This window comes from Gobius niger (assembly GCF_951799975.1).
Source record: "Gobius niger genome assembly, chromosome: 17".
NCBI lineage: Eukaryota > Metazoa > Chordata > Actinopteri > Gobiiformes > Gobiidae > Gobius > Gobius niger.
Window position 1 is genome coordinate 31,360 of NC_136868.1, and position 288,358 is coordinate 319,717.

Sequence of the window (288,358 nt, forward strand, 5' to 3'; positions counted from 1 at the left end):
TCTTTTCTTTGTGGATCTGATGACTCCTCCACCAGATTCATTCAAACTTTCTATGTATGTTATCGTTATTTTTCCCAGTTGTGAGTAACAATAATGTTGATATTCCTGATATTTGATATCTGTCTCGTTAGAAAAGTACTTGATATTTCCGAATCAAGTGCTGACAAAACAGCACTGCTTCAAAACCGCAGGAGATAATGTTCCCGTCTGGTACTTATTCTCTTTGTTTAGATTTGATTTATTTTCGGGTTTATTGGTGTGAAGCACAAGATGACATGATATTTATAATGTTTGATATGTATTAGAGCTGCAACAACTGATCAATTTCTCATGTGGATTAATAAAATGATTTAACTCTGATACATTCAATTGATGCTTGCCCAAACTGCAGCTGATTGTAACACGGAAAACATTTGAAAAGTGATTACTGTATGCCCCTATGGACGCAAAACATCTGCACTATACTCAAGATTTGTTATCATTTATCTTATATTATTGCATTTTTAGCCCCTTGAGAAGAAAAAAAACTTAAGATGAACCTAATGAGCCTGTTGAACAGATGAGGCAACCTGTAAACTCTGCTTTTGTAGACTGAGGGTTCTGGTGTTTAGGAACACACCAACAATCCGAGGCCATGGACTTTGTGGGGTCCAAAATTCTGCATGGGCCACACACAAAAAACCCACTAAAATGCAGAAATATCCAAAAGGCCAAAATACAAAACCATTGGAGAATGTGCAGCCAAGGAGGAGCCCACAGTTGGGTGATGCTTCAGTTGTCTTCAGTCTCTCATGATGTAGACCTGCTGTGGTTCTTGCAGATGACCCCTTTAAGATGCAAAAACGGAAAATGTCGGTGTGTAAACAAAGATGGTCTTCACAAGTATTAGAAAGTAGTATTAGAAATTAGAAACGGACCCGGCAAGTGCTTAAAAAAACAGCGTGCAGTGAACATTTTGCAATTCAGGTAAAGTTAAGTGATACTTGTGATAAGCATTTTTTTTACCCATCGCCAGATTTTTTTTCATGACTATAGAACCACTGGAAAGCATTGACCCCGCAAAAGAAGAACCGTGTGTGGAGCTAGGTAGTAGAAAGAATGGTAAGGTCATTGGTTTAACCTCAGCATTTGTTTTAAGGATGTTGGGAATGTTACACAACGACGCCACCAAGTGGTCAATCTCAGATTTGGACCAAAAATATAACTACAATATTAAGTTCAGACAGAATTGTAAATTGATGACAGACATTTGTTCCATTGTAAATATATAAAAGTTTATATATTTTTAACATTTGTTTAGTTAAAACAGTCTTAGCGGTGACTCGACTCGCGTCATGTTTCCGCAGGTTTCTCCCTTCAGTCCAGTTAACAAAGTGAACACGGAGTTGAATAAGATTAAACTGAGCCAAACAAAATTAAACTGAGCATAATTCAGAGTCAACTAAATTAAACAAAACTGAAAAGGGCAACATCATAAAACAATGCAGATGCTTTTTTTTTCTTCTTCACAAATTACTAATTTTACAACAAACTCTTATGGGGCAATGATAATGTTACCCTACATAAGGAAGGAAAGAGGAAATAAGCACATTCTTTACTGTGCTTGTTTGCTAGGCCGTCTAAATACTGTCTAATCAGACTGTTACGAGTGCCTGGTGCTGGGGAGGGATTTTTTGTTTTATTTTCTCACCTTCATGAGTTCTGATCTTTTATTTTTCTTCCGAACTGCAGGTCAGGACGACCAAGCCTGAAAGAATGAGGACCAGATACAACAGTAGCAATACCATACGTTTTACTGTTTATGTTGAAAACATTATTATCAAATATTTGTATCTTTGCATAATCTAATCCAGATTATGTATGAAAACTGCTCAGACATCCTTGAACCTTTATAACAGCATTTACACAGGCAGCAGCAAGTCAGATTTAGTAAGTGCTTTATTTGTACAATTGCACAACAATAACAAAACACAAATACTTTCTAATGCCATTTATATGCCTCTTTGAATAAGCAGAGGAATTATGGGGGGAAAGAAAATGTGTTATATTTACATTCCAGAATGTAAAATACTGTCAACTATTTAGTTGCTGCTGATGAGACACAATATTTCAGAATAAAATGTTAAACCACAGTCGTATTTTCTGAGGCAGGACAGACATCGGGCCTTCAGAGCTTAAAACTGGAAACATTTTTAATTTGCTGAGTTTAGAGAAGGAGTGTATGCAGACGTTAGTGTCAGCGTCATAAAAAGTCACCTTACGTTTGTTACATTCCAGATGAATCTTTATCCTCCGGGGACTCGACTTTGATTTCACTACAGTCTCCTTTTTGCGCATGTGAATAACTTCGTATTATCCATTGTCAAAAAATATTGGCCAAAATCCGACATCAGGATCAACATCATCATAATCTTTGATTTGGAACAGGGCCTCTGTGACCACACCCAGTCCCCAGCTGTTACTGTTTTCAACATCAATTTCCCAAATATGAGAGCCTGAATTAAAGCCCTCATAACCGCGAACTAGTGGTACATCATTCCTAATTCTTTCTGGGTTCTGAGGAAGCTGACGTTCCAAGTGCACTTATGTCCACTTATGGAAGTACTACTTACTTTATAGATCTGAAATGCTGTTCTGCTTCAGCGTACACCTAAAAACCCTCTAAAAATCTGAACCAGTAGTATTGTAGAATGAGTATTAGCATCTCTTGACTTGGGGCGTAGAAGGCTGTGCACAGAGGACAAGTTGAATCTAAGGGCTCTCCACAAAGACGACCTCTTTCTCCCCTCGCTCAAAGCCATCTCTTCCTCAAGGCGGTTTGAGAGACACTAAACCTTTGTCTAATTGAGGCAAGGAAAAAAAAAAACACGCTCTCATGTTTCCCCCCTCACATTGACAGGCATATATATAGTTGACGAACCCCAACTTCCTCCTCTCAATACTGCAATTCTTGAAGTGTGAAGTCTCCACCAGAGCCTGAATCCTTCTGACAGAGCCGGGTTCAGGGGTCACGCTTGTTGTTGTTGTCGGTCAGAGGAACGGCCTGTGAAATCGGACCCTCACGCCCCGCTGAGCCCCGCAGCAGAAGGAGAATCAGCACTGGGCTGACCACTCACGACGCAATCAGACCCCAGAGCGGCATGGGAGGGGTATGGATTAGCGGCCGGTCTAGACCTGGATTTAGTTCTGAGTTTATTGACCATAGTGCAGTCTAAGTTTGGGTCCTTAGTTTCCTCATATAACTTTCTATTCTGTGAAATGCCTTAGCTTGCATTTCTGTGTTATAGAAGTGTTCACTTTCATTAAATTTGCATAAAGAGCATAGATTAGCATATTTTAAAACACAGTGGTTCAGTCATTAGTTTAGACTAGCCTTTCTCGAAGTCCTGTGTGTCGCGGCCCAGTTATGGATCTTAAAAGGCCCCCAACAATACGAATTAACTCTGTCAAAAGATACGTAATGTTTTTTCTCATAAATTTCTAATTAAAGGATCTATATCATGCTATTTTAGCCATTCCAAAGCTAAGTATAGGCATTTATATGATATATTGTACCTCTACCATTATGGAGCACTCATTTTTGTGATAAATATAAGTGTTTTCTGGAGGTATTTTTCGAACCCGGAAGACACAATGCTTCGATTCAGTTAACTCCGCCCCCTCTCTCCACACATACTTTACCGTAATATAAATAAACAGAGGTCACGTGCGGAAACTGTGCATGTAGCCTATAAGTGAAGTTACTTCACAATGCAGATATACAGAGTTGACATCTGCAACACAGCTTCATAAATGGCTAACACACACACAAACACACAAGCTAATATGCTAACACACACAAGCTAACACGCGCTTGGATTGACTCTCCCTCTGGTCCATCGCCGTTTACATTGTGGGACTCGCGTTGGTTTTAAAAGTTAATCCACTTTGATTCTGGCGAAGGTTCCCCAAACATCCATCAGTGACAGTCACAGAAAAACAATATTTTGGTGAAAGTCGCTGAATCCCGGAGAAGAAAACAGCTTCAGAGAGCGGTCTCTTCTTGAAAAAGGTTGAATAAACTCCTCGTCCTCGTAGCCAAACGCGCTTCTTTTTCTCTGTGACATGATCATTAGGTAAGAATAAAAAACATGTGTGTCCAGAGTAGCTCAAGCTCCATCTTCAGCTGCAGCGCAAACATGACTGATCTGTTCAGACGCTCAGGGAGGTGTTTGTTTTGGCCTGGAAGCACCTCGGGCACAGCCTTTTTATTTTTTTAATTATTATTTTTTCCTTTGTTTCTCTCTTACGACAGAAATAATGAAAAAGCTGTATTACACATTAAAATCAGGCTGTAAGACATTACATTACAGACGTCGAGCACTTCCGTTCCGCTGTGACGACACAACTGAACAGGTCAGTCGTTCACCAGGAGAGGGCGGAGCCTCAGAGAGCAGGAGGGCGGAGCCTTAGAGAGCAGGAGGGCGGAGCCTCAGAGAGCAGGAGGGCGGAGCCTCAGAGAGCAGGAGGGCGGAGCCTCAGAGAGCAGGATTCAGGAGGATTACTGAGAGCTGCGTGAATGAAGCCACAAACCACTCTGGGGGTGTTTTTGATAAGGAAATAGCATAACAACATGGCTAAAAGCTCCAAAAAGTCGATTTTGCACGATATAGGACCTTTAAAACTCAAAAAATACTTTCAATCAAATCAACATTGCCCTCATGGTAAATGTTTTCAAAAGTGTCAAGATTAGTTCTGGGCATAGTTACACTTTCTTCACGATGCTTGGTTTATGATACTGATACCCGAATCAGTAAAGATTAAAAGGGTTAGATGCAAGTTGGTCATTTCATACTCACTACTGACACCTCAGGTCTTACGCGTAGCAGCAGTCTTTATATTAATAAACTCTTGCATGACGGCACTTCGGACCCAGATTAACACCTTTTCTGAGTGACAGTGCAGGATTTCAGAGGCAGTTGTGGTGAACAGGTCTGATTCTACACAATAGGACATGGCTGACACATGTAGGGGGAGGAAAATACAAAATGTGTTTAATTTTTGAACTCCGTATAATCCCTTTAAGTCAAATAAAGGAGATAAGGTGGCAGAGGTGGGAGCAAGTCACTAAATGCAAGTCTCGAGTCAAGTCCAAGTCGTGAAGGTCCAAGTCCCTATAAAGTCCTGGCATGTCACCCTCAAGTCACAAACGCCAGTGTCTGCTTTTCAACAGTACACGGTTTGGCCACCAGCGTCAAATTGGGGGCGCTGTTTCACTCCTTTCGCAAAGTTAAGGAAACACTTGGTCTTGGTGTTTATCAATCACAGCGTTGTAGCGTCAACTCCCAGTTGTCCCACTGTTATAGAAAAGGTCGCTGACATCAACAAAGGTACGTGTTAAAAATGTAGCTGTAAAAGAATTGATGCTGAACTGACACTTTCAAAACGATGGCATTGTCTTTGAGTTAACAAATGAATGAGGTAAAGTCACTGTAGATACAGGCGGTGTTGTTAACATTTTACACTGTATTGCTGTTGATTTTGTTCTACCAAAATATTTGCTATTGTTAACACTTGTTTTAATGTAGCATGTTATTTGCATAGATGTAATCAAATGCAAATGTATAGGCTACTGAAAAATAACATAAAGTAACAATTATTATTTGCAGTTATATGTGTTTCACACCTGTTTGGCCCGCGACCCACAGGCACTTTTTCATTTTGGCCCTCGGAGACAAAAAGTTTGGGCCCCCTGCTTCAAACTATGTGAACACATGCTGTGTTTGGTGAGTTGCATAAAGCCTTAACTTTTATCATTTTCAAAATGTATACACTTTTGTTAATTATTGTCACCGCTTAACACCTTCCCAGACAACAGTTGAAAATGAACTTTAAAGCTAATACTGACACATTAAAGCAGTACTAAGTAAGTCTTCCCCTAGAGGCTGGAGCGCAACTGCAGGTGTCGTAGCAAGTTACGATTTTTTAACTTATTAATTGTCTTGTAGAGTAAATACTACGCTGACAGGAGAGGCGAAGGGACAGAGGGTTACTGTGCATCCAATTACAAAATGGAAAAAAAAAAATCACTCAAACTTGGCTGTAAATACTGTTTAAAGCGACGTTAGCCTGCAGCTAGCTTTGCCCGTTAGCATGTTAGCTTCTTCTTCGTGATTCTATTAGTGTGTATTGGTGACTCCGACCCGGTGGCAGTCAAGTTGCAAACATGGTTTTCTGTCCAGAGACACCAGGGGGAGATGAAAGACCCTCCAATCATCCCATAAACACTTGTATCACCCCCACAGGGACTACGGGAAGGATTCATTAAGGTAAACAAGTTGCTTAGTGCTGCTTTAAAAAATCTAATAAACAGTGATTATAGGCTATACACTGACTATGAGTAAATGCACATAAAAGAGGCTCCATATACCCCACTTAGTCTTGGTTTAGCCTGAGTTTAAACCTGCTTTTATGTTTTTTCTCTCAGGACATTCAGTGGTCGTCCCGAGAAGCGACGGAGCACTATTGATCAGTCATGGCCGTCATGGTGCAGACAGACCAATATGGCCCCTGCGTTAAGCTCCATCAGCCGCTGAGACCAGGGCCGCTGTGAAAGTCCAGCTCTTGTTTATTGAAGCAAAAACAAAGCGGCCGTTCCGTGCTCAACTTTTAAATTGGTTTGTGGGAGTTTACGAGAGCACTTTACCGCTCTACAAACGCTGAAGTGTTTTTGTGTGATAATCTCAATTATTTCCCCCACAAGTGTCACAGTGAAATCATTGTTCTCTTCGACTTTACTTTGTTTACCAATAATGTAGTTCCCCACATAACAATGAACTTTAAAATGATCAATAAACTGTGCTGGTATTGTCCTTGGGGTTCCTCAGGGGTCAGTTCTCGGACCTGTTGACATTTGTTTACGAGAAACTCGAATAAGCTAGAGGAAAACTGGAACCCAACTCATAGAGAGCCTTTCCCCGGCTCACTTTCAGAATATTGCAATGTTTCCAAGAGGTCGTTAATTAATATTAGTCACTTATTGAGCATGAAATACTGTGGACATAATTCAGCTTTTGCCGTTTGTTTCAGTCAATTGTATTATTTTGAAAGGGCCAAAGGGGTGTTGCTGATATCTGGCATGCTCTGCTTAAGTAGTCAGTCTGTACTCAAGGTGCTTTATCTTTTTGGATACAATAATGAAGTTAAGATTAAGGTGTGCATTACTATCCTCATGTGGGAAATTGTTCTCTGTATTTGTCTCATCCTTCACAAAGGGGTGTAAATCGTGTCAGGAGCAGTGTTTTATATCTCCTCACACAAAAGGAGGATGCTCAGAATTACACCCTGCAAGAGGTCATTTATTGGCTGCTATATCCGGAAAAAAATAAAATACCAAATGCTATGTCTGAAAGGATTTTGAATGATTTTTCTACCATTTACACATGCTTGTATTTCTAAGTCATGGCACTTTTGCATTTTTACATTAGGTTAACTGGACTTGTTTTAAATGAAACAGTATTTGAAAATGATCTATTCTATAAGTTTTTAAAGCTATATACAAAACATTACTATCTTGATTGAAATCGCTGTGGAATTTGAGTAGGTTTGGACTCGTCTTTAAAGACACACCGTGTAGGATTTCCACTTATAGATAAAATTGAAATACTAGTATTTATTTATGATGGATCATTTCATCATTGGAAAAATAGTCTGCGATTTGAGACACAAGATCGGGCCCAATGTGCTCAAAGAATGAGATCAGCTGACTCTGAACATCAAATGTCCAGATTATTCATTCACTGCATATTCCAAGACGACAATGCCAGGATTACTGGGGCTCACATTGTGAAAGAGCGGTTCAGGGAGCACGAGGCATCATTTTCAAACATGGATCGGCCGCCACAGAGTCTAGATCTTTACCCCTTTGAGAATCTTTGGGATGTGCTGGAGAAGGCTTAGCACAGTGGTCACACTCGCCCATCATCAATACAAGATCTTAGTGAAAAATAAAGGCAAGTCTGGATAGAAATAAATCTTTGACCTTGCAGAAGCTTCTTGAAACAAAGCCACAGCTGCAAACAAAGCTAAAGGCGACCTAAAGACCGGCAGTTTATATAGAACGCTTTGTTGACAATCCTGTTCATGTAAGAGTTCAATGCAGAAAATCAACACAATCATTCTACATTACTGTACTGTACATTACTGCGGACCAGTGGTCATGAGGCTCCTCCCCGAAACTTTGTGAAAACATTTGGGCAAAGTCAGACTGTCCTTCTCACCTTTTCCCTGTGCGCTGCGCTCACACAATGCAGCCGGTTGTTTGAGTCCTGCAGATGAGAACAGCAGCTGCAGAGAGAGGAAGTTTGCAAACTCCCCGAACAGATGAGAAACTTTCACCGCGGACGACAATGAAGCCAGCATTTCTGATTTTGGTTTCTGCAGCGTTGACACTCACCACGGCTCAAAACTACTACCAGGGGCTCATGGATTACCTGGACAACAGGCTGTTAGCAATCGAGGTAAGAAACTGCAGGATCTCAATAGTGATTAATGGTCGTGCGCAAAGTCGAAGCATTGGCTGTGGGGATGTTCAAATCTCACAGGCATCGGCATGGATTTAAAGAGCTGTGAAAGCAGTCTGTGATGAACAATCTTGATGCCATTATCTGACTTTTCCCACAACTTTATGTGATTTACTTTTCCTTATATGCAGAACAACTTGAAAGGGATGAGGTGGAGAACAGAAAAAGGCAGTTTTACATAATATGGCTGTTTATTTTGATATTGTGTGGAGGCTTTTGATGTTGTAGAAATGCTTACAGCAACAAAACATATTCTGATCTGCCAACACTTGAGCGCAGTAACCGCTGTCATGAAAATAAATAAATAAATGGCGTTATGTGAATAAAAACAATAAAGCAGAATGCTGAAAGATTTATAGGGGAAATAGATGAAAGTTTTCAAACACATAATGCAACGCTTAATACAACAATTGAGGCTATTTGTTTAATCCAGTGGAAAGTGAGACTTATAATATATATAAAATCACTGTTGATGTTTTTAGTGCAAACATGCAAACTCCACACAGAAAAGCCCGTCTGGGGATCGAACCTGGGACCTTCTTACTGTGAAGCTCGATCGGTGACCACTGCGCCACCATGTCACTCTCTACAACCAGTTAATAGAACAATAATGTTAATTTATTCCATAAAAGTCTACTTCTTTTAAATTTGTATCATTCATTTGAGGTCAAACAACCAAGTCACTTCCTTTACTGCTGGACCAACATCAAACGTCGGTCCTTAAAGATATATATTTGATACTTTTATATTTATATTTTTTTTACTGGTACTGTTTTATGGTACCCAGTCCTAAGAGCCTTACAAAGCTTCTATCAGGGCAATTCTAAGAAGGTCTAACCTAAATGTAAGTAAATAGTGTCTAAACTGGATGTCAATCATGTCTTAAAACAGAAAACGTAAATGCATTTCTCAAGCATGAAAGAAGTAATCTCTAAATAAAACGAATAAAGTCTGAAATTGTAGACTCATCTGAAGAGGCCCAAGCACCACAGTTTGAGAAGCACAGCTGTATTTTATAGTCAGGATACGAAAACATTGCTAAACTGCATATTGCTATCGCCACGTTTGTTCTATTGTTTTTTCTTTATTAAAATGTTTGTTGAAATCATATTGTGGCCATACCGCCTTTGCTTCGCCCAATCCAGTCAGACCTTGGAAGCTCAGCAGGAAGGGTCTGGTCAGTACTTGGATGGGAGACCTTTGGGAACACCAGGAAGCCTAGTGAGTGAGTGAGTGAGCGAGTGAGCGGTTGGTGGTGGTCGGAGGGGCCGATGGCGCAGACTGGTTGCCTCGCTTCAGTCAGTCTACCCCAGGGCAGCTGGAGTTACAATAGTAGCTTACCACCACCGAGTATGGAGTGAATGAATAATGCGTCTTTGAGTGTCCAGAAAAGCACTATACAAAACTGATGCATTATTATTCATTACTATAGTAAATTTAAGGTATTTTTTGACTATTTTAACACAGGTTTTGCTGTATGCAATAATATTTCAACCTGGATAGACTCAAACAGACAAAAGCAGTGATTAGGAAGATTTATTGAAATGTTTATTAGTTTTGGCGATCAGACCCGGCGGTAACATCGATGTATGAAAGTCCGTTTGGATGAACAGCTTGTAGTTTGGGATGTTTTCCCCCGGAGCCTGGACACTGGTGGTGGTATGGACCTAACCCTAACCCGTGAAGCTGCAGCAGGTTGAAGCCGTGGATGGAAGAGGCGGAGACGGGGTGGAGGCGGGTCGCAGCGCAGCTGAGGCTGAGGTGGAGGTGTGGCCCTCTCGAGCGATCATTGGCTGGAGGTATGTGATGCTGAAAATCGTCTCCCAGGTTGAATTAACGCCTAGGCTTCATTTCTTTAACCATCTGAGGGGGTCAAAGGCTCGCTGAAGGACCCTGTCTACCCCTGATATAAAGTAAAGGGCTCACAGGCTTTATTTATCAAAGGAGGAGCTAACAAGTGCTAGCTCAAAAATAAAATACACAATTGTCGGGCCACGTTGTACTTGAAATGATGTGTATTACAGTTTCTTTGCCACAACTTTGATGTGCAAAAGAGCGAACGCTACATGAGTAAACACTGCACAAATCCCCGTCTTGCTTCTCCACGTGTGTTACTCATGCTACTGTTTAAGCAAAGGCTCGGTAAATGACCCCCTTGACGTACTGTTCTGTTCTCTCCGGAAACCAGTAAGTGTACGTTGCAGCTTTCGACGTCAGATTTAGTTTCATCCTTTGCAGCTGCTTTTACAAAACGCCGCTGCGACACAACAGTGGGTTTACAGAATCACAGTAATCACAGTAATCAAAACACCGACTGTGGAGAAGGACTTTCCCACTTTCGCATTATTATAACACGCGCCGGGTATAACATTCCCCCATTAATGCGATCTCTGGCCGCCTCATCAACTTCGCAGGGCCCTTTGGGAGAATCTCAGCGATGCACGGCGAGAGAGAGAGCGTGCTATCTCCTTCTCATGCGTTGCTCAGCTTCTGTCTGACAACATTAGCATTACTCCAGCGTTTAAGACGATGACACGCCGGTAATGGGTACAAGCGAGACCTTTGCTTGTGTGGCAAAAAAAAAAAAGCATCCAACACCCCAGCAGCCGCCTAATAGGTAAAGTTAAATTACTTTATAGCAAAGAGCTCAAGGCGCAGAATGAAACCGACTGTTTAAGGGGATTTTAAAAGGCGTAAAGAGAGAGGAATTTGTTAGTGACTTCAAGGGGGAAATGATATCAAGTACAAGATGATGACATGCGCAGTTTCTCGTGGGAGTAATTACCTCGCAAACTAATTTAAAGAAGTCCTTTTAAGAGACTGGATTTCCTTAAAAACAGGAGCGCTCAGAATAGTTGTGCTCGAAAACTATTATCCCCGTGAAATTAATCCATGCGATATTTACAGCTGAATTGCCGCCGCGGTCCCCCCTCCAAGACGGACTTTATTTCCAATACCCAACCCTCCACTTGGGTTTTGCCAATTTAGCGGGTGATTCTCATTGAACCTGCGTTTTCATTTGACCGTGGCCCCCATGGCGTGAGAGGAGAGCAAGGGAGGGCGGCGGGAGATGAAATGGAGGAGGAGGGTGCAGAGGAAGCAGCAGTTATTACCTGTAGCTGTGCATACTCGACCCGTCAGTCAAAGGGAGATGTAGGCGCTGCTTTCAAGTTGATAGGTTTATATAACTTGTCTCTGCGTATATCGAGATTCAAGGGGTTCCGGCAGAGTCATTCCTCAGTCTGATTTGATTTGAAGAACCTCAGAGGCATCGGGAAGTGACCCCAAAGGTTGTCTAAGTTTAATGAAAAAGATTAGTACATGCATTTGTACAGTAGCCTGTTTCAGGGGTGGGCACATTGGGCCGAACCTTCACTTTCTCCAAATCCCAGTGTTGTTCATCATATCTGTCCTAATATGGGGGTTGGGGGCGTCCTGTCAGGAGTTTGGATGACAGTATTTTCAGTCTTTTTAGGACCTCTGATCTGTGTTATAATATTCCTCTGTCATCATGGGGCCAGTGGTTTGAGGCTGCAGGGCCGGATTTTGCCCCTGTGCCTGATCCACCCCTGCTGCATTTATTACCTTGTGCCAATATTTACCCTGCAGTCATTGGGTAAAACATGACAGTTTTGCCCTTGTGTGTTGAGAAACTGTAGCGATGGACAGAGTGAGGGTGGCTTCCCCCCATAGCGTTCAGCGCGGGCTAGCTGAAGCTCGGTCATGCTAGCAGTTTGGCTGGTTATTTTATTGTTTGCAGGGTAGTTTATAACAGTGGTTCTGTGGTTGGTGAGTCGGGGAAGAGCTTCTCTTTGGTCCTCATGGAGGGGAGCTGACCTTTCTGCAATACCACCCCCTGGTGGCCAGGGGCGACTCCAAAAGACACTTCCAATGGAGTCTTTACACCTCCATAGCACAGCTGAAAAGCCTGGCTCCAAAGAGTTTCTTTTTAATACAAAATACTGTGACCCCAAGGCTGGGCCACACTGTTTTTGTTTAAGCCTATGTCTTTGAATGACAGACCCTCCAGCTCTGCAGAAGCTTGAGCCGGTCCACTCGCCTTCCTGTCATTTTGTCCTTTTAAGGAACATCCGCTGTAGGAGAAGCAAGTCTCATGTTATTTTCACAGACCACATGGGTTCATTACTACGAATGGGGTGGAGTGGCTGTCCGTCTATCTCTGGTATATTATATCCATGGTCGGGACCAAAAAGTTGGTCATGGAACCATTTGGGTCGTGTGCTTTTGCCAGAAAACATTTATTTTAGTAATTATCCACTGAAATGGTGTGGGGGCGCAGGGTTTGTGCTTCACAGTTAGAGGGTCCCAGGTTCGATTCCCAGCCAGCCAGAGAAGAGACCGTGGAGTCTACAGGCCAGGTCCAGCCGACTGTAGAACAGTTTCATCCATCAGGCTGTCATGAAACCCTCCCTCCAGTGCTTCCCTCTCCATTTCCCCAGCCCTGCAAGGACACAAAACTACATTTCCATTATCTTATCCTAGTTATTTTTTTTATTAAACCATATGTCTACAATTCAGGTTAAAGTTATGTTTCCCAACAACTTTGAGATGTTAAATTGCTGTATATGAACCTTCATATAATGTACTTATGTTTCTGTTTAGGACCGAATGCAGCTGTGGCACGAGCAGTCTCGCCGATACCACTCTGAACAACAGGACTTTAAAAAGCTCAGTGTGGAGGTGATGCACGGTCTGCAGAAGGATCACCACTCTCTGTTTGAGGATGTTGCCGGGGCAGCGGGTCGAGTGGAGCGAGCAGAGAGGGAGATGGAGTACGTGGAGACTTGGACGTCGCCGCGGGCCTGTGTGCGTCCAGAGGAGAGGGTGCTGGAGCGGGGAGAGTGGAGCCTGAGAGAGGGCAGTCTACCCCCGGCAGAGCAGGGAGGCTGGGAGGAGGTGCAGACGCAGGTCTCTGGTGAGTCTCCAATAACTAAACCAAAACTAGGTATAAGCCAAAGAAAACCCCAACTTTAATTTAGGCAGTTCCGCTGCGGGTGAAGAGTTATGTAAGTTGATCTCACAACCCGGAGGTCAGCACAGTGTGAAGTACAGCTTCATCTCTTAATCTCTCACATGCACCAGGGTTTGAGAGCAGCTTATTCTGTATGTTTAAGAGCTTTTAGCATTTATTTTGTAAAGTATTGCGTTACTTATAATACTTTCATAATGACAATGACTTACATTATGGTTTTGTATAACCTGTAAGAGTTAGAATTACTTTCTCCAATTATGCATATCCAAACCTCAAAGCATATTGACAGGAGAGCTTACATATACCAGCGTGAAGCCTCATCTGAAAGTCAAGACCAAAGCCCCTAGTTGGACCGATGGCCGCTGGCTGCATGTGCTTTGTGACGACGACATCATTGCTGTAGTACCTCCATACAGCTGCTGGTCCCCCATTGGAATGCATTGCACTTTAGACACAGTAAAAATGGTAAATGGTCTCAACTTATATAGTGTTTTTCCACCTACATTAGGCACTCAAAGCGCTTTACAGCAAGGATCCACTCACCCATTCATACTCTCATTCATACACCAATGCACGCAGACACTGGGGGCAATGTGGGTGAAGTGTCTTGCCCAAGGACACAATGACAGTGTGCACTTTCAGGAGGGGGAAATCGAACCCCTGACCTTCGCGCAACTTTAAAGCAAAGCAAGACAACTTTATTTATACCGCGCATTTCGTACACAAGGCAACTCAAAGCCTGGTTTCTTATTTTCCTAAACTTTCTACAGTGAGATCTTCCTCCTGTGATAACACTGGGTCAGTTACAATAAAACAAAAACAGGCTCTCGTACTAATGAGGGCCGGACTGTTAGCTTTGGAGCAGCGCGAGCTACACGTCACGCAAGGGCGGAGTCAACAGTGAAGATCCCGCCCTTATGTCCTTTTTAGGAACATGCTTCGTCAGAGCTGGGGAGGGCCTGCCATGATTCCCCTCTTGAACGTGGTCATTGTGGTAAACGGGGAGGAGTGAGGATGAGTTTATGAATTGGACGCTAGGGGCTTTGGACACATGGATGTGTGTCTTTGTAAAAGTGCCAGAGCTGCTGTAGCTCCGGTCACATGACTCTGACTGTTTCCATCTGCAGCATGGGATTCGCACCAGTGGCTCCGCTCCAAAGTCACTGTTGGGGAAAGCTCCTGATTGGTTTGATTTCTCCAAAAAGTCAAACAACTCCGACTCTAGCGTTGACCGCTTTGGAGGCACTGGAAGCTTGTTGTTTTGTTTGTTTGTGTGCAGTGTTGTTTTTGTCAACAAAGACGATAACGATATCTTTTCGTTGACGCCCCTTTTTTTAATGACGATAATGTAACGATGACGAGTTAAAATGAGCTCTTTGGGGACGAGAACATGACGAGACGTTTACGAGTTTACGTCAATGAGACAAGACAAAGGGAGATAAAGTTTTTCGTCAGATCGCGGAGTGAGAGAACACACAGTAAACGTGACACGGGCAGCGGCGCCGTGCTGCTCATGATGCGCCCGGGCAGCGGCGCCACTGCTCATGATGCGCCCGGGCAGCGGCGCCACTGCTCATGATGCGCCCGGGCAGCGGCGCCGTGCTGCTCATGATGCGCCCGGGCAGCGGCGCCGTGCTGCTCATGATGACCCGGGCAGCGGCGCCGTGCTGCTCATGATGCGCCCGGGCAGCGGCGCCACTGCTCATGATGACCCGGGCAGCGGCGCCGTGCTGCTCATGATGACCCGGGCAGCGGCGCCGTGCTGCTCATGATGACCCGGGCAGCGGCGCCACTGCTCATGATGCGCCCGGGCAGCGGCGCCACTGCTCATGATGCGCCCGGGCAGCGGCGCCGTGCGGCTCATGATGCGCCCGGGCAGCGGCGCCGTGCTGCTCATGATGACCCGGGCAGCGGCGCCGTGCTGCTCATGATGACCCGGGCAGCGGCGCCGTGCTGCTCATGATGCGCCCGGGCAGCGGCGCCGTGCTGCTCATGATGACCCGGGCAGCGGCGCCGTGCTGCTCATGATGACCCGGGCAGCGGCGCCGTGCTGCTCATGATGACCCGGGCAGCGGCGCCGTGCTGCTCATGATGCGCCCGGGCAGCGGCGCCGTGCTGCTCATGATGACCCGGGCAGCGGCGCCGTGCTGCTCATGATGCCCCCGGGCAGCGGCGCCGTGCGGCTCATGATGCGCCCGGGCAGCGGCGCCGTGCTGCTCATGATGCGCCCGGGCAGCGGCGCCGTGCGGCTCATGATGCGCCCGGGCAGCGGCGCCGTGCTGCTCATGATGACCCGGGCAGCGGCGCCGTGCTGCTCATGATGACCCGGGCAGCGGCGCCGTGCTGCTCATGATGCCCCCGGGCAGCGGCGCCGTGCTGCTCATGATGCCCCCGGGCAGCGGCGCCGTGCTGCTCATGATGCGCCCGGGCAGCGGCGCCACTGCTCATGATGCGCCCGGGCAGCGGCGCCACTGCTCATGATGCGCCCGGGCAGCGGCGCCACTGCTCATGATGCGCCCGGGCAGCGGCGCCACTGCTCATGATGCGCCCGGGCAGCGGCGCCGTGCTGCTCATGATGACCCGGGCAGCGGCGCCGTGCTGCTCATGATGACACGGGCAGCGGCGCCGTGCGGCTCATGATGCGCCCGGGCAGCGGCGCCGTGCTGCTCATGATGCGCCCGGGCAGCGGCGCCACTGCTCATGATGCGCCCGGGCAGCGGCGCCGTGCTGCTCATGATGACCCGGGCAGCGGCGCCGTGCTGCTCATGATGACCCGGGCAGCGGCGCCGTGCTGCTCATGATGACCCGGGCAGCGGCGCCACTGCTCATGATGCGCCCGGGCAGCGGCGCCGTGCGGCTCATGATGCGCCCGGGCAGCGGCGCCGTGCTGCTCATGATGACCCGGGCAGCGGCGCCACTGCTCATGATGCGCCCGGGCAGCGGCGCCGTGCTGCTCATGATGACCCGGGCAGCGGCGCCGTGCTGCTCATGATGACCCGGGCAGCGGCGCCGTGCTGCTCATGATGCGCCCGGGCAGCGGCGCCGTGCTGCTCATGATGCGCCCGGGCAGCGGCGCCACTGCTCATGATGCGCCCGGGCAGCGGCGCCGTGCGGCTCATGATGCGCCCGGGCAGCGGCGCCGTGCTGCTCATGATGACCCGGGCAGCGGCGCCGTGCTGCTCATGATGACCCGGGCAGCGGCGCCGTGCTGCTCATGATGCGCCCGGGCAGCGGCGCCACTGCTCATGATGCGCCCGGGCAGCGGCGCCGTGCTGCTCATGATGACCCGGGCAGCGGCGCCGTGCTGCTCATGATGACCCGGGCAGCGGCGCCGTGCTGCTCATGATGACCCGGGCAGCGGCGCCGTGCTGCTCATGATGCGCCCGGGCAGCGGCGCCTCTCTCTCTCTCTCTCTCTCTCTCCCCGTGGCGTGCGGTCACTGCTCGCGTACATCCTCCTCAGAGCGTCTGACGTCCAGGTCACAGGGACTTTATTGTTTCTCAGGACAGTTTTCAACACCGTGGCGTCTGAACGCAGAGAGCACGTTGAAGTAGGCTACGTATGTGCAGACAGCGCTGTGGGTAAAAATAACAAAAAAAAACAATCTGGAACGAGGACGAGGAGAGCGGGCGCTTTTGGGAAAAGTCCTGTTCACAGTCGGCCACTTCTGCCAGTGCCTATCGTGGTGTCATCTGTTTGTCAAAAGCCAATAGAAGCTATTATTTATCACAATGTCCAAGACTTATCTAAATGAATTATAACTTCTTATAATGAAACAGACGAAAACTTGACAAAAACCTTTTAATTTTCACCCGACTAAAACGTGACTAAAACGATCACATTTTGAAATGACTAAAATGTGACTTAACCTAAATGCATTTTCATCCAAAAGACTAAGACTAAAACTAAAAGGGCCAAAAGCAACACTGCTTGTGTGTTTGTTTTTTAGCTGGACCTCATGTCTGCAATAAAGGTTTGATGATGAGTATTCCAAATATATGTTTTCTGTTACTACCCCCCTTTCTACGCTAGAGTCTAGTGTATAAGTTCTCCTGTTTTTGAGCGTGTGTTTTTCTACTTGACTTTTCCAAGGCACCTGTTACATCAACCTAGGTCCTCTGGGTTTTCTGATCTGGCAACCTCATCGTCTGTGTCTGGCGCTGAAAGCCTCCAGTACATCACGTATAGGAGCAATGTGGCGCAGTGTTGAAGCATTGCAGGCTCGCTCCCCTCCGCTCTCGCCTCACGGAAAATGTGAAACAAACACGAGGCTGTTACGAGCGGTCTAATCTGCCCATCGAGCCACTGAGCAGCTTTGCTTTTCGATTGTTTTTGCACAGAGTTATTCCCTTGTTTGGTCGAGTGGAGTGCGGCATTTGTCTTTATAATCTCCGGATCCCTGGGCACATGCTGCAAAGAGCTACACTCCATCACGTACAGGGGAAATAAGGCCGTCTTGTCAGCGCTGTGCAATGCCAGCGTAACTCTGTTCCAGCACAAAGTGAAACAGACGGTGTCAATAAAGCCACTTCCGCAGTGCAATCCAACACGATCTGCTCTAATATGGTTTTAAAGATGATGTATATCCTCTTAAAGACACACTTCAGTGCAGTAATACAGAGGCATGAAAGATTGATTCCTCTTTATACAAGCTGATAATCAATTAATGCAGAAAACAAAGGACTGTGTGATATTATCCATGACATATTCAATACATGTGCGATACATCCACACGGGCCAAACTGTAGCTCAACTCGGAACTAAACATCCACCTTGCAAGATATTATCACACATGTTTAGGTCGGATGTTTCACTCAAAACAAGCAGACAAGCTTCATTCAGGGGTTCTCAACCGCGAGACAAATTTGGGGGGTCGCCAAAGCATATAGATAAAAATGTTTTAATATTATTATGATGGTGTTGCTGTTATACTAGGGTGCCATTATTTGTTCTAAATTTGATTCATTTTATTTCAGCCATTGTTTTGTCTTTGTTTTTTTAGAATTATAGAGGTAGAACAAAAATGAGTTGAATACCCAACAAAAAATGGTGGAAAAAAATCTGATGACGTGAGGTAAAAGTTCCTCTGGGTTCAGGCGGGAGTTAAGAGGTTCATGTCCCTGTTTTTACCATGGTCTGACCCAGGTGGGGGTCACGATCCTAATGAACTGTTATAATGGGGGTCACGGCTCCAAAAGGTTGAGAACCACTGGCTTAATTCAAGTGGGACAGAGAGGCTGTAAAGAATCCCCATAATTCCCTTTCATTTTTATTTATCTTAGTCATGTCATTGTTTTGTGTTGTTTCGTGAATAGCTGCATTTTCTGTTTATATGATTGAGCAGGAGCACAAAGAAGACTAATCTTATAATAGTGCCCTTTCTCCAAACACAATTCATCCAGGATAGACTCAAACAGGCAAAAGCAGTGATCAGAAAGATTATCGACATATGTATCGATATATGGATTAAAGCTTGTATGGATAGGTAGGTTAGCCTTCACACTGGTGGTGGTATGGGAGACCGGTGAAGGATGTAGCAGGGTGAAGCCATGGGTAGAAGAGGCGGTGAAGAGGTGGAGGTGGGTCGTAGCACATCTGGGAAGCGGATTAGCCATGAACGCTCTAGGCTTAAAGGAACAGGCCACCGTTTTACATACTGAGATATGTTCTTACCTGAGCTTAGACGAGCTGATGCGTACCTGTCTGGTCTTTGTACGTGCGCTCAGTCATGCACAACGACCAAAGATGTTGTTAGCATTTGGCCTCTCCCAGCATGTTCCTATAGCTCCAAACGGGGGTGAAGTTGGAAGTTACCAGGCTCTCTCATGGGCACAGAGACCAGACAGGTACGCATCAACTCGTCTAAGCTCAGGTAAGAACATATCTCAGTGTGGGAAAATGGTGGTCTGTTCCTTTAAAGCACATTAGTTACACTGGATGGCGTTGTCATGGTTTATTTAATTTAGAAAATACCACCACCACTCGTAATGCTACACTAACGCGAGCTACAACTGCTGGTTTTTCCTTCTACTGAATAATCTGCTGAAAAAAAAAACATCTATATGGACCCAATTTAGACTTGGACTTGATTTGTGTGATATAAATCAGATCACATTCTCCCAGAAAACAGATAAAAAGAGTGAAAAATTGAGTTTCCCAAACATTTAAGACCAGTTGAAAAATGGCAAAAATTCCCAGTTTGTATGTCTGTATCTTAAAAGGGACTAGATGCAAGTTAGCCATTTTATACTCACTACTGCCCCCTCAGGTCATACGTGTAACTGCACCTTATATTAATCTCGTGCATGACGGCACTTCAGACCCGAAGTAACACCTTTTTGAGCGACAGTGCAGGATTTTAGAGACAGTTGTGGTGAACAGCTCTGGGCTCATTCTACACATGAGGACATGGAGGAACATGTAGGGGGAGGAAAATACTTGATTTTAACATTTTTAAACTCTGTATAGTCCCTTTAAAAAGGCTTTCAAGACGTTCAAAATGACTGTGTTACTGCGTCAAACCGACTTACCCAAAATGCTGCAGAACCACCAGCCGTTATAAATTAAACTTGATTAAGATGAGTCTTAATGTGAGGTAAACAGCAGTGAAACATGTTCCACCAGACGGGTACGCATCAACTGGTCTAAGCTCAGGTAAGAACATATCTCAGTGGAAAAACGTTGGCCTGTTCCTTTAAACGTGGGGCTGAGGGCGATGATTGGCTGTGACGGAGGCGTGGCTCTGCACTGATAGGCTGAGGTGGAGGTGTGACCCTCACAGAGGTAGAAGACGCTGAAATGAGTCTTCCAGGCTGAAGTTTACGCCGAGGCTTCATAACAAAAAATATACTATTGACACGAAACCTTGGACAAAGATTTACACATGTTTTAATTTACTTTGCGTCTTTGTCTGAGGCGATGTTGCGACTTTGCGATGTGTTGGGGCTTCTTCTGATATGGACATTGCTTTTAACAATAATTTGGTGATAAGTAAACTGTGCAGCCTTGAGTTCAATCTTGAGTAAATTATGAATGAAATCATACAGCGACTTTGAGCAGCTGGAAAACTGAGCATTAACATTATTAGTATTTTGAGTCAATCAATACAATTCTACATAATTATTTGTCCAAAACCCGATGCTCATGGTTTGTAGTTATGCTGAGTAAGGAGTGTTTTCTGCATGAGGCGTTATATAAATGAATGAGGGTGAATCACATGCCCCTCCACTGTGCGCTCTTTTATCCTCAGTCTGTCTGTGCCGAGCAGGACACGGCACAGGAAGCTGCCCTGGGGTCAGCCGTGCTTCGTCCTCCTCATGTTTGCTCCGGTCTCCTCTCCACACACTCATCTATTGTGAACGTGTGTGAACTGACCTCAAACGAACCCCGCGGGAACACAAAGAACACATTCCAGATCGCTGCAGCGCATAATGCTCATTTTACTCCTGGACTTTCTGTTTTTCTTCTGAAAGCATATTTCCGGCTTCCAAATGTCTTGTAGTATTAGGAGTTTTTGTTTTATTTCCCTAGCAGCAAGAGTTTTCCAAAAGTACTAGGCATTTGGGCTGGGTTGAAGACGCTCTCCCTCTTCAGCTCATGGGGATCCACGGCTCAGCACGCTGGGTTTAAGCTCGGAGCCAAGTCTAGCCCACCGGCAAAGTAGCACCAGACCTGGATCAAAACTTAACATACTGTACTGTAAATGTACTTTGTGATTCTCTGTCTGTGAAAGGTGCTACTGTATATAAATAAGCGCTACTTCCTTACTTACATATCTAAATTGGATGTAAATTGTGTAGGTAAGTCCAGAGGCGGTGAGTGCTGTACTTCTTGGAGTAGTTTTACCAAGAGAGAAAAAAGGAGTGTGTGTGATCTTACCCACGACATTTCCAATTGTGCGATACATCAACACGGGCCAAACTGTAATTCAACTCAGAACTAAACATCCACCTTATCACACATTCACTGTGGTCTTCCATCTGACTTACGTCGGATGTTTCACTCAAAAACAAGCAGACAACAGTTTTAATGCTCTTTCCATAACTTGTAAAGTGTCACTATAATTTAATTTCATTTCATTTTTATGTATTTCAGTCACGTCATTTTTGTTGCGTTGTTTCATGAATAGCTTTCCATTTTCTGTTTGCATGATTGAAAAGGAGCACAAAGAAGACGAATCTTACAAAAGTTTCTCCAAACACAATTAAAGCAGTACTAAGTAACTCTCGCCCCTAGAGGCCATAAGCGCAACCGCAGGTGTCGCAGCAAGTTACGTTTTTTTTACTTATAATAATAATAATAATAATGCATCAGTTTTATATAGCGCTTTTCTGGACACTCAAAGACGCTTTACATTGCACTATTCATTCACTCCATACCCGGTGGTGGTAAGCTACTATTGTAGCCACAGCTGCCCTGGGGTAGACTGACAGAAGCGAGGCAACCAGTCTGCGCCATCGGCCCCTCCGACCACCACCAACCACTCACTACATTCACTAGGCTTCCTGGTGTTACCAAACGGTCTCCCATCCAAGTACCGACCAGGCCCTTCCCTGCTGAGCTTCCAAGGTCTGACGGGATTGGGCATCGCAAAGGCGGTATGGCCACTATTAATTGTCTTGGAGAGTAAATACCACGCTGACAGGAAAGGCGAAGGGAGAGAGGGATACTGTACATCCAATTATACAATGGAAATATTTTTCTTCACTCAAACTTGGCTGTAAATACTGTTTAGCCCGCAGTTAGCTTTGCCCGTTAGCCTGTTAGCTTCTTCTTTGTGATTCCATTAGTGTGTATTGGTGGCTCTGGTCCAGTGTCAGTCAAGTTGCAAACATGGTTTTCTGGCCAGAGACACCAGGGGGCGATGAAAGACCCTCCACTCATCCCATAAACACTTGTATAACCCCCACAGGGACTATGGAAATTTTTTCAGTCAAACATCTCAAATTTGAAATATTATGCTTAATTTGAGACGTTTAAACTAAATATTAATTTTTGCAGTGTTCACTATATAGCAGGGTCTCCAATTATGCAACTTTGGAAGAGTTCATTCGTAGCCAAGATATTTCAACAGAATGAAAGACATTGACCTGAATTTTGTCCATAACTTTACCAGATTTGTGGTTTGTAGATTCTGTTAAAAACGCTCAAAACAAAAAGAATATGAAACTGAGAAAACTACATTTCTTTCACCATGTGTCGAAACAAAGCAATAGAAACGGAACATAATGAAAAATCTACCCATGTGTTTGTAGATCTTTTTATATTTCATCGTATTTACTGGGGGAAATGTCGCTTAAGTGGCTTTATTATATGTTTTTTTTTTCCCTCTTGAAAGTCCTTTCTCTGCAGTGCGCCAGTTTTACATTGTTGTTCCCTTCCAACTAAAAGCATCCCCTTGCAGTCCAGATGCCTTGTTCTATTACGTTTATCTATCCGATTATCCTTTTACTTTGAGAATTTGCCATTATGTTCAGCCAGGATGCGGGATTGCGGCTCTTTTGCTCCGGGCTGCCTTCTGACATTTCAGTAAACATGAATCACAAATGAAAAGCCGCGGAGTCCGTGCGTTTTCTTGGGAAGCAGCCCCTCTTTTATATTCCGCATTACTCAACATAATACGCGGTTGCTGCATGAATAGTTAATGCGTTCGCGGAGATTGTGTCTCACATTTTCTCTCTCCCCTCGCTGCAGACTGCGCGGAAATCATCTCCGGGATCAGGTCCGTGAAGATCCTGAAGAGGGCGGGCGGCGCAAAGGGCATGTGGACGCGTGACCCCAAGTCCTCCAAGGTAAAGAAAGCACGAAGACGAGACAATCTGAATTGAAATGCCCCCGATGCAAAACCAGCTGTTGTTCAAACAAAGACGACCCAGGGGCTTTGTTTCGTTCATGCGTGTTTGCGTAAGCTCACGTTGTCAGTCGGCCTCCTTTTCCTGAGCTTGTGTAGCAAGCGCTGCCCACCTGCTGATGTCACGGCGTGGTGCTCCTCTAAACAAACGTCCGCACAGCTTTCCTAGTCTCCTTATGATCATTTCCGATATTAAAGGGACCATGCAGAGTTTAAAAATGGTAAAATTATATAATTTCCTCCCCCTAAATGTTCCTAAGGTGTAGAAAGAGCCTGACCTGTTCACCTCAACAGCCTCTAAAATCCTGCGCTGTCACTCAAACATGTGTCACTTCGGGTCTGAAGCGCCGTCATGCACGAGCTTAAAGGGATATTTCATGACATAGGGCCTCATTTCCTAGTTATCCAGAGTGTTGCTGATTTCTGGAGATATTTTTTTTGCAATGTATACAGTTCTTCTGTTTGAAGGGTTTCGTGGCGCTAGGCTAATGCAAGGCTAGTGCATTTCTATGGTATCAGCTAGCCTGCATTAAAAACAGTGTGACCCGCTCCACAGAGCACCTGAGGCAAATCACTGATAACACCAGACTAACCATATACATGTCTGTGTCCATAGAGTCATTTTAACCATTTTGCATTTAAAATAACTTATATTTGAGCAGCATCAGCTTCATGGTTGTATAAGCTACGCGGCGGCGGAGTGATCTGCGAGAAAATAGTCCCTCAAAATGCGGTAATTCATGTGATGCAGGTCAGTTATATTCCAAACATGACTCTATGGACACAGACATGTATATGGTTAGTCTGGTGTTATCAGTGATTTGCCTCAGGTGCTCTGTGGAGCGGGTCACACTGTTTTTAATGCAGGCTAGCTGATACCATAGACATGCACTAGCCCCTTTAAATTAGCTTCTCAAAAAGTTGGAACTACACTGCCTCACACTCTAATACAAGGGTTGGCAACGTCAGGCCCAGGGGTCAAATCTGGCCCTCCAGCACAGAACCTCCGGCCCCCAAGAGGATTTTGAGAAATATTATTGTGCAAATCAGAGATCAAATACCTGTTAACCCTTTAATGTTACTCCCTGCACCCTTTTGTGTATTTTCCAAGTATTTTTTTTATTTTTTTTACAGACCTCTGAGCAACCTGCCTTAAACCAGCACAAACCAGTCCAGCCAGATCTAACCCAGCACAAACCTGATCTAAACCAGCACAAACCAGTCCAGCCAGATCTAAACCAGCACAAACCAGTCCAGCCAGACCTAAACCAGCACAAACCAGTCCAGCCAGATCTAACCCAGCACAAACCTGATCTAAACCAGCACAAACCAGTCCAGCCAGACCTAAACCAGCACAAACCAGTCCAGCCAGATCTAAACCAGCACAAACCTGTCCAGCCAAACCTGATCTAAACCTGGTCGAAACCAATCGAAACCTCCTCTAAACCAGTAAAAACAGCTCTAAACCAATATCAAAACCAGCATAAACCAGTCCAGCCAGATCTAAACCAGCATAAACCAGTCCAATCTATTCCAACCCCAACCTATACTAGTCCAAACTGGAGATTTTGAGTATTACAAACTTGAACCGAATGGTAGCGATAGGCAGAATTAGAAACAGCACATGATTTGATAAAGTGGGCTCTACCAAACGGTTGAGCAAACTATTAAAGGGTTAAAGTGTCAGTGTTTTAATGTCCTGTCAGAACATCCCTCTTGGTCATAAATAATGTTAAACAGTGATTCTGCTGGTGGGTAGAATCACTGTTTAATGGTGCTTTTCAGTGGGTCGTGAGTCTGTAGGAAACTTTAACCCTCCTGGAGCCGCTACCTTAACGTGGTGTAGGGTTTGAACACCCGAATGATCCTGGGAGCTCTGTTGTCGGGGCTTCGTGCCCCTGGTAGGGTCTAACTAGCACACGGACGTACACTTCGAGTGTGAGTGCTGAGGAAAAGGAAGGACGAAGCAGTTTCAGAAAGGGCCAGTGTGAGTCTGATGAATCCTGGCATTGTCATCTTGGAATATGCCTGTGCCATCAGGGAAGAAATAAATCCATAGTCATTGATGTTCAGGTCGTTAGCTGATGTCATTCTTTGGGCACATATTGTTTCTGAACCTAGACCTGATCATCACAGTTTGCCAAAGATATTCTCAGATATTTAAACACATGTTGAAGGTAATCACAGAACTGTTGTCACTATAATCATCACATTCTTTGTCTTCTCCACTTTTCACGTACTTTTCCCAGGTCTACATTTTCAATGGGACTTCAGGAGACAGTCTTTTTCAGTTCAAATCTGTCCGTGACTTCTCCAACTCCTCTGGGCTCGACAGCAGCTCTGCCGTCAGACTGAACATCGAATGGACTGGACCTGGAAGCGCCGTTTACAACAACCATCTGTTCTACGTCACACACGATGAAGACGTGCAGGTGAACTCTCCACTAAACGATCATCATGGTGGCCATAGCAGGTGGAGCTGGTGTGGTGGAGCCTGTGTGCACTAACAAAGCTACAGTCACTGCATTGGACATGTTTTCCAGAGATCTGAAGGGCGTGATTGACTGCACCTCCTCAGAGAAATGTATTACTTTATGTATTGATAAAATAGCCGCCCGATCTACTAGAGGAGAATGCAGCATCTCAAAATGTAGAACTGCTTTCAGTAAATCAGCCTTCTCTGTAGTCGCTATGAGTCACTGCCAAGCGAGATTACTGCATGTACTACAAACTACGGCCTGTACAACTACTGATTTTTAGAAGTCGACTTTATAGTCAAGAAAGTCGACGTAGAGTCGACTAGTCGTGTGATGACGTCATCATATTAACAACAAAGGAATAACACCTAATTAACAACAAGTACAATGTGTTCACGTCCAAATCCGTCATGTAATAATGTAGGCTCACGTGTAAGCAGGTTTTACAGCGTATTTTCTGAGTTAATATACAATATAGTGGCCCGGCTCCTCCCCAGAAACTACCTTTGCTCTCACCTGTGAGTAAACACCTTTGAAGTAGAGCGTCTCTAACGACCTGCTCACTCCAGAGTATCGGTGTGTCCTGACCTCTTCAAAGCTGATCACGGCTAACTACCTGCCTATTGTTCTGTTGTTGCTGATGTGCCGTCTCATTGGACTGGCAGAAACTGGCTGTCGGCGAAGGAGGTTAGAGTAAAGTGGAGAAAGATTCAATCTGAGTCCACCATTCCGGTTCATGGAGGGATTTTCCTTCTTGACAAAAAGCCGGAGCCGGGCCTACCCCAACTCCTCCCCTTTTGGTCTTTATCTAGGCTGCGGGCTGAATAGAACCATAGTTCGCTGACGAAGCCTTTTGGATGAGAGGCGAAACGTTCGAGACTCCGACCACTGAGTACAGAAGACGACTTGAATACCTTCATTGAAGACTTTTTGGTCTATGTTGGATTCTGTCCCTGTTTAAATATGTCCGGAAACATGACAGCTAATTTACATGCATGTAGTAATCCCAGGGCAGATTGATGTTGAACAAAGAAACACAGTGGTCGTAATTGGAAAATGAACCAATCAATAAGTCAAACATAAGTGGATGACAGAGCCGACGTGCAATAGTTGTGGAATTGTCAGATTTTGTTTTCCGTCTTTCTTACCTAGTTTAGTTTATTGTTTACTGAAACAGGGACAATGTACAGAACATTTAGTCTTTACAAGAGGAAATGATTTGTACCAGATTTAGCCATGCAGTTATTTTCCATCTGCAGTCCGTGTATCCTTCTGTGATGTTTATAAGCAGAATTAAAGTAGTAGTAGTAGTAGTAGTAGCAGTAGTAGTAGTAGTAGTAGTAGTAGTAGTAGTAGTAGTAGTAGTAGTAGTAGTAGTAGTAGTAGTAGTAGTAGTAGTAGTAGTAGTAGTAGTAGTAGTAGTAGTAGTAGTAGTTGTTTATTCGGTCAGTTCATTCCTTTAAACGTAAAAACATTTCCAATTCTTTGTGAACAACTCGACCGAAAGGGTTTAGGCTGAAGTGAAAACTTATAACGCCCTAACCCAGTTTACAGACTTCACCAGAGAAAAAACAAAACATTAATAATGAACAATATCAAGTGTTAAACAGAAGAGAAATAATCCTGTATCTGGAGTTAGTGACATACATTTCAATATTCCAACAAATATGTTGCATACATTTGTTTTAAGTTAATTTAGTTGAAACTAAATCATGTCATCATTATTATTTTCTATTTATTTTTCTTACTTTATTCATCCTAAGCTCATATAATCATGAATTTTAGCAGCTTTAAACAACTTTTTAAAGCTTTGACTGTTTGGGACAGTTTTAACTGATCTTCCACAGATTAACACCTCTTACAGAAATACATCCACTCTTTTTATTCTTTTTAGCTTTTGCTTTTTTGAAAATAGCAGTTCCTCGGAGGTTAGACTGACTTTTCCTGTGTTCAAAAAGCTCCTGGAGGAGGGAGAATATTATTATATGCTTTGTGCACTATTACTAATGTGTTTAGATCAACAAGATCATGGATTTTCAGTCGGCTCAGCTCTACAAAGACAGGGTTCGTCGGTGCATAGGAATCTGCTTTAGTGATAATTCTTATTGCCTTTTTTGGAGTAGGAAAATAGGATGAGTATTGGATTTATAATTGTTTCCTCATATTTCCAGGTAAAGGTAAACTGATAATCATGACCGCTCTTTTCGCAGGTGGTGAAATTGGACCTGACTGGCGGACTGGTCACCGACGTCGCCATGTTTCCCTTGGCCAGCGTCTCTCCCGTTTACAGCCTCAGCCCGGAGACCGTCGCTGACCTGGCCGTGGACGACGAGGGCTTGTGGCTCCTGTTCGCGTCCAGTGAGAGCGAGCCCAACATCAACCTGGCCAAGCTGGACCGCGCCTCGCTGGACATCGAGCAGGTCTGGGACACGCGGTGCCCGAGGGAGAACGCGGAGGCGGCGTTCGTCATCTGCGGCGTGGTGTACGTGGTCTACAACACGCGCCCGCCCAGTCGATCCCGGGTCCAGTGTGTGTTCGACGTCAACGGGATGGTGCTGAGTGAAGAGGCTCCTTTGATATACTTCCCGCGGAGGTACGGGGCCCACGCCAGCCTGAAGTACAACCCGGAGGAGAAGCAGCTCTACGGCTGGGACGACGGGTATCAGATCATCTACAGACTGACGATGAAGAGGAAACTGATGATGGGGAGGCGGGCTTAAAGGGAATATTTGAAGCGTGGACTGTGTGTAATTATATTTGGCTTGCAGATCTGTGTGTCTGGTTCAGAGAAGCGAGACACGGGGAAGATTAGTTAGACGATCATTAGTCAGTGATAACAAATAACCAGTGCCATAGTTCATTTAAGTTAATTAGATTCTGTCAAAGCTACTTTTGTGTTGTACAAAGCCTGTGCCTTGTTTTACTGCCAGCTCTAAAGATCTCTGCCCCTTACCACCTGCTTCTGTTTGCCCCTTTGAGTCCTTCTTCTCCTTCTTCTGCTCCACCTTCTTCTTCTTCTTCTGCTCCACCTTCTTCTTCTTCTTCTGCTCCTTTTTCTTCTTCTCCTTCTTCCGCTTCTCCTGCTTCTTCTGCTTCTTCTTCTGCTGCTTCTCCTTCTTCTTCTGCTCCTCCTTCTTCTGCTTCTCCTCCTTCTGCTTCTGCTCCTCCTTCTTCTATGGGCGGCACGGTAGCACAGTGGTTAGTGCTCTCGCTTCACAGCTAGAAGGTCCGGGTTCGATTTCCACCAGGGACGGGGCCTTTCTGTGTGGAGTTTGCATGTTCTCCCCGTGTCTGTGTAGGTTTCCTCCGGGCACTCCGGTTTCCCCTACCACTAAAAACATGTACAATAGGCCAGGATGAATGATATGAGTGAGTGAATGTATGGAGGTGTCAGAGGGTCTGTTGGCGCAGACGTGTGTAGTCGCGAAAGCGCTTCTGACAGTCTCCCCCAGGGGGCGCTGAAGCTACAAACGTAGCTTTCCACCACCGAGTGTGGAGTGAATGTACAACTGTCTCATGTAAAGCGCTTTGTGACTATATGTCTGTGAAAGGCGCTATATAAATAAAGATCTTCTTCTTCTTCTTCTTCTTCTTCTCCTTTTTCTCTTCCTCAGTTTCTTGTTTGTTTGGGACAGTGCAAGATAATGAACATACAGAAGCAGAGGTGGTCAGTAAAGTAAATGTAAAAAAAAAAAAACTTTGGACATTTTAATTTAAAGGGAAGGTAGATGATTTTCATTGGATATGGGATCTGTTTGTGAAGTACTTTAATAAGTTCAGGCAGGAAAGTGTGTGAATGGCCTGACCTCCCGCAAAGTTATTTTTCATGCCTCTCTTACTTTGAACTTTAAATTAAACATATTTGTACTTTCTACTTTGAGTCATTTTTGAGCTGTTGTATCTGTACTTTTACTCAAGCAACTCAAATAACTTCAAATCATAAGAATGGCCGTTAAACCCGCTCCTCATGTTTGATGGATCGTTCCCTCCAAAACCTTAAAGGAACAGGCCACCATGTTTCCATACTCCACACTTCCATACGAGTTGATGCGTACCTGTCTGGTCTTTGAGCCTCCGGGGGTGAAGTTAGAAGTCCGTGCAGTACGTCGAAGTGCTATAGTACCGCTTTTTAGCGTAGAAAATCGACATGTTTAAAGGGATGTTTCAGGATGTTTGACATAGGGCCCCATTTCCTCGTTATCCAGAGTGTTGCTGGTACCTGGAGATTTTTTTTTTGTAATTCATGCAGTTCTTATATTTGAAGAGTTTCGTGGCGCTAGGCTAGTGCAAGGCTAGTGCATTTCTATGGTATCAGCTAGCCTGCATTAAAAACAGTGTGACCCGCTCCACAGAGCACCTGAGGCAAATCACTTATAACACCAGACTAACCATATACATGTCTGTGTCCATAGAATCATTTGAACCATTTTGCATTTAAAAGACCTTATATTTGAGCAGCATCAGCTTCATGGTTGTATAAGCTTTATTTCTTTATTTCTTTATTTAAGGATCCCCATTAGTCTTTACCAACGCAAAGACTGCTCTTCCTGGGGTCCATTCTCATTCAAAAGACATTATACAGTCAAAGGGTAATTTATACAACACACAGCGACAATACAGAGTTCCTCATTCGAATAACTGAGGTAAGAAAAAAACAAAACAAGGTGTATTACAATACTCAAAGCAACATTAAGTCAGGTTATTTATTTGTATTTGACTGGTTACATGTTTCTTTAGATTTATTTTAAAGCTACGCAGCGGCGGAGTGATCTGCTAGAAAATAGTCCCTCAAAATGCGATCATTCATGTGATGCAGGTCAGTTATATTCCAAAAATGACTCTATGGACACAGACATGTATATGGTCAGTCTGGTGTTATCAGTGATTTGCCTCAGGTGCTCTGTGGAGCGGGTCACACTGTTTTTAATGCAGGCTAGCTGATACCATAGACATGCACTAGCCTTGCATTAGCCTAGCACCACGAAACTCTTCAAACATAAGAACTGCATGAATTACAAAAAAAAAAATATCTCCAGAAATCAGCAACACTCTGGATAAGGAGGAAATGATAACCTGGCTAACACCAGGCTGCTGTGAGCGCTCGAATTATTTCGAACTGCACAACAGCCTGGGGACCATGGCCCAAATTTTCCGGTGGATTTGGGAACCAATCACAGAGCGAGGAGGGACGACAAGACGATGACGCACTATTCGCTATACGGAAGCTTGTAGTTTATTTACGGATTAAAAAAAAAAAGTTTATTTACGGATCCAACATGAAGCAGCAGACACGATGGTATTTTTCGATCAAGCTTTAGACCTTGTTCTTAATAATTTAGCTCAAAAGTTTACAGCTCGTACGTCAGACGTCATCTCATACGATGATACGATTGGCTGTGGCCTCGTGCAGACGCATGAGAGACTTTTTTTTTCTTTTTCGTATCGCCCAATAAACGAGTATGGACGATCGTAAACCACACCTCTCCTACGAGAAAATGAATTGGTGTCCCCAGACTAAATATCACTTGTGATTTTAGTCTGGTGTTAGCCAGGCTAAGGAAATGAGGCCCTATGTCAAAAATCCTGAAATATCCCTTTAAGTTATCTATACTTGGGTCGTGGAACTACTCATGTAACTGTGTTTAAATAGAGGAAATGTGGAAGAGCTTGGTCGTTTCCAACTTCACCCTGTTTGGATCCACAGAGGAGAGGCTAAATGCTAACAACATCTTTGGTCTTTTTGCGTGACTGAGCGCCGCGTAAAGCCCAGACAGGTACACACAACTCGTCTAAGCAAAGAACATAATCTCAGATATGGAAAAACGGTGGCCGATTCCTTTAACCCTCAGTACTTGCAAACATATTTTTGATAAATCTTTGAAGCCAGGATTTTCCCCGCGCCTCACTTTCATTTGCATTTGCCAGGCCGCTGATGCTGTCCGGTGTCTGACGTGTATTTGAGGATCCTGATGGTTCTTGTCTCGTGTTCGATCACTCGTCTCAGTGGGTGGTCTCGCGTGTCACACAAATCTTTACAGAAATCGGGCAGTGTCTTTTATCACACACTTGTCAGATTCGTTTTGTCCGTGGCTTCATATGAGCCAAAATATTTAAAGTCCTCTAGTCTGTACCGAGTTAAAATGTACAAGTCAACTTTCCTTTTGTGCCATAGGAGACACAGAAGCACAAACATGGGGAGGAAAAGCTATAGCTGTGAGAATACGCTTCTCCATATTAATTGCCACGGCATCTTATCGGAGCGTATAAATGGAAATATGTCAGAAACACCTTGAGCGCGGTAATTAACATGCTAATGGAATGTGAGAGGAAAGTTTCTTGACGCCGAGGGTTCCCAGGCAACGAGCCACATGCCCGGAGTATCTCCCCACAGCTGGAGTTTATGATGTTTTTAATGAATCTGTGAGTTGATGCTTAGAGGAACATTAACGCAAATGTTTTAGGCCAGTATTGTCGTATTGTGTTGAAATGACCTTGTGTGAAGAGACACTTTTTATCTTAAATGCCCTGTCACCCTTTTACTTTTCTTCTTTGCTAACAAACAATGAATGGAGGAGCTGGTAGCGGTTTCTATAACGTCCCGTATCTTTCCTGGGATGAGTTTGGTGTTGCATGTTTCACAGGGTTCATGTATAACGTGAGCTTTAGTAGCTGGCACAGTCAGAGCAGGGGCTGGAGCTCAGGGGCCTGCCATTGTCAAGGGCCTTTCAGAATTAAGGGGGAAAAAAGAAAAGGTGATTTGTTGATTTTCATAACTAACCATATGTGATGATTGTGCTAAGCTCGTATGTGTGTACCTGGAGTAGACCCGCCCTCCCTGGTCCAGAGGGATACATGCAGGAGTACCAGGGTTAGGGTTATAGGCTAGCATTACACTGCAAATTCCCTACAACTTGGCAAGATTTTAAATCTTATTTTTAGTCATGCTAGATTATTTCACTAACTTTTAGAGTTATTCACTTATTTTAAGCCATCGACTTTGCATTATAGTCTTATTTTTAGCACAGACCTTTATTATTTGTCTTATTTAGTTCAGAAATCTTTTTCAGTTTTTTTAGGAGTTAAAATAAGATATTGTTTATTTCAACGTCGAAAATCTTGATTAGAGATTTTTGGAGCGTAAAAAAAGACTTAATTCAAGGACTCAAAATGAGTGTTTGGCACTAGATTTATTTAGAAAGGCAGTCAGGGGAAACCTAAAACTACTTAACCCTAACCCTAATTTGCAATATATTATTTTCGTAGGGTTGGCCCTGACGTGCATTCTTTATTTTGTTCTATTTAGTGTCTCAGTACAAAAGGCACATTTAATTCACTAGTATTACAGAAAAGTAATACAGAGTAATACAGTAATACAAGTATTACAGAAAGAGTGTGGAGGATGATAAGACAAGAGTCTAAAAGTTTGAAAGTCTAAAAGAAGTTCATTTCCCATTACCCCGTCTATGACCTGACTCTCTGGTAACGAATTGTATTTTTATTATTTTATTATTCTATTTTTTTGATATGCTCATAATAAGTATATTTTCCTTATAGTTGAATCTAGAAATAAGCTTTCTGAGCTTGAAATAAGTCTTGGGAGTGCTTGCTGCATGGACAGATAATCTGACTAGTTTTAAGTATGTTTATCTTGAAATGCTGGTATTTTATCTTGTTTTTAGCTACCTCTTATTTGCAGTGTAGGGTTAGGGTTATAGGCTAGCATTAGGGTTAGGGTTTCCGCTGAGGGGGGTGGGGGACATTAAGGTGGGCCTGGGCACAGTGATGCTAACAACAACTATCTGTTTGTTCAGTGTTAGTGTAAGTTAGCTTTAATTGTTGTTGTTTCAGTAAAAGGTTTGATTTTGGGAGCATGTTAGCTTCATTATGTAACACAGCACGCAAATAAACACTAAAAAATCTTCGTCTAGTTGGTCACTTTGTGATAATATTGCAAGATCCTCAAGTTAGGGGTAATCTGAGTACAGATGAACGACTCCAGGAGTATGCGAGACAAACAAATGGGAAGTTAGTTCATGATAAAATGCTTTATAATTAGTGCTGGAATGTGTGCTGTAGTCGTCCAACAAAATATGAGAGGTTGTGACATTTTTTTAATTTTTCAAGTGGTGTTTCCGGGGTCCTGAAAAGCCACAACCCAAATAAAAAAAAACATTAGTGTCAGCTTCAGTTAAAACCTTTGGTAGTTTCACCTTGCCACTGATTATAATTTGAAACGATGTATTTCCTCATAAAGTGCATTGAGCCTGTATACCGACCCACCAGTTGCTTTCTCCAATGTAATTTTCAGACAGGCAATTAAATGCTGGTGTTAATGTGAAGCTTGGGTGCGCTTCTGAACAGAGATAGTTTTCTCTTCATTGCTTTAAAGGCTAAAGTTAAGTTTAAGATAACTTTATTCTTCAGCACATTGTCAGCATCTCACTCTATGTTGATTTGAAACGCTTTATAATACTCTTTATTTAGCCTTAAAGGGGCTAGATGCAAGTTGGCCATTTTGTACTCACTACTGCCACCTCAGGTCATACGTGTAACTTCTATATTAAGCTTGTGCATGACGGCACTTCGAACCCGAAGTAACACCTTTTTGACTGTGAAGGTTCTTAGAGGCAGTTGTGGTGAACAGGTCTGAGCTCATTCGACACATCAGGACATGGCTGGAACATGTAGGGGGAAGAAAACACATTTAAACATTTTTAAACTCTGTATAGTCCCTTTAATCACTGATGAGTTAATATTTGTTTCATCATGAACAATGTATTAGTAAAGCAACTAACACTTAATAACTACTTAACAATGAATAAGTGAAGAACATTATGAGTAAAGCCAAGTGTACAATGCACGATGATACAAACGATCACCCGTCGTGAGGGAAATCTTAGTTCGTAGCTCAAAGTCGCAGGTCGTCGATCGCACAGGGAGACGGGCCAGTCGCAGAGTGAGCCTCCTCTCGCTGCAGAGAGGATCTCTGTCCGTGTCCTGTCAACACTGCACGTCGCCAGAGCCATAAACAACAGAGGCGAGGCATGAGCGGGTCCAGCTCATTTTACAGGGCGAAAATAAACCTCACGAACATGCAGCACCTGAAACACGCCGCCTGAAACTTATACAATTGTCTCTTTGAACCATCGAGACGAGACGAGAGCAGCTCACGATTTTACAATCCCCACGTCGGGCATGTGACATCTAAAAATGTTATAAGTCAAAAATCATGAAGTATAGTAGTTAAGTAGTTATTAAGTGTTAGTCACGCTTAAAGTGACTATACGGAGTTTAAATATGTTCAAATTATGTATTTTCCTCCCCCTGCATGTTCCAGCCATGTCCTATGTAGAATGAGCTCAGACCTGTTCACCACAACTGCCTCTAAAATCCTGCACTGTCGCTCAGAAAGGTCCAAACTGCCGTCATGCACGAGCTTAATATAGAAGCTGCAGTTACACGTATGATCTGAGCAGTGTTAATTTTGACAACATATTTTCATTTAGTTTTAGTTTTAGTCTTAGGACGAAAATGTAATTTAATTTTAGTCCATATTTAGTCAAAAAATATCTTCAATTTTAGTTTTAGTCGACTAAAATTGCAAGTATATTTAGTCGACTAAATTTAAGGCAAATTTAGTGGACTTTGCATTGATAATCTTCATAATTATATTTTATGTTCTTTCTCTGCTTCATGGAGCTGCTCCACATGAACAAAGCTCAGAGCTGTTCATTTAGGAGTGAATTTACATGACTGTCAACATTTATTCTTATACATTTTTCTTATTTTAGTTAACTTAAATATCTGGACATTTTAGTTTTAGTCTCATAAAAAACTTTTAATTTAGTTTTAGTCCAATTTTAGTCGTCAAAAATATCACTTTGACTTAAATTAAGACGAAATATTTTAGTCACGAAATTAACACAGGACCTGAGGTGGCAGTAGTGAGTAAAAATGGCCAACTTGCATCTAGTCCCTTTAACTAATGAATTGTTCATTAGGATTTACCGGTTAATTCATCATTTCTTTTGGCTAAATCAGGTGCCGTTATTATAAAGTGCAACTGAAAACTTTTGTCTGGAACAAACTAATTATGTTTTCTTATTTTGTTAATCTTTGTCGTCAAAACAAATGCGGCGTCTCATTTCAAAATCCAATTTCCCGTCTTAAATTATACGGTGCCAAAAGTACAACAGCTGAGGCAGATTTGCGTGAATCTTTTTAATCAAAAAAATCATGTCACAAAACACGTCACATCCCATGAGAGGAAAACAGACAAAACCATGAAGCTCTGTGTGTTTGTGCTCCGTATTACGCTACAGAAACCATAATGAGCCCGTCAGCTTGTCATGATGATCGAGATGAAGGGGCACAACCGCTGCTGTCAGTCACCATTCTCTCAGGTGTCTGTTAGATATTACAAATACAAAATGATCCATATAGAAAATAGTGTGTTTAGTGCTATCGTAACAGCTGGAAGGAAAACGCCGTCGTATAAACAGACGCAAAGCTACGAAGGAGAGTCCATAAAGTAACAAATCGATTCAACAGGTGTCTCTACTATGAAGCACAAGAGGAAACCATTTCAGAAGCACAAAGTGAAAAGAATCAAATATAGATCAATCATTTGTTATAAACTGTACAGCTCCCACATGTTCGAGGCTTTAGAAACACTTTTGAAGCACTTTTTATGACTTGGAATTACCAAAGTATATGGAAAGTGTTGTCTTATGAATGAATGAATGAATGAGGGATGTCCTGGCCCTAATGTACATGTTTTAGTGGTAGTAGAACCCAGAGCACCTGGAGGTAAAACTCATGGTGAGGTGTTTGAAATTTGAGAAATGTGTGGAAAAGCAAGTGAGCGTTTGGGGTCAGGGTTTTTTAATGGGCCTGGAGCGCCCTCTGCAGGCTCTTCACCTCTTCTCGAGTTCACAGCCTATAGGCCAGAGTAACGACTCATTTGAAAGCTAAGACCAGCAAAACTGATGGTGACTTCTTTTGTTGCATTGTGTCTGCATTTCAGTCACATTTTTGAAGTGTTATCGTCTTGTTTGTTGCGTTTCTGTCGCTCTTTTGACACTTTTTTGCAGGGTTTTCCTCCTTCATTTACACCTCGCTTTTGTCACTATTTTGAAGCGTTTTTGCCTCTTTTGTATCGTGTTATTCTGTTCATCTTTAATTAGACGTTTTTTTTTTTCCCAAGAAGCTTTTAGATTTGAGTCATTAATGTGCTACGGTCCGGTGGGAGTTAGGACTGGGTGCTATAGCTAATAAAATCTCGATTTTTTTACTCCGTTTCGACGATTACAATTTTATTTGAAATAAAAAGTCTCCTGATCTCCTGCTCATTAATATTTCATAATGTAGCTACAATTAGGCTCATTAAGAAAACATAACCCTTTATTTAAAAAAATATATTTCTGTTTTAGACATTCCTTGTCTGCTCTTAAAAGTAAAACCTCTTAATAAGCCTCTGCTGTGATTGACAACCGTCTCCATGGAGACTCAAGGGAAAGGGGCGGAGTTAAACGCTCAGAGCAGAGTGAGAGAAAGGCACAGGAGCAGACCGGAGGAAAGTGGGAAAGAAAACTCCAGCGCGTCCTCTTAACACAAAACACGCAGCCTTTGTGAAGCAGCAGGTCGTCAGGAAGTCACTGCTTCTCCGCTGGAGTCACTTCACTCCGGAGCGTCTGAAACGCTGATAAAATGGCCGCACGTTGGGGGGACATGCGGACTCAATTTTACGATTTAGCCATTTTCCAAATCGTCTGTTTTTAAAAGCATGAATGAATTGAATGAATTGTATTTAACGCCCAGCCCTAGTGGGAGTTAAGAGGTTAAAGGGCCTCTCACTGGAGCAGAGTTGCAGAGATGTTTGGGAGACTTCCGCGACATCTCGGACTGATTGCAAACATACAAGGGCCGATTTCTCCAATGACAATGATGATGACAATAAAGATCTATCTATCGAGTCTTCAGGCTGGTGAGACAGGTCCTTAACGGGAGGCTAGCAACTCTACGGCAGCGTGACGACCACACGTTTGAGCCCAGAACTGCTCAGAACAGGTCTAAACATTGATTATGGACTTGTTATGGGTATTTTTCTGGCTGCAGGGACGTCATAATATGATTAAAATCTCCAAAGGGTTTATTCATCATGATATGTCTCCTTTCAGTGGTCTTCCATTAAAATTGCCCCTCGAAATGTTTCTCCCAAGATGCACCTGCTCTGTGTGTGAAGTCTCGACGAGCACCTCGCCAGTGACGGAGGTGTGTGATGAAGGCGCCGCTGCATTTAAAAGCTCAAAGCAGTTGATTTCGCGTGACATTTCAAAACAAAGCGCGTGTCCTGCGGTGAACGCCTTTGGTCTGGAGGGAAACAGTGAAAATGAGGCTATTTTTACACGTTCGATCCGATGCTTTGATGGATTACGTCAAGCGCAGACAATAATGCACTGACTCATTGGCGGCGAAACAAGTGCCAATTAGAGAAATGCCAGAGCTGCAGAGGCCGACCCGGCTCCTCCTACACGCTGTTCACTGCCCGGCCAAACAACCCCTGCCACTGTGTGGACCTGGAATCTCTTTCTTAGGTACTTTTACTTTTACTTCATTTATTCAGACAGTCCCTCTGTATCAGGAGTCTCCAACCGTTTCTACCCAACGTTCTGCTTTTACGCAACCAAAACATACACTTCAAAGACACTTGATTAAATGTGATTTTCAGGGAGTTCGAATTAGTGCCCAGATAAATCTCCCAAAGCAGAACTAAGTAACTTGTTTATCTTTATAAATCCTTTTCGTGGCCCCTCTGGGGGTAATACAAGTGTTAACAGGTTGATTGGGGGGTCGGAGTCACCAATACACACTAATGGAATCACGAAGAAGAAGCTAACAGGCTAACAGGTAAAGCTAACTGTGGGCTAGCACCACTTAAACAGTATTTACAGCCAAGTTTGAGTATCCGTCTCTCCCTTTGTCTTTTCTGTCAGCGTAGTATTTACTCTCAGGACAATTAAAGAGTAAAAACCGTAACGTGCTACGACACCTGCAGTGGCACTTGTGGCCTCTAGGGGCATGAGTTACTTAGCTCTGCTTTAAGTTGTGTAGCCCACCTATACTTTATTATATTGACCCAAATGGGGTACTGAAGGACTTAGCAGGGGGTATTTGGAACTACTTCAGATTGAACATTATTTTGAAAGGGAAAGCTAGATTTTTGCGGTAAAATGTACAGTTTGGGAAGTATTTCAGGCTTTTTTCGAACACAACACGATCTTTTTACTTTCCCTTCTGAGTGACTGCTTTCTAAACAAACTGCAACAAGTCTTGAGGGTCGGGGTACACAGAGTATCACTAAAGGGTCTGAAGGGTCTGCAAGACAAGAAAGGTTGGGAACCACTGACCTAGACCATCATTTTGGTATTTTTCAATGAAGTTATAGCTTAACTTTTGAAGGAATTTAGAATTAAAGCCAGTTTTAGCCCAAGTTAATGTTTTTTAATTACAAGGCCTCATTTAATGACTTTTGATGCTTTTTACAGCCCTGTGGAAACCCTGCTTTTGTGACCGATAATAAGGAACTGACAAATATTGAACAACCAAGACTGTTAAAGCACTAATATTGGGAAAAATGTGAAAATACCCAGGCTCACGTGGGAGCTTCTTTCAGCCACAGTGGAAATACAGCGATCCCACTCTCAGGAAACACATTGTATTATTTAAAACGTTTTTTTAATGATAAACAGCAAAAGAGGGGATGAAAAAGCAAATGAATTGGTTTGCAGACCCTTTGACAGGCACAAGGACATTTATTAACTTTACCTCCCTCGACACATGGGGGAAACACAAGGAACAAACGGCTAAAACAGGCGCTCGCGTGTCTGCTCCAAACATCTCACAGGTGCTGAAATACAACTCACTTCGGACTTTTTATTGTTTACCCAGACGTTACTCGGTCATTTCCTGTTGGAAGAGGTTGGAACTGTCTAATGTGGCGCTAAAATGCTGCTGAATAAAACATAATAAACAAAACAGCACAGCAATGACAGAGTAGATGTAACATGGGATAACGTGAGATAATGCATTTAACAGCCCTGTTTATTATTATGTGTTATTTTGTAATTTGACTTGTCTTTAGGTTAAAGGTTCTGGCAAGAGTTTAGAGAAATTACCATGAAATAAAGTAGGTGTTCGTCCTGTTTCCCCGTGAAACTCAACATTATTATTTGAAAGGAAACTCTAGATTTTTATAGCACATATATATATATATATATATATATATATATATATATATATATATATATATATATATATATATATATATAAACAGTTTGGGGAGTATTTCAGGTTTGTTTTGAACGCAACATTTTTACAAATACAGGTGCTCGTCATTTAACTAGAATATCAGGAGTTTAACTCCTGATATTCAGATTTATGACTCATTACTCATTGGCTCAGCTTGTAAGAACCCCACATTTTAAATCTCATAACATTTGTGTCAAGTGTCATTTTATGTCTTCATATAAAAATTGACCTTTTCTGTCAAAAAATGTCCCAAATTTTACATATTTTTGAAAGAATCGAGCCAGTATTAAATGTATGGTTTTATTTTGTTGATGTATCAGCAACACAGATGTTTTCAGAGGGGATTTTGAATATCTTGTTTAGTCTTAAAATAAAACTGTTTATTAGTGGAAAAATCTGTAAAAATTCTGTTTTTTTTTTTTAAATTCAAAACTCAGTAAATGAGGCTTGGAAACAGATCAGAGGTTCTCACCTGATATAACGCCGGGACCTACGATCACCCCAGGGTATATCATTAGTAATATATAATAATATGTAATATATAAAGTAAATACTGTATTTTCCCCACAAATTACTGTCAGACAAGCTTTAGTGAACCTGAAGCAGTCGTTTTAAAGCAGTACTAACTCATGCCCCTAGAGGCCATAAGCGCCACTGCAGTTGTCGTAGCTTGTTGTGTGTGTGTGGTTTTTTTACTAACTAATTGTCCATGTGAGTAAATAGATGCTAACGCAGTTAGCTTTGCTCGTTAGCCTGTTAGCTTCATCCTCGTGATTCTATTAGTGTGTATTGGTGCTCTCGGTCGGAGCAGGGAAAGTTGCAAGGGTGATTCTCTGGACAAAAACACCCCAATCATCCCATTAACACTTGTATTACCCCCAGAGGGACGACAGAAAGGATTTATTAAGGTAAACAAGTTACTTAGATCTTCTTTAAATGGTCAAATGGTACTTTCCACCCACATTAGGCACTCAAAGCGCTTGAGAGAAAGGAACCAGCCATTCAGACTCTCACTCATACACTGATGTACTCAGACACTGGAGGCGAGGTGGGTGAAGAGACTTGCCCAAGGACACAACGACAGTGTACACCTGCACTGTTGCCCCAAAAACAAAAAAAAAGATTCTGCAGTTTTTATACTTTTTCAGTTGAGAACCCCTGAATTAGATATTAAAAATCCCTCTGAAAAACAAAACATTATTCAGACCAAGGCTGGAAATGTGACGTCTGTAGGAGCTTCTTATGTGGAGATATTGTCACATCAGTGTAAGGAAAATATGATTTGAGAAAACAGCCCTAGAAATTACAATCTCCTAAATAACAAAACATTGAATCTGTGCAACATGTTATTGTGAAGATTAGGTTGTTGTGTGAAGGTTTGTATGTTAGAGGCTAATTTGTCCCAAAACCTGAAGTGTCTCCCCTTTCAGCCCTATAGTTGTGACCATAAAAAAGGTGCACAACATGATGATGAAGAGCATAGAAACAGACTGTGTACATGAACTTCTCGACTTCGTTCAAGTCACGAATTGTTGGATAATGGAAATTTGGTCATTTTTCCAGCTAAATCAAACACAAAAGGCCAATCAGTGCCAAAGAAAGCAGCTCTTTGGTCAGTATTGTAGGAAGGTGGGTTATGGCTATAGTTTTAATGAGCTGGATTTGGACTGTGTTGATGCTACTCTGATAACTACATATAACAGTGTAGCACATTGGCAAATCTTTTCCCTGCACATTAAGCACATAAATGCTCCAGAGTAAAAAATATAGCCTGTTTTTATGTTTATTCTTTCACGTTTCGGTTTGTGCCACTCAGAATGGTCATCTGTACACAAAATATACACAATCTGCTTGAAAGAGAGCACGGCGATGACTCGGGGATACTTCAACAAACACTCGACTGAAGGAGAGAAGGTCAAGTGGAAAGTGCTCTCCGTATAAAACAAAGAGTTTACTCAGCAAACGGCTGCGGCGAGAGACAGTACAAAGGTTAGTTTCATTTTACATCACGTACTCCTACACTGCGCTAAAAACAAAACAAAAAGGAATATAAGTAATAAGAGTTCAAATGACTTGGATTCAGAGTCTTGATTTGACTTTTGCTTCAGGGAGTTTGACTGGTTTTCAAATACATCACGACATGAGGTTGACCTGACAAAAGTGATGCAGTGCAGACACTACAGTGTAAATCTGGGCTTCAATCATTTAGTTTGTGAAGAGGACAGACTTGGAATGGAATATTTACTGCTGATTGGATAAAAACTCATCCAATCACTTAGGCTCTCTAGCTACACTGTGAAATGCATATCTCACCAGAGAGAGTCGCGGAGACGTCACAGAGATTGCCAGTCACAGCAGCCTCCGCAACGTCTCCTCAACTTGGACTGATTCGTGCAAACAAAGGGAATATCTCACCGGCCTGGAGACTAGTTGGAGACTTTAGTTGCTGCTGGTCACAGAGATGTCTCCGAGACGTCCCCTGACTCCAAGACTCACCGAGACATCGGGAAGTCTTCAGGATTCAAGATTCAAGATTTTTTATTTGTCAAACCCTGTGAATTGGTTGAAATGGTTTGAAACGTCGGTGTGGAGTTTGCATGTTCTCCTCGTGTCTGCGTAGGTTTCCTCCGGGTGCCACTAAAAACATGTACAATAGATTCCCCTCTAGGGCCAGGACTCCCTTGAAAAAGAGATTCTTAATCTCAGTGGGACGATCCTGATTAAACAAAGGTCAATAATAAAAATAAAAATGATATTTCTCTCGCCCTGGGAGGGAGGGCAGGGAGTTCAGCTTCCCGATGGCCTTGTGTATGAAACTGTTCTTCAGTCGACTGGAACTGACTCGTAGATTCCGCAGTCTCCTCCTATAGTGTTGGTGAAAACATGTTTGATTTGAGCGTCGTCTCCACATGGTCTCAGAGAAGTCTCCGAGCAGGTGTGTCTCAGAGACCAGTCATGGCCATGGAGATCTCAAAGAGTCGTTTCTCTTTCAGATCTCCTTTGTAGACATCGCAGGGACGTCACAGAAACGTCTCACAGGTCGAGGACAACAAACAGTATTCACGACACAACTCCTCGAGACCTCGTAGACCTGTCAGAGACCATGCAGAGACCACATCACGCAGTCTCCGCTGAGATTGAACCTTCACCGAGACCATCTGGAGACTCACCTTATCTCCATCTCCCTGACCAACGGCAACTCCAGTCTCCAACTAGTCTCCAGGCCCTTAAACATCAAATATTCAATATTTCGTTTTAAAAAATGCTGTTTGTCTGAGTCTGTGCATAACGGCATATATGACTCGTGTTTGTTCGATGTCCGTGTGTTGTTCAAGTATCGATAAACGTGCTTGTTGTAAATCCTTCCCGAACAGCAACACTGCCTCGTGATGGGTCTGATTTATGCTGCCTTCATGGTCTTGTAGTTATGGTAAATACCCACATCTGAGTGGAAACTGCACATGAATGCCACCTCATCTCATCTCATCCACTGGCCAAACTGGGAGATCATTCTGATGGCGAGTTCCCGAGATGAGAAAACCTTTGACCTTCAACACGACAGAGAGCAGTGATAATACATGTTTTATGCCTTTTGGCTGATTGTAATGAAAGGATCATCTTTACCAGGGCACATGAAGGCAGCATTAAGCCTCAATGAAGTTTTGTGAGACTAAACATTCACATCTCGCTTCAATCCAAACGAGGTAAAGCAATAACATGACTTTCTTAATTTAGTTCTGGTTCTGCCTTGGTTTGGTCCTGATTCCAGCTCCATGTCTTTCTTATTATGAGCAAAATTATCCACTACCTCAGTAAGATTGATTTTTCCTGAATCTGGCTCGTCCTTCGGTCGCTTGGGCCGCCTGACAGCCGAGCGCCCAGGGACCTCTCCTTCAGATCCTGAGCCAGGGCTTTGGTCAGTGCCTCGCCGGAGGATTAGACGACCGCCTCACACAGCCTCGAGTCAAGCCGGACCATCTGATTTCCATCTGCGAATGAACAGACATGGAGAGAACCGACCCCGGCTGACCACACGAGGCAACACGGACGAGTGAAGTCATCCAGCCCATGTCTGTGTGACAATAGGGACAGACAAACTTATAAATGGTAATTTTAAAGCAACACTGTGTAACGTATTTGTTTCATTGCACTTCTAAAATATGTGCCCAGTCACTAGAACCAGGGACACAAGTCGGCAGCCCAAGTTTCGAGAATCATTCAGTTGAAGCCACGAAGCCTCTCCATGTTTAAGCTGCAGTATTGGTATATTTAAACCGGCTTGTTTTGGGAGGTTTCAGAGCGTGCAGTCGGGGCGTGACTTTGTCTGTGTGTGTTTACATACTGGGTAAACACCGGGTTGTGTTAACGCCACAAAGATTGTAGCCGACAAGCTGAACCCTGGACGTTACAATGAATATATTTGGAAGTGGATTTATGAATCACGGATTATGCGGCGCCGCTTCCTCATGAAGAGCCTTGATAGCAAAGCAGCGACAGCGGGACAGAGACGCTGCTTTGCTTAGCCACACTTTCGCCTCAGCTTCAGCGTCAAAGAAGCTTCTGCAAAAGCTTCAAACAGTAAGTTTTGTATCTTTTTATTCCGGTGGATTTAGCGTTTGAGTTGATCTCTGACGTCTCGCTCTGGTTCCACGTTAGAAAACGCTCGTCTTCTGTTTCCTCTTGTTGTTTGGGGAGGAGGCACAGCTGCTTTGGTTTGCGTTGTTGACACATCCTTTATCGAACGAAAGCCACGCAAAAAAGGCAGTTTTATACATAAGCCTTTTGTGGATCAGTTTCTGTGCGTCTGAGTGAGTGAACTCTGAAACCCCACACACATGACACGACAGGGGGAGCTTTACAGCGGGATGGCTTTTCTAAATGAGATGTAAATGAGCCCTATTGTCACTCCGAGAGAGCTGAGAACATCCCAGAAGTTTAGAGGCTGATTCCTCTCTTTGACATATTTACAGTTCCACATCTTCTCTTCACTTTGGAGACTACACTTTCACAAGCTCTGTCCCGCTCAAAATGCCCCAAAACCGAGCTGTGTCCCCTGTTCTCGTGATGTCACATATGTGCCTTCAGGTCGTTTGCACTGCTTTGCTTTGACAATCTGTCACGGTGTCTCGGAGCAGGTTTGGCGCTGCTACTCCCAATATATTTAGCATTTTGCCCAAGTGGGGCTGGTCAAGAGGGTGTCTGCCAACTTTGGTGTGTTTAACAACGATTGAAACTCATATTTATTGTCATAATCAGCACAAATATTACAAAAATCACACCAAAGTATTTGTGGAAACCTCTCTATCCCCACTTGGGCTACACATCGAAGATTTAGGAAGATTTTGTTATCGGTGGCAGATATCAGGGTTTAATGAGTTTAGTGTCTCTTTCTAAAGTAGAGAGAGAGTTCGCGGTTCGGGACCAGGCTGAAGTTTGCTGTTGAGCAAGATTCTGAATCAAAGTCATTCGTTGATATTCACCTTTTCTAATGTAAAACAGTTTCATTTTCACACACGTACAATCACATCTACTCTTAGTTTGGACAAAAATGGCAATAGCTAGAATCACAAACAATAGCAAAGCAGCCAGCGCGAACACCAGTGCTCCTCGTCGTGTGCTTTTCCCGTGTCGGCTGCTGCGGAAACAAAACATAAAACAGAAAGTCGGATTTGATATTTTCCGTGTTTCCTCAGAAGAAGACAAGACGATACGATAAGTTAGAACTGCAAAAGGTCCATTTCACCAACAACGAAACGCACGATGGCTTTTTTTTTACATCTAAGAAAAAATGCTACACTTCTTTGACTAATATTTACGCAAACACAGCACTGTCATATCCGTGAGAGCTTTTTTTTAAAGTCCGCTCCACTGAGTTAGGATCTTTTTCCACATTTTCCGCGTCCTGATCTCCCCCCGGTGAGACTTCGCTGCTGCTGCTGCTGCTTTTGCGGCATCCGACCGAGTTCTTCCTTCGAAATTCAAAGGCAGCTCTGCTCAAAGCTCAAAGTGTTCAATGTTTTTGAAACTGTCCCGCGAGGTGGGGGCTGTTGCGCTTTTGCAGACGCTGTGTAGCCGATCCCCAAAACCCCGTCTCAGGAAACGCTGTCTCAAATTCTACCAAGGTTTTTTTTTAGCTTTCGCACAAAAGGTCCAGGGAGATCCGCCTTTGCGTTCTAACCTCCAGACATCCTGGTCCAAAAGCTGCAGTGTTTTCCGTTGCCGCCTTTACACTCGCGCTCCAGCCCCAAAAGCCGTCGCTTGAATAGTTTAAACACCTACAGGAGCTCTACTGACGCCGGTTAAGACTTTCGTGGACAGACAGACTGACTGGGTCCTATTTCGTTTCTCGGAAGTGCGTTGGAGGGAGGTACAGGAGGAGCACGGACACAGTGGGGTTTGTGCGTCGTCAGTCACACGGGGAGGAAGAGGGTCGGCGGGAGGAAGGGCGCCCCCCGCTGGTCGGCGTGGTTCACTCGCAGGTGGTGGCGCTCAGGGGCTGGCGGGGGGCCGGGGCGAGGGGCACGATCCCTGGCTGTCGAAGCTGGCCGTCCGCGCCTTCCACTGCGGAGGAAAACACACACAAGAGACAGAGATTCCGATCTTAGGCTTTGCTCTTTTCTGCATTTGACAGAACAAATAATGAATCATCTTCTTTTGCATCTGTTACTCTCAGAGAGTCCATTAAATCGATACAGCTGGACCTCCTCTGACATTTAAAAAAGGATGAGCCAAAGATGTTAAAGTCCCACCAGGTGCTCGAGCAGCAGTGAGCTCTGCAGTGAAACAGGTGTCGCACAACGATGCCAAACTCGGGTTACAATCCAGGACAATAAACACAGAGAAGGCTTGGATTCAGTGCTAATTTTTAAAATGTCATTTGGTTTTAGTCAAGATTTAGTCAAAAAATATACAAAATATTATAAAAATATTTAATGAAGGTAGAGGACCTCGAATAAATATGACTGTACTTCATGTTTGTTCCTTTGGCAGTGAATTTAAATGATATGAGGCTCTTTCAAGTTTTAATGATTTCAGTCTCGTTGAATTTTTCATATTTTAGTCAATGAAAATATTTGGACATTTTATCCCCTGATGAAGCTCCGTCCCCATTAAATGCATACCTATACACACCACAGTCATATTGCCCCACATGTTACTGGTCAAAATGATAGATCTGGGTAAGACAAAGGTCCTATAAAACGCATTGGACATATCCATGTAAAAATCGCTGTACTATGTTAGTTTTTACAGATATTGTTGACCTGTATGTTCCAGTGGTAGTATTTTTATAGGCTCAGAGTGTGTTTTGGTTCCACCTACTCTATTGCAGGGTTAAATGTATCTTTGAGCTGTGCTGTGGACCTTTATTTTCATCAAAAACATGTTGGCGAGAATAAAGACAATTATCCTTTTATTCAGTGCTGAAGTTGAACTTGCCAACAGTGGATCTGAGTCACACTGATTGTTGTGGCGACAACTAGAGACTCACATGCAAGAGCATTATGTAAATTCCATAAGGAACATTAACAGCAAGGATTTTATTTGGAGGCATCATTTTAGGCGAGTGAATCAAAATGACCTGCTCCAGCATAATTGTAACTTTTAATTTAGTTTTAGTCGGCAAAATCACTGTCACTGAAATTCTGACAAAATAGTTTTGTCAACAAAATGAAAACTGTTGGATCTGTAACAGTGGCCGTTCAGAAGATTGTGTTGAAATGTGTTCTTTTCAGCTTATTCACCTTATTCCGCCCCGCCCACTTTTGCCACTTTTTGCTTTGTCTCGGCGCCTCGTTGTCCAGACACTTCCGGTCGAGCGCAAAGCCCGTTCATTTAAACGGAGAACGAGGGAAAATATTCTCCGCTCAAATCTGATGTTTAGTCGATTGGTTTGTGTAAAATGTCCGATGTTCATTTGCACCGACATGTCGACACTGCAGCGTTTCTCTGCACGGCCTGAAAACGGCTTTGTTTTCGTGTAGTGACTGATTTTATGTGGACTTCTCCAGCCCCAGGTTAACACATAGGAGAAAAGGGGCGGGCACAATTAATGGCGACGCCCACGCGAACCTCCGGAATAAGGTGAATAGCTAAACAGCAACAAGATGTTCACAGAAAGATGGAGGGCGACTGAAGAGCTTGAATGACAGGAATGGTTTGAGTTTTCATTTCGTGTGTAGTAAGTTAGTGTTTCTTTAAGGCTGTGCTGCCTGTGTTCGTTTTGTACTGATTGTTTTCAGTGTTGGCAACGTATTACAAAAGTAACACAAATATATGACTTTTTTCAATAACTAAGGAATATAACATATTATTTACACAAAACACAGGAATATACAGTATTAGTCATTACATTTCAAGTAACTTAAGTTACACGAGCAACAGATCAAGTTGGACGCTGGTGTATAAGACGTGTAGTGAAGGTCCTAAAAACAAAACACAAGAGAATGTGGGAAAGTGAAGGGAAAGGAAATCGCTGACCATGGCAAATATGGTACTATTTAGAACTGTAATCACTAATATACAGTTTATTACAGTTTTGAAGTAACTGACACTGATTGTTATTTGTACTGTGTCTGTGGTGCTCGTGTATGTTCTGTGTTGGTGGCGTGTTTTTACCTCATGGGTTTGTGGATGGAAATGAGCTCTGGGCTAAATCCAGCCTGTTTACACTGGTTGTCTGTTCATTAATATGCATCGTCCCATTCAAATACATTAATAAATGAAATGTATGTTTTTAAGGCGAAGCAATAAGATCAATCAACCTATTGTTGCAATAATCACTTGAGGTGAAAGGTTGTTTTAAGGTCTACCTTGTGTTCTTCCTTATCTATTATAGATACAGACGGCATCTCGTCATAAAAGGGGGCGTGGCTTCGCCGAGGGGGAAAATAGAATCTTTTGGGAAACACATTTTTTCATTCTTTATAGCCATTTTCTGGTGGAATATGAACTTATTTATCACATAAATAAAGTCAAGTCTAAATCAGGCCCATATGGATATTTTCTCACAGCAGATTGTTCAGTAGAAGTGAAAAAACGGCAGTTGTAGCTAGCGCTAGCTAACGTTACCATTAGCCCGATGGTAACATGAAGCATTCTGTTAGCATTCTCCTTAATTATGTATTTATGGGCTGTTGAACCACTTTGCTCCTCCCCATGTCTTTGTATCTTCATTTAGTAGAAACTATATTCAAAATTCAGCATTTGTTAAAGAAGTTTTTGAATAATTGGAGAAAGTTTAGATTTTTTCTAAATTGTTTCCTCCTTAACTGTTTTCAAACATGACCATATATGGGCGATTCCAGAGATGCCGTCTGTATCTGTGGACTCTCACTTGTCAAACTAAAAACTTTATTAACCCCATCGCGAGCTAAACGATGCTCGTGTCCTGAGAGAAAGAGATGTCGCCGACAGCCGATCCTACTGCGGTGCGGGGCGGCACTCGCTCAGCCGTAAGTGCGTTAACGTGACCAAAACAAAGGCACATGTTCACCCCCCACATAAAATAAATAAATGGACTCTGAATGAATTGCTCAAGAAGAAAGAGCCCCAGCAGTGACTTAGGAGCCGCTTGTGTTGGTAATTCCTACAATAATGGGACACAATCTCCTTCCCTCATCACCGTATCTGTCCACAACCTGCTTCTTGTGCCATTTTGCATCATAATCCCAGCAATCTCCGGAGAGCTTAACCTGCTAATCCTTCATCTAAGACGAACAGGGACCGGAAAGAACCCACCTCCTTCTCAGACTTCTTGGACTCCAGCAGGGGGTGCCAGTGAGCGATGGGCTTGCGCGGGTACGCCAGCATCTCGTTCCAGTGGTCGCGGCCGAGTCCCTCAGCGTGGCACCCGAGCCTCATCACGCCAATGATTTCGTTGTGACCTACCCTATGGGGACAGAGCATTGCACATCAGCGGGACTGACTTAAGACGACACGACAGCTCGCACGTCAGCTGGCGCTCGGAGACGCCCTGATCCAAAGAGACAAGTACATGACGAGCTGCTGTCGATAGAAACATCAATCATCACACATTGATTTGACCGGCGGCAGAACCCGTGTTATTAATATATGCATGTCAGAACAAGCTTAGATTAATGTGACAAAAGAGGACAACCCACAAGAGCTGCTTTCACGGAATATGGAATTATATAAACGGGTTTAGATTTAGTGAGTCATTTAAACCAGTGTCCCATTTTTTAAAAGGTTTCACAAACATATGGGTTTTTCAAGCGGAATTATCTCACAGTTAAACATATTTTTCCAAACAAGGTCCAAATATATATAATTTACTTCTCCAATTTTCACTCATAAAATATTTGACCTTCCAAGTATCACCAGGCCAAGACCAAGATCAAATCAGGACCAAACCGGATCTAAAAGGGGTCAAAATACACCTAAATTGGACAAAATTATGTCTGGGCGTAAACAATGTCTAAACCAGATAAAACATTAATTTAATATAAATGCATAACTAAAGCACAAACTAAACTGTCCCCAATTAAAATGAACAAAGTCTAAAATTGCAGTTGACCCTGAGGATCACCTGAAGAACCCAAATTACATTTGTTAAGTGTGACGTCACAAGTTCCGCTTCCGGGTACGAACAGACCGGCAAGTGTGCGAGAAAAAACATAAAAAACTCTAAAAAACATCAATATTTCTGAAACTCAACAGAGAGTTACTGAACCTACTTAATTCTCAGACTCATTAGCCAAAAATGCCGCATCTACTGCTAAAAAAGTAATATTTACTCAAGTCACCACTTCCAGGGTTAGCGTAGCTGCTGCACCGTTAGCATTAACTCCGCTAACCCAGATGCACCGATTTTGGTAAATATTACTTTTATAGCAGTAGGTTCAGCATTTTTGGCTCATGGTCCTGATAAATAAGTCTGTTCAGTAACTCTCTGTTGAGTTTCAGAAATATTGATTGTGGTATTAAAGAGTTTGGGAAATTCCACAGTTACCATGGAGATCCGCCATCTTTGCAGCTGTTAGCATACATCTCCATAGACTAACATTAGCTAAAGACAGTATAAAAAGAGGTGTCCAAGTGTTTTAATGTGAACAATAACTCCAGTATTTGAACTCTTAAAATCTCCATTAGTTTACAATTGCTGTTAATCCCATAATGCTTAGCGATATGACGTCACATTCCCGAACTCTACACCAGCAGCACGTAAACGCCCCAGTACAGATGACGGTTTAAACCACTGAGAGCTAACACAAACATGCACATGAGTAAGTATCGTGTACCGTATGTGTCAACACTGAAGTAAGTAACAATGAGTCTGAAATATTTTTGAATATGTCAATTAATGTAGCTATAAATGAGTTAAATTAAATAAGCATGTTGGACTGCTGTGTGTTATATGTGACTAACTAATGATGTTCTTTCTAACAAAAAAAAATAAATAAAATAAACATAATTCCTGAAAATAGACAAAACACAAATGTTGGCGTCCTTCCTACTGATGCACTGAATGTTATGGAAAACATTGACATGTTGACATGGATTTTGACCAGAGGCAGTGTCATAATAAAGGATGTCAGAGCGACCTTGAAGGTGTGGCAGTTTACGCTTTAATTGGGGCCTGGAATAGATGTGGAGGTGTTACACCTGGTCCTGTGTGAGTGAGTCATAGATCACATGATGATTCTGTTAAAGCAAGTCCAATTATTCACGACTTTCAATATTTCACTGAAGGTGAGGAGGGAAAAAATACAAACATTAAGAGATATCAAATCTTATCAGAAACTGTGTACATTACTGACACAAATATGAGAAATATGTGGAAAAAATATATTGATATGTTGATATAAAATTAAAAATATTTTTTCAAAGGGGATTTTGGATATTTTGTTTAGTTTTTGAATAGGAAAACTCAAGTGCAGTAAACGCACTCATGGTGACCTCGAGTATTTACCAAACAGACATAGATGGCTATTTCTTTTTAGATGACTATAAATATACAACAAGAGTGAAATTTGAATTTTTACAGCTGGTTATTACCCATAATCCGGTTATGGCAGTTTTCGGGATTTGGTGTTTATATGTCGCTGAGAAATGGAGAAACTCCAATCCCCAGTTTACATCATCAAATAAAGTATTACGGCTTCTCGTTTTGAGGCCACATCTGCGCAGGCGCAGTGGAAATATTGTGGTCAATATTTGGCGGTTAGCGGTTAGCGGTGAGCGGTTAGCGGTTAGCGCTCGTGCGTCACAGAAGGTCCGGGTTCGATTGCCACCTGGACATGGCTTTTCTATGTGGGGTTTGCATGTTCTCCTCGTGTCTGCGTAGGTTTCCTCTGGGTACTCTGCTTTCCTACCACTAAAAAATCAAGTTCTCTGGCCAAGCGTTTCTGACCATTAGCCTGGCTAAACATCATGGAGATGGGTCCCCGAGCACCGGCCCGAGCTGGCTGCTCACGGCTCCTACAGGTCACGGCTCCTACAGGTCACTGCTCCTACAGGTCACTGCTCCTACAGGTCACTGCTCCTACAGCTCACGGCTCCTACAGGTCACTGCTCCTACAGGTCACTGCTCCTACAGGTCACTGCTCCTACAGGTCACTGCTCCTACAAGTCACTGCTCCTACAGGTCACTGCTCCTACAGGTCACTGCTCCTACAGGTCACTGCTCCTACAGGTCACTGCTCCTACAGGTCACGGCTCCTACAGGTCACTGCTCCTACAGGTCACTGCTCCTACAGGTCACGGCTCCTACAGGTCACTGCTCCTACAGGTCACTGCTCCTACAGGTCACTGCTCCTACAGGTCACGGCTCCTACAGGTCACTGCTCCTACAGGTCACGGCTCCTACAGGTCACTGCTCCTACAGGTCACGGCTCCTACAGGTCACCGCTCCTACAGGTCACTGCTCCTACAGGTCACGGCTCCTACAGGTCACTGCTCCTAGAGGTCACTGCTCCTACAGGTCACTGCTCCTACAGGTCACTGCTCCTACAGGTCACGGCTCCTACAGGTCACTGCTCCTAGAGGTCACTGCTCCTAGAGGTCACTGCTCCTACAGGTCACTGCTCCTACAGGTCCTACAGGTCACTGCTCCTACAGCTCACTGCTCCTACAGCTCACTGCTCCTACAGCTCACTGCTCCTACAGGTCACGGCTCCTACAGGTCACTGCTCCTAGAGGTCACTGCTCCTACAGGTCACTGCTCCTACAGGTCACTGCTCCTACAGGTCACTGCTCCTAAAGGTCACTGCTCCTAAAGGTCACTGCTCCTAGAGGTCACGGCTCCTACAGGTCACTGCTCCTAGAGGTCACTGCTCCTACAGGTCACTGCTCCTACAGGTCACGGCTCCTACAGCTCACTGCTCCTACAGCTCACTGCTCCTACAGCTCACTGCTCCTACAGGTCACGGCTCCTACAGGTCACTGCTCCTAGAGGTCACTGCTCCTACAGGTCACTGCTCCTACAGGTCACTGCTCCTAAAGGTCACTGCTCCTAGAGGTCACTGCTCCTACAGGTCACTGCTCCTACAGGTCACTGCTCCTACAGGTCACTGCTCCTACAGGTCACTGCTCCTAGAGGTCACCGCTCCTACAGGTCACGGCTCCTACAGCTCACGGCTCCTACAGCTCACGGCTCCTACAGCTCACTGCTCCTACAGGTCACTGCTCCTACAGGTCACTGCTCCTACAGGTCACTGCTCCTAGAGGTCACTGCTCCTACAGGTCACTGCTCCTACAGGTCACTACAAGTCACTGCTCCTACAGGTCACTGCTCCTAGAGGTCACTGCTCCTACAGGTCGCTGCTCCTACAGGTCACTACAAGTCACTGCTCCTACAGGTCACTGCTCCTACAGGTCACTGCTCCTACAGGTCACTGCTCCTACAGGTCACTGCTCCTACAGGTCACTGCTCCTAGAGGTCACTGCTCCTACAGGTCACTGCTCCTACAGGTCACTACAAGTCACTGCTCCTACAGGTCACTGCTCCTAGAGGTCACTGCTCCTACAGGTCACTGCTCCTACAGGTCACTACAAGTCACTGCTCCTACAGGTCACTGCTCCTACAGGTCACTGCTCCTACAGGTCACTGCTCCTAAAGGTCACTGCTCCTAGAGGTCACTGCTCCTACAGGTCACTGCTCCTACAGGTCACTGCTCCTAGAGGTCACTGCTCCTACAGGTCACTGCTCCTACAGGTCACTACAAGTCACTGCTCCTACAGGTCACTGCTCTTACAGGTCACTGCTCCTACAGGTCACTGCTCCTACAGGTCACTGCTCCTACAGGTCCTACAGGTCACTGCTCCTACAGGTCACTGCTCCTACAGGTCACTACAAGTCACTGCTCCTACAGCTCCTACAGGTCACTGCTCCTACAGGTCACTGCTCCTACAGGTCACTGCTCCTACAGGTCACTGCTCCTACAGGTCACTGCTCCTACAGGTCACTGCTCCTACAGGTCACTGCTCCTACAGGTCACGGCTCCTACAGGTCACTACAAGTCACTGCTCCTACAGCTCCTACAGGTCACTGCTCCTACAGGTCACTGCTCCTACAGGTCACTGCTCCTACAGGTCACTGCTCCTACAGGTCACTGCTCCTACAGGTCACTGCTCCTACAGGTCACTGCTCCTACAGGTCACTGCTCCTACAGCTCCTACAGGTCACTGCTCCTACAGGTCACTGCTCCTACAGGTCACTGCTCCTACAGGTCACAGCTCCTACAGGTCACCGCTCCTACAGGTCACTGCTCCTACAGGTCACTGCTCCTACAGGTCACTGCTCCTACAGGTCACTGCTCCTACAGGTCACGGCTCCTACAGGTCACTGCTCCTACAGGTCACTGCTCCTACAGGTCACTGCTCCTACAGGTCACTGCTCCTACAGGTCGCCCCAGCGGCACTGAGGACGGGTCAAAAACAGAGAATGAATTTCCCTACGGGGATTAATAAAGTATCGCTGGGTTGCAGGTGACATCACAGCGTTCTAAAGGCCTATTATAATATATAGAGGAAAAAATACTTTGTTTTTGAGGACATGTTTGGTCTTGTACAGAGAGATCATGGACCCACTGACTGATATTAATGATATTTTTTCTAATTCATACATTTTCTTTTTAGCTACGACTTGTGAAAGTGTAATGCTGTTAACAGGAAGAACTGGCTCCCGTTGGCTCTGGTGACATGATCACACTCTAGAACCTGCAACCCAGCAATACCGTAACCTTAAATATTAAAAGCATAAGTGCACTTTTACTACTGTGGCTGATTTCAGGGCTTGTTCTTTTGCTCATTCACCACATCCTAAGCTCTGGCAGACGACAGTGGTGACTGTCCTGGGTCTGTCTTTGCCACCGACACGGACCAGGGAGCACTGGGCGAAGGTTTGAAGCCGGGACTAGAGGGAGAGAGTGGAGCTGATGGAGTTCACCGACAGCCTTTTGGTATGGTTTTTTTCAAGGTTTTTGATTGTGAACAGTGGACAGTGCCGGTAAGAAAACCAGCAGCTTTCAAACGACCTAAGTTTGACATAAATCCACATTACGATGCTTCTTTCCATCTAAAATAAGTTGTTCACTACTTTCATGGTTAAAATGAATTAAAAAAATTAAAAAAAACTCCACCTCCTCCTCACTCCAGAAATAAGAGCTCTTTGGATTCACCGCCGCTATGTTTGTATACGGGGGGTTTAATGGGAAGTTGGAAAATCCCATTCAAGTCAATGGAGCGTTCTACTTGCATTGTGAAGAGCCGTATAATAACCAGACATAACATTTACATGAGGCTATATCCCGGTTACTGTTGGAGGATCCCTGCCAGACAAACAAGGCTTCTCATTCCCAGGCCCTGCTTTTTCGGGAACCTCCAGCGCATGTAAACACGCTCCCTCTGTGAGTGTGTAAGTTTCAGTTTTGGCCGCGTGTTTGAGCATTTCTGTGGCGCCGCGTGGCTGTACTCACAGATCGTAGTCCATGACGGAGATGTGCAGGCTGACGTGGTCCATGCTGTCCGGGGGAATGTCGAAGATTATGGCCTCGTTGTACGTGGGGTTCAGCGTGTTCTTCTTGATGCTCGTCTTCTTCTTTTTCAAACGTCGGCCGTCACATATGAGCGACACTTTGACATAGGGATCTTTAAACAAGGGAGAGAAACAAGAGAAAGCCATCAATCAAATAAACCTCAAAAAGAATTGACTCAGGGTTAAGGCATGTTGGCAGTTTAAGTCCTAGAGAGTCAATGTTCCCCCTCAGCCCCCGTTTGAGAAGTCAGATTTGAGAGCTCGCTTACATGTGATAAAGTGACAGCCCAAGCAGCAGCTACACTGAAGACACAACTGTCATAATAAGAAGATCGGTGTTTGAGATTGACTTGGAAAAATCACTGCATCTGTCCTCAAACAGTTCAGCTGCTTTAGCGACTTCACAAGTGAGCAGGCGGTTTTGTGCCGGCGCTAGTGCCACCCTCTCGCGCCCGGGGATCCGTAATGCGCACTAAAGTAGATGCGGGTAAACAAACTCGGCGGGGGGCACAGATAGCTGGAGTAACAACACCACAGAGAGGGCTTTCTCCTGACGAATGCTGATTTCAATCCGGACCAATCAGCGGCGGCTCGTTCCTCGATCCGTTACGAGGTGTTTTAGTCAGACATAAGCCGCTGCCCCCAATCCAAAAACAACAAACAAGACAGATCCGGCGGCGCAAAGCAATCAACCGGAGCTTAGAATATGATTGAGGAGAAAGATGTAGACAAATAGAAGAGAGCGTGTATTTATTTATCACATTTTATCATATTTTAACATGTATGTAATGGTATATAGTACTGGTCAAAGGTTTGGAAACACTTTTTATGGATCGGCTTCTTTACTTTCAACTCTATATTGTGTGATTCTCATTGATTACACTTCATTATACTCTTTAACCTAACACAATTTAGTAGAGTGTAATCCACTTTGTAACAATCTGTAATAAACAGAATCGGCAGAGTACATACACAATGGAATCATTTGTATTTGTACTTTGGAGGTACATAATGCAATAATTAACACTTTATTTACACTACCTTGATACATTATACCTAACTACATTTAGTACAATGTAATGTGCTCTGTAACAATGTGTAATAACTTGCACTAGGGCTGAACGATATGGACAAAGTTTCATATCTCGATATTCATGCCTGATATCTCGTTATCGATACGATATAACCATGGGTTAGGTGAAAACGAAGCATTTTTCAGAAAAATAAAAACATAATACAAAAGAGTGCAGTTTCATTCATGAAAATCTATATCGTTTATATCTTGCTTTTTCGATTTTCATATTTTGAATGTTCATATCTTGATATCTATACAATAACGATATCTGTTTCAGCCCTAACTTGTACCTATGGGTTAGAAACACGATGGAATAATATGTACTTTGTAGGTACATAATGTAATAAGACATAACTCTAAGCCTAAACCTACGGGTCTCGTATCCCATTACATTATGTACCAATACAAGTTATTCCATTGTGTATCTAACCCATTGGTACAAGTTATTACACATTGTTACATAACACATTACATTGTACTAAAGTTAGTAAGGTACAATGTATTAAGGTAGCGTAAAATAAAGTGACACTAAGACCCTTAAAATTAGGGTTTATGGGTTAAAGTTAGGGTTACATTAAGCACCTCCAAAGTACAAGTATATATTATTCCATCGTGTATGTAACCCATATGTACAAGTTGTTATTTCGCATTGTTATATAGCACATTACATTGCACTAAATTTGGCAGGTAGTGTAAAATTAAGTGTTACCTTCTCATTGAAATGAACCCATGAGATTATGTAGGAAACAACAAAGGGTGAAACGACTTAAAATATGTTTTATAAGTTAATTTTTTCCCTTTATTCTTGGCATTTTCCCAATGAGCTTCATGAAGTCGTGCCTGAAATGTTTTTCAACAGTCTGTGAAGTGAAAACCGTTTCTATTGACGACGCGGTGAAGCTCATTGAGAAAATGTCAAAAGTGTAAAGCATTTTGAAAAATGTATTTGAACCTTTTTCGTCTGTCAGCAGTGAAAACCTACCAGAAACACTAAAAACAACTGAGGCTGGAGCGCTGCAGTGGCCACTGTGTTTGATGCTAACCACTCATATAAAAGGTCAAATACGCATTGAAAAATCCTAAAGGCTCCTTTGAAGGTCAAGTTAAAGCTTTCTTTGGAAAAGGTCTGAAAATATCAATTATTGTGCAACAAATGGTGTGCGATATTATCACATGTCTGTATATATACATTTAAGTGAAAGCAGTTATAACTGCATTTAATCTGACTCAGACTTTACCCAAACTTATTCACCCATTTTCTTTTCACAAACACTCGTCAAATCCGTCACTTTCTTGATTTGTTTGTGACCATGTTTTTCTGTCGCTGTGACCGCAGCCTCCAGACACTTTTCAGGGAAGGATTTTGTCTGGTTTCTCAGGAAACGTACCAATAAAACACCCAGCAGATCTCGCTTGTGTTAAGGTCAGCGGAGAAGGGCCAGGTCATTAAAACTTCATCTTTAAGGCCTCGACTGTTTGGCCATGCAGTGGAGACTCATGGATCACTGTCCTGCATGAGTTGGAGTGATGAAACATAACAGTATCTCACAAAATCTCACTTCCCTGATCATTCAGAGCTCTGTGCTGCCACTAACAACATTATTAAAGGATCGAGCGCCTTCAGCAAAGTTCCTTGGTCGACAGCAGGACAGGAGGCAACAATAACACAACATCACAATCACCATATTTCATCCATCATCATATTTTCTAAAAACAACAACAGTAATCCAGGAGTCGCTGTTTATACTTAAAGCAGAACTAAGTAACTTTTTTACTTTAATAAATCTTTTTTGTAGTCCCTCTGGGGGTAATAAAAGTGTAAATGGGATGACTGGGGGGTCCTTCATCTCCGACCCGGCAGCCCCAATACACACTAATAGAAAACATCTCCCTCGCTGCTCTCACTTTTGGCTAGCATCACTTTAGCAGTATTTACAGCCGAGTTTGAGCAGGGAAACAATCTTCATTGAGTAATTGGGTTGTGGGACAATGTACAACATCCCTCTCTTCTTTTGTCTTTTCTGTCAGCGTAGTATTTAATCTCAAAGGGGGAAAAACATGCTACGACACCTGCAGTGGCCTTTGTGGCCTTTTGGGGCAAAAGTTACTTACCTTTAAAAGGGAATAGACGGATTTTAAAAATGTAAATAAAAATAAAAATTCTACCTCCTTCATTAATGTCCTAACGTGTAGAATGAGCCCAGACCTGTTCACCACAACTGCCTCTAAAATCCTGTTCGGTCCAAAGTGCCGTCATGCACGAGCGTAATATAGAAACTGCAGTTACGCACAAGACCTGAGGGGGCAGGAGTGAGTATAAAAACTTCAATGTCCATCTAGTGACACCTTTAAGACAAGCCCATTGTTTTTGAGTGGCTCGTTCAAACTCTTATTGCTATTTTCATCTTCATCTCATGAAAGCCAAATAGCAAAAACACGCACTGTAATTGACATGATGCTTTTTTTATTTTATTGACCTTTATTTAACCAGGTTAGTCCCACTGAGATTAAGAATGTCTTTTTCAGGGGAGTCCTGGTCCCAGAGGGGAGTGACTTTCCATCAGTAACTCACTGCCATGTGATCATGAGCTCTTTATTTACTTGGACATTTCCATGAGGCTTGCGCACATTGATCCCGGAGCGACATAGAGGCCACTGTGATGGGAAGCAAAGGCTGTGCCAACCACCCAAATATCCTCTGGGTCACTAAAAGGTCAAACACACACAACTTTCAAGGTTTTTATCCACACAAAAAGTTCTGCAGCTTTAACGCTCTGTGTTTTCCACCAACATTTCATTTAATCTAATTTACTTTATTTCCAAGGTAAACAAAGAAAGCTACAATTTATCGGATGCAACAAAAGTAATAATACATTTACAATTTACAATTCACCCAATATCACAAGATCTTGGTGAAAAATGACACTGGATCTTTTGACATCGCAGAAACTTACTGAAACAATTCCCCAGCGAACACTTGCTGCTATCAAAGATTAAGGCAGTGTATCAGAAAACCTCATGATATTATGATGATTTTATTGTGACATCAATAATTAATCTTTTTGAATTAATTTAAAGGCACTATACCAGATTTTTTACCTCGTGGTGGAAAGAAGGTTTTGTCCTTGTAAAGTATATTGTAAACTCATACATGTGCAGGAAAAACACACTTACAAAGCATTTATACGAACAGCCCAGACAGTGGAATGTTCTAAGTCTTGCCATAAGACCCACTTTTATTCTCAGGCTTTTAAAGCAACACTAAGTAACTTGTTTACCTTAATAAACCCTTTGTGTAGTCTGTCATCTCCCCCGGTGTCTCTGGCTTGAAAACCACAACTGCAACTTGACTGCCACCGGACCGGAGCAACCAAGTTTGAGTCAAAACAAATATTTCCATTGTGTAATTGGATGTACACTGCCAAAAGTAATTAACTAGATCAGTATAAACATCTACATTTGAGCAAAATAATCCAATTTGTTGTTGTTTTGACTGGTTAAGATGTTCTTGGGCATTTGTCCCAGATAATTTCACTTGTTGAGATGTTTCTGACTCGTTTCAATACATTTCATCCTTATTTCAGGTCATTTTCTTTGCCAATGGGGAAAGAAAATTGTTCTTATCTCATTGGCAATTTTACTTTCTTATTTCAAGCGAGATTTACCCTAGAACTGGTCTGAAATGTCCTCAAACAAGCAAAGCAAACTTGGTCCGATCAGGAAAAGTGTCTAAATGAGTGAAAACCGCTCAAAATAATTTCCTCAATTCCGGTCATTTAAGCCAATGCTTGATATAAAAATAATCGGTCGATTAATCGATTACCAAAATAATCGTTAGTTGCAGCCCTACTCATCTCCCATTCACATAACATGGTTGGCACGGCAACAGTTTAAAATTGTTGCCTCGATCTATGTCACATCCTGTTAATGTCCAACAATGGAAGTGCAACTTTAAACATCACAAACAATGTCAAACTAAACATTGTAAAATAGTAAAAAAATAACTATTTTTAGTTATTTTTTTGTAATTGTAATTGTTATTTTTTACAATTACCCAGTTTACTGGGTTATTGTAAAAAAAAATAACCCAGTAAACTTGGTTATTTTTTTTTTATTTTTTTTTAGCAAAGTCTTAAATATAATTGTGTTAACTATGTTTAAAGAAAGAAAAGTGTCATATGCACTGTAGGCCTGTGTTGTTGAACGTGTGTTTCGGGAGCAGGAAAAAGAAGAGTGGGCCATTAAAATCCGCAGGTGGACTATTTGCTGACGGCGCCTTATTACGGCGTGTGTTGAATCTTAATAAACTGCTGAAATAAACATAACGGCGCAGTGAGGAGGGATCCGATCTGTTTGCTCATTTCGCCTGACATGCTTACGGCCACAGTATTCAAACACGGGGTGATTCATCTGCATCTCCATCACACACACCTGAATACCCAGTGATGTCCATGGCCTTCAGGTTCCTGCACTTGATGACAGTCAGGGTGAGTCTTCCCGCGGTCGGCAGATAACACAGAGAAAACATGATCTCCCCCAAGTCCACGCTTTCCTAAGAAAAAAACAAGAAGAACAGGTTTGTTTTCTGTCATTATTATTCGGGACATTACATTTGCCGGGTTTGGGGAAACAGTTTCACATTTGTTGGGCTTCTCGCTGTCGAAATGCTGATTAATTCCGATGCTTTCAATGACATGTTTCTCTTCCATTTCTTGGGGAAGTGTGAGGAATTGTGACACGTTCACTCAAAGGGAAAACACAAAGGCCTCCAGCGCATTTAGTGAGAGCAGCTGAGAAGAAGATCCTCGGTGCCCCAGTCCCCTCCACTCACATTTACTCCAGCTGTCTCCCCCTGCGAGCCCTCAGCATCAGGGTGATCCCACGCACCCATCACAGTCCCTCCACTCACATTTACTCCAGCTGTCTCCCCCTGCGAGCCCTCAGCATCAGGGATGATCCCACGCACCCATCACAGTCCCTCCACTCACATTTACTCCAGCTGTCTCCCCCTGCGAGCCCTCAGCATCAGGGGTGATCCCACGCACCCATCACAGTCCCCTCCACTCACATTTAGTCCAGCTGTCTCCCCCTGCGAGCCCTCAGCATCAGGGTGATCCCACGCACCCATCACAGTCCCTTCACTGTCATGGGCGACTACAGAGCCTCGAGGTCCATCGCAGGCAAACGTTCTCAAGCTGGCATTTGTACTTGGCAAATCAAATGTTCCGTCTACAGGTCATACCAGACTGGAATACTTTCCCCTTGGGTGGGGGAGGGAGGTGCTGGTGTCTTTAAAGGAACAGGTCACCGTTTTTACATACTGGGATATGTTCTTACCTGGGCTTAGATGAGTTGATTCGCACCTGTCTGGTCTCTGTGCGTGTGCTCAGTCACGCACAACGACCAAAGATGTTGTTAGCATTTAGCCTCTTCCAGTGTATTCCAATAGCTCCAAACGGGGGTGAAGTTAGAAGCGACCACGCTCTTCCACAGACAGGTACGCATCAACTCGTCTAAGCTCAGGTAAGAACATTATCTGTTCCTTTAGTGCTGGGCTAGAGCCTGACATCACTATATTCGGGAGATGGACAGTGTTTAACTCACAGTGGGAGAATAGTTTGTAGTTTGTCCTGTGTGGGATGTTAAAGGGACTATACAGAGTTTAAAAATGTTAAAATTAAGTATTTTCCTCCCCTACATGTTCCTCCATGTCCTGATGTGTAGAAGCTCAGACCTGTTCACCACAACTGCCTCTAAAATCCTGCTCTGTCTCTCAGAAAGGTGTTCATTCGGGTCTGAAGTGCCGTCATGCACGAGCTTAATATAGAAGCTTCAGTTACACATGTGGCCTGAGGTGGCAGTAGTGAGTATAAAATGGCAAACTTGCATCCAGCACCTTTAATGTAAAGAACAAGGGAGGAAAGAGGAAGTGCTCGTTGTAGCCAGTGCTTGTAGCACAACGCCGACGCCGACTCCTTATTTCTCATAAGTGACGCCCTGGGGCGACTGGCGAAAGCACTGGCCGGTGTTTGTAGGCAAGGCACCAACTTTGTCTTGAGAAACGCTGACACGGGGGAAGATCGGGCCCAATGTATTTAAGTCTTTCTTTCCTTTACTATATTTGTGTTGTGGTCAGACCTTCAATTTCCTGCCTTCAATTTCTAATATTATATGTTTGTTTTTAAAAAATAATGGATAATGAATGGGATTTGTACAATCAGAACCAGAACCAGGTCACCTTCAGATGACATTGCAAGAGCCTATTCTTACTAATATCTTTGTTAATAGTTCTGTAGCAATGAGGCATAATATGAGAAATACAGCTCATTGACTATATATATATATAATATAGAACCCTGGAGACAACATAAAAAGCAGATCATGTATACGACCAATTTGATTAGTTTGGGGATTTACTGAGGTAAAGCAACACATTGTCATTTGAGCCCAGGGTCCAAAAGGACACTTAAGTCGACTGGGGGAATTTGAAGCATCTTCTCTTGGAGAGCACACATGGGCACAATGATCACATACAAACCACAGATATGACGCTTTTGCAAATAAAATAAACAACAAATGTGCTGTGTCCCACGGCTCCAAACAGACATGAGGAGACTGGCCCCAGGGCAGATATCAGTCATCCTTCTTCAAAAGAAGGGAACATGTATTCCTTACTACAGCAGGTGCATTCCAGCTCCATCGGTTCACTGGACACATGAATAAAGGGGCTGCTATTGATTATATGTTAATTTAATGAGAAAGATACTAAAGGGAAGATGGTAATTTTCATCAAGGTCTGAGATCTCCCATGTTTATAGCACCGTACAGTCCCACAGCTCCATTAAACTCTCCAGGCCCATGGGACGCTGTGATGTCATGTGGAACCCAGCAATCGATCTTGTCCGTCTCTTGTGTGTGACATGAGTGAAGATGTTCCAATAGAAGTGCTTGGATCTCACATCACAGCGTTTGAACACTGGAAATCCATAATAGTCACATATTCACCAGGCTATTACCGTCCGGGTCCTGAGACAAACTGTCAAACAATTACACACATTCTGATTCTGGTCACACTTCATTTATTAACATAACCATGCAGAGCAGCGACGAAAACCATAAAAAAAACCTGCCGATGATTTAATGTTGAGTAGGGCTAAGACAGGGAAGCACTAAATAATGCATGGCATGTGTTTTATTATAAATATGAATAAAACAAGCACACTGTAAACTGGAGAAGATTCAAAATGAACTTAGTGGGTCGAGTACATTTATAGTATAATATTTTAGTGCAATTCAAACTCTGCAACATGAAGCCCTTACTTTGTAACGGTGAAGATAGAGCATCCAAGAATTAAAATAACAAGGAGCTCCTTTCAAAATGTTCTGTGACATTTTAGTGTCACCTCAAATGTTTGTGCTCGAATTGTAACATTAACAATCACACTGCGAAAAGTGGATTCTAAGCAAGTAAAAAAAAAAAAATCTTATTTTAGGAAATAAAATCTAGACATTTCTTGTTCAGATATATTTGCTAAAAACATGCACATTTTTCTTGTAACAAGAAAGAAAGACTTTTTGAATCTTCTTCAGCTTTAGACAAAGAATATTTTCTTTCTTATTTTAAGAAAAACTAAGATCAACCACTCTTAATGTAAGAACTGCTTCTCACAGAGAGATAAAACATTCCATTCTTTAAAATGGGCGGCTCGGTGGCACAGCGGTTAGAGCCTCAGCTTCACAGCTCGAAGGTCCCGGGTTCAATTCCCACCAGGACGGGGCCTTTCTGTGTGGAGCATGTTCTCCCCGTGTCTGCCACTAAAAACATGTACAATAGGTGAATATTCTGGCCATCTGGCTCCACATCATGGAGATGGTATTTATTAAGAACATTTTGCTCAAAAATGTGAGTAATTTAGAACATTTTACTTAAATCAAGTAACATTTAAGTAAAATACCCTCAATTTTTCACTAAATAAGAATGTTTTCCTTAAATTATTCCATTTTCTGAGGACATTTTTGCTTAATTCTAGTTATTTATTTGCTTAAATTTAGTGTTTCTTTCTTGTTTTATGATGAGAAAAATATTCTAGGAAAAATAATTCTTAGCAAGAAAAAAATGCTGACCCCATTGGCAGAATTATTTCCTTCAAACAAGACAAAACGTCTTATTTTAAGATGTTTTCCCTTGTTTTTAGACGGGTACTTTTTGCAGTGCAGCACTTTGAAATGTTAATCCTCCTGGAGGTTTTCCACATTATCAGAATGTGGCAGGGCTGATGACGATGGAGGGGTAATGTTAAATGATACCAGGATGGGAAAAATATTAAAAGTTTAAGTACAATTGGTATCAGGGAAAGAAGGGTATTGAAAAAAATACTTTAGATATCAAGTTTTAATGGCTGTTGGGTCCAGGGACAGCTCAAACAAATGACACTAATTTAAAATCAATCTTGTGTTTCTAAACACAGGCTTTAGGGGGCGCTCTGTAGAATCTGTAGTGGCTGGACAGACCCCAATGGCAATGTTAATGTGCAGCAGTGGTTCCTCCCAAAGCCTTTCCTTCTACAGACCGTACCAGACTGGAATATGTTCTGCTTGGGTGGTGGTGGGTGTGGGAGGCTGATGTTTTGATCACATTTCTGCAGCGTCAGAGCCCTGCGCTCTTTAATTCCTCTCTCTTTCTGTCTCTCTCTTGGCCCATGTTATGGACAGTGTTTAACTCACAGTGGGGGAAACAGTTAGTTGTCAATAGTAACAGTTTGAGAGAGAGAAGAGGAAGCAGCAGCTCGTGTAGTCAGCGCTTGTAGCACCACCTCCGTCGACCCCTTTTTTTACTAAGCGACGCCCTCGGGCCAGACGCACGTTCAGGCCCAAAGCCTTTTAATGGAAATTATTATTATTATTATTAATTATTGTTCTGTTTTATGGTGGTAAATATTTTTGTATTTGAAAAAGTATCATTCAGGTATCGTAAACGAAATATATAAATATGGATACAGTTCCCAGTCTTACAGATTATTTCATGAACATCGCTCTGAGGAAGTGGCTTGATTTGCCTTTTTTTTAAACTAATGAATATCAAGGTGTCTTCATTGATTAATGCTTAAAAAATAAAATAAATTATGTATTTTTTAAATATTATTCACTGACATTTTAAAGCTCATTATACTGTATGCACTTCTTGTCAAATGAAAGTAACTTTAGGCTGTTTGGAATCATCGAAAAGAAAATTGATGCCCATGAAAACTGGTTTTGCATTCAGCTGTTTGCCTCAAGAACAAAGCATGGACACCCCTGTAATCAGCAGAAAGAGGAAACTCAGTTAAATCAAAATCCAGGACCTTTATCCTTTGAGGCAAGAGTGAATTATGAAAAATGCTTTTTTTTATTGTCGTTTTGAATGTGGTTATTTGTCAAGTTTAATGTTACCTTAGTTTAGCTTCCAAACTGGCAATCAACATAACGGAATAAAACATTCTCTTGAAGCACTAATACAGGCTGTCACACTTATAATAGTAAAAGTAATGGTGTTTTTATGGCCCCAACGTTTAATCTATTGTACTGTATTCTACAAAGGGGCCTTGCAGCACAACATTAAACAACCCAACCGCATAATATCCCTGGCAGCTCATCTGGCCTCTCCCCTCACTCTGGCTTTGTTTCTTGACAGAGTCCTGGGGTCATCCAGAGGAACAAAGTGTTCTCTGCGTCTCAAAGCACTGTATACGGCCCCTCTGAAGTAGCTGAACTCGAAACACTTCAGGGGCTGTTCGATAATCCCAATGTTATTGCTTAGGAGGCAAGAAAAAGGCAGTCAGCCCCTCTCCTTGGCATGCGGACTTTATCGAACCTCCCAATGATTTTCTGACAAAATCCCTTGCTCCTATTAAATTTAAGCTTTGCATAAAGATGTCAAAGGCACAGATGGTGCGGTTTCAGTGGCAACAGATAAACATGAGGTGGCGGCTAATGCAACTCTATGGAGAGGAAGACGGCGGCTTAATGAGAGAATAAGACTGTTCTCATGTGGAAGGATCAAAGACTCAATAACACCCACCGAAAGCAGAATATAGAGGCCACTATAAAAGAGCACACCGCTCCTACATGTAATTAAATACAAACAAGCAATCACATGGATTAACCGTTGTGCTCAAGACATGCTCTGTATCTGCGGAGCAAAGCTTCCAGGTAAAGTGCTTTCTTTTCAAAGTGATTCAAAGCTTAATAGAACAAAAAGGCTGTGCTAAAAGACGTAAAGCTACACTTATAAAGAAAATATGGTGAATATAATTATCAATACTTGCGTCATGCGCAGCTAAATGGAACCGTTTTCATCCTGGATTGGAATACTGTCAGTGTAGAGTCACTTCTTAAAGACGGCTGCAGATTTTAAACTGAAAGTCTTGTCTGAGTTTGGCAGGAGAAAGTTGTTTTAATTTCATCTAGTTGTGCTCAAAAGTTGACTTACCCTGGAAGAAATCTTGTTTTTTTTTGACAATTTTTTTTCAATTTAACATGAAAGATAACACGAAAAGTGTTTTCACTCACATTTAGTGGTTGTCTGAAGCCATATGTGGTGGTGCTCTTTATAAATCATAATGATAAAAGAAAGTACCAAAACAAAGTTTATGATCAAGAGGAATGGGCCGCATTAGATTATACAGAACCTTCCCCAGAACTACCCTTTTCCAAGGGAGTTCTGGCCCCAGGGAAGAACCTATTGTACATATTTTTAGTGGTAGTGAAAGCTGCACACATGGGGAGAACATGCAAACTCCACACAGAAAGGCCCGTCCAGGTGGGAATTGAACCCGGGACCTTCTTGCTGTGAGGCATGAGCTCTAATCGCTGCACCACCGTTTTTAATCTTTTCGATGCAGTGAGAAAGTGAATGCCCGTGTTCACAAGTGGCTGCTTGGATGTGGTTGGACACAGCCTTGTTTTGCACAGATTAAACAAAAGCGGCCTCAGGATGGACCCCTGAGGAACCCCACAGACAAAAGACAAAAGACTGAGACACAGTTTGAGACACATTTGAGCACAAGGCCAGAAGTCAAATAGGTTTAGAATAGGTTCAAATACTGTGAGTATCAATACTAGGACTACAAGGCTGTGAGTGTGTTCCTACTCCCATATTTTGTTTCTGAAGACGTCCTTCACAACTCATAGTAAAGAGGAGTGTTTTGTAGAGACTTTTTCCCAACAAAACAATGCATGATTAAATGTGTGTATTTAAATGTATGTATATAGTGTAAAACGCTGCACTGTACAGACTTTATGTTTTTATAGTTCGACAGTGTCATAACCCGCTGTGATCAGAATTTTATTATAGCCTTATTGTTATGGGCCGATACCTCCCATAGTCGCCCTGTCAACAGTCATTACGGCTCTTCTGAAGGACGTGTTTGATTCTCAGAGGCGCCGCAGCGGCTTGTGTTCCTACAAGGACAAATCAAAGTGTCACTCCAAGCTTTTACAGCATACGACGTTTGTGGCACAGTCTCACACTGCAGACGAACCCTCACACCCTTCACTCCGGATCCTCCACACCTCGGCAGCACCAGGCGCCAAATGTTAGTGTTGAAGAGGAAGAAAATCACAACACGAGAAAAGTGTTTCGCCTGTGAGCTCCCTCTACAAATTAAAACGGCAGAGAGCTGCTTACGCTCGAGGACTTGAGGCAAGTGTTACCATCGAGTATTGATGAGGAAAAGAGAAGTGTCGAGCATATCTTCTCCTCTGATGAAGCTGTCTACGAGCCTGAAATATACATATAACACACAAAAATCACGAGAGCTAGAAACGACATCCAACAGCATTAATCATACAAACTTAAATAATATGTTGCTGTTTTAAAAGTCTTCCAATAAACCTCTGAAACTTAGATTATATTTAGACTATCACCTTGGCGTCCTGTAGCGCAGCATTGGCAGCACAGCCCGAGCTGTTACAGAGGCGTGGAGACTGCGGCACAGGCAGATGTGCTGGGATTTCAAAAGATCCAACAGTTTTCTCTGAGCTCCTTGGCTGTGATTAAGGGTCGGGTCAAAATGCAGTTTGTGAAGAGGCTAACAACTCACACGGGGGAGGTAATGGGACTTTAACTCCGCTCTAAACAAGGTCACTTTATTTACTTTCTGCATTTGGCACAACCTTCCGTGCCACTGTGGTAACCTGTCGGGAGCTTTGTCTGGATCTAGTGCCAGGCTTTTTATTATGTGTAACGAGAACACATATACTGTTAATGCTTGGGCCAGGGATCTCCAGTAGTAGCTCTGGAAGTATGAGTGGATCTCCAGCTCCTCATAGATTGTAGCCACTAAATCACAGGAGAACTGCTCCATCCATCCATTCTCTCCCGCTGTCTCTGGGGCTGGGTCGCCGAGGCAGCAGACAGAGCAGAGATGCACAGGCCTGCCAATGCCTATACTTCCTCCAGCTGTTCTTACGGGGATCCTGATGCATTCTCAGGCCAGCTTAGAGATAAAGTCCCTCCAGTGGGTCATGGGTCTTTCCGAAGGAGCACTCTTGGGAAAACTAGTTCTCTCAACAAACACTCCTTGGAGATGACAGACTGCTTTTACGTGAATGTAGGACAGGTATAATTCCAACAAAAGAAATGAATTCTGTTCAAGGCTCATAGTTAAAGCAGTGCTAAGCAACGTGTTTACCTTAATAAATCCTCCCCGTAGTCCCTGTGGGGGTAATACAAGTGTTAATGGGATTATTGGAGGGTCTTTCATCTCCCCCTGGTGTCTCTGGCCAGAAAACCATGTTTGCAACTTGACTGCCACCGGACCGGAGCCACCAATACACACTAATGGAATCACGAAGAAGAAGCTAACAGGCTAACGGGCAAAGCTAACTGCGGGCTAACGTCACTTTAAACAGTATTTACAGCCAAGTTTGAGTGAATAAAATGATCTCCATTGTATAATCGGATGCACAGTAACCCTCTGTCCCTTCGCCTTTTCTGTCAGCGTAGTATTTACTCTCACAGACAATTAACAAGTAAAAAAATTGCAACTTGCAGTTGCGCTTATGGCCTCTAGGGGCAAGAGTTACTTAGTCCTGCTTTAATGAAGCTGTGCATCAGAGCGCGAGATCAGTAACAGCAGTATTAGGGCTGAGCCTGACTCGAGGCTCATTATTACAGTCGTTCACTGAATTCAATCTTATAAAGTCAGACACTGGCTCTGAACAGATATTATTGTGCACTTTTAAGTAAGGAAGTGCTTTATTTGTCACTGTGCAATTGTACATCAAAGTTCAGGTGTTGGGTCAGTCCTGGCTCGACCTGACCAGCATGTTTTTGGAGGTCGGGGAAACCGGAGAACTGAGTTCAGGTTAGTCTTTATTAAAGGGACACAGAGACACTGAGCTCAAACACAGACATGTTCTGCACCAGATGTAGCTAAATATGGAGCTAGTTCCATCTGCAGTTCCTGGTTAAATAGATAATATATAGAAACATGCATTACTCCACTGAACAGGTGCACCTCCGCCTGGGTTTGTCCCTGTTTTAGAGCATGGTGTCCTGCACTGGTCAGCTCCATCTCCACAACAGGCTTTCACCATCTTCTGAGAAGAGCGTAGTATAATATAACCCATCTGATTCTCCAGGGAACGAAAAATAATCAGAACAATAGTAAGGATAGAAGATTTGTGTGGCTTAGCTGCAAGTCTTGCCCGGATACCTCCTCGTTTGTCCCTTTTTTGCTCTTGGAGCCAAAAAAAGACCGGATCCTCCAGCAGCAAACTAAAGTCTGGGAAGAAACAGCCGTAAAAAGTCCATTTAACTCATGAACTTGAAATCTCAAGATTTTGAATTGTGGGCATGAGCCAATGAATCAAACTCAGCTGTAAGATTAGCAGTGTGATGCATTCTGGGAAATAAACACGGCCCTGAAGGTTCTGAGGTTAGTGCGAGGGACCACACATTCACACCTGCTTCTCTGACGCTCACGTTTATCCCACAGAGGCTCCTTGATGCAGACAGGACGGCAGGTACAGAGCACAGCCTCCCCCACACAGTCCTGTCTGTGCACTGGGATGTGAACAGCGAAACACCCCCTAAACCCCCCTGGTGCAAATACGTGGCACCGCTAATGGTATCACAGTTCTTGTTTTGTTTTTCAGTCTATTTAATATTTTGACGCCTTATCAAAAACAGTCTTCGTCCTGTGAACCGTGTGGGACTCAAATGAAAGCAAATATTATCAAAATAAGCGGTGAAGCCTTTCTCCCACTGGTGATTTCGAACACTCCGAGGTGTCAAAACATGCACGATGATGAAAACTCCTCAATGAGTCCGATGGCGGCTGCAATTAGCTCCCATTACTAAGCGTTTGTTTGTTTAAGGAAGTCCCGTGTGTGCGAGACAGTTTTATGAAATTAACACCTTAAGGATTCGTGCTATAACTTTTGCATATCCCTAATGGTAACGAGCCTCATTTTCCAATCAAGCTGAGATTATAGTGTTGGTTTAATGTGAATGTGCTTTCATTTATGCACATATAAAGAAGATTACATTCTATAAACTATTACAACAGGCATACTGTATATCTAATGTTATATTGCTACAATAATGTAAAGCTATAAAGATGTGAATTATACGCCATATTTGACAAATACAGCACAATACAGCAATAATGGCCTTTTGGGACTGCAGGGACCGGCGCTGGGTTTCCTTTATTTCAATGCTGTTGTTTGATTGTACTGTAAGGCACTTTGATCACATGGAGTGAGACTTTCCAGGTGTAGTTGCAATAAGCATCATCTTACTTTTACCATTAGGCTCATTAGGGTCATTAGGGTCATTAGGCTCATTAGCATTAGGCTAATGTGTTTTAGGTATTAGGTATTTCGCACGTTGGGTTTCTACACCGTACATTAAAGATCTGTGAGTCTGAATGGGGTGCATTCATGTTTGGCTCTCGTGTCTGACCTTGCCCCTTAGTTTTTGGAGCTTTCAACCCCTTTAAGCTTTGGGAGCTGCGTAGCCCCGACTTCAGGGATCTCTAACCAGTAGCTCTCCAGCCTTTTTGGGTCGTTTGCCAAACAATTGTTTCATGTCTACACACGCTTGATGACTCACATTTTAGAAGCATTTTCCTTTTTGTTCTGAACATGCGACAGAAAATCTGCAAACATTTGGGTCAATGTAGTAAAGTATAAGGGTAGAACTCATAGATGTAATAATTAGAGATAGATTAATACCTATTCAGCCCCATACATAGAAAAGGTCCCGAGTCATCTGTGAAACGTATGGCTGCTCAGACTCCTATGCAGAGCCCTGCGCTCGTGGGTGGGCGGAGCCTCCACAGAGCTCTAGAGCTTGATTGACAGGCTCTAGAGCCTGAAAAGGCTTCCTCTTTTTCGGTCTGATAAACAAAACCAGCGTGGTTAAAAATATCTCACCTATCCCAGCGTTGCTACATGGGTCAGAGCCATTTTTAGAAAAAGAAAAACTCAGGCTTTTAAACCGTTCTTGGGTGGTCGAAAGTCTCATTAGAATCAATGTTCCCAAGTGTCTCTTGGAGTCGCCCCTGGCCACAACGGGGTGGTATTACAGCAACGTCAGCTCTCCACCATGAGGACCAAATAGAAGTGCGTTCCTCGCCCATTGGTAGACCTCAAGTTCTTCTTCTAAGTCTTTGAAACATAAGTATCTGTCTGATATTTTTGTTGTAAGAAAAGTTGGAGACTCCGGCCCTACTTTGAGGTGATTGAAAACACTGTGAATATAGCACACATAATAAGATATCTGTTTCATCCATTATTACTATGAACTCAAGCAAGTTTTCCCACTTTTAAACAATTTTGGCTCATCTGGGTAATAGGCTATTAAAAATTTGCCTAATTAAATACAAGAATAGGAAGAAAGAAGTATGTTTTTTATTACTTTTGAAACTAATCTGGGGTCAATCTGAGTGTTTTGCTTTGCCCCTGTGGACCAGGACTCAGTCTGAACATCAGACACTTTGGAGCTGGACTCACATGGACTCACATGGACTCACATGGACTCACATGGACTCACATGGACTCACATGGACCCACATGGACCCACATGGACTCACATGGACTCACATGGACCCACATGAGCATCTCCCTCACTGTCAGACTCGTGGTAAAGCTACAGATCTGAGCGCGCTGGTTTAAGTTCTCAAAGACAATTCATATGCAGGACATTATTACATTACATGAACATTACCGTAATGTAAACGTGGCAGACACAAAGCCGCGGGTCGAGGGGCAGAGCAGGGGAACGATGCAGCTTTCACAGCTTTCACACTGCCTCAGTCGCACTTTTATATTAGATAAAAATATTTACAACATTTCTTTGCGGATGGTAGTTCTGAACCACTGGCCTAGACATTAAGGCTTCAATTTTGCTAAATGTTTCTCCCACTCATCAGCCCTTTCATGCTCTACAATCAACAGAACATGATCTTTTCTAGATTAAAACTCAAACCACTATGTGATGACTGCTCTCTGGTTTGAATCACCCAGACTGTGCAGCTTTTATTTTTAAGATGTCCTGTGTTGAGTCTATGCCAGGGCTGAACTTCCACTGAGCCCAGGTCCTGATACTGCGAGGTGAAAGTCAGTGTGTGGGCCAATATTCTGTGTCATGTGTCCTTATCATTAATAACTATTTGTGTCTACTACCATATTGAGATATTATTGCTTCGCCCTATTTGAATCTTGGCAAGAACAGAGCTCGCTCGCTCTGAGGCGTTTCAGGCAGACGGAGTTGAGAAACATTAAGCTGCCACAAACTGAAATGTATTACACGAACTGCAAAAGCCAATAACCCAATTGTCTGGTAAATGCGGTGTTGGTTTTGCCTCAGTGGACTCCTGCCCAAGTGGCTCGCGAGGCAATCTATAAACAAAAAGTAGAATCGATCCCGGAGGCAGACCATGAAGGAGTCCATTGGAACGAATGAGAATAAAAAACTAAACGTATGTGTCTTTTAGGGGTAGTGACCTCACGTCAAGCTGGGTCATTGTTTCTGTCGTTCCCTCTGCTCTTTTAACGTCACAATAATAATGATGTGTTACAGCTTTGATATTCATTAAGGAACAGGCCACCGTTTTCCCACACTGAGATATGTTCTTGCCTGAGCTTAGACGAGTTGATGCGTAGCTGTCTGGTCTTTACGCGTGCGCTCAGACAAAAAGACCAAACATGTTGTTAGCATTTAGCCTCTCCTCCTCTCCTCTATGGGGCCAAACGGGGGTGAAGTTAGAAGCGACCAAGCTCTTCCACGTTTTCCCTTTTTAAATTAGCTCCACTTTACTGTGCGACGTCGAAGTGCTCCTAAGGTATTATTACGCCTTAAAAATATAGAACCCCTTTTTATGCGCTTAGAAAATCGACATGTTTAATTTTGTGTAGCTATACTTGGATCATGTAACTACTCACGTAACCGTATTTAACCCTAGGACACTATTGCCAGGTGGTTTTCACCTGAACAAATACATTTAAGTGATTTTCATTACGTTTATCTGAGTGTCCTGGGTCTCTGGGCTTCAGCATCGTCTCTGACATCTTCGATGGACTGGGTGTTTTCCTCCAAAACACACTTTGTAGCCACATGTTTGGGTGATTTTCACTCAGCGATAGTGATCGAAGGTCGGGGAGGGTTAGTGTATTTAATCAGGCTCTTGCCCCTTTCAAGGCTGACATTCAGGGCAGCCACATTTATTTTGCGACTTCAGCTACAGCTTTGCTCCAGTCACAGAGTTCGGTGTCTCTTCCCAGTAAGTGAGTAACACAGAGTTATTTTAGTCAGCTGGTCATTTATACCCATTCACAATATGACATATTTAGTTTCTCTCTCCTGTGGCTGTTTGTGCCGAGGACACTGAGCTTCATCAGAGAAGTCTCACATATCCAGGAATGACTGGACCAAAGACCAAGTTTCCATCCTCATTATTTTATCTTTTAGGAATTTTTTGTTCCCAAATTCCTCATTTTCCAGTAAAATTGTGGAGCATTTTTATCTGGTCCTCTCATTATGCTTCACTTTATTAGACATGACACAGTTTAATATAAAAGAGCATGACTCAAATGTGTCGTGTATTGATAGTTTTTGATGACAAGTCCTTTTTATCGGGTGTATTATCTCGGTTAAAAACCACCCGGCGTTAGTGATGGTTTGGTCTTTCTGCATGACTGAGCACACGCACAAAGACCAGACAGGTACGCATCAACTCGTCTAAGCTCAGGTAAGGTATAACTTCATTTAACGGTATGGAAAACAGTGGCCTGTTCCTTAAATAAAGAACAAGGCGGGGTAGCCAAGCAAGCGGACTTTGTAGCCTCGTCAAACCTTCCGATCGTGGCCCAAAGTGAAGCACCCGTTTCACCAGATTCTCTCTTCGCAGGACGGGCTCACACCGACAGGGAGCATGTGCAACACAAGAGTGGGCAGGGCTAAACAAGGTGAATAAGGTAAGGTTATCCAAAAGAAAATCACATAGATTGTTCGGGCCGTGCAGAGAGCTACAGAGGGGCAGGAGCTCAAAAATCCAAAGGGCACAACACCCAACCCCTCCTCCCGCGACCCAACCCCTCCCCCCACGACCCACACCCTCCTCCCGCGACCCAACCCCTCCTCCCGCGACCCAACCCCTCCCCCCACGACCCACACCCTCCTCCTGCGACCCACACCCTCCTCCCGCGACCCAACCCCTCCCCCCGCGACCCAACCCCTCCCCCCGCGACCCAACCCCTCATCCCGCGACCCAACCCCTCCTCCCGCGACCCCTGACAAACCAGCCGTTCCCGCTCCTCTTAAATTCTAATTCTAATCACAATCACATTTATTTCAAATCCATTTTATTTATCTACTTTAAACAAAAGTAAAAGGAGCTGTATAGGCGCTAAAATATAGATTTGGGGAAAGCCAACTGCTATTATTTTTTCAGTTTCAGCCAGTATCTTTTGCTGGCAGCGCCCCCACAGAAACACAGACTTTCTCACTGTCTCCCTCAGGTCGCTCTTCTCTGGGCTGTGGCTGAAAACAGGGGCTTAAGAAAAGAACATAAACTATTGGGAATGTCTGGACGTGAGTTTCACGTTGTTTTAAGAGAACATAGAGCTGGACTATTCTGACAAAAATACGTTGCGCGGATGCGGCGCTCGCGTCTGACACAAGGTTTATTTTTTAGATCGTTCAAAATCCCCACTGCTGTCAGACTGTACAATAAGACTGTAAAGTAACATGTGCAATAATCTCTGTATCAGCTGCACTTTATTAACTCTGAGTGATCTTCTTGAACGCCGACTGTAACAAGTGAATTTCTCCTTAGTGAGATCAATAAAGGATTATCTTATCTTATCTTATCTTAAAACTGTGGGCTTGTTGACCTCATTGGTCTGTGATTATGATGACTGATACAAAATAAAGATCGATCTGAAGCACAAGGTGCGGAGATGGTTGTTCTGTGCAGGAGAGGCCTCTGCTCTCACTTCCTCCTTAATTAATATAAGATAATAAGGCTTATTGGGACAAAACTAATGATGAGGACCCTGGTAAAGCTTTGGATAAACAAACCATAATACAAATAAAAAAAAGGTATGGAGGGAAAAGGGCACTTCAGGGGCATGGAGAAAATGGGCAGGAGCTCCAGCCCCCCTCCCCCCCCCCCTCTGCACGGGCCTGCACATTGTGGACGTGACGAGTTAGACGATGACAGAACTGTTTCCCATGTCACACATCAGACATAAACATCCACACACTTACACTGGTGGCGTACTGGATGTCCCTCCATATGTTGGTCTCGCGGGACAGGTCCGACAGCTCGAACAGGTTGTCCAGCTCCACCTCCCCGATCATGTCGTGTCGGGAGAACCGGTCGAAGTCGAACACGCTCATGTGCAGCTTCCTCCCCGGCAGCTCGTCGTAAGGCACGGGGAACTGGAAGCTCTCGTTGAAAGTCGGGTTGAGCATCTTGCGGTGAACCCTGGTCTGGAACTTTTTGCGGTCGGGAAGAAGGTAGACTTTGACGTAAGGGTCCGACGTGCCGCACAAGTCTTTGGCGGGCAGGTCCACGGCGCGGAGGATGTTGACCAGCAGGCATTCGTTTTCGTAGTCGTACTTGAGGGAGAAGTTGATGCGGCCGCAGTTTTTGTCGCCGCTGTTCTTGGAGGAGTCCTCGGATTCTTGGGCCTTCTGCTGGTAGAGCTCGGGCTGGATGCGGCCGAGGCCAGTGGGTTTGTCGTCTTTGTCCACGTAGTCGTTGCCCAGATCGAGGCTGCCCACCTGCATCTGTCTGGGCAGGTGTCTCTTAAAGGAGTTGTGCCTGTCGGACAAAGAAAACAAAGGAATTAAATCTATTGTTAAGCAAAGCAAGACAACAGTAAAAAACAATTCCACTGGACAATTAAATTAATAATTATTTGTGTATGACTTATATGTAACCAGGAATGTGACATTCAGAAAGTGTTTTTCAGGGGAGTTCTGGGGGACACTGTGTGTTTAAGTGAACATATGAAAACATGACCCTGACAAGCATCATGTGGCCCATGAACTGATTCCAAGACCCCTCAATTGTATGATTGTCTACCAGATTATTAAGCTTCTTCAGGCGCGGCAAATTGGTCAATATTCATTCAAGCGCCGCTACAGCAGCACAGGATAGACTGAAATCTTTAACACACGACGTTTAGAGCCTTACGGCGACTGACTCCATTCATTTGAAAAAGAAAAGTTCTGTTTTTGAATAAAAAGTGTTTTTTTTCTTTACAAGAAAAGTGAATCAAAGATGGTCGACATAGATCAAACTGCTGAAACGTATGTCTGAAACTACAGAAAAATAAAGCCCTTTCTGCATTTAAACCAAATAATTGGGGCATAGATGGACATGTTCAATAAAACAGCCATCTTTAAGCAGCTGTCTGTAAGGAAACTACAGGACAAACTACAGTAAAAAACATCTGTTAAAGGGACTATACAGAGTTTTAAAATGTTAAAATGATGTATTTTCCTCCCCTACATGTTCCAGCATGTTCCTCATGTGTAGAATGAGCTCAGACTTGTTCACCACAACTGCCTCTAAAATCCTGCACTGTCACTCAGAAAGTTTTTACTTCGGGTCCGAAGTGCCGTCATGCACAAGCTTAAAATAGAACCTGCAGTTACACGTAAGACCTGAGGTGGCAGTATTGAGTCTAACTTGCATCTAGTCCCTTTAAGTGTGACATCACACACAGTTACCAGGTAAACCCCGGGTCCAAACTGTTGAGGGTTCCAGAGTCAAACACAGAAAAAACTGAGACTTTATCGGAATCTCCTGCTGAAACAACAAGAAAAACGCCACAAACTGTTTTACACCTAATTGGAATAATACATCTCACCATTTCTCCAGGAAAAATTAAGATTTTTCATATTTAAAATAAGCCTTCATAGTGTATGGAGATAAAAGGACATGTGATATTTCTGTGTGATCAGATAAAAGAGTTTTAAAAGAGTTTTTCATTCAGCTCTATATCCGGTTAAAATCAGCTACATCCCATTATAGTGAAAGGGCTAAAGCTCCATTGGACCCGGAAGTGGAATGATGACATCATCGCTGAATAAACATATTCTCGTTAAAACAGAAACTTTTCTCAAAAAGCAGAAACATAATATTCAAATGACTTCAATAAGCTGCCATAGAGACTGAACTGCACTTTACCACCTGAGCCACTGTTGCTCCAGGGAGACATACACAGACCCAGAGCATTGAGAGAGGGGAGATGAATAGTTTGTTGAATGGACACACATTGGTGCTAAGACCCCGGCAGGCGTCAGTGATGAAGGGAGACAATGAACAACAGGGGAATTATCTCCAATCCAATGCACTGTTGGGGCTGAGGGTGTGGAGAGTTTCTGTAGAAAGGTTCACTCTCTAACCCAGAGACAGTTTGCATACGGTTGTGTCATCAAGCCTTGATTGAGCCTCAAGTGGAGGAGTTCAAGTATCTCAGGTCTTGTTCTCAGTGAGGGACGGATGGAGCGTGAGATGGACAGACGGATCGGTGCGGCGTCAGCAGTGATGCGGTCGCTGTATCGGTCTGTCGTGGTGAAGAGGGAGCTGAGTCGGGGCAAAGTGAGATTTGGGTCATGACCGAAAGGACGAGATCGCGAATACAAGGAATGGAGTCGCTGCTCCTTCACGTGGAAAGGAGCAGCTGAGGTGGCTCGGGCATCTGTTCCGGATACCTCCTGGTCGCCTCCCGCGGGAGGTGTTCCAGGCATGTCCTAGTGGGACAAGGCCTCGTGGACCCAGGACACGCTGGTGGGACTATGTCTCCGAGCTGGTCTGGTGTGGCCTCGGGGTCAGAACAGCTGGAGGAGGTGTGGCCTCGGGGTCAGAACAGCTGGAGGAGGTGTGGCCTCGGGGTCAGAACAGCTGGAGGAGATGTGTGTGGATCGGGAGGTCTGGGCATTTCTGCTGAGACGCTGCCCCGGGGCCCAGAAGAAAATGGATGGATGTGTCATCAAGCAAGACACTCCTCTTACGCTGGACGTGTCCAACTACACAAAAGAATGTAAATTACCAACAAAGACGAGTCTGTGACAGCACGACGCACTGTCACAGAGCGTTGGACGAAAGCACAGCTGAGAGAGGCTTCAGTGTCTTTTGATTTGGCAGCATTCGTGCCACCAAGACCTGCAGACAAACCACCCCGTTTGTCTCTACTCACGACTTGGCTCCCGTTAAACTTTGCATCGATCCGAGCGCGATGAATGTTAATTGCCATCTTAATTGTGTCCTTAGAGAGAGGGAAGCACTAGTCCGGGAGTTATTACGCGCAAACAAAACAGCTCCAGCTAATGTATGGCCCTGCAGAGAGCGGGATGGGGCGACGTCGGCGCTGACTGCTCATTCGGCGAGATAAGGGGAAACAATAGTTGTGCTTTGACAAATGTAGTACATGTTCCGTGGCTCTCAGTCGCTAACGAAAAGCAAAAGCCGCGGGAGATCAAAGCAAACAGGTGCACTCTGGCAGCTTAAAGACGGGATCGCAACAATAATAACGCTTGTCAGATTTGTTTTGCAGCTTTGGTCTTGATGTTTTCAAAGCTTTTTCTTTTACTTTCATCGCTTCCCTTCCGTCACATTCAGTCAGTTGACACGACAAAGCAGCGCAGTCATTTAGAGGGTTGTGCAACGCTCTGTATCTGAGGCTACCAGGACGACTTAAGAAGAGGGAAACGTGGGTGACATGTCTTGCCCAAAGACACGACGACAAGGAAACAGCACCTATTTGGAAATGTGAGGTTCGAGACATTTAGTCCCTGTTTAAATGTCGTCGTACTTGGAGCAGTGGGCGACCGCATCTGCAGCTCTCAGCCAGAATCTGGTTGAAAGTACTTTTATAGCCTATACCAGTGGTTTTAAATGTTTTGGAGCTGCAAACCCTCATTAAAACAATACATGGGCTTTGTGACCCGTACTTATTCCTGTTGTTGGGTCACACCGTGTAAAACGAGGACATAGGCCGATATAATTCTTAAAAAAACAATTGTCACAAATGATGACACTCTGGTAAAATACTCAATAATAACTCACAACAAAACAAATGGACTTGACTTTTCTACCTTCATCAGGCCCAAAGCACTTTACAGTGCGCCAAAAGACAGCGAAACTAGACAATGTAATGTTCAGGCGAATTAAAGCAGTACTAAGTAACTCTTGCCCCTAGAGGCCATAAGCGCAACTGCAGGTGTCGCAGCAAGTTGCAATTTTTTTAACTTATTAATTGTCTTGGAGAGTAAATACTACGCTGACAGGAAAGGCGAAGGACAGAGGGATATTGTGCATCCAAATATACAATTAGTGTGTATTGGTGGCTCTGGTCCGGTTGCAAACATGGTTTTCTGGCCAGAGACACCAGGGGGAGATGAAAGACCTTCCAATCATCCCATAAACACTTGCATTACCCTCACAGGGACTACGGGGAGGATTTATTAAGGTAAACACGCTACTTAGTGCTGCTTTAAGTATCCAAGCAAACATAAGGTCCAACTAAGCATCAGCAGCAGGGGAAGAAAAGAGAAACCTTGGGGAGAACCGCAGAAGGAGAGATCCACTCCCATGGACGGGTTACAGAGACCCAGTCCCTGAGTATCGCAGACCGTCCAGTCCTTGTTGTCCAGTTCGACCAGTGTTCTGAAATAGCACACACTAATTGATATCTGTCGCGCTTTGTCTTGGTCCGGTCAGTTTTTAATATAATATCCCTGCCTCATTGTTTGACCACGGCCTGCGTCTCCAGGCAACGTTATGAGATCCCCCCCCCCCGATAAGTGAATGACAAAATGATGCCGCATACACCTGCAGCGCCGCACAAGTGAATGACTGCAATAAAGCTGGGCGCATTCTTAAGTAGAACATTTTGCTGTGTATTTTATGGCCCCTGTAGGAATTAGGCACTATGGATTTTGAACTTTTTCCCTGGAGTGAAATGGCCGTCTCTTCCTCTGAAAGAAGCTAATTTAACCCAGCAGCAGATAAGAAAGTGCACACGACAGCCTCAGCGCCACCTCACGCTGCACTGTTAATATGCAGTTAATGAAGGGAGAGCCTCGGTATGTGCGATTTAGTGCCCGCAGAATTAATTATGTTAAACAATTCTGTTTAGAGCGCGCTCATGTGAATGTGCATCTCGCTAAAGTGCGGCTAATAATCTGTAATTGGTTTTCCATGACACATAAGAAGAGACTGCATCACATTAGCAGGAGCGTTATAGAACTTTATTGTTTCACCCATCGACCAGGGGCAGGTCCAGATTCGGTCATTTTCGGGCAAACCTTATTAGTTATCCACAAAGCAAACCAGGCTTTAAAGGAACAGGCCACCGCTTTTCCATACTGAGATATGTTCTTGCCTGAGCTTAGACGAGCATTTGGCCTCTCCCAATGTATTCCTATAGCTCCAAACGGGGGTGAAATTGGAAGCGACCGCGCTCTTCCACGAGCACAAAGACCAGACATGTACGTATCAACTCATCCAAGCTCAGGTAAGAACATATCTCAGTGTGGAAAAGCAGTTCCTTTAAGTATAAGTACAAAATCCAATCCATTCATCCTCCATCATGTTTAAGTATCACCTTGGTTACTTCCTCTCCAGGGTGAACTTCTCCTGAGCCGCATTGTCAGACAAGTATCTCTGAAACAAAAGCGGCTCCTTGACGTTACTGTTTAGTAAGTAGGGCTGTGCAATTTTTTTTATTATTATTATTATTTTTATTTTTTTGCAAAGCAATTAAAGCATTATTTCACGGCGCTGGGATTATTTTCCGTTCGCATTTCATGTGCCAGACATGCTTTTGCCTGACATAAAAACAAACAGCGCTGTGTGATGATCAGTGCTTAAAGTGGACAAAAAGAAGTGCCGGTTCTCTATCCCCCCCTCAAAAAAAGACAAAGAATAGGCCTATATATAGTATGTTATATTTTTCCTTCCAGCGTTATTATAGTATAAATGATGTTGTAATAACGTGGGACTGTATCATTTATATCATGTATTCACAATAATTAGTCAGATCTGCTCAAATAAACAACTCATGATGACAGTCCAGTGCAAAGAAAATAAGCTTTGTGAACGTCCATCTGCATAATAAATATATATAATAAAACAGTGATGGAAGCCCAGTCTTACCTTTACAAAACAGACTGAGCTGAACTCTTACAGGTGGACGTCTCTGTTACAGATATGATTCTTACAGACTAATGTCGGTGCTTTCCAAAGTGTGGAGCAAACACTTCCATGTTCTGTGCTGTCTCAGTCCGCAGAAGTTTGTTTCAATCCATATTTACCGCTTTGTTTTTATCGCATCTACGAGGCCAAACGGGCACATGGCTCTCGTGCTCGTCGCCACTTGTGAGAACCTCAGTGACCGCGGCCACAGTGAGGTGTCCTGTGTGTTTCCCATGTTTTTATATATGTGCTTTGCCTTAACTTAACCTGATTGTAATTTCAAATATTTTCTTTTGTATTGAGTTGCCTTGTGTACGAAATGCGCGGTATGAATAAAGTAGCCTTGCCTTGAAGCAGGAGAGCAGAAGTTTTCATTGTGTTTTAACCGAGCAGCGATGTTGCGTTTCACACTCCCTCCCCGGGATCCACTTGTTTGAGTGGTCGAGCATCACGTTAAGTTGTTTACAGAGGCCACAGCGACGCACCTCTTCACTCATACAACTCAGGGGTGTCGGGGTAATGTAGTCTCTGCTCACGGTGGGACCAAGTATGTGCATGTGAAGGGCGCTCTGAAAAGCCAAAGGATAAAAACACATGTGCAAATGAACGTACCGGTGTGTACCGGCCCACTTAAAGCAGGTGTGAGGGCTGGCCAGCAGGGGGCAGGTGTGAGGGCCGGCCAGCAGGGGGCAGGTGTGAGGGCCGGCCAGCAGGGGGCAGGTGTGAGGGCTGGCCAGCAGGGGGCAGGTGTGAGGGCCGGCCAGCAGGGGGCAGGTGTGAGGGCTGGTCAGCAGGGGGCAGGTGTGAGGGCTGGCCAGCAGGGGGCAGGTGTGAGGGCTGGCCAGCAGGGGGCAGGTGTGAGGGCTGGCCAGCAGGGGGCAGGTGTGAAACCGAGACCTCTCCTTAATCGAGGCAAACTTGAAATCATTTGTACTTTTATGACTGTTCAGAAAACAGAAAATATTCAGCATAGTTTTTTTAAATTAATAAATAGAAATGTATACAAATATAAATAAAATAAAGTTGTTTTTTTTAAGGCAACAAATAATCATTTGAATAATTGTGATTTCAATTATGACAAAAATAATCGTGATTATTATTTTTTCAATAATCGAGCAGCCCTACGTAAAAGTACATCACCGGATACAAAAGGTCGGAGGCGCCTGGTTTAGATGTAGCTGCGATTTACGACTTGAATCACAGCACAGAGACGAGTCTTCTAAAGATCTTAAAGGAGTCACTGTGGTTCACGTCTGTCAGTTTCCACTGGACTGTTAGAGTTTGGTATGTTTGGCCTCTTCACAAAGGCTCCTGCTGCTCTCTGTCTACTTGTCTCTGACGGTGCTGGTGATAAACCATCCTCCTAAACAGGTTCCTCCCAACGGAAACAGAACGTTTTATTCACTCTTTGGTCAGGAGTGGTTTAAACAAACACTCATTTACTTATTTTTTTGGAATGGAGAAGAAGCCTTTGAGAAGAGACAAAACCCTCTCCACTTTTGGAAACCTTTTTCTACCTAGGCTCATTTTTGTGCCATTTTATTTTTTATGCCACACTGTAAATGTGGAGTAGTTTTCCTTTAGCCTTCATTAGCTGAACACACACATGACTGATCGCCGGTGTGAGTATTCCCAGTGGGATATTGACTGGTCCCAGCAGCGCCTGTGCCCCGGGGCCCCCGCACTGGATTACAGTATCATGGAAATGTCACGTCTGCTGCTGCGGCGCTTATCTCGTATTCACAGGGTCTGGAACGCGTCTTCAGAGTGTCAGGCAGCCCTGCACACCCATGAGTCTTACACATGCTCCGATGCTGGAGAAATGTACTTCACTCTCTTTGATTCAGCGAGAGGAGCAGCAGAACTTCAGCGCGTGGGGGTTGAGTCTGATACATTTTGTTAGCCTGAGCATCTTGAGTGAGATGAATAAATAGATTCAATAATATTAAATGTACTTTGTCATTTGTTTCTTAAATGGTCTCAACTTATATAGCGTTTTTCTACCTTCATTAGGCCCAAAGCGCTTTACAGCAAGGAACCAGTCACCCATTCACACTGTCATTCATACACCACTGTACGCAGACACTGGAGGTAAGGTGGGGGAAGTGTCTTGCCCAAGGACCAGTGGTTTCGCTCGGGATAATTTCTCTCCTTCATTTTGAAGGACAGGGTTGAAAAAAATCCGTCATGAGCAATTTTTATCCTTCATGAATTAATCTCACATAAGCTTTTTTTTTTATTTTTATAAATGTATATATGTATATAGGCTGCATGTTATTTATGTTAGTAAAATGTGAGATTGCAGGATAAATGGAGCTAAACTAAACCTGATCTGAACAGTCATGGTACATTTTGCAACAGAAATGTGAATAAACTCGTGTGTAAAAATCTGAGAGGAGACGACTTTCAGAGTCACCTGTTCATCAACATCAAGGCTCAGATTACGCGAATACAAATGTATTTAACGGAATGTAAGAGACGGTGAGTGAACGGGACAATGTTTACCAGTTCCATCACTGCACTAACGCGCCGCTACTACCACATGGGGAGGGAAAGAGAGAGAGAGAGAGAGAGAGAGCCCCGCGCGCTCTGAAAAACAGCAGAGCTGCGTCTTTATTTTCATTAGGGCTTGATTTTCAATCCTTCAAAATGACGGACGGCCTTTGAAATTTTCCGTCAAAGTAAAAAATATTCCGTAAATGACGGAGAATTTTCGGTTAATGTAACCTCTGCTAAGGACACAACGACAGTGGGCATCTTCAGGAGATGGGATTCAAACCCCTGACCTTTCAATCATAAGACGACCCAATCCACCAACGGCACCACCGTCGGCCTTCACACCCCTTAGCCTTTATGTTTTGTACAAATGAAAGTGACTTCTTTATTTCCCATGTGGGTCGTCTACACAACCGAGCTCCAGGATGGGGTAAAATACAGTCATTTCTTGCTCAAAACGAGACACTTGACAGCGACGCAACCTCACAACAACTGCCACTCAGGCCAATGCAGGCGAAACGGCACGAACGTTAAAGCAGAACTCAGTCACTTTTGCCCCTAGAGGCCATAAGGTGTCGTGGCATGTAGTGTTTTTTGTTTACTCATTAATTGTCCGTGAGAGTAAATACTACGCTGAGAAAAGACAAATGTTTATTGGTTTATTTGGTCGGGACAGTTAATGTCACGTTAATGAACATAGATGGGTCTCATGCATGTAAACACGCCACACCGGATTGTAGCCCCACGCACACTCTCATTCCTCATTCATCCTGGACTATTGTACATGTTTTTAGTGGTAGGGGAAACCGGAATACCACAGACACGGGGAGAACATGCAAACTCCACACAGAGAGGCCCCGTCCAGGTGGGAATCGAACAACCATGCCACCCGCCCACAGTTAGCTTTGCCCGTTAGCCTGTTAGCTTCTTCTGAAACGAAATAACAGCCTTTTGCAAAATGTTCATCAACAAACTGAAAGCTGTGGACAGAAAACAGTCAGGACTTACCTGTACCACGTCATAAACCTCAGACATGCAGGCAAAGGGGATTTTGTAGACATTAACTCTTGTATTACCCTATCAGGGATGTATTAAGGTAAAAAGTCACTTAGTTCTGCTTTAAAGCTTGGGTACCTAACTGTGTTGTTTGAGCGGGTGTGTTTTTTTCACCTAAGAGTTTGTTGTAAACACAGCAAAAACAGACCTTGTTGCCCCTTCATGTTTTTTTAGCGATGGGAGATAAATAGAATCTAAAACAGTGCATGTAATTTTAGGTGTGGTTCCCCTGCTTCACTTTGCCACCACTCAAAGCTGTGCACGACCATGAAAGGTCCATGTAAATCATTTGCTTGAGTGATTCTGTTGTGCAGGAGGGATTGTGAAAGCTAGAAATTAATTTGGGTCAAAAGTAAAAATATTTAGAGGAAAAAGTCAAGTCCCAGAGCTTTAAGGGGGGTATTCTGCAAAATGGACTTTTTCCAGCTTTCCATCCTGTTATTCTGTCACTCCCTCATTAAAAACATGGCTGAAGTGTTGCCTTGGCACATTCACGTATTTCTGAGTAATCTGTAAAAACTCTGATGGCAGCCATTTTAGGGATAGGTTTGCCTGAGTCCTCCTAGGAACGCCCCCACCTCCTGGAGACGCCTCCGAGCTTTGGTCACCAGCCGAGTAACCAACCACTGCTCCTCAGCAGAACCCCCTCCCCACTGATGCCACAGACAGCGTGTGGAGGGGGCGTGTCTAAAGGCTCAGAGGTTCTTAAAGAGACAGAGGCCTATTTCAAGACATTCACTACAGCCATTTTGAGAGAGACATTTTATACAAGGCAGTTATTCTAATTTACTGCATTTACAGACCAACAGAAGGTTTGTCATCATTGTAGTGAGATATAGACTGGTGCTGTGGGACTGACAAAAGCAGAACACCCCCTCTTTAAGCATTACAAAGGACCTTCACACACATCTCTCTCAGACATTGCTACCTAAGGTTTCCAGATGTGCCCCCTCATGACCCCATGCGTGTGTCTGACCTGGTGGAGGAAGCGGGCTCGGTGGTTTGCCTCTGCATGCGCGTGGTGCGCCGGAGGAAGTGCTCCCTCATGGACAGCTGCACGTCGGTGGGGATGTCCGGAGACGTGTGGCTGATCTTCACAGCGGCCTCCAGGAAGCCGCCCGAGCCCAGGGGGTCCTTAACCTTCTCTGTCGCCATGGTGACGGGCGACTGGGGCGACGGCAGGGCGGGTGGCGGGAGGTTAGGCCTGTGAGGACACCACAAAAGTGAGAGCCAACGTTTGCGAACGATCAACCATTTGCATCATGTGGAATAAAAGGAAGTTCAGGATCTCAGGACTGAATGTAAACTGTTCCCTCCATTGACTTTATCCTGTTCTACGATTGCACATTTTTACGGAATAATTGCCCCCTTCGAGTGTTCCCCGCCTTAACCGAGCACATTTTCTCCAGTTTCAGCTTTACCCAAATCTAAAAGCTTCTTGAAAAAAGTGTCAAAATAGCGACAAAAGCAAGAAGACAAAACGCATGCAAGACAAGTGGCAAAATGTGACAAAAACGCAAATAAAAAGCCACAAAAGAGCAACACAAAAGTGACAAAAACACAATCAAAGAGTGATGGAAACAAAGCACAAAAGTTACAGAAAAAAGTGACGACAACTTGGCAACATTGCAAGGGAAAAGATCAGTTGAGATTACATTTGTAGGTAAAAAAAAGTAATTAAAGTGGTGAAAATGTGACAAAAACAACAGAGCAACAGAAACAGGCAAAGGAAAAAAGTTCAGCTGAGTTTAGTTTTGTAGGTCTTAGCTTTCAAATGAGGCGTTACACTGGCCAAGCCTAAGAACTCTCCAGTGTAGAAGCTTCAAGGTTTGGGTAAATGGAGAAAATGTGCTCAGTTCATGTGGGATGAAGAAGTGACTTTCTCCATTGTGAGATCAATAAAGTCCTGATCTGTTTTTTGGTTGGAGATTGGCTTCACAAACTCTACGTATTTCAAGACAATCTGTGCTACTTACATTCAAACTTCATGCTTGTTTCTGTTCAATGTGTATTGGCAAAGTAATTACAGAGATCAGTGAAGGAGGAGGTTCTCAACTGGTCAAAAATGAAGAACAAGTAAAAGAAATCAGATCAAGTAGAAGAAAAAGAAAATCTTATAGTCAGTCAGAATGTTGGGGGTGCGAATCCCGGCTCCACAGGTGCACACTGTTGTCGGGTCCTTGGGCAAGGCACTTCACCCACGTTGCCTCCAGTGAAAAGCAAGAACAGCAGAAATCATTTGAACAAAGGGCAGAAACAGATGAAATATTAAATCCTGCTAAAACATGTTCCACCTCCTCAATAACCAGCTGCAGAATAACTCCACATGAACGCAGCCTATTGAACTCTCGGGCTCTGTAAACAGTCTATAAATAGTGATTGTGACTTGCGGCTTACGTCAGGCGGTGCTCGGGTCCACAGAACGAGGGGGACAGGGCAGGGCCGGAGGGAAGCAGGGCCTTGTTTCTCCACGGGAGCCAGCAAAGCCTCCAGGAGACGAAGGAGAGGAGCCCCGCCAACGCCAAGCCACAGAGCACATACACTCCGAGCAGCAGGCCGAACGTGGAGTCTGAGCCCGGAAACAGCGGCGCAATATGGAGAGACAGATGGAGAGAGCCACAGGGAGAGAGGGAGAGGGGTGATGGAGGGGGAGAGAGAGGCAGTCTATTAGAATAGCTTTCAAAGGGTCTGGAGCTATTTCTGTGCTTTTATATAAGATAGAAGTATAGAGCCAAGGATATTAAATATTAAAGCCAGCTGTATTCCCAACACAGACGCTATGTATTTCAGAAGAAAAGTGCACAAGCAGCAAGACGGAGTTTTCATTTTTGGCAACATTAGTCCACGAAATGGAGTCATAATCTGGACGTTTCGTGCCTCAAATGCACAACGTTTCGAGACTCATATAATCTATATGTTTTGTCACGTTTATGTTGCGATTTTGACGCTTTTTGTAATTGTTTTGTTGCTTTTACATCACTTTTTGTTGGCTGTGTGTTTTCATCAGATTTGTCGCCTGTTTTTGCTACTTTTTCCTCACTTTTTTGTTGCCTGTTTTTGCTACGTTTTCACCACTTTTGTCGTATGTTTTCGTACTTTTTTGTTGCTTTTACATCACTTTTTGTTCGCTGTGTGTTTTCATAACTTTTGTCGCCTGTTTTATTTCTTTTTCATCACTTTTGTCGCCTGTTCTGTTGCGTTTTTGTTTCTTTTCCATCACTTTTTGTTGCCTGTTTTTGCTACGTTTTCACCACTTTTGTCGTATGTTTTCGTACTTTTTTGTTGCTTTTTCATCCTCATTTACGTCTAGTTTTGTCATTATTTTGACGCTTTTTTCAAGAAGCATTTAGATTTGGGTAAAGTCAAACTGGAGAAGTGTGCTGGAGGCGGGGGTTCAGAGGTTCAGTCCCAGTAGATTTATAGATTTCAGTCACCGGGCAAGTCCTCTGGTTCATTTGGATAGAGATCGATGTCGTCGTCTGGGGAACACACACTGAGGGGGTCATTTATAAAGACATTTGCCAAAAACTACAAGCTGGAAACTCGATTATAACACAGATGACTTTACTCGTTTTGCACGTGAGAAAACGCTTAGTAAATGAACCCCAGAGTCCAATAAATCCGCCCGGTTTGAAGAAGATACAGCTGTGTGATTCTCCAAGCGCCGAGCAACGAAGTGGAAACATGTCCAGTTCAGTTTCCTGGATTCACTCTTAGATGAACCAAAAGTGTTTGTGAAGAGCACTGGTTCCCTGTATGTGATGTATGATTTACAAGGCAAAGGCCCAGGGGCAGGAGGGCCGTGCACTATCTTTGCATCGTGTCATAAATAAATGAAGAACCGAGCTGTGATGGAAAGAGTTCATTGAATTGGCACGTTGAGAAGATGGACAGGCTGAGGAGGTTTTTGCTGCTGCAGTAAAGATGGAGAGAGAGAGAGAGAGAGAGAGAGAGAGAGACCTATGTATCTGTTTTTTAGTTCAAGACTATTTACTTTGTCGAAGGCATTAAAGGAACACATATGGAATTATGTTTTGAACAAAAAATAGCCGTCCTATGCTTTGATTACCACTTTTGACGTTTTATCAATGGCCTTCACGAAGAAAGGTTGGTAACTTTGAAGAATTTAAGATATGAAACATACTTATGCTAAAATGGGACCGAGAAAATGTATTAAAGGTCCTACATCATGCTAAATCGACTTTTTGGAGCTTTTAGCCATGTTGTTGTGCTGTTTCCTTATCAAAAACCCCCCAGAGTGTTTTTTGGCTTCATTTCTCCTGAATCCTTCTCTCTCCGCCCTCTGCTGGAAAACCATTAACTTGTGACACTCTGACGTTTTTTACGGTATAGAATCAAACAGGAACAGCCTGACGTCTGTAATGTAATGCCTGATGGCCTGATTTTAATTTATAAAATTATTATTTATGTTGTAAGAAATGAAAAAAAAGGAAGTGCCCGAGGCGTCCGCGCTGCCCCTGTGGGGAAAACAAACACACCCCCTGAGCGTCTGAACAGACGTCATGTTTGCACTGAAAGTTGTGAAGAAGGAGCTCTTTCTAACCTACTCTGGACACCAGACAACAATAATGTCATGGCGAAAAGCGTGTTTGAGAGACAGGACTTTATTCAACCTTCCTAAAGAAGAGGCCACTCGCCGGAAGTTGGAATTTCTTTCCGGGATTCAGCGACTCTCAAACAAAATAATGTTTATCTGTGACTGTCACTGATGGATGTTTGTGAAGCTTCGCCAGAATCAAAGTGGATTAATTTTTATAACCAACACGAGTCCCATCACGTAAACAGCGATGGAGCAGAGCGGAGAGTCAATCAAAGCGCGTGTTAGCGTGTGTGTTAGCGTGTGTGTTAGCTTGTGTGTTAGCTTGTGTGTGTTAGCCATTTATGAAGCTGTGTTGGAAATGCCAACCCCTTATAACTGTCTTGTGAAGTAACTTCGCTTATTGCTGTGATATTTATATTTCTTTTACTGCTATTAATGCAACGATTAGCTCGGAGAGAGGGGGCGGAGTTAACTGAATCGAAGCGTGTATTTCGACAAGATCAAAACCTTTACATTAAAAGGTATAGTGTGAGTATTACACACTAGCAAACAAGTAAAGGCAACAACATCAAAACAAGTTCTATGGGTTTAAAGAAATGGAAGACAATCAATCTCCTCATTAATATCACAATTACAACATATTTGAATTATATCAGCCTTTTTGTTTCCTATAATCCCATGAGTACATTCATAGGTTAATGTCAGTGTTGAAAATAAAGAAATACTGTAACTACACATACTGTACAGAAAAGCTTCCAAACTTTTGACGGGAACTGTATGTGATATGATTTCTTTGTACGGGGACTTTCCAGTAGCAAAACAATATTGCAATCCATTTACCACATGAACAGCAGCATCATTCAGCCAGTCTCTACGGAGCACACGTAATTACAGGCTCTACATAGATCATAAAGCAAACAATCTATATGGTTTGTTTTATGGGAGTAAAGTCCGCTGTGAATTCAATATAAGACTTTCAAAAGCACATGTAGCTATCGATGTATGAGGACGAATAAATTAATCTTGAGACCTTTAATCCCCCTCTGGCTTTTACACCACATGACTTAACTAACAAAGTATTGCACTCTTCAACACTGTGGATAGTATTGTATATACAAGCATAAGAATAGACAAATGACCATCTTCACAATATGGGGCCAGATCAATATGATGAGAAGCCAAAACACATCTCAAAATGTCAGAGGTTTTCTATTTGACTGCAGGAAGATGAACTCCCTCCCTTCCCCGGGGGTAGAAAGCCCTTACTCGCCACCCCCAGCTCACCAACAAGGACGAGTATGTAAATAAAGTTCTTCCTTCCTTCTTTCCTTCTTTCCTTCCTTTCTTCCTTCTTTCCTTCCTTCCTTCCTTTCTTCCTTCCACATCTGGGAGACATCTCCGTGACACAGCGGCAACTTGAGTCTCCAACTAGTCTCCAGGCTCTTAAGACACTTTGTGCTAAATGAAAACTTAAAGTAATTAAAAACAGTTCAGTTTTAGTCACATTAGTTCTTTCACATAGTCAGACTCCCGCCTTGTTCAGTGTGATTTACTAAGTCTTGTCGTGACACATTAATTGGAACATGCTCTGCTGAAATGCTGAACTGTGGAGTGTAATGTTCTAACGCAGGACAGAAGACCTTTTCCATCTATTATCTGACACTACATTCTTTGGCGGTGGTTTCAACAATCCCTGTTCAAGCAGCAGAACGCAGCCTTTGTGGTTTTCATAGTGACCCCGAGAACAAAAGCCAGCAGCGAAACACACAGAATCTGCTGTCGGGACGCGAGCCAGAGCCGCTCCATGGCTGGGCTGAAGTAATTATAGCCTCACACCTGATACTGTGCAGGTCTGCAGATGTGGGGGAATTCAATTTTCAAAACGTGTTCAATCCCACGCGTCGAGATTACACCGATTTATCTACAGGGCGCCTGCTGGGGAGCGCTCTCAGCAGGCGCTCTCACTCAGTGTCCGCAAGCTGAAGATACCAGAAAAGTGGCTGCAAAATACAAAAAACCCAAAACAAATGTGTAAAAGTTTGCTTCTTTCAAGGACAAATTGAATATAAGGAGGTCATCTGAACCTGGTTGAGATGCCTTCAGCTTCAAACCTTGTCGAGAACAACACCTTGAAGCCACAATAAGTCCTATATCATGCAGCTTTTAACCATGTTGTTAAGCTATTTCCTTATCAAAAACACCCCAGAGTGTTTTTGGCTTCATTCATGCAGTTCTGAGCATTTCTCCTGAATCCTGCTCCCCCTCTCCTGGAAAATGACTGACTTGTGACACTGATGTTTTTTACGTCATAGTAAAAGAGGAAGAGCCCGACGTCTGTAATGCCTTATGGCCTGGTTTTAATTTGTAAAACAACTTTTTCATTATTTCTGTCGTAAGAAATTAATTCTTTTTTTAAAGAAAAAGAGAGTGCCCGACCGAGGAAGTGCCCGAAGCTATGAAGATGGAGCTCTTTCTAACCTACTCTGGACATGGCTGTTCTTTCTTCTTACCTAACGATAATGTCATGGCAAAAATACGCGTTTGGCTACGAGAGGACAGGTCTTTATTCAACCCTCCTAAAGAAGAGGCCGCTCACCAGAAGGTAGAATTTCTTTTTCATAACCAGCAATGATGGAGCGGCCAGGACCGAGCGGTGGTGAGTCAAATTGCGTGTTAGCTTGAGTGTTAGCCATTTGTGAAGCTGTGTTGCTAATGTCCATCCATCCATTTTCCAGACTCAGTGCTGTGGGCTGTGTAGCAAATGTCAACTCCTTAAAACTGCAGTGTGAAGTAACTTCACTTTTTGCTCTTATGTTTATATTTCTACTGCTGCAAAAGTTGTATCAGCTGTGTCAAAGGGGCGGAGTTAACAGAATCCAAGCATCTTGTCTTCCGGGTTTGAAAAATACCTCCAGAAAATGTACTTACTCCATAGTAGAAGTACAATATATAATAAAATAAATGCCTATACTTTACTTTGGAATGATGATACAGATCCTTTAAAACTTCAGTTTAGTTTCACAAGCTTTTCTTTTTCCTTGTAAGTCACAAAGTTACACAAGTATCTATGAAACGTCAGTAGCTCCCTGAGACCCTCAGACTTTTCTCACTGAGACTTTTCTCACAAAAGTTGAAGCTGTGGCTAAACAAACAAAAGAGTAAGCACTGAAGTGTATGGATGGACTTGTGATGTGAAGGGGTCAGATTTGCCTTCTCTTCTGTCTTTCTGTTGTTGTATTGTATGATGCTTTTTACAGATTTTCCATCTCGTCTTGAAAGGTCTTATGTGCATAACATCGGCCACCTTTGGTTATGTTTCCTTGTACCGTCCCTGTCAAATAAATAAATAAAGAACTCATCCCTGTGAAGAATCTGGATGATAAAAATTCTTTGGAAAAGTTAGGAAGAAGTTTGTGCCACAACAGTAACGGATTCACGCTCCCTCTTTCGCTGTGAGGAAACCCAAAAACGAGGTTCAGATGTTACTGTACACAGCAAATTCAATAGTGTTAAATTTACAGAGTTGTCATTTTCAGATTAAATTCTGACACTGTGGAGTAGAACAGATGTGCTGAACACTTTCTGTACTTCATCAGTCTCACTTTACAGTGTTTGCAATTGGTGCAGTGTTGGTGTCAAGTGATTTGAGAGTTGACTGTACTCCTGAAGTGTATATATGAGGTTGAGTCGCCATGGTCCGCATCCTGACGTCAACACGTTTATCACGCCGTCTTGTTCAAACCAAGCCACACCTACTGGGACGTTACGCTTTTGGCGAAACTGGCGGACTTTCGTACAGATCTCCAACACAAAAAAAACCTCGATGAACTTCGCCTTCCAGGAGGACTCGGTAAGTTCATTTTCTTAACAACGTTTTGACTCTTATATTCTTTTTTCAATCTATCTCAATCTATTTCATCTTTGCATTCTCTATCTTTTTAACGTTTCGACGTTTGAATGCAATAAATTCCGAAAGGTGCCATTCTTTGTGTGACAAACGTTTGCGAAAATTACAACAAAATCTACTGTGACGGTAGATTTTGCTAATATTTATTGCAAACTACTGCGGGGACTGCTTTTAGCGACTGGAAGCTGTACTCGATGGGTTTAATGTTATAACATCGTGAATTTGAACGTCCTCACTTGGACTACCGACGTCTACAGCGAGTGACGCCGCCTTCCATGCTTCTTGTTCGGATTCAACATTTAAGCTAGCGTGAGTGCGAATGTGTCTGACTCCGAAAATGTCGAAGATGCAACCACACGGCGATTTGGGCGGGTGGCTCTGGTGTAATTAGTTACCGGGCAGTAGGGAAATCTTAATTTTGTCACTTCTGGCCTGGGACACAGTCTGCAAATATCTGTTGTCAGCAAACTACCGCGACTGAAAACATACGTGCTTGCTCTGTTAGCATAGCCGCGCTAGTGTAGATGACAATGAGCCCGCGGAAAATGTTTGCAAGCTGTCTGGATGTTTCGTGTGTTTTAGGCACCGTCTTCGACTGACACTGCCCTCATTCAGGAGGAGCAGGGTGAGCAGAAACAACCGTGAGAAGAGCTGACAGGTGACTGTTTATATTAACGCAGGATATAAAGAGGTACATACATACATACAACACACTCGTAGCCACATGTACAGTGCAATTGATTGTTGTTTTTATGCTTTCGAGGAAGACGTCCACAATGATGTTCAAAGTTGAATACCAGGGGAAGAAGAAGTACATTAAAATGAATGGAGTGTCATTTTCTTCATTTATCAAAGAAGGTAAAAAAAAAAACTATAGGGAGCATAGCTGTTGTTTATTTGAATGGTGGGCAAACAGCTATTTTTTCCATGCATGAAGAGCTGTTTGAATAGATCCCAGATCTTTTATAGCGCAGATCTTTTTTACAAAAGCAATGCTCTATTTGGGAACATTGTTTTGACCCACTAACTATTATTATCTGCTTTATACATTTGCGTTGCCCACCAAAGCCTCAAGCGTGACAACACAGCGATCCCCCTCCATAGATTTTATTTGAAGTGAGTTGGGAAGTGATCCTATTACAATTATTGCTGTTATTTTTTTTTTTAAACGACAGGCTTACAGTCAATCTTCTGGCATTAACAGCTCAGTAAGGCCACAATAATTTATTTCCTATTGAATACAATCGGATTACATATATTTTCACATTATCCAGCCATATATAAAAAAAAATGACTAAGCTATAATTTGCACCGTAGTGCACCGTAGTTGTATATATCTAAATAAAAAAACATTTCAGTTTTTTGATAAAATAGAAATTTATGTTTTGTCCTAGTATCCCTACTTTGGTATTTTTATTAGTCAAAGTTGTATAATTGTGATTTGTATTTTCTCAGCAAAAGAGAAGTTTGGCGTTCTCAGTAACAGCGTGTATCTCATGGATGATAGTGGGACAGAGGTTGATGAAGACGTGTTTGCTGATATTGTAGAAGCAAACCCGAATATGACTTGGACAATTGTTGATTCCCTCTCAGTCCCAGGTAAGAAAAAAATATATATATTTTAGTACACTACACAACAACTTTATGTAAAAGCATTGTCCATGTTTTTCTTTCTCCATTTCAGATTCACCTGCTTCATCTTCCTGTACAGACACCCTGTCTCTCTCATCACACTCATCTGAGTCTGATCATTACTTCACATCACCAAAGCGGCTGAGGGTTGATGACAATTCCATAGAGGCGAAAGAGGTGAGATTGTATTCTGCATTTTGTGTACTTTGTGTGTTTAGTTGGATGATAATTTAATAACTTTTTTTGAATACTTGTCTTTTGTACTTTTTGTTTAAAGCTTGTCAAAACGCTTTTGGAATCAAAGACTGGAGGAGAAAGAATACTCCAGGAATACAGCCAGTCCAAAAAGATAACGGATCAAGTACGTCGGAAGCTTGTCAATATGGTCGTCGCTGATATGATGGAGAAGTACGGGTATGCATAATGCTTTTTATGTACAGTATTTCTAGAAAACATGCGATTTGCGTGCATTTGTATCATAATGGCATGGGTCATGCTAATACAGTGTAAGTGTCATTCCTCACTTTTTAGCTGGGACATGGCAGGAATAAAATGTTTAACATTTTGAGAGATTTGAAATATTAATGAAGTAAATTAAATTAAGATTGTTTATTATCAATTCAGGAGCGCTCCACCTATGGATATTCGAACCAGATACGCTGTTGGCATTGTTGCACTTTTCCCTTCACTTAAAGATCCCTACTCCCAAAAAGGATATGTGAGTAGACATTTTCAGACAGTACATTTTATGAAAAATTGAAACAACGTTGAAAAAAAGGAGATTTAAATATGTCATAAATAACATCCCTGTTCTGTTTGTTTTTTTAGGAACATTTCTTTGACGCAAGCAGTAATGAGGGGTACATCGCTTGGAAGTTAAAGAACATGCAGAGGGAGCAAAGCCTTGGCAGGAGGAGCAGCAGCTCTACAAACACTAAAGAAAAGGGACCAGAGGTTGAAAGAGTGGTGGCTACAGCTGAGCAGTTAGAAGGGGACCAGTGTTTGGAGGCCATCTCTCTCCTGAAGCACAGCACAGACACCGAACAGATCTTCATGAAAATGAAACAAACATTCCAGTACAGGCAGACACTGATTCATAATCCTGAGAAGTCTAGCACCGTGTTCACAGTCTTCCCTAGATTCCTTGACACAGTGGGATTGGTGAGTTTTATATTTTAGTTATGTTTAGTTGGGACAAATGGTCACTGTGTCTAAAATCTATCCTGATCTGCCATGTGATTTATTTTCCTCCCATAGGTCCAACAAGACTTCCAGCTGCTGTTTGGAGACGAGACCGCGTCAAAATTGTTGGAAAAGTGGGGGACGTCACTGAAAACTAAAGTTATCCAAGAAGCAAACAACATCACCAAAACTCCCATGCTTGAGTCTCTAATCCATGCTGCTGAGGGGAATCCAGATGAAGATGTTTCGAGTAAGTTAACAATCAATCACATTTTGTTCATGTTCAACTGTTCAGTCATGAGTGATTAAGTAAAAATGTTTATTATTAAGGCTGGGACAGTGACATGGCCTCCCTGCTGCTGATGGTTTTTCTTCTGCCTCCTGCGCCTGGTGGGAAAAAGAGACCTGTGAAGATCAGTGTACGGGAAGCTGTAGATCGTGTTGTGAAGTTTCACAAGGTCAGTGGCTTAAGTTTGTACCAATGTTGGTCTCACAGCATTTCAGGTTGACTGCATCTTTAATAACCCTGCTGTTTTCTCAGTCAATTCTTAAAGTGCCCAATGCGTGTACATTAATCACAAATGACGCTCAGTTTCTTAAGTTTTGATGTAGGCACACGCTCCTAAGTTGTAGGACTAGGAAATGGTAAACAGTCACAATTGGTAAATGACACCACTGTCGTCCCATTAAATGTATATATTATACATAGAATTTTTCTTTATCATACATTTACTACATATTTATCATAATTTTCAGTTGCCAATTACATAAAAAAGAATGTATATATATTTTTTTTATTATTAAAAAAATAATTATATTAATATTTGGGTTTTTTTTTATAGTCTGGCCGCAGCCTGGAGGAGGTGACTGGTGCAGACAAGGGGAGACAGCCGTTTATCCTGGCAGTTGGATCATCAAGAGATGGCATCCATGACTACTACATCGCGGTGGATGGACAACTCCTTCCTTGCAAGGCTAAGTCATCACTGTCAGCCTTTGATGAACTTTTCAAAACACATTATGTGTTTGGCATCTCTTATGACCAGGCTCTGAACAACATGTACACATTTGTACAAACCACAATCTACAACATTGATGTTGGGCTTTGTCACGAAAGCCCAAGGGTGAAGGACATGAGATCAAAGGTCTTGTGCTAAGAGCATTCAAACATGGGTCTTCGGTGTTTTGTATGCAAGCAAACATTAAGTAATGTAAAGGAATTGGTTCGACATCTCAAGTTTTTGCATGCGTTTTATCCTGGCAAAAAGTTTCTTCTGACCTGTGATCAAAGTGGTTGTCATCAAAAATTTCAGACATATTCAGGCTTTAGGAAACATCTTAACACAAAGCATTGCAATGGCAATCTAAATGATAGTGATAGCAATGATGATGAAGAACCAATCCCTCCTTCAGCTGCTGTTTGTGATCAGCATAATTTGTCATCTAGTTGTCTAATAGAACACGCAGAATGTTCAACTAGTGCTGCAAGTCACAGAAAAAATACCCAAGACATGTGTGCATCCCTTATTGCAAAACTTAAAAGCAGTGGTGTGCCAACTACAGTTGTTTCATCAGTTGTTGAGAATATGGAGGAGCTTGTTCATGAAGTACACTCAAATATAAAACATGATGTTGCAAACTTATTCCCCAATGATACAAACACACAGGCAACATTAAGCAATTTTTTTGAAACCCTTGAAAATCCATTTACACATGTAAATACAGAGACAAAATGGAAAAGGTACTTTCATGACAAGTGTGGCATGGTGGAGCCAGTTGAGATCCCACTTGGTGTGAGGTATGACATTAGAAGGAATAGGGCTTCAGGCAGATATGACCAAGTTCCTGTGACAGATAAATTTGTGTATGTCCCCTTATTAGAAACTTTAAAATTTATATTTTCAAACAAAGAAATTAGAAACTACCTTGTTCAATCTTGTGAACAGAGTGATGTTTATAAAGATTTTTGTGATGGCACATACTTCAAAGAGCACCCACTTTTCTCTCAGAAAATTAATTCTCTTCAAATACAGTTATTTTTTGATGAATTTGAAACGGCAAATCCACTTGGGTCAAAGCATGGCATCCATAAGATTGGTAGTATATATTTTATTTTAAGAAATTTTTCCCCAAAGGTAAATTCTGCCCTGATGAACATTCATCTTGTTTCACTTTTTCATAGTGACGATGTAAAAAAGTATGGATTCAATGCAATACTAGAGCCGCTGATGCGTGACCTAAAAATTCTTGAGAACAATGGAATTGAGGTTCCTTTCTCTGATGAACCTCTACATGGGACAGTTGCTCAAGTAACTGGGGACAATTTGGGATTGCACACACTTCTTGGATATGTTCAGTCATTTAGCGCAAATTATTTTTGCCGTTTTTGCTTAGCTGATAAGGATACTTGTCAAACTGTTTTCTGTGATGATGATGCAAGCATAACATTACGCAGTAGAGAACTACATGCTCCGCATTGCAAGGACATTGAAGAAGACCCTGCTCTTCCCTCCTCCTTTGGAGTCAAACAAACATGCTTGCTTAATGAGTTAAAGTACTTCAATGTCTCTGAAAATTATGCTGTTGACATAATGCATGATATACTAGAGGGCGTAGCACAACTTGAGATAAAGCTGCTTTTAGGCTACTTTTTGGAGAATCATATGTTATCACAAGAGGATGTATGTAGAAGAATCTACTCATACAATTTTGGCTATCTTGAGCGAAAAAATCGTCCAACTAGAATTAATTTGGAGCAAGCTGGAAATGGAATAGGACTAAATGCAATTCAGACACTTTGTTTGGTCCGTAATGTGCCCTTGATATTTGGAGATTTGGTACCAGAAGGAGATGAACATTGGCGACTATTACTGCTTTTATTGCAGATTATCAACATTATATTTTCTCCAAGCATAAGTATTGGCATGACTGTTTTCCTGAAGCATCTCATTGTTGATCATCACTGTCTTTTCAAAACGCTGTACCCAAATCGAAGATTAATCCCCAAGCATCATTTCATGATTCACTATTCCAGAGTCATTCGTAAAATCGGTCCTGTCCTTCACTTTTGGGTGATGAGGTTTGAAGCAAAACATCGTTTTTTTAAGAATACGGTCAAAAACTTTAAAAACTTAACAAAATCTCTGGCCCAAACACACCAAATGGCTATAGCTTTCCACTGGGAATCATTGCCTTTTAAAAGTATCAACTGTGGACCCCTAAAATCAGTAAAGCTTGCCGACATGTTAAATGGTGAAATGGTTGCCGAAAGTCTGCATATTGATATCGACTCTGAAGTAGATGTAGCCTCTTGGATCACTTGTTTTGGTACAGAATACCGTTCTGGCCTATTGGTTTGTTCAAAGCTAGAAAATGGAATGCCAGTGTTTAGTCAAATCAAAGATATTGTAGTAGTTGGAGAAGACCATTTCCTTGTAACAGAAGATTTTGAGACACTGGGTTTTGCAGCACATTTTCATTCTTACCATGTGCAAGAGATGAATGTCGATAATGTGTCATTGCTTAAAGTTGACCAACTGCGTTTTTTTAAACCTTTTGACTTGCAGACAACATATGGCTTTGACAAAAATGATAATTTTGTTGTTCCTGTTCATGTATTTTTATAATACAGTATGGACCTCTGAAGTAACCGAATGAAGGTTCAATAAAAAAAAGTTTTAATGGAAAGAAATTTAAACTGACTGGTGCTTTTTGTATTGTATTATAGCATGTGCTTTAATTGATTGTAAATTGTATATAATTTTTTTTAACTCCTATCAGTTGCTATACAACACCGAGTAAGATTCAGTTTTAGCCATTTGTAGTGTCCAATAAACACTAATTTGGAGTAAATATTAACACTCAGCAGTTGTAATACGACACCGAGCAAGATTAATTTTTAGTGTCCAATAAACACTAATTCAGATGAAAATTTGAACACTTTGCAGTTGCAATGCAACACCGAGCAAGATTACATTTTAGCTCTTTTCGGTGACCAATAAACACTTTGTTGGAATATATTTTAACTCTTTAAAGTGGCCACATAACACTGGGTTATAGTCATTGAAGTGCCAATGAGGGTACATTTTTACTCTTCACAGTGTTTAAATCTCAGTGTTTAAAAAAACTCTATGGACAGTGTTAAATGTACTCCAACTATTTGGACCCAAATAAACCCCGAAATTGGTGTTGAATGTACTCCTATAGAGTTGAATATACACTGTCATTTTTGCTGTGTACTCGAAATGGTTCTCTCTCGCTTTTTCACGTTCACTGTGTGATCAGTGTCTAAAAGTGTCTGAATACATTTACCCATGTGTCCCTGAGCTCTGCATTTAGAAACATAGATGGATTCAAATATATTCCAAAACAGTCATTAGTCATGCATCTTCGATCAAGGATAACGTGCTTTTCCTCTGAAACACGATCACTTCCACTGCAGGAAATACGTGTCCTTCAGCCTGATGTGTTTAGATGTGTTTTCACTAATAAAAATGTACTAAAGCTCCAAGCAAATCAACAATAAGCAACAATAAGCCTTGTGCTGTAGCAATAAACACTCATTAAAGAACTGAAAAAAGACACTGCTAATAATGTTCTTGAAGAGAGTTGTTTTTCATTAGCAGCAGCAGCTCCAGGTGACACATTCTGCAAGAGCACAACGTAAGTGTGACTTTAAGCCTGTTTTTCAGGCAGTACTTACCTGTTTCGAGACAAACTCCTCTTTCTGATGTCGTATTGGGACATTTCACAAACTTGTCAACAACTTAGGGGTTTAGAAATTGCTATGCTAATCCAGCCTGCACTATCTGCTCTTCTTGCTGATCCCAGACTTCTAAATAAAACCCAAGTATTATATTTTATTGCAAGCAGGCGACTGGCCAAGTCATAAAACAAATCATGGCAAATCCATAACTTTGCATCAAGCTCTGTGTGACCTCAGTCGGCCTGAAATGACGAGAATATAGGATTATGTTCATGCTAAAAAATATTTAAATTGACATAAAGCAGATTATGTGTGAGGAAAATGACATATTTACAGTATTTTGAGGCAAGAGCAACTCTTTTTGCTTTTCTAAGTCTCAAGTCCTTTGTTTTGAATTTTGATTCCCCTCAAGCCTTTGTAGACAAGTGTAATCAGATCTTTTTTCTTCTTCTTTTGTCTGTGGAATATTTTTGGCTGATGCTGGGAGCTTGTTTATGTGAATACAAGACAATATTTATGGAGTCTGCCCGATCCCGTCAGACCTGGGAAGCTCAGCAGGGAGGGGCCTGGTCGGGCCTGGTGGGAGACTGTTTGGGAACCCCAGAAACACTTTGTGAGAAACACTTATATTTCTCACAAAAAATAGTTATCCATAGTGGTAGAGGTACAATATAATCATATAAATGCCTATACTTTACTTTGGGATGGCGAAAGTTGTCATGGCAACCTCGCCTGGTGTCCATCTCCCCCTTTGTTTCCCCTCCCCTTGTGTGTCTCTGTTCCCTCCTACCTGGGCGTGGCGTCTGCAGAGCTCACCTGGCAGCAATCTCAATCAACCTCCCTACAGGTATAAGAAGAGCAGCTCTCCAGGCACTCCTCGCCAGTTTGTTTAACTACACTCACTGTTAGTGACAGCACTTGGCTCTAGTTGCGATTTTTGAATTGTTTGCTTAAACCTTCCTGTTTTTGTCCAGATCTGCCTCTCAGCCCACCTGCCTGCACCTGCCTGCACCTGCCTGCACCTGCCCGCACCTGCCTGCGCCTGCCTGCACCTGCCTGCGCCTGCCTGCACCTGCCTGCGCCTGCCGCGTGTTCACTCTCTCCAAGTCAAATACTTATTTTTTGGACAATAAATTGTTAACACTTCCCTGCTGTGTTTTGCTCTTGGGTTCAATCTAGAAGCGTGACAAAAATAGCATGATACAGATCCTGTTTGATGGCTTTCTCCAGTGTGGCCATCAAACAGTGGAATATGTTCCAACAGAGCTAAACCACATGTGTAAATTTTAACACTTTTTCACACCAGGCTAAAAAATGGCTTATTTTAAAACAAACTTGTTCCCATAATGTCCTGTAATTGGTGTGTATGCAAGAGCGTGCAATCTAATGCTTTGGAATGAATGAAGTGTGTGTTGATTTTAATGCTGTTTTTGGGGAAATGTATTATTCTGTATTAGTATTTTTATGACTTTGTTGACATCAGTGCCCCGGGACTGCAGGTGGAAATTAGCACAAGTGCTATAACCTTATACAGCATCTCTCCCTTTGAGGTTAATGTATATTGTACACTGTCCCTGTTCAAATAAATAACTAAACTAAACTAAACTTAAGATGTTAAAACAACTTATAAAGTGCATCTTGGGATCCTCAATTTACCCCTGAATTAGCCTTCTCGTCCTTAACATATTCCGCTTTAAACAAATTGTCCACTGAAGCATATTTATGGCTTACTGTCGCAAAGCGCCGGACTGGATTTTGGAGTCTGGCGGATTTGTGCCAAAGGGGATTGCCTGGCTGTCCACAGTCCAGCCGCCTCCATGTCATCGGGAGTTTCACACAGCCCTCTACAAAGAGTCACAGCAAACTTAAATGCAACTTCCCAACTTTTATCCTCCGCCACGGCAAATCCACGCAGACCTTTTACGCTTCCGTGGTCACAAAATTTAGCAAACGGCTTTGATGGATCGGGATTATTTGGGGGCAAATTGTGTTTCAGCGTCCGAAAGTTTTCCCGCTACATGAATCCGCTCAGACGGACAAAAGTGATGAGCTGGGAGGAGTTTACACGGAGCAACACGGCCTTCTTCATGTCTCGCTACATTAAGTTAACTCTCCTTAAATAAGAGAAGACGGTTTATTTTCATAGCGCAGAACTGAACTGGATCATGAGGCTGTCAGCGCTGACTGATGGAGGCAATCAAAGAGCTCTTATCAGTGGGTGAACAATGAGTACTTTGTAAATTAAAAGAACCGCGTTTGCTTTTCACTCTGTAGCAAAACGACTTAACAGTGCAAACTTTGGGAGAAAGTGAAGAACGTTAATTAGATTTGGATTTTAATGTTCAAGTGTGAAAAGTATCCCGCACATTGTAAACTGCAACTCAGCAAAGTGTTCTTCAAGTTAAATGAAGGTGTAAATCAGAGTGCTGTGGTAAAGTAACTCCAGGATCGATGTTCCCTGTTTCAACTGGACGTGAAGACATGAAGACGCCAAAACAATACGTGACCAAAAACAGAACTGAATTGCTGGGCTGCAGGTTCTCGAATATGATGATGTCACCGGACCCAGCGGGGGGAGGAGCCAGTTTTTCCTATTAACAGCATTACACTTCCACAAGTCGTAGCTAAAACGAAAATGTATGAATTAAAAAATATCATTATCAGTCACTGGGTCCATGATCTCTCTGTACAAGACCGAAAATGTCCTCAAAAACAAAATATTTTTTCCTCTATATAATAGTCTAGGCCCTCAGAATGCTGTGATGTCACCTGCACCCCAGCAATACAATAATAATGGTACAGCAGGAGGAAAAAGTGAGTACACCGTTCGCAATTTCTTACATTTCTGCCTAAATTGGTCATAAAATGTGGTCTGATCTTTATTGAAATCACAAAACTGAGCAAACAGTGTCCGCGTAAACTAATACCAACCAAACATTTACATTTGATCCTGTTTTTAATGGCCATAACATGTAAACATTCACAGGACAGGGAGGAATAAGTGAAAAGAGAACCCTAGAGCCTTATGACCAGTTTAGGCAGAACGGTGTTCTCGCTTTTGCATCTGCTGCATTTAGGTTTGTAAATCACTTACAGCTTCACAAAGTGTTTTCGTTTTCACAGACCCTCGGTTTCAATTGGCTTATTTCTCAACCTTGGCAAAACATTTCTAACAGATATGGTTAAAAGGAAGGCCAGGCAAGTTTGTGGGGCATCATTTGTAAACGGAGTAAAGGCTCATTTGTGCTCCCGTTTCGTACGTAAACAGATAGAAGTCGCTGCATTTATGCTTCCACACGTTTTAGTGTCCGCAGGCGTTATTGAAAGTTACCAGCAGAGGGGAAAAGATCCAATGGTTTTTACACCACACTCACTGAGGGAACATAGTGTTGGTTTGTAGAAGTTTGATGTGATGAGTCGTGTCCCCAGAGGTCAGAGCTCACGTACGGCTCTATCGCTCGGACAGAAAAACGCAGGAGACTGAAAGCTCGATGCGTGTCCGTTTCGAATGTTGAGCATAAATGAGCCTTAAACAAAGTGCTTGGCAGAGCAGGAAGGATGAGTTAAAGGCACACTGCGTAACATTTTGGACTATACTGTTGCCATCAGTACAAAACATGTGACTATAATTACCAGCTAATGAGTAGAATGAGCTCAGACCTGTTCACCACAACTGCCTCTAAAATCCTGCACTGTCACTCAGAAAGGTGTTACTTCGGGTCTGAAGTGCCGTCATGCACGAGCTTAATATAGAAGCTGCAGTTACACGTAAGACCTGAGGTGGCAGTAGTGAGTGTAAAATGGCCAACTTGCATCTAGTCCCTTTAATAAATCCTTTTCGTAGTGTTAATGGGATGATTGGGAAGGTCTTTCACCTCCCCCTGGTGTTTCTGGCCAGAAAACCACAACTGCAACTTTCCTGCCTCTGACCCGGCAGCCCCAATACACACTAAAGGTTAACATCTCCCTCATGCTCTTGTTTCTGAGGTAAGTCCTGTCTGTATTCTGTGTTAGAGGTGAGCCGCTCACAGTACAGGCTCATGTTTGTTTGAAAATAAGGAACTTGTTTACTTTAATCAATCCTTTCCCTCTGGGGGTAATACAAGTGTTGTTGGGATGATTGTTTTTTTTCATCTTCTCCTGGTGTCTCTGGCCAGAAAACCACAATTGCAGCTTCCCTGCCTCTGGGTCGGAGTCACCAATACACATTAATCACGAAGAAGAAGCTAACAGGCTAACGGCAAAGCTTAAACAGTATTTACAGCCAAGTGTGAGTGAAAACAGATCTCCATTGTGTAATTGGATGAACAATATCCCTCTGTCCCTTTGTCAGCGTAGTATTTACTCTCATGGACAATTAATGAGTAAAATAAATGCAACATGCTGCGACACCTGCAGTGGTGCTTACGGCCTCTAGGGGCCTGAGTTACTTAGTTCTGCTTTAAAGGTTGTATATGTAAAGGGGGGTAATTATTAAAAATACACTTTTAAGGGCTTTTTACAATGCTTCAATGTTCATCAAAAACAGACCTATTCGCTCATCTTTGAGTCATCGTTGAATCTTCTTCAGATGCTTTCATTACTTTTACCCAAAAAGCTCCTCCTGAAGTTCTAGCAAACACCTTTCGATTTCTTGCTAAGCTTAAGTACTTCAAGTAAAAACACAGATGAAGATGTGTTTGACATTATTACCCAACACCTAAAGTGTATTTCCTAACCCTCTGTAAAGACAATATAAAGTAATAACCATTACTTTCAGTTGTCTTATACACAGCTAAACCTTTTTCATGTATTGTGGCAACACAGAAATCCTTTTTATCGCTATAATAAAAGAAGCAAAGCCGCTATAGCAGCCGCGCCGTCGGGTTATGGCCTGAGTAAAAGAAAACCCCAGGTAGCGTGTCTTTAAAGAGCGCGAAAATAGCCCAGGAGCTAATTTGTCGCTCTTTTTTATGGGCCTTGACGCCGGAGCAGATGAAGCATGCGGCCCTAATGATGTGCCGCCACCGAGGCATAGAAGGAAGGTGTGAAGGAGGAACCGAGAGCGAGAGAAAACGGAGCAAAGCAGTGAGGACCTGACAACATGAGGCTGATCTGACCTGGCTGTAACGATCCCAGCATCACGAGAGGAGCCGCTGAAATCCACCGCTCAATCAAACGCCTTCCACACGTTCTTTTGAAATCGATATGAAAGGCCCTTGACTGTGAAGCTCCTCTAGGTGGGATTCAGGGCCAGGGTTAAAGGGCCGGAGGGCAGCGAGTGAGGCGTGAGAAGTGTGAAGGGAGGAAGACGTGACTGTGACTGAGGGGGAGAAAAAGGAGTTTCTCAACCAGGGCTCAGGTGGACTCTTGAGGTTTAAACTGTGATATTTCTTTGTATTTAATGCTGTGAAAAATGGATGATTTAGAAAATGAAAAAGACTATATACCGTACCCTCAAAGTGCATATGACAGGCTTAAATAACATCAGCTGCAAGTTCATCAGTGGCATAATTGTCATTTTATTTCAGTGAAGCAGAAATTTGGATGAAGAAATGTTTTGCAGAAAAGTTTTTTAATTTTTTAAGATGCTGACAAGAAGTAGAAGAAGGTAAAGTTCCATAGATACAGATACATCTCTGGAATCGCAAACTCCAAGTCCACCCATCCATTCTCGCCTCTTTCTATAAATGTTTCATTGAATCCATCCTTACATTCAACATCACTGTGTGGTTTGGTTCACTCACTCTCACCCACCGCAACGTGCTCAAGAAAATCATCAAAATCAGCAATAAAATCATGGGTCAGGAGCAGGACTCACTCAGCAGCATCTATGACTCCAGAGCTCTGAGGAAAGAACCCAGATCTGCACAGACTCCTATGACTCCAGAGTTCTGAGGAAAGAACCCAGATCTCCACAGACTCCTATGACTCCAGAGTTCTGAGGGAAGGAACCCAGATCTCCACAGACTCCTATGACTCCAGAGTTCTGAGGAAAGGAACCCAGATCTCCACAGACTCCTATGACTCCAGAGCTCTGAGGGAAGGAACCCAGATCTCCACAGACTCCTATGACTCCAGAGTTCTGAGGAAAGGAACCCAGATCTGCACAGACTCCTATGACTCCAGAGTTCTGAGGAAAGAACCCAGATCTCCACAGACTCCTATGACTCCAGAGTTCTGAGGAAAGAACCCAGATCTCCACAGACTCCTATGACTCCAGAGTTCTGAGGGAAGGAACCCAGATCTGCACAGACTCCTATGACTCCAGAGTTCTGAGGAAAGAACCCAGATCTCCACAGACTCCTATGACTCCAGAGCTCTGAGGAAAGGAACCCAGATCTCCACAGACTCCTATGACTCCAGAGTTCTGAGGGAAGGAACCCAGATCTCCACAGACTCCTATGACTCCAGAGTTCAGAGGAAAGAACCCAGATCTCCACAGACTCCTATGACTCCAGAGTTCTGAGGAAAGAACCCAGATCTCCACAGACTCCTATGACTCCAGAGTTCTGAGGGAAGGAACCCAGATCTGCACAGACTCCTATGACTCCAGAGTTCTGAGGAAAGAACCCAGATCTCCACAGACTCCTATGACTCCAGAGCTCTGAGGAAAGGAACCCAGATCTCCACAGACTCCTATGACTCCAGAGTTCTGAGGGAAGGAACCCAGATCTCCACAGACTCCTATGACTCCAGAGCTCTGAGGAAAGGAACCCAGATCTCCACAGACTCCTATGACTCCAGAGCTCTGAGGAAAGGAACCCAGATCTCCACAGACTCCTATGACTCCAGAGTTCTGAGGGAAGGAACCCAGATCTCCACAGACTCCTATGACTCCAGAGCTCTGAGGAAAGGAACCCAGATCTGCACAGACTCCTATGACTCCAGAGCTCTGAGGAAAGAACCCAGATCTCCAGACTCCTCCCACACTCTGCACTCTCACTACGCCCTGGTGCCGTCAGGGCGCAGGTTCAGGTCCCGCCCTCTGGGGACAAAGAGGGCGACCTCCACTTTCCTCCCGACCTCCATCCGCCTGCTGAATAAATGACTGTGTGGACCTTATTTTGAGTTTTTTCACCCTTTTTTGTTTCCTACATGATCCCATGTGTTCATTAATGTCTTCAATGAGAATCACACAATGTAAATAGTGTTAATGAAGTGACTGAAATCCAATATACTCTGCCTGAGAGAAAGTGTCCACCAGGATCTAACTGGTTTGACCTGGGGCTGTTGTCGTTGGTCAGGTCGAGGTTCAGCAACAACATGAGCCCAAAAAATGAGATCATCTGACGGCCTGAACATCCTGAATGACCAGGTTATTCCATCAACGGATTTCTTTTTCCCCTGATGGGACGCACATATTCCAAGATGACAATGCCAGGATGTGGAAGACTGGCTCCAGGAGCAGGAGATGGATCGGCCGCCACAGGGTCCAGATCTTTACGCCATTGAGGATCTTTGGGATGTGCTGGAGAAGGCTTTGCACAGTGGTCACACTCTCCCATCATCAACACAAGATCTTGGTGAAAAACACAACTCCAGATCTTTTGACTTTGCAGAAGCTTTTGATCAAAACCAAAGGGTCCAACAAAACATTAGAGGCATTTTCTTTATAGGTCGGGCAGTTAAACATTTAGAGATGTTTCAAATACAAAACATGACACACAAAATCTTCCACACAACTCAACTCATTCTATGGCCTCTACTGTCCAGCACAATGAACATCAGCATCTCTTACACTAACCTGTGATGTGAGGACCTGTCTCTCATAGTCACTCATGACATCGCCCTTGACGTCTCGGAAAAGTGAAGATACTGGAGTGGATGGCAAAACAAACACCATTCCACATATCTTTTCCATGAACCCTGATCTGTGAGCCAACGGTATTATCAGGAGACGCCTGCATCCTCCGAAAAGCGCAGGTACAATCAATAAAGTCAATACAGTTCATCAGCGTCCCGCAGAGAGAGCAATCGCCTTCCAATTAGAAAACCCCTGTCCTCCCCCAGGCGTGTGCATCTTAACCACATCATTAGGCTGTTTCTGATACAGATCCTGAGCCAAGATCTGGGGTTTGCAGGCTGGAAAATTAGCCGTGTGCATGTTTTATTAGATCTCAGGCAAAACAGATGAGAGCGAATCACAGGGGCGCTGGGGCAGGAACGGGGGAGGGGGTGTCAAGCACAAGGATGAAATGGGTTTAAATAAACTCTTTCAAACGAGAGCTATGTTGTTTTAATAAGGATTTTTAATCGAGTGCAAGTGAAAAGTAGAGAAGAGGGAAACATTAGTGAAAGTACTGAACTATTGAGTGTAAAAGTGGATCCCGTAAATTCCGGACTATTGAGTGCACCTGAATATAAGCTCCCTGGAAATACTGGACTTTTCTCTTTGTGTGTGATCAAATATTTCAAGAGAGCGGCACCTACGTGTACATTTACTTTATAAAAGTGTGTTAACTAAAAGGTTTATTATATTATATTTTAAACCCAGGTGTTTAGTCAAACCCCTGCTGGAGCCGCCACCTTAACGTGGTGGAGGGTTTGAGCCTGAATGATCCAGGGGCTCTGTTGTCGGGGCTTCGTGCCCCTGTAGGGTCTCCCAGGGCAAACAGGTCCTATAGGTGACGGGTCAGACAGAGAGCGGGTCAGAAGCTCCTTATGAGAGACCGACAGGCCTGGATAGAACCATGAGGCCGTCCTTCTGTGGACCCACCACCTGCAGGAGGAGCCATAGGGGCTGGTGCTGTGTGATTTGGGAAACTCCAACAGCCCCCACGACCCGGAAACGGAAAAGTGGAAATGAAAAATGGATGGATGTTTAGTCAAATTGAAGCGCTGCCCACACAGCGACTCCTCATCGGGAGTTTTCAACAAACAAAACACCAATAGCGTTAAAATGCAGATATTTGGAAAGTCAAGGAAAAAACACTTTCAGTAAACTGACTTGTAATTCTTGCAGTGCCAATATGGTTTTCTTTTACCCATGAGAAATCTCGCCGCCTAATGTTTAAAATGTACCGAAAAGTCAAAGTTTCAACCCTGTGATGGGGTCAGGTGCCGACAGTGCCGACAGTGCCGACAGTGCCGACAGTGCCGACAGTGCCGACAGTGCCGACAGTGCCGACAGTGCCATTGTTGATTCCCTTTCTTGCCCACACCGGGACTCCTGCTGCTTCATGTGCCGCGGGATCTATACCAGCCTTTCCCGCCGACGGAGCTGCCTCTGTAGCCATTGTTTGTTGGATGATTCGCTTCCACCTTGTTCTACCTCTGGCTTTGATCCACTTACAGGCGTTTTTATCCCCGGACACAATCTACATATGATCAGGTGCACAAATTCAGTTAAGGTTGCGGAGCAAAGTAAAGCCACAGGTCCTTTTGTTTTTTCTTCGAGTGCATGCGATATGACCTGGTTTCTTTTGTTTTTGTTTTTTGTCAAGACATAATGAATGTAATAAAAGAATGACCTGGTTTCTATAGTAACCTGGTCATTAACAGGGAATATCCCATGGTCTGGGTGAATACTGGACTCTGATTGGCTGGTGCATTATTTTGGTGTAACCGCACACGTAGTCCGGTAGTTAAATCACTGGGATGTCACTCCGCTGTGGCGTCGCCATAGCAACGCCTGACACAGCTGAATCAGATAAAGGCGTAATTAGTGACTGACAGGAACGTATGAGATGGATTTAGTGTTTGCTAAATGTTTGTAGAGGAGAGTGAGCAGCTAGGTTAGCTACTGTTAATAACATATGAGCTTTACATTTCTATTGGAAACGGTTAAGGCTATTCATCATTTTCAGGCGTACATAAAATGATCCTGCATTGAAGCATCTTTGTCTGGATTAGTAAAGTCAAACATGTTAGTTTGAGTTGGGGGGGCCCAGGTGTGAGCGACTCCACCGCAGCTGTTTCCATAAACAGTTGAGCTGGTTGAGCTAGCTAGCTTTAGCTTCAGGTTAAACCTTGTAAAAGGTAAATAACTGGTGCCCACGAGTGGCGCATATCGGTGTTTCCTTCCAGGGAAAAGTGTTTCCGGGTTAGTCCTGTTGTGTTGTGATTCTGTGCTGATGTTGTGTCGTTGAGCCTGACTGAGATCCTCGTAATAGCTGCGGAGAATGACTCGCTCTGAGACCAGCCTTCAGTGACCGGCTAATAACCCACACAAAATAGTCCCGTAGTCTGGCAGATTTAGTGACTTTAGTCAAGGAAAAACACATTTATTATAAATGTTAGGTTTGTGGGACCCTGGTATAAGCGGATTAAACAACGAGGAGCCGCGTTAGACGTTATAATGCAGGAGGAACAACACTGTGTCGGGCGTTAGAACCGTCTAATGCGGCTCCGAGGTGTTTAATCCTTACATATTATGCTCTCTCTCTCTTTCTGCTCTGTTTGCTGGCATGAATTCGGACGTTCTGCTCTCCCAAAATCTCATCCGATGGGCGGGGGAGCAACTGATTTCTGCGGTGCATTATGGGTAACAATAGTGTTCGCAAGTTTCGGTTCTGCCGGAGCGTTTTCATTCGCTCTGCTTCATCTGCTGCTAAGAGAGGATACAAGCCTGTAGCTGATGTTTTACGATGCAGACTTCGACTGTTCCGACTCCCTGCATTTGGGGTTTGTACCTCCCGCCCCCCCGCCTGCCCCCCCGCCTGCCTTCAGCGGACACTTTTAGCCCCGCACTGCCCCGCTGTACGGTCTCCCGCCCGGCTCGGAGGCTCGAAGGCCGGGCAGGATAGCTCACCACTGCCCCTGGGGTCTGTGAGCTGTAACTGGGAGACGATAGTAAAAAGCACTGCCGGCCTCTGATTATCTCTCTGCCCAATACAACTTTATACGTGAGAACATCAGCCATGTCATGTATAACTTGCTGAGTGCTTACAATAAATGGTGGGGCTGAAAGACTAAATTGGCCAATTTATAGAGTTGTGATGGAAAATGTGCTTGTGTTACTTTGTTTATGTCCGACCCAAATACACAAAATGTCACTGTCGCTTTTGTTTGGAATCGCGCTTCAAACCCGCGAATCCTTTCCTGAATCAGTCACGTGGTGCGGCCGCTTCCCGAGGCTTCGAACGCCACCACACACGTGATCAGCACACGTGATCAACACACGTGATCAACACACGCATCGATACACGCTTCAATAGACACTCCTCTAGATTACTCGGCACACGCTTCGAAGCCTCGACACGATCGGCACATCACTATTAAAGACTTGTCCCACCATTGTAAACAACTGACTCAAGGAAGAGTGGAGTCGTACGGAGCAATGTCCCTGCGCAAAGATGTGAAGGAAGAGAGACATTTTACTGAAGCATGATGTCAGCTGTACAGGAAGAAAAAAACAATGGAGTCCAAAGGTAAAAGACTTCAGTCAACAACTTATTATTTCTAGATATTTCAAGATTTGTATATTTTCATACATTCATTCTAGCTAACATGCAAAATGTGCAGGTTTTCATTTCAACAAAAACACCAAAAATGAAGTTTTTCATTTTCAAACCCAATTGCTAATGCTTTTTAATCGATTTTGGAACATGCTTGTTTGATAGATTGCACATAAAACTGATGTGTGCAGCAATTGCAGTCTTACTTTTATGGTGTGAAAAATTTGATATCATTTTCCTAATTTGATGAATTCGATTAGCCCATGCACCTTTTCCATCAGTGTTTCGATGCATTTTAAGACATGGGCTTAGATCTTTTTGGAAATCTTGTTTGCAGTATCATGTACAAAATGAAATGAAGGTATAAAAATAAATGGGAGATCCTGGCATAGATCGTATGTAGCTATAGTTGAAGATCCAGAGGACATGGCAGTAACGAAGAGGGACTAGTTAGAACCAAAACAGCAGTTCTTTTTCAGTCAAGAGCTCCTTCCCACATTCAAAATCACTCGCCCCGACGTCTAAATCAATCAGTGGTTTTGTAGAGCCCAATATCACAACAGGAGTCGCCTCACAGGGCTGCACAAACCATTAAGGCAGTAAAACAGAACAGAAAAGTCTGAATGCAATATAACAGCAACAGGAAGTGCGCTAGGACACGGGCGGCGTCATTTTTTATCACAGCGCCGCTCAGTGGATGAGAGCAGAACGCCCGAACTGGCTGATTTAAAAGCAGGAAACAAGCAGCAGCCGGTTCACGGGCCGCCCATAAACACATCATAATGACGTGTACTTTAATGGGAGGATGGGCTTCAGTCCCATAACATTTTTGATTATGGGCCCAAGTTCTGGCTGTCCAAGATGGCGTCTAACGCATTTCAATGACCTGAACTCATTGGCGCTTCAACTTAAAGCTGCACCACCTGAATCAAACCGTCCTCACAAACAGGAACAAGTCATCCCTGGCATCATAGTACAGTATATCCATGTACTTTTACATTTACTACTAATAAAGTACAACACTTTAGGCATTTAAATATGTTTGTACTTAAACCACATTCTGACCAAACAGGCTGTTGCAAAAAGGATGTTTGAATCACCTGGATTTTATGCTTCAGTGTTTATTTCAGAGGAGCTGGACACACAGATTGCATTGTATAAAAAGGCTGGATCATATATATATATATATATATATATATATATATATATATATATATATATATATATATATATATATATATATATATATATATATATATATATATATATACAGCAGCTGGCTGTGCTCAGAGGGCTGTTCTCCAAGTCTGCACCGTCAAAAGGCTCAGAGGAGGAACAGCATTTAACAACAAAAATGACTATTGGTGATTTTGTTATTCTTCCTGTCTTTTCCTTCCTCAACTGCCCCACTTTTCTGAACAAGGGAGCACCTTTCCTGCTCCGAGCAGGTCTGGGCAGCCAAACCCGCCCAAAAATATCTGGAAAACTGTGGAAAGCCTGCGGATATACATTGTTTACTAGTTAACAAAGCCCATGTGCTCCTGTGGTGATGAGAAACCGCCCCCTATCTCCCTCCCATGTGGAAAAAGCTCCTCACAGAGCCTTAGGTTTGAGATTTTGTCATTCAAAATAGTGATTTTGATCAAAAATAAGACAGAAATAGCCAAAACAACAAGCCATAGAAACAGTTTTTTTCACTTGGCAACTCTGGCTCCGAGTTTTGAGCTGATATCCATTCGGGGGGAGAACAGAAGCAGAAACAATCTTTGATCTCATTCTCCGGTGCAGCCGTTTGGTGCAGCATGGAGTCCAGTAACAACAGCAGTAACTTCAGGCTCTGCGGGGCTAAAGCTAAAGCCCATGTGTTTCTGTCATACCCTGTTGTTCCTGCTTTTCTCTTTGTCTAAGAGTCTAGTTTCTTATTCAGTCCTGGTTTAGTCCTGTTTTTTAACCAGTTTTCTCTAAGTCCTGGTTTAGTCCTGGCTCAGACCGCGGCTCTGCCATCTCTGATAATGACTGAAGTGTTAGTAAGTCATTTGCTTCGCTTTAAGAAAACATCTGCATTTGCGCTGAAGCTGCTCATAAGTTCAGGCTTTTTTAGACTCATAGCGGATCATTAAGGATGTCTGGAGAGAAAAAGTTTTGAAAATAAAGTTTATCGACACCGATAGCTGAAGGTACTCAGCCCTAATCGTCTGTCCAATAAACAGATAAACTCTTGTAATGACAGGTGAGAAAAATTAATAAAGTTTGATCAGTGAGATGGGATTTGGAAGCGTCTTTGGAGTTGTATCATGTGGTCCCTTCACTTACACTGACAAAAGAGGCTAATTCCCTACGACAGCGTCTAAAGCAGAGAACAAACTTCCCCACGGCGACGATGTAAAGCAACCTTACATTTTATTGGTTCATGTCACTAAAGAATTCATCTAAATAATCTCTTCATCTTCTGCTGGGAGCGTGGAGAACAACGCCCCAGAACATGAATCACCGAGCACTAGTTTAGCCTCCAAAAACTCCATCACAAAGTTTCCTATAGATTTCTGCCCGGGAGCCCCTATAGAGAGCCCTGTGTGGCGTCTGGGGAGCCCCTATAGAGAGCCCTGTGTGGCGTCTGGGGAGAGCCCTGTGTGGCGTCTGGGGAGCCCCTGTAGAGAGCCCTGTGTGGCGTCTGGGGAGCCCCTATAGAGAGCCCTGTGTGGCGTCAGAGGAGCCCCTATAGAGAGCCCTGTGTGGCGTCTGGGGAGCCCCTATAGAGAGCCCTGTGTGGCGTCTGGGGAGCCCCTATAGAGAGCCCTGTGTGGCGTCTGGGGAGCGCCTATAGAGAGCCCTGTGTGGCGTCTGGGGAGAGCCCTGTGTGGCGTCTGGGGAGCCCCTATAGAGAGCCCTGTGTGGCGTCAGAGGAGCCCCTATAGAGAGCCCTGTGTGGCGTCTGGGGAGCCCCTGTAGAGAGCCCTGTGTGGCGTCTGGGGAGCCCCTATAGAGAGCCCTGTGTGGCGTCAGAGGAGCCCCTATAGAGAGCCCTGTGTGGCGTCTGGGGAGCCCCTATAGAGAGCCCTGTGTGGCGTCTGGGGAGCGCCTATAGAGAGCCCTGTGTGGCGTCTGGGGAGAGCCCTGTGTGGCGTCTGGGGAGCCCCTATAGAGAGCCCTGTGTGGCGTCAGAGGAGCCCCTATAGAGAGCCCTGTGTGGCGTCTGGGGAGCCCCTATAGAGAGCCCTGTGTGGCGTCTGGGGAGCGCCTATAGAGAGCCCTGTGTGGCGTCTGGGGAGAGCCCTGTGTGGCGTCTGGGGAGCCCCTATAGAGAGCCCTGTGTGGCGTCAGAGGAGCCCCTATAGAGAGCCCTGTGTGGCGTCTGGGGAGCCCCTATAGAGAGCCCTGTGTGGCGTCTGGGGAGCCCCTATAGAGAGCCCTGTGTGGCGTCTGGGGAGCCCCTATAGAGAGCCCTGTGTGGCGTCTGGGGAGCCCCTATAGAGAGCCCTGTGTGGCGTCTGGGGAGCCCCTATAGAGGGCCCTGTGTGGCGTCTGGGGAGCCCCTATAGAGGGCCCTGTGTGGCGTCTGGGGAGCCCCTATAGAGAGCCCTGTGTGGCGTCTGAGGAGAGCCCTGTGTGGCGTCTGGGGAGCCCCTGTAGAGAGCCCTGTGTGGCGTCTGGGGAGCCCCTATAGAGAGCCCTGTGTGGCGTCTGGGGAGCCCCTATAGAGGGCCCTGTGTGGCGTCTGGGGAGCCCCTATAGAGAGCCCTGTGTGGCGTCTGAGGAGAGCCCTGTGTGGCGTCTGGGGAGCCCCTATAGAGAGCCCTGTGTGGCGTCTGGGGAGCCCCTATAGAGAGCCCTGTGTGGCGTCTGGGGAGCCCCTACAGAGAGCCCTGTGTGGCGTCTGGGGAGCGCCTATAGAGAGCCCTGTGTGGGGTCTGGGGAGCCCCTATAGAGGGCCCTGTGTGGCGTCTGGGGAGCCCCTATAGAGAGCCCTGTGTGGCGTCTGGGGAGCAGGCAGGGCTCGGTCAAACCAGGCAGCGTGGGTGGTATAAATAACAGAGATCGATGGTCGTGAATCTGTGGCAGGATGGTTTACCTAAAGGCAGGTCTGAGGAGGCTGAGCCGGTTCCCCCGACGCCCACAATTATTCATGCACCGCCAGTCAAACACAGGCAGGCGTCTCATATTAAAGTTAGTACAAGGAGAGGGAACAAGATGGAAGGAAATGTTTGCCACTGGGGGGTTTCAGATTCAGGAAAGTGCTGATGGGGGGAATGATATTGCAAAAATTAATATTATACATTCCCTATCAGTTGGATTTAAAAAAAGTCATAAGATTTCGGTAGTGAACTTTCAGAACATGTTTTAAGAGAAAACACCGCAGCAGGAAAGCTACAGGCTCCTAATTTTACGGCAAAATCTTTTTTTTTTGGCAATTACCCAAAGTCAATTGAATTCTCTTCTCCTGATTGTTTCCAAATTGCAAATAGTCTGGAAAGCCTGTTTGATGACGAGGCGAAGTGCTAAACTAAAGCTATACCGAGTTTCTAATTTAGCATTTTACATTTTTGGAAAAAGAAAAGCTGCTTCCTGTATCAGGCATTTGACAAGGAGAAACTGAAGCTTCTGTTCAGGAACATGAAAAGAGCCGAGAGCAAATGTCCAAAGCGGAGGAGTTTTCTGACAGTTTGTTTATTATGGAGATTATGAATTGTTTCTACTTGAACATCCACTTATCAACGGTGTGTCACATATTCTGTGACAATGCCCTGATGCATTTGTTTGCAACGATTGTTTCAAATGATTTAAAGATTTTTATCAGGTTGACTGCTCTGAAAATGAGCAAAGGGTAATTGGTTTGCAGTTCTCTCTGCTTCTTCTTCTACACTGCAACAAACCAATCACAATCACAATAGGTTTTGTTGCCATTGTCAGTGAACACATCGGCCCCTTTGACCAGTCACTCGCTCACTCACTCGCTCAGTCACTCACTCGCTCAGTCGCTCTCTCACTCACTCACTAACTCAGTCACTCGCTCACTCACAGTGTGCACCTTCAGCAGGCGGGATTCGAACCCTTGACCTTTCGACCATGAGACAACCTGCTCTACACATCTGCGCGACCGTCGCATGTTTCATTTAAAGGAGCATTATGTAACGTTTTATGCATAAAAACAAAGTTGATATTTGTAGGTATTTGACTTTGTAGTGACCCAGAGGCTGTATGAGTGGTCAGCATGGCGCCTTTACTTTCCATCACGTTGGTCTCTTGGATCAGTTGTTTTATAGGTTTTCTCCGGTCAGAGGGTCCGTCAGTAGCGAAAACCTTCCAAACAATTGATCCTGGAGCGTCCAAGAGACCACTGTGATGGAAAGTAAGGACGGAATGATGACCTCTGGGTAAAAAGTTGCATAGTGCACCTTTAACATGAAACATGGAACATAAAACCTGGTGAACAATTAATAAACTACTACTCTACTCTTAGAGGTACATTGGCCAATCATTCCTCACATTAAGTGGGCGTGTAATTAAAGCAGTACTAACGTGTTTGCCATAATAAAGCCTCCCCGTCGTCCCTGTGGGGGTGATACAAGTGTTAATGGGATGATTGGAGGGTCTTTCATCGCCCCCTGGTGTCTCTGGCCAGAAAACCATGTTTGCAACTTGACTGCCACCGGACCGGAGCCACCAATACACACTAATGGAATCACGAAGAAGAAGCTAACGGGCTAATGGGTAAAGCTAACTGAAGGCTAGCGTCACTTAAACAGTATTTACAGCCAAGTGGAGTGAAAAAAATGATTTCCATTGTATAATTGGATGCACAATATCCCTCTGTCCCTTCGCCTTTCCTGTCACCTGGGCCTCTGGGGCAAGAGTTACTTAGTACTGCTTTAAACGGCCTATACGGATCATAGGAGCTGGAGTTACGCCTAAGACCTGAGGTGGCAGTATACAAATGACCAACTTGCATTAAGTCCCTTTAAGCAGCACAACTGACATAGAACACACCGAGGCACAAAAGTATTTCCTACTCTAAAGTTGGAGGAGCTGCAGCTACAAGGCTTCTGCTCGCAGTGAAAGCAGCAAACATCTGACTGAAAGAGGAATTTACCCGCTCCTTTCAGTCGCCTTTGCCCAGAGTTGGCCTTTCTGACACTGACAAAAAATACAACTGCCACTCTGCGCCAGCCTCTGCCCACGCCCATCAGTGCATCACCTTTGAATCTGCAGCAAAAGTTCTCATCTGTGTGACTTTAGAAAAACTGTCGTCCAGGCCGGTCCAATAGAAACAAGCTTCCAAAGGCATCCATCATAAGAGACGCTACAATCATTTATAAGTGTCGCATGTTTTCCAGTGCTTTTTCTTACAAAACTTCCAAACACATATTTAATAAAACCATATACAAGTCTGTGCACGGAGGATCTATATCTGGCTACAAATGAGCGATGAAAGCAGACGGGTTTAGAAAAGGTCACGCGTGTTGTCATTATTTCATTACAGCCTGTCAGAGCTCCTGTCTGCGTCTACAAACTCTGAACCGCTGCAAACGCAAACTCACCAAATACTATTACAAAGTATTACTGCGTCCTTCCTGACAGCTGCAATTGCCTTTGACAAATGGCTTTCTGTCTGTGCCAGGATTGCTTTGCCAAATGAAAAATTCCTGTGAGACTTAAAGTGAAAGCGTTTCTTTTGACTATGCATATTTAGCCACTTGAATCTGACGCTCGTTTAAAGATCGTGTATATGATGCATGATTAGGCAATAACAACACAGCGGACATGGGAATATGACAGAAATAGAACTACAACGGAAAACTGCGCTGTAGGTGGTGTTGTTGTTGGGAACACTGGGCTCAACATGATTTCAAGACAATATTTGTAGTACTTATAACACTGAATTGAATGAAATATTCGCAAGCTTTAGCTAAAATAAGCCAAATGTCAAAGTATAGAGTTGTTTTCACCTCGCATCTCAAGAGGCTTCATCAGCACAAATCTGTCTTTTAGCAACAGGCTCCACATAATCTCCAGACTTGGACATTTCAACTGGAACATGTACCGGCTCTAGATGACTGTACTCGGGTTCTGACCAGAACCAGGAAATACGACCATATTAGTCCAGTGCTCCGGTCTCTGCACTGGCTTCCTGTTGTAACAGCTCTGCTTGTTACAAGTCTCATTTCTGCTCTGTTGCTCTCAATTTACGGTGAAAAGGAAAACATGACTCTCCTGGTGACCGTCCTCTGTCGCTACGTGTGACCGATTTCTGTAAAAAACAGCTGAAGACACGGCTGTTTGGACGAGCTTTTAGTTGAGAAAGCTCTGATTGTTTCAATGGAATTTTTCTGTAATCGTTGTCATTTTTTGTGCCCCTGTGAAGCACTTTGTGATTTTATCTGTGAAAGGTGCTGTATAAATAAAGCTTCTTCTTCTTCTAGTGCTGAATTATCACTGTATTTATAACAATTATAAACATACATTCTGCTACAGTATTTTATAACAATGAAGTCTCTTCATTAACTGATAATGATGCTCTAACATGAGTGGACGCGTCTCCCATGTTTGGACCTTGTCTTTGGTGCAACTCGTATGATATGATACAATTCGATACGATATCCGTCCTGCAGTTTAGCTGCACACATTAGTCAGACATAAAAACAACAGATTAAAAAAAAAAAATAGAAAAAATATTCAATAAATAGGACAATGCCCAGAATAGATATAAAAGTACAGTAAAGCCATTGTTCCCATTAAGCCCCTCCCCCCAAGGATTTGTTATGCAGCCTAATCACTCTGGGCAAGAGAGAATCTTTATTCTAAAAAGCTACTCTCAACTCGTTCAATCGCCTCTGTTGTAAAACTACGTTTGGACTCGAGCTTCGATCGATCGATCAATATCTGTCTATTCTTTCTTTGTTTTTGTAAAATGATGAATCAAGTGCGAGGAGCCTCTACTTCTCATGTAAATGTACTTGGATTACTCGGATAGTGCCTTTATCCTTTATTCCTCAGAGCCAGAAACAAATTAAACAAATGAAACATCGTATTTATCCACTTTTTACACACTGCAAATACGTCATGACATCAGCAGGTGGGATGTTTTTGAGGTCAGGGGACGAGTTTATAACACAACAAAAGTCAGAAAAGGCGTGTGTTTTTCTCCGTCATTGGAATTACACGCTGCCTCCTCAGTCCCCCCCGAGGGCTCGCAGATAATGCCTCCTCTAATCTCGATGTGGGCACCTCAGCCATTTTTGGAAGCTTCTCTCTCGTCTTCTTTCAGCGCAATCAGAAAATCCCCTAATCCTTCAGATCCTCCCGAAAATCCCAGCCCCGCGTCACATTTGAAGAGGAGTTTAGAGCCAAAGAGGGATTTTCAGAGCGGAACAAGAAGTGAGGAAGTGTGGGAAGACGTGTCGACTGCAGAGGCTTCACTTTGCAAAGCCTTGTCTTCCTCCGGTGTTTACAACCTCCAGAAGCATCATGTGAGGATGAAACAACCTCCAGAAGCGTCATGTGAGGATGAAACAACCTCCAGAAGCATCATGTGAGGATGAAACAACCTCCAGAAGCATCATGTGAGGATGAAACAACCTCCAGAAGCGTCATGTGAGGATGAAACAACCTCCAGAAGCATCGTGTGAGGATGAAACAACCTCCAGAAGCATCGTGTGAGGATGAAACAACCTCCAGAAGCGTCACGTGAGGATGAAACAACCTCCAGAAGCATCATGTGAGGATGAAACAACCTCCAGAAGCATCATGTGAAGATGAAACAACCTCCAGACGCATCATGTGAGGATGAAACAACCTCCAGAAGCATCGTGTGAGGATGAAACAACCTCCAGAAGCATCGTGTGAGGATGAAACAACCTCCAGAAGCGTCACGTGAGGATGAAACAACCTCCAGAAGCATCATGTGAAGATGAAACAACCTCCAGACGCATCATGTGAGGATGAAACAACCTCCAGAAGCATCATGTGAGGATGAAACAACCTCCAGAAGCATCATGTGAAGATGAAACAACCTCCAGAAGCATCGTGTGAGGATGAAACAACCTCCAGACGCATCATGTGAGGATGAAACAACCTCCAGAAGCATCATGTGAGGATGAAACAACCTCCAGAAGCATCATGTGAGGATGAAACAACCTCCAGAAGCATCATGTGAAGATGAAACAACCTCCAGAAGCATCATGTGAGGATGAAACAACCTCCAGAAGCATCATGTGAGGATGAAACAACCTCCAGAAGCATCATGTGAGGATGAAACAACCTCCAGAAGCATCATGTGAGGATGAAACAACCTCCAGAAGCATCATGTGAAGATGAAACAACCTCCAGAAGCATCATGTGAGGATGAAACAACCTCCAGAAGCATCATGTGAGGATGAAACAACCTCCAGAAGCATCATGTGAGGATGAAACAACCTCCAGAAGCGTCATGTGAGGATGAAACAACCTCCAGAAGCATCATGTGAGGATGAAACAACCTCCAGAAGCATCACGTGAGGATGAAACAACCTCCAGACGCATCATGTGAGGATGAAACAACCTCCAGAAGCATCATGTGAGGATGAAACAACCTCCAGTAGCATCATGTGAGGATGAAACAACCTCCAGTAGCATCATGTGAGGATGAAACAACCTCCAGTAGCATCATGTGAGGATGAAACAACCTCCAGAAGCATCATGTGAGGATGAAACAACCTCCAGAAGCATCATGTGAGGATGAAACAACCTCCAGACGCATCATGTGAGGATGAAACAACCTCCAGAAGCATCATGTGAGGATGAAACAACCTCCAGAAGCATCATGTGAGGATGAAACAACCTCCAGAAGCATCATGTGAGGATGAAACAACCTCCAGAAGCATCACGTGAGGATGAAACAACCTCCAGAAGCGTCACGTGAGGATGAAACAACCTCCAGAAGCGTCATGTGAGGATGAAACAACCTCCAGAAGCATCATGTGAGGATGAAACAACCTCCAGAAGCGTCATGTGAGGATGAAACAACCTCCAGAAGCATCATGTGAGGATGAAACAACCTCCAGAAGCATCACGTGAGGATGAAACAACCTCCAGAAGCGTCACGTGAGGATGAAACAACCTCCAGAAGCATCATGTGAGGATGAAACAACCTCCAGAAGCATCATGTGAGGATGAAACAACCTCCAGACGCATCATGTGAGGATGAAACAACCTCCAGAAGCATCACGTGAGGATGAAACAACCTCCAGAAGCATCATGTGAGGATGAAACAACCTCCAGAAGCATCATGTGAGGATGAAACAACCTCCAGAAGCATCATGTGAGGATGAAACAACCTCCAGAAGCATCATGTGAGGATGAAACAACCTCCAGAAACATCACGTGAGGATGAAACAACCTCCAGAAGCGTCATGTGAGGATGAAACAACCTCCAGACGCATCATGTGAGGATGAAACAACCTCCAGAAGCGTCATGTGAGGATGAAACAACCTCCAGAAGCATCATGTGAGGATGAAACAACCTCCTGATGCATCATGTGAGGATGAAACAACCTCCAGAAGCATCATGTGAGGATGAAACAACCTCCAGAAGCATCATGTGAGGATGAAACAACCTCCAGAAGCATCACGTGAGGATGAAACAACCTCCAGAAGCGTCACGTGAGGATGAAACAACCTCCAGAAGCATCATGTGAGGATGAAACAACCTCCAGAAGCATCATGTGAGGATGAAACAACCTCCAGAAGCATCATGTGAGGATGAAACAACCTCCAGAAGCATCATGTGAGGATGAAACAACCTCCAGAAACATCACGTGAGGATGAAACAACCTCCAGAAGCGTCATGTGAGGATGAAACAACCTCCAGACGCATCATGTGAGGATGAAACAACCTCCAGAAGCGTCATGTGAGGATGAAACAACCTCCAGAAGCATCATGTGAGGATGAAACAACCTCCTGATGCATCATGTGAGGATGAAGTGCAGAATTAAAATGCTTGTCACACTTTTATTTTGGAATGAGATTAAATCAGAAAGAAAATTGATTGTTTTCAGACTATAATGTAAACTTGGTTTGAGACGGGCACGAATGAAATCTAATTTATGGTGAAGACACACCGATAGTAAAATACATATACTTCAAAAACTCATACATTCATCATTATCATTTATTTACTCTATTATTTACCGTAAGCTTACGGTGCTTTCGAGGCAAATATGTGGTGTTTTTCCAACTCGAAAACTACAACCCCAGAGCATTCCAGCTGATTAAAGTCGTAAACAAACAGCGAATGCTAGCAGTTAGCGCATGTAGCCGGGGGTGTAGTAGATTAAGTTGCTTTTAGGGTGCCGACAGCGCCACCTAGGTTCCGGGACTAGGACCCGATCACAAGAGGCACAGGCTCATACACAGGGGTGAGCAGTGAAACCAACAGGAGTTTATTACAGCATTAAGAAAAACAGTGAGTTGTAAACGAGTCTAACATTAGGCCAAAATACTAAAAATATGGGTAGGAGGGTGAGGTCTGCGCTCTGGTCCGGGGGCTGCTCTGGTCCAGGGCCTGCTCCGCGCTCTGGTCCGGGGCCTGGTCTGGTCCGGGGCCTGGTCTGGTCCGGGGCCTGGTCTGGTCCGGGGCCTGGTCTGTTCCGGGGCCTGCTCCGCACTCTGCTCCACGCTCTGCTCCGCGCTCCGGTCCGATACCGCTCCGTGTTCCCGATGTCCTGCCCTACTTGCCACGTCTGCCGACTGCCCACTCGTGCCGCCGGTGCTGGTGTCGTCCTGCCCTTTGTTCTCTTGTTCCCACTTCCTCTGACGCGCTGCCTGTCAGCAGGTGCGCCCGGCCAAGTGTCCAATCAACACGCTCACATCACTATGTAGTGGTTAGAATCACTGCTGTCTTCATCTCGTATCCGAGCTCGGAGCAGTCCGGACATCTCCGACTTTACTACTTGTAATCCCCAGTGCGAGCGCTCTTCCAGGCATTTTTCCAAGTGGAAGGAGGGAAATTTACGCAACACTTGAGACGAAGCCGGCTCTGTGACCAATCAGAGGACAGAATCCTCTGCTTTGTCACTCAAGCTCTGCGGTGCATGGAGGGGAATGAGGAGCAGAGAGGGAAGAGGAGGAAGAGGGAAGAAGTCCTCTGTTTGAAAGGATATAAAGCAGTGACATGGTGTTGTAACTTTCACACTTGTGGCTGGCGCAGACTGCTCTACATAATAAGTGTTGTATTTCATTTTTTAACATTCTCCTCATGCGCTGCTTGGTTCAGTTACCGTTCAAGGCTCGTCCAAACAACCATGTCTTCAGCTGAAAAAACGTGTAGCGACTGAGGAAGGTCCACAGCTTCAAAGGACAGATCACCTCTGGTTCTAAAGCAGGTCCTCGGGACAGTGAGGAGGTTCTGGCCTGAGGACCTCAGGGTGCGACCGGCAGTGGAGGCACAGCAGGTCTGACCATGCAACGCTCTAAAAGTCAAAACTAACATTCTGAATTCAATTTGAAATTTCCTTTGGAGCCAGTGCAGCGAGGATGAAATGGGAGTAATGTGTGACCGTCTGCGAGAGCCGGCAGAAGTTTGAACCGTTTGAAGACGGGTCGAAGAGGATTTGTTAAAACAAGTTAAAGCAGCACTAAGTAACCACTATCCTTTCCGTAGTCCCTGTGGGGGTGATACAAGTGTTTATGGGATGATTGGAGGGTCTTTCATCGCCCCCTGGTGTCTCTGGCCAGAAAACCACACTTGCAACGTGACTGCCACCGGACCGGAGCCACCAATACACACTAATAGAATCACGAAGCAGTAGCTAACAGGCTAACGGGCAAAGCTAACTGTGGGCTAACACCACTTTAAACAGTATTTACAGCCAAGTTTGAGTGAAAAAAAATATTTCCGTTGTATATTTGGATGCACAATATCCCTCTGTGACTTCGCCTTTCCTGTCAGCGTAGGATTTACTCTCCAAGACAATTAATAATTTAAAAAATCGCAACTTGCTATGACACCTGCAGTTGCGCTTATGGCCTCTAGGGGGAAGAGTTACTTAGTTCTGCTTTAAAGAGGAAAAAAGCATGAATCACCAATTCTAGACCAGAGTTGGATAAAATTGGCCTCAACTTGGCAAAGTTTCTCAAATGGATAAAACAGTTTTTGACCAGGTGTCTCGAGTGGACTGGTCAAACCAAACGCCAAGACTTCTGATGCTCGGCTGAATCGAGGAGCCCAAAGAACCGAGGTGGTTTACAATCCAGGGGAGGAATAATCAAAGTCTCTCAGTCTTTTTAGGATTTAACTGAAGGCAGTTTTCACGAAGCCACGACTTTACACTTGACTGACACTGGAACTAATCCAGGACATGTTTAACCTGCCTCATAGTTTAACCCTTTGTTCTCTTTCTTTTTCTTGTTGTGGAGAAGGACAGGCCTTTCAACAACACATGATCACATGATGATTCTGAAACCCAGAAGTCTAATCTAAGTATTCTGTTGATTTAGTTCCACAAACCATTTCAATGACGTGAACTCGACAGCCTTTAGTCACAAAGCTACAAAAACAGTGAGACTTCAGCTTTTTGGAGGCTTCACTTAAACCCACTTGTTCACAGACTCAGTGACTCCGCGTGACGGCAGCCGCCTGTGAGCCACAGATATATTCAACCAAAACGTCCGGATGTTTTCCAGCTGTCTCTCGCCCGGCTGAGTTCAGTTTATTCTGTTTCCCCACAGTTTTGAGTTTTGCCAGAACGCCTGACAGGGGAGGCCTCTTTTTGAACAACTCCCTGACAGCAGACGACGACCGAACCTGCGGACATGAAACGCCGTGTCATTTTTCAAACGCTTAAACTCAGATTTCCCCGGCTGTAGAGTTCAATGATGTTGGGAGGATGAAATTGGAACTATATCTGCGACGGGCAGGTATGGATTCTGGTGCTGAAAGGTAAAGTAAGGCGAGCACGTACTGTTGCTCAGACTGCTCACTCGCTCAAAAGTTGAAATAGCTTTTGCATCTTTGATCAAATTCACCCAGATCACATAGGAAATAGGAATATACAATTTACTTATTAGGAAAACTAAAACCCAATTCCACATCTTCACAGGACTCGTTCTGATCATTGCTGCTCCTGTATAGGCTCTATATGCATGTGAGTGACTCCGGACATCGTGGTCCTTCCTCTCTCGCTATTTTCCCAATAAGAATTAGCCATGTCTGGCACAAATCCAAGAATAGTTCAAGAAAATATCACAGACAGAGAGATACTGATGGGAAGTCACTGGAAACGTGTCAAAAACATGATGTTGGATGGACTTGACTGCAGGTCGGGCTTTACATCTCAAAGCTAACAGGATCTTAAAGTGCATATGACACATTAGACACAATTTTTGCTAAAACATAGTTAACACAGTTATATTTAGGATATTTTAAGATTTTACCCAGCTTTCTTAAGTTTGACCATTTTCATCATGTTTATAGTTTTGTTTCCTTATTGGACACTGACAGGAAATGACTCAAAAGCTGTTGCTGTGCCAACCATGTTAAGTCAAAGGGAAATGAGTCAAACTTTACCTTTACCTTCTTAAAGCAGCACCTAAGTAACTCCTCCCCCTAGAGGCCACAAGCGCAACTGCAGGGGTCGTAGCAAGTTGCGATTTTTTTTACTTAATAATTGTCCTTGAGAGTAAATACTAGACAGACAAGACAAACGGTGAGGGATGGAAATACTTTCACTCCACTTGGCTGTAAATACTGTTTAAAGTGGTGCTAGCCCACAGTTAGCTTTGCCGTTAGCCTGTTAGCTCCTTCTACGTGATTCCATTAGTGTGTATTGGTGGCTCCGGTCCGGTGGCAGACACGTTGCAAGCATGCTTTTCTGTCCAGAGACACCAGGGGGCGATGAAAGACCCTCCAATCATCCCATTAACACTTGTATCACCCCCACAGGGACGACAGGAGGATTTATTAAGGTAAACAAGTTACTTAGTGCTGCTTTTAGACAAGACGATTATTTTTTCAGTGGCTCGTTCGAAATCTTGGTGCTATTTTAATTTGACTAAGTGCTAGCCGTTAGCTTCAGGACAAAAACACTGTGATATACTAGGAAGTTTTCTCTTTGTCCATCAGTTACTCGCTGTCTGCATGTAATCTTGAGCTATTTACTTTTTTGGACAAGACACCGTTATAAACTCAGGGGAATAACGGGACAGGAAGAGCAGCGCCGTGGGGCAGGCGTCACAGGGGCAGGGCCGTGGGGCAGGGCCGTGGGGGCAATGCTGAAACAGGATCTGAAGTGTTTACCACCTCAGTGTTTACATCACTATTTGAGGGACAAATAGTGTCATTTATGCAGCTGACACAAAACTGCCTTGTAATCAATGAGAACAATGAGGACGAGGAGTAAAAGAAACATCTGCCAATGTGGCCAGCGATCCGGGGGGAACAATCATCTCCAAACATAAGTTCAGATGCCCCGACAGAAAGTGTTCTCTGGATCCAGAGCTCACGGCGATAATTAAAAGCAGAGAGAGGAAGAGCGAGCTGGAGCTCAGGCTGCAGGAGCAGAGAAACTTACACCATTTCATCTCAAATCAATTATGAATTAATTTCTGCAGTTTAGAGAACATGTAACAGGCTGAACCCAGATCAACCCCCAAAATGGCTAACAACGATCCTGAGCACCATTCAAGAATATAGAACAAAAAAGCTCTTTTGGAAAGGAACTGTTTTTTAATTACTAACAATGAATGAAGAGGAAAACACTCAATAATTTGCGTCCAAACCCATTCTTAACTTTTCTAACACATTTCTAGCATTCCAGTTCTTCACAGGGAAGAGTTTATCCACTCATTTCACAACTTGTGTGTAGGGTCACTTTTCAGGGTCATTGTCACAGAAATGCTAGAAAACTAAAACAGGTACAACAGGTATCACTTTTTCGGTTGGTTTTGTCAGACGCTAAGGTGAGAGATGTTAAAGATCTTTTACCTTTACATGTTTCAGCGCCATCTGCAGAAACATGTAAAGGTAAAAGATCTTTAACATCTAACCTTAGTGTCTGACAAAACAAACCTAAAACGTGATACTAGAACACAAGTCGACACAATGAACGTTACGAAGTTTAGGTACAACAGGTTCCTCTCTGTGCCCAGGTGTCCCTGATTCTCCCTAACCCACTAAAGTCTACCCCAGGGCAGCTGTGGCTACATGACATGACTGAATAATGACTATAGCGCTTTGAGAGACTTGGTAATACAGGCTTGTAAAGGACAGTTTAAGTGTCAGCCATTCTCATTATTCAAAGAAAAACAAGTCTAATAAAAAAATAGTCAGAGAGTTCATGAAATTGATACAAAGCTTTGTCATTAGTTCAACAGTGAGTTTACAAAGTGCTAAAGGACAAAACATCCATATTCATGTTTTGAATGAAATGTGAGTGAATTTCCAAATAAAACAGACAAACGAAAAAATAGAAACATTTGCTTTAAATCAGTACTAAGTAACTCTTGCTCCTAGAGGCCATAAGCGCAACTGCAGGTGTCGTAGCACGTTTTTTAACTTATTAATTGTCTTGGAGAGCAAATACTAGACAGACAAGACAAACGGTGAGGGATGGAAATATTTTCACTCCACTTGGCTGTAAATACTGTTTAAAGTGACGCTAGCCCGCAGTTAGCTTTGCCCGTTAGCATGTTAGCTTCTTCTTCGTGATTCTATTAGTGTGTATTGGTGACTCCGGTCCGGTGGCAGTCAAGTTGCAAACATGGTTTTCTGGCCAGAGACACCAGGGGGCGATGAAAGACCCTCCAATCATCCCATAAACACTTGTATCACCCCCACAGGGACGACGGGGAGGATTTATTAAGGTAAACACGTTACTTAGCACTGCTTTAAAGAGACGAGACGCAAGTTGGTCACTTTCTGCTCACTACTGCCACCTCAGGTCTGACGCGTAACTGCAGTCGATTAAGCGTGTGCACGACGGCACTGGTGAATATGTCTGGGCTCATTCTGCACACATGGCTGGAACATGTAGGGGGAGGAAAATCATTAGTTTTAACATTTTGAAACTCTGTATAGTCCCTTTAACAGAGATTCTTCAACTTCATCTACTAGACTTTCATTGTGCTGGTGTGAAGAGGCGACGATTTGCAGATTAAAGAGTCAAGACTCTGACGTGTAATCCCTGTAAGAGCAATTCATTCAATAGATCTTTTTAAAATCATGCACCTTTGCTCCAGTCAGCCCCAAACTTAAATAACTACTGTCGTCACAGTCCGTGCTGCAGAACTGCCTCAGTGATTTTTCTCACTGTGTCACGTTGGAATGTCGGGTTTTCACTGATGCAGCTTGAGTGGGTTCACACGACGTTCCCGCGCTCACACTCGATAATCTGCCCCACGGAGACTTTACGAGACGTTATCTGTGAACTCAAGTGTGAACTCATCAAAGTGGCCTCTCTCTCCACGAACAGCGCCGTCAGCAGCCCCACACTTTCCACAGAGAAGCCCCACACTTTCCACAGAGAAGCCCCACACTTTCCACAGAGAAGCCCCTCACTTTCCACAGAGAAGCCCCACACTTTCCACAGAGAAGCCCCACACTTTCCACAGAGAAGCCCCACACTTTCCACAGAGAAGCCCCGCACTTTCCACAGAGAAGCACCACACTTTCCACAGAGAAGCCCCACACTTTCCACAGAGAAGCCCCACACTTTCCACAGAGAAGCCCCGCACTTTCCACAGAGAAGCACCACACTTTCCACAGAGAAGCCCAACACTTTCCACAGAGAAGCCCCACACTTTCCACAGAGAAGCCCCACACTTTCCACAGAGAAGCCCCACACTTTCCACAGAGAAGCCCCACACTTTCCACAGAGAAGCCCCGCACTTTCCACAGAGAAGCCCGGCACTTTCCACAGAGAAGCCCCACACTTTCCACAGAGAAGCCCCGCACTTTCCACAGAGAAGCCCCGCACTTTCCACAGAGAAGCCCCACACTTTCCACAGAGAAGCCCCGCACTTTCCACAGAGAAGCACCACACTTTCCACAGAGAAGCCCCACACTTTCCACAGAGAAGCCCCACACTTTCCACAGAGGAGCCCCACACTTTCCACAGAGAAGCCCCGCACTTTCCACAGAGAAGCCCCACACTTTCTACAGAGAAGCCCCACACTTTCCACAGAGAAGCCCCACACTTTCTACAGAGAAGCCCCACACTTTCCACAGAGAAGCCCCACACTTTCCACAGAGAAGCACCGCACTTTCCACAGAGAAGCCCCACACTTTCCACAGAGAAGCATCACACTTTCCACAGAGAAGCCCCACACTTTCCACCGAGAAGCCCCACACTTTCCACCGAGAAGCCCCGCACTTTCCACAGAGAAGCATCACACTTTCCACAGAGAAGCCCCGCACTTTCCACAGAGAAGCCCCACACTTTCCACAGAGAAGCCCCACACTTTCCACAGAGAAGCCCCACACTTTCCACAGAGAAGCACCGCACTTTCCACAGAGAAGCCCCACACTTTCCACAGAGAAGCCCCACACTTTCCACAGAGAAGCCCCACACTTTCCACAGAGAAGCCCCACACTTTCCACAGAGAAGCCCCACACTTTCCACAGAGAAGCACCACACTTTCCACAGAGAAGCATCACACTTTCCACAGAGAAGCATCACACTTTCCACAGAGAAGCCCCACTCTTTCCACAGAGAAGCATCACACTTTCCACAGAGAAGCACCACACTTTCCACAGAGAAGCCCCACTCTTTCCACAGAGAAGCACCGCACTTTCCACAGAGAAGCCCCACACTTTCCACAGAGAAGCCCCGCACTTTCCACAGAGAAGCCCCGCACTTTCCACAGAGAAGCACAAAACATGTACATTAGTTTTCCCTCTATGATTCTGAGCAGGATTCTGTAGTCCTGCGCTCCTGCCAGGTCTGTGCTCCTGCCAGGGGAGGTGATGCCCTGAGGCGCTGGTTGAAGGAAATCAGGTTAAAAACAGGACAAGTTTCCCCACGGGCACAACAAACTCGCCCTCCACATTGATCAGGATGAAGAAGAACGGCTCGCACACTTCAGCCCCAGGACATCACCACATTGTTAAGTCCAGGACAACAATGTGAGACCTTTGACATACAGTCCCTGCACCATCATTTGTGACACATCTATATATCCCCGCGCTGGTTTAATGGCACGACACCCAGCGGCTCGTCCTCTGTGCAGCCGATCACAGCCCGCGGAGAGGCCCTCCCCCCGGGCTGTGATTATCCGGCGCTGGCCTGTATTAGCATTCGCTCCTATCACACAATTAACCTGCTTGTTGTTCGGGAGCCGCTATCTCCGCTGTGCAGCTTCTCTGTTTGGACACGTGGCCTTTTATTCATGGGTGCACTTCCCAGCGAGTAAATATTGAATCTTGGTTTACAGCGCCGTCTTTTTGTTCCCTCCATCTTTAAGGAAAACATAAAGAGCCACGTGGGGGGAAAAACGACTTTACATGTTTGAAGAGGAGGGACTGGGTGCAAGTTTAAGCAGAGGGTGGGTTTTATTTTAAAATGCCAGGCTAAAAATGGAATGAAGGTGAACAAGACTGTGCTACGCGTGGCATTTATAACATTATGAAGCCGATCGAGCTGAGACCAGGATCACGTGGTAGAATTTGGCTTGGAAATGTCAAAAAATGCAGGTGTTTGGTTAATGTCTATCTGCAAGTAATAAAAAAACTAAAACATGGGGCGGAAAAAGTGTAGTGTCTTCTATGTCAGCACTTAAACGCAATAATAACAATACAATACATTATACAAATGGATTACGCTTGTCCTGGACTTTACAACTGTATCGTCCCTTCACTCCGTGCTTGGTAGTGATGGGATTCACGGCTCTTTTTTAATATACGCTTAACATTTGAATAACAGCAGCCAGATATCTCACAATATCAAAGACGTGATTGATAAAAGGCAGACTTTTTTATTTAAATCATTTACAATTAAAATGGGACTGATATTTACGCTTGTGCCACAACTTATAAAAAGAAGCTGTAACTGTTTTTTAAGCAATTTAACTCACTGCACCAGCCCCTTATGGCGCCCCCTGCAGGTGGTGGGTCCACAGAAGGACGGCCTCATGGTTCTAACCGGGCCTGTTGGTCTCTCATAAGAGGCTTCTTAACCTTTTGTCTGATCCGTCACCTATAGGACCTGTTTGCCCTGAGAGACCCTACCAGGGGCACGACGCCCCCGACATCAGAGCTCCAGGATCACCCGGGGGCTCAAACCCTCCATCACATTAAGGCGGCTCCAGGAGCGGAACCACCGTTCTATAATGTCAAAAGAAATGTCAATACCCACAATTGCCATCGAAGCCACAAGATTAATATGGCAAATTCGCAGACCCACATTAATGTTAACGCTCATTTGTCCTGGGAGATACAGTGAATTGCCCACGGCGTTATATATATAGAGGTCCCGTCCCTCCATCTGATATTTCTATAATAAGTCCAATGATGGGAAAATGCAAATGCAGCTAACCAAGACTTTGAAGCAAGTTTTAATGAAAAAGAATGACATTTGCTCAGATGGATCAGTATAAATAGCCATTCAAAGCGCTCGGAAAGGAGAAGAAGTCAGTTACGCAAGTGTTCCCGCATGTATTACTTCAGCTTCTCCGGTAAAGCTTTGTCCCACTCATCAAAAGATTAACTGTTTGATCCTAAATCCAAGTCAGTCTGTACAATGTTAGATGAAGGAGAAGCGAAACTTCCCAAACTCAAACAACCAAGCCCGGACTGTGAACACCTTCCATCACCAGCCATTTCATGTGATTATAGAAATAACTAATCCATTCACATCTATAATTGTGCGTTAGCTCAGCCCAAACAGACCAATCTCCATAAATTATATCCTCTGCATGTTTCCCTATCATACATTTTACCTTTATAGGAACCCATCAATAAAACAGCCATTATATGAACTCCGGGCTGTGATTCGTTTCAAATAGAAAAGTAATCAGGAGCAGAACGGCGTGCGGCAGCTGCGCTCCCTAACGTAACCTTGGCAGGGCTGTGGAGCAGGTGTGCGCCGCGATGCTATCAAATCATAAATGTTGTAAATTTGCCACATTACAAGGCTGAGGGAGCTTCATTGATCTTTCCTCCATAACGGATCTTTGGATTTCCACACAAACAAAAGTCTGGTTCAGGACAGGTGTATTTGCAGACTGTATCGTCCCGGAGGATCTGAGGAGCAGATTGTGTTTGTTTGTTTGTGTTTTAGCCTTTTTTTAAAGTCCCAGTGAGATTAAAAACCTGCCAAGAGATGGAAAAGAAACAGTTACTAAAATGCTGGCTCACGCTTGTATTGCGCTTTACTAGCCTGTGTTGACACGTTTCTCAAAGCGCTGCGGTCAATATCATTCACTCGACACTCTGTGGTGGTGAGATACTATTGTAGCCACAGCTGCCCTGGGTCTGACCGAGCCTGGCAGGTCCAGAATGAGACTGAGGCAAGGAGTGACGGTGGCGCAGAAGTTAGTGTCCATGCCTCACAGCGAGAAGGTCCCAGGTTTGATTCCCACCGGGCCATTTCTGTCACAGAAATGCTAGAAAACTAAAAACATGTACAACAGGTTCCCCTCTGTGCCCAGGACTAGTGAGACTCCTAATCTCAGTGGGACTCTCCTGGTGGCACAGTAGTCCAGTGGTTTGCACACGTGCTTCACAGAAGGTCCCTGGTCTGTGTGGAGTTTGCATGTTCTCCCTGTGTCGGTGTAGGTTTCCTCCAGGCGCTCGGTTTTACCACTGAAAACATGTACAATAGAAGACTGTAGATATAGTTAGACTGTGTTTATAGTTAGATTATGCTGTTTTTATAACCAGGATAACTGAGATTTCATCATCTTATGGCAGTGTTTCTCAATCAGGGGTACAGGAACCCCTTGTGTATTTCCCAAGCCGTTAAAATGGAAGATGAAACTGACGACTTTTAGAACAATATTTGGAAAGGAAAGGCTATTTCAATGACACTTTACATGAAAATGTTTGAATTTGAGCTTTATTTTTCACACACAACATTGACTTATTACTTGTTACAATGAATTAGAACTAACAGAGCCGTTTTCAGGTCATTCCGCCTTTGCCCAATCCTGCCACACCTCGGGGGCTAAGAAGGGCTTGGATGGGAGACCGTCTGGGAAGCAGGAAGCAAATGGAGTGAGTGAGTGAGTGGTCGGTGGGGGTCGGAGGGGCCGATGGAACAGACTCGTTGCCCTGCTACCGCCAGTCTACCCCAGGGCAGCTGTGGCTACAATAGCAGCTTACCACCACAAAGTATGGAGTGAATGAATAATGCAATAAAGTGTGAAGCGTCTTTGAGTGTCCAGGAAAGTGCTGTATCAAACCGATGCATTATTATTATTAAACCTTTGACGGGTTCAAGGTTGAGAACGACCGCTTTATGTCACAGGAAACCAGAGCTCCTGGAGGAAACAGACACAGGGAGGACATGGAAACTATAGGAAACTATAGGAAACTATAGGAAACTATAGGAAACTATAGGAAACTATAGGAAACTATAGGAAACCGGAGCTCCTGGAGGAAACCTGCACTGACACAGGGAGGACATGGAAACTCCACACTGAACGGCCCCGCCCGGTCCAGGATCAAGAGCAGGACCGGCTGGTAGTGAGGTGACAGGGCTAACCGCTGTGCCACCAACCACTCACTCACACACTGTGTTCAAGTGTCTGGCTCAAGGACACAACATCATCATCATCTGATCATGTTAGTGTATTAAAGCGTGATAAATACACGGTAATTACATTGGTAATTGTCACAATAATAACATAATCCTGGCCATAATCCAGTATAAATATGTTAATTCCACAGAAAACATGGTTAGTCTTTTCTTGGTTCATTCGAAATGCATCTCCCATAATCCTTGTTGCCATCGACTATTTCCACCCTATGTCATTACTGTGTTGCATAGTAAAAGTGTGACCCAAATAATTTCCTCCCGAGTACATAATCCTCTTTAGCAGCGCCGCCGTACGTCAAAATCAACCATAACCGGCAAAGCGATCGGGCCCATTTTCAGTCTCAGTGACTTTCATCGCGCTGGTGCTACAGATCCGTTACTGGCTCTGGAAACGCATGGGCGCCCTGAAATATTGCATTGTTAATGGCGGTGAATAAATACGAGGCTTGGCGCGGTGTCACGTTCCGCGCTGAGAGGAGGAGAGTGATGTGCCGAGTCGGCGCTCGCCGTCGCCTCTTAATGCTCGCGATCAGGCGGAGAGAAGCTATGTGGGCGCAGCGTAATTGAAACGGTAATATGTTCTGGCACTCGCTAAAAGCCTATTAAAATGTTTGATTGTTTACTTCGGGCTAAGAGCGACGCCGGCCTGATGCTCTGAAAGTGAGAGGTGGGGCGAGAGCGGAACGCCGTGTGTGTACAGCGTCGCGGTAACTGTTAGATGCGATCGGGGGGGGGTCAAAGTACTCGGTTTTATCACTTAAGGGTCAAATAATGATCCAGTGACAGGAAAAGAGGCTCAGACAGAGAATTTACTGTTCATTACACGTCAAAACCACAAACCAGCAAAACTTCTTCCTTGTGGTGAGTCTTTGACGTTGACATTACATCTGAACACTGCCCCCTAATGTTCTGGAGTAGGCATTACAAGGCTTTGAAATCTTTCCTCTATACAGGACCACACCACTCATATCCTTTTTTTTATCTGCTCATTTCATGACTTTTTTCTAAATACTGACTGAGCTTTTGTTACTGAAGCAAGAAAATTAAGTGTTTTTTTTTTATTGAAAAGTAGCCCAGACTCTCTCATTATAATTGGCTACATAGATTTTCCTCTTGTAAACTTGTACATGTACGTCGAACTATTTAACACCATATTATATGACTGTATAAAGTGGCATCATACATATGCGTACATTTGACCTTTTTACAATTGTATTGTGTTTTATTAAATTAAATTAAAGGGGCTATAGATACAAATTGGCCATTTTATACTCACTGCTGCCACCTCAGGTCATACGTGTAACTGCAGGTTATATATTAAGCTCATGCATGACGGTAATTTGGACCCAAAGAAACAACTTTCTGAGTGACTGTGCAGGATTTTAGAAGTAGATGTGGTGAACAGGTCTGAGCTCATTCTACACATTAGGACATGGAGGAACATGTAGGGGGAGGAAAATACTTAACATGTAGAAAGAAAGAAAGAAAGAAAGAAAGAAAGAAAGAAAGAAAGAAAGAAAGAAAGAAAGAAAGAAAGAAAGAAAGAAAGATTGCTCCTTCCCAAACTTGAGACAGTGAATACACTAACTGAGGAATGAATGGTGGAAAATCGTGCTTTATAGATTTATAAAAAAAAAAAAACTTGTTCTGTCAGTGAACAAATGTTTGACCTGAGACTTACCTGCAAAACAACAAACCAAAAACAATTACTGTATCTCAAATTCTGACATTTTATCAGCGGCGTCGAGACCTAGACTTTTACTACACGCACTAGATTCACCCAGACTTCCTGATGTTCCCAAACGGTCTCCCATCCAAGCACCAGCCAGGCTCCTCCCTGTGAGCTCCTGAGATCTGATGGATCAGGCAGAGCAAAGGTTTGGGTACAGTAAAGTCCACATGTCCTGAATAACTGAGGCTTGAGGCGGTCACTTGGAAACACACGGACCAGGTCTGGGAGCTTGTCGGGAGCTCCCTCTGCAGGCCACAGTGGGATTGACGTGCGGTCACTTGGAAACACACGGACCAGGTCTGGGCAGGATCCTGTCGGGAGCTCCCTCTGCAGGCCACAGTGGGAAACACACGGACCAGGTCTGGGCGGGAGTTTGTCGGGAGCTCCCTCTGCAGGCCACAGTGGGAAACACACGGACCAGGTCTGGGCGGGAGTTTGTCGGGAGCTCCCTCTGCAGGCCACAGTGGGAAACACACGGACCAGGTCTGGGCGGGAGTTTGTCGGGAGCTCCCTCTGCAGGCCACAGTGGGATTGACGTGCGCTCACTTGGAAACACACGGACCAGGTCTGGGCAGGAGTTTGTCTGGAGCTCCCTCTGCAGGCCACAGTGGGATTGACGTGCGCTCACTTGGAAACACACGGACCAGGTCTGGGCGGGAGCTTGTCGGGAGCTCCCTCTGCAGGCCACAGTGGGAAACACACGGACCAGGTCTGGGCGGGAGCTTGTCGGGAGCTCCCTCTGCAGGCCACAGTGGGATTGACGTGCGGTCACTTGGAAACACACGGACCAGGTCTGGGCAGGAGCTTGTCGGGAGCTCCCTCTGCAGGCCACAGTGGGAAACACACGGACCAGGTCTGGGCGGGAGTTTGTCGGGAGCTCCCTCTGCAGGCCACAGTGGGATTGACGTGCGGTCACTTGGAAACACACGGACCAGGTCTGGGCGGGATCCTGTCGGGAGCTCCCTCTGCAGGCCACAGTGGGAAACACACGGACCAGGTCTGGGCGGGAGTTTGTCGGGAGCTCCCTCTGCAGGCCACAGTGGGAAACACACGGACCAGGTCTGGGCAGGATCCTGTCGGGAGCTCCCTCTGCAGGCCACAGTGGGAAACACACGGACCAGGTCTGGGCGGGAGTTTGTCGGGAGCTCCCTCTGCAGGCCACAGTGGGAAACACACGGACCAGGTCTGGGCGGGAGTTTGTCGGGAGCTCCCTCTGCAGGCCACAGTGGGATTGACGTGCGCTCACTTGGAAACACACGGACCAGGTCTGGGCAGGAGTTTGTCTGGAGCTCCCTCTGCAGGCCACAGTGGGATTGACGTGCGCTCACTTGGAAACACACGGACCAGGTCTGGGCGGGAGCTTGTCGGGAGCTCCCTCTGCAGGCCACAGTGGGAAACACACGGACCAGGTCTGGGCGGGAGCTTGTCGGGAGCTCCCTCTGCAGGCCACAGTGGGATTGACGTGCGGTCACTTGGAAACACACGGACCAGGTCTGGGCAGGAGCTTGTCGGGAGCTCCCTCTGCAGGCCACAGTGGGAAACACACGGACCAGGTCTGGGCGGGAGTTTGTCGGGAGCTCCCTCTGCAGGCCACAGTGGGATTGACGTGCGGTCACTTGGAAACACACGGACCAGGTCTGGGCGGGAGCTTGTCGGGAGCTCCCTCTGCAGGCCACAGTGGGAAACACACGGACCAGGTCTGGGCAGGAGCTTGTCGGGAGCTCCCTCTGCAGGCCACAGTGGGAAACACACGGACCAGGTCTGGGCGGGAGTTTGTCGGGAGCTCCCTCTGCAGGCCACAGTGGGATTGACGTGCGGTCACTTGGAAACACACGGACCAGGTCTGGGCGGGAGCTTGTCGGGAGCTCCCTCTGCAGGCCACAGTGGGAAACACACGGACCAGGTCTGGGCAGGAGCTTGTCGGGAGCTCCCTCTGCAGGCCACAGTGGGATTGACGTGGTATAAACAAGCTTTCAGTTTCATCGAACAGCATGTTTAACAACTCCATGACCACAGTCTGGGAGCAGAACTGTTCAGACCTGATCCCATCCACCATGCTCCAAGCAACAAAACATCCCAAACAACATCCAGACACAAACACATCGTAGTCTTCTGTGTGTTTAAGGTAAAATATACGTTTAAAAGCTTGGACAAACCGCTGATTGGACATAATTGTACGGCGGCCCGTGCGGTGATGACATTGACACTTGTTTGTGTTTATGTAATTTCCCATCACTCTGTAAAGCCGAGGCCAGACAGAGATAATATCTGGCCTTTTCAGGTAATTATTGCTCTGAGCGTCACAGCAGCATGAGCTCCACACGGACTCACAACAAAACCTGGATCACTGAGGGTTAATATTTACCAAACACTGATATTTTACTGATACGAAAAGTGTAAAGATACAAACAAGGGCTGGAATATTTTGTCACGGCCATAAAAAGCCATAATGCTCTGTTTCAGTGCAGTCAACATGAAGACATTTCTAACTCATTTATCCTCAACATTTGGAAATATGATAATTAGTGCACGAAAAGCCTTGATTTGTGGGAAAAAAAGATCAATATACAGTAGTTTAGGAAAGGATGGAAGGAAAAGACAAATTGCAAAGGCTCCAGATTGTTGAGTCTTTTAAAACATACAGGCCCTGAACTTTAAATGACTGTTCTGAAAAGCGTGTCTGGCTCGTGGCAATTACAAATAAGTGTCTGAAATTTAGATTTGATGAACAAAACTGAAGCTATATCTTGTGTTAAATGGTGCTGGAGCGAAAAGCATTCATCTGTTTAGAGACTCTGTTTTCGAAAGTCTGTCTCGTGAACAATAAAAGTCAGCGAAAAGATCCCCATTTGTAAATCAAGATCAATTGTTAAAAGTTTTGTTGGGGGAAAAGGCTGCGTCAGTTTATCGTTACGCTGTATTAGGGCGAATTTTAATCTAATCACGATTTTAATAAAGGTCGATCTCGATAATCGCGTTGTGCGTTTTAATCGTGGAGAATTGGCCGGTCCTAAATATGGAGCGCCTGCCAGGTCAATCCCAGGGAGTCACTCGGCCCAAACAAACAGGAAGCGTGGGATGGTACATGTGGCAGCAAGAGGAGAGGACCCGGTGATTTAAGAGTAAAATCAGCTGCAAAGTTGCTCTAACTCGTCTAATGAATAAAACAGAAATACGCGAGGAGCCTCAGACAGGGATGAAAATGTGTTTTTTACTCATAAATGTGCTCTTTAGGATTATAAACATACACATTCTTTATGTACACAGTAAGTTGTTAGTGCTTTGTGATGCTCAGCAGTGAACACACAAACATGCATCATTATCTGCTTCCCACATTCTTCAAACACTCTCCTCTGCAGATGTTTGTGTTGTTGTTGTGAGGGGATGTTGTGCTGAATAGATTTTAAAATAGCTCTGCTAGTGCACAAGTCCCTTCATGGTCGGGCACCGGAGTCTGATGTGTTGAAGCCATCAGGAGCCTGGAGGTCCTCAGGGAGGGGTCTCCTGGTGGTCCAGGGTCGACAGGAGCCTGGAGGTCCTCAGGGAGGGGTCTCCTGGTGGTTCAGAGTCGACAGGAGCCTGGAGGTCCTCAGGGAGGGGTCTCCTGGTGGTTCAGGGAGGGGTCTCCTGGTGGTTCAGAGTCGACAGGAGCCTGGAGGTCCTCAGGGAGGGGTCTCCTGGTGGTTCAGGGAGGGGTCTCCTGGTGGTTCAGGGAGGGGTCTCCTGGTGGTTCAGAGTCGACAGGAGCCTGGAGCTCCTCTGGGAGGGGTCTCCTGGTGGTTCAGAGTCGACAGGAGCCTGGAGGTCCTCAGGGAGGGGTCTCCTGGTGGTTCAGAGTCGACAGGAGCCTGGAGGTCCTCAGGGAGGGGTCTCCTGGTGGTTCATAGTCGACAGGAGCCTGGAGGTCCTCAGGGAGGGGTCTCCTGGTGGTTCAGGGTCGACAGGAGCCTGGAGGTCCTCAGGGAGGGGTCTCCTGGTGGTTCATAGTCGACAGGAGCATGGAGGTCCTCAGGGAGGGGTCGACAGGAGCCTGGAGGTCCTCAGGGAGGGGTCTCCTGGTGGTTCAGGGTCGACAGGAGCCTGGAGGTCCTCAGGGAGGGGTCTCCTGGTGGTTCATAGTCGACAGGAGCATGGAGGTCCTCAGGGAGGGGTCGACAGGAGCCTGGAGGTCCTCAGGGAGGGGTCTCCTGGTGGTTCATAGTCGACAGGAGCATGGAGGTCCTCAGGGAGGGGTCTCCTGGTGGTTCAGGGTCGACAGGAGCCTGGAGGTCCTCAGGGAGGGGTCGACAGGAGCATGGAGGTCCTCAGGGAGGGGTCTCCTGGTGGTTCAGGGTCGACAGGAGCCTGGAGGTCCTCAGGGAGGGGTCGACAGGAGCATGGAGGTCCTCAGGGAGGGGTCGACAGGAGCATGGAGGTCCTCAGGGAGGGGTCGACAGGAGCCTGGAGGTCCTCAGGGAGGGGTCTCCTGGTGGTTCAGAGTCGACAGGAGCCTGGAGGTCCTCAGGGAGGGGTCTCCTGGTGGTTCAGAGTCGACAGGAGCCTGGAGGTCCTCAGGGAGGGTGTGAGACAGGCCTCAACCCCGGCTGTGTTCAAGTCCAGGCTAAAAACATGCCTTTTTACTGCTGCCTATGGTAATTGTATTTTAACTCATTTACATATATATATTTCTTTATAAATACATATTTGTATTTTTCATATATCTCTATGTGTTGTGTTGATGGATTTGTTTTATTGTTTTCATGTTTTACTGAGTTTATGGTGTTGCCTCACAGCCACACAGGCAGGAGGGCAGATTTTCATCATCGCCAAAACACCAAGAGCCGACCCTCACCAGTGTAAAGTTAAGAACCATTTTCTGCAAATGCTAATGTTTTACATCTGTGGTTCTAAAGTGGTCCAGCTCCGAGACCCAACATTACCTAAATAACAAGCTACGACCCAAATAAAACTGTAATTTATCGTATAAAATATTGTTTTTACCAAACATGTTTTTATTGAACAAGCTGGAGATTTGCTTTTAAGAAATTATGATCAAAACAACTCAATAATATTAATTTTAACAAACTCCAGTGTGTTTTCATGTAGTTTCAGATGAAAATATATTGAAAAAAAGGTTCCCTACAGGCTCACGACCCACGAGTCCCGACCCACCAGTTGAGAATCACTGTTTTACATTATACACGACCAAGTGGGATGTTCTGCAAAGACATTTAAAAAATACACTATAAAAACAAGAGTTGCCTTGTGCATGAAATGTGCTGCATAAATACATTTGCCTTGCCTTACTGTGAAGTGTGGAGTTAGTTTTATCTGTTGAGTTTGCTGCACTTTTCACTTTGGCCGCAGCATCTGTTCACATGCTCGTCCAGGAAAGGCCACATTTATTGCTTTTTTCTTTAAAACTAAACAAAAATTGAAAATCGAGATCGAGCAACATGGGGAAAATAATCGCGATTTTTTTTTCCAAAATGGTCCAGCCCTCTGCTGTATTTTTAAGTTGAAATTGACAGGAATCAGTTAATGTAATGAGTGTCTCTACTAAACTTAAAAAAACTAAGTTGGATAAGTCCACAGAACCTGGAACTTATAAGTTGGATACGAATAAAAACTTTACATTAACTCAAACTCTATGTCGTCATCGAGTTGCTACAGATATTTTGAGTTCAGTCAACTTGTTCAGGTTTACAGTGAAAGGACAAAGAAACTGTACCATCTGAGAGTTATATTAAAATAAAATCTGGCAACTGATTTTTAGAATAAACAAGTCTGTAATGTGTCTTTGGATATTAAGGGGAGACACTACAGGCAAAACTCATTTTTTTCAGTTTTCAGGTTTTGGGCCAAATCTGTCTCTGAACATATAAACTTTCACCCGGAAACAGAAAATATCCCTAATCTTCACAATAACATGTTTAAATATTGCTCTGATTCAATGTTCCCCCATAGACTTATATGGGAGAACACAATTTCAAGGGCCTTTTTCTCCAAACACATGTTTCTGTCATTGTGGCGACACTATGTCCACGTCAGTCGGACCTAAAGACTTCACATTTTCCAGCCTTGGACTGAACAAGATTTGGAAGATTTTTCCAGAGGGATTTTTTATTGTCTAACCCCTAGCCCCATTTATTGAGTTTGAATGTCAAAAAATAAGGCGAGAATTACATTTTTTACAAATTTTTCCACTAAAAAACAGCTTATTTTAAAACTAAACAAGAAATCCTGAATCCGCTCTGAGAAAGTCTTGGCAACTCATTTATCAATAAAATTAAACCATAAGTTTGAATGTAGCTCTGTCTGTTATTCAGATTTCGTCGCCAAAACGATGGGAAAGTTGGGGCATTTTTAGGCATAAAACACCTTGTTCTTATATGAAAAGATAAAATGACAGAAAACTTGTATTTTTTCTCACATTTATGCCAGTGATCGACAGCAACAGCTTCAAATTGATATCTGTAAATATACATGTTTTCCCTGTTCACCTAAAGTGTCTCGCCTTAAATCATAAAAAATGTGATGATGCTTCATAACTTCACTGGCACAAAAAATGTATAGTTTGTTAAAAATGTATAGTGTAAAATGATCAAATGTCAAACAGTTCATGGATAGTGGTCACATAGTAGATTAAAGACATGCAACATGGATTAAAAGCTGCAGAAAGTCCCTCTCCGGAGACCCGTCTGTCAGAACTGCAGCTTAATGATGTCTTTAAGTTCTCAAGGACATTTCTTGCTGCACGTCTTGAACCATAAGTGCCGGCTCATCAGATTCCTCATCAGAGCCCGCGACCTGGCCTCACCCGCCCTCTGCCCCGCGAGCTCCAAACGATGACAGCAAACGGCCCGTCAGCACAAGCCAGTGACGCATCCATCACCCGGGCTCAGGGCGCGGGTGACGGGGGCGACGCTGGAGCTCATCATCAGGGCTCAGGGCGCGGGTGACCAGGGCGACGCTGGAGCTCATCATCAGGGTCGTTTGGTCGTTTCTGTTTCGATCTGCATTTCCTGGACGTTGATGAGTCACAGCGGGGACGCCGAAAAGAGTCTTCCACATCTTTAAAGTCAATGATCTATCACCTTTTCTGACCCATTCTAGTGGTCGAAGAGGATTTGCCATCACTGTGAAAATGAATCTGAACTTAAAGGGACTATACGGAGTTTAAAAATGTTTAAATTATGTATTTTCCTCCCCTTCATGTTGCAGCCGTGTCCTATAATGTGTAGAATGAGCCCAGACCTGTTCACCACAACTGCCTCTAAAATCCTGCACTGAGTCCAGTCATGCACGAGCTTAATATAGAAGCTGCAGTTACGCACAAGACCTGAGGTGGCAGTAGTGAGTATAAAATGACCAATTTGCATCTAGCCCCTTTAAGGCGAGACACTGCAGGTGAATAGGGAAAAAAAATGTTGAGATGTCAATTTGAAACTTTTGCTGAACATCACAGATTGCATTTTTTTCTGTCATTTTATGTTTTCACATCAAAATAAGGCATTTTGAGCATTAAAATGGCCAAAATTGCCAATATTTTGGGCAACAAAATCAAAATAATGAATTGAGCCAGATTAAATGTTATTGACATATTAGTAACTAAGGTTTTTTCAGAGGGATTTTGGATATTTTGTTGAAAAAAATCTGTAAAAACTCAAATTCCGCCTGTTTTTTTGGTTTCAAAGCTGAATAAATCAGGCTTGGAATTAGATATTAACAAATCCCTCTGAAAAAACCTTCAGAATGTTGTTGTGTCTCAGCCTGTAAAGTGTGGAGTCTGTGGGAGCTTCTATAAGGGCTCAGGCTCTGCCCGAGTGCGGCTTCTCTCATTCAGAGAAAACCAGCCCTGAAGTTTTGTAGCGAGTGCTCATGCTCGGCCCGTTCTTCCACTTTTCCGCTCCAGCGTCTCGTAGGAGGAAAAACACCATATTTGGGTGAAAGCGTCATCACGGGGCCCCTTAGCAGGACACGTGGATGTCAAATCTGTCAATATTTATGAATGAAAACCCGCGGGAAAGACGGCCTTTCTACTTCCGGGTCGCCCCCACCTCGCAGACAAAACATCATCAAATAAACATCATCATTTTTATATCTGACATGAAAACTAAGATGTAAAGGGAGGAAAACAGATACAAATCTCCACTTCCACCACTGCGGGAAACATCAATACTTTCACCTAAAGTGTCTCGCCTTAAGTTAATGTTTCTTGTAATACGAATATTTGACCTATATTTGAGTGGGTCCTTTTCTTTTGCACGTAAGAAAAAACATCTCACTGCACCTAAATAACCGCCTATTTCGCATTGTTCTTACAAATCAAGTCTAAATATTTGTAATTCCAGTCATTTTACCTCATCGACATGTGTTTTTTTATTTAGTAAGATGGCATTAGCAGAAAGGGAGCGCTTATGTTCACTGTTCCCACTGCTGCCTGCAGAGGGCGGCCCTTCCCCTGCTGCCTTTGGAGACTGTTTTAAAGGAACAGGCCACCATTGTTACACACTGAGACATGTTCTTACCTGAGCTTAGAGGAGTTGGTGTGTACCTGTCTGTTGTTAGCATTTGGCCTCTCCCATTGTATTCCTATAGCTCCAAAAAGGGGGTGAAGTTTGAAGCTACCAGGCTCTTCCACGGGCACAAAGACCAGACAGGTACGGATCAACTCGTCTAAGCTCAGGTAAGAACATATCTCAGTGTGGAAAAACACCTTTAAAGGCTCACATTCATGATACGTCCACTTTAATATTCACACAATGTTATAGGTTTCAGTGGTGACAGAAAACTAGCCAGAACATCAGGATAATGAAGAATCAGGATCCGTCTCTGGGCGAGTGCCAGCCTGATGTTTGTGCAGAATCATGCGACCACTTTAAAAGCTGTAATGAGAAATGTTGTAAATAACTTTATGATCAGGCTCATGGACTCGCATAATGAGATTATAATTGTTCTCACACGGCCTGACCAGAGCAGCATCAGCTCAGAGCTTTGGAGCCACTGGAGAAAATGCTCATATGGACTGTACTAGTGACATTCTCTGCTACGTCTGTCTTTATTTACAGGTTTTTATGGGTCTTTGTGAGTCTGACATAAAGATGCATTGATTAATTCATTGATAATTATGATAATGGCCCATATCACCAATATCATCAGCAACATTTGGGGGGAATATTTCTAAAAAGCACCTGACGGTTCCTGCCTCCGTATGCGAAAGCAACGTCACTGCATTCGTCCGTCAGAAACCGGCAAATCTGTGAAGTGAAATCCAGGCCCGAACCCCCCGCGTTAACAAAAACAATCCTTATCGACTTTCCCGCTCAGAGCTGCTTTAACACGGCCGTAAATGGGAGAAAAAGTGCCTTCAGGGTCTGCGGCCTTATCTCCGTGATGGGGATGGGATGACAGTCTCCAACAACAGCTCCCTGGCAACATCAGGTTAATGGCTCCGGCAAAGGGCGTAAAGCACCCACAGACAGAGCGCCTAATGGAATAAAAGCTTTCCAACTGCGCCACCTTCACCGTGAAAGCCTTGTATTGTTTAAATTAGATTGAATTAAGGTCACCAGCTCAGAAGAAACGTCTGTTTTCAGTCACTATGTGTGAAAGATATAAACATATTTATTAACATGTTATGCCGTTATACCAAATCTTGGAGTCATGATTGACGGCTCTTTTAAATTTGACAAACAAATCAGCTCTGTGGTTAAAACAAGCTTCTGTCAGCTTCGACTGATGCTAAAGTAAAACCATATCTGCCTTCGAACCAGCTGGAAAAATTAGTCCACATGTTTATTTCTACACGTCTGGACTGATGCAGTTCTCTGGTCTTGATGCTGCATCGTGGTTTGTGACTCGTACAGAACGCAGCTGCATCTGCACTATGACCACATCACTCCTGAGCTACAGTCTCTTCATTGGCTCCCGGTGCCTTCAGGACACAATTTAAAATCCTACTGTTGGTTTTTAAATCACTGAATGGCCTGGCTCCAGAGTATCTGTCTGACATGTTTGTATTCTCCTGTGAGAGCCCTGCGGTCATGTGACCAACAGCTTTAACCTGTCCCCGCTCTAAGAAACAAACCCGAGGTGACCGAGCGTTTGCAGTCGCTGGACCCAAACTCTGGAACGAGCTCCCTTTGAGCATTCGATCAGCCTCATCCATCGAGAGTTTTAAGTCACTCCTAAAAACACGCCTCTTTACATTGGCTTTTAACACGAGCTGAGTTGATCATTCCATGTTGTTATTATGTACTGTGTGTATATATATATAAATATATATATATTTGTCTCTCACTGAAACATGTGCAGCACTTTGGGCAGTGTCAACTGTATTTTAAATGTGCTTTATAAAAACTTTGACCTTGACCTTGACCAAAGCGGCACGGCGGTGTAGCGGTTAGCGGTTAGCGGTTAGCAGTCAGCGCTCCTGCTTTAGAGCCAGAAGGTCCCGGGTTCTGTGTGGAGTTTGCATGTTGTCCCCGTGTCTGCGTAGGCCAGAATGTGTGTGTGTGTGTGTTTTTGTACTTACAACATTGTGAGGACCAGAGTGAGGATATTTTTGAAAGTGAGGACGTTTTGGGCGGTCCTCACTTATTTGAAGGACTGTTTGAGGGTCAAGATGAGTTTGTTGTGGGTTAGGGTTAGAATTGGATTAAGATTAGGGTTAGGGTTATTTTTTATTTTTATTTATTTATTTATTTGATGGGGACAATGCATATTGATGAACAGTTGCACATGAGCACTGTAAATATGCCAGATTATAGCGGGGATGCTAGTTTCCATCTGTAGTCCCTCGGCAGGCAGCATATACACAATTTACAATTACATAATGTGACAACAACACATGCAGTAACAATTAAAAGTGTTCACAGGCCTGGTTTTCCTTTAGCCACAGTTTAAAACGTGCTTTGAAAGTGGCCAGTTGGAGTCTCTCTGACTGATAAAGGGAGAAAATTCCAGTACTTGGTGATTAAGGTTAGGGTTAGAATTGGGTTAAGATTGGGGTTTAGTTTAGGATAAAGGTTAGGGTTAGGGGTCAGGGTTCGGGGCATAGGGTTCAGGGTTAGAGTCTGGGTAATACATTATGTCCATGAGTGTCCTCACTAAGATAGCATTACAAACATTCTGTGTGTGAAAGTGAGTGGTTGGTGGTGGTCGGAGGGGCCGATGGCACAGAGTGGTAGCCTCACTTCTGTCAAGGGGCAGCTGTGGCTACAATAGCTGACCACCACCGAGTATTGCATGAATGAATAATGACGACAGTGAAGCGCTTTGAGAAACCTGGTAAGACAGGCTTGTAAAGCGCAATACAAGTGTAAGCCATTATTCGATATTGTGAGGCAGGAAAATATCGTGATAAACGATATTATTGACTATAATGATACTAAAGCATAAAAATAACAATGGACCTTTGCAATAAACATGAATATAATGTAGCCCAATTTGCTTTAGTTAAAACTCAAAGGGACGACATGCTTATAAATGTACAGACGATTAACACTGAGCCTAAAAATATATTGTTTATCTGTTATTTATTGAACGATAAGTCGATATAGTTTTTTTGGTGACAGCCCAGTCCCTTGGATGAGCCAACAGTCCAGGTGACGGCTTATTGAAAACCCTTTACAGAAAGGCTAGATTAGGAGATGACGACTGCTGGACCTGGACGTATGAAATAAGTTTTATTTCCAGCTCTTTATAAAATAACAAACCTAAATCTACACAGTCTCTGATGGAAGATGAATATGTCTCACTGTCTCAACCAAATCAAACAATAAAGCTCTAATAATATTAAAGCCAGAATCTAACAATAAAACAATTGTCTCATGATTGGCTGCAATTCCATCCCGCGTGATTGGTCTTCCATGTTTTTTAATTATGCGCAGCCGATCCTTATGTTAATATGATGTGCAGTCATTTGCATATCACATCAGCTCTTTCTTCCTCTTTAAGTGCACGGTCAGCACATCAGTCTCCGCCTCCTCTGTGCCTCCTGTAGCTCACTCTAACAGGGGGGCTCGAGTATTGATCTGGGCCGTGTCAAAACCCCGTCCAATTTGTGTTGAATTGGGACAGATTGTGCCTGGGGGGTTGGGGCCAAATGACACGCCTCTAAAACACCTTTGTGTGGCCCCTGTATGACCAGGTCTCAGGTCATACGTGTCACTGCAGCTTCTACATTCAGCTCGTGCATGTTTGGACCTGAAGTGACACCGTTCTGAGGGACAGGGCAGGATTTCAGAGGCAGATGTGGTGAACGGGTCTGGGCTCATTCTGCACCTTAGGACAGGGGTGGGCAACGTCAGGCCCGAGGGCCAAATCCGGCCCTTCAGCACAGAACCTCTGGCCCTCAAGATGATTTTGAGACACATTATCACACAAATCAGAGAGTGCTTTTAACATGAATAGAGTTAAATGGGTAGAAATACTGTCAATGCACCCAATGAGGTCATATATTATGGACAACACTGGCTCTGAAAGAAGTGCACTGGAAAAGCAGAGTCGTTTTAAGGAAGAAACGACATAAATCTACTTGAATTAAGAGATAAATCGTAGAGTAGATTTGGTCTGGTCTTAGATCAGATAAAACCTCTACAGTTATTCTCTTCATTCAGATCATTTTGTGTCAAATTGGACACTCTTGAAAAAGGGATTTTTAATCTCAATTAGTTTTATCCTGGATAAAAAAAGGACAAATAAAAAAAATAAAATGACATGTGTTCAAACAATTATTTGTCTGATTTCAAGTGGGTTTTATTCTTGTTCCAATCAATCAATCAATCAAATTTTATGTGTATAGCGCCCAACAACAACCAGAAGGTCCCCAGAGCGCTGTCCAGGATAAAAACAAGAATCATAGTAGACAACAATAAATACAAAAACACATAAAAACAGCAGTCGAATCGGTGGCTCTGTATCGAAGGCTTTCCTGAAAAAATGTGTCTTCAACTGTGATTTAAAAACACTCAACTCTGTGATGTTTCGAAGCTGGACCGGAAGTGCAAAGCTTCCACCATTTGCGCTAGAATTTGTATCTTGGATTTGTTTAAACCGACTCAAATTCAACATAGAAGAACTTTTATTCAAGCAATTTTAAGTCATTTATCTCATTTAAGATTTGGGCGCCGTCGGCCCTCGGTCTATTTACAATAAAGAAAATCGACCCTCTTGCCTCCCCTGCCTTAGGACATTGTTGGAACATGTAACTCCCTATAGTCCCTTTAACACATGGTACAATCTTGTATTTCCTGAGTGCTTAAGGCGCGTGACAACATGGACCTGCAGCTTATAGACAAGTGTGGCCTTTATATGCACAACTGTCTTTTCTTTTTAAATGTGGTTGTTGCGGCTCATGATCAGGTGCTTCATCAGGACTGTGACAGTTTGAAAACAGTAAAATCAGGTCTTACTCCACTGCGTTAAAACTGTATAATGCACGGCTCCTTGTTGTTTAATCATTACTAAACCACCTCTCACTGTTTAAGAACCACTTATATAACATGAACATCAGGTCACAGGTCACTTTGCCCTCCACACTGGATACTTCCTTCCACCAGAGCCACAGGAACAACAGCCACAGTCAGGAGCCAGTCTGTAAACCGGGGCTGGAGCATGAGCTTCCTGTGCACGTCCAGAGCATATCAACTCCACACAGACAGACTCGCAAATGGCACTTTGCGCTTTGGACGTTTTCTCGCAGTATGAAATGTGTGAGGGGGAAAAGCATCTTCCTTTGAAGAGCATCTTCCTTTCCCTTTTCACTGAGAACACTCAGATGACATGTTTCTCTGAACCCAAAGCTTTTCAACACAGGACAAAGAGAAAGTAGAAATAACTTAAGCACCAATAGCGTTGACCACACGTTAGAAGGTGTGTTTACATATTAAGCATGAGAAGTGCAAAGGTTCTCAGTGGGTCGCCTTTCCCAGAACATATTGTTTAATATTCATGTGCAGAAAAAGTATACACTCACTATTGAGTCTGTTCAAATTACTGGATGTTTTTAAATTCAGCTTTTCTTTGAGTCACAGCTTGTCATATCAGGGTGATTGTAGATCTCAAAACAATACAAAATAAGAACCGCCATCATAGACGACTTGGGAATTAAATCCATACAGGCTGTAGGTAAATCCGCGATCCACCATCTAAAATACAGACACATCTTTATGTCCACGTGGAGTGTCATGTTTCTGTAGTGATTACTCTTGATGGGAGATGTTTTAAGCTACTGACAGGAAGTGACATAGATAGAGGTAAAGTTCCACAGCAGTTTGACCCATTTCCCAGTGATGTAACACGGCTGCCTCGACACATCCCTGGAGACTCCCATACATGGTCATGTTTGAAAACAGTTAAAGGGAAAACAATGTGGAGAAAAATCTAAACCAGGGGTGCCCAAACTTTCTGTCTCCGAGGCCAGAATGAAAAATGCCTTTGAGTCGCGGGTCAAACACGGCGATGTCGAGCGTGAAACACATATAACTGTAAATTACATTTGCATTTGATTCTATCTATGCAAAAACATGCTATATTAAAACAAATGGTAACTATGGCAAAAGCCTAATTTTACTTGAACAAAATCAACAATTGTAGCAATTTAGTGCAAAATGTAAAAAAAAGACAAACACCTGCATCTACAGCACCTACAGTAACTTTACCTTACCTTACCTAACCATTAGATTATTTTATAAGTCATTTTTAACATGTGCTGTTGTCGATGTAACAACCTTTGCAATAAAAGTTGGAAAACTGAAAGTTGATGCTACAACACTCTGTGATTAATAAATACCAAGGCACCACAACAGTGTTTCTAAAAGGAGTGAAACAGCGCCCCCAATTTGACGCTGGTGGTCAAAAAGTGTACTGCATTCATATTTACAATTGAGAATGAATGGAAGAGAGTTTTACCCAGTAGGTCGCTCTCTGGCGGGCCAACACTTTGGGCACCCCTGTTCCAGTGTTTTCAATGTAATGACACTAAATTTACACCAGTTTCCAATTTTCATACTAGAAACTTACTTATATACATTTCAAACATGGCAATTTATGGATAATCTTCAATACCTTCTACAGTTTTTACAGTAGTGGCACCAAATGTACACCAGTTACCAATTATCAGCCTAGCAACTTACTTCAATCTTTGTTTTCCAGGTCTGATCCTTTATTTTGAAATCCAGTCCAAAATATAATGTTCCCAAACTCTTATGTTCATGTTAAGTTGGTCATGTGGACTTTCAATCATGAAGAACAAAAATACAAATTACACTTTTGCAAAACGACCAGAAACAGTCGCCCTGTGCATTTCCCTGACCTGCAGCAGCTCCAGAAGTGCTCTCTCTCTCTCCCCCCTCTCTCTCTCTCTCTCTCTCCCCCCTCTCTCTCTCTCTCTCTCCCCCCTCTCTCTCTCTCCTCTCTCTCTCTCTCTCTCTCTCTCCCTCTCTCTCCCTCTCCCTCTCTCTCTCTCTCTCTCTCTCTCTCTCTCTCTCTCTCCCTCTCTCTCTCTCTCTCTCTCTCTCTCTCCTCTCTCTCTCTCACACCACCGTGCTGCCGTTGTTCTCCCGGTTACCGCTCCCTGTGTCTGCATGGGGGGCTTTTACTGCCTTGCCCTGTGATTGGCATTTTAACAAGAAGTCATAAAACACGCGCGAGGAAAGTCCGAAGAAATTCCCGCCTCCTCCAGGAAAAACCAAGGCGGAAAAAGAAAACAAACCAACAAACCAACAAACCAACAACCCCCCCCAGGCGTCGCTGATCACACGCAATCATGTCACACCAGTGCACATGGAGCTCAGTCACAGGCTGCAGCCGGGGGAGCGGGGGCCACCGGGGGAGCGGGGGCCACCGGGGGAGCGGGGTCCACCGGGGGCCACCGGGGGAGCGGGGGCCACCGGGGGAGCGGGGGCCACCGGGGGAGCGGGGGCCACGGGGGGAGCGGGGGGGCCACCGGGGGGAGCGGGGGCCACCGGGGGCCACCGGGGGAGCGGGGGCCACCGGGGGAGCGGGGGCCACCGAGGGCAGTCCGTGGCGGCGAGGACACAGATAAGCCCGGTCGTGTTGGTTTGATTCAGTTTTTTTTCTTTATTATTATCAACAGGCAGGCAGCTCTGTGCATGGGGGGGGGGGAGCGTGTGCATGGGGGGGGGGGGGGGAGAGCGTGTGCATGGGGGGGGGGAGCGTGTGCATGGGGGGGGAGAGCGTGTGCATGGGGGGGGGGGGGGGGGGGGGGGGGGAGCGTGGTGCATGGGGGGGGGGGGGGGGGAGCGTGTGCATGGGGGGGGGGGGGGGGGAGCGTGTGCATGGGGGGGGGGCAGCTCTGTGCAGGGGGGGGGGGGGGAGCGTGTGCATGGGGGGGGGAGCGTGGAGGAACAGGTGCGCAGGCAGGGAGGGAGGCCGGGGATCCGAGTTAGCCGCAGAGATAAACATAAGGAGACAGAATGGCCCCCCTGCTCCAGGCGAATGCAGCAAAAGTTCACTGCGCCTTAAAGGACACATTCTCGGCTCAGTGATAAATGATATTTCCATCTTTCTCTTTCTTTAGTCCTTTTATATTGTACTGTTCCTTCAGCTCGGATGCACCTGCTGATGTCATGAGGTGGTGCCCTCCTCCTTCAGGAAGTGATCATCGGTGTGAATCTATATATCTATATATGACAAAGAATGTCTTGCCAATAGCAGATGGTAAAACTCGTCTGCTGGCGATAAGAGTAAAACAGAATTCATTCATTATTTTAAAGTGGAAATATCAGGCATATGGGACTTAAAAAGAGACTTATTTTAACTTCATAATTTGAAATGAATGTGTCTGTAAGAATAAAACCGTAATAATGAAAGAGCTGGTGTAAATACTGTTTAAAGTGGCGCTAGCCCACAGTTAGCTTTGCCATTAGCCTGTTAGCTTCTTCTTCGTGATTCCATTAGTGTGTATTGGTGACTCTGGTCCGGTGGCAGTCAAGTTGCAAACATGGTTTTCTGTCCAGAGACACCAGGGGGCGATGAAAGACCCTCCAGCCATCCCATAAACACTTGTATCACCCCAGAGGGACGACGGGAAGGATTTATTAAGGTCAACATGTTACTTACTTAGTATTGCTATTTCGTTATACACTTGTACAATGACAATAAACCACTTACTTACTCCCAGGATTAACTCAATATTGCACAGACATAGTAAAATACTACTTCAGGTATGTTTTTTGAACAACGTTATAATATGGTTTAAATGCTACATATGTCCACTTGGAGTTAAATGCTGTCAGTTACATTTAAAAACTTTGAAAAACATATAATTGATCTTTAATCCTTTCTGGACTCTGTAAGTCCCATTACAAACTAGAACTAGCTTTTTCTTTACACTGAGAACTTGGATCAGATCATCCACAGCCTCAAAGCTAATCCTGAAGACACAAACTGAAAACTAGCTTGACTCCACACTGACGCCGTATCCGGCTCCGTATCCACCTCCTGCACACGGACCACATCGCACTCTTTAATAATTGATAAAACAAGTCGATATTTCAAGGCTCATCACCGCGAGTGGAGCAAAGGTGTAAAACAGAGAGGGCGGCGTTCCAGACATGCTCACTCATCAAATATTAACAAGATCCATCAATTATAAAAAACAACGACGACGACGATATCAGCACAGAGGAGGATGATGTCAGCGTGAAGAAAGCAGTACTCTCCTGTACTCTGCAGTACTCTGCAGTACTCTGCTGTACTCTGCAGTACTCTCCTGTACTCTGCTGTACTCTGCAGTACTCTCCTGTACTCTGCTGTACTCTGCAGTACTCTGCAGTACTCTCCTGTACTCTGCAGTACTCTGCAGTACTCTGCTGTACTCTGCAGTACTCTCCTGTACTCTGCTGTACTCTGCAGTACTCTCCTGTACTCTCCTGTACTCCGCTGTACTCTGCTGTACTCTGCTGTACTCTGCTGTACTCTGCTGTACTCTGCAGTACTCTCCTGTACTCTGCTGTACTCTGCTGTACTCTGCAGTACTCTCCTGTACTCTGCAGTACTCCGCAGTACTCTGCAGTACTCTCCTGTACTCTGCTGTACTCTGCTGTACTCTCCTGTACTCTGCAGTACTCCGCAGTACTCTCCTGTACTCTGCAGTACTCCGCAGTACTCTGCAGTACTCTCCTGTACTCTCCTGTACTCTGCTGTACTCTCCTGTACTCTGCTGTACTCCGCAGTACTCCGCTGTTACTCTGCAGTACTCTGCTGCTGAAGGGAAGTGTTGTGCTTTTCACGTGACCCCAAAGTGCTTCACAAGTGGTGAGCGACATGTGTAATCTGTAGACACAGTCACACTGTCAGTCACTCACCGGGGCCCCTGGTCCTCAGGGTCTCCCATCCAGTCACTCACCGGGGCCCCTGGTCCTCAGGGTCTCCCATCCAGTCACTCACCGGGGCCCCTGGTCCTCAGGGTCTCCCATCCAGTCACTCACCGGGGCCCCTGGTCCTCAGGGTCTCCCATCCAGTCACTCACCGGGGCCCCTGGTCCTCAGGGTCTCCCATCCAGTCACTCACCAGGGCCCCTGGTCCTCACGGTCTCCCATCCAGTCACTCACCAGGGCCCCTGGTCCTCAGGGTCTCCCATCCAGTCACTCACCAGGGCCCCTGGTCTCAGGTCTCCCATCCAGTCACTCACCGGGGCCCCTGGTCCTCAGGGTCTCCATCCAGTCACTCACCGGGGCCCCTGGTCCTCAGGGTCTCCCATCAGGCACTGACCAAACCCATCCATGGGAACTCCCAACATCTGACTATTGAGCTTTCAGGAAATGACACGATTACTGGTACTACTATACAAATACTCCTGCAACTACTATTAACCACCTGTCACTTTAGGAATAACAATGATTTACATCCACATCTCAAAGCGTATCGAAAGCTCACAGCCTATAGGTCAGTGTGATTCCTCATTTGAAAGCCTTTAGTTCCTAGTTTCTAAAAATATATGTGAGATCTGTGTGAGTGAAACACAATTTACTTAAATTTGCCGTTCTTAACCCTTATTATATCCAGATTAGGGTTAACTAACCCTGACCCTGATCAGGGGCACAGCAGGAAACAGGTCAACAAGTACAATCCTGCTGCTGCTCAGGCTGAACGATATTAAAGTAACATGCGATACTGCTGTGCAGATCACCATGTTACTGTGATGCTTCACTAAACCATTTCAACACAATATGTTCCATTTCTATTAAACACAAATCGTAAGGAACTCGTTTTTTTTGAAAATTGTATCAAAACAAAACTTAAAGGGGCTATACGGAGTTTAAAAATGTCAAAATTAAGTATTTTCCTCCCCCCACATGTTCCTCCATGTTCTAATGTGTCGAATGAGCCACAACTGCCTCTGAAATCCTGCACTGACACTCAGAAAGCTGTCACTTCGGGTCTGAAGTGCCGTCATGCACGAGCTTAATATAGAAGGCGCAGTTACACGTATGACCTGAGGTGGCAGTAGTGAGCATAAAATGGCCTACTTGCATTTAGCCCCTTTAAGAAAGAAAAAAAACACTACCTCAGGACCAAAACATGACTAAAATTGAACTAAATTAGGACAAGCTGAACTAAAACTGAACTTCCACACATTTATAAGTTCAAAGCATTGTTTGTTTTTGGCTGAGTTTGTGTCGATCTGAGTTACATCAAGACTTTAGTGATGTTGTGATACATTGTAGCTTCTAACATCGAAATTCAATATTTTGTTGTGATATATTGTGCAGCCCTGGTTACTTTTACTTTAACTCGCAGTATCCAAAGCCCCGACAGAATGACAGACAGGTGGAGGCACATTCATAGCACTCATTTATAGCACTTAATGGCTTATTTTCATCGTAGATTTGACGACCCGCCATGATTGATTTTGTAACATTTAGAAGTTTCAAAGTTAATGAAGTCATTAAAGGTTAGACTGTGAGAAGAAAAGAAAAAAAAAGGATCTACAAAAAGTGATGTGATCAGAGGCAACATCTGAATTGATTTTTAGGAGCAGAACCGGTTCAATCCTCCGTGTAAGCAGCCCTACATTAGCTTTCATATTCTAGAGTTCAATGGTTATTTCCAGGAGGCTGCCCGAGCATCTGCATCTGCATCTGCATCTGCATCTGCATCTGCATCTGCATCTGCATCTGCATCTGCATCTGCATCTGCATCTGCATCTGCATCTGCATCTGCATCTGCATCTGCATCTGCATCTGCATGGATTAAACCCTGCGTGAGAAAGCAATAAAAGGGAGCACATTATATCGATATCAAAGAGAAAACTCCGCTAATGTGACACCAGAAAATCAATCTTGTAGCTTAATCATGTCTGCTTACAACAACTCCTCTACGTTAGATGGTCCTGACGGAGCAGACGCAAACTTTGTGCCAGTTTTTAGCTCACGATGACAGAGACATGAACAACAGCGACGCGGCTCAGAACGTCTGCATTTCATTCTATCATTTAAACCCTAAAAAGGACACACGCACATCCACACCTGCAACCTGTTTCACACGCAGCAGCAGCAGCAGCAGCAGCAGCACCAGTTCATCCACATGAATCAATACAGGAAAGAAGAAGAAAAAGAAGAAGAAGAAGAAGAAAGATGGGTGAACGCGCTGAGAGCGTTTGGATTCGAACCCTGGATGAAACGCACAGTGACGGCTCAGTATCAGTACTCACCGGTGACAGAAGCAGCGACACTTTTCCCCTCCTCTCTCTCCGTACAACTGTGCCCGTTCCTTCCACAGCTCCTTCTCTCTCTCTCTCTCTCTCTCTCTCTCTCTCTCCCTCGCTCTCCCTCTCTCTCTCTCTCCTCCTCTCCCTCGCTCGCCCTCGCCGCTGCCTGCTCGCCGCGCCGGGTGCAGCCTGATGCGCTCGGGAAGCCTGTTTCTATGGCAGTGGGTGAGCGAGTCAGCAGGATCCCGTGGTGCAAATGTCTGGGGGCACATCCCGCACTATAGCCCTCCCCCCCCCCCCCCCCCCCCTCCTCGTCCCCCCCCCCCCCCCCCCCGAGCACCCGGCAGTCAAACACGCTCTGGTTCAAAGGGCTCCAGAGCGAACACTTGGAACTTCTGCGGCAGAGGCATCAGATATCCAAGAAAATGAATAAAAAAAGGAAAGAGTATGTGGGAATGTAAGGGCCAGTCGGCTTCAGGTTCACACTCGTGCTTCCGGGGGAAAAGGCGACATTTTGTGCATCATCGAGGATTGAAAACATTACTCGTCATTTTAACATTTTGGAACAAGGTTAAACAGTTACTTGCCGTCCCACCTGATCAGCCCCTTAACGCCTATTGGTGCAAATCGGCAACATACCTCTTCTTGCCAGACTGTGGCTAAAATAAGGCGTGTTTCCCTTGATGCCTGTTTGCACATCCAGGCCGTACCTAGGAACCTTTTGCAAGCACTCGTTTCTCGTAGGACTGATCAGAGAAGGAACCACAAGCGGGTCATGGGAGGTATTTAGCGGAAATAGCATTTCTGCAAATCGAGGCGGCAACTTTGATGAAATCTTCAAATGTAAATTGAGTTGTGCTAAAATAAAATGATGCAGCAGCTCCTCGTTTCCATCTTTAGATTATTAACTGGAATGAACTTCGTGTGATGGATTTTTTTTTTGTTATTTGAAGATTTCAGTACGTTGTAAATCGGCAACATCAGGCCATAAAGGAAAACTGCAGCAGCTCCATCTGGTGGCCACAGTGAGCGCACTTTAGTCGTATTTAGATTCATCACAGCGCGAAAACGTTGTAGTGAAATTCTATAATCATTGTAACAAAAACATACAAGGATATAAAAAAAGTTATCCCTTTTTTTACACAGAACAAAATGAAACCGTTGGTGTTGTTTGCAAAGCGACCACAAGGTGGACCTACTGGACCACAAACAAGAGTTCCACGTCCGAAAATATGCCTGTTGTTGCCGATTTGCAACATACCTAAAACTATATCTGTATGTGCGACATAGAAATTAACAATCTCCACTTAATTTAGCATCAGCTTGAAAGCAAAAACACTGATCATATATTTTGTTTATATAATTGGAAACACATTCAGGCGTTAAGGGGTTAGGGTCATGAACGAATAGTGCAATGTAAAGCGTCTTTGAGTGTCCAGAAAAGCGCTATATAAAACCAATGCATTATTATTATTATTATGATTAGAGTTAGAAACGGCAAATGTGATGTAAGTTGTGCTTCACATCACACATATTTAAGAAACTAGAAGGTCTTAGCTTTCAAATGAGGCATCAGAGTGAACACGCTTTGAGATTTGGATATGCATGATTGACCATAATTGACCATAATTGACCATAATTGACCATAATTAACCGAGCCCCGCCCCCAAAACGGTCATTGTCCAATCAGACGTCCTAGCAACCGTTACTATGAAGCGAGGTCCGACAACTCCCACACCTCCAATGCAAAACAACGGGACAAACAGGAGTCCAGTGATGTTCCTTCCTAAACCTGAGCCCTGCCTACAACGGATCAGACAGTGGATCAGCCCAAGCCCAGATAAACAAGCACACGTCTGCTCTAAGCTAAGGCTAGGGCCACCGTAGCATGCTAACACCTCATCATGCTAACACCTCATCATGCTAACACCTCATCATGCTAACATCTCATCATGCTAACACCTCATCATGCTAACGCATCGGATCGGCCCCGTGTATCGTGATATATATCGGATCAGATCGGCCCCGTGTATCGTGATATATATCGGATCAGATCGGCCCCGTGTATCGTGATATATATCGGATCGTGACAAAAGTGGATCGTCCCAGCCCTAAAAACACCCTCTCGATCACAGTCGCACTATGGCGAGGGTCTCCTTATTTACCCGTGAGCTACTTTTACAAAAACATCAAAGTCCGGGAGCTGCTTATGTTTCAAAGATACTTGTGTAACTTTGCAGGAGTTCCCCCTGGAGAGGCCAAGATGGTGTTTTAACATAATCAAAGAAAACAAATGGAGTTTTGTCCTAAAGCTTTACATTTTGTCCCCAAATGTTTGAAACCAACACAAAGTGAGGCTGGAGAGCGACTGCCGAGCGACTGTGGAGATCCGAGCGCTCAGGACATAAAGCAACACACGTGATTACAAGTTACTTTGTTAGTTACATTCAGCAGCTGCTCTCAACACACAAATGACAACTGTTTTAACCAATACTCACTTTACTTGGCAGTGCATTTTAACAGTAACATTACTGACTAGGGCTGAACGATATGGACAAACTTCATATCTCGATATTCAGCCAGATATCGATGCGATACGATATAACTATGGGTTAGCTGAAAACCACAAAAGTGCCGTTTTATTGATGAAAATCTATTGTTTATATCTTGCTTTTTTCAATATTAATATCTTGAATGTTCATATCTCGATATCGATGCGATGACGACGTATCTTTCAGCCCTGACACTGACACACACGTGTTTCCATCTCTCTCCACGTTTGTGTCTCAGGCTGAAAACGTGACGTGTCACAGATGTTACGTCACTCGCCAAAAAAAAGATTATTATTTATTTTCTTTTTTTTCAGGAGAATGGCCGGTAACGCTTTATATTCAGGTGCTTGTTAAGGCGCGGCACGGTGGCGCAGCGGTTAGCGCCTCCGCTTCACAGCTGGAAGGTCCCGGGTTCGATTCCCACCTGGACAGGGCCTTTCTGTGTGGAGTTTACATGTTCTCCCCGTGTCTGCGTAGGTTTCCTCCGGGTACTCCGGTTTCCCCTACCACTAAAAACATGTACAATAGGTGATTCTGACCACCAGCCTGGCTCCACATCATGGAGATGGGTCCCTGGGCTGTTGACCACCGCTCCTGACGGGTCGCCCCAGTAGCATCGAAGGACGGGTTAATGGTATTAATGAGCATTAATAATATGCTTGTAAAGTATTAACACACTGCTTATTATACCTTATCTGTTCACATACTAATATCCACTAATAATACGCTTATTCAGCCAACCCTTAACCTAACCCTGACCCTAAAGTGATTACTGATGCTTATTAATACTTAATGAGCCGCTAGAAAGTCCAGGGCCTTTCTGTGTGGAGTTTGCATGTTCTCCCCGTGTCTGTATAGCTTTCCTCCGGGTACTCTGGTTTCCCCTACCACTAAAAACATGTACAATAGGCCAGGATGAATGACGTGTGATGGTGAATGTCTGGTGGTGTCAGAGCGCTTCTGTCAGTCTCCCCCAGGGGAAACTGAAGCTACGTCGCTCACCACCTCCGAGTGTGGAGTGGATGTAAAGTGTCTCATGTAAAGCGCTTTGTGACCACGTCTGTGAAAGGGTCTTAGTTACTGACAAAAGTAATGAGATTACAGTAATCCATTGTAAGTAACTCGTCACTGGCATCACTTCATGAAACAGCATTTGGAAAAGAATGAAACCAATTTCAAATCAATAAAAGGACAGAGAGGAGACCCAGTGAACAGCGACAGGTGCACGTTCAGAGGCCTGAATATTGAACAGCCCCCCCTCATTAGAATCAAAGCATTTCCGTGAATAACAAACACTTTCATTGCTACATGGCAGATTTAAATGTGTGATCATCAAAGAGTTTTACCCCAGACACACAAGCTCGTACAGGCGGCGGTTTTGTCCTGTTTCAAAAGCGGGGGCTGCACGAGCACTTCAAGAGCCACACACGCCATTGATTTAATAAGCCACGGTCTGCAGCCGGGACCATTGTCATTCGGCATATTGCACCACAATCAGGAGGATCTTCAGCAGAGAGAGGGAGAGAGAGGGGAGAGAGACCCACCCCCCTGTGAGAGAGAGAGAGGGGAGAGAGAGAGACCCACCCCCCTGTGAGAGAGAGGAGAGAGAGACCCACCCCCCTGTGAGAGGGAGAGAGAGGGGGGAGAGAGAGACCCACCCCCCTGTGAGGGAGAGAGAGAGGGGAGAGAGACCCACCCCCCTGTGAGAGGGAGAGAGAGGGGGGAGAGAGAGACCCAACCCCCTGTTCCTCGGCCCTCCCTTTATCTAGATGAGCATCGGTTCCTCCGAGCCTCTGGTCCACAGAGGCGCTGCACTACAGACTCGCCGATCAATCGGACGCGCAACACGGGCAAAATAAAAGCAAATGAACTGAGCGTGAAGCGTGCGGTGCAGAGAAAACGGGCGGGACAAATATAGAAATGTGAATGTGTTTGGAGATAACGGCGAGGTTTTGTTCATGGTAACTTTTCTAGAAGCTCATGAATACTGCATGAGGCGGCTCCTCTGATGGTGTTCAGATACTGTGCTCCTCTGATGGTGTTCAGACACTGTACGCTGCTCCTCTGATGGTGTTCAGACACGCTGCTCCTCTGATGGTGTTCAGACACTGTACGCTGCTCCTCTGATGGTGTTCAGATACTGTACGCTGCTCCTCTGATGGTGTTCAGACACTGGACGCTGCTCCTCTGATGGTGTTCAGATACTGTGCTCCTCTGATGGTGTTCAGACACTGTACGCTGCTCCTCTGATGGTGTTCAGACACGCTGCTCCTCTGATGGTGTTCAGACACTGTACGCTGCTCCTCTGATGGTGTTCAGATACTGTACGCTGCTCCTCTGATGGTGTTCAGACACTGGACGCTGCTCCTCTGATGGTGTTCAGATACTGGACGCTGCTCCTCTGATGGTGTTCAGACACTGTACGCTGCTCCTCTGATGGTGTTCAGACACTGGACGCTGCTCCTCTGATGGTGTTCAGATACTGCTGCTCCTCTGATGGTGTTCAGATACTGCTGCTCCTCTGATGGTGTTCAGACACGCTGCTCCTCTGATGGTGTTCAGACACTGTACGCTGCTCCTCTGATGGTGTTCAGATACTGCTGCTCCTCTGATGGTGTTCAGATACTGCTGCTCCTCTGATGGTGTTCAGATACTGCTGCTCCTCTGATGGTGTTCAGACACGCTGCTCCTCTGATGGTGTTCAGATACTGCTGCTCCTCTGATGGTGTTCAGACACGCTGCTCCTCTGATGGTGTTCAGACACTGTACGCTGCTCCTCTGATGGTGTTCAGACACTGTACGATCTGAGGAGACACGTGTGCAGTGAAGCTGTGAGGCAGTAACGCCGTCTGAACTCATGTAATGATGTTTCTCAGTGTAATTAAGGGCAGGTTATGCTTTTTGAAGGTATTTGGTAATGGTCTCAAACACGCCTTTATCACTGGTTAGAAAATGCTGTGTTCATCTAACATCTCACTTCCTGATCTTCATACGATCTCACCTTAAGCCCCTCCTACTGCTGGATATGTAGGACCTCAGGAGGGGCTGTTATCAAAAGTGATGGTCGTGGCCTTCACTCCTCATGAGCCGATGTACGTTCAGGTGGTGATGGATGAGTCTGAACCGCAGCAGCGCTGAAGGAACACGTTTGCTCCAGGTGGAAGGTTTGTGTTCGGTTTGTTGGAACAAATGAAAAGCAGAAAATGTAAAATGCTGATTTTAGAAGTCGCCTTATTTTGGTTTATGTGCCATTTATTTGAAGAGATATCTTGAGCCAGAAGCCCATTCTTTAATGAAAAGTTAAGGCTCATTCATACTTCACAAGACGCAAGAACTTCTTGTTCTTGCACCCTGGGCTGCAGAACAAAATGAAGTCACTTTTTCCTTGTAGCCATGGAAACCTTTTGTAACTGACAACGTTTCCATGGCTACAGGGCAAAAGTGACTTCATTTTGCAGCCCAGGGTGCAAGAACAAGAAGTTCTTGCGTCTTGTGAAGTATGAATGAGCCTTAAAGAAGCACTTCTTAATGTTGTGATGAAGGCGAACATGAATATTCAGCGCCCCCTGGTGTCACAGTTCAACACTGTCACAGACAGTTCCAAAAATATCAGAGAGCAGCTCAAGACCCGCCTTTTTAGCTTAGCTTTTAAATAATCTATATATTTAGTCCTAATATATAATATATATGGGAGGCTGTGCAGGCGTATTGTTTTAAATGTTGTAAAGCACTTTGTGATGCCTTTCGGTATGAAAAGTGCTTTATCAATAAAGATTGATTGATTGATTGATTGATTGATTGATTGATTGATAAAGATGCTGCACCAGATTTAGCACTATGCTAATTTACATCTCTAATCCCCACATCGGTCGACTGATATTTATATATTTTTATGATTGAAAGCTTTACTGTAATAATACATGTTTAACTTAAGGCTATTACAGAGATTTGAAAAGAACAATATAAAAAAATGAATTACTTAAAATATTGGCCTTTATATCGGCCATCGTCCTGGCAACGCCTTCATATCGGTATCGGTATCGGCCCCAGTTCTGAGCTGGTCTGGACTGTTGCAGATTCACAGATCACTCAAAGATGTGCGAGCGAGTTGGAACACAGCTCCAGGTCTGTCTGATAAGAGATGGTAAAGTGACAGATCTTTGGGTGGTTCGAACGACACCTTTGCTCAGGACGACCCAGGATCCGCTGCTTTTCAGGGTTTCACTGCTGATTGAACCGTATCCATGGTTACATATAGATTCCAATCCGATAACCTTCCAGGATTCTTAAAAGACCTGAAATAAAACCCGCCGCCGCCCACACAGCTGGGTCACTGAAAGGTCAAATAACTATGTGGACATAATAAGCTGCATAGTGCACCTTTAATATACACGGCATGAAAAGAAACTCAGAATGATGAGCTTTTCAAAGTCACCTCATGATTGTGAGCATTAATCACAAATGTACGGCAGCCAACACTCAGCAGTGTGGGGCAAGTGTTCTGCCCAAGGACACAACAGTAGGCCTGTCCAGTGCTGCCCTCTGCTGGCCGTGACAGCCCTGCAGTACAGCCTCATCAACAGGACAACATGAAAAGGGTCAAAGATAGAAAAGGTCGAACTCAAATAAAGCAACGTAATGAAAAGCTCACATTTCTCAGCTCCCACTTTAGCTTTTAAAGGTATAAAAACAGGAAGGGTTGAACGTAGACACTGGTCTCCTCCTGCTGCTCCTGGAACAGCTGGACTCAGAGAGGCCGTTTGCTGTGGGGAGTGAACGTGCTGTGTTTATTGTCGACGAAAGTCACTTATCTCAGTTCAGACCAGCTCAGAACTCATAAATCAGTTCAGCGTTTATTACTTTTCACAACTATCACAGCATTAAGTCGAGGCCGTCATTACTTTTTATTAGAGAAAACCACCAAGCTCCTCCTGGCTCAGAATGCGGGACACGTCAGATATCTCTTCAAACACACACAACAATGGCACATCCACCAACAATAAGACACTTCTGGAATCAGCATCTTATTGTCGCCGAACACAAAACCTTCTTCCTGGATTTCAGCGTTTCCGCGGTGGAGACTCATCCATCATCGCTCCAACACACACAAACCCCCGTAAGTCTGCGTGACAGATGGGCTTATGGGGAGTGAAGGCCACGACCATCATCTCACAGCGGCGGGACCCGGTTCTGACGGGGCATTGGTGGGTTTAAACACGGGGAAAGTGATGGGTCAGCTAAAGAGGCGCTGCTGAGGCGGACGAGGCGAACAAAGCAGAACATGCATGTAAGCACTCTGTGCACCGCGCTGGAGTTAAGGAAATAAAGAGTTATATACATCAGCTCCTGGTCATTTGTACGAGGATAGAAGAACTCCATGACAGATGTTTTCAGTGTTTGTGGATGTTTCAAACGTATTTGGGCGATAAATCATTTTTAAAACCTTTGCCAAGACGTTTCTCGTTAAAGGGACAGTATACGCAGTTTAAAAATGTAAAAATTATGTATTTTCCTCCCCTACATGTTCCTCCATGTCCTAATGACCTGTTCACCACAACTGCCTCTACAATCCTGCCCTGTCACTCAGGAAGGCGTTACTTCGGGTCTGAAGTGCCGTCATGCACGAGCTTAATATAGAAGCTGCAGTTACAAATATGACCTGAGGTGGCAGTAGTGAGTATGAAATGACCAACTTGCGTCAAGTCCCTTTAACTTAAAATAATGGAAATGTAACCAAGCACTTGACTTTCAATGTTGGTGAGAATGACTGGATTAAACGTCTGGTGCCTCCGGTGGAAATAGTGGGAAGTGAAGGATTTTGAAAAGACAAATTAGCAGCGTGGCTATTTCAAACATGAAAAATTGAAAAGAAATGAGGATCTTGGCAGCAGCACCTTGTGAAGAATGGGGGGATCACAGTGTTAATTTCGTCGACTAAAATATTTCGTCTTAATTTTACTCAAAGTGATATTTTTGTGACTAAAATTGGACTAAAACTAAATGAAAAGTTTCTCATGAGACTAAAACTGTGACTAAAATGTCCAGATGTTTTAGTCGACTAAAATCAGACTAAATAAAAATGAAAAGGAGAGACTAAAATCATCCAAACTTGTATTGAGCGTCTGAAAGAGCCTCAGATCATGTAAATTCTCTGTTAAAGGATCAGCTCTGAGCTTTGTTCATGTTTAGTCGACTAAATTTACTTGCAATTTTAGTCGACTAAAACTAGACTAAAATCGAATTACATTTTCGTCAAAAGACTAAAACTAAATTAAAATATGTTGTCAAAATTAACACTGGTGGATCACACTACACCAGTGGATTTAGCTCGATTCTAAAAGGACTGGGGGTTCACACACAACGAGCCGACACACTGTCCTCTCTCCTGAGCGGCTTCTCTCTTTGTTGGACAAAAACTCATCAACCTTTATTGCAGACTCGAGGTCCAGTTAAAAACGAAACAAAAACAAACACACAACAACATTTAGAGCAGACAACTGTACCAGTGTCGCCACAGTTCAGACTGGTAGCGCGTGGCACTGACCCCAGATGAGCAAAGATGGGCTTCTTTGGTCAACAGGGTCATGTGATCACAGTCGGCACAACTGCTTACACTGTTACTGTTGCTAACTACCGCTAATGCTAATGCGACTGCAACCACGACTGCAGCTGCGGAGGGACCTGACTTCCAAAAACGAACTCCGCTGAAGATTTTAATGAAAAACTAGCCTCAGTAAATTATTTATTCATTTTACAAAATCAAGTGCCGTTTTACCTCACCGGTGCAGCCTGGAGGGCGAACTGAACTTGTATTTCTCGGTGGTTTAATGTCCCTGGCGTTGTCGGAGTTTTATTAAACACTTGTGGGCGTAAAGATGAAGCCCCAGCTCTGCTCCACTTACCACAGAAAGGCTTTATTTAAGGATAAGATACACTTTACTGATCTCTTTGGGATATCTGTCCTCTGCATGGCGTCCGGGGGCCCATCCAGATGTGGAGCCTGGCTAATTCCTGGAGGATTAACCTATTGTACATGTTTTTAGTGGTAGAGACTCACGCAGACACGGAGAAAACATGATTGAGAATGTTTATATTCTATTGGGCGGCATGGTGGCGCAGGGGTTAGCTCTCGTGCTTCACAGCTAGAAGATAAATAAAAAGTTGCTGGGGTGTGTTTGTTTGTGGGGCCCTGCCCACTGAGCCCCCTCCTCTGACCCGCCCCTGGCCTGAGCGCTCAGTGCAGCTCGGTCCTGACGCACTCTCGGCTGCACTAAGTCCATAGACTTTAACCAGGAGCCTCTGGACGACTGAGAGTGTGTTTTATGTTGCGTTTGTTACAGTTTCCGTCACATGTGAATGAAAAGTCATGACTTTGCGTATTTCCACGTTACGATGTCAATTCAATTCAATTCATCTTTTTTATTTGAGCATCTGAGCTCCACAAAGTTCTTCATAGGAACAGAGTTCAGCACAGTAATCAAGCAAAAGAAAGATGCGTAGGTGAGTCGCCAAATAGATAAATAAATAACGTGGATATGATGCTCAAAAGGAGTCGGCAGAAGCTTCAGCTTGTTAGAGCCTCCCCCCTTTCGTACTTAAGAAATAGGTACATTCATTAACTCTGCACAAAGAAGATCTGACATATAGTCATTTATCATATTCCAGTGACTTTACAATCATCAATATTTACGTTACAACGTTCTGCTGGTTCCAAGACGGGGAAAGAAAACTCAATAATTACAAAAACCCATCACTGCCAAAAACAACGAGTCACCAATATTAAGTTGAACATTTGTTCCTTGTTGTTTTTTGTTTTTAGTTAAGTACTTTTAACGAACACAATATTATTGATTATGTTATTTACGACCACATTATATGATTGATTAATAAATGTAATTTATTTTATATTTTGTGCTATTATATCATTATTGGTTAATTTGTTATACTATTATTTTATTATTATTGTTGCTATTAATTCATAATCAGTCACTTCATTGTCACCATCTACAGCAGACTATGTGACAGTGAGAGCCCTATTCTGTGAGGTGCATTAAAAAGCAGAGTGTGGGTCAGCTGGGAGGGGGCAGTGACCCCCAATCAACCGGCCCAACCCTGCTGCCCTGAGTAGTGACTTTACAAGTGAACGTTAGTAATCCGTGCTGTATGATGACTTCACATGTCGCGCTTATAAGGGCTCCGCTTTTTTCTATTTCCTAGTTTTGATATTTTTCTGTGAATATGAGGACAACTCTCATCAAGTAAAGAGTCGTAACAGAAGCCGATCCCAGAGCCACGATCTGCCTGTGGTTTGACCCGCTGTGAGTGAGGGTGCACGGGCACCTTTTCCACCGCCTCCAAGAGGAGCAGATACAGACTCTCATTCATGTAGAGATGGAAACAGGGTCTGGAGGACTGTGGTTGGACTTTTGGTCAAGATTCTTACAGTTTATGGGAAATATGTACTAGGGAGGCACCGATACCACTTTTTCTAAAACCGATACGAGTACAAGTACTTTGATTTAAGTACTCGCCGATACCGAACACCGATACGAGTACAAGGCAGTTTCTTCAACATTCTTACTTTGTTCACAGCAGATTGGTTTGTAATGAGTTAATTTACTCTTTATGTACTTTATGTACATTTCCTTAAGTAAAGTCGGCGACACATTTAAGAGCAGTTATATTAGGGGGCGGCTCGGGACGGGACCAGGTATATCTGCGATAGATCTATGCTAATTAGCTCATTTAGATAATTAACATTGTCCAACCCCCGACCGCTCTAAATGTAGTTATACCTCTCAAGTTCACAGCCCATAAAGATGCCTTTGTGTGAGAAGATCCAGCTTCATCAAGATCCAGCTTCATCAAGATCCAGCTTCATCAAGGTCCAGCTTCATCAAGATCAGCTTCATCAAGATCAAGGTCCAGCTTCATCAAGATCCAGCTTCATCAAGGTCCAGCTTCATCAAGATCAGCTTCATCAAGATCAAGGTCCAGCTTCATCAAGATCAGCTTCATCAAGATCCAGCTTCATCAAGATCAAGGTCCAGCTTCATCAAGGTCCAGCTTCATCAAGATCAAGGTCCAGCTTCATCAAGGTCCAGCTTCATCAAGGTCCAGCTTCATCAAGGTCCAGCTTCATCAAGATCCAGCTTCATCAAGATCAGCTTCATCAAGGTCCAGCTTCCCCCATAAAGACGCCTCTCTGCTCTATCCGCCGTGAGAACTATAAAAATCCATCTCACATCACGCCCCGACGGCTGCCAGAGGTGATGGGTCGATGATTAAAAGCAGAAATGCACTGACGGGTCACGCTATCCCGCCTGACCTTTCAGGGAATGCACACCAGCAGGAATTCTCCCACAATGCAATGGGTGCTTCATGTCAGACGCGCAAAGACCCGGCAGTGCTGTGAAGGCTGAGGCGGATGAATAAGTTATAACTGCTGTACTGGATGTGCACGCAGACTATAGAGCACTGTGGATGTGTTTCAGAGGAGAACTCAGGCCATGGAGGAGGTGCTTCATATTTATAAAGGGTTAATCAAAATAATTCATAAGTAAATAATGAACTAATCATGAATGAAACTGTTCTGGACGGGGTTCCTGATACACAGACATGGAGACGGAGGAGCAAGAGGGTTTCACACAGGCCTCCTGCCCCCATGTTCAATAAACTTATCAAAAAACCTGTCAACTTTGCACTGTTCTGACTTCACTTTATAATTGTATTCCTGTAATTAGTTACTATTACTTGATTGCACACTTTCCTGTCTAATTGAATCTGCAAAACTTCAAATCATAACAATGCCTCCCAAGAAGTGACTTCCTGTTTCGGTCCAGCACGCCAAAATAAAAGCACCATTTCATCCATTAGCTCAGCAGCTCATTAGTTCAACTTTCTTTCTGCCAAACTATTAACAGACAATACCTGCAAGTACCTACATAAAGGTATATAATTGTGTTCTGACACTGATATAGAATACTCAGAAAGGATTTTACTTTGTTTATTTAATGTAAATGTAAAAGTAATGTATAACTGTAGCATCAGGAATTGCAAATGTAATGTACATGAACAAGGGGTCGGCTCTTATAAGCTTTTGCTTCAGTCGACTCCCTTTAAGCTTCCATTAACTGTATGATTGTGAAACTCTGGAGAAAGAGAAAATGAAACTACACAAACAAACAAATACCTGCTCAACTAATGAATGAGACGAGCTGTGTGCTTTTAATTTGGTGTGCTGGATCGAAACAGGAAGTCATTTCTTGGGCGTTCTTGAGATCTCCGTCCCGATCCCTGACGTCTGGATCCCTCGCCGCTCTGACACAGCCCGACCCAGCGCATGTTCAGTCCGTCCCATTCGCTTGTTTCGGCCACATGTCGTCGTGCTCCGCCTCCTTTGCTCCGCCTCCTTTGCTCCGCCTCCTGTGCCCGTCTCGATGCCTCGTCCGCCACAGTGGCCTGAACCGGCCCGAGCCGCCTGACTCTCTTCCCCGTCTCCCCCTGTGTCTCTCCCGCCTGCTCATCGTTCTTCCCCACAGCACAAGTAAAAGCTCATCTCTCTGGGCTCTGAAACAACAGCTCGAACCACGAGATCTGCAGTGCGAGGCCAAGGCAGGATCCCCAAACCAAAGACAGCGCTCGGAAACTCTGCTTGTTCTTGTGCGGCCGCTCGTCAGTGGAATAAGTTCCTACAGAGCTGAAAACAAAGCACAAACTCTCACACGCTCTCACGCCGGGCACAGAAATGGCTCTGGTCAAATCAAACCTGCACCACATGTGACCGGATGTGTGTGTGTGTTGTGTATGTGAAGATTTGCTTTCACTATTATGAACTTGGTCGATGTAAATGCCATTATCTTTGTACGCAGGATGTTTTTATGTGTTTTACTATAACATCAGCCCAGGGACGACGGGTGGAAATGAGCACTTGAGCTGTAACCTGGTACAGCACCTCTCCCTTTGAGGTTAATGTTTATTGTGCACTGTCCCTGTTTTTCCTAAATAAATAAACTAAACTAAACAGGTGTATTATTGTGCTCGGCCAGACGTTGGTCATGTGGTGCGGTGAGGTCACCAGTTTCAAATAAGAAAAAACATGCAAATAAAACCACAAATTACAAACAGTAACGGGCACCATCTCACACCGTCTTATCTGACTTTATCTCATAGACCCGCCTATTCCTGGGACAACTTACTTGGGTTTGGATTTGGTGTGTGTCGCCCCCTGCTGGTAACAGTGAGGACTAACGCCTATTGAAAATGTCTCATTAGCAGCAAACCAAAAACAAAACCATTACTCCAATAGATACAGGAGACCCACAACCTGGCTGGATCCTATTGCATGATAGGGCTGAAACAACTAATCGATTACTGAAATAGTTGTCAACTATTTCAGTAATCGATTAATCGTTTTCTAGTAAACACAGACTAAAATTGAGCAAAAATGACATGACAGTTATGTATTTTGGATGAAAACCTACTTTATTTTTAAAGTGAGCGTCTGCAGTGTTTTGTACATTGTAAATTTCATAAATATCTGTCTTTGCCTCGTCCAATCAAAGCAGAATTAGCACAAAGAGCCTCCTACAAATGTTTACTTTAAGTTTACTCCATCAACACGTCCTCAAGCGGCGCCACTTTAGCTTTATGTGGTAAAAAAATTGAAAAAATACAATTTCCAAGCACCTTTCACAGCCAAGCAATTAATCGTGAAAATAATCGGTAGATAAATCGATTATCAAAATAATCGTTAGCTCCAGCCCTATTGCATGATTTAGTTTTTCTGCCGTCCAAAGGGAAACACACAAACTCCAACGAGAAAAAGACCCCACACAAGAAGAGAGCGTCGGCCACCGAGCCACTCACAATAAAAGTTTATCAAAAACCCCATGAGCAAAGCAGCTTTTCTTTTCTGTTCGTGTTGTTTATCTGCTCAGTCTGTGGATAAATGAACCGTGTAAATAACCCGGGGTCTGCACCAGCTTCAGACCTGCAGTAAAGTCTGCGCTGGTGCTTTTATGATCTCACTCCGACACAGCACAGGCAGCGAGGAAACATAAATTCAGCCTGAACCTCATGGAAGATGCACATCTGCAGCTGCGGCTCTGTCTGCTGTGGATCGGGGGAGTTTTAAAGTGAATCTCCAACGTACTGGAGCTCCCAGCGCCGCTCTGCGGGTAATATACAGCCAGTGCCTGTAATGGGGTCGTGACACGCCTTGGGGGCGGGAGGGGGGGCCGGGGGGGGGCAATAATTCACAGCGTTCAGAGACACAGGGGGGTCCACGGCGCTCGGTAAAGTCGTGTTTCTGTTGCTTCATCTCGGGAGAAAGAAGGGCCGCAAAAGTCGCCACAGTATTTTTAATATACGAGGCTAATGTAGTTCACTTCTACAGGCGTCAACAGAGCGGAGGAAAGGGAGGGAGGGAGGAGGGAGGGAGGGAGGGAGGGAGGGAGGGAGGGAGGAGGGAGGGAGGGAGGAGGGAGGGAGGAAGGAGGGAGGGAGGAGGGAAGGAAGGAAGGAAGGAAGGAAGGAAGGAAGGAAGGAAGGAAGGAAGGAAGGAAGGAAGGAAGGAAGGAAGGAAGGAAGGAAGGAAGGAAGGAAGGAAGGAAGGAAGGAAGGAAGAAAGAAAGAAAGAAAGAAAGAAAGAAAGAAAGAAAGAAAGAAAGAAAGAAAGAAAGAAAGAAAGAAAGAAAGAAAGAAAGAAAGAAAGAAAGAAAGAAAGAAAGAAAGAAAGAAAGAAAGAAAGAAAGAAAGAAAGAAAGAAAGAAAGAAAGAGAATAAGTCAGTATAATAAACTCTGCTTATTGAACTTATTAAACAGGTATTTGATCCTTTATTTGCATAATAATATTTCTCAAATTCTTAGGGGCCAGAGGTTCTGTCCTGGAGGGCCGGATTCTGCCCGCGGGCCTGGCGTTGCTTAGCCCAGCTCGAATGTAAAGAAGTGTAAATCTCCGGGGGTTGGTGTGACTGGACCTAATGTTCCAGGTCTTAGTCAGATTGTGACCACAGACGAAATGCACCACAATGGAATGATTGAGAAAGAGTAAAGTCAAAAGTAAAGTTTCAAACGGATACAGGGGGTAATCTCCAGAATGTGTGGAGTCAAACCCAGAGCCTGTGTAACTGTGATATACTGGACGTGCCCCTCTGCGGATGCAATCAGACCCGTGGGTTTGTCCAAACGGAACGACCGCGGCTCCGCTTCACAAGAAAGAATTAAAGAGAATAAGTCAGTATAATAAACTCTGCTTATTGAGTCATTATGCATTACAGTAAGTTACAGAATGATGATTTAAATACAGTAGATCAGTGTTGCCGTAGCGTTTCCCTCAGCGCAGCAGCATGTTTCCTTTCGCTCATGTTTCCTTTCGCTCATGTTTCCTTTCGCTCATGTTTCCTTTCGCTCATGTTTCCTTTCGCTCATGTTTCCTTTCGCTGTGAACCGTCTCTGCTCCACATTGTGTTGCAGGAGGTTTTTTTGCATCTTTGCTGTGTTTTGTGGGGTTCAGTGTATTTGTTTTTGCTGCAGAGAGTCCTTGTTGGCCCTGAAGGAAACATCTTAGTAAAAAGTAAACAAACTGCTAACCCTGGGCAGCTACAGAACGTGAGCACCTACAGTGTGTGTCCCGGGTGTTCCCCCACTTCTATTCACAAGGGAACTGCGTCCATTAGCCTGGCCTTACAATTCAAACAGGTCCTGCAAACAGAAGCAACTCCACATGGGCCAAACCATAGAGGCTAAAACCCTATAAACTCTGTTCTCTCTCTGGTCTACTTTTTAAAAATTGCCTTTATTATCTTCATTTTGTGCGTAATGATGAGCCTTGTGTACTTTGATAAGAAATGAGCAGTTTAGCTGTTCTGCTCATATGAACAATTAACCAATATCGTACATGTTCTCTGTTATTCTTTCACTTTGACGGGAGACCTGGGGAACACAGGGTCGAACCTTTACAAACCCGAGGAGGAGATGACCAGTGCAGGACACCACGCTCTGACACAGGGACAAACCCAGAAGACCTGGTTTCATCTCAAATTAAACTGAGGATTTGGAGTTTTTCGGGAGGATCTGCTCTCTGGGTCCAAATGTTTGCAGATCTCATGGTCAAGGACAAAACACTGTAATGCAGGGGGAGTTTGCGCCATGGAGGGGTCGGACCACCAGGGGCCGGACCACCAGGGGCCGGACCACCAGGGGCCGGACCACCAGGGGCCGGACCTCACCATTATAGCCTAAAGTAAAGAACTTCTTCTGCAAATGATGAGTGGTTCTCAAGTGGTATTGGCTTCGGGACCCACCATCACCCAGGGATGACAAGCCACGACCCAAATACAACTGTAACTTGTCACAATCGTATAAAATATCTATATAATATATTTAAGAATAACAATCTTAACAATCTCAAAGTAATGGTCCTGGAGGAGATCCCCAATGACCGGAGGGGGGGGGACTCAAAAGGCTCCTACAGAGAGAAACTTTTTGGATCGAGGCACTGCGAGCCACCAGCCCCCCGGGCCTAAATGAGGAGATAGATTTCTCCCCCTTTCTATGACACTTTTCTCCGCGGCAAAAGCTTCTGGTTTCGGAAATGTGGTTCCTCGGTTCCGTTCCCGTTGTCTCCGTCTCCTGATCCATTACAGTGTCCTATGTAAATACTGTCATTCTCACTGCCGTCCTCTCACCAGTGCTCATGTCAGTATCTATATGTGCGGTCATACTGAGCTCCGTTATTATTGTACTTTTCACATGTGTTTTCCTGCATGTGAATATTTTCTAATATGTCCTGTTAACATATGTAACAATAAGCTCTCTGGCTTGTTCCATGTCTTAATATGTTCATGTTTGTACATTGTGTGTATATATTGGTTTTAAACACACCTGTAAATATTTTCCTTCACAAAAATCGCCCTGATGAAGACATAGCTGTCGAAACGCGTTGGCGTATTTAATCTTCATGTCCATGCTTTAATAAAGGATTTTTAATTTTTGCTACTCCAGAGTGCCTCCATACCTTTTTTGACTGCTTTTACACGCACAGCCAGTCTCTTCTCTGTCCTCTCTTTTTTTTATTTTTTATTGAACAAGCAGTGGATATGCTTTTAAAGAGACTATACGGAGTTTAAAAATGTTAAAATGATGTATTTTCCTCCCCTACATGTTCCAGGCATGTCCTAATGTGTAGAATGAGCTCAGACCTGTCACTCAAAGGTCATGCACGAGCTTAATATAGAAGCTGCAGTTACACATAAGACCTGAGGTGGCAGTAGAGAGTATAAAATAGCATGTAGCCCCTTTAAGAAATGAAAACAACCCAATAATTGTATTTTTAACAGACTCTGGTGTGTTTCCATGCTGTTTAAAAAGGAAAATATGAATAAAAAGGTTCCCTATTGGCCCACTGAAGATGGTTCCACGACCCACTTTGAGAATCACGGTTTACGTTACATATGACCAGGTGGGATGTTCTGCCAGGACACTTTGAGGACCTTAAACAGGTATTTGATCCTTTATTTGCATAATAATATTTCTCAAAATCTTAGGGGCCAGAGGTTCTGTCCTGGAGGGCCGGATTCTGCCCGCGGGCCTGGCGTTGCTCGAATGTAAAGAAGTGTAAATCTCCAGGGGTTTGGTGTGACTGGACCTAATGTTCCAGGTCTTAGTCAGATTGTGACCACAGACGAAATGCACCACAATGGAATGATTGAGAAAGAGTAAAGTAAAAGTAAAGTTTCAAACGGATACAGGGGGTAATCTCCAGAACTGTGTGGAGTCAAACCCAGAGCCTGTGTAACTGTTTGCTGTGATTTACTGGACGTGCCCCTCTGCGGATGCAATCAGACCCGTGGGTTTGTCCAAACGGAACGGCCGCGGCTCCGCTTCACCCCCGGGGTCCGGCATGAATCCGGCTCGCCAGTAACTGTGTACTTTATCTTTTTTTTATTTACTCACAAACCGATTGCACCAGCGCCGCGAGGGAAAAGTCCAAATACCAACACAGCAGCGGAAATGCCGGCGCGGCTAAAACCTGCCACTGTCCGACAACAAAGGCGAGCGCGGGGGAAGAGGGAAGAGGAAGTCACTAAAAGCTGGTCTGGAACCTTTAGACGGGAAGTTACATAAACTAATGTGAGGCTTAATGGGCTGCATTCAAGTCCAGGCACAATGTTCAACACGGAGGGGAACGGCAGGTCAGGATTATCCGCTAGAATTTGCCTTTTGAGCTTTTGTTCGACCTGGTTTATGCTGAACGGCAGGAAAGGCACAACTTTACGAGCCAATAACACGACCAAAAGTTTGCAAAATAAAGAAAATGCCAAAAGTGTTTCCAAAGCAGCAGGCGGCTGTTTAACTTGCTCACTGAATCAACTTAACGCCTTCATGAGAATCTACAATGTAAATGATCCTGAAAAAGAAAAGAAAAACCAATACATGGAAAAAGTGTTTCCAAACTTCTGACCGGTACAAGCTGAAATATTGGTTTTGCTTAAAACAATTGGAGTGATTTATTCACAGTTGCCAAATCCTGAGGCTATAATGAGCTTGAACATAAAGGGACTTTTTCTATTCCTGCGAGCCCAGAACCTGTCCCCGATCAGGAGGCAGCGCGAGTGCAGCCTCCAACTCTGTGGCTGAACTCAGGAGGTTCTTTCAAAACTAAATCTGAAAAAGGGCTCCGTTAATACTTGTAGTTCCGGAATGTTAGGGGTCGGCAACCTTGTTTTTATGTTAATATAAGATGTTGGGAACATATTTCATGAATATGCCAATCGTGTATCGCCTTCGTTTGTTTTTTATTAAAGAAATAAGAAGAGAATGTTTACCAAAAAGTTACACCTTAAGCCATGCACTATCTGTCAGATAAAATGAAATATCTGCAATATTAAACAAGATTTTTTCATGACATTGGCAGCTTTTCTACTGGGAGAGGTTGTGGCTGTGACGAGTAGCGTTACATTAGGCCGTCTTCAGAGCCACTGTATTAGAAGCTTGTGTGTTTGACTTCATGTCTCCGTGCACCTGGAACGTTCCGCAGTGTGACTTTTCTGAGCAGATTGGCTTTTCGTGGCGTAATTGCGCTGGTTTCAAAGGCTGCCAGCGCTGCAGTGCTGATATCCGGATCGCCACATCAATAACGCGGATCATCCCAACCTGAGCATCTGCAGCTGATTCATTCTCAGTAAGTGGATTATCGCTCTGATTACAGGAGGAGCCGCGGCGCTCCAGCGCCAAACTGACAACGCTGGGAAAGAATGTGCTGCAAAGTCACTGACTCAGTCCCGCTTTGGTTTAGATTTAGTTAGATTTAGTTTATTCCCGGTTTTAGACCCTCACCCTGAGCTTTAGCTTGTTATCGCTGAAGAGTTTATCTGCAGCAGGTCATTCAAAAGTCTCAAATGCACAGAAACAAAAGGTCATAAGACATAAACGTCATCTATCTAATATTTGTTTGAACCGCCTTGAGCTTCAGAAGATCCAGTGTATTTTTTCAAGATCTTGTATTGATGATGGGAGAGTTTGACCACTGTGCAAAGCCTTCTCCAGCACATTATGGACATCATGAAGAACTTTATTGTCAGTATACAACTGTATGATGAAATTGCGTAGATCAGATTTTGGGTTAGTCCTGAGCCGCTGTGATCCTGCGCGCCGTCACTGTGGGACAACCTGACCAGCATGTGTTAGGAGGAACCCAGAGGAACCCTACGCAGACACAGGGGGGAACATGCAAACTCCACACGGACAGGCCCCTCCGAGGATCGAACCTGGGACCTTCTAGCACCACCGTGCCGCACCCCCAAGACTCTCAATGGGGTTAAGATCCGGACTCTGTGTGGAACATATGTCTGGTGTTCCCTGAACCAGTCTTTCACAGTGTGAGTCCCATGAATCCTGGCATTGTCCTCTCAGAACATGCTCGTGCCATCAGGGAAGAAGAAACCCAGTGATGGAATAACCTGGTCATTCAGGATGTTAAAGTCGGCTGATCTCATTCTTTAGGCACATAGTGTTGCTGAACCTCGACCTGACCAACCGCAGCGACCCCAGATCAGAGCTAGAGGTTGACCGATATAACCGATATATCGGCCGGTTCATATACTGGGGCGATATTTGGGGATTTTACCATATCGGCTATGGCCGATATCTCTGGAAACAGAAGTGAAAGTGACTTAGACTTTTGCCTTGGAAAGAGCGAAGTTTAGGACAAGTCCTCCCACAACGTCCTCGGCCGAAGGAGAACTTAATACAAGTCACATTAAGTTCCAATGTGGAAACGCTGCCTGTCCTTTTGAAGAACATCCTGGAGAACAGAGTTAGTTTTAACCTCCACAATTGTATTTAGGATCGCCGCGAAAAATGCTGCGGCTAGCAATAGTTTGCTAATGCTAACAACAGCATGCTAACGCTAACAGCAACTAATTAAAGCTGCTAGAGTGTATTTATGTTTTTCAGGATTATAGACCTGACATTTAGACAAATCGGCCAAATATATTTGTAGAAAATCCCCCCTCCTTTTGTGGAAAATTCCCCTCCTCCTGTGGATCCTCCCTTTTACTCCTGCTTTGGCCCTCCTTCAGCCTCTACCTGGCTCCACCCAGAGTCTATAATTAGGGGAGCAGCACACCTGTCCTGCTCAAGCTGCATGGTGGAGCCATCCAACTTCCAGGAGACAGTGTGTGAATGACAACAAACCACTGCTCTCCCTCATGGCCCACCATACCTCCACCCCAAGCCCATAACCCCCACTTACTACTCCACCTCAATAAAATGACCTTTTAACTCTGAATCTGCTGCTGTCTCATCCATTGCGTTGGCACCTTCACCAGGAATCGGCATACATCACAAGACTACAGTTACTTATATTTTTCATATTGGTGAAAAACATGGCCGAGCATTACGGCTTCGGCCAATAAAAAAAATAAAAATTGGCATCAGCATCGGCCTCAGAAAAACCCACATCTGTCGACTTCTAATCAGAACTGTTAAATCCAGGCAGAGACTGTTTTTGGTCCGGCAGGGTGAATATATTCAAGTTTATTGGCTTGGATTAATCAGACTTTCTTGAATGTAACACAAAGGTTTGTTTTTATAAGGAAACAACGTATAACATTTTTCAAAACAAAAACACAAGAAAGTGAGTGAGCAGAATGCTGTCCCTGTAAGTGCTCCCCTTCCTATTTCCATCTTAAAAAGCAATTTCCTCGCATTAACATCCATAGAAAATGAGGACGTAGGAATATATTTTCATAAATTGTCTCCACTCACCGTCTGCTCTGGCTTTTGCCGCATCAATAACGCGGATTGTGCTTCAGTCCTGTCCAATAACGAGCACAGAGCTGCCACGAAACACCAACATATGTTTGCCGCTTCTCCACAAAAATCAATTTCTCTGTGTTTTCCGCTGGCCAGGCCGTAGCTTAAAATCTGATTTGTCCTGATTTGTCCAAGGCTTGTTTAGTCTCGACATAGAGCTGATTATGTCCTGCTTTTGCCTCGGCTAAATCCAGTTTTGGGTCAGTTCTATCCATCTGATCCAGTTTAATCCCATTTTCGACCTCCAGACTTGGTTTGGTCTCGTCCCTGTCGTGAACTAAACACTTAACATTTTCCGAGGAGCTAAAGGTTTGCACATAACGGCTCTAATCTCTGCAGCCGCGATAAGCGCGAGAGCCCAGAGATGAAGCGATTTCCTTTGCGTTGCAGCATCGGGGACTCCTCCGTATAACGCGCACCTGCAGGAGCCAGAGCCTGCAATATTAAACAGTTGGCCTTGAAATGAGTCGAATTAGGAGGAAATATCGCAGCCCCCTCATCCAGGATTTAGTACGGCTGCAGTAGATAAGGATCACTGCATAACTTCTCCAGTGATGTTGTTTACTGAGACACTAAAGGATGATTTTGCTGAGAGAAGTCTTCCACAAAGGCCTCTTGTCTGGGTGTAATGTCCACCGTGGCCTCAGCGTGTTCATGTCAGCGTTTTTCATCCTGCTGCTTAACCATCGGGTTCGAGAAAGAGGTCGGCCAGACGTTCATCGATAAAGAACTTTGCTGTTTATATATATGATACAAAATTGCCTTTTTTTTTGCTTTTATCTGTGATGCGTTTTATGAATCCTCATCGAGAACATACCTGGAGGGTTTTTCTGACTCTTTTTTTTGTGGTATTTTTCAGTAATGATGCATATTTAGTCCGCCTCCTTCTACAGTCCATGAAGCTCCTCTGGGTGTTCGGCGAGACGCTGCAGGTGAACAGGAAAACTTTTTTAAATTTAGAGGTTTGAAACTTTTGCTGTAGAATATGGGTATAAATATATGAGAAATAAAAGTTTTCTAAGGCCTTTTTTGCCTAAAAAATCCCCAAATTTGCAGGAGCTCCAGGTCTGTCCACGGCTCATTGTTTGTAGCACCATCCAGTATTAGCGTTAGCAGCCGCGAAGGGATAACTTTTCTCACGGTGCTACGGTGGCTCGTTAAGCCCAAAAAGGCGCATGTTTCCTGCAGTTGTTTCGGATCAACAGTGGTTTATATTCACACCTGGAGCGAACTGGACCAGAGTCCGTTTGGAACCGGACCGAGACCACCTGAAAAAGTGGCTCTCGATCCGGTTCTTTGATCCGCAACAGGATTCGTTTGTTGTTTTCACACCTGAATAAAAAATCCGGAGCAGCGTTCAAAACGAACCCTGATCCGTTTAAAGACAGTGCAGGTCTGAATACAGCCTTAGACCGAGCCAGAACAGACTGCAATCGGCCGAGACGCAAACACAAACAAAAGCAGCTCAGCCCTGACCGGCCGCAGAGTCTGGACTGACCATGAGGGTCTGTCCAGCCCAAGTACAGCCCACTTAATGCACCAGGTCTGGAGCTGAAAGATCTCACAGTGCGCCCCTGCAAGACTATACTTTAGAAACACAAGATCTGGGGCCAGTATGATCTGGCCCAAACCCTGAGCCGGCCTCCTGCGATCTATAGAGCTAAACAGAAGCATAAAGAATATTGTAGCAGCGCTGACAGCCGAGCCAAGCACCTGTCGCATTATGTGCAAGTTGAAAGCGAAGTCCTTGACGTTTGTTTGCAGAGCGGTGCGTCCCACTCAACAGACTGCTTTACAAACAGCATCGATCTGTGCGGCCGGGAAGTGAACACCACAGATACAGCGGGGACAATGTGATACTCCCTCCCTGTGTGACAAACCCGGCCTGAGGAGTTCATTTACACCAGCTCATTTTGAATCTGTCCCAATCGTTTACCTTCCAAAAGACGCTACAGCATAAATAAACCAGCCATTTGCAATTCAACCCACAAATAATGTATTGAATGAGCGTTGGCGCTTTGGGGCTGTGAGCGCTGCAGAAGGTGAGGAGAAGGAGATAAGAGGAGGATCTGGTGGAGCCGCGGTGGAGGAAGGAAACAGGATCTGAATCACCGGCTCGGCAGAGGAGCAGCACGTTCACATCGGGATGACTGAGGGATGAAAGGCTGTGCTGTGATGGGAGGAGGAATGTGTGCAGGGCGATGGCGAGTGGAGGAGCTGAGGAGGAGTGGCAGGAGGGAGGAGTGGGGGCGAGTGGAGGAGCTGAGGAGGAGAGGGAGGAGGGAGGAGTGGGGGCGAGTGGAGGAGCTGAGGAGGAGTGGCAGGAGGGAGGAGTGGGGGCGAGTGGAGGAGCTGAGGAGGAGTGGCAGGAGGGAGGAGTGGGGGCGAGTGGAGGAGCTGAGGAGGAGTGGCAGGAGGGAGGAGTGGGGGCGAGTGGAGGAGCTGAGGAGGAGTGGCAGGAGGGAGGAGTGGCAGGAGGGAGGAGTCGAGGCGAGTGGAGGAGCTGAGGAGGAGTGGCAGGAGGGAGGAGTGGGGGCGAGTGGAGGAGCTGAGGAGGAGTGGCAGGAGGGAGGAGTGGGAGCGAGTGGAGGAGCTGAGGAGGAGTGGCAGGAGGGAGGAGTGGGGGCGAGTGGAGGAGCTGAGGAGGAGTGGCAGGAGGGAGGAGTGGGGGCGAGTGGAGGAGCTGAGGAGGAGTGGCGGGAGGGAGGAGTGGGGGCGATGGCGAGTGGAGGAGCTGAGGAGGAGTGGCAGGAGGGAGGAGTGGGGGCGAGTGGAGGAGCTGAGGAGGAGTGGCAGGAGGGAGGAGTGGCAGGAGGGAGGAGTGGCAGGAGGGAGGAGTGGGGGCGAGTGGAGGAGCTGAGGAGGAGTGGCAGGAGGGAGGAGTGGGGGCGAGTGGAGGAGCTGAGGAGGAGTGGCAGGAGGGAGGAGTGGGGGCGAGTGGAGGAGCTGAGGAGGAGTGGCAGGAGGGAGGAGTGGGGGCGAGCTGGAGCTGAGGAGGAGTGGCAGGAGGGAGGAGTGGGGAGGTGTCATCGGATGAGCGGCCCAGGTGTCACTGCAGATAAGTTTTCAGAGCTGAGCTTTCACTATTGCTCAGCTGCTCCGTTATTTGTCAATGTCAGCTTTATTTATATGGCACTTCTTGAAACAATCTGCCATGTTCCGTCCAAAAAGGATTATGAAGTGCAGTTGGGTCGAAGAAACATCAGACAACAAAATAAAAATGCACAATGTAAAAAAATAAAAACAAAACATCAAAAGATATTCAAGGAAACAATGTTCAGCGTCTCTGAGCCACGACGGCCAAAGCCAGGGCTCTTTTACAGCCTTGATTTTGTGACATCCAAAATCATAGTCTTCCAATTACTATTTGAGCGTTTGCCACCTGCACAGCATTTTAACAAGAGCTAAGTAATAATTATAATCATAATCATAACAATACTTTAAAATGTAATCAATTGACCTGACGGCTTCACTTTATTTTACACTGCCGTGATATGTTGTACTGAGCTTAATTTTCATTATAAATGTGGGATTTTGTTGTTGTTGCAGGGAAGACTGTAAATGGTGACATATTCTATGCTCATTTTTGTATTTAGTGTTTTTTAATTTAATAATTGTTGTCTTAAATGTATTAGAACTACAGACTAGGGTTGGGCGATGTTCCCAAGATGTTTACAGTGAACCATCGTGATGGACGATGATATCGTCCATTTCTCATTATAAGCATTTTTTTAAAGACATTTACATGGCCTATATATAAGCTGCATATTACTATGTATGTTATAAATAAGGATAAATGGATCTAAACTAAACCTGATCTGAACAGAATCAGGGAACACGAATTTTGCAACAGAAATGTGTTAAAACTCGTGCGTAAAGTCTGAGAGAACGACTTATTCAGAGCGTACCGTTTTTCGATACCACTACTTTAACGATACCTGCTTTTCGGTACCGGTGCCTTAACGGGACTTTTTACGATACCTTGGTTATTTTAATTGAGTTAAAATAATGTGCAGGAAAAGTATCGTTCAGGAGGAACTCCAAACAAGTCCAACCCTACTACGGATGGAAAGCCCAAGGCTAATTCTGCCACTTTTACATGAAGTAACTTTAGGCCTGAGTGTTCATTAACGTGCTCTGTCCTCTCCAAATAAGCAGATAAAGTACCGTAAATCTCATTGTTCAACTTGGAACATGGACCAACAGACGCTCCACAGAGGTAAGTTGGTCGTCCGGTGAGACCACAACTATTCCTCTCTACATTTTTATACAGAGGGGGATCAGTCTGGAAACTCCACCCCCGTTTGCAGCATCAGAAAAATCAAAACGATCCTGTGCAATCAAATTGGTTTATTTGCATCACGTGTTGTTCACGAGCAGCGTCACTCGCTGGACGTGGAAGTCCCTCAAAACCAATCTACGAACGGCACGAGAGGAAAGAGTGTGTCTGCAGTCTATGGTAAATGACCAAAAACACTAGAGTGTGGTCTTTGTTGGAGTCGCCTTTGTTGTGAGTCGAGATAAACCAACATTTCAAGGAAAGCACTGAGTTCTTTTGCATAACTGTCATTGGTGCACATTAAAATCAGCCTAAATTACTACACAATCAAAATCAGTGCATATAAATGAAAGTAATTCAGTAAAATCTTCAATAAAACAATTATGTGGTGGTGTGTAAATAGTCATATAAAGTGTGGGAGATTGTTTTATCTCCATTTTTAATGACACATGCTCAAACGATGGAAAAAACCCAAATTTGTGTAGGAGTAAATATGGCACAAACCCCCCCGCCCCTCTGGTTAAGCCGTGACACAAAATTGAAATGAGATGGACTACACTCAAACTGCAACACCAGTGTTTTGGTCGAGCCATGTTTCAGTTAAAAACATAATGTGCTGTCCAGCTGCCTGCTGGATATATATACATATATATTATTAATGCAGAACCGCTAATAACGCTGCATCAACAGCCGCCCTTCGCTGACTGGTTCACTCCGCTTCCTGTTTGCTTGCATCTGTACCGCTGTGGGAAATGGAATTGACTCTGTGGTGACCAGATTCACTCGCTGCTACAGCGGTGACTCTGGTTCCCAGGCCGGTAAACTTGAGCCGACCAATTTGAACATTTAGAAACCAAAACCACACCCAAATCTTTAAATGAGTCCAGTAGTACGGGGTGTCTGAACTTTTTTCATTGTCATAGAAGATTTTACGGCGTCACCGCTGCTCAACACAGTGAAACATTCAACTGGATGCATCTAAGAACAGTTTGAACTGCGTCCCACATCATTATTTAGACTTGGAAGCTTCATGCAGCTCTGTCTCTCAGACATGTGTTAGTTTTTGAGGCTATAATTATGCAGAATGATTACATTTGCAGTAAAAAGTACCATGTCAATTCAACAAGAAACTTTAGGGACACCAACATTTGGTCTGAGGCCCACATTGGGTCCCTGGGCCGCACTTTGGGCATCACTCTTGTAGAAAACTTGAGGCCAGTGCACAGATGCCAACACAGGAGTTATGTGCTGCTGCTTCCTGGTGTCGTTCATGATTGAAGTGAAAGTTTGTTGCACAGTTGTAGCCTCTTTTCATAAATAAATAGATTTACGCGTTTTTCAAAAGGCACAATCCCATTTTGACTTTGGATCATTTGAATAAAAGGGTGTGCCTGCCAGTAATCAGCTCTTAAATGTTATGAATTATCTTGCTGGCATCATATATTGAAATAATCCTGTCTATGCACAACAACAACAACACACACAGAGCAGGCGTGGGGATCGACCGGGCTTTTCAAAATGGCAGCAAACTTTATGAGGGACGACTCACTCATCTCACACCCGTGACCTGAATCCTCAAAAACAGACTGTGGCACATCCAACAGTGCTCGCCGGGGACGCGCTCAGCTCCATTCATCTTCATAATGGAGCAACATCAAGAGGCTCAGCGCGTCAAGGCCTCCACGTCCGAACTGCTTATGTCCGCTGGCCTCCGTGTGTGGAAATCTAAGTCCAGTTCAAAGAGACGGAGCTGAGGCCGGAGCACGGCTTTCTCCCGGGACTAATGCCCGGAGAATAAAAATCTAAATCACAGTCCACACAGGTATTCAATGAGATGCAGGTAATGCAGAGTCCATGCATCAGCAGGGCAGAGCGAGGGCCATGGAGAAGTAATGAGAGGGTTTAGAGAGAGGTCTAGTACTGCATGGCTGCTAGACATAGTATAAAAGTGATCCATGTGTATGAGTTTCATACTCACTGCTGCAGAATATTACCACAATGGCGTGTATGTGGAATAGAGTGTGGGACATTTATTATGAGACACTGCCTGACCTGCCTGGATTTACCTGCAGTTGGTCAGGTCTCGAATCAGCAACACTGTTATTTAACATCCTGAAGGACCATGTTATTCAATGCTTTTCTTCTTCCCTGATGACACAGGTTATATATGGTGTGTCATCTTCACACATGGATCGGCCGCCACGGAGTCCAGACCTTAAAGGGATGTTTCAGGATGTTTGACATAGGGCCTCATGTCCTCGTTATCCAGAGTGTTGCTGATTTCTGGAGATATTTTTTTTTGTGATTCATGCAGTTCTTATATTTGAAGAGTTTCGTGGTGCTAGGCTAATGCAAGGCTAGTGCATGTCTATGGTATCAGCTAGCCTGCATTAAACACAGTGTGAGCCGCTCCACAGAGCACCTGAGGCAAATCACTGATAACACCAGACTAACCATATACATGTCTGTGTCCATAGAGTCATGTTTGGAATATAACTGACCTGCATCACATGAATGATCGCATTTTGAGGGACTATTTTCTAGCAGATCACTCCGCCGCCGCGTAGCTTATACAACCACGAAGCTGATGCTGCTCAAATATAAGTTATTTTAAATGCAAAATGGTTAAAATGATTCTATATTCAGGCTAGCTGATATCGTAGAAATGCGCTAGCCTTGCATTAGCCTAGCGCCACGTAACTCTTCAAACATAAGAACTGCATGAATTACAAAAAGAAATATCTCCATAAATCAGCAACACTCTGGATAACGAGGAAATGAGGCCCTATGTCAAACATCCTGAAATATCCCTTTAATCCCGTTGAGAATCTTCGGGATGTGCTGGAGAAAGTTCATGCACAGTGGTCAACATTTCCATGTTTAAAGCAGTACTAAGTAACTCTTGCCCCTGGAGGCCATAAGCGTAACTGCAGGTGTCGTAGCAAGTTGTGATTTTTTAACTTATTAAATGTCCTGAGAGTTAATCCTACGCTGACAGGAAAGACGAAGGGACAGAGGGATATTGTTCATCCAATTACAGAATGGAAATATCTTTTTCACTCAAACTTGGCTGTAAATACTGTTTAAAGTGGTGCTAGCCCACAGTTAGCTTTGCCCGTTCTTCGTGATTCTATCAGTGTGTATTGGTGACTCGGGTCTGGTGGCAGACAAGTTGACCCGAGACACACTTAACACTTGTATTTCCCCCCAGAGGGACTAGGAAAGGATTTATTAAGGGAAACAAGTTACTTAGTACTGCTTTATGTCATAAAAATAACTGCAGCTTCAAAAACATGCACATTGTGGCAGTTTTCATCACCTATAGGACGCCTCCTCTGTCAGGGGTGCATGGCACGGTGGACAAATGTGGTACTTTTTACGTCAAGATTCATTGTAAGACTTTCAAAATTAAACAAAACATACTTTTTGGAGCCTTTATAGAAATACAGTGGAGTTGAATGTATTATTGTTTTTAATTGAAACACGTAGTGGAGCAATAGTAGAAAGTTCTATACAAAGGTAATGAAATAAATCTTAATAATAACCAATAATAAACACTTGAACTGCACTTTTCAAGTCTGTGTTAAAGTTTCTCAAAGTGCTGCACTACAGTCATTATCCATTTACTCCGTACTCTGTGGTGGTGAGCTACAGGAGCCACAGCCGCCTCAGGGACTGACAGAAGCGAGGCTGCCTGGTTGTGCCGTCGGCCCCACTGACCACCACCCACTCATTCATTCACTCCTATTGTACATGTTTTAGTGGTGGGGAAACCAGAGGAAACCTACAGGGACACGTGGGGAACATGCGAACACCGGCCAGCGCTCGAAGTGCAGGTGCTAACCTCTGTGCTAACCTCTGTGCTAACCTCTGTGCTAACCTCTGTGCTAACCTCTGTGCTAACCTCCGTGCTAACCTCCGTGCTAACCTCCGTGCTAACCTCCGTGCTAACCTCTGTGCTAACCTCTGTGCTAACCTCTGTGCTAACCTCTGTGCTAACCTCTGTGCTAACCTCTGTGCTAACCTCTGTGCTAACCTCTGTGCTAACCTCAGTGCTAACCTCTGTGCTAACCTCTGTGCTAACCTCTGTGCTAACCTCAGTGCTAACGTCTGTGCTAACCTCTGTGCTAACCTCTGTGCTAACCTCCGTGCTAACCTCTGTGCTAACCTCTGTGCTAACCTCTGTGCTAACCTCTGTGCTAACCTCTGTGCTAACCTCCGTGCTAACCTCTGTGCTAACCTCTGTGCTAACCTCTGTGCTAACCTCTGTGCTAACCTCTGTGCTAACCTCTGTGCTAACCTCTGTGCTAACCTCAGTGCTAACCTCTGTGCTAACCTCTGTGCTAACCTCTGTGCTAACCTCAGTGCTAACGTCTGTGCTAACCTCTGTGCTAACCTCTGTGCTAACCTCCGTGCTAACCTCTGTGCTAACCTCCGTGCTAACCTCCGTGCTAACCTCTGTGCTACTGCTCCGACACAAAGACTCGCTATAGTTTTATTTTAAGGGGTGCTCATTAAGTATTAATAAGGTATTAATAAGCATTAGTAATCTCCTTAAGGTTAGGCCATGAAAAAGGGTATTATTCATGGCCTGTTAATTATGAATGCTTATTATTATTAATATTTAATGAGTAATTTAAAGATAAAAAGAGAGAAGAAAGAAAAAAAAGTCAGGTTCCAGAATCCTAAAGTAGCTAAATAAATACATATAATATGGTTCAAAACGTTCCTGCCCAACATGTATATTTCTAAAGCGATATGCGGTTGTAGCTCCTCTCTTTGAACCTTCAGCGAACTGTAGATCTTTTGTTTGTCCTTTCTTCCCTCCGCTAGTGTCAGGGTCTCGCTCTGCTCTGAATGCAGCCCCTTCCTCCATCCCTGACACAACCATCTCTGTGCTCTATCTGCCTCCATCCCTCTGCTGTATCTGCTCTCTGTACAGGCTGCCTCCATCACTGTACGGTCTGCCTCCATCACTGTACGGGCTGCCTCCATCACTGTACGGGCTGCCTCCATCACTGTACAGGCTGCCTCCATCACTGTACGGGCTGCCTCCATCACTGTACGGGCTGCCTCCATCACTGTACGGGCTGCCTCCATCACTGTACGGGCTGCCTCCATCACTGTACGGGCTGCCTCCATCACTGTACAGGCTGCCTCCATCCCTCTGCTCTATCTGCTCACTGTACGGGCTGCCTCCATCCCTCTACGGGCTGCCTCCATCACTGTACGGGCTGCCTCCATCACTGTACAGGCTGCCTCCATCACTGTACGGGCTGCCTCCATCACTGTACGGGCTGCCTTCATCACTGTACAGGCTGCCTTCATCACTGTACGGGCTGCCTCCATCACTGTACGGGCTGCCTCCATCACTGTACGGGCTGCCTCCATCACTGTACGGGCTGCCTCCATCACTGTACGGGCTGCCTCCATCACTGTACGGGCTGCCTCCATCACTGTACGGGCTGCCTCCATCACTGTACGGGCTGCCTCCATCACTGTACGGGCTGCCTCCATCACTGTACGGGCTGCCTCCATCACTGTACGGGCTGCCTCCATCACTGTACAGGCTGCCTCCATCACTGTACAGGCTGCCTCCATCCCTGTACGGGCTGCCTCCATCACTGTACGGGCTGCCTCCATCACTGTACGGGCTGCCTCCATCACTGTACGGGCTGCCTCCATCACTGTACGGGCTGCCTCCATCCCTCTGCTCTATCTGCTCACTGTACGGGCTGCCTCCATCACTGTACGGGCTGCCTCCATCCCTCTGCTCTATCTGCTCACTGTACGGGCTGCCTCCATCACTGTACGGGCTGCCTCCATCCCTCTGCTCACTGTACGGGCTGCCTCCATCACTGTACGGGCTGCCTCCATCCCTCTGCTCACTGTACGGGCTGCCTCCATCACTGTACGGGCTGCCTCCATCCCTCTACTCTATCTGCTCACTGTACGGGCTGCCTCCATCCCTCTGCTCACTGTACAGGCTGCCTCCATCACTGTACGGGCTGCCTCCATCACTGTACAGGCTGCCTCCATCTCTCTGCTGTATCTGCTCACTGTACAGGCTGCCTCCATCACTGTACAGGCTGCCTCCATCACTGTACGGGCTGCCTCCATCACTGTACGGGCTGCCTCCATCCCTCTACTCTATCTGCTCGCTGTACGGGCTGCCTCCATCACTGTACGGGCTGCCTCCATCACTGTACGGGCTGCCTCCATCACTGTACGGGCTGCCTCCATCCCTCTGCTCTCTCTGCTCACTGTACGGGCTGCCTCCATCACTGTACGGGCTGCCTCCATCACTGTACAGGCTTCCTCCATCACTGTACGGGCTGCCTCCATCACTGTACGGGCTGCCTCCATCCCTCTACTCACTGTACAGGCTGCCTCCATCACTGTACAGGCTGCCTCCATCACTGTACGGGCTGCCTCCATCACTGTACGGGCTGCCTCCATCACTGTACAGGCTTCCTCCATCACTGTACGGGCTGCCTCCATCACTGTACAGGCTGCCTCCATCACTGTACGGGCTGCCTCCATCACTGTACGGGCTGCCTCCATCACTGTACGGGCTGCCTCCATCCCTCTGCTCGATCTGCTCACTGTACGGGCTGCCTCCATCACTGTACAGGCTGCCTCCATCACTGTACAGGCTGCCTCCATCACTGTACAGGCTGCCTCCATCACTGTACAGGCTGCCTCCATCACTGTACAGGCTGCCTCCATCACTGTACGGGCTGCCTCCATCACTGTACGGTCTGCCTCCATCACTGTACGGGCTGCCTCCATCACTGTACAGGCTTCCTCCATCACTGTACGGGCTGCCTCCATCACTGTACAGGCTTCCTCCATCACTGTACGGGCTGCCTCCATCACTGTACGGGCTGCCTCCATCCCTCTACTCACTGTACAGGCTGCCTCCATCACTGTACGGGCTGCCTCCATCACTGTACAGGCTGCCTCCATCACTGTACGGTCTGCCTCCATCCCTCTGCTCGATCTGCTCACTGTACGGGCTGCCTCCATCACTGTACGGGCTGCCTCCATCACTGTACGGGCTGCCTCCATCACTCTGCTCTATCTGCTCACTGTACGGGCTGCCTTCATCACTGTACAGGCTGCCTCCATCACTGTACAGGCTGCCTCCATCACTGTACGGGCTGCCTCCATCACTGTACAGGCTGCCTCCATCACTGTACGGGCTGCCTCCATCACTCTGCTCTATCTGCTCACTGTACAGGCTGCCTCCATCACTGTACGGGCTGCCTCCATCACTGTACAGGCTGCCTCCATCACTGTACGGGCTGCCTCCATCTCTCTGCTGTATCTGCTCACTGTACGGGCTACCTCCATCACTGTACGGGCTGCCTCCATCACTGTACGGGCTGCCTCCATCACTGTACGGGCTGCCTCCATCACTGTACGGGCTGCCTCCATCACTGTACGGGCTGCCTCCATCACTGTACGGGCTGCCTCCATCACTGTACGGGCTGCCTCCATCACTGTACAGGCTGCCTCCATCACTGTACGGGCTGCCTCCATCACTGTACGGGCTGCCTCCATCACTGTACGGGCTGCCTCCATCACTGTACGGGCTGCCTCCATCTCTCTGCTCTATCTGCTCACTGTACGGGCTGCCTCCATCACTGTACGGGCTGCCTCCATCACTGTACAGGCTGCCTCCATCACTGTACGGGCTGCCTCCATCACTGTACGGGCTGCCTCCATCACTGTACGGGCTGCCTCCATCACCGTACAGGCTGCCTCCATCTCTCTGCTCTATCTGCTCACTGTACGGGCTGCCTCCATCCCTCTGCTCACTGTACGGGCTGCCTCCATCCCTGTACGGGCTGCCTCCATCACTGTACGGGCTGCCTCCATCACTGTACGGGCTGCCTCCATCACTGTACGGGCTGCCTCCATCACTGTACAGGCTGCCTCCATCACTGTACAGGCTGCCTCCATCCCTGTACGGGCTGCCTCCATCACTGTACGGGCTGCCTCCATCACTGTACGGGCTGCCTCAACACTGTACGGGCTGCCTCCATCACTGTACGGGCTGCCTCAACACTGTACAGGCTGCCTCCATCACTGTACGGGCTGCCTCAACACTGTACAGGCTGCCTCCATCACTGTACGGGCTGCCTCCATCACTGTACAGGCTGCCTCAACACTGTACAGGCTGCCTCCATCACTGTACGGGCTGCCTCCATCACTGTACGGGCTGCCTCCATCACTCTGCTCTATCTGCTCACGGGCTGCCTCCATCACTGTACGGGCTGCCTCCATCACTGTACGGGCTGCCTCCATCACTGTACGGGCTGCCTCCATCACTCTGCTCTATCTGCTCACTGTACGGGCTGCCTCCATCACTGTACGGGCTGCCTCCATCACTGTACAGGCTGCCTCCATCCCTCTGCTCACTGTACGGGCTGCCTCCATCACTGTACGGGCTTCCTCCATCACTGTACGGGCTGCCTCCATCACTGTACGGGCTGCCTCCATCACTGTACAGGCTGCCGGGGCCAGGACGGATCACCATTCACTGCCTGTCGCCTGCAGCCTCTGTGAAGGGTATTCTTAGAGCACGGCGGAGCCTGGAGTAAATATAGAAGAAAGGCTTTAAATCATCAGGTCCACTGTGGGTTCAGCGCGGAGCAAACACACAGGTGAATGACTGCGTGTGAGGGGAGAGGGTAAAGCTTCATCACATGGCAACACTTTACCGCCATTTCTCATACTGTGGCTGCAGGTTCATGGAGTGCATTCAAAAAATAATGCAACATGTTTGAAATCTTTACAAAAATTAGAGACATAGATACAAACGGAATCTCTGAATTCATCCATATACGGTCATGTTTGAAAACAGTAAGGGGGAAACAATTTGGAGAAAAATCGAAACGTTCTCTAATTATTCAAAAACTACTTTAACAAACGCTGAATTATGAATAAAGTTTTCTACTAAATAAAGATACAAAGACATGGAGAGGAGCCAAGTGGTTCAACAGCCCATAAACATATAAATAACGGAGAACGCTAACATGATGCTACATGTTAGCATCGTGCTATAGCTACCGCTCGCTACGACTGCCATTTTGTCGCTTCTACTGAACAATCTGCTGTGAATAAACATCCCTATGGACCCATTTTAGGCTTGACCCTCGGTGAAGCCACGCCCCCTTCAATGACACGTCTGTATCTATTTGAGTTTATGCTTTATTTATGCAAAAAAAAAGGGATGGAGCAGGAGATGGGGCGAGGAAGAAGGAGAGAAGGAAGTCGAAGAGACAAAAAACAGTATAGCTACAGTTTTCTTCAGTGACAATTGAAACTGGCACAGGATAATCAAGAGACCTCAGGTAAAAAGTAAACATTACTGAGAACCTCAAAGCTTCTATGCCCGTGGGTAATTTGGACAGTAAAAATCCCCCCCACATCTACCTTGGGTAATTCTGCAAACTCCGAGGTCCTCAGGTAAGATTGGTGAGGATGTCGGAGTTTGGAAAGTTTTGATCCTGCGCAATGAGGTCTAAACAAGGGCGACGTCGATTTAACCATTTATTTATGTTCTCATATTAGTAACATCCTGCATCAAAGAGGCTGTTTATGATCCATTTCAAAAGAATGAAAGCGAGAACAAACTACGATGTTACCGACATGAACTGCGCCCCGTTGTCGTGGCAACGTTAGACTCTGAGGGAAAGTTTGGATGCATTTGGTGCAGAGTTTAGACGGAGGAGGCATCAGAGCTAATGGACTAAAAGAGGAAGGAAACTGCTGTTTTATGAGTAGAGCAAAATATCAGACACAGATGTCGCTCGTCGTAGCTTCTCTTTAAAGGAACAGGCCACCGTTTTCCCACACTGAGACATGTTCTTACCTGAGCTTAGACGAGTTGATACGTACCTGTCTGGTCTTTGTGTGTGCGCTCAGTCACGCAAAACGACCAAAGATGTTGTTGGCATTTGGCCTCAGCATGTTCCTATAGCTCCACATGGGGGTGAAGTTGGAAGCTGCCACGCTCGTCCACGGGCACAAACCAGACAGGTACGGATCAACTCGTCTAAGCTCCGGTAAAGCAAAGCTCACACACACAAACCTGAGAGTGAAACACGGAGGAATGAAAGGTGAGAATGAGCCTTTTCTGCTACAGTAACTCAGGCACATTTACAACGCACTATGTTGACTAATATGTAGGGCTGAAACCACTAATCGATTAATCGTTTTCTGGTTCACACAGACTCAAATAGAGCAAAAATGTGTATGCAGTGTTTTGTGCATTGTAAATTTCATGAATATCTGTTTGTGTCTCATCCAATCAGAAATCAGAATTAGCACTAAGAGCCTCCGACAAGCATTTATTTTAAGTTTACTCCATCAACACGTCCTCAAGCGATGTTACTTTAGCTTTATGTGATCTTTGAAATCTAATTTTCATACACAGCAGCTCTACTAATATGCAAAAACTTCCCCACGTAACTTGTGCGATTTAACTTTAGTTAGTCCAGGGGTGTCCAAACGTTTTTCACCGAGGGCCGTGTATAGACATGTATAAGGCATGGAGGGCCACAGATCAGTGGTCAGTGCATTCAAAGGTTCAACTGTGTGTATTTAAGAGAGGTTTAAACCATTCCACACACTTAGAACCATAATGCCAGCTCAGTCCCTCAACAAATGTTCATTTTTGAGGGTTTAATTGCGTGGAATTATTCAAATTGGAGTAAAATTACCATCTCTGGCAATGCGTGGCAATAAAACAAGAAGGCTGAGAGCCACCAAAAATTGGTATGAGGGCCACATTTGGGCCTCGGGCCGCACTTTGGACGCCCCTGAGTTAGTCAATAGTTAGTAAGTACAATCCAATTTGATACTTTAGGCCAAATGACAAATCACAAGGGAGTCGTGTGTAGACAGTTCGTGCAATATCATCCGCTCACACATTCACAGTGAGAAATGTCAAACTGCATGAATTCAGTCTTTACAGTCTTTACTCTAGAGCCAGTTCTGAGGTGTTTACGAACAGCCCGGGGTAAATGCTGGTTTAGGCCGTCGAGACCTTTCCTTTATAGTCGGTCCTCATAGATTTCCTGATGCTGAACGTGAAAAATCCCATTAAACATCCTTTTTTCCTCTGCGGTCAGGCTCCCCAGACCAGACAGTTATCTTTCCACAGCAGCACCACAAAAGTGAACCATTGCTTTGCGAGAGACGCCGCACTTTTCCCAGTTGTTTCAGAAAGTCTTTGATCGTCTTTCTTTTGGATCGTACAAGTGTTGTTCGTCTGCTGAGATCTGGGAGCTGAAAAACCCTGGTGTCTACGAGCTGCACTTGCATGTTGTTAACGATCGGGGGTGTTCGAGTCTGAGAGTTTTTCTGAACGTCCACAACCGTTTTCCTCCACGTTCAGTTCCAGGTTTTTTTCATTGCACCAGAGGAACTTTCAATCTCTATATCTGTAAAAGTATTCTAACGTGTTCAGGACGATCTCATTCCATAACATTACAAGAGCACAAACATCATTTTAAATGGGACTGCACTCATTCATCACAGACACCACAGATCATCTTCAGCACTGTAGCCTATAGAGTTATGATGCATCTCGAGAACAAGCCTTCAGCATGCACGAGTACCTCTCCTGGTGTAACACAGTCATTATACTGAGGTAATGTATGCTGATACGAGGCTGGCATTTCAAACAGGAGCCTATACCTCCAGCTCCAGCCTCCGCGGCTCCCATGGCACTGACTTAGATGGCTGAATATATGCAGCTGACACAATGTTACAGAAAATAAATAAGAGAGTACTGGCTTCGATGAGTGCCCTCACTCTGCAGCCTAGTAAAGCATAGGGCCCTTCTTCAAGACTGACCAACAATGTTTGAGCATCCTGTAGACTCCCAGATCCTTCTGCCCTTAACCAGCAATGAATGGATTCATATTATTAATGATGTCTTTCTTGCCTCGGGCCCTGGTCTTTAGCTCTATCTGCAGAGGGACTTCCAACCCCATCCATTAGAGTTGGATCTCTCCTTCTCTTTGCTCCCATTGGGCTTTTTCCATCAATGGATTTCTTCTTCCCTGATGGCACGGGCCTATTCCAAGATGACAATGCCAGGACTCAGTGTGAAAGAGCGGTTCATTTTCACACATGGATCGAGTTGGGTCGTTAACTACAAAACTACAAAGGTGTCTACACAATGGTGAGAGTTAATAGAGCGGAGGGACTGAGCCAAGCTAAGCTCCTCCCTGTGGTCTATAGAGAGTCTGCAGACTTAAACTTTAGTGTTGCTGACGAAGCCTTTTGGATGAGAGGCGAAACATTCTACAGTTGAACTACACAGTACAGAAGAAGACTCAAGAACCTTCATTGAAGACGGAGAGCCTACACAGACATGGCCACCAGAGTCCAGGTCTTGGCCCCATGGAGAACCTTTTGGATGTGCTCGACAAGGCTTATATTTAAGTGATGAAAAATAACTTTGTAACTTCAAAAACATGAACATTGCGCACGTTTTCACCACGGCAACTGTGGAGTCGCTTACACCCTGTGCCTCTTCGTAGACCATTAGATAAAACTCAAAGACAAGCGGGGCTGTGACAAATATATATATATACTGTATATATAAACCGATCTGTGTACTTTGTTAAAGGAGATACAAACATGCAGAAATGTTTGTGAAGACGCTACTGGCTCAAGAAATCTGACTCAATCGGAACCTGCCTCTGTTTTTTTATTATTTGAACTATGACACAACAATAAACGCGGATAAACCTTCCTCTTGTCGTGAGTTTATGGCATTGACAGCACATGGGCACAGCGCCACCTATTGTTCTGGAGGTGGGATTCTGAGGCTTTTAAAATGAACAAAACACATGGGCAATTCACTCCATACTGGACTGTACAGATGGCCGGGTATGGGTTACTGAGAGGCAAGGCCGTGGGAACCCAGGGTGCTGAGGGCGCTACAGCACCCCCTGGTGGATCGTCTATGCATTACAGGCAATATTAAATAAATAGGAAATAAGCAAATAGCGTTTTGGGGGGCAATCTTGTCTCTCAGCACCACCTAGCCAAAATATCCTCCCACGGCCCTGCTGAGAGGTTCCTTTAGCCACAAACATTCATTGTTTTTTTTATTTTTATTTACTGCTCCGAGCCTGAGAGCAGGTCAGCATCATAACAGGGGATTCCACTCTGCTTTGCTGATCACTCATCTGTTCCCACATTTCCACCGCCCCCCCCACAGGACCCTCTTCTCGTTTTAATTACATGCTTGGCTGCGGATTAGCTTGTCAACGATCCAACCAGGGACACATTACCACGCGAGTGAGCGAGTATAACTTATTTACATACGCTCATTTACATACGTGACCCCGTGTCGTTCGCTGATCGCTCGGAAACGGCGGCGGCCAAGGTTTCGACTTCCTCGCTCACCTGGTGTGATTCCGCTAATGATAAGCGCACCGCCTTTTCACGGTAATAACTCCCGGCCTCGCCGCGTAATTGTGCTGATTAATGATTTAATCTAGTGGTCCATCTGCAATTAAGCTATTTCCCAACATGAATAAAAGATTTAGTTGTTCTTTTTTTAATGCTGGCCACCAGTCAGGCTTCCTTTTCAGATGCAAATAAGTAAATGTGCCTCTGCAAGTCCCGGTGTAATAGTAGAGGAGTCGTCTAGTTTAGGCTTCCTGTCCCGTGTCCCGTCGTAAACATCCCGCGAGTGAATAAGTGATTCATTATAATACAAACATGAGCCAATTATCCAGAAAAACACCTAAAGAATGTGCTGAGCCGACGAACTGAACATCCTGAATGAACAGGTTATTCCATCAATGGGTTTTTTCTTCCCTAATAACACGGACATATTCCAAGATGACAACGCCAGGATTCCTCGAGGTCACATTATAAAAGAGGAAGTGTTAAGCCACATTATGTGTTACGGTCCCAGGCCTCCCTCCTTTATGTACAAGTGTTGTGTGTGGTTCAGGCTTTATCCACACAAAGAAAAACGTGTTGTTCCACATGGGTCGACTCAGGTCTGTGAAAACGGTGCAATTCATCCTCCAGGCCTGTGTGAGGCGCTGTGACGCTCACACAGATAATAGAGCATGATGTAGAGGCGCATGAGCAGTAAACTTATGTGACTGATTCAAGAATTTAGGATCTACAGAAGAGACGAGGAGGAGAGTTTATTCTTCAGACGTAACGGGACCAAAGCAGAAAAACCTGTGAGTGACTTTTCCTGTGAGTCCAAACACACAGACTGACTCGTGTTTTTCCTCTTGTCACCTGTGGCTTGTGGACGGCAGTGGAGCAAAGAGGGGCGGAGTCAAACCATCACAGATCCATGAGGAAAACTCATTCTAAGGTCAGTAGATTATGGATCACAGACTCTGGAGCTGTGATGTCATCGCTTTAGTAAAAGTTGCGGAGACGTCGTAACAACGGAGCCGCGTAAACAGCGTTTTGAGATCTTTCCACTGGGACCTAGTTTGGAAAATGTTGGTTTACAGACCCTCAAAACGCCGGCTCGTATGGACGATACAATGGACTGATAAAATGTCTTTGCGTTTAGACATTTGCCTCTTCCCATAACATTAGTGCCAGAGGAGAGAGATGAGGAGAGAGGAGGAGAGAGGAGGAGAGAGGAGGAGAGATGAGGAGAGATGAGGAGGAGAGAGGAGAGAGGAGGAGAGGAGGAGAGAGGAGGAGAGAGGAGAGAGAGGAGAGAGGAGTTAATAAAAGCAGAAATAAGCATAAAACCTCCGTTATCTCGGCTTCTAGAAAGAAATCATTGATTTTGATCAAAACTGGCCTCTGTTTAGCTTAAATTTCTCACTTCTCTTAAACTGCCTTCACCTGTGGAGAGCTTAGAGTCTTTCAAGGCTTAGAGTCTTTCAAACCAGCCCTAGCATGTGTCCTTAGCTATAACATAGATATGCTGTGGTGCTACAATATCCTGAAAAAGGGTCTGGACTGTTGGCTCTACAGCTGAATCCCCAAAACAGCGCGGCCTCAATGTGTTAAAGATGTCAAAGAGTGGATGGCACATCATCTAAATGAGAAAACAAATTAAATTGTAATCCATTTTCCTTGGAGGTTGCAAACAGTGTGTTAGGACCTTTGTCCTGGTTTAATGGGCCATTTGTGAAAGATCTCGGTGTGTTTCTGGACTCCTCTTTAAAACTGACAATAACAGATAAATGCTGTTGTGAGAAATGTCTTTTTGGCCTTTGAGCGAGAGGTGCTCATGTCACAGCACACCTGGACTACTGTGATCCCCTTTATTTTGGGATAGACCAGGCATAACTCCTGTCCTGTCATCACTGCACTGGCTTCCACTCCCGTACAGAATTTAGTACAGAATACAGCTTATGGTTTTTAAATTGCTCCTTGACGTTCCCAGGTCCAGTTTGAAGAGCAGAGGGACCGAGCCTTCTCTGTGGCCCCTGGAACAGCCTGCCTGGATCAGCCCCCACAGAGCCCAGATCTGAACCCCATTGGAAACCCTTGGGATGTGCTGGAGCTTTGCAGTGACAACACCCATCATCAATACAAGGTCTTGGTGAAAAATGATTGCAACACTGGATCTCTTGATATTGCTACAGCTGTAATCAAAGCTAAAGGTGGTAAAATATTAGAGCAGCTCAAAATATATGTTTCAATAAGATTCAGATCCGAGGTTTCAGGGCTTACTTTTGTGTTTGGCTTTGATTCGCTCCAGTTTAGGGGATGTAGAAACGGTTTATCCCATGTGTACAGCGCATATGTGGAGGCTCATTGTTCCCACTTCACATCTTGGCCAAACTTCCTCCTCTCCCGGAACAGTAATGAACACACACTCATTTGGCAGCGGGACGGCATCTATATGTGGATGCATCATCAAAAAGGCCAATGAAATATGCAAAATAAATGCCAAGGCGTCCTGAGTCGAGATGAAATCCCTGTGAGCGCTCGCCGCAGGTGAATGCGGCCGAGTGTAATATTGTTTTGCATTAACTTTGATTGTTTCTGCGCACACGGAGCTCACGTGGCGTTTCAGAGGCTCTGGAGGTGAATCTGTGAATCTCTAATCTCTGTGGAGTGCTTCCCCTGATGGAACATGGGCATTATGGGGAATGGAATTTATTTTGACAACCAAACAATACTCATAGTTAGTGTAAAGCAGCGAAGAAAGCTCTGATTTGGACCGTTTTAACCGCTGGAAAGTTGATGATATAAAGTGCTTTTGTCGTCGCCGTGGAGTTTGTTACGATATTAGCATGAAGTCTGTTTTTACACCAGGGCTGAGAACAGAGACAAACAGAAACTGAAATAACTGAACGGCCGCTCATATGTAGAGATGCTTCAAAGTGACGACCAGGCCTTGTTGTGAGAAAAACAACAACAGGCGACTGTGCAGGGTCTGAAACTGTGGCCGATATTCAGGACATTTACACTGGAGGGAGAAATAAACACGTTCTTCAAGTTCTTTTTTTTGGGCAGTAAACAAAATCTTTTTTTTTATTATTGTGACCAAAGAAATCCACCTACACATGAAGGCTAGGCCTCTAAATTGACTTTGTTTGTATTTTTTGCGAGTGATCTGATGGAACAACATGGCTAATCGATCACTAAGAAGCAGAACTTTTCAAAAATAATTAGAACTATCTGGCTTTTTTTTGTAGTAAATACTGTGCGACTGTTGTACATTAGATGCTGCCATTTTTGTTTTCATTGTTGCCCTATTTCTTCTTCTGGTGATTTCTCTAACAGACACCAAGCGCCTCCTGGTGTTGACTTTTGACAACACGTTAAAGCCGGTGTGAAGTAAAATCACAGGGATGTTTACTAAACTGAAACACCTAAATGAAAAGCATAAATGAGCCTTGAGACTCACTCCTCTGCCACGAAGAGAGGACATACTGACTCCATATCGGGTGGCCCCAGGTGAACATCATTTCCTGGAGTCCGTACGGTAAATGCTGTAATAATCATGATGAAAATAAGTGCCCGACAGAGCTAAAATGGTGCCTTCTGTTCTAGATCAGATTTAATGAATATACATTATGGGAGCGTTATCAGTCTCTCATTATGTCGCATGTCAAAGGCATCACATCACACAGCTGTTGCCGATGCTCGCGTTTCTGTGCCTTCCAGGGCTTTTTGTCATAATGTGGTTATTCAATTTATCCCGCCCTCCTCGGCCTGATTGTTCCTTCCCCCCGTTCGTGTTTCCCCGGGGGAGCCTTAATGGCGGCAGAAGCGAAAAAGACAAAATGTTGGAAGCGGGGCAGATTCCAGGAAATGGGAAAGACGTGTCTGCTCGGATGGAGGGCCGGCGGCGCCGTGTGTTCCAGGTGTTTGTCTGCTCGCTCAAAGACGGGATCAGGACAAAAGCAGCGCCAGAAGTTTCAGGTTATTTTGCCCCATGTTTAACAGCAAGGCCTTTATTTACTGTATTTACACCGCGCATTTCACACACAAGGCAACTCAAAGCCTGATCGTAAAGTCCTCTGAGCTTTAGCACATGTTATAAAGTTATCTAAGTGACCAAAATCAGTATGTACTTATTAATAATATCAACTCAATGGAGGCAAAAATAACCCACGGCGTCCCTCAGGGCTCGGTTCTGGGACCTAAACTATTTATTATGTACATTAATGATATCAGTGAAGTCCTCAGCAAAGCACAATGTCTCCTGTGTGCTGACGATACCAGTTTGTTCTGGAAAGATCTGGAGCTGCTTTTGAATAAAGTGGGATCTGAACTTGATTTACTAAAAAAAAATGTCTGATGTTAATGAACGTTCCATAAATCTGCATAAAATTAAATCTATCGCATTTGGAAACAAGGAAGTAAAGAAACCGTGTGTGAGGAAGCTGCCACGAGGGGTTGAAATGGGCGGGCAGACTTAACAAAGGTAGAGTTCTCACCAGACATTTGTTAATCACGAAAAAATGAACTTCTCTGACACACAGATACAAAATGGCCCCCATGACTAGAAGCAGTCAGGTTTTATACTTCCTCCTAACGGGAAAGGACCTCCCACCGGAAAGTACCATTGGGTAAGTTCTACATGAAAGTTCAGCAGGTGAGTTATTAACATTTTACATAAAATGAAATGATGAGTTCAAATCAAAACAAAGACAAAATACAAATCAAACGTCATAAACAAAAGGAAACACAAAGCAAAGTTAATCCAGTTTCCCCCGGCCACATGGTCCAGCCTAAGATTTTAAAATGGCCGACACAGACCACGCCCCTTCCTTTCTTTAAATGGACAATGTGATATAATTATTAACACATGAATCTGAGGTTATTGTCGGCTGGTGTTTATTGCAAACGAAACAAATGAAGCAAAATAACAAACACACACAATGGAACAGAACCACTTTGTCAAACCATGTCAAGTCAACACTGGGGAGGGAGAGACTGAATGTTTGCAAAAAGGATTCTGGGTTAAACTGGAAAGTGCACATAAAAAAGACCAGCACCAAAGACTAAAGTTTCCTGTGTTTGTCCCTGTTTCAGAGCGTGGTGTCCTGCACTGTATGTTCACTGGAGAATGAGCTGGTTATATTCGTCTCTTCCAGAAGATGGTGAAAGACGGTCAAGGTGAAGGTTCTTTATTTGTCATAATAACAACTGTACAACGAGAAATGTGCATCTGGAGCTGCTGGGGGAGGAGCAGGGGGCGGGGCCAGTGCATCTGGAGCCGCTGGGGGAGGAGCAGGGGGCGGGGCCAGTGCATCTGGAGCTGCTGGGGGAGGAGCAGGGGGCGGGGCCAGTGCATCTGAGGGCGGCTGGGTGAGGAGCAGGGGGCGGGGCCAGTGCATCTGAGGGCTGCTGGGGGAGGAGCAGGGGGCGGGGCCAGTGCAGCCCCCAGGGGCCCATCTCCAGATGTAGAGCCAAGGCTGATGGTCAGAAACACCTGGCTGGAGGATTCACCTCTTGTAGTTTGTAGTGGTAAGAACACAGAAAGGCTCCGTCCATGTGGGAATTGAACCCGGGACCTTCAGGCTGTGAAGCACGAGCGCTAACCGCTGCGCCACCGAGCCGCCCACTGCTGAGTCCTGGCTCAACTGTAAGGTGGACTTTCACAGGTGACCCTCAGGTGAAGAGCAGCGTCAGAGCCACGGGAGAAGGAGGAGGACAAAGATGAAGGAGGAGGTGGAGGGAGTGACCAGTGCAGGACACCATGCTCTGAAACAGGGACAAACACAGGAAGCGGTGCACCATTTCAGAGGATCAGAGGAGACTGAAGGCAGTAGTTTCCCCTACCTCCTAAAACATGCTGGTCTGATAGACTCAAAATGGCGGCGTGAGAGTCACAGCGGCTCAGGACTAAACCGACATCTGAACGCCATGACAAACAAAGCGCTCACTCACTCACTTCAGTCACGCAGTTTTGAGGAATCCTCTGGTAAACCTATTGAATTGTAGCTGTTTCTTCTTCTACGGTGTCAGTGCCTCATTCTTTACTTCCTGGAAATGTCCCAAAACTGAAGCCCATAATACAGCTCTATATCGGCTCTGAGCCGTTCTGCTCAAGTGTTTATCACCTTCTGAAGCTGTAAACCACAAAATAAAACTGAAAGTTAGTTTTTTCCTTTATTCCTATAGCTGCCAGCAGGAGGAGCCCCAGTCTCAGTCGTCACCAGCTCTGGCGCCTACACTTCATTGTTACTATTTCATTCTTACAGAGACATAATAATAAAATGTTGTGTATCAATGCTGAGGCTCCAGGTCATACAGTCATACACACATAAGCATGACATGTCCACTTATTATTTTCTTATTGGTAATAATTCTACTTATTACCCCAGAAGAATGCATTAAATATAGAAAACATTGTGCTGCTCTTGGTCGAGCTGTTCCTGAACATCCATTAAAGTTTAAGTCTACTGTATACTCATTCATATTAAAGTATACTCCAGCCTCAACAGAAGCGCAGACCTTTATGAGTGCAGGACTCGGTACATCTGACAAACACTGTCGAGGCTATGAATAATTCCTGAAGCCAGACTTCTGCTGGAATTTATTAAAACAACACTATAGGCTTTTTCAGCTACTCCTGCATGAGCTCGAGTCGTGTGTTCCTCTGCACTAGTGGGGACAATAAAGTATACCTTAAGTAGTGATACATGAATTACATGACAGTACTCACAATAATGAGAATCTTCACGTTATTTTCTCAGCTTTTTGCTTTTGTTGCTGTGGTAAAAAAGAGCAAACTAAACTCATACCAACTTTCTTTCAGTCAAGAAATTACTGCTTTTACAGCTTTGAACGCCAATCTTTTAAATATGACAATAATTTATGCATAAGAGCTCATCAGTTTGTGATTTATTGTCCCTGAAGTGAAATGAGTCCTCAGCTTTTGATGCATCTTTCACCCAGTGCCTCAGGACGTGACAGGTGCCGCAGTGGGGCTGTTTCAAAACCCTGAGCCAGGATGTTGGTCAGGAGGATCCAGCTCCAGCTTTTAGCCGTCTGTGTGTTTGTCTGCGGGGTTCGATGGAGGAAAATCCACCCACAGTGAGAAAACACACAATCATACGCATGAAATGGAATCCCCAAAGCGCTTCACATAACTCCTCCTTTATCTGGTGAGAGTGCCCGACACCGTGCACATGTACAAGTATATTTTTTTAACGTCTTTACAGCCATAGGGCCAAAAAATAAACATATAGTAATAGTGTCAGACGCTCGGGGCCTAAATGCAGAACATTGTGAGCTTAGTAGGAGCGCTCTGTGAGATCTTACAGCTCCTGTTTCAGTGGGCTGGACAGACTCCCGTGGCCAAGGGTGATGTTATGTAGGACAACCTTAGAGAGCAGACTGACACCTAACAAAAGTCTAACAAAAGTCCTTTAGGCTAAAGGAAGAAGTTGAGGCAGCACAATGTAAACGACGAAAGGAGGAAAAGAATGTGAGGCCAACTTTGGTGGTTTAGTCGACTAACTGGTCGATGCAGTCGTGGACCAAGATTTCCATTGGTCTAAATGCAGACACAGATACATCAAAGTTTTACAGACAGAGTGACGTTTGAATTGTTTGTGTGAAATGCTTTTGCCAAAAAAAATAAACTTCTAATAGAGAAATGAGGACGGGAGAGTCTCTCTGAGCAGCTGAAATCGTGCTCTGTGTCTTGGCCAGAGGTTGCTGTCTTATAGGCCAGACTTCCACAGTTATTAAAACCTCAAATACCCTGGTTCTACTGTGAAGTAGCCGATACGCGAGTCCCTGTCCTCCGTCTGCAGCTCTACTAAAGCACATGGGAGAACGAAACGAAAGTGAAACTACCGTGAGGCGCAGCTCATGGACCTGCTGTATTTTTCCTCTCTTCATTCTGGCTTTTTCCGAGATAAATACGACGAGGAGCTCCGCGTGAACAGATTCATCACTACACCGTGCAGCGCAAAAGGCAAAGAAATGAAGCGGAACTGAGAGGTCGTCACACGGAACCAAGCATTTCACAATAAAGCACATGGCTCGTGTTTACATTACGGCAAAACAGAGACAAGCCAGAGACAAAGTCCGGAGGACATTTGAGAACAGGGACGATGGTGGATCTACTGCTGTATTTGGATTATATGGATGTATGGACAGCACAACAGCAGCAGGAGTGAAACAGAGCTGGAGTTAAAGGTAAAGGTGAGATTAATGTGACTTTTTACACATAAATGCACCGTTTATGTTGCTTCTATGTATAGTATAGTAGCTACAGCATGAGCTCCTAAAGCTGTGTGTCTTATGAGTGCAGTTTGGGTCAGAAAAGGTGTTGTTTTGTCAGCGCCATGCCACCCCCCCCCCCTTTTAGTCGACTAATCCAGTGGTTCCCAACGTTTTTTGTCTTTCGTTTGGCCTTTCACTGGTCAACCGTGTAGCCCCTACCTCAAGGGTGTTACAGTTTATTTAGAAAGTAATTACTTAAAAGTGGTATTTGTAAGAAAAGGGACAATGTCAAAATAAACCGAAAATTCTCCCAAAGCAACACATTTTACTGAAATATATAGCTTTTCCTATAAAAAAAAATCTGTTACTTTTCTCCCCTTTTTTTAATCTGAATAGTTCCAAGTCCCCCCTGCTAGGTCCTCGAGTACCCCCAGGGTTCCCCGTACCCCTGGTTGGGAACATCTCGGTCATTGACAGCCCGACTCGCCAGCTGGAGCAGGGCTGTCCTTGTACCAGAACAAGATCTGGCCCGAGACGTCAGATCATGCAGATGGGTTAGGAAATATAAGCACAAAACATCGCCCTCTTTTATGAAAACAAGAACCAGACGAAGGCACGCTCTTCTTTAAAGTACTTTTTCACTCTCCAGATTGTTTCTACCCAGACCTCAGCCTCACATTGACCTCTAAAAATCTGTATTAGCATTTAATGTAGCCTCTCATGCGTGGCACATCTCTAATTAGTTTCTGTTTAAGTTGATAGTAGATCTACCCCTCATTATCCCGCTCAGCCTGTGGGTTTGCAGCGCGGAGACGACCACGGAGCCGCCGGCAGCACATGAGCCAGAATCATTATGTGTGAGAAGAACTTTGCCTGCTTTAAAAGAGAGATAATAACCCTCGTAATGACCGTTTGGAATCACTCTGAACATCTTTGCATCATGTTGAAATTACCGCAATTTCACCATCCATTTGGACTTTGGAAACAGTCGGGAATGAAGCATTTTTAAAAGGAAAACTGGCTTCATGGCTGTTGGCAACATGACGCTAATGGACGGGCGCTTCACAGGGAAATGATCAAAATGAGTCTGGTGAAAGATCGGATCGATATGCAGGAGGACTTCTTTATTCACTATTGCTTTCAATGGTTCAGAATATTTATGTATGAAAAAGACAACGAAGCATTTTTTATAACGTTTCCACATGAAAACAGAGCTGCGGAAACAAACTGCCTCATCTGCACAGCTTCCACTCCTTTCACTTTGGTTAGGGTTAAGGTTTACTTTATTAATCCCCGCAGGGAAATTCATTCTCTACATTTTACTCATCCTCAAAGCCACTGGGGCCAGCCTGGGCCGGCGCTCAGGGACCCATCTCCATGATGTGCAGCCAGGCTGGTGGTCAGAAACACCTGGCCGGAGGATTCACCTATTGTACATGTTTTTACCCGGAGGAAACCTACAACTCCACACAGAAAGGCCCCGTCCCTGGTGGGAATCGAACCCGGACCTTCTGTGAAGCCCGAGCACTAACCTCTGTACTACCGTGCCACCTTTGGTCGTTTCTTCTTCTGCTAAAGTGCTGTTTTTTGTAATAGACAGAAACCAGGGGCCAGATCTTGTGGCGGCGCACGGGGCGGCGCAGGCTCTTGGCGAATTATTTTCCGAGTGGCGGCGCTATATGTGCCATTGGCCTCCTCCACCTGTGAGGTGGCGCCACAGGCGACTGCACTGATGGAAACACGGAGACATTCACTTCCTCATTTACATTGCACTGTCTTGCGTTCTTTCTTAAGCCTTAGGCTCTCACAGGTCAAACTAAAAACTTTATTTACCCCATCGTGAGCTAAACCATGTTCACGTCTCCAGAGAAAAAGAGCTACAGCGTCCGCTGTGGCTCGCAAAACAAAAGCACATGTTCACCCCCCACTCCCACACAACCCTCTCCTGGACGCGGAGTCGATCTGATTGGAGGAAAATGTGTGTCTCCACCCACTAAAATGCGCTAAGTCTGGAGTGGCAAGATCACAAAGTGCGCTCCGACTGAGCGCAAAATGTCACGCTATCGTCTCCGTTTTGATGCACAAGATCGGGCCCCAGAAGTGTCCTCTGCATTTTCAAATCCCATAAACCATCTCTGGACCTGTTCTCAGCTCAAACTGTGCTCATCACAGCGGCAGTGATTCATTAGCCTGCCAGTGGGTCAAAAATACAGCTTGTATCTTGTTTTTGTTATTGACTGATGCCCCCTGCAGCCAACAGGAGGCACTGCAAGCAACATAATAAAATACTTTCTCATCAAGTGCCTTTTCTATACACACATGTATAAAAAATAACAGGTCAAAGCTTCGATTCCCTAAAGTGGATTTGCCAACACTTGATCTGTGCTTCAACATGAATGAATGAAAATATGTGGTGCACAATTAAACAGTATAATAAGGTTATATGATAAAAAGTCAATAGCAATAACTCTCTGTAAATGTTGTTATTGAACCAATGACTTGCATTAACACGGTGTAAATGCAGCCGTGACACAGAAGTGGATTTTGTTTCAGCTGCTTTACTGAAATGTATAAATGAATAAATGTGTCTTTAAAATGGGTGAACAATCACAATTGCATTGCCCACAGTGATTTGAAATAATGATGGAGACTTTTATTATGAAAGACGTCCATGTAATAGTCCAGACTCAGCGTAAGCCTCATCTACAAGCAGAACATCAGTCAATGAATTTAATACGCTTCAAACTGAAGAGAGCAAAGAGACGACAATAGTTCTCATATATGAAAGCCCTTATTAATGACTCCAGCAGACCTCACAGTGACCCCTGCTGGAGATTTTATTGTCCTCGTGAAGAAGTTAATTAGCAATGAGTTAAAAAGATATGCAAAGACTTCATTCTTCATTTTAAACTGAGACATTGCCTGAAACAAATATGAAGAGATGTGGAAAAGCAGGACTGACCACCTATTACTGCATCATGTTTGATGGTGATGAAAAAAGAAGTTTGAACTAATTGATAATAGAGCCTTTCTTCTCAGACTAAAGCTGAAGGTACGTGAACGCCATGAACCTAAATGTGTGAACAACATCCAGGAGCATCAGGGCAACAATCTCCGACACGGACGACCTGTGACCAAAGGATTGAAGCACAAATCCTTACCACAAATACTGTATGTGACGCATCACGAGAACAGGGGACACGACTCAGTTTGAGCGGGACAGAGCTTGTGAAAGTGCAGTCTCCAGTTTCAACAATGTGTAACACGAATGAACATGAATTTAGGAACTGGAAATACTGTATGTCAAAGAGAGGAATCGGCCTCTAAACCTCTGGGCTGTTCTCATCTCTCTCATATAGAAACACCGCTGTAAAGCCCCTCCCGTCATGTCATGTGTATGGGGTTTCAATCCTCAGGCCTGGAGTTCACTATAAACTGGGGTATGTATAAAACTGCCTTTTTAAAGGATGTGTCAACAACGCAAACCAAAGCAGCGGCGCCTCGTCTCCAAACAACAACAGGAAACAGACGAGCGGATTCTAACGTGGAAACAGAGCGAGACATCAGAGATCAACTCAAAATCCACCCATCCATTTTCTTCCACTTTTCCGTTTCCGGGTCGTGGGGGCAGTTGTTGGAGTTTCCCAAATCACATTGCACCAGCCCTTATGGCGCCCCCTGCAGGTGGTGGGTCCACAGAAGGACGGCCTCATGGTTCTCAGGTCTGTTGGTCTCTCATAAGGGGCTTCTGACCCGCTCTCTGTCTGACCCGTCACCGAGGACCTGTTTGCCATTGGAGACCCTTCCAGGAGCACGAAGCCCCCGACAACAGAGCTCCAGGATCATTCGGGCTCAAACCCTCCACCACGTTAAGGCGGCGGTTCCAGGGGGGGAACTCAAAATCCTCCGTAATAAAAGGATATAAAACTGACTGTTTGTCACTGCTTTGCTCTCAAGGCTCTTCATGAGGAAGCGGCGCCACATAGTCCGTGATTACATAATCCCACTTGTGTCCCTGGTTCTCGGGACGGGTCACGTATTGTTTTGCACTGTCGCACCCGCAGCTGTCGATCGCAAAGAATCTGATGAGAATCGGGCGAATGTGGTACCTGTATGTGTGCCAAGACCTGTGGTTCCTCTGTAAAAGCGCTCCCAGTCTCTCCCAGTCTCTCCCAGTCTCTCCCAGTCTGCTCCTCTTTGTCCACTCACTCTTCCCTTTGTAGTGGCTGCTTTGTCCTAATCACAGAGTTGACACTTCTCTGCGCCTCTGTCAGGCCATGAGCCACTCACCATCTCATTTGTGCCATTAAGATTTTCTGGCAGCCGAGAACACATCGAGACAAATGGACGCTCGCTGTTGACCCTATTCAGATGCATCTTGTCACATTACGTTTGCCACGAAAGACGGGAAAATGACGTTTGCAACGCATTGTGCCTGTAAAACCAGGATAATCGAGGTCTTTTTCTGTGCAAACCCACAGTGAGAACATGTCCAAACAGACAGGCCTGGCTCAGAAACTCAACCTGGTGTAGTATTATCTGAAGTGGTGGTTGTAAAAAGTGTTCCTGGGCCATGTCATGTTAGTGTCATTTGTTCCTTCTGCACCAGTTGGTCTGAAGCCTGTCAGGCGCCTCCGCTCTGTGTGAGAGTTTCCAGAGGAACAGTGCAGCTCTGAGGCAGCTCGTCGTCAGGCTCCAGCGGTTCTTACATGAGTTTGACGTGACTGACAGGAGACACACCTGAGGGGACGGGGGGGGGTTCTACCACAGTGTTCCAAATGGAAACTGTAACCAAACTAAACTTGGCTCGGATCATATCAGATGCTAACATGCTTGGGCGTGTCTAAGGGGATGCCGGGGCTGAAGACACCACTAACAGACCCTTTTCTGCTGCCAATCGAGAACCAGCTCAGTGCCAGGTCTGCCCGGACCGTAGGGTGCCCAGATTTCCACATTTAAAAACTGGGACACAATTCAGGAAGATGCCACTGGAGTCCAAGTCCTGAGTGGTAAAGCTGTTAAAGTGCACCAACTGCACCAATTTGCATTGAGTAGATGCAAGAATTATGTTTAATTGGTTTAATTGGTTATTCACAAAAACATGGGCCAAAAACATTCATTTTCAAGTAAAGTGGGTTATTTTGGGGACTATCCATCCATCCATCCATCCATCCATCCATCCATCCATCTTTGTTGGAGCTGCCCAAATCCCCTCCTGGAGCCGCCACCTTTACGTGGTGGAGGGTTTGAGCCCGAATGACCCTGGAGCTCTGTTGTCGGGGCTTGGTGTTCCTGTAGGGTCTCCCAGGGCAAACAGGTCCTCGGTGACGGGTCAGACAAAGAGCGGGTCAGAAGCTCCTTATGAGAGACTGACAGGCCTGGAGAGCACCATGAGGCCGTCCTTCTGTGGACCCACCACCTGCAGGAGGCGCCATAGGGGCTGGTGTAATGTGATTTGAGCATTTTGGGGACTATATTGGGCAAAAACTAGGACAAATCAATGGTTTTGGAGAAATCTATTGGGACCATAGGCAGTTAAATAGCGATGGACAGAGGGAGCCCCAAAGCTCAGCCGTGTTAGCAATTTGAATGTTTTTTTGGAGCCAGATCCACTATTTAGAATAGGTCGGGAAAAAAAGTTAAAATAACCCAAAATATAGGAGGCTGTTGCGCCGGTTCAGGCAAACACGTGACGGTCAAAATGACAGGCCTGGGGGGCGCAGGCTTCGGCCGAATGCTTTGCACATTGGCCACGTGCGAGAGGGGGTCGCAGGAGGAGGTGACTGCTCTGGTGAGAGACACTGACATTCATGTCCTCGTTTACATCACGCTGCCTCGTGTTCTACCTTAAGGTTGGATTATACGTGACGCATCCGCGAGGTCCGCGCGGTAAAGCCGCCGCGCAGCTCAGTTTTCACATCGGCGTATTGAAAAAATGTCTATGACGGTCTGCGTGGAAAACAATGGCGGAGCACAACGAGAAAACCTACTTAAACCAGCCAGTCCCAACTGCCAAACAGAGTATGAAAGGACGTCCGTCTGTGCGTCGAAACTCCCCACGGGAAGTATGATGAGACCATGACTGGCTCTCACAGGTCAAACTAAAATCTTCATTAACCACATCGTGAGCTAAACAATGTTCACGTCTCCAGAGAACGAGTGTTGGCCCTGCGTGTTGGTAAACGTGAAACAAAACAAATGCACATGTTCACTGTACTCCCCCACAGCCGCTCTCCCTCCCCCTTCCTAACCCGCGGAGTCCATCTGGAGGAACAAGTGCGTCTCCACCCACTTACATGTGCTGAGTCTGCAGTGGCCAGATCAAAGAGTGCGCTCCTACTTAATGTTTGAAATGAATAATTATAGTCCTATGATGGACAAAAACAATCGGTAATTTTATGGAAAAAAAGAGTTAAAGGAGAAAACGCTTGTATGGAAATGGTAAACATGTAAATGTAGTTGAAGCATACTGTGCAAAAAAAGCATCTACGTTAAGTTTAAGTATCAAGTACTTCCATAAAACTGTGCCTGAACCCTGAGACTAGGGCCAGCCTGGCACTACATTAGAACTAAAAAAACACCCCCATGGAAAAGGACTGGACATGGAAAAGTCCAGATTGATAGAAGTGCTGATATCTTTAGCGCTGATATCAGTTTCCAGTGACGTCTTTGAAATGGTTGGTGAAGTGGAGAAAAGCACATGCAGCTGGTCAAGGGCGGCTCGTTTTTGCAAAGCGTCATCCAGGAAAACGCTGCGATAAAGACGCCGTTAATGCAGTTCTTAACGAGGCTTTAAGGGGCATGAGCACACGTTACGTCAAGGCCATGTTGTTTACAAAGAAGTGCTCGCCCACAAACAGCACATGTTAATATGATAATCCAGTAAGAGAGGAGTATTATAAACCCATTACCACAAGGGTGAGGTTTGGAAGCAGGACAAAAATAGGATAAAGACATGGAGCCCACACAGAGGAGGAGGAGGAGGAGGAGGACACTGTGCTATCAGCTGCACAACCTCAGTCTGCAATTACCCCTCAGCTGTTCAGGCCTCACACTGATGTAAACTGTGGTGGAGCAGATGGAGGGGGAGCTGAGAGCCCCCGCTCCGGGCTCACTCTGTAATCGATAATCTCATGTTTGAGCTCCGGCGGCTGCAGCCACTCACATCAGTCACTGGGTAACTCCTCTGTCGCCCTCACACGGTCGGACGCCGTTTACACAGACACTGTTCCACAAGAGCAACACGAGAAGGGTGGGATTATCTATTCATAGGCCTGGGCTTCAGCACGACGGTGGAGCTGAGCAGCAGATAGCATCGCTGTTAGCACCTGAGGCCTGTCCCCCGCCTCCATGGAGCTCCTCCGATGGTAATGTGGGAGGTGGAGGCCAGAGAAACCTTTAGAAATGGAGATGAAGACTCTCTCTCTCACACGAGCGCATTGGTATTCAGGGCCCGGTCTGACTTTTGTCTTTAGCACATTCGTTTTAATGAAGAACGCGTTCCAGCCCGTCGGCCGTTATTTCCTCCTCCCACTGATGCGACTCGCTGACCCCGCTTTGGGGCGCTCAAACCGGTGCCACGGCGCCGCCATGACAGCGAGTGCCGGAGAGCGATTCCCTGCCCGCCGAGCGCCGCCTGAGCGGAGGACAATCCCACAAATACAGTTTATTATTCAGATGATTCCCGCCATAACGCCAGGGTTGTGGAGCAGCGCTGACAGGCTTTATCTGCGGCACCAGAACGCCAGCCTCTCCCCGGGTTTCCTCCCTGATCCTCCTCCTCTGTGAAATGTTGTACCAATAAACGGCCAAGGCGGGAGACCAGGGCGCGTGAATTATTGAAAAGCGCCGGCGTTTTGTTTGCGCCGCTCATCTAATCTCTACAGTGCAGTTCATTTGATGTTTTTTTGTGTGTGTGTGGATTCGGACCTGCAATGCGCCACCCGCCTCCCGCCTCCTCCGCCGCCGCCGCCGCCGCTGACCCCACGTCCGGAAGCGCGGCTGCTGCAGACCGGTGGGAGGCTAATGAATGATGTGGGGCGACGCTAATGCCCTTTGCCAGCCCAGGTCTTGCTCAATAAAGCTCCAAATGAGACGGGCATGCGAGAAATATTATGATCCAGGAATAAGCGGCGTCCATTGAAGCCCACACGCCTGAAACAGAGGGTGATATGATGGAAGAGACTGTATGATGAGCGCCGGAGAGGATGAGAGGTTTGTTCAGGAAAGATGATCGACTGGATTAGACTGAAGTAGCATTTTGCAAAATCACAATCCATCTTTCGGGGCAAACGAGGAGGTATCTGGGAAAGACTCGCAGCTAAGCCACACTTATCTTCTATTCTAACTGTTGTTGTGGTTGTTTAGAAGATGGTGAAAGACTGTTGTGGATCGGAGGGAGCTGTGCAAGAGGAAGAGGAAGGAGGAGGTGACCAGTGTAGGACACCACGCTCTGAAACAAGGACAAACCCAGGAGGCGCTGCATGGTTTCAGAGGAGACTGAAGTTAGCCAGCCAGGCTTCCTCTGGGAAACAAATCAAGCACTTCATTACATTACGTTTGATACTCGACTCAGTTCTTGTAAAAGAGATCTAATGATTTTGTGCTGATTGGTTTAAACAAAAGAGGATACTTTTAAATGAGCCTGTAGAATTGTAACCAGATGTTTCGGCGAGGCAGGCGAGGAGGCATCAAAACAGTGCTCTGAAAGTGATTTATTTACAACAACAACAAAACAACGGAACGAGAAACGAAAAATGCCTAAGACTAAAACAGGAGACAAACAGCCTTACAGCAAACTGCCCTCTTCTACACCAGGAGAACTATAGGAGCAAAACCTCACACACCTAACAACATCCACACAAAACAAACAATATAAGCAATAACAAATTATACAAACAATAATCAAATCATATTAAAGCAATATAATTGATTACACATGAAACTATAGAAACCATAACCCGCCTCTAAATCAGTCCAACTGCCCCCAGGTCCCACAGCACTAAAAGTAAACAAAACAATCAAAACAATAGTCAGCTAAACCTGAGCATATATAGAGCAATACAACAAGCAGAACACAAACCAAAAAGAGCAGAGAACGGGGGGGTCACAGGTCACAGGGCCGTGTTTTACTCAACGTCTGACTGATTTATGTTTAACCTTTGGAAACTCCACCTCCGCTTTCTTATTCGTTTCATTCAGGGTAAAGTATTGCCATTGGTTATAACGACATGTATCTAGGCCTGACATGATAATGACTTTACACACATTATACATTCAAAACACTGCGGTTCGTCCTGACCAAAACCAGGAAGTACGACCACATTAGTCCAGTGCTCCGGTCTCTGCACTGGCTTCCTGTCGCTCAGAGAACAGAGTTTAAAACAGCCCTGCTCGTGTACAAGTCCCTCCATCTCTGACCGTATGAACCACCGCGGGCGCTGAGGTCCTCAGGGAGGTCTCACCAAACACCAAACACGGTGAGGCTGCGTTTCAGGTTCATGCAGCAAAGGTCTGGATCAGCCTCAGTAGGATGTGAGACAGGCCTCAACTCTGAGCATTTTGATTGATTTTGATTGATTTGTTTTATTGATTTTGAGTTCCCCTCCTGGAGCCGCCACCTTAACGTGGTGGAGGGTTTGAGCTCCTGAATGATCCTGGAGCTCTGTTGTCTTCGTGCCCCTGTAGGGTCTCCCAGGGCAAACAGGTCCTATAGGTGACGGGTCAGACAAAGAGCGGGTCAGAAGCTCCTTATGAGAGACCAACAGGCCTGAGAATCATGAGGCCGTCCTTCTGTGGACCCACCACCTGCAGGAGGAGCCATAAGGGGCTGAGAGCTCCAACAGCCCCCCCACGACCCCAACGGACAAGTGGAAGAAAATGGATGGATGGATTTTTATTGTGTTTTTTGTGTCTGGTGTTGCTGTGAGGCACATCGAGTTGTCACATGAAATGTGCCATACAAATAAAGTTGCGTTGCCTAAAACAATGTGATATTTAATTTTAAAACATGTTTTTCATAATATTATTTGTATTTCTGCAGCTGCCTACTTCATCACCAGGTTGTAAATCAGTGTAGAAGTGCTTGTAATGCACTCGAGGCTCGAGTCTTTCAAGAGGATTTTTTGTGAGATTGAAAACCCAGATCTCGCGACAGTCCAACTTACAGAAAGTGCAAGTAAATCAGTCCCAGCCACTGAGCATTCCTCTGCGAGGCTCCAGAGTAATACATCATGAAACAGTGATTGTCATCCCGTCTTTACTGCACCATAATAGATGGGAAACAAGTGAAGACGCTCCTCCGCCATGTGTCAGGGCCGCATCGCTCCAGTGCAATGACTTTCCACTGTGAGCTCCGTGGGAGACAGATGCTCGCCGCGATAATGGCCCGAAGTCGTGTCACACAACAGGAAAACCAGGGCGAATGGAGGCAACGCGTTTCCAAGATCACCGCCAAACAACGGATTAGTCATACAGTCAAAGAAGAAAGCATCAGCGCGGAAAGAAAGTGCCAAAAGTCACGGGACGAACAGCACGACACAGAACACGCTTCACAACTCAGAGATGCACGGTTTTGGGAAAATGTAAAACTGTGATTAGATTAGCTCTTTTCACAGGGCAGATTTCAGGCACGTCCAGGAGCAGTGGCATTAAAGAGAAAACTGACATAATGACAAACATTTCAGAACACGTTTGAGGTCTCACTCTTAATCACACCCCCACACAAGCAGAAGGAAGAGAAGGAACATGGAGGCTGTCACCATATTTACTAGAGTAGACATCGTTCAAAAACGGACATAAACAATGCATATTTTAACACATTGAGTGCCGCGCTGTTTGCCAACAATCACGTGTTATGTCTCATTTGAAAGACAAACTCTCAGCTCTCCGTCGGTGAAAACAGTTTAATTCTACGTATCTCTGTTCCTGAGAAATCTAAGCTAAACAGAGGCTAGTTTTGACACTCTCCTTTCTGATTGACTCCTCTCTCCTCTGGCACTAACGTTACATCGTTGACACGTTTTGAATCACCACGTGAGCATTTAAACAGGCAGGTTCTGGATTGAAGACTTGATCAGGATGTTTTTCAGTCGTCGAAATGTAAAAATCTCATCTGTTTGGATGTGTCCATGGGAAGCCGCTCTGCTTTGTCAAACGTGCTCCAGGGAGCGAGAGAGAAGTGTTTGTTTACAGCTGTTCGCTCGGCAACACCACTCCCCCTCAGACTAAAAAAAAACAAAAAAAAAAACAATAATAATGTGTATAAAATGTCCAGATCCTGACTTGAAGTTTTTGATCGCCATTTATTTCACTTCTGTTCATCACAGAGCTACCAAAATCACATATAAGGTGTATCAGAATGTCCAGTTTTGCAATTTTTTTCCATTGTTGGCTCAAAGTGTCAAGATTAAGGACTTACAACAAGCTTTACTGTATCTTTTAGTTTCTAGCATTAAAAGGTCTTCAATAATAATGTTTTCATGGCTCAATATCCCGAACTTTGAATTCTGTTCTCGTGACAGGCCTGGGAACATAAAAACTGTGGGCTTCTCTAACAAGCGAAAGAGTCAAAGGAAAGACAAGGAGGAAGAAGGAAGCATGTGTTGATCTCTGATGTCTCCGAGTGTCAAAACTACTTACGGTTCTCTTGAAACTTGGAAATGTGGACACTAAGACGGCGGCTGGAACATCCTAAAGACAAAACTCCCAAACACCTCTGGAGTAATGTTGTGTATCCGCCAGAGCCTATTTATTAACCTCTTAACTCCCGCCTGAACCGAGAGCATTTTCTCCAGTTCAGCTTTACCCAAATCCTGTAGGCCAGTGTAACGCCTCATTTGAAAGACCTGCAAAACTAAATGGATCTTTTTCTTCACAGCAGATTTTTTTACATCACTTTTTTTGTCGGGCAGTCGCCTCATTTTTGTCACATTTTCGTGACTTTTTTGTCAAATTCTTATCACTTTTTTGTTAATTTTTTGTCACTTTTTCGTCACCGTTTTCTCACTTTTTTCACTTTTCCATCCTTGTTTTCGTCTCAGTTTTGTTGCTATTTTCACACCTTTTTTCCAGAAGCTTTTGGATTGGGGTAAAGCTGGAGAAAATGTGCTCGGTTCAGGTGGGAGTTAGGGGGTTAATATTGCCTGCAGTTCACAAACTATCCACCGGGGGGAGCTGCAGCGCCCTCAGCACCCTGGGTTCCCACGGCCTTGGTATCCGCTGTCAAGTGCGGTGAGGAGAGCGGACACTTGCAGGTCTCATTGGTGATCAGGATGTCATATAAACATACTTAACATACTAAACATACTAAACATACTAAACATACTAAACATACTAAACATACTAAACACACTAAACATACTAAACATACTAAACATCTTATGAACACTCATTAATAACAGTAAATACTACACTGAGAAAAGGCAAAGGGAAAGAGGGATATTGTACATTATGCCACAACCCAATGACACAATGGAGATTTTTTTTTTTCACTCAAACTTGGCTGTAAATGCTGCTAAAGTGGCGCTAGCCCACAGTTAGCTTTGCCCGTTAGCCTGTTAGCTTCTACTGATCGTGATTAACCAAATAACGTTTTGCAACAAACCGAAAGCTGTGGACAGAACACAGTCAGGACTTACCTGTGCCACGTCATGAACCTGAGAGCAGTGACGGAGATGTTTTCCATTAGTGTGTGTTGGGGGTCGGAGCAGGGAAAGTTGCAAGTGTGATTTTCTGGCTAGAGACACCGGGGGAGATGAAAGACCCTCCAATCATCCCATTAACACTTGCATTAGCCCCGGAGGGACCACGGGGAGGATTTATTAAAGCAGCACTAAGTAACGTGTTTACCTTAATAAACCCTCCCCGTAGTCCCTGTGGGGGTGATACAAGTGTTAATGGGATGATTGGAGGGTCTTTCATCGCCCCCTGGTGTCTCTGGCCAGAAAACCATGTTTGCAACTTGACTGACACCGGACCGGAGCCACCAATACACACTAATAGAATCACGAAGAAGAAGCTAACAGGCTAACGGGCAAAGCTAACTGCGGGCTAGCGTCACTTTAAACAGTATTTACAGTTTAAGGTTTGGGTGAAAAAAAATATTTCCTTTGTATAATTGGATGCACAGTAACTCTCTGTCCCTTCGCCTTTCCTGTCAGCGTAGGATTTACTCTCCAAGACAATTAATAAGTTAAAAAATCTACTACACCTGCAGTTGCGCTTATGGCCTCTAGGGGGAAGAGTTACTTAGTACTGCTTCAAGGTAATAAAGCTGCTTTAAAAGGAGCTATACGGAATTTAGAAATGTAAAAACGATGTATTTTCCACACTCTACATGTGTGAAATAAAGTTGGTATTTTCAGGCCAAAACACCGCCATGCATTAATATAGAAACTGCAGTTACGCATACGCCCTGAGGTGGCAGTGCTGAGTAAAAACATGTACAATTGCCATCCCTTTAAAGGTAATAAGCCATGAATAATATGCTTGTGTAGATAATACAAATACATCTGTGGAATAATGATTTGAACAATGGTGTCCTGTCCTTGTGTTTTGTGTTCTCCAGCCTCCAGCCACAGGAGCTTCTGGAGAGGATCTGCCGGCTTCCACACAGGTCTGATATTTTTACAACACAACACATGACAATGAGCTGTGACAGGACGTCAGAAATGACCTTGACACCTTCTGAATTACAACCTGCGAGGAGATGAACCTGTTATTCTCACTAATCTTCATGTGAACAGATATGACATAATTTAATGATCATTCCCCACTGGGCAATTCCACAGTGTCATTGCACCAAGGACGATTGAAGGAATTATAATAAGGTGCTTCAAGAGAAAAGGCTCATATTAAAAGACTGGCTTTCAAATGATCAGATCTGTCGACACGTTCTAGGTCATTAAAAAATACATGGAAAGTGCATTCCTTTAAAGATCCTTTACGCACACACTTCCCTGAACTCTGCGCACTCATGTGTTTAGTTAATGGCCCACTGTGCTACAAAACAAGGCTTCTGTTCTCAGAGCAGATTGAACTCACTGCACAGCTAAACCCAGACACTGTGAAGTCACTGTTTTCATATGAAACGGCAAAACAACAATCATGTGTTTCTGCTTTCAATGACCATGGACTCATGTAGTTCTATTAAGTAAGGATTAAACACCTCGGAGCCGCGTTAGACGGTTCTAACGGCCGACACAGTGTTGTTCCTCCTGCATTATAACGTCTAACGCGGCTCCTCGTTGTTTAATCCGCTTATACCAGGGTCCCACAAACCTAACATTTATAATAAATGTGTTTTTCATTGACTAAAGTCACTAAATCTGCCAGACTACGGGACTATTTTGTGTGGGTTATTAGCCGGTCACTGAAGGCTGGTCTCAGAGCGAGTCATTCTCCGCAGCTATTACGAGGATCTCAGTCAGGCTCAACGACACAACATCAGCACAGAATCACAACACAACAGGACTAACCCGGAAACACTTTTCCCTGGAAGGAAACACCGATATGCGGCACTCGTGGGCAGGAGTTATTTACCTTTTACAAGGTTTAACCTGAAGCTAAAGCTAGCTAGCTCAACCAGCTCAACTGTTTATGGAAACAGCTGCGGTGGAGTCGCTCACACCTGGGCCCCCCCAACTCAAACTAACATGTTTGACTTTACTAATCCAGACAAATATGCTTCAATGCAGGATCATTTTATGTACGCCTGAAAATGATGAATAGCCTTAACCGTTTCCAATAGAAATGTAAAGCTCATATGTTATTAACAGTAGCTAACCTAGCTGCTCACTCTCCTCTACAAACATTTAGCAAACACTAAATCCATCTCATACGTTCCTGTCAGTCACTAATTACGCCTTTATCTGACTCAGCTGTGTCAGGCGTTGCTATGGCGACGCCACAGCGGAGTGACATCCCAGTGATTTAACTACCGGACTACGTGTGCGGTTACACCAAAATAATGCACCAGCCAATCAGAGTCCAGTATCACCCAGACCATGGTGTAAACGATATTAAAGGGTTTGAGTGCAAACCGTGGATTATGTTGACAACATAATCCACGGTTTATGGTTTTGACAACATTTTTTTAAAGATCCGTATTAGTCCAGTGCTCAGGTCACTGCACTGGCTTCCTGTATCGCTCAGAGAACTTTAAAATCGCACCAAAGTCCTCCAACATGTTAGAGCCGTATGAACCATCTCCAGCCTTAAACCGTTGTTTTAGACACCAGTTATTTATGAATGATTATCATGATGTTTTATTGACGTGTTATGAATGGATCCGCCTTCTTGCATTTCTACGTAACTGTGAAGAACTTTGAATTCCCTTGTGAACAAACTGGGAACTTAAAGGAACAGGCCACAGTGTTTCCATACTGAGATCTGTTCTTGCCTGAGCTTAGACGAGTTGATCCGTACCTGTCTGGTCTTTGTGTGTGCCCTCAGTCACGCAAAACGACCAAAGATGTTGTTAGCATTTAGCCTCTCCCAATGTATTCCTATGGCTCCAAACGGGGGTGAAATTGGAAGCTACGGCACAAAGACCAGACAGGTACGGATCAACTCGTCTAAGCTCAGGTAAGAACATATCTCAGTCTGGAAACACTGTTCCTTTAAAACATCCACGTAATGCTGTGTCTTTGGGGCTCTGGCACAGACTTTCAATAAGATGAGCGAGAAGAAGCCACTGAAGAGAGAAGCTCAGTCCAGTTGACCATTTTGCACATCCCTACAATGCAAACAGCGGGTTCTCCAGCCTGGAGCTCAGAAGCTCTCAGTATCTACAGCTCCTCAAAGCAGCTCCCAAATGGCTCTTCTTTTATCACCTGTACAGCTTGAATTTAGTGGAGATTTTGATTCATGACTTTGTGACAGTGCACTGCCTCCTGCATAAAACAACTATAATCAACTCCACTGCCGTAATCTGGCTTGTAGTCGTCTGTGTAGTCGTCGTGTTCAGATGTGAAAGCTGACTTTGGGAGGTAGAGGAACTATTGTTTATCATAGCAACACCTTCACTTTTAAAGCTGGTATTACTTTGTATTCAGATCCTGTTAGTGTTCCCTATAGTGGGGCCCTCTGCTGCTTGTGTCAGCTCCGGCCCTGTCCCAGCTCCAGTCCCGTCTATGGGCTGCAGCCACGTGCTGAGACACAGACTCCAGACAAGTCCAAACTTTAGCCAAGAGTCCTGCACTGCTGTTGTAAAGGCTCGTACAGAGGAAACACTGTGTGAAAAAGGCCGACATCGGGGCAGAGCAATGCAATCAATCAAAAACCCAGCGAATTCTAACTATAAAATCCAAAATACAATTGTCAAATATAAACTGGCAAATAGACACATTTGTGGATTAGCTTCTGTTAATAGAGGTGTTGATTTTGAGGTAAATGCTGTTTTCCCCCTCGCACATGGGCTGCAGCGTCTCTCTGTTTCTCTCTGAGACGACTGTCCTGTGACAGGCGGCGCTCGATGAACAAGTAAAAGAACAAAAACGTCCTGCAGATGAGATTTGGCTCATCAACATTCCTTATAAGAGCCGTCCCATCTCTACCTTTAAGGGGCTAGATCATAGACTGTAAATATATATATATATATATGCAAGATGCAAGTTAGCCATTTTATACTCACTACTGCCACTAATACCAGGAGTAATTTGGCATCCGCGCAGTAAAGTGAAGATTACTGCGGGGATGTCGAACTACTCCTGGTATTATTACGCCTACAATATAGTTCCCCCTTTTATCCGCTTAGAAAATCCACATTGTTTAATTGTGTGTAATTATACTTTGTAGTGGAACACTTCACGTAACCATATTTAAATAGGGAAAACGTGGAAGAGCTTGGTAGCTTCTATCTTGACCTGTTTTGGAGCTATAGAGGAGAGAGGGAGGGGCTAAATGCTAACGCCGTCTGCGCTGTGTTTACGTGACTGAAGATCAGACAGGTCCTAAAGAACTCGTCACAGCTCAGGTAAGAACATATCTCAGTGTGGAAAAACGCTGGCCTGTTCCTTTAAGCTCGTGCATGACGGCACTTCGGACCCAAAGTGACGCCTTTCTGAGCGACAGAGCAGGGTTTTAGAGGCAGTTGTGGTGAACAGGTCTGAGCTCACTCTACATGACGACATTGTTGGAACATTCAGGGGGAGGAAATTAGATATGTTTTCCCATTTTTGAACTCCGTATAGTCCCTTTAAAAGTGTGCTACATTTCAGCACAAGTTTGAAGAGACCAATTTCAAACCATCTTATATTTTCATTTTATATTTACACGTTGAACACAAGCTAAAGTAATTTTCTTTGTTTTGAAATATCATGTTGGCCACTAATTGCAGACCCAGCATATGCAGCCATAGCTCACTGCCCTGTTTGCAACACAGAATAATAAAACTATAATCCATCAGCAGATTTGTAGATGAAACAATGGGGGGGAAGAAAAAAACAAGTCCATACTATGGCGTCCTCTGGTCCTATATGACTTCCCCCCGCGGTCAAATCTATGGATGTTAAACCCTCAAAGTGACAGTTCAACCCACCCCCAACCTCTGCATGGCCCCACAGTCCGAGGAGCATGTTGTCTGCCATGCATCTGCAGCTGCCCCCGCATAACGCACTGTGGCATCTCCCGTGCCCACAGCCCGCAGTGGCACAGCCGTGTATGTTCAGACCCGTCCCTGATCCCGATCCGAGCTGACAGGACGATCGGGCGGGATCGGGACCACGCGCTCAGGAAAGAACAAGCCGGCGCAGGAACAAGTTTGTGTTTCTGGATAAAATGTCGTCATGTGTGCTCGTCCACAAAGTCGTTTAGAAGAAGGTTTTTTTTAAGCAAATGGCAAAACTATGATGAGGCGTCTGTCGCCCTCTGCTGGCAACAGTGGGGAGTGTCATCTGCTTAAATGGCAAAAAAATAATCATCTTTACAACAGAATAAATCAGTAGCTGAAATAATTAAAGCTTTATTAACCTCTTAACCAAGCACATTTTCTTCAGCTCGGTTTTACCCAAATCTAAAAGCTTCTTGACTAGAACTACAAAATGGATCTAAAATGATCGTTTTCCTCGCGTTGTTGCCGTCACTTTTTTACTTTTTCCTCATCACTCTTCTGTCACTTTAGTGTTGCGTTTTCGTCACATTTTCGTTGCTGTTTTTGTTGCTGTTTTGCCTATTTTTTCAAGGAGCTTTAAGATTAGGGTAATGCCAAAATGGAGAGAATTTGGTGAGCTCAGGTGGAGGTCAAGAGGTCAAATCATGGTGGCGTTACCATAGGAACCAGATTATTATTACATTATAACATAGAGAGCGATACCAGCAATGGTAAAGAAAGGTATTAAACAATATACGGAAACACAACATCGTCACTCGCAGACAGAGCATAGATACAGACGGCATCACGTCAGAGAGGAGGTGTGGCCTCGTCAAGGGGAAAAAAAACGTTTTAGCCATTTTCAGGCGAAATATAAACTTATTTATCACATACAAATAGAGTCAAGTCTAAATCGGGTCCATATGGATGTTTATTCACAACAGATTGTTCTGTAGAAGCGAAAAAGAAAAAAAAACGGCAGTCGTAGCTAACGCTAGCTAGTGTTAGCATTAGCACGATGCTAACATGAAGCATTGTGTTAGCGTTCTCCGTTATTTATGTGTTTATGGGCTGTTGAACCACTTTGCTTCTCCCCATGTCTTTGTATCTTTGTTTAGTAGAAACTATTTTCATAATTCAGCATTTGTTAAAGTATTTTTTTAATAATTAGAGAAAGATTCGATTTTCCTCCAAGCAGAGCTCCACAGTCCCGCCCACTCCCGGTCACGTGTCGGGTCAGACACACAAAATCCCATGTATTTTTAACAGTGACTTTTCGAAAAAGTCGATTATTAAGAGTTTAATGGCCACAGTTTTACTCTGCACACGGACACACAAACACATTTCCAAACGGACTAATCTATCACTCAAATCAGTCAATCATACCACTAAAAATGTCATTATGTTGTGGTTTTGAAGCCCACACACTGTGCTGGTTCCAATGATCCACCGGGCAGTAAACCTAAGTATGAAACACATGTGGTGACTGAGCTTTAGTGAACGGGAGAGTTAACTAAAGCTTCTTTATGTGAGCTCACAAGGACACGGGGATGAGCAATAGGACCCAGTGTGCCACAGTTCCCGCCACAGTCACAGATGTAGATAGAACCCTCCCCCAAACGCCCCACAGCCTCCTGGATTCACTCTGCTGCTCTGAGGCCCGGACACAGTTAGAACCAGGCGGAGGGCGCGGCGGTTAATGCTCTCGCTTCACAGCAGACGGTTTTGGATTCGGGTGAAAGGGTCGGTGTGTTTCTGTGTGGAGCTGGATCCCGTGTCTGCGTGTGTGTTCTTCACTTTAACTCCACTTTAAGATAAGATATGCACAACAGGGTTCCTCTGCAGCCTGGTGATTCTGACCAGAACCTGCTCAGCATCTAAGCTCATGGGTCAAACGCTGAGCTCACGACTTCATAACCAGCTTGTGATTTACAATGATGTGGCTGAGAGTTCTTTTGTGCTAAGTATGGCAACAGTTAAAATGAAGAATGTTCTATGTTCAAGTCGGCGAGTCCGAGTCCGAGTCTGCTCATTACCCACCAAACATCGCAAATTATGAATGATCACCCCATCCACCACATTTATGTCAAAGCCCAGTTAGAAATGGTTCATGGATGTACAGACCTTTGGAGATGTTTCTTTAGATACACATGAGCATATATTAAAATGGCCTCTGAGCTCATCATTTCAAATCACATTCAGTGTTTGCTTTTTGTGGGGTCAGATCATAAATATAAGACAGAAGAGATAACCGGTGTAGTAATGATCCTGAGTGGTCTGAGAACATGGCTGCTCACTCTCCTCCTGCGAAGCTTGTTCCTTAAAAGGGCAAATGGGCGGAGCGGCTACGAGCCTCCACAGAGCTCGAGAACCTGTCAATCGTAAATGTAGGCGTCCGCTTTTTATTGCTGATGCAAAAACCAGCGTGGTTAAAAACACGACACTAGCCCAGCATTGTCACATTTTAGCAAGAATAAAACTCTTCAGAGCCAGGCAGTTTAAATGCCAAAGCTGCACAGGAATCCTGTTTACCAAGTGTCTTTTGGAGTCGCCCCCGGCCACCAGGGGGTGGTATTACAGCAATGTCTTGTCCCCGCCGTGAGGACCATAGAAAAGGGCATTGGGTCAAATGCACATCCTGTGGCCACTGTTAGATGATAAAGAAACCACAGAAATTTTTAAAGAGGGGGTGTTCTGCTTTAAAGAGGGGGTGTTCTGCTTTAAAGAGGGGGTGTTCTGCTTTAAAGAGGGGGTGTTCTGCTTTAAAGAGGGCGTGTTCTGTATTAAAGAGGGGGTGTTCTGCTTTAAAGAGGGGGTGTTCTGCTTTTTTCAGCCCCATAGCACCAGTCTATATCTCACTACAATGATGACAAACCTTCTGTTGGTCTGTAAATGCAGTAAATTAGAATAACTGCCTTGTATAAAATGTCTCTCTCAAAATGGCTGTAGTGAATGTCTTGAAATAGGCCTCTGTCTCTTTAAGAACCTCTGAGCCTTTAGACACGCCCCCTCCACACGCTGTCTGTGGCATCAGTGGGGAGGGGGTTCTGCTGAGGAGCAGTGGTTGGTTACTCGGCTGGTGACCAAAGCTCGGAGGCGTCTCCAGGAGGTGGGGGCGTTCCTAGGAGGACTCAGGCAAACCTATCCCTAAAATGGCCGCCGTCAGAGCTTTTACAGATTACTCAGAAATACGTGAATGTGCCAAGGCAACACTTCAGCCATGTTTTTAATGAGGGAGTGACAGAATAACATGATGGAAAGCTTGAAAACGTCCATTTTGCAGAATACCCCTACTTTAAATGCCTTGAAACAGACATGAAACATACCTCATACTTTAGAGTCGTACCTTTTCCCTATGGGTGGGTAATGCCATAGGGAAAACATATTGAGCAGACTCTGAAAAGTAGCCCGGACTAGCCGACTTGCTAGTTGTTCTAATTCTTCTTTTTAACTGTTACCATACTGATCACAATAGAACTCTCAGCCGCACCAACATTTTAAATATAAGTTGTGAATGAAGTTGTGAGAGAAACATATTTTCCCTCAGCATTTGACCCGGCTCAGATGCTGAGCTGGGTTCTGGTCAGAATCATCTGGCTGGAGAGCAAACCTGGGGGCAGGTGCTCATGAGCTTCTCGCTTCAGCCCAGTCCCTTTGAGCAGAATGAATATATGCTCAAATAAACAAATCAAATTAAATAAAACAAACTCATTTATATGGGAATAAACGGGTCTGGTCAACAACAAACATGTGCATTTGTAGGAACAGGCTCAGATATGTAGCTTAAAGGTACTAGATGCAAGTTCGTCCTTTTATACTCACTACTGCCACCTCAGGTCTTACGTGTAACTGCAGCTTCTATATTAAGCTCATGCATGACGGCCTTTCTGAGTGACAGTGCAGGATTGTAGAGGCAGTTGTGGTGAACAGGTCTGAGCTCAGTCTACACATTAGAACATGGAGGAACATGAAGGGGGAGGAAAATACTTATTTTTAACATTTTTAACTCTGTATAGTCCCTTTAAGGCATTTCTATGATTCCTATGTTTGTAACGGCTGGACTTATCCACATAAAACTAAAACTCACAAAGTTCAACATCTTCTCTCTCAGCACATATGAACTAAGGACACATTGTTCTCATAAAGCTGATCAAAAGTGGCGACAATATTCAAAATACTGTGCTTGAACTTTCAGCCATCAGACGAATGTGGCAGGTTTGTGAATCCAAATAATGATCAGGGCAAACGTTTGGACATTTCTTTCCAAAACTGTCTCTCACATTGAGCTGTGTAGGCTGTTGAATGTGGCGAACACGAGGACATGAACACCTTAATCCAACTGTGGACTGTTCCCTCGTTTTGTCACGTGTGGTGGACACCAGAACTGGAGATTTGGAAGCACGAACACAAAAACACACACAGACTCACTCTTTCACCACGCGTGCTTCCATAGTGCGTTTGCATTTTCCCATTCCAGCCTCTGGTTTTAAAGCTAAACCTCGTACATACACCACTGCTCCGTCCAAACCCAACGCTGCAAGTGCCAAAGCAGCAGATGCACGAACAGCAGCAGATGTGAAGCCCACTCCTCACAGCAGCATCATCACACTGCACATTAGCACCGGCTCCAAAACAAGGGCTACTGTTCTCCTCAAGTCCATTTCCTCGACACGTTCCTCATTTTCAGGCTTATCGGGGCGGCTTTGGTCTCTGTGGACGCCTGACGCCGCAGTCGGGGTACGTTTGGTTGATGCACCTTTTGCTCTCTGCCGCTCCGGGTCAGGAAACTCATTAAGGTTTATTAATCACGTTTAAAGCTCAGTCCAAAGGCTGTGATCGATGTAACTACTACAAAGAAAGAACAAGGAAGAAAAGCTTTGAAAGGAGAGAATGAGGCACAATCCAGCTTTGAATTATTACTTAGCTTTGTGTCGGATATTACCAAAGAACCTCGTGAACATGTTTCTGTCGCCTTTTCATCTCTGTTTTAAAAGACATGGTTTGATTATAGTAAATTGTTCTTAAACTGGGATAATTATATGGTGTTTGGAAATAAGAAAAATGCTTGTGCAAAACTAGTTATTGAAGATGTAAATATTGAATGTGTTTCCGAAATCACATTTTTAGGGTTTTCCTCGACAGCAAACTTATCTGGAAGCCTCATATGGACCACATCAAAGGTAAAGTTAGTAAAAACATTGGTTTCCTATATAAGGTTAAACACACGTTGGATGAAGCTTCAGCCTTACTTGTTCCTTATATAACAGACTGTGTTGAAGTGTGGGGTAATGGAGGCACCAGTTATACAGACAGGCTGTTCTTACTCCAGAAGAAAGCTGTAAGAACTGTGACTCTCAAAGGTCCACGAGACACAAACTGTTTATGAAACTGCAGACCTTGAAATTTAATGAATTGGTCAAATTTTAAAAACTACAAATTATGAGGAGAGTGAAAAATAAGTTGGTGCCAAAACATATTCAAAACAAATGTATGTTAATCACAGACAGTAACAACAGAAGAAAGGGCCGTTTCTGGGTTCCATATTCACACACTTCACAAAAACAAAAGGGTTTCTTGTAAAAGGATCAGTTTATGGAATTCTTTGGACACTGTTCAAAAATCGTGTAACACAATCACTCAATTCAATAAAATGTATTTTAAAAAAATGTACTTGGAAAATACGAAACATAAGAACCAATGTGTTGACAGATTTGAAACAGTCATTGATTTAGATGTAAAGTATTATTGTACCTTGATATCGGCAAAAACAAATCAAAAACGGGCGAGCCGTTTGTTCAGAGCCAGCTCAGATTTTGGAAAAAAAAAGGGGCATGAAATGTATAAGACAATGTCTTCCTCACGCTCCTGTTCAGCACTGAAGACTTTGCTGTTGTTGTTATTATTGTGTCTGTAAAAACGCCATGGCTGAATAAAACATTTGAACTGAACTGAACTGGTTTTGTCGCTTTTTTTGTTGTGTTATTGTTGCTTTTCCCGCATGGTTTTGCCGCTCTTTAAGACACTTTTTTACTTTTAGATTTGGGTAAGGCCCAACTGGGGAAAATGCGCTTGGTTAAGTCGCCCCCATGTCCCACTACAGCCACAAGCATGTGTAGGTACAGGTAACAAGGAAGTAATTACACATAAGTACACGTTAAGTACAAGTAATTACACATTAAAGGTTTAAGAACTGTTCAAACAATAATAAAAGATGTGGGTGTTCGTGCCACAAATTCTACAAGGGGCAATAAATGTGTATCATATTTTAAGACTTGCACTTTTTTCATCGTTTGGCTGGGGGGCGACTTATACTCAGGTGCGACTTGTATATCAAAATATATAATTTCATATGTTATATATATATATATACTTTCACATGCCCAGGTAGTTGCCAAGGCTGGTGTGACTTATACTCCGGAGCGACTTATGTTTTTTTTTCCCCTTCGTTACACATTTTTTGGCTGGTGTGACTTATACTCCGGAGCGACTTGTAGTCCAGACAATGCGGTACATGTCGTCTCACTTTAGAAAACAGGCCGCGCTCATGGGCAGTTACTGCAGGGTTTCCACGTGCATTAAAAAGCATTAAAAGTCAGTGAACTGAGCCAAAATCCAGGCCTTAAATGTCATTAACTTTTTAATTGGATTCAAACTGGCATTAAATCTAAATTTCACTGAAAATGATGATGTGACTCATTTAACCTCAAAGGTTCATTCAAAATATGAAAACTATGGGTTAAACATCTTCAGCTACAGTTTCGGCTGAGATTCTCTTTTTGATAAAAAGTTTCCCGTTTTATCCAGTTTTCTTTCCTCTGTTTGATGAAGTGTTTTCAAATCTAAAGAAATGTTTTTTTCTTCTTTTGTGGCGTTAAAATGTACTATTTGGGCATTCAAAAGGACATTAAAGCTGGGGTACCTCATTTTTCCTGGTCAAAAAATGTAATGTTTAGTTTTGGCCCAGACTCATTTCTAGCTGTCACAATCCCTCCAGCACAGCCAAACTGTTCAAGCAAATGAATGATATGCACGTTTCATGGACAGCTTTGAGCCGTGGCAAAGTGAAGCAGGAGGGACCACCTACATAAACTGCACTCATTTCAATCCTACTTCTGTCATCCATCGCTCTATAACAATTCGGGTGAAGACATTGCAACAAGATCTGTTTTTTGTGTTGTTTGCTGCGTTTACAACAAACTCTATGAGGACAAATAAAGATTTAATTTATAACAGCAAAAACGTCAGGTACCGCAGCTTTAAAAAGCCTTGTAAGCCTTTGTGACACGTTGGATGCAGTTGTTGAATATTATTAACAGCTAATGGAGAAAGACTGTTGTGGAGCGGAGGGAGCTGCGCAGGAGGAAGAGGAAGGGGGAGGTAGAGGAGCTGCCCAGTGCAGGACACCACGCTCTGAAACAGGGACAAACCCAGGAGGCGTTTCAGAGGATCAGAGGAGACTGAAGGCAGCCAGGTTTCCTCCAGGTTTCCTCCTCCCCGACCTCCAAAAACATGCGGTCGGCTCAGTCACAGCGGCTCAGGACTAACACCTGAACTCTGAATAAAGCACTGACTTACTTATACTTTGGAAACTTTTATTAAACCTTGCACTCCTGAACTAACATGTGTAATGACTTTCTTGTTCGCCGCCTGCACTTGAAGAATCTATTTATCTAAAGACATACTTTTTTTACTGATTTAGAAAATGTTTGCAAGGCAGAATCTGAATCTGCTTTTCTATCTATATCAGCTCAGGTTCTTTAAGTGGATTCTTAAGACTGTAGCCACTAAATTGGAAAGATTTTTCATATTTGCGGTTGCTTTATTTTAGTCGGTTTCATTTGAAATAAGATGTATCAAAATATATCCACAAATGCAAATGATGTTACAACCAACCCCAGACTGCCAGGACGGAGACTTTATAAAGACGATATCCTTCGAAAAAAGTCGTCCGAAGGGTCAAGACTTTTCGTAATTAAGCCAAACCGATGTGATGTTTGGATTCAGCACATCATTGTTCGACATAAGCTCACAAAACTCAGACACCGAACGCGTCGTCCACCAGCGTAATGATCATCCTGATGACGTCCAGGAGAACCAGCGATTTTAAAAATATCTACGAAACATCTTCAGGTTCTGAAATCGGCGAAATGTCTCACAACAAACAAGTCTAAACGGCTTTGTCGCGAAAATCTCTGCAGCATTTGGGAAAGTCCTGGACGACTGAGCGCTGACAGCAGCAAGCGGCTTCGCAGGGTTATCACAAAATCAGGCGACGAAACATCCACATCGCAGGAAGCCACAACAAATCGAAAAATCACTGACTTTTACACAGTTTTCCTTAAAAACGCACAAAAGCTACGTCAGTTTTAGTCAATTCTTTGGTTCTTAGTTTTTGTAAGTCTTTCTTTGGCACACACTGATTAAAATACTGCAAAAAGTAATGAACTAGATCAGTATAAACATCTCAATTTGTTGTTTTGACTGGTTAAGAAGTTGTTGGGCATTTGTCCCAGATTATTTCACTTGTTCTGAGATGTTTCTGACTCGTTTCGATACATTTCGTTCTTATTTCAGGTCATTTTCTTTGCCAATGGGGAAAGAAAATTGGTCTCATCTCATTGGCAGTTTTACTTTCTTATTTCAAGCGAGATTTACCCTAGAACTGGTCTGAAATGTCCTCAAACAAGCAAAGGAAACTCGGTCCGATCAGGAAAAGTGTCTAAATGAGTGAAAACCGCTCAAAACAAGAAACATTTCCTCAATTCAAGTCATTTAAGCCAATGCTTGATATTGACTTTTTGCAGTGAAAATCCTTCACATTTTGGTTTAATGGAACACTGTGTTGAATTGGCTTCTTTATTGCAACATTGGAGGCAGTTACGTGTCACCCTGTGCAGCCCTCGCTCACACAAAAAGCAGCCCTCGTCCCCTTCTAAGCTTCTACGTGTAAGAAATGTGAGAACAGTGTGAGAACAGTGGGATCAGCCGTCCTTACCGCGGTGCCGGTGCTCCTGCCGGTGTCCGCTCAGCAAGAAGAGAAAGTCCTGGCAGGTGTCGGCTTCGAGCAGGGAGCTGTTGTGAAGGCACAGGTCAACAATCAGGGTCACCGCTCTCTGGCAAACCATGTCATAGTCGTGTCCTTCAGAAGACATGCTCTCCAGCGCCGTCCTGTCTGCATCCACGCGCGATCATCCAGGGACTACTGCAACAGCTACTTCTACTATTACTGCAACTACTACTACTACCTCTGCTGCTGCTGCTGCTGCTACTACTACTACTACCTCTGCTGCTGCTGCTGCTGCTGCTGCTGCTGCTGCTGCTGCTGCTACATCCCACACAACTGCCACCACAGCACATCCTCGCTTTAAGAGCCGTGCCCGTCACACAGAGACCTGCCGACTTTCTTTGCCGCGCTTTGTTTTCTTCCACAGGGAGCGCATGCATGTGGTGGCTCTTCCCCCTCTTCTTCTGCTGCTTCTTCTGCTGCTTCTTCTGCTGCTTCTTCTTGTCTGTTTGGGTTTTCCGTGCGCCCGGTCATGTGTGTAAGTGAATCATGGCCGTCTGTAGCGGCGCAGCGCGTGAGGATGAATGAAAGAATAAGAATAAGGACAGAAAACAAGTTGGTGAAGCTCGGGGAGTGCGTGCGGGAGCTGGCGTGGTAATGATAGAGCGTGTGTGTGTGTGTGTGTGTGTGTGTGTGTGTGTGTGCGTGTGTGTGTGTGTGTGTGTGTGTGTGTGTGTGTGTGTGTGTGTGTGTGGGGACTGGGTGATGCACTTTGCTCCCCGGGCGATTCCTCCTGAAGTTATTGCATCATGTCAATGCTAAAGAGACAGCACTGAGAGAAAATAATGGAGAAAATTGCATAAGAAATAAAGAAAACAATATGATCAAAATGTCAAATATGAAAAACACATATATATAAGATTCTATAATATTACACATTTAAACTTACTGAGAGACGCTGCAGGTGAACAGGGAAACAAATAAATGTAGAGACGTCAATTTGAAACTTCTGCTGAACATCACAGATATAAATATGAGAAAAAAATGTGTTGCATTGTTTCTGTCATTTTATGATTTCCCAAAAAAATAAGGCATTATGAGCATTAAAATGGCCAAAACTGCCTATATTTTGGGACCAGATTAAAATTTGATGGTTTTATTTTATTGACATATTAGTAACTAAGGTTTTTTCAGAGGGGATTTTGGATATTTTGTTGAAAAAAATCTGTAAAAACTCAAATTCCGCCTGTTTTTTTGGTTTCAAAGCTGAATAAATCAGGCTTGGAATTAGATATTAAAAAATCCCTCTGAAAAAACCTTCAGAATGTTGTTGTGTCTCAGCCTGTAAAGTGTGGAGTCTGTGGGAGCTTCTATAAGGGCTCAGGCTCTGCCCGAGTGCGGCTTCTCTCATTCAGAGAAAACCAGCCCTGAAGTTTTGTAGTGCATTTTCAAACAGTCTGTATCCATGGATACAGACGCATCTCTGTAATCGCCCATATATGGTCATGTTTGAAAACAGTTAAGGGGGAAAACAATTTTGAAAAAAATCTAAACTTTCTCTAATTATTCAAAAACTACTTTAACAAACGCTGAATTATGAAAATAGTTTCTACTAAACAAAGAAACAAAGACATGGGGAGGAGCAAAGTGGTTCAACAGCCCATAAACACACAAAAAAAACGGAGAATGCTAACATGATGCTACATGCTATCATCGGGCTAATGGTAACGTTAGCTAGCGCTTGCTACAACTGTCGTTTTTTCACTTCTACTGAACAATCTGCTGTGAGAAAATATCCATATGGGCCCGATTTACACTTGACTTTATTTATGTGATAAATAAGTTCATATTCCACCAGAAAATGGCAAAAAAGAGGGAAAAATGTGTTTCCCAAAAGATTCTATTTTCCCCCTCGGCGAAGCCACGCCCCCTTCTATGACGAGATGCCGTCTGTATCTATAAGCCATTTTAAACTGTTGCCATGCCGACCAATGGGAAATGAGTCGATCTGCTCTGGAACTTTACCTCTATCTATGTCACTTCCTGTGAGCGGCTCAAAAACTATAAAAATAACTTTCTTCCCAACTTTTTTTTTAACAATTGTTCTGCTTCACTGAAATAAAATGAACATTTTTACTTACAACTGATGTTATGGAGCTAAAGAGGTCTTCAAAAGTGTTAAAAACCTGTCATGAGCCTTTACTTTAATCATCCAGGCAGGGGCGGATCTAGGAAAAAATAAATCACGGGGTGGCAAGCACTGGTTATACAGACCAAAAAAACTGTGACATTAATCAGGTTTTGAAGATCTGGGTTGTAACTAGTCCTTGAGGTTCATGACGACACAAGATCAGAACCTGGCTGAAATGAATGGGGTGGCAAGATCTTTACTCGGGGTGGCAGCTGCCCCGGTGCCGCCCCTACAGATCCGCCCCTGCTAATACTCGGGCACAGGGACAACACACTATTAAAGACTGAATAATCTCAGTTTCGTTGGTCACTTTGTAATAATATTGGGAAGTATAAATGAACGACTCAAGGTGTAAGCGCGAAACAAAAAGGTTCGGAACCGCTGCTCTAAATCGGTGGTTCTCAACTAATGGGCCGGGACCCCAAATGGGAAGCTGAACCATTTTCAGTGGGTTGTGGATCTTTTCCAGAAGCATTTGTTTTATTTATGTCACTCACTGCTTGTGTTTGACTGTTATCGGGTTGTTTCCATCATGATTATTGTCTTTTTTAATGTTTTATGCGACTTCTTCTGCAAAGAAAAGTTGCTTTCTGTGCGTGTTTGACCTGTAGTGGCCCAGCGGCTGTACGGGTGGTCAGAATCACACTCTTACCTTCGATCGCGGTGGTCTCGACAACTCTCCGGGATCAATTGTGTGGAAGGTTTTCTGGTGAGAGGCTCCGACAGCAGAGAAAACCATCCAAACACTCGACCCTGGAGACCGCTGTGCTGGAGAGTAAAGGTGCCATGGGAACCACTCACAGCGAGTCGAGAACCGTCCAGAACGAGGATGCAGGTCGGGCGGTCAGACATTCCAGTGCACAGGTGTTGAAGATGATGTGGTCACCAGGAAAACAACGGCGTCACATTTCAACATACTTACATTTAGTTGCCATCAAGGCCGTGGGAACCCAGGGTGCTGAGGGCGCGGCAGCCCCCCCTGGTGGATAGTTTGTGAACTGCAGGCAATACGAACCCCCTAACTCCCACCTGAACCGAGCACATTTTCTCCAGCTTTACCCCAATCCAAAAGCTTCTGGAAAAAAGGTGCGAAAATAGCAACAAAACTGAGACGAAAACAAGGATGAAAATGTGAAAAAAGTGAGAAAACACTGACGAAAAAGTGAGAAAAATTTAACGAAAAATTGCGAAAAAAAAGGACGAAAAACTGATGAGAATTTGACAAAAAAATGCGTATAATTTGACGAAAAGGTGAAGAAGAAAAAAATTACAAAAAAATGACAAAAAGTGATAAGAATTTGACAAAAAAATGTGAATAATTTGACGAAAAAGTGACAAAAAAGTCACGAAAATGTGACAAAAATGAGACGACTGCCCGACAATAAAAGTGATGAATAAAAATCTGCCGTGAGGAAAAAGATCATTTAGTTTTGTAGGTCTTTCAAATGAGGCGTTACACTGGCCTACAGGATTTGGGTAAAGCTGAACTGGAGAAAATGCTCTCGGTTCAGGCGGGAGTTAAGAGGTTAATAAATAGGATTTATGCACAGAAAAAGTATTTTGGGGGTACATTTTGTCCCTCAGCGCCCCCTAACTAACACATCTTCCCACGGCTCTGGTTGCCATGTACTTTAAAGGGACTATACAGAGTTTAAACATGTTAAAATGAGGTATTTTCCTCCCCCTACATGTCCCAACAGTGTCCTAACGTGTAGAATGAGCTCAGACCTGAGGTGGCCTGAGGGGGCAGTAGTGAGTATAAAATGGCTAACTTGCATCTAGCCCCTTTAAGGCTGTTACCTTTAGGCACTTTCTTCATGATATTAAGTCGTCTCATCAAAGTTTCACGTTTATAAAATCCTTTAAATATCAGCTGCTCCTCAAAGCGCTCATTCAAGAGCTCCGCCGCCTCCAATGAGTCTCATTATTGCACTTTCAGTCCACTTATCTTCTTCTTCTTCTTCTACAGCCCTACGATGCAGAGGGAGGGGTGTCTCACTGTGTGCAGAGTTTGAACCTTTATTCTTTGTTGTTTGAGGGTGAACGCTCAACCACTGAGCCACAGCCGGTTGAATGAAAAAAGTGAACATATACAGGACAAAAGGTAAGTATATGGTCACATTTATACAGCGGCTTTTAGGCACTCAAAGCGCAGATGTAGAGGAACGGTTGACACCATTCTTACCCGTTTTGGAGCTTTATAGCACTGATACCACTTTTTGTAAAACTAATACGTAATAGTACTCTGATTTAAGTACTCGCCGATACCGAACACCAATATGAGCACAAGGCGTTTTCTTTCACATACTGTTTGAAGTGTATAGACTATAGACTGGCTTTTTCACAGCAGATTGGTTTGTAATTAGTTAATTTACTCATTTACATTTCTTTGAGTAAAGCAAACTCCACTTTTAAGAGAAGTTATATCAGAATTAAACCGATTTTCATTATTATTTTTATGTCTCTGTCCATCACAGACAGAACAGCCATGTCCAAAAGCTCCTCAATGCCTGAGCTTTATTCATGTATGTGTTTTTATGTAACAATAGTATTGAGATGTTCCTTAAATGGTCTCCTCTCGCCTTCACTACCGCTCCTTGTGGATTTTCTCCTGTGTTTGTAGTAACTTGTCAATATAAACATGCTGTATGTCTTTCATTTGGATTTTCTGAATACTTTTTGGTCGATGGGTTAGTTTTCCAGATGAATAAACCCCTGGGCGTAAAGCGGCGTAAGAAGTGCCAGAACTGTTAGCCGCGAGTTAGCATCGTTAGCATCGTTAGCAACGTTAGCAACGTTAGCGACGTTAGCCTGTATGTTGTAAACACTGCAGACGCTGCAGCACAAACAACACTGAGCTCGGGTTAAATCCAGCTCAGACTCTGGTTTAGGGAGCGCAGGCTGGAATACTGTATTTATTGTAGTTTGTTGCTTTTTCCTCCCGTCCCGTAGCAGCACCAGCCACACGTAGAGTGGTGTCGGCTTCTGGTATCGGGACCTCATGAATGAGTCCGAGTATGAGTACAAACATGTGGTATCGGCCCGATACCCGATACTGGCATCGGTGCGTCCCTATATATAACGAGCAGGGTTAGATCTGACCAGTAAAAGCACAAACAAAGATTTTTACAACACAAACGCTGCACAAACATATTTTTATTTAGATTTGAGCAAAATGAGGGGCCAAGATCACGGAGGTACGTTATGTCCCATTTTTGTCCCATTTTTGTTGTTTTTTCTTCCCTTCTCTGTCACTATTCTATCATTTTTTGTCACATTTTTGTCACTTTTCTGTCATTATTATGTCTTTCTGTTGTGTTTTTGTTCACAGCCTATAGGCCAGTGCAATATGCCTCACTTGAAAGCTGGAAATATGTGTGAGCAAAACACCATCAAGTTTTCGTGACTTTTTTGTCACTTTTTCGTCAAATTATTCGCATTTTTTTGTCAAATTCTTGTCATTTTTTCGTCATTTTTTTGTGTGCAATTTTTCGTCAAATTTGTTTCACTTTTTGTCAAATTTTTGTCATTTTTTGTAAATTTTTTGTCACTTTTTCGTCAATGTTTTCTCACTTTTTTCACATTTTCCTCCTTGCTTTCGTCTCAGTTTTGTTGCTATTTTCACACCTTTTTTCCAGAAGCTTTTTGACTGGGGTAAAGCTGGTATCGGTGCGTCCCTACATATAACAAGCAGGGTAGCCTTAGATCTGACTAGTAAAAGCACAAACGAGCACAATGAGGGGTCAAGATCACGGAGGGACGTGTTTGTCCCATTTTTGTCCCATTTTTGTTGTGTTTTCTTCCCTTCTCTGTCACTATTCTATCATTTTTGTCACATTTTTGTCACTTTTCAGTCATTATTATGTCTCTTTGTTGTGTTTTTGTTGTGTTTTTGTTCACAGCCGATAGGCCAGTGCAATATGCCTCACTTGAAAGCTGGATAGTTTCTGGAAAACACCATGGATTTCTCCATTGTGAGATCAATAAAGGATCTTCTTATCTTATCTTATTAGGAAGGGGAAAAAATCCTAATTTACTCAAAATAAAAACGTTTTTCATTGATTTCTTTTAGTGTAATAAATGCCCCATGGACCGATTCCTTCAAATGAGTTACTTCAACCATGGGCATTTATCTTTTACATATTTCTCGATTACTCAGAGAAACCTTACATTTGTTCCCACAAGCTCGTGTTCGTGACAAACCAGTCCCTGCAAGATTATGAAACCAAGACATTTGCTCCTACGTTGCCATTTACGCCGTGGAATCAACAATTACAATAAACACGAGCCCGAGGCTGCGCCCCCTCCCCCCCCCCCTCGTATCTGCCTCCTCTGCGATCGGGCCACGCTTCATTTACTCACCGCTCCACTCGCACAGGCAGGTTTAACATTTGAACATACAAACACACAGGACGTGAGAGCAGGAGGAGATCGGCGTGTTGTTAGCGTGTTGTTAGCGTGTTATTCGTGTGTGAAGTGGCCTGGCAACGACCACGGGGCTTGTTTTTCTCCCGTCGACCCGTTTAGGCGCTCCCGGAGGTGGCCGGGTCTCGAGTGGTGGATTTCCCCGAGCTCGGCCTCCCGCGGCTCCGAGGGCGGCCACCAGATGATTCCCCCGTCGCTCGGACTGGGATCCTCCAGAGCGATGTGGAGCGGAGCGTGTGGAGCGGAGCGTGTGGAGCGGAGCGTGTGGGGCGGAGCGTGTGGGGCGGAGCGTGTGGAGCGGAGCGGAGCGTGTGGGAGGGACACGGAGTCTAACGTTACAGCCGGGGCTTGTTTACCATTTAGAAACGGCGGCGTAAAAATCCAACACATGCGAGTATTTTTATAACCATGTGCTCATATATACAGGGAGTTTCTAGAAAGCAGGAGATAATAATCAGGCATTGGAAGAAGCCACATGGTCAACAAATGATGAAGGAGAAAATAGAGGATGCTTTGGTTTTCAAATATTTCAATTATGAATGAAAATGACCTCTTTCTGTGCCGTGTTTTTCAGCCACAGTGATGGATCTGTTACTGCTCTGAGTGTTTCCCAGACGGAGGTTCTTGAACATCAGGCCAGGAGACGTCAACAAAAGTATATCTGCCGGAGAGCAGCCTTTGAATGAAAAGGGGTGGGACTAGGACAAGGTAGCCCCTCCCAGTGGTCTTCGTCTAGTCTGCCTGCAGCAGGAATCTTTAGTGTTGCTGACGAAGCCTCTTGGAAGTAACAATGCCCACTTACTCACTTGTGACTAAATCTGCACTGTGTTACATTTATAGCTATGTTTGTGTCTCTTGTATCTTAAAGGGATTATACAGAGTTTAAAAATGGTGCAATTATCGAATTTCCTCCCCCTAAATGTTCCTCCATGTCCTGATGTGTAGACTGAGCTCAGACCTGTTCACCACGACTGCCTCTAAAATCCTGCCCTGCCGCTCAGAAGGTGTCACTTCGGGTCTGAAGTGCCGTTGTATAAAATGTCTCTCTCAAAATGGCTGTAGTGAATGTCTTGAAATAGGCCTCTGTCTCTTTAAGAACCTCTGAGCCTTTAGACACGCCCCCTCCACACGCTGTCTGTGGCATCAGTGGGGAGGGGGTTCTGCTGAGGAGCAGTGGTTGGTTACTCGGCTGGTGACCAAAGCTCGGAGGCGTCTCCAGGAGGTGGGGGCGTTCCTAGGAGGACTCAGGCAAACCTATCCCTAAAATGGCCGCCATCAGAGTTTTTACAGATGACTCAGAAATACGTGAATGTGCCAAGGCAACACTTCAGCCATGTTTTTAATGAGGGAGTGACAGAATAACAGGATGGAAAGCTGGAAAAAGTCCATTTTGCAGAATACCCCTCCTTTAATATAGAGACTGCAGTTACGCATAAGACCTGAGGTGGCAGTAGTGAGTATAAAAATGACCAACTTGCATCTTGTCCCTTTAACCAGGATAGTCCCACTGAGATTAAGAATCTCTTTTTCAGGGGAGTCCAGGGGGGAACCTGTTGTACATGTTTTTAGCAGTAGTGTAAACCAGAGCACCCAGAGGAAACCGACGCAGGCACGGGGAGAACATGATCGTCCAAAACCATCTAAAGCCGTGTGTATACTGCCCCCTCATGGCTAAAGAGCAAATGTAGGATTGTCTTTATGTGTGTCAGTTTGTGAAGAGTTCCCGTCCTGACATCACGGCGGTGACGGACGGTTCCCGGATCACACGAGGAGGAAGTGGACGTGTCGGTTTCCGTTTTACATCCACAAAGCTTCTATATCTTAGTTTTCATGTCAGATATAAAAATGATGATGTTTATTTGATGATGTTTAGTCTGCGAGGTGGGGGCGACCCGGAAGTAGAAAGGCCGTCTTTCCCGCGGGTTTTCATTCATAAATATTGACAGATTTGACATCCACGTGTCCTGCTAAGGGGCCCCGTGATGACGCTTTCACCCAAATATGGTGTTTTTCCTCCTACGAGACGCTGGAGCGGAAAAGTGGAAGAACGGGCCGAGCATGCGCACTCGCTACAAAACGTCAGGGCTGGTTTTCTCTGAATGAGAGAAGCCGCACTCGGGCAGAGCCTGAGCCCTTATAGAAGCTCCCACAGACTCCACACTTTACAGGCTGAGACACAACAACATTCTGAAGGTTTATTCAGAGGGATTTTTTAATATCTAATTCCTAGCCTGATTTATTCAGCTTTGAAACCAAAAAAACAGGCGGAATTTGAGTTTTTACAGATTTTTTCACTGATGATTAGTTTATTGAAAAACTAAACAAAATATCCAAAATCCCTCTGAAAAAATCTTAGTTACTGATATGTCAATAAAATAAAACCATAACATTTAATCTGGCTCAATTCATTATTTGGATTTTAATGCTCAAAATGCCTTATTTTTATATGAAAACATAAAATGACAGAAAAAGTGCAACACATGTTTTCCTCATATTTATATCTGTGATGTTCAGCAAAAGCTTCACATTGACATCTCTACATTTATGTTTTTTCCCTGTTCACCTGCAGAGTCTCGCCTTAAATGAGCGTTTGAAAAGCACTTTATAGTAAAGTTTGAGAGATGGATTTGTTTTGTACAAAGGGATTATCTGCTCACAGATGCGTTTGGTAACTGTAGTTCACTGGTCGCAGGTTTTCTCGGTCTCTGGTCCACAGAGGAAATGTCTGCGGTGAATAAAGAGCCTCTGGAGACGAGGAAGACTTTGTTTATGATGACCTCATTTCAGCTTTAAAACATTACTCTTTTACATTTACTAGGCTACAGAAACCAACCACTTTTCTGAACTAAAGCATCAAAGTTTCTATTGGCTCCTCACACATTTCACTCAAATCTCTGGGGAAATCGATCCACATTCATTTCTCATACGTGATGTAACTGGACGAAGCGCAGGCTCAGACTCTTCCAAACCTCCTGCTGCTCTTCAGAGACGGGAAAAATCACTAAATCTGGGCTTTTCCTCGCTGTGTTTCATTGAAGGTGAACATGTTTGATCCTCAGATTTAAGGACGAATCCGCACCTTTCCGTTAATCAAAGTCATTTCACAAACTCTTGAACCATTAAGGCATTATAAGCAATCACGCGGACATCGTGTTTCATCTGGTTCATCCTTTTAACCATGTTGTAATTCTATTAGGAAGCTCATGTATCGTTAATCCTTTTGAAGAGATGTAGATTCAACCAACAGAACAGAAATGGGGGGTGCTGCTGATATTGCTGCAGTACTGCCCCCTAGTGGCGAAGTACTTTCCTAGAAAGAGCAACTCATGGAATCCTATTCGCTACTTGCGCAATACCATAATGCATTGCGTCCTTGGGGAGTTCGCTGCAATGGTTCGCAATAACAATATGGCGTTGCGAGCTGTCATCGAAGAGACTAATATTAATCTTCCAAATACTATAAAAAATATCCAAATATCCAAAACCAAAGCTTAAGAAAATCTGTACCTTTTTATCGATTTTGAAAAGTCGATCAGGAAAAAGCTCTCGTTAACTTTGTGTGCAGGGCTTTGTAGTTCCGATTACATTTTTGATTGTTGGAGCAATTACGAGTTTAGCAGAAGGTGTTTTTCATCATTGTTTGGCTGTAGCTACGCCCCTCCCCCCCCAAGGTGCAATGCATTATGGGTTATGTGCAAGTATAGCGAATGGGATTTTTTGTACACGTGTCAAAAACATCTTAAAGCCAGTTCCAAAGAATCATGAAATAGAGAATAATAACTGAAGAGCGAGTCTTGGGCGTGGCCTGGAGCAACGCAGGCCATGGTATCTACATTTACACAAGTACTTAATCGAGTAACGTTTGGAAGAACTAGTGATATTACTGGTCGTAAATGGTAAATGGTCTCAACTTATAGAGCGCTTTTCCACCTACATTAGGCACTCAAAGCGCTTTACAGCAAGGATCCACTCACCCATTCATACTCATACTGGTCGTCTTTCTTGTCCCCAAGAAAACATCCCAGCCCCCGCCCTGGTGCACTGTGTGTTTCTATGTAATTTCGCTTTATCTTCTTTTGTAAGGTGAGTTGAGTTGCCTTGTGTATGAAATGCGCAGTATAAACAAACATGCCTTGCCTAATATTGTACTGAAGTTTTAAAAAAGCTTCATGTGACTGTCTTTTCATTGGATTCTCTCTTTATATTTGTTTCTCATAATTTATGCCACAACTGAAACATTAATCAGACTTTTACAGTTACTCAGTACCAGAGGTGGGAGTAAATCACTAAATGCAAGTCTCGAGTCAAGTCCAAGTCGTGAAGGTCCAAGTCCCAAGTGAGTCCAAGTCAATCGGTCATGGGGTCAGGTCAAGTCAAGTCAAGTCAAGTCAAGTCAAGTCTTGCTTTAGTCGGCAAGTCACCTCAAGTCACAAACGCCGGCGTGTCGACATTTCATGTGTTTAATCTTGAAAATAATAAGTGCTTTCTCAAGATATAGCAATTTTTTAAATTTAGGCTAAAATCAAACTTTTCAAAATCTCATGGATTTGGATTTAAAGTTTAATTAATATTTAATCGCCATAAAATTCAAACTATATATATTTTAAATGCCCCAGTCTATGTACAAAATTGCTGGGACAGCATTTTAAGGAAGGGGGCCCGGGGGGGCCGACTTAAAAAAAATGAAACAGAGTATTTTAAACATGAGCTGCTTTTCCCTGCAGTCTGAAAGATAAATATAAAATAATATTTTATTTTTGTTTCTGGCAGTTTTTCTGTCAGTGGTTCCCCTGTGCTGCCCCAGCCCCTGTATACTCGGATTCGCCCCTGCTCACAGTAGATTCCGCGCAGCCTTCAGTCCCGCTGTCTCTGGGCTGTGGCGGATGTGTAAAATAACCTCTAAATGCTGTAAACTTTGTGTGAACGAATTAAAACATGGAAAAGCCCCAAGATTCCTGTTGATGAATCAGCTCTGACATGGTGGTTCTGGAGGCTCCGTCTGCGCTGTAGGTCCAGCCCATTGTTTCAAACGTTTTCCTGTCCATAAATCTCCTCCTCTTCACTGTCTTTAGAAAACTCTTAATGCACGTATTTCGACGCCGTATTTCCTCCTGCCTTTTCGCGCTGTATTGATTAGAAGCGCTGTGTTTGGAAACCGAACACGCATGTGGATAATCACCATAATGTAAACATAGATGCGCCGCTTTTACGAAATGAATCCTGATCTTTCACAGTTTCACTCAAATATATAATAATATAAAGTCACAGCAAGTCATTGAGAGTCACTGGCCTCAAGTCCAAGTTAAGTCTCGAGTCAAGTCAAGTCTTTTTGCAGCTTTGGTCAAGTCAGTCTCAAGTCCCGAAAATTGCGACTCGAGTCTGACTCGAGTCAAGTCATGTGACTCGAGTCTCCACCTCTGCTCAGTACTCAGAGCGCTCAAATAACATTTTCTCCAAATGCTTGATGTTATTTAAATACAGTTATGTGAGTAGTTACACGATCCAAGTCTAGTTACACAAAATTAAACATGTGGATTTTCTAAGTGGATAAAAAGAGGGACTATATTGCGAGGCGTAACAACACCAGGAGCACTTCCACGTCCGCGCAGGAAAGTCAAAGTCTAAGAGAAAATGAATAAGAGAAAATGGCACTAAATAAACACAAAAATATCGTTCAACTCTTATTTGAAAACACAGTTTAAATCATGCATCATCGTGGTTTATGAACCTGCTTTTGGGCGTCTTAGCAACGTTCTTGCTGTAATGTTTTTGTACGTTCTTAAAATAATGGACACTGTGTTTCGTGAGACTGGAGCGCCCTCTGCAGGCAACAGTGGGAATGAACTGTTGAAAAGGGTAAACACAAGCTTTCATTTTGAGCTCACGGCGTGCTGACAAACTGCTCAGGGCTTGGTTTGGTTTATGGACTTTAAAAATGCACCTACAGGTTTTTTCTATTTACGCAGCGAAATCAGATCCAAGCACTTCAGCAGAAGAAGAAGAAAGGGAAAAACATAAGAGCTTTTTCAGTTTATAAACATCAAACACTGATACAGCAGCCTCCAAACAAACTAAAAACCCAACAGTATCCTCATGAAACGTCTCTTCCTGTATATGAAAGCTGTAAGCTGGTAGAGAGGCTGTTGTTTCCTAAAGCCCATTACGCCGTTGGAAAGGTTAGCGCTGGGTCGAGTGCACTTCCTGGTCCTGGCGCATGTTCTGATTAATGCGTAAATTAGAATGTGTCTCGCTGCACCTTTCCAAAGAACTCAATTACTTCTGCAGAAAACAAGTCGCTTTGGTAATTACGGAGCTGCACTCGAAAAGGCAGAGGGGTCAGTGTGAAATTACACCGTTTATCTATTTTAGATGTTTTATTTAATGATGAGGAGTTGTTTTTGTGGGTTGGTTTGTTTGCCTCATATTGTGGCTCATATAGAACGTTCTATAGAAAGGTATTGTATGAAAGAAAAACAGGTATGTTACCGTCTTACTCCATCTTTGGGGAGACGGTGGTTCAGAAGATCGAGCGGATCACACAATCCATAATCAATGCAAAGACGCTACAACTGCCTTGCCAAGTCATTCATCCTTTCACTCCTTATGTGCTCTTTTTTAGAGTTTGTTCAATTACTTGGCCAGCACGGTGGCGCTAACGCTAACCCCCTGACGGATGGGCCTTTCTGTGTGGAGTTTTAAGTCACGGTGCGTTTACTATTTTGTCATTTTCCTTTGTTAAACCATCTTTCCTCTTCTGTTGCAAGGAATGACGTAATGTAATGCCACAAGTCACGTTTTTATAAAGGGGAGGAGCCCTATGAACCCATCCATCCATTTTGTTCTGCTTTATCCGGGGCCGGGTCGCGAAGGAAACTCATTTCGGCCGCTTGTATTCGCGATCTCGTCCTTTCGGTCATGACCCAGATCTCATGACCATAGGTGAGGATCACATGACCATAGGTGAGGATCACATGACCATAGGTGAGGATCACATGACCATAGGTGAGGATCACATGACCATAGGTGAGGGTCACATGACCATAGGTGAGGGTCACATGACCATAGGTGAGGATCACATGACCATAGGTGAGGATCACATGACCATAGGTGAGGGTCACATGACCATAGGTGAGGATCACATGACCATAGGTGAGGATCACATGACCATAGGTGAGGATCACATGACCATAGGTGAGGGTCACATGACCATAGGTGAGGATCACATGACCATAGGTGAGGATCACATGACCATAGGTGAGGGCGGGGCCGACAGACCGATACAGCGACCGCATCACTGCTGACGCTGCACCGATCCGTCTGTCCATCTCACGCTCCATCCGTCCCTCACTGAGAACAAGACCTGAGATACTTGAGCTCCTCCACTTGAGGTAAGGACTCCCCACCGACCTGTAGAGGGGAAGGAGAACCATGGCCTCGGGTTTGGAGGAGCTGATCCTCATCCCGGCCCCGTCACGTTTTCAGCCTGAGGAACACTGTAAACATAAACAACAATGGAGGGAGGAGAGAGGGCCACGTTTTCTCACTGGAAATACTACATAGTCACTCTTTAGAGTCTGTGTCGGACAAAGATGACAATACGCTGTACACTCTGTGCTGAAGTGTTATCGAGCTTCAAAAACACTACATCCAATTAGGAAACATTTGGAGTTGCAGCACGGCAGACAGACTTACAGTGAGTGTCCCCCCAGGTGAACAGATAATGCAGGAGGAGGCGGTTAGTGTCGGCGTCAGGGGGAAGACACGGGTCGCACTCTTTATGGAAAATGCAGTGATTCAAAGCATGAGGTGAACAGCAGCGCATTGAAGTGAATCAGACTCAGTCAAGAGCAGTAATGTAATGCCCTCTAGTGGCCAAGTGCCCAAACTACAGTAGACACATCTCAGTCAGCAGCTGCCAAATGTAACGCATAAAGTAACGTGTAATCTAACTTAGTTACTTTAAAGCAGTACTACGTAACTTGTTTACCTTGATAAATCCTCTCCGTAGTCCCTGTGGGGGTAATACAAGTGATAATTGGATGACTGGGGGGTCTTTCATCTCCCCCAGGTGTCTCCATGGTGCTTGCAACTTCCCTGCACCGGGTCGGAGTCACCAATACACACTAATGGAATCACGGAGAAGAAGCTAACGGGCTAACGGGCTCATGGCCTCTAGGGGCATGAGTTAGTCCTGCTTTAACAGTTCACTGGGTGGAGGGGAGGCCGACAGCTGTAGATCCCTTGTCCTTCCCTTCCTTCCCCTCCTCTCCTACACATAATCAATTATTCTTCAACTCTTATTCATCTGCTGCACTAGAATCGCTGTCGAGTATTTTGTTCTCTAAATATTTGTATTTTTCACATTGTATTCACCTTATCCCGCCCCGCCCACTTTTGCCCTTTTTGCGCTGTCTCGGCGCCTCGTTGTCCAGACACTTCCGGTCGAGCTCGAAGCCCGTTCATTTAAACGGAGAACGAGGGGAAATATTCTCCGCTCAAATCTGAGGTTTAGTCGATTGATTTGTGTAAAATGGCCGATGTTCATTTGCACCAACCATAGACTGTAAAAATAATGGACGTCTTCTGCTCACTCCTCCTCGTTTACCAGAATGACCACGGTCGAGGGGGAATTCACGGCGGATTTACAGGCTCCTCCTCCCCAGCTCTGATGAAGCATGTTCCTAAAAAGGGCATAAGGGCGGGATCTTCACTGTAGACTCCGCCCTTGTGTGACGTGTAGCTCGCGCTGCTCCAATGCTAACAGTCCGAGCCTCATTAAGGACCAGATTTATAAAATTCATATTACGAAAACCAGCCTGGTTTCTTTAACTGTGACTAACCCAGCGTTATCTCAGGAGGAAGATCAGCCTTGTCCAGTGTTGAAAACATTGAATGGGGGCCTAGTGGCGATATGGAGGTACTACAGCAATGGCGGCCCCCAGTGTCGTGGTCATAAAGCAGAGCAGCCGGCGCCCATTGGCACCAACATGTCGACACTGCAGCGTTTCTCTGCGCGGCCGGAAAACTTCTCCAGCCCCAGGTTAACAGACAGGAGAAAAGGGGCGGGCACAATTCATGGCGGCGCCCACGCGAGCCTCCGGAATAAGGTGAATAAGCCAATTTTATACTAATTTGTACTAATTGTTGCTTTTTACGTCTCTGTCTTACATTTTGTCAGCTGCATCTGAACAAACTTCCCCATGAGGGACAAAAAAGTTGAATTCACTCATTCATAAATTCAAAATCAAGTAATCAGTAAAGTATCAGTAATTGGTAATCTGTGGTAACACTGTTTGTGACAGTGACAGGTGGTGGTCATAGAGTCCAGTGGCCCAGATGTGTTGGCCTGTCCCACCCATGTATGGACTGAATGTAAATTGCCCTTTGCAAATGCTTTGTGACCTTGTCTATGAACGGCAATAACAGAAATACAAAACAAAGTCCTTCCTGTGCCAAACTGTATAAGAACACAAAAAGATCCAGCTCTTTCAAAAATGAGACCGAGCTCAAACTCCAAAGAGCATTTTCTTTCAAATGTCAAATCACCACATCATCAAACAAATAAACAAATAAGAAGCCATCGGCCAATCTTCCTCTTGCTGCATCCATTAATGGAAAAAGAAGTCAAGTAACTGACACGGGCATCATCTTATCATGAAAAACCTCCACGCATTCCCACCTGCTTCATCCAGTAAACTGGTAGCTCTGTTTATTTGTGTCTTACTGGCTGCAGAAACCCCAGCACACACACAAACAGCTGGACAGATAGTGTTACTCTCCTAATGAGTTCCCTCTGCTCTGTTCTCGATTATCACATTAATCCTCCATTAGCCCACGCGAGCTTTATTTATTTCCTTTAGCGCCGTCTGCCGCCGGAGCTCTAAATAATGTAAAGCTGCGGGGCCATTTGTTGAAGAGACAGTGTTTTGTTGTTTTCTCGTAACTGTGATGCATGAATAATTAAGAAAGACGATAAAACGGTCAGCAGTGTTCAGTCTCAGCAGTTAAATCATGGTTTATCAATGTTTAATTTAACGCCGGGGCTGAACATCAGTGGAATATGCTGACGATGCACATGTATTTTAGTCTGATGTACGACCAGTCCACTAATCTCTCATCTGTTTGCTTTATTGGTTCATGTTGGGATGGTTTGTGTTGATTAACCCCGGCACGTGCGCAGTGATGTGCATGTTTCTCACTAACTTCCATCTGTTCTCACAATAATGCCTCTCACTCCTGTCCCACTGAGGACCGGGGTGTACATGATCTCAGAGGAAGAACCAAGAACTGGTGGTTGGTTGGTTGATGTTGGTTTTGGTGGGTTGGTTTTGGTGGGTTGGTTTTGGTGGGTTGATGTTGGTTGGTTGGTTGATGTTGGTTGATGTTGGTTGGTTTTGGTTGGTTGGTTTTGGTTGGTGGGTTGGTAGGTTGGTTTTGGTTGGTGGGTTGGTTGGTTGGTTTTGGTTGGTGGGTTGGTTGGTTGGTTTGTGAGGTCGTGTAGCGGTGAGTGACCAAAAAGTGGCTTTTAAAGGAAACGTCAGAATACAAAGTTCATTTTTCCTGCGTGGCAAAATGTATTTACAGTGCTCTGCTCCACACTTTGAACAGGTCTCCCATCACCTCCAGCCCTTCCCCCAAAACAGCACACCTGCCTAAAACAATGGCCAATCAGGTGGGCCATTCCACCTGAATTACAATAACCCAGGACATCTCTTCAGGCCATGGGTCTCACACACAACTGCACAAGCAGTATTCGGAAACTCAACATTACTTAACAAATTCAAAACAATAACCGGATAAGTCACAATAACTTCATGACATACATTTCAAAATGGTACAGGCTGATGATGTGTCGATGACATCATCAGTGACATCACCGCTGGAAACCATAAATGGAGGAGGTGTCTGGGCGCCGCCTCCCCAAACACATCCCAAGTAGAAACAAAGAGAAAGGTAAGTAACACAAAGAAGACACTTAACTTAGATAAACCCCTTGTGTGTGTAATATGTGTATAGATATAGGGACAAGTGAAGTCACTTGGTCACAGGTTGGTCGGTTGGTCGGTTAATTTGTCATCATACATTAACTGTAGAACGAAATTTGTCCTCCTGACCCATCCCTCAACGCCACTGGACGCACTAGGAGGCAGTGAGCAGCGGACTGGAGGATTCACCTATTGTACATGTTATTTAGTGGCAGGGGAACCAGAGTACCTGGAGGAAACCTACACAGACATGGGGAGAACATGCCAACTCCAGACAGAAAGGCCCCGCCCAGGTGAGAATCCGGATCTTTTAGCTGTGAAGCACGAGCACTAACCGCTGCGCCACCGAGCGCTTAACTCTGCACCATCGCCATAACTATCTACTAACTATTACCATTTTAATACTCTAATACTCCTGTCGGCTTCCTCAAATAAACACAAACTTTGGGCGCAGGTGGGTCGGGTTTGAAAGCACACTGATTTAATCGTTTTGTTGAATGTCCAGTTTTATGGGGTATTGGTCGGCTTCTTCACTTATGTTCCAACTTTGTTTTGTTAGACAGAAAGAGTTGTCATGACGTGGTGAAAGTAAAGCCTCAGGAAAAGTGTCTGCTCCTCGTTTCCTGGGCGTCTACTATTCCGACAGCCCCCCATTTAAACGGCCCTCCATTTACACAGCCCTCCAAACCGAAACCCTGTCATTCCGACAACCCTCCATTGAGACGTCCCTTCAATCCGACAACAGTTTGGAGTGCTAGGGTTAGTGTTAGTGTTAGGGTTAGGGTTAGTGTTCGGGTTAGTGTTAGGGTTAGGGTGAGCGGATGTGAGCGTAAACATAGGTCACTCCAGTAGGCCCATGGATTAATGTGGGGGACTTGAAACTTTGTGTTCTGTTGTATGTTCTATCAGCCGAAAAGGAATCAGCTCTTCAGAAAACGGTGAATGTTGTTCATGCTTAGTGCAACAAAATGAGACTGATGATAAATTGTGATAAAACTAAAGTTATGCGTTTTAGAACACGTACCCAGGCATTATCGGACGTTAGATTCTGTTTTGGCACTACAGTTCTTTCTTTTACTAAAAAGGACAAATATCTTGGATTTAATGTAGATGAACATCTCACATTTGACAAAGGGATCAAATCACTGTCTGAATCTGCAGGTGGCGCTGTAGGCGCTGTTATAAATAAAGTTAAGCCGTGTTGTGATCTCGGTTATAAGACCTACACTGAGCTGTACAGATCTTGTGTTTGTCTTGTGTTGGATTACGGTGCTGAGGTCTGGGGTTACTGTAAACAAACCCACAGTGAAACAGTTCAATGCAGAGCTCTAAGGTACTTTCTCTACGCTCGCTCTGTACGGGGACCACGGGTTGGGAACCATGTGATGAGGCGTGTTTGTGACACGGTTATGGAATAGATTTATCAATATGTCTGACACAAGACTGTCCAAAAACATCTTTAATGGGACCTGTCTCATAGATACAGGTGGAGTGAGCAGATGGAGAACATTGTTGTTGATGCTGAGTTTATTTTTAGAAACAAGTTGAGATGTAATGTTGGATAAATTTAAAAAGTTTACTTTGAAAAGTATAAACTTAAATGGTTAAAGGACGTCTTGTTTAAGCCAAAGTTGAGAACTTATTTTTTGATTAAAGATATTTTTGGACCTGAGCCCAATGTGACCATGAACCTATCCAGAGGTCAGAGGTCAGTCTGTGCTCAGCTGAGGTCCAGGACTCTGGCCCTGGCTCTGGAGACGGGACGATTCCACTCGGTCCCAGAGGAGGAGCGACATGTTGTTTGTCAGTTAAATTATATTGAAAATGAATCACATTTTGTGTTTTATTGTCCTTTGTATCATGAACCGAGAAGGCAGTTATTTTGTAAACTGTCTGATGTTGCATTTGTTTGAAATGTCCGATGAGGAAAGGCTTAAGTTCTTGTTCAAGTATCAGCCATTTCATTGGTCTAAGTTTTTTAGTCTGGATGTTTTATACTGGAGATGTTTACTGACCATCGGTGCAGGACTCGGAGACATTGAGCTAGTCCTACCATTCAAGTCTGTCCATGCTTCCACAGAAAAGGGATGAATACCTTCTCAGAGCGTCATACTGATACGCAAACATTCAGTGTCTGAGAGTCTGAGCCCCACAGTCAAGGCTATGACAGAGACAGTTCGACCGGAGAGCACAACTGTACAGCTTGACCCAAGGAGAGTACGTTATCCTCTAACACTGTGTAACTTTGTTTATAAACTCTAGACCCGGTTTATTCCAAGAACCAATTTGAAGTATGGTCATTTAACGCGCCTTCATCTCCATTAAAGCCTGCCGACCAACAGAGCTGTGTGACGTCTGAAACCCAACAGGTGTGGACGGATTTTTCTCCTGCGTCTGTGGGAAGTCGGGCGCATGGACAGCTGTAGATGATGGACCTAAATGAATGAAGAGCGTTGCGTGACAAAGAGACCAGTTTGACTCGGTGCTAATGAGCGGCGGCACCTCGAACGCCTCCCCCCGGGCTCCTGCTGCAGCTGTACGAACCCGCCGTCTATTTTAGAGAGTGTGGCGCATTGTCAGAGTGTGTTCATCAGAGGACCGAGCGGTGAGGCAATGTGAAATATATTTAACCAGTGATTCCTAAAACTCATGAGGAATGGTAATGTCACTGTCTGTCTGTGCCACGAACACAGGATTTTTACAAGATGGCGGCGGAAAAGAGAGTAATTTAGCTTCTTTGGTGTTTTGCTGCCAGGTGTGGAAAGTATGAATATGGTTGCGACTGTAACTTTCAAGCCCTAAGACGAGGGCCGGGCGATTATGGAAAAAAAACATCACGATTATTTTCCCCACATTGATCGATCTCGATTTTCAATTATATTGTTTTGTTTAAAAGAAAAAAACAACATACGTGGTCTTTACTGGACAAGCAAGTAAACAGAAGCTGTGGCCAAACTGACACAAACAAACACCACGCTTCTGTCACATTACAACATCCCCATGACACCCCGTCACCTGGACGAGCATCACCACGGCAACACACAAACATCTGCACAGGAGACACAAACAACTGGAATGTTTGAAGAATGTCAGAATCAGACTAAGTGCATGTTTGTTTGCGGAGGCTCAGAGGCCAGGACTTCATGTAGTGAAGCGCTAACAACTTAATATATACAAAAATAAATGAGTAAACCGCGCATTTATCAGCAAAAAAGACAATCAAACGTACAATTCACTGTTAGAAGTCCAGCTAATCCATCCTGTTCCTCTGAGGCCCCGCATGTTTATGTTTAGATGAGTTTGTAGCTGATCTCCAGGTCCTCGTGCTGCTGCGTTATCATCCGTGCTTCCTGTTTGTTTGGGTCGAGTGTTTCCCTGGGATTGACCTGGCAGGCGCTGCAGCATTGCGGCGTCACAGGCCTGGCCGATTCTCCTCTATTAAACTGCACCACGTGATTATCATGATCGACCTTTCTTAAAATCTCGTTTAGATTAAAACTCGCCCAGTCCGACCTCAGACCCATGTTTGTGGCCACTGTTCCTGAGCTCTTTAATAATTCTACTTGATCATAGCAACCTCTATAAGTGACGTTTTAGTGAGAAACAGACCTGACAGTATAAGCCGCGATAACGGTGCTGCATGAGCCAACAGGAAGTGGAGCAACCAATCAGAGAAGGGCGCACGTGTGTCATTGAATATTACTGTGGAACTGATAATAACACCGCAAAAAAAACAGGATTATAAATCACAAAACTCACCTGCTACTGATGTGTGTGCTCATTTACCTCCTCTCTCCCGGGCACCATCCACAGACTGCTACTGAGGGAACCCCGCGTCCCAGGAGTGATGCTGCTCGTGGCACATAAACAAATCTGACTGCATTGATCCCTTTGAGTTCTTTTGAGCGGCTAATGAGGGTGTGGGGCCCAGACTGATCCTATTGTTTATAAAAATGCAGGGAGTGTCATGGCAACCTCGCCTGGTGTCCATCTCCCCCTTGTGTGTGTCTCTGTTCCCTCCTACCTGGGCGTGGCGTCTGCAGAGCTCACCTGGCAGCAATCTCAATCAACCTCCCTACAGGTATAAGAAGAGCAGCTCTCCAGCCTCTCCTCGCCAGTTTGTTAATCTACACTCACTGTTAGTGACAGCACTTGGCTCTACACTACAAAAAGTAAATATCAAGCATTGTCTTAAATGACCTGAACTGAGGAAATGTTTCTTGTTTTGTCGGTTTTCACTCATTTAGACACTTTTCCTGATCGGACCGAGTTTGCTTTGCTTGTTTGAGGACATTTCAGACCAGTTCTAGGGTAAATCTCGCTTGAAATAAGAAAGTAAAATTGCCAATGAGATAAGAACAATTTTCTTTCCCCATTGGCAAAGAAAATGACCTGAAATAAGGACGAAATGTATCGAAACGAGTCAGAAACATCTCAGAACAAGTGAAATAATCTGGGACAAATGCCCAACAACTTCTTAACCAGTCAAAGCAACTAAGATTTGGATGATTGTGCTCAAACTGAGATGTTTATACTGATCTAGTTAAGTACTTTTTGCAGTGCAGTTGTGATTTTTGAATTGTTTGCTTAAACCTTCCTGTTTTTGTCCAGATCTGCCTCTCAGCCCACCTGCCTGCGCCTGCCTGCACCTGCCCGCACCTGCCCGCACCTGCCCGCACCTGCCTGCGCCTGCCTGCACCTGCCTGCGCCTGCCTGCACCTGCCCGCACCTGCCTGCACCTGCCTGCACCTGCCTGCACCTGCCTGCACCTGGTGTTCACTCCGTCTCCAAGTCAAATACTTATTTTTTGGACAATAAATTGTTAACACTTCCCTGTTGTGTTCTGCTCTTGGGTTCAGTCTAAAGCGTGACAGGGAGTTTTCATTGTGGACGAGCCCGGCTAGCTTTAACAACCAGACTGTGGCTCTCTGTTCTACATCAGTTTCAACAGTTACTGGTCGATCTACGTCCCTCTTGGCGTGAGCTTCGGTTTGATATTGAATGAACTGAATCCCAGAAACAACACTGTGTGATAGGTTTCCTCCTCGGGGCAGAGAGATGTGAAGCTGCTGCTCCTACACATCCATGGGAGTCCACTGAGGGAAAAGAATCTGCTCCAAAGGCCTCCTGGTGTTTGAGGACGGTCTGGTGTTTGAACATGGGAGGAAGACCTGGATTCTGGAACACGTCAGAGTGAGGGGGCCTCCATGATTCTTTAGAGGAGGGGGATTTTAGCATGGGAATTCTGCATCTGCAAATGCTTTTATTCTTCCTTCCTTTTTCTGTAACTCCCTCAGCTCCTCCTCAGACGACCACGGCTGCTGCTGGACATTACATCACTCTGGGGCCTATTTTGTCAAAATGAGCAGCAATGAAATCCTGCAAGTGAATTTCTCCCTTGTGATCAAGAAAGTCCTCCCTCATCTCTTAAACAGTTTTCTGAAAAGCGAGAAACGAGTTGGTTTAAACTGGAACAGGCACCGTTTTGACAGACTGAGATATGTTCTTACCTGAGCTTAGACCAGTGGATACGTGCCTGTCTGGTGCCCTCAGTCACCCACTCCAAACAGGGTGAAGTTAGAAGCGACCGAGCTCTTCCACGGGAACACAGACCAGACAGGTACGTATCAACTCGTCTAAGCTCAGGTAAGAACATATCACAGTATGGAAAAACTGTGGCGTGTTCCTTTAACAGTTTCCTGGCTGCACCGCTGTTTGGGAAAAGGGCATTTAGTGACAGAAGATTCACTGCTGGTTTTGAAAGTCTCCATCCTTTGCAGGTCCAACTGACTGACTGACTGCTCCATCCACCAGGCTGTCTGAAATCAACCTCTCTGTGATTGTTTGTATTATTTCAATTTTATTTCCTGACACTGCTTCGTCAACCGGTGTTTTTCTGCACAAAGGGTCAGAGAGGAAGGCGGAGCTGCTTCTCTGTGTGTGCTTTACATGTGGTGGAACTGATGGTGAAACTAATTGAACTGAACTGATGAGCATTGTACGTTCATCTGCACAGACGTCACATGGCCCTCCCTCTCCTCTGCTCTTAATTTAGCAGGTTCGCTTCTGCTCGGTCTGTGCGAAGGTGGGAGCGCACGTTGCATTGTCACTTTGTGTTAATCACTGATCTCAGCTGCGAGGCAAAGATATTTCTATTCTGAATCCCGGTTAAGCTCATTATAAACGCTCGGCACCGGCGCCTCGTGGGTGTGAGAGACAATGGTCCTCAGTGACAATTCAGCAGCTGAAATCATCCTTCCACAAATAAAGTCAATGTTACACAAGGCGGATTTGCTTTTGACAAGCTATTCCTGTGAATGTCAAAGCAGGTTAAACTCAGCGCTGGATCATCGTGTGTCTGTAGCTCTGGAGAGTTTCTAGAACTAATAAGCCGCCTGTCGTTAGATTCCAGGTGTCATGCCTCTTCAATGCCCTGCCTGATGAAAAAACATGTGACCGAACTGTTATTATAGAGAGAATATCTAATCTGAAGCACACATTGTATGTGGCACTGACACATCTCTGTCCTGCACTGCAAAAAGTCAATATCAAGCATTGTCTTAAATGACTTGAATTGAGGAAATGTTTCTTGTTTTGAGCGGTTTTCACTCATTGAGACACTTTTCCTGATCGGACCGAGTTTGCTTTGCTTGTTTGAGGACATTTCAGACCAGTTCTAGGGTAAATCTCGCTTGAAATAAGAAAGTAAAACTCCCAATGAGATAAGACCAATTTTCTTTCCCCATTGGCAAAGAAAATGAGCTGAAATAAGGACGAAATGTATCGAAACGAGTCAGAAACATCTCAGAACAAGAGAAATAATCTGGGACAAACGCCCAACAACTTCTTAACCAGTCAAAGCAACTAACATTTGGATTATTGTGCTCAAACTGAGATGTTTATACTGATCTAGTTAAATACTTTTTGCAGTGTAAACGCTGGGCGAACTCTGCTGACTGGAAAATGAAGTAAACCATAAAGCCCTCCATAATTTTAATTGTATAAGGAGTCGGGAGATGAGATTTAAAGCAGTGAGGTTATAGGGCTGTGTAAAAGCGGCGTGGCGCGTCGAGGTCACCTGCACGTGCGTATAAGTCTATAAGTCCTGCTTAAACTGACCACCTGCACCTAAACCCATTACAGAGTCAGTGCCTTAATAATGATTGCGCTGTTGAATCGAGCCGTACTGTCGTTAATGACCCGGTGGCACAGCTAAAGCCCTGGAGGAAAACGGCGCGAATGAAGGCGCGGGATCAAGGGTGCGTTTGAAGTCGTCCGATTCGCAGCCAAGACAAAGAGCGAGAAGAGAGAGCGGGCTTTGAAAGTTAAACCTAAAAGACAGTAAAGTGTACGGAGAGCATGCTAATGTCGGACGCGGATCTCATTTAACTACCAACACTGGCAAAAGGTTGTTTGAAAAGCGTTTTGATCCTAATTTATTTTATGTCCGTCACAGAAGCACATAATGAAAGCTTGAAAGGTGACAGCTGCACCGCCTGAATGATCTGGTTTTCCTTTAACGGAAAGTCATATGGTAAGAGATGTGTCTGGAGCTGAGAGTGGAGAAAATGCTCTATGTTTAAAGGAACAGGCCACCGTTTTTACATACTGAGATATCTTCTGAGCTTAGACGAGTAGATAGATAGATAGATAGATAGATAGATAGATAAAGTAGCAGTGAGGCGGACTCAGAGGGAGGGGGGGGTCGGATAGGGGCGGGACATTTCGTGTTGTGCAGTATGAGGCTTCTCTGCAGAAAAACCTTGAGATGTTTATGTGTATCAGCCCGGGTCAGTCCTATCAGTCCTTTCCCCCGGGGCTTGGCCTTGGTGTGGGATGTAGACATTGCACAGGAAAGATAACGGCCCAGCTGCTCTCCTGTGTTCCATGGAGGGTGAAAATTATTCAGATTTTAGCTTTAAGTAAATCAATGTGATTTTTCACTGATCTTCAACATTATTCAGACATCCGCAGCCGGTAGTGGCCTTCTCAGTCCATCCAAAGTTCTGCAAAGCCCCGAGATCTGTCCCAAGACCTCCCGAGACGCCTCCCCTGACTTTGCCAAGATGTAATCCATCCTCCGTAATCCTTCCTCGTAACGAGAAGAAAGGTCCTTAATCAGTTCCTCACTTTTCGCTACTTTCCGTTGTCACTCCATCACGCTGGCGCTCACCGCTTCAAAACGTTCTTTAATTTCGGTTGACAGCCGCGGGGTCTCCTTTTGAGAACGGTGGCCTGTTCCTTTAAAGTCTATCAACACACGTGCCATCGTTTTTTTTCTTTCACAAATGCAGTATTTACAATATATGCCTGTAAGAAACTGACTCTACTACAAGAAAACAAACGGATTGCAAGTTAATTTTGTGAAATACCCAAAGTAAAAATCCAAAGGCTTAGTAACTATTCATGTATTGTCACAACATGCTCACATTCAGGGGGTTCTGTTTCCAAGAACTAAGGTGTGTTTGTTGGGTTCTTCTTGTGACTGGTGGTGTTTATTTGCCTCTGGATGTTTTCAGGACGCTTCTGTGGGGTTTTGTTCCGTCTTTGAGGACTGTAGAGCGCTGTTCTGGGCCGGAATTAGCAACGCTACATTTTTAGATCTAAACACAGTGCTCCAGATCTCGAGACAGAAAAGGAGGAGAGGCATCAAAAGCAGATATCTGAGCCAGACAAACGGCTAATCCACGGCAGCCGCTCGTCCCTTCCTATGGCCATCACATGTTATTTACTTTTTGGACAAGACACTGCTACAAACTCACAGGGAAGTCATGAGAGAGAGCGCCTCCTGAGGATCCACTCAGAAGTCACGTGATGCTTTCATTGAGAGGAGGGAAATTCAATTCTTTCCATCTGCATGTGGTAGAACTGACAATAAATGAAGATGAACCAGGTCAGATGTCTGTGTAGTTTAAAACACTAAGGGGAAAACTGCCTCTTCTTAAACCCTGATTGTTTTTAATCACAAGTTGATACAAAAGCAGCTGAGCGCTTATCTGCCTAATAAGTGCTGGTTTGGAGCTGATCCTCCTCCTGAGCCCAGGCCCAGGTCAGACCCCCCTCTGCTGCAGGGGAACTCCTAACGGGGCGGGATGTGTTGCCAGATAAGACTTTACGGGCTTGATCTTGTGTTTCAGGCGCAGGTTGTGGACTAGACTTTGTGAGACTCTAAACGCAGTGAGGGACAGACTGAAGAGCAAAGTTATGTGGCCAACAGTGGTCGGGCCCCAAGCTTTTTCCTCCTACTTGGATATTTTCCACGTACGGGGGGTTGGCAGGGTGGGGGGCGTTGGCAGGTGCTTTTGTTTTGATCATGTTTCTGTGTCGTGCTCTTTAATACCAGCGCCAGAGAAGCCAGATAGTGCTTTAGTCACATTGGGTTAAATACAGCTCATAGTTTGTCCAGTAAAGCAGTGTTTCCCAACCAGGGGTACTGGGACCCTACTTATGCACGTAGCAGGGGGTACTTGGAATTATTTCAGAGAAAAAAAAGAAGAATTTCTAGGGATGCACAATAATATCGGCCACCGATAATTATCGGCATTTATCGGCATTTTGGCGCCATCCCCAATAAAGCCGATCAAAAAAATTCGGCCGATAATCTGCGGCTCCAGCTCGCTGCCTTTCTCTCTCGGCTCTGCACGTCCTGCAGCCCGGAGCTGCTGCAGACTCAGGACAGCACGTTTACAGCAGCAGATATACGCTCCCCTACAGCCGACTTCTGCACGGCTTTAGCTGAAAAATACAACGAGTATTCCAGAGAAACAGCTGTGCAGGTGCTCTCTGTGAGGGAAGAGTTTTAGACTTTTTACATGGAAGTCACTTCAACATTAGCACCGCAACAACATGAGGAAAAGACGAGGAAATGTGAACCTCTGACCCGCTCACGTGAGTTACTGGAACAGAGCGCGGCCTAAACACCCATGTATTATCTACTTTGATGAAATGAGCCTCGTCACAGATGCATAAATGATCCAGTGCAGGAGAGAGTCTGGTTTTTGTGCTGTCGTGTCGTATTATTAGTCAGAATTTGTCACAGATTTGGCATCACTTCTCTCTCAGGTCAGAGACGCCTCGAGACTCATTTACAATACTGGAACATAGACAGTATTACAGTATTTCACTAAGAATTCATTAGTATGATGTCAACAAAAAGAAAAACACTAGGAAGGAAGTAGCAGTGGTAATATTCTTTTTTTAATAAGATGTGACACAGATGAGCAGAGACAGACCGGCTCAGACGATGGAACTGTAAAAAAAACAGAGCTTTAGAAAAAGGTGAGACTCAAACCCAAAGTAAAACTCATTATTTGATTTATATTTACACACTTGTATGTTGCTTGGTAGAGTTAATACATTTTGGGCAGAACTGTGAACTGTTACAGTGAGTTCTTATCCCAAAATAAAGTGCAAATATATATACATAATTATCGGTGTCATTATCGGTATCGGGACATGCGGAATTATCGGTTATCGGTTCAAATTGGCATTATCGTGCATCACTAAGAATTTCAATATGAATTTCAAAGGAAAGTTAGTTTTAATTATGTTTTTCAGTAAAGGGTTTGATTTTGAACACAACACACTGTTAAATACTGTATAATATTAATTTAGTTGGTCACTTTGTAATAATATTGGCAAAATCCTCAAGGTAGGGGGTACTCAGAGTATAAATCCACGACTCGCTGGAGACTCGGGTCACAGAGATGTCTCTGAGACGTCCCCTGGAGATAAGGAGAGTCTCCAGGTAATACAAAAGTCTCCATAAGGCATGGTTTTGTTACGAATACTATTTGTTGTCCTCACCTGTCAAGACCTTTCTGTGACGTCTCTGCAATGTCTCTAGACCGGTCGGATCCCAAAGAGTGGAACCTTTGAGATCTCCTTGGGATCCGACATGTGTGTCCACCTTAACGTCTCACAGGTTGAGTACAGTGAATTGCAGCATTGCTACAGCTGCTGGAGACTCTGCTGAAATCCAACCTGTTCATTTCCAAGGAGACTCTTGGAGACTCTCCTCATTGCCATGGGACATATCAGAGACAGCTCCTTGAGGCCGGTGAGACGGGCCCTTAAGAGGTTAAAATCATACATGCTGAATGAAGTAGGTTACATGAGATGAGAAGAAACTGAAAACTGACGCCCTCAGGCCAGTGGTCGCACGAGCCCATACAGAAGGTATGTGCTCGAGATACTGAGCTCGCCTGGACCAGTGCTGTGGCTGCGCCGGGCCAAAGCTTGGACCCGTTAACAGTTACAGCAGTTTAATTCCAAATGAGGAAATACAGTCGAAGAAATTAAAATGGAAATGACTTGAAATCAAATATTTAATATGTAATTTTAATGTAAAGTTTGGGCATGATTTAAACAAAGGTACAACCCCTTGACAAAATCAATTCATGCATTTCCAATGACATCACACATAGTTCCGGCGGCCATTTTGAATACCGGAGTAGAATTATGCAGCACTACAACATGGAACAATATAACTCAGGATGAAAGTGAAAGACAGCTGATCGACAGTGGCTTTTTTATGTACTCGTAATCATTGCCCAAGAAGAAAACTGTAAAAACACGGCTCCAGAGACGCACGATTATGTGATATAACCTGCGAATGTGGCTCAGACGCAGCAGCTCCGTCTGTGGAGCTACAGCAGGATGTACTAAAGATCTGCCTCACTCTGAAGACTAGATGAACACATCGAAGAGGAAACAGAAAACATTTCTCTGTGATTTTTACAGTGTCATGTCAACAGTGTCTGAAAGTGCACACTGTCGTTGTGTCCTTGGGCAAGACACTTCACCCACATTTCCCCCAGTGTCTGCGTACACTGGTGTATGAATGAGAGTATGAATGGGTGAGTGGATCCGTGCTGTAAAGCGCTTTGAGTGCCTAAGTTGAGACCATTTACCATTAGTCTGAGTCAGTGTTTAAGCTGCTCTAGACGTTAGCATGCTACCGGTTAGCAACTGTCAACAACTGTCAATGGCTTCAGCCTGATAAACACATGTGTGGCTCACATCGAAATACTACAGTAACATCTCAGCTCTGACGTCTGTCACATGTTGTATCCAAGGTTTGGAGTCTGGTCAGGGCTTTCTCTTGGAAAGGTCAGAGCGGAGCTGTTGAAGCTGAATGCTAACCTGTAGCATGCTAGCGTTTTAAACACTGAGGCTGTATCCGAATGTCCACACTATTCCCTATATAGTCACTATATAGTGCTCACGCCATTTTGTAGGGGTGTCCGAATGTCCGGAGAGAAAAAAGTCTTCCACTCGAAATTTCCCACAATGCATCTGTAAAAGTAGTGAGCATCGATGGTCACTAAACGGGTCAATATTTCCCACAATGCATTGCGAGAGTGGGAGAAGAGCCTGACAGAGACAGGTCTGTGAACTAAACACGACTGAAGTAAATCAGCTGTTTCAGTCGAGTGTTTGTGTTTCTCATGAATAAACGACCTAAATATGACCGACAGCTTCATGCTAACGTTAGCTGCTAACCTTTAGCTTGAGCTGTTAAATGACCGACAGCTTCATGCTAGCGTTAGCTGCTAACCTTTAGCTTGAGCTGTTAAATGACCGACAGCTTCATGCTAGCGTTAGCTGCTAACCTTTAGCTTGAGCTGTTAAATGACCGACAGCTTCATGCTAACGTTAGCTGCTAACCTTTAGCTTGAGCTGTTAAATGACCGACAGCTTCATGCTAACGTTAGCTGCTAACCTTTAGCTTGAGCTGTTAAATGACCGACAGCTTCCTCTCGAATAATCCACGCCATTCATGTAAAATCCATGTGAAATAAAGCGTATCTGACTCGTATTAATCCATAAATATTCCACTGTCTCTGAGTTTGGTTTTTATCACAGAAATACTTTATTCCCGGAGTTTATTGAACTTTTATCAGATGTAGTGACTCAATCTGCTGGTGTTCGGACACCGGCCTGTGACCGACTCTCGGCGTCTCTGAGCTCACGCTGGGGTGTTTTCTTTGTGATGACAGTAACGCCTGTAAAGGTGCCAAAACAGTCGTTCTGTTTCATAAAATAAACGTTTGTAACAATAAATAAATTCAGATAAAATAAAAATAAAAAACATATCTGCAGCTGCAGCGCGCACGACGTCATGCAGCGCGGAGAAAGTCGTGTCTTGTGTCCGAATCGCCAACAGAATCGGTGACTATATAGTGACTATATTCAACTTGTACATGCTTCCATTGGGTCAGCTAATAAACAGCAACAATGTGTCGTACCACAACTATGCAGATGACACTCAAATCTACGTGTCACTGACGGCTGGTGAACATGGGCCTGTAGATACTCTCTGTCACTGCATCCAACAGATCAGTTTGTGGATGCAAAACAACTTTCTCCAACTAAACTCAGACAAAACTGAGATCATTGTTTTTGGTCCACAGATACAAAGACAAAGTGTTATCAGTCACCTTGAGTCTCTCTGTCTAAAACCAAAAAATCAGGTTAGAAATCTAGGAGTAATCATGGACTCAGACCTGAACTTAAACAGCCACATCAAAGCAATAACATCATCAGCTTTTTACCATCTGAAAAACATTAAGATCAGAGGAATAATGTCAGAACCAGACTTAGAGAGACTTATCCATGCATTTGTCTCCAGCAGGTTAGATACTGTACCGGCCTCACTGGCTTCTCTAAACGAGCTGTCAGAGCTGCAGAACATCCAGAACGCTGCTGCTCCAGTCCTGACCAGAACCAGGAAACACGACCATATTAGTCCAGTGCTCCGGTCTCTGCACTGGCTTCCTGTCACTCAGAGAATAGACTTTAAAACAGCTCTGCTCGTGTACAAGTCTTTTCATGGTTTAGCTCCAAAGTACATCTCTGACATGTTAGAGCCGTATGAACCATCTCAGCCCTGAGAACTTCAGGGAGGGGCCTCCTGGTGGTTCCAGAGTCAGGACTAAACACGGTGAGGCTGCGTTTCAGTTTCATGCAGCTAAAATCTGGAACAGTCTTCACGAGGATGTGAGACAGGCCTCAACTCTGACAATGTTCAAATCCAGGCTGAAAACAGTTCTTTTTGCCAATGCATATGACTGAAAGTATTTTATCTGCACTGTCGCCTTTTACTGTAATTGATTAATTTTATGTTGATGTTTTTTATTGATTCTATTTGTTTTCTTGTATTTATGCAACTGTGAAGCACTTTGAATTGCCTTGTGTATGAATTGTGCTCTACAAATAAACTTGCCTTGCCTATATAGTGCGGGCCTATGTAGTGAATGAGGGGTCAGGGAATAGTGTGGACATTCGGACACAGCCCGACTCACTGGTTTCTTCACATAACGTGCTGTCAATCATCATAATTCTTTTATATCGTGAGTAGAGATATTGTTACATGTTGTAGTACTGCATAATTCTACTTTGGCATTCAAAATGGCCGCCAAAACAACAAAAGTCACATGACTGGAAGGCATGTATAGGTTACATTTAAAGAATGGGCAAATACACACACATTTGCTGAGATCAAACTCCGCTGTCACACACACTCCAGAGGAAGAAGAAGAAGAAGATCTTTATTTATACAGCGCCTTTCACAGGACAGAGACGTCACCCATGACAAACTATGGCACCCAAGGAAAGAGTAAAGGGCTTTGTCGAGCGCACTTTGGGAGTCATTTCAAACACATTAGTCATGATCTTATATCTTCTTGGTTAGATGATTGGCTTGGTGATACACTTTATGTAAATCAAATCTTTCTCCACTGATAAAACACCAAACTACTGTAAAACGAGCGTATAAAAGCCCATAGAAAGGCCGTTTTCCCCGTGCAGTCTCACCTTTGTAAGGATTCTAACGAAATCTGAACAGGCCTCTGACTCAGGCTTTGCTTACACGCTACACAACAAGAAGACCATGTCACTGAGATGAGCTGATAGACAAATGGTCCACACCATAATCATTCTGAACATAACGCAAAGTACAGATAATATACAAACACATAGACACAAAACAACTGACTCACTGATAGGCAGTCACCCTCTCTGCGTAGAGGAGTGCAAGACTAGGATAAAGGGGGACTGTCAACGGAGGTCTGGACTTCACTTCTTCTCTTTCTCTGAAGTCACCAGCTGGTTATACAACTTTGTAACTAGGAACAATGGCAATAAAAGCCTTATCTTTGAGACGACTTCTATCTCCAGTGTCTGCTTTGGCTATATCCAAATAACTGTTCTCGCGTGATACAAAAGAACCAGATCCTAACACCTTGTTTGGCCCCACAGCTCCAGCCGGTCCGTTTCCCAGAGCATGAAATCATCCGGGCACAGCGATGATGTTCGGCTGCGGGAGCCTCATGTTTGTTTCTGTGCAGATAAACATGCTCGAATGCTTGTCTCGCTGACGGAGACGCTGTTTGAGCCTGTAAGCTACAGCATGATTGCACACAAACCAGACTCACCTAAAACTGGCCTTGCAGGAGGAAATATTGAAATGTATTTAAATCATGACACAGTTTCAGCTCCAGTGGACTTTTGTGGCTCGAGATTCTCAGTGTCGCTTTAGCCAGAACTATCTCAGACTGAGAGAAATGGCAGTGTCTTCACCGAGTTTGTACAAGCACTCAATCGTCCAGGAGTTTTCCATCGGACAAAGGTTCTCGAGCAGGAGTTTAATTGTTTGTTTTTAGGAACCCCATTCTTCCTGGGGACCGATTTGATAAATTTCACACAAAATACATAAAATGGACACACATTTGACAGCACATAAGTCACTTGGTCCAACGTTGTAGCTGATTTCCTGTGCTTCCTGTTTGTTTGGGCCGAGTGTTTCCCTGGGATTGACCTGACAGGCGCAGCAGCATTGCGGCGTCGTCCATATTGTTTTCCAGACGGCGACGGGACCGGCCAATTCTCCTCAATTAAAACGCAACACGCGATGATCATGATCGACCTTTATTAAAACCACAACCACAGTCTGACTTTCAACTTACCCAGAGATTCACCACCATTCCTCCAACTGCACCTTCAGCTAAGTAGCTAGGCTAGCTGCTAGAAAAACGTTGCCGAGCAACGCGCAAACTTTTGGGAACTATTTGTCGCGGAAGTCATTAAATAAACCTTTCGACCTTCATAAAAGTGTACGAAGTTTATGTTGTGTGTGTTCAGTTGGAAAATGGCCGAATAATAAGACCCCTCTGCTTCGCGTCGGGGTCCGGTTCGCCCTGTCGGTGCTTATTTTCCCGATAATGACCAGCGTTCTATACATTATCCCTGATTTAAGTCGTTACGATGTAAAGTTGCTCACGTTAGCTCTGACCTTTAGCTTGAGCTGATAATGATCGATAGCTTCCTCTCTCAGACAAAAAGGCAATAAAACATTCATGTAAACTCCATGTGAAGTAAAACGTATCTCATATTAATCCATAAATATTCCACTGTCTTTTGAATTTGGTTGCTTTTCACCACAGAAATACATCATTAGCTGTAGTGCACTCATTCTGCTCTGGCTTTTTACTCACATATGGAACAAAGAAAAAAATGTTTTAAATTGAAACATTTCCACTTTTGTCCATGTTCCGCAGGAGTCAGCCTCACACGTTAATCAGACGTACCACATTCACATTCTGCAGTCTCTCCTGCTCAACAGCCCTGCTCTGGTGTTGTGTGACTCACTGGGTCGATGAGGCAGCGCTCTTTGTCTCCTAATAATCACTTGAGGTCTTCTCCTGCCCACCGCCGCTGTCTAATCTCCATCCATAATCACACAGCTGCCAGGGGCTGAGGCAGGAGAGGAGGCGGCACAGAAGCTGCTGTTGACTGTACCAAATAAAAGGATTAGACAATAAGGCCATGGGGATTTTGGAATGTAAAACACCGGAGTTATCATTTACAGAAGTATTTGAAGATTGCAGCAGGTTGGATGTATTTTTGGAGTTGTTTTGTCACTCTTTTCTCCACTTTACATTGTTTTTAGCTAATGTCGTCTATGTTTCCTAGTTTCCTGTTTTCCATGAAGGCGCTGGATCCCAGACTCTAATGTCTTCTTTCCCTTGACGTCACCAAACAGAGCAGGTTTGAGTGTGAGTGTGTTGGCAATCTCTGAACTGAAACTGAAAACTTAAAGGATCTGTATCTGCTATTTTAGCCATTCCAAAGTAAAGTATATGCATTTATATGATATATTGTACCTCGACCGCTATGGAGCACTATCTTTTTTGTGAGAAATATAAGTATTTTCTGGGGGTATTTTGCAAACCCGGAAGACAAGACGCTTCAATCAGTTAACTCCGCCCCCTCTTTCTGAGCGGATCTGCTCATGCATTATTAGCAGTAAAATACATATAAATATCACAGCAATAAGTGAAGTTACTTCACAATACAGTTATAAGGAGTTCACATCTGCAACACATAAATGGCTAACACACAAGCTAACACACAAGCTAACACACACGCTAACACACACGCTAACACACACAAGCTAACACACACGCTAACACACACGCTAACACACACGCTAACACACACGCTAACACACACGCTAACACACACGCTAACACACACGCTAACACACAAGCTAACACACAAGCTAACACACACGCTAACACACACGCTAACACACACAAGCTAACACACACGCTAACACACACGCTAACACACACGCTAACACACACGCTAACACACACGCTAACACACAAGCTAACACACACGCTAACACACACGCTAACACACACGCTAACACACACGCTAACACACACGCTAACACACACGCTAACACACACGCTAACACACACGCTAACACACAAGCTAACACACACGCTAACACACACAAGCTAACACACACGCTAACACACACAAGCTAACACACACGCTAACACACACGCTAACACACACGCTAACACACACGCTAACACACACGCTAACACATACGCTAACACACACGCTAACACACAAGCTAACACACAAGCTAACACACACGCTAACACACACGCTAACACACACGCTAACACATACGCTAACACACACGCTAACACACAAGCTAACACACAAGCTAACACACACGCTAACACACACGCTAACACACAAGCTAACACACAAGCTAACACACACACTAACACACACGCTAACACACACACGCTAACACACACGCTAACACACACGCTAACACACACGCTAACACACACGCTAACACACAAGCTAACACACAAGCTAACACACAAGCTAACACACACGCTAACACACAAGCTAACACACAAGCTAACACACACGCTAACACACAAGCTAACACACAAGCTAACACACACGCTAACACACAAGCTAACACACACGCTAACACACACGCTAACACACAAGCTAACACACAAGCTAACACACACGCTAACACACACGCTAACACATACGCTAACACACACGCTAACACACACGCTAACACACACGCTAACACACAAGCTAACACACACGCTAACACACACAAGCTAACACACAAGCTAACACACACGCTAACACACACGCTAACACACACGCTAACACACACGCTAACACACAAGCTAACACACACGCTAACACACACGCTAACACACACGCTAACACACACGCTAACACACACGCTAACACACAAGCTAACACACATGCTAACACACACGCTAACACACACGCTAACACACACGCTAACACACGCTAACACACACGCTAACACACACGCTAACACACACGCTAACACACACGCTAACACACAAGCTAACACACAAGCTAACACACACGCTAACACACACGCTAACACACACAAGCTAACACACACGTTAACACACACGCTAACACACACGCTAACACACACGCTAACACACAAGCTAACACACACGCTAACACACACGCTAACACACACGCTAACACACACGCTAACACACACGCTAACACACACGCTAACACACAAGCTAACACACACGCTAACACACACAAGCTAACACACACGCTAACACACACAAGCTAACACACAAGCTAACACACACGCTAACACACACGCTAACACACACGCTAACACACACGCTAACACACACGCTAACACACAAGCTAACACACACGCTAACACACACGCTAACACACACACGCTAACACACACGCTAACACACGCTAACACACACGCTAACACATACGCTAACACACACGCTAACACACAAGCTAACACACAAGCTAACACACACGCTAACACACAAGCTAACACACACGCTAACACACACGCTAACACACACGCTAACACACACGCTAACACACAAGCTAACACACACGCTAACACACACAAGCTAACACACACGCTAACACACACAAGCTAACACACAAGCTAACACACACGCTAACACACACGCTAACACACACGCTAACACACACGCTAACACACACGCTAACACACACGCTAACACACACGCTAACACACACACGCTAACACACACGCTAACACACACGCTAACACACACGCTAACACATACGCTAACACACACGCTAACACACAAGCTAACACACACGCTAACACACACGCTAACACACACAAGCTAACACACACAAGCTAACACACACAAGCTAACACACATGCTAACACACATGCTAACACACACGCTAACACACACGCTAACACACACGCTAACACACACGCTAACACACATGCTAACACACATGCTAGCACACACGCTAACACACATGCTAACACACACGCTAACACACATGCCAACACACATGCTAACACACATGCTAACATTGGGGACTCGCGTTGGATATAAAAGTGAATCCACTTTGAGAAGATTCACAAACATCCATCAGAGACAGTCACAGAAACACTGTTTTGACTGAGAGTCGCTGAATCCCGGTGTTTGAAGGAAATAGCAAAACAACACGGCTAAAAGCTCCAAAAAGTCGATTTTGCATGATACAGGCCCTTTAAGGAAATGTGCAGTTTTCCTGGTAAAGTTGTTGTTGTTCTTGGCGTTTTAAGGCGATTTTCTTTCTGTCGAGAGGGATTACACGAGGAGCACGGCGCGACACAATCACACCGCGGCAGCAGCCACATATAGCATCATCCAATTATTTCCCCACGTCAGTCGAGAAGTGCTAATGCGCTAACAGCACGGACAGGAGCCTATAGTGAAGAGGCGGGAAATGACACGGGATCGGAGAATTAGCAGGAGCTCAGTGAGGAAATGATGCGGCGGCGTGTTGTCGAGTGAGGCTATTCTAGATTAATTTAAATGAACTGGTAATCGTCAATTTAAACGCCACAACAGACGGCGCTTTCGCCTCAAAGCAAGAAGGTCTCCGGTCCGATCCCGAGGAGCCAAAGCTTTCAATGTGGCAGCTTTAAACTAATGTCTGGTAAATTTAATATATGTGTTTTTTAGTTCATTCATGGGCTTTTTCTCATATTTTACTTCCCTGATGAAAACCTGAATACGGTCCGAATGCATTGGTGTTATGTCCCGTCTATAATAAAGGACCTTTTCTATTTATGTGTCTGGTTTTGAGTCATGGCCGGAGGGTTAACCTGTTGTACATGTTTTTAGTGGTAGAGGAAACCGGAGCGCTCCAAGGAAACTTAACCAGACATGGGGAGAACCAGAATGTCACCCCCACCCAGGCGGATCAAACCCTGGACCTTCTTGCTGTGAAGTGAAATCACTAATCGCCACCAAGACCATTTCCCCATATCTGATGTCTGGTCATATATTATGAGGAAAATGTTTTACACGTGTGACTGACTTGGTGAATATATGTTTTGATAGGATTGTGATGATAACTGTGCCGATGTAATAACATGAAATGTTCCTGAGACACAAACGGGATCATGGGACATAAAGTTCAATGACACCAGTTTGGCATTGTAAAAACAAATGTAATATATATATTTTTTCAGGCGACATAAATTGCAACATCGGTTTCTCAAGACGGCTCGCAAAGTGTTCACTCGATGAGACACAAAAGCACTGGCACTTGTCCATTGGCGCTTTTTAAATAAAACTGTTAATGCATCATTGTTTGAAACTAAGTCTATGGAAGCAGGACTTTTTATAAAGGGGAGGAGCCTCATGAACCCATCCATCTAACCATTCACTTTCTTCTCTTTATCCGGGGCCGGGTCGCGGGGGCAGCGTCTCAGCAGAGACGCCCAAACTTCACCTCCTCCAGCTGTTCTGACCCCGAGGCCACACCTCCTCCAGCTGTTCTGACCCCGAGGCCACACCTCCTCCAGCTGTTCTGACCCCGAGGCCAAACCTCCTCCAGCTGTTCTGACCCCGAGGCCACACCTCCTCCAGCTGTTCTGACCCCGAGGCCACACCTCCTCCAGCTGTTCTGACCCCGAGGCCACACCTCCTCAGAGACATAGTCCCACCAGCGTGTCCTGGGTCCACGAGGCCTTGTCCCACTAGGACATGCCTGGAACACCTCCCGCGGGAGGCGACCAGGAGGTATCCGGAACAGATGCCCGAGCCACCTCAGCTGCTCCTTTCCACGTGAAGGAGCAGCGACTCTACTCCGAGCTCCTCCCGGGTAACTGAGCTCCTCACCCCCAGACACCCTGCGAAGGAAACTCATTTCGGCCGCTTTTATTCGCGATCTCGTCCTTTCGGTCATTACCCAAATCTCATGACCATAGGTGAGGATCACATGACCATAGGTGAGGATCACATGACCATAGGTGAGGATCACATGACCATAGGTGAGGATCACATGACCATAGGTGAGGATCACATGACCATAGGTGAGGGTCACATGACCATAGGTGAGGATCACATGACCATAGGTGAGGATCACATGACCATAGGTGAGGATCACATGAGGATCACATGACCATAGGTGAGGATCACATGACCATAGGTGAGGATCACATGACCATAGGTGAGGATCACGTGACCATAGGTGAGGATCACATGACCACAGGTGAGGATCACATGACCACAGGTGAGGATCACATGACCATAGGTGAGGATCACATGACCATAGGTGAGGATCACATGACCATAGGCGAGGATCACATGACCATAGGTGAGGGTCACATGACCATAGGTGAGGGTCACATGACCATAGGTGAGGATCACATGACCATAGGTGAGGATCACATGACCATAGGTGAGGATCACATGACCATAGGTGAGGATCACATGACCATAGGTGAGGGTCACATGAGGATCACATGACCATAGGTGAGGATCACATGACCATAGGTGAGGATCACATGACCATAGGTGAGGATCACATGACCATAGGTGAGGGTCACATGAGGATCACATGACCATAGGTGAGGATCACATGACCATAGGTGAGGATCACATGACCATAGGCGAGGATCACATGACCATAGGTGAGGATCACATGACCATAGGTGAGGGTCACATGACCATAGGTGAGGATCACATGACCATAGGTGAGGATCACATGACCATAGGTGAGGATCACATGACCATAGGTGAGGATCACATGACCATAGGTGAGGGTCACATGAGGATCACATGACCATAGGTGAGGATCACATGACCATAGGTGAGGATCACGTGACCATAGGTGAGGATCACGTGACCATAGGTGAGGATCACGTGACCATAGGTGAGGATCACGTGACCATAGGTGAGGGTCACATGACCATAGGTGAGGGTCACATGACCATAGGTGAGGGCGGGGTCGACAGACCGATACAGCGACCGCATCACTGCTGACGCCGCACCGATCCGTCTGTCCATCTCACGCTCCATCCGTCCCTCACTGAGAACAAGACCTGAGATACTTGAACTCCTCCACTTGAGGTAAGGACTCCCCACCGACCTGTAGAGGGGAAGGAGAACCATGGCCTCGGGTTTGGAGGAGCTGATCCTCATCCCGGCCGCTCCACACTCAGCTGCAAACCGCCCCAGGGCAGCTGAAGGTCCCACAGAACATTAAGTGGGGTGGCCCTCCCCTGTAGAAACATGCAGCATGTGATAAGCACTGAGTTGACTTCCTCGGTTTAGGTTCCTTAAAGAGCACAGATTCCTAGAGGACAGGCCAATGACATTAAAATGGACTGCGTTACGTAAGCTGCCCTGACTAACGCCCGCTCAGACACTTGCCTCCGCGGAGTCACGGCGATAATGAAGCACCGCTTTACACGTGGGGTATTTAACGTGGCCCTGCGTCCGCCGCGGGCCGGCCCTCTAATGTGACAGGATGATAAATCGTGTGAGTTCAGAGGCAAAACACAAAAATGTGCGCCAGTGTTTTCTGAGAGAGCGGAGACGTGGCGTGAGAGGAGAGGAACTGTTTATGAAAGAGAGATGATGAATGACCCGGCGCCCACGTTTTGCTGATGCTTTTGGAAAGAAAAAAAAATGCTTTGGAGAAATCCTCAAACAATGTGTAGCTCAAACGTATAAACGGCAATAAACTGGCAGAAACGACAACACAGAGAGACTGTGTTTGAGGGAGAGGGAGGTGTGTGGAGGCTGATCGTAAACGCTGAGGGAGGGAAACGGCGATTGTAGAGGCTGCAGATTTCAGAAAACGTGTGACAGAGGGAATACCGGCAGATGGATCTTCGTTTTGACGCCATTTTCTTTAGATTTGGGATCATAAAGTGGAAATATTGTGCATTCCTTTGGCAAAGCTCAGCATTCACATTTTACATTTCAACTTTTGAAATAACATGGAAAAGGTGGAGGGTCACAGATCAACCGTCAACATTAACTGGGTGAATTAAAGCAGCACTAAGTAACTTGTATACCTAAATAAATCCTTTCCGTAGTCTAGGGCCGCAACTAACGATTATTTTGATAATCGATTAATCTACAGAGTATTTTTACAATTAATCGATTAATCGCTTGGCTGTGAATGGTGCATTTTTTAATTTTTTTTATCACATAAAGCGGGGGGCATAAGGACGTGTTGATGGGGTAAACTTAAACTGAGTGTTTTTGGAGGCTCTTAGTGCCAGTTCTGCTTTATGATTGGATGCTGAGGGATCCTTGGGCCCTGGGTCTCTATAGCCTGTCCGTCCATGGGAGTGGATCTCTCCTTCTGTGGTTCTCCCCAAGGTTTCTCTTTCCTCCTGCCGGGTTTGTGAGTTTTTCCTTGCTGTGCTGGAGAGTCTAAGGACGGGGGACGCCCACGCCGCTCGTCGCTGCCTCCTATTGGACATTATATTTGCCTGGATTCACCTGAACTTTTAATCGTCATATTTATTGCTCTGTTTTATTGCCTTAATGTTCGGTGCAGCTGCGAGGCCACGTCTGTTGTGATATTGGGATTTACAAAACCATTAAACATGAACTTGAAACTTGAGAAACAGACAGATATTTATGAAATTTTCAATGTACAAAACACTAAAGACCCAAACTTGAAAAACAAAGTAAGTTTCCATCAAAAATAAAATTTGTTCACGTAATTTTTGCTCTTTTTAAGTCTGTGTTTACTAGAAAACGATTAATCGATTAATAAAATAGTTGACAACTATTTCACTAATCGATTAGTTGTTTCAGCCATATCGTCCTCCCTCTGGGGGTGATACAAGTGTTAATGGGATGATTGGAGGGTCTTTCATCTCCCCCGGCGTCTCTGACCAGAAAACCACACTTGCAACTTCCCTGTACCGAGTCCGAGTCACCAATACACACTAATGGAATCACGAAGAAGAAGCTAACAGGCTAACGGGCAAAGCTAGCGTCACTTAAACAGTATTTACAGTTTCAAGTTTGAGAGAAAAAAAAGTATCTCCATTGTGTAACTGGATGAACATTATCCCTCTGTCCCTTTGTCGTTTCTGTCAGCGTAGAATTTACTCTCATGGACGATTAATGAGTAAAAATCCGTAACTTGCTACGACTCCTGCAGTGGCGCTTATGGCCTCTGGGGGCACGACTTACGGTGCTGGTTTAAAATGTTCCCCACACCTTCATTTAAACTTGGAACTTTAAAGGCAGCTCTGTATCTCAATAATATGTTGGGTTTTGAGGTTTAATCATATTGAATTATTGATTATTATTATTACAGTAGAAATGAGCACCTCTCGGGATGTGTAGTTAACAATAAGCTATATTGAGGGCTTGAGGACCGCACTTTGGGCACCACTGCTCCAAAGAAAAATAACAGTATGAGTGGAGAGAAGGCTGGTCAGGATTTCAAAGTGGCCTGGAGCGCCCTCTGCAGGCAGTGAGGGGAATGACACATTATGAAACAGTGAAAACAATGTCATAATGGAAAGTCTAAAGCAAAAAAGTACATTTTGCACGACAGGTTTGTCTCACATCAAAACCCTTAAAGGAACAGGCCAGCGTTCTTCCACACTGAGATATGTTCTTACCTGAGCTGTGACGAGTTCTTTAGGACCTGTCTGATCTTCAGTCACGTAAACACAGCGCAGACGGCGTTAGCATTTAGCCTCTCCCTCTCTCCTCTATAGCTCCAAAACAGGTCAAGATAGAAGCTACCAAGCTCTTCCACGTTTCCCCTATTTAAATATGGTTACGTGAAGTGTTCCACTACAAAGTATAATTACACACAATTAAACAATGTGGATTTTCTAAGCGGATAAAAGGGGGGACTATATTGTAAGGCGTAATAATACCAGGAGTAGTTTGGCATCCGCGCAGTAATCTTCACTTTACTGTGGCCCATTCCTTTAAAGGGACTTTACCTGATGGTTTTTTTTTCTTGTAGTGGAACAAAAACAAATGTCTAGTGTATGATATACATTAGTGGGAAAAACACTGTGTATCTAATTATAAAGCATTTGAATCAGTTTTGTGAACTTGCAGCCAAGTTTTCAAGCATTTCTGTGAAAGCGAATCCCAGTCATGATCCTGCAAGTTGTAAAATGTCCCAGTGAAGAATTGGGACACTACAAACATGTTAGGAAAGGAAGTGTTAGGATTCCTCTTCCATTGCTTGTAATAAAAGGATTTCAGGTATCAGGACTATTATTTGAAGGTATCATCAAATAACCTACTCTGTCAATACAAATCAACAATAATAATAAGAAACACTGTGTATGTGTTGAGTAACTGGATGTTATTTGGACGTTGCTTAGGTATGTTCAGTTTGGTGATGTCCTAATGAAGAGCTTTGTGTTTTGGTCCAATCACGTCCTCATCAAACAAAGGTATAATCTGCCCACAGTCAGTGACAAATGATGCGATTAGATTCAGATCCTCCGTCGGCCGCGCATCAGAGTGACAGATCACTGCGCCTTCACAAATTATTCATCTCAATAAACCGAGTGTAAAAACGTTTCCACGACGCCGCTCTCAACATGATGTGTTACCGTAAACCTCTGCGGGGAAGTGAGGACTGATGACGGGCGGCGAGACAAATGACTTCCCCACAAAACTCCCGGGACAGGACGAATGCGCTGGACACGGCTGACAACAGTGATGAGGAACCATTTTGGATAAACAAGTTACCTGCAGAGCTGTTGTCAACCTCATGTCATTGTTTTTTTGTGACTGTATATGTGGCATAACGAGCGGCAGCAAGCGGCCTTTACTTAAAGGGGGGTATTCTGCAAAATGTACTTTTTCAAGCTTTCCCTCATGTTATTCTGTCACTCCCTCATTAAAAACATGGCTGAAGTGTTGCCTTGGCACATTCACGTATTTCTGAGTAATCTGTAAAAACTCTGATGGCGGCCATTTTAGGGATAGGTTTGCCTGAGTCCTCCTAGGAACGCCCCCACCTCCTGGAGACGCCTCCGAGCTTTGGTCACCAGCCGAGTAACCAACCACTGCTCCTCAGCAGAACCCCCTCCCCACTGATGCCACAGACAGCGTGTGGAGGGGGCGTGTCTAAAGGCTCAGAGGTTCTTAAAGAGACAGAGGCCTATTTCAAGACATTCACTACAGCCATTTTGAGAGAGACATTTTATACAAGGCAGTTATTCTAATTTACTGCATTTACAGACCAACAGAAGGTTTGTCATCATTGTAGTGAGATATAGACTGGTGCTATGGGGCTGACAAAAGCAGAACACGCCCTCTTTAAGAGACCCTTAAATTGTTTTTACAACACCACCCTTAAAGGAACAGGCCACCGTTTTCACATACTGAGATATGTTCTTACATCAGCTTAGACGAGTTCTTTTGTACCTGGATAAAAGGGGGAACTATATTGTAAGGGGTAATAATACCAGGAGTAGTACCGTATAAGACGCACCAGCCAAAAAATGCCTAATGGGATAAAAACAACAGGCTGAATAGGCGTTTGCTAACGTGACACATTACACAACAAACTAAACAGGAGTCTGTTATGTTAACGTCACATAAACAGTTCAGATAAAGCATAAGGAACAAACCACTGCACCGTTGACAAACCTCTCCCAGCAGCAGGTTTTTCAAGCTCTCATTTACAAAGTCGTTCCTCTAAATAAGGCCAGCGAGCTTTTAGCCCGTAATTAGCTTTGTTTTGTTTTCTTCTAAAAGCAACCTCCGCTTCTCGCTCACTCCTAACTTTCTTTCTGTTGCTCGATTAGCCTGCAGTGCCCTCTAGTGGCAAAATTATATAATTAAATAAAAATGTTTAAAAAATCCACATATTAGTCGCTCCGTATAAGACCCTGTCTATGAAAAAAAGTGCGACTTATAGTACGGAAAATACGGTAATATCTTCACTTTATTGTGCGGACGCCGAACGACTCCTGGTATTATTACGCCTTACAATATAGTCCCCCCTTTTATCCACTTAGAAAATCCACATTGTTTAATTGTGTGTAATTATACTTTGTAGTGGAACACTTCACGTAACCATATTTAAATAGGTGGAAGAGCTTGTTAGTGTATCGGGTGTGGATCAGTTCAACATAGTCTTATGGACGTGGGGCACATCCGTTAACCCTTTGTGGTCTCTGCGTTGTGTTCGATTGGAGAACTGCACGGAGAAGAAGGACCAGGAGACGAGTCGATCACCGGGAGCACTTTTACTGCTTCTGCACAAAATAAAATAAAATGTACATGAAACGTACTGTAGTCTCTCCCAGGCACACAGCTCACCAGTCCCTGTTAGCAAGTGAACACATAGATGGTGCTTTTAGCTAAGTCTCTAGCACATTTTACATAAGCTTTGCTAAAAAGACAAACACGGTTTATACATGGGCCAACTTCCTACATGCTAACTCTTAAAAATGTACATTCAGATATTTTAACCTTGAATTATTCTTCTTTGGAGTGTCCAATTATCTAATTAATATTGCTCAATTTGACGAGCACAAATGAATACCCACCTCTCAGAAAGCCTTGCGCAGACTGAGGGGGGCGCTGCTGTAGCTCAGAAAGCACGTGGTGTGGGCTTTCTCTTAAACACTTCTGACATGCTAATAACAAACGAAATATGTCTAGAACTTGCCTCTAAACATGAAATACTTATTAAACAACTAGTAAAATGAGGGATTTGGTAAACTTCACTTACAAAAATTGGTTACAGTAGCTTCTATCTTGACCTGTTTTGGAGCTATAGAGGAGAGAGGCACTGTGTGTATATGACCAGACAAGAACTCGTCTAAGCCAGGATTGTTGTTATAATTGGGTGTTTTGAGCCACTTACACATATTGGAGTAATCTTTGAATATTCCCCATGTTTTAGCATCGAGGCGGCGGCTCCTGAAGAAGCTCCTCCTTAAATACGACTTAAACACTCGCGCCATCGCTTCACTACAGCCACACGTGCAGTCGCTTTTTCCCCTTTATTTCTCTTCTTTGAAACATCTGCACAGTGAAGGGGAGCAAGAGGAGCGGATGGAAATGAGGAAGTGAAACAACCGGATGTTTAGTTTCAGCTGCTTTAGATCAATATTGCATTTTCTGACCAACACAGATTAAGATAGTGATACAGATGTGTTTGACATTATTAACATTATTCCCAAAGTCCTGTTAATGCCAACTCCAAAAAAATCACTAAAGCATGAATTAGATATTATATATATTTACTTCTGCTGCCGCTCTCTCCTCATGCTTCATAATGTGAATCTATTTTCGTACAGAAATCCGACAGCATGAAAAGAGCGGGATACGTGACCTTTAGCTGTTTGCCATGAAAAAAAACACTGTGACAGACCTGCATTTGGCAGTGACTTTTACTGTGCGGGGAGTGTGTGTTTATGGTCATATAGAGAGAACAGGAACGGCCCACTGCACACGAACACATCACCGAGGAGCTCAACACGTGGGGGTGAATGATTTTGCCTGAAACAAACGTACGACATAAAGCTAGAGAAATGACTGGAGTACAAACAAACTAGTTATTTGCGAGCTGGTTGATATGCAAAAAGAGATTCTATATTTGATTGTAAGTAAATTATAACTACAGGCTAGGGCTGCTCGATTATTGAAAAAATAATAATCACGATTATTTTTGTCATAATTGAAATCACGATTATTCAAACGATTATTTGTTGCCTTTAAAAAAAAATCCAGCAAAAAAAGACAAAAATCCAGCAAAAATAGTGACAAAAATCCAGCAGAAAAAAGACAAAAATCCAGCAGAAAAAAGACAAAAATCCATCAAAAATAGTGACAAAAATCCATAAAAAAAGACAAAAATCCAGCAAAAATAGTGACAAAAATCCATAAAAAAAGACAAAAATCCAGCAAAAATAGTGACAAAAATCCATTTAAAAAAAGACAAAAATCCAGCAGAAAAAAGACAAAAATCCATCAAAAAAGTGACAAAAATCCAAAAATAAAAAATAAAAATAAAAAAATTTGAAGAAAAAAAAAAAATGGAAGAAAAAAATTATAATTATTTTTTTGCGATTATGCTAATTTTTTAATCGTTTACTGTTGTAATCGAAATCGTAATCGAATTTCAATGAATTGCACAGCCCTACTACAGGCTGCAGCAGGAGAAGAAGAGGCTCGTGTTCCTGAATCACGACACGAGCGGAGTGTGACAGCAGCTGACATTAAGCTGCAAACTCACAGACTCAGAGAGACAGAGGGCGATTTCACAGCTGCCTCTGCAAAAGTGAAAGAACACAGGTGAAGGTGCTGAGGCAGGAGCAAGAACTGGGACGTCTCTGCAGCGGGTTTGTCACATTGTGTAAAAAAAGGAAAAGTCAGGAGCGATGGTAGAGTTGGATAGTTTTACCTTTTCCACCGGCCCAGTGCCAGGTCTGGGTCGGGTACAGGCTTTTGGGGCCGAGCTCAACCCTGCGTCACCCGCACTGATGCTAACGTGACGTGAACGGACTGACCAGAGAGAGGACAGCACACACAACAACAGGCAGACAAGATTTAATAATAATAATAATACATTTTATTTGTATAGCGCTTTTCAAGACACTCAAAGATGCTTTACAGAAAACAAGGATAAAATCACACATAAAACTAGCACATTAAAATGAGGGCAGTTACTCGATGTGAGGAAGCTGCCACGAGGGGTTGAAATGGGCAGACTTAACAAAGTTAGAGTTCTCACCAGACATTTATTGCTCAAGCAAACAGAACTTCTGACACACAGATACAAAATGGCCCCCATGACTACAGCAGTCAGCTTTTATACCTTCCCTAATGGGAAAGGACCTCCCATAGGTACCATTCCTAGTTTCCCCCCTTCCACATGGTTCAGCCTGAGGTTTTTAAAATGGCCGACAAAGACCACGCCCCTTCCTTTCTCACCAGGTGGTACAGGTAAATGTTAGAGTAAATGAATAAACAAAGTTGTAAATGGATAATTATTAACTTAAACATGAATCTGAGGTTATTGTCGGCTGGTGTTTATCGCAAACGAAACAAACGAAGCAAAATAACAAACACACACAACGGGACAAACCCACTTTGTCACACTCGACATGAAAAGCCTTTTTAAAGAGGTGGGGTTTGAGTTCTCTCTTGAAGGTGGGGGGGTCAGAACAGGCACGGAGCGGTGGGGGCAGAGTGTGGGGGCGATGGAGAAGGCGCTTGGTCTTACAGGGGAGGGACAGGAGGCTGGCGTTGGAGGAGCAGAGGGAGCGAGATGGAGTGTGGTGGTGGAGGAGGTCAATGAGGTCTGGAGGGGCCACATTATTAATTATTTAATATTTCACAACATAACGCCGCTGTGGAAAGAGGTGATGTACGGTAGATACAGACGCATCTCGTCATAGAAGAGGCCGTTCGCCGAGGGGGGAAACATATTCTTTTGGGAAACACAGTTTTTCACTCGTTTTAGCCATTTTCTGACGACATATAAAATTATTTATCACAAACAGATAAAGTCAAGCCTAAATCAGGTCCATGTGGATGTTTATTCACAGCAGATTGTTCAGTAGAAGCGACAAAATGGCAGTCGTAGCTTCTAGCGCTAGCATTAGTGCGATACTAACATGTAGCATCATGTTAGCATTCTCCGTGTTTTATGTGTTTATGGTCTGTTGAACCACTTTGCTCCATGTCTTTGTATCTTTATTTAGTATAAAACTATATTCATAATTCAGCATGGTTAAAGTTTGAATAATTAGAGAAAGTTTAGATTTTTCTCAAAATTGTTTTCTCTCTCAACTGTTTTCAATTCCAGAGATGCCGTCTGTATCTATTGCCGATGAAAGCATTTAGCCGTGTAACCCCTCGAAGTTTGACCCAGGCTGCAGTGATGAGACCACTCGAACAGGTTTTGTGGCTTTATACGAGTCTCTGGAATCACACATAACCAGGACAGGGGATTACAGGTGGTCTGATTCTCTCTTCTGCCCCGTTGTCACATCACACAGCAGTCAAAGGGGCGGCATGATCGTATAGTGATTTAAGTATTTACACAAAATTCAAACACAAACAACAATGAAACTGATATAACTGAAAATTACTAATATTACACTCCCCATTAATTACATACCTGGAATCACACATAACCAGGACAGGTGATTACAGGTGGTCAGATTCTCTCTTCTGCCCCTAAACGCACCACACCAGATACAAGAGTATTATTTACAAAGTATTAACTGTGCATTTTATCCATGGAGCTGTGGCAGTTACTCCCCTGACAAGCTGACAACGATTGACAACATCTAAACTTGACCAAATGATAATATAAATCCTCCAAAATTCAAATAATCACTTAAAACATAGCTTTAGCAGTGTTATGTCACAGATAACACAAATTAAACTGATATAAAGTTGAGTAAAATTTCCAAAATGATCATAAAATCACAGAGCCAAACCAGTTACAAACCGTTGTCACATTACACAGCGGTCAAAGGGGAGGAGCAAAGGGCGTAGCCATGGAAACCACCTCTGCCAGGCAAAATACACTCCGAATAAAAAGGGGGTTAAATCTGATTATGATTTTAATAATCGGATACATATTGATGAAATTCAATAAATAACATTTCCTCGTTACAGCCACTGTTAGCACAACTGATGTTAGCAGCATAACTTTTGCATGTAGCTTACCTTTATAACGGCTTCTTTCCTCTAGTATTTGCTTTGGCACCTCTGAATAATTCCATAAACCCACCAAAAGGCAGTTTCTGTCCACAGTCCTCTCATTGCAACTCTCAAAACCTTTCATGGCGGTTCTGTTTCCATAAGGAAGGTGCGTATTCCAGTGTTGCACATGTTGCTGCCCACAACAACTGCCACAACAACTGCCACAACGACCGAGCAGCTTTTTGTTTTTGTTTTTTACCAATGACCAAAGTAGCTGACTGTGTTTAACCTCATCTTTCAAGAGAACTTCATTTTACTATTCAAGGTATAACTTTGCTGTGGGATTTCAGATCACAAATCCATCTAGTAAAGTCCTCACTGAACTCACATCCTCTGGTTTATTATCACATTTGTCACAGGCACGTTTATTTTCAAAGTGCATAAATTAAACCACTTTATAAAGCACGGCAGGATTTATCGGCTAAAACAAAGCGAGTCAAATCCAACAGCAAAGTCCGTCCTCCACTGAAACTCTGATTCCACATTGAAATGACTTTAGAATTACTTGCACAGTAACTTCCCTTGTTTATTGCCAGGTTTGGATGATTACTGCATGAATAACACTAGACATCAGAAGTCCAGTGTCAGCCTGAAGAGATATCATGACCAGGCCTTTCCATCATTCCGTCTCAGACCGTGGTGTTCCCCAGGTTTCGATTCTGGGGCCCCTCTTGTTCAATTTGTACATGCGCTCGATTAGCCTGCAGTGCCCTCTAGTGGCAAAGATGATGCGCAGATCAATACAGATAAAACTGAGATAATCGTCTTTGGCCCATAAAAACACAGAGGTTGTCATTGGTCATCTTGAAGCTCTTTCACTGGCACCCAAAAGTCAAGTTAGAAATCTCGGGGTAATCTTGGACTCAGACCTGAATTTGAACAGTCATGTTAAGTCCGTTACATCAGCGGCCTATTACCACCTAAAAAACATTGCCACAATAAAAAACAAAGTGTCCAAACCAGACTTGGAGAGACTAATTCATGCATTTGTCTCCAGCCGGTTAGACTATTGTAACGGCTGCTCACTGGCCTCTCTAAACGAGCTGTTAGACGACTGCAGTTTATCAAAATGCTGCTGCTCGAGTCCTGACCAGAACCAGGAAATACGACCACATTAGTCCAGTGCTCCGGTCTCTGCACTGGCTTCCTGTTGCTCAGAGAATAGAGTTTAAAACAGCCCTGCTTGTGAATAAGTCCCTTCATTGTCAAGCACCAAAGTCCATCTGACATGTTACAGCTGTATGAACCACCTCGGACCCTGAGATCGTCAGGGAGGGGCCTCCTGGTGGTTCCCAGAGTGAGGACTAAACATGGTCAGGCTGCGTTTCAGGTTTATGCAGCAAAAGTCTGGAACAGCCTCAGTGAGGATCTGAGACAGGCCTCAACCCTGAGCAAGTCCAGGCTGAAAGGACACCTTTTTACTGCTGCCTATGGAGACTGAAACTTTTTTAATGTAATTGTAACTAATGATTTGTTTTCTTGATTATCATTGGGTTTTTAATGCTTTTTATTGTGTTTTTAATGCTTTTTATTCTATTTTTACTATGTTTGGTGTTACTGTGAGGCACATTGAGTTGTCATGTACATGAAATGTGCCATACAAATAAACTTGCCTTGCCATCAGTCTTTATTTTCTCCTTCTCTGTTGGCACAGGCATATTACCAAGATGAAAACTCAGGAATCAACACGCTCGAACAGTAAACGTGTGGTTCAGGTGAGACTTCATCTTCACGCGTGGATTGGCCACCACAGAGACCCAGCCTTAACCCCACGGAGAGCTCTGTCTGTCCCAAAACAAACCACTCGCATTAACATCGCAGCACTGACTGAGAGGCTGAACGGAGACACATCTGTCTGTGAACAGAGTGGAGTCACTAATGCAGAAATGTGCCACCTTTACCCTGGGCTTGTCAGGGCAGGGCTGACAGGAGCCCAGGATAATTACACAAGTGAACTCTGGGAACTGAAAGGCGCTGGCACACGTTTAAGAAAAGTCTGTATTCTCCACAGAGACAGACAATAGCACCGAGATTCTAAAGCAACTCGTGATTTCCCTTCAGCTTTAGCCTGGTGTCAACTCAGCAAAGCATCACAGTGAAGTGTTTGTGTTATAGATACAAACACTTTATCACGGTGCAAGTGCAATCTAAAAAATAATAAGTAGGTTTTGAAATGAAATAACCTAATGATCGTTATTAGACAGTATTTATAATTTTAGAATGAAATTGTCAATGCTTTCAAAGCTTTATAATGAAATGTAGCTTTGGGCTCACAAAGCGTGAAAGCAAATAGAAAAGAAATGTCAGGCACCACAGGAGCAGGGCAGGCCATGCGCTGGTTAAGCGGTGGCTTCATTTTGGTTTTCCTCACGGAGGTTGAAGCTCTCGGAGCAGCGCGTGTGATCTGAAGCTCGTGTTGGGTCAGTTGTTGGACTTTCTGCTGTACTTTTGTTCTGAGACAAAGCTTTGGAAACGGAGACGGCCAGGACTGGATCTTACGCACGTGTCTGCGCCTCTGACATTACAGCACTAGATCTATAATGAACAACATTCAACAGATCATTTTGCTTGAGAGCCAACAAACCTTGGCCACACTTCGGTCCCCACAGCAAACAGACAGTTTTGTTCCGGATCTCAGTGGATGATCAGATGCAGACGACGCTCCGCTGTCTGAACTATGTATTCATTTTTAATTGCTTTTACAACTATTCCACATGATGAGAGTGGCGATCCATTAACCACACAGCAAAGGAACGCTCTAAGGAATCCTCTCATCAGCACCTGGATCTGATCCACCGTCATCACCCTGTGGAAGTCGTAGTAATAATAAAAACTCCCAGAGAGGAGTCGAGTCGTGTCCAGAGCCAGATTTATTAACAACAGCAACAACCAGAAGTTCACAAATTCAGAGGCAACATTCTGACTTTTTGCAAAAGATAAAAACAAACTGCAAAGCATCGAAACCTGCTCTAAAGTCACTGGAGTTAAACACTTACAGTCCGTCCTCTATGGAGCCGGTGCAGGAGGATAAACGGATCTTCAGCCTCTCCAGGCTCCGTCCTTTTCGCTCATGCCATCTGGACGTCGTTTTAGAGTCAGAATCAGAACAGTGTTTACTGCCATTGTTGTACAATCGTGCAACATAGAACACAGAGTTTAGATTAAGAAAACTATAAGGTTATGAGGGCATGTACCGTCTCCCACCAAATCCACACGACACAAGCTTTGTCTTATCCCAGAACATTATAAGACGTCTACTAAAACAGCGCCCCCACGCTCCCATTGAGGGTATTACATTACATTTAACCCGATTCAGAAACGGCTTCATTGTAGTGTCACTGACGATCACGATTCCAAAACTCAAACGTTAAGAAATAAATCACAATTCAAAGTAAAAACAATGCAACATGTGCTACAGGCTCCCCCCGTGTGACCTAGAATACAGTCCAGCCACGGGAGAGTTCTGCTGAAAAGTGCATGTTTGAAGAACTGCTTGTTGTGTCTTTATTCCTCCACAAAGTCCTGGTCTCTGTCAGAGTTCCTCTGGAGAACGAGCTCCAAATGTCCTGATCAAACTGAGCTCCTTCATTTCTCCACAGATAAAACATGTACAACATCACAGCTGTGTTTAGCTCGCGGGTTTTTGAACACGCGCTCCGTCCAATGAAAGCACGTGATTCAGCTGGAGGGCGTCTGGGCAGGTGAGCCTGCGCTCTGATTGGCTGAAGGGTCTGTACGTCATAATGCGTCATATCCAGGAGTGTTTGTTAATAATTATCATCATTATATTATTATATCATAAACAACCTGAAATAAACTGTTGTAAAGCTTTTCCTCTGAAGAAGAATTTTAAAGAAAAAAATAATCAAATATAGAGAAAGCTGCAGGCGTGTGGTCGAGTTTAATGATCGGGGTTTATGTGTTTGATTCTATTTATTTATTTATTTATTTATTTATTTAGTTATTTATTTATTTATTTATTTATTTATTTATTTATTTATTTATTTATTTATTTATGTATTTATGTATGTATTTTTCCACAGTAATAGTCAGTCTCGTGGGATCCATGTATTTGTTTTTCTAACTGTTATTTGAGTTTTATCACAATGTTTAAAATTTGGACTATTATTGTAATGAAGTCGTTTCTGACTCGTGTTAAATGTAATGTAATGCCCTCAGTGGGCGCTTGGGGGCGCTGTTTTAGACGTCTTTTATGGTCGAGATTTGGGGATAAAACAAACAACACGTGTGTCTCACTCATTGGTTTTCCAGCTCTTTGTCCCGTCTGCCCCCGAGCTGTTGCATTCTGGGGGAGTGGGTTTACTGGGATTTAAAGCTATCAATCAGATCACCCACATCTCACACATGAGGGAGGTGTCACAGAGTTTGCATAAACATGATCCACACACACACAGTCTCCTGTACCAAAGCAGCCGAGGTCGACGCACAGATTTTCATTCAAAAGACAAAAATGTTTTCAAATCAAACTCATTTGAAAGACCTACAAAACTAAATGGATCTTTTTCCTCACGTCAGATTTTTTATCATCACTTTTTTTGTCGGGCAGTCGTCTCATTTTTGTCAAATTTTCGTGACTTTTTTGTCACTTTTTCGTCAAATTATTCGCATTTTTTTGTCAATTTTTTTTTCCATTTTATGTAATTTTTTTGTCATTTTCATCCTTGTTTTCATCTCAGTTTTGTCGCTATTTTCACACCTTTTTCCCAGAAGCTTTTGGATTGGGGTAAAGCTGGAGATAATGTGCTCGGTTCAGGCGGGAGTTAAGGGGTTAATATTGCCTGCAGTTCACAAACTATCCACCAGGGGGGGCTGCAGCGCCCTCAGCACCCTGGGTTCCCACGGCCTTGCCTCTCAGATTAAACAGCAAACCCTCTCAAACCGTCTGCCTCAGTCTGACAGCAGCGCCGTCGCTCCACCCCCCTCATCACCTTGGCTCCTCCTCCTCGACGCCACTTTCACCAG

The 288,358-nt window shown here is 44.4% G+C and overlaps 2 protein-coding genes across 3 annotated transcripts; one reads left to right on the forward strand and one right to left on the reverse strand.

Annotated features, from left to right (window-relative positions):
- Positions 1-8,335: 8,335 nt before the first annotated feature.
- Positions 8,336-28,649, forward strand: olfml3a (olfactomedin-like 3a). Its single transcript, XM_079574966.1, has 5 exons — positions 8,336-8,498; positions 13,185-13,497; positions 23,248-23,345; positions 25,654-25,836; positions 28,092-28,649. The coding sequence occupies exons 1-5, from the start codon at positions 8,388-8,390 to the stop codon at positions 28,599-28,601; spliced, it is 1,215 nt and encodes a 404-aa protein (XP_079431092.1). The 5' UTR covers positions 8,336-8,387; the 3' UTR covers positions 28,602-28,649.
- An 18,006-nt stretch (positions 28,650-46,655) lies between these two features.
- syt6a (synaptotagmin VIa) lies at positions 46,656-233,623 on the reverse strand. Of its 2 annotated transcripts, none has more exons than XM_079574942.1 (8): positions 233,397-233,623; positions 88,910-89,081; positions 87,489-87,716; positions 77,017-77,575; positions 61,692-61,812; positions 56,127-56,298; positions 49,930-50,080; positions 46,656-46,752 (listed from the first exon to the last, which is right to left on the reverse strand). In XM_079574942.1, the coding sequence occupies exons 1-8, from the start codon at positions 233,551-233,553 to the stop codon at positions 46,681-46,683; spliced, it is 1,632 nt and encodes a 543-aa protein (XP_079431068.1). In that variant the 5' UTR covers positions 233,554-233,623; the 3' UTR covers positions 46,656-46,680. The 2 variants fall into 2 exon arrangements, with proteins under 2 accessions (XP_079431068.1, XP_079431069.1); XM_079574943.1 differs by lacking the exon at positions 233,397-233,623 and adding an exon at positions 158,997-159,107.
- Positions 233,624-288,358: the final 54,735 nt, after the last annotated feature.

Coding starts and splice junctions, on each gene's coding strand:
- olfml3a (XM_079574966.1), top strand. CDS start 8,388: ATGAAGCCAGCATTTCTGATTTTGGTTTCTGCAGCGTTGACACTCACC. Junction 8,499..13,184: donor ACAGGCTGTTAGCAATCGAG/GTAAGAAACTGC, acceptor GTTTCTGTTTAG/GACCGAATGCAGCTGTGGCA. Junction 25,837..28,091: donor CACACGATGAAGACGTGCAG/GTGAACTCTCCA, acceptor CTCTTTTCGCAG/GTGGTGAAATTGGACCTGAC.
- syt6a (XM_079574942.1), bottom strand. CDS start 233,553: ATGTCTTCTGAAGGACACGACTATGACATGGTTTGCCAGAGAGCGGTG. Junction 87,717..88,909: donor GGACCCGAGCACCGCCTGAC/GTAAGCCGCAAG, acceptor GTGTCCTCACAG/GCCTAACCTCCCGCCACCCG. Junction 46,753..49,929: donor CCAAGAAGTCTGAGAAGGAG/GTGGGTTCTTTC, acceptor TTTCCTCCGCAG/TGGAAGGCGCGGACGGCCAG.